Raw genomic sequence first — 288,358 nt, 5'->3', positions numbered from 1 at the left:
TTTGAAGCTTCCCGAGCCAATAGACCAATCCGAAGTCAGATCATTCCTAGGCGCCATCAATTATTATGGACGTTTTGTTCCCAGAATGCGCGATCTACGATATCTGTTCGACACCAACACACTCAACACACGAGACACAGGGCGCGAGAGTGTGTGTGAAGGCTTTAGAAACCACACCTACTGCATAGTCACACCACCGACGCGCACGAACAATCCCGAACGCAGGATGAACCCCGACCCGAACGCAGGATGAACCCTGACCCGAACGCAGGATGAACCCTGACCGATGATTAGTACGCAAAGTAATCATCGCGCGCGAGTTAAAAAACAATAGGGTTCGGACACAAAGGAAATCGACACTTGCTTCTTCTGTGGTCAAAATCGGAGTAACTTTATTAATTTTAATTTACATACATGTAACTTACTGGGAATTGGATGGGGAAGGGGAAGGTATCGACGATTCTTGCTGACTATTGCTGATTCGGCAATTGGATGTTTTGCAACTGGTGAGTAGGTCAGTCGATCAACACGGTTTGCTGATCGACGCTGTTTGCTGATCTGAGCAATATATCGGTGCAGTGGCTGGTGGCGGTTGACAACACTGGAAAATGCTGTGTTGACAACGGTGGTTGTTAACTTCTCCCTCTTTAAATTTGAGACTCCGGGCGAAAAACGTGAAGGTATGTTGGTGGTTGATAACTCATCGGTTCTGGATTTGGGTCAGTTGGTTGATAACCTTTAGGTTCTGGAATAGTTTGCGGTTTGTCGTCAGGTGTTGTGATTACTTCTACGTTGATGGTGTTGCGGCGTTTTATACACAGAAATACGACGCCAATTATGATGACTATGGTTGGAATGATGAATGAACTGCCCAAAGACCATTGCCAAGTCCATGTGATACTATTACTTTCCAACTTAATATTCTGCATTTCCTTCCGTAGATCTTTGTGCAGATTGTGTAGATGTTCAAGGCTTAGGTTTGTCACGTTGTTCGAAGCTGCAACATGTACTCCATGTATTGGTAGATTAGTAGGAAAACCAGGCAGTTCTGTTATGTTGACTGAAATCAGTTTTCCATTAACGTAAATATTGCATGAATTATATTCGATAAGGAGAGAGCCAGTAAGATTCCTTCTTTCTACTCATCTTGCCGTAGTTCCTCTGGGTTATATATCTTTTTGTTAAGCGTCGAGACGATGTAGGTTTGGGAAGTGATAGTAAGGAAGTAGGGATGAGGGATATACATTCTTTTACCATTATTAATTGTCGGATAAATATGTATCTTATTGAATACTCTACGCTTAAGTTGCGGGACGCTAATAATAAGTACTAATTCGTTATGACTTACAGCAACTTTTGTGGTGGTATATGATAGACTCTCTATGGTAGTATTCGCATCAATGTTATTTTGCTGTATGTCTGCTATTATTCTGTTTGTTTCGTTTTTGCTAAGTAATTTTGAGTTCGTAATTCCTAATTTCGCTAGGGTTATGCTATCAATCAGTATGTTCGCCTTTTCAGATAAGAATTTTAGGTTCATTAGAATATTTATGGAATATAATTCCGTTGAAGAACTATAAAAAATATCTACTGCGTTTTTTACTTTCTGTAAGCTATCCTCCAAGTGCGATGTTAAATCCCTATTGATTATAACTTGGGCGTTGTTATTCTCAATTAGTTCATTAATAGTAGAATTAATCAATCTTAAATCGTTTGCGTCTGGACTACCAGCGATAAATTTCCAGACGGTTCCTACTGTATCCCAGCGCTTCTGCCGTCTTGGAATCAAGGATTTTAACATTTCCGTAACGTGTTCAAATTGTGCGGTTTCCTGTCATATTTGCATTCGTTACAGATTAGGCAATTTTTTATGAATCCTTTTATCAGACCAGTCATTTTTGGGAAATAATACTTCCGCATAATCTGTTGCTTATTTTCCTCTAATCCTCTGTGGGCTCTATTATGTTCTTTGCTAACTATATCCATTTGATGTGAAGGTGATTCAATGTCCTCTAACATTTTTTGAGTAAATCTTATTTTTAGCATATTTTGTCGTCCATAATGCTTTTTATATGTTTCCTGAATCTTTCCCATAATATATTCCGATGTGTATAATCCATTTAGTTTCGATGCATCAAAGTGCGTTTTTAAAATATTCAGTATATTCTTTTCAGTTATATCCTTTGTATGTATTATTACTCTCTTGAAATTCGAAAAGAGATTCTTAATTTCTACGTTTTGATTACCTTCTCTTATTATGACTTGATGACGAAAAGCATTCAGAGGTCCTTCAGTAGAGGGTATATATAACAAACCACAGTCGGGTGCGGAATGCTGAGTTGCTGTCATGGAGCAACAAATCCTACTTAGTGCGTCAGCCACAACATTTGCTTTTCCTGGCTTATATATGATTTCGTAGTCATGCTCTTCGAGATAACATTTCCATCTCTTTAGTTTAGCGTTAGTATTTCTCTGAGAAAGTGTAAAAGTAAGCGGCTGATGATCCGTTAAAATTTTGAATTTACTACCATACAAATAATTCCTAAAAATTTTCAATGACCAAATTATTGCTAACATTTCCTTCTCTGAAACTGAATATGCTTCTTCAGTTTTCGTTAACGATCGAGAAGCAAAATGTATTGGTTTATCCTTTCCAATTTCGCCCTGTGACAAAACTGCACCTATAGCGTAATTTGAGGCATCAGTTGTAAGCACAAATGGTTTATTATAATCAGGATAAATTAAAATATCCGAAGAAGAAAGGATCGATTTTAATTTTTCAAAACATTCCGTTTGTTCGGACGTTAGTGTAATTTTTCTATTTGATGCGGGATTATTTTCTCCTCTAAATATGTTGGTAAGCGGTTTTGCAATTTTTGCAAAGTCTTTTACGAACTTTCTGTAATAATTCATTAAACCTAAAAATGATCTTAATTCTTTTACTGTGCTTGGCTTGGGAAACTTTTTAATCGTTTCGATTTTTTTCGGATTAGGTTTTACTCCTTCATGGGAAATAATGTGACCAAGGAATTCTACTTCTTGGTGAACAAATTCCGATTTATCAAGCTGCACTTTAAGATTTGCAGAATTCAATGTATTTAAAATTATTCCTAAGTTTTCGAAATGTTCATCTAGAGTTTTTCCTAATACAATTACATCGTCCATATAGATGTAACATTTTTTTCCTATATATTCACGCAGAACATCATCTATAGCTCGCTGAAAGATAGCAGGAGCATTTTTTAGGCCAAATGGCATTCTGGTGAATTCATATTTTCCGTTATTTACGGCAAAAGCGGTTTTCTCAATATCTTGCTCATGCATCTTTACCTGATGAAATCCTGATGCAAGGTCCAAAGTTGAAAAATATTTGTGGTCTTTTAATTGCTCTAATACATATGAAATTTCAGGCATTGGGTATCGGTCGCTGATTGTTTTTTCATTTACTTTCCTATAGTCTACAACCATTCTAAACTTCTTTTGACCTGATGCGTCATTTTTCTTTGGAACTATCCATACAGGAGATGTCCAAGCTGATCTCGATGGTCTAATAATACCATCTTCCAACATTTTTTTTATTTGAAGATTTACTTCTTCAACATAAGCAGCGGGGTAAGGGTAAACCCGTTGGTGCACTGGAATTTCGTCAGTGGTATTTATAAAACATTTAACATTTGTTGCACAGGTAAGCTTTGTATCAGGTTCATAAAAAACTGATTTGTTCATGTGGAGAATTTTGCGTAACTTTTTTTTCACATCGTTGCTTAAATGGTCAGTACGAAAGTCGGTCATATGGTCACTTGCTTTTCCATTTTCGTATCGTCTGAGGGGTATTGTAAACGGTATGCTGTCGTCAGTATTAATTGTCATTGCACAGTTTTTAAATGATATATCAGCACAAATGCTTTCTAGAACGTTGGTGCCTATTATTCCAGCAAAAAACGGATGAAAATCATGTACCAGAAATTGAAATGGGGTCATGCATTTTGGAGCAAAAAATTTGATATCTATTGCAAGAGTGGTATTGAATTTCCCACATACTGAACTTATATTTTTAGCACATACTTTGTAAGGTCGGTTACCTCCATAACTGGCTGCTAATTTTGATGATACGACATTAATATTAGCACCTGTATCGATCAAAAATGGGTACTCTCCCTGTGTGGTTGGCAAATTGATGAAAGGGAGGAATGAACTCACCAATTCGCGTTCCACTCTAAAAAATGGCTCTCGTAAGCTTCGGCTTGATATTGATCATTTACACTTTGTGAATTTGTGTAAAAGTTTTGATTTTGTGAGATTTGCTCATTTCTATCTAGATAAGATTCGTTTAGTGGTTGTGAACCTTCTATATACTCTAGAGGGGTTTTAAACATATTGGTATTGTTTGCAGTTGCCATATCCATAGCATTTGCATGTCCGTAACGTGGGCGTTTAGCATTATAATTTGATCTAACGTTCGACTGTAAAGATTGATCAACCTCCATAGGAACTGGCCTGTTATTTGTATTTTGTTGCATTATATTGTTACCTGGATGATAATGCCTAAACATATTTCCTTGTGGATTTACACTTCTCATAGAAAAACGATTATAATTGTGGGGAAAATTTCTTGGTTGGTACATTGGCCTAGCTTGACTCATTTGGGGGATAAAATTTGTGCTATTAAATTGTTGCCTATTTATGTTAGGTCGATTTTGTGGAATCTGTAAATCTCTTGGTTTAGGAATGTAATAATTAGGTTTATCGTGGAATGGCGTGGATCTCATGTCCATATTATAAAATTCTAAACAGTAATTATAAGCAGAACTCAAACTGTTCGGGTTATAATTTTTTAACAAGAAGCTTAATGGTTTCTCTAAGCCTCGGATAAAGCTGTCCAAAGCTTTTTCCCTAAAATAACTTATATGTGCTTCATGATTGGAAACGTATTTTGGGTCTGACTGAATTTGCATTACTATGGCCGTTTGTAAATCATTTACTCGGCTGAAATAACAGCTGAGTGATTCAGACGGTCGTTTTTTAATTAATGACAGTTCATGGTCCAGAGTTTTTAGATCTCTTTTGTCCTTGTAATAAAGGAGAAGAGTTCTTTTAATTACGTTCCAATCCGATGTAGCACAATTCGAATCCAAAACGTCAGCTGCTTCGCCTTTAATTTTCCTTCGGATTGTTGCCAAGATAATATGGTATTCAATTGAATCATGAGGAAGACGTTCATAAATTTTAAAAATATTTTCCACTTCTAAAATCCATCTTGGAAGGCTAGATCCGTGTCCATGGAATTCAGGAAGGTTATTTACGAAATCTGGCACTTTACCTAACTGAATGTATTCATGATGAGTCATGGTGGATTGTACGGCTGGTATTGAACTAGACTGTTCCTGCGGATTCATTATTCTATTTTTTGATTGGATTTCGAAACGTCTAATTTTACGAAAAATGATGGAGAAATTTTATCACCTTCAAATCAAATGTTAACTAAGAGAAATTTTACGTTAAGTTCACTCAATCTAAACTTTCCTCTAATGTAACTAACATTCACTGTTCACTTTTTTTCACACCACGTATTCACAATTATAAAAATTTAAATTATATTAGAGTAAATTAAATTGACTCGTAATGACTCACAGTAGAATTATGCAGACTTTGAAGCAAATGCAGCTCATCGTTGTTCACGTAGCGATGTCCACGAAGCGATGTCAACGTAGCGATGTCCACGAAGCGATGTCAGCGTAGCGATGTCCACGAATCGATGTCCACGTAGTGTCTCGAGTTGGAAGGTTGATGTAACGTTCCGGTGTTGGGATGAAAGTTTGCGGGATGCTCCGGATGGTCCTTTTGGATGATTAATCTACTACGGGTCCTCGGCGTCAATCGAGAGAGATGTCACGATGTGCAGGAACTTTCACTCTTCATGTAACGTGTGCAGGTTTAATTTTCAATATTACTTCACCTCACTTTTATCACGAAGGTCCCTATTCGGGCGCCAGTTAAAAAACAATAGGGTTCGGACACAAAGGAAATCGACACTTGCTTCTTCTGTGGTCAAAATCGGAGTAACTTTATTAATTTTAATTTACATACATGTAACTTACTGGGAATTGGATGGGGAAGGGGAAGGTATCGACGATTCTTGCTGACTATTGCTGATTCGGCAATTGGATGTTTTGCAACTGGTGAGTAGGTCAGTCGATCAACACGGTTTGCTGATCGACGCTGTTTGCTGATCTGAGCAATATATCGGTGCAGTGGCTGGTGGCGGTTGACAACACTGGAAAATGCTGTGTTGACAACGGTGGTTGTTAACTCGCGCAATGATGCGGCAACCTTTTTAAATCCAGATGTTTCTGGATTTATCTTCTGGAAGGATAGATCTTTCTAAATCTTTCTGGAAGGATCTAAATAAACATTTTGGCAACTATAAAAGGACGATTAGATCCTCGTAACAATCAGTTCCATATCGAACCGGCGACAGTTCACAACGAACCGGCAAGAGTTCAATCCGACCCGGCAAACGGTCAACTACAGTTCCAATCTGACCCGGCAAACGGTCAATAAAGTGAAAATAAAGTTCCTAGGTTAAAGTTAGAAAAGGTGTTTCTCTTCCTGCTCCAAAGGGAAACCAAATTCCTCCTCCCCCTCTTGAGGCAACCCCGGCGCCTCAACAATATCCATTGGATGATTTACTGAAAGCAGGGGTAGATTTTCGTTGGTCTGGAGAATGCAAGAGGGCCTTTCAGCGTTTCAAGGAGATATTAGCCTCAGATCTTCTACTTACTCACTACGACCCGCGGCTGGAAATAATTGTGTCTGCGGATGCGTCGGCAGTTGGCATTGGAGCCACTATTAGCCACAAATATTCCGACGGCTCAATTCGTGTAGTGCAGCATGCTTCGAGGGCCCTGACTAAAGCCGAAAAAGGATACAGCCAGATTGATAGAGAAGGCCTGGCAATTATATTTGCAATCAAAAAGTTTCACAAGATGATATATGGACGGCGTTTTAATCTGCAAACAGATCACAGGCCATTATTGAGGATATTTGGATCGAAAAAGGGCATTCCTACGTACACGGCAAATAGATTGCAGCGATTTGCACTCACTCTGCTGAGTTATGATTTTGGAATTGAGTACGTACGCACTGATGATTTCGGGAACGCGGATATTCTTTCCCGACTAATACATTCACACGAGAAGCCGGATGAAGAATGTGTTATAGCTTGTGTGACCCTGGAAGCAGAGGTTAAATCAGTAGCGACCAGAGCCCTCGACTATGTTCCTCTTAGCTTCAGTGATGTTGTAAAGGAAACTTCGGCGGACGGGTTGTTAAAACGGGTGATTAAATATGTGCAGCAGGGGTGGCCAGACAACACTACATATCATGGCGATTTGGCGAGCCTATACAGTCGCAGAGAGTCTTTGACTTCCATCAACGGGTGTTTGCTTTTTGGGGAGAGGGTAGTGATCCCCCAAGCCTTGCAGACGCGGTGCCTGAAGCAGATCCACTTAGGTCATCCTGGGATTCAGAGGATGAAGGCTGTAGCAAGGAGTTATTTTTACTGGCCATCGATGGATCGTGATATTGCAGACTGGGTGAGCTCGTGTCAACCGTGTCAAGCAGCTGCCAAATCACCATCAAGCACGACCAACATACGCTGGCCTGCGCCGTCAGCACCGTGGCATCGTATACATGTCGATTACGCTGGTCCAATGAATGGAGAATGGTATCTCGTGGTCGTGGATGCATTTTCAAAGTGGCCAGAGATTTTACAAACCAGCAGCACCACGTCTATAGCCACGATTGCATTATTACGTAATCTTTTTGCCCGGTTTGGTATGCCGGTTACGCTTGTATCTGATAATGGTCCTCAATTTACTAGTTATGAGTTTGATTCCTTTTGCAGGCAGAATGGAATCACGCATGTTAGGACCGCTCCCTACCATCCTCAGCCGAACGGACAAGCTGAGAGGTTTGTGGATACGTTCAAGCGGACCATCCGGAAGATTACGGCAGATGGGTACTCGGTGAAGGAGGCGCTCGACCTGTTTTTTACAAACCTACCGATCGACCCCAAACGTACAGGTAGAGGGATCGAAGTCGCCGGCGGAAATCATGTTAGGCAGGCAGCCGAGAACGACGCTGCATTTGTTGCTGCCACCGCCTGTTACAGCTGAAGCCGCCTTAGAAAGCCCAGATGGCAAGTTTCGTCCTGGAGACGCGGTTTTCACTAAGCAGCCGGTCACAGCCGGTGAGATCCAATCACCGGCTCTCTCGCTTACGGACCGTCGACCGTGTAGGATCAGTTGCCAAGCTCTGTACCGCTCCGCATAAATCTTTATACTTATATACTAAATAAATGTTAAGTGTATAGTACAAAACACAAAAAAGTGGATCGAACTTTTTTCTGTTTTCATTTGTCAAAAATATTTGATCACCAATTTGTATATTAATTGGGTTGGTATTTTTATTTAATATTTGTTGACGTTTTATTTTTGAATTAATTAAATTTTGTTTCGCAATATTATTAGATTTTTGTAATTTGAATTTCATTTCATTGTAATATTGTTCAATGTAGTAAACTGGATCTGGTTTAGCCTTGTATATGTCTTGTGGTAGGGTTGCTTTTCTTCCAAACACTAATTCATATGGTGTGAAGTTTGTGTCTGTATGATCTGTTGTATTATAAACAAATTCGTAGAATTTTGTCCAATCGTCCCAGTCATTGTGGTGTTCGTTTGTATAGTTTCGTAAGTATTCATTTAAAGTTTTATGGTTTCGTTCTAATGATCCTATAGTTTGTGGGTGATATGCTGTACTAAATGTTTGTTTTATTTTTAAAATTTATGCTATTTTATGTAATATTTCATTATTATATTCTAGTCCTTGATCAGATTTAAGTTCAATGAATGTTCCAAATGTTAGTATAAAGTTTTCTACTAATGCTCTTGCTATTGTGTTAGCTTCTTTATTATATATTGGTATTATTACTATATATTTTGTTAAATCGCATTGAATTGTTATTGCATATCTATTATTTTTGTTAGTTTTTGGTAATGGTCCTACAGTGTCAATTGATATTATGTCAAATGGTTTTGAAGGAGTTGTCGTCACAACTGTTTCTTCTTTCGTATGTCTTGTCGTTTTGTTCGTTATGCATGCTTTACATTTTTGTATAAATTTGCGGATATCCGTCTTCATATGTTTCCAGTTATATTTTTCCTTTAATTTGCCATATAATCTATATTGGCCTATATGTCCTCCCGAAGGGGTCACATGAGCTCATAACATTTTTCTCCTTTGCACCTGCCACACCCTTCTAAAATAATATTTAACTAAACGCACTGAACCCCCTTCCCACGCGCAAGGTAGTTTTTCCCCCGTCGCCAAACTACGTACGCACTTGCTACCTTGTACCCGTAACGGGGGAAATCCCAACAGCCAGCATCCTTTGCTTATTCACCATTCTCTATTGCACCTGCCACACCCTCTAAAATAATAATCAACTGTACGCACTAAACCCCCTTTCCATGCGCAAGGTAGTTTTCTTCCCGCTCGGTAGTTTATTCCCACGTACACACTTGCTACCTTCTACCCGTAACGGAAAAAAACCCCATCAACTAGCATCCCTTGCTTATTCTCCCATCCGTAGCTCCCATCCGTCACTTCTCTCTCTTACACCCAAATAACCAATTCACCACTCACCCAACAATTAGTTCACTTACTAATTCATTCATGTAAATCTCAAACTAGGCGTTCCGTTCCGATACAATATCTCCTAAATTAAGCCTTAACTTATTAATTCTCTTACCATCACATCAACAAAAAAAAACTAATCCCTGAATAATTTTTCTCCTGGAAATAATCAATCTTCACTCAAAGTATTCTAATAATTAAATAACAATATATTAGGTTTCCGTAGACAAATCCAAATCCCCTTCAAAAATACCCTACTGTACACTCTAGCATTAAAATTTCCGAATATTAAACCAATTTCGATTTACATATCCGATACATATTTACATATCGATTTACTGCATATCCACAACATCTCTTCTCTCTCCCGCTTAGCACAAATTAAATAATCCTATTAATTTATAATCTCCCCCCCCCCCCCCCCATTATAAACAAGACTACACTCTCCTTCTTTTACTACAATTCCAGCACTAATTCTCCTCTTTCCTTACAGTCAAAATTCCCACACCCATCCCATATATCCGTTAAACCCACAAGGCAATACTACACTCTCCTCCTCTCTTATATTTTCAGCCAAAATCCTCATCCCCTCATAACCAATTCACCAAATCCCCTTCCACTTGTTAATAATACTACGCTTTCCCTCTTCTCTATCTCTTATCAGTGCTAATTCTTTTCTTATTCATAAAAAGCCCTCAAATTCCTCCCTTCTATCAAACAATACTACACTCTCCCTCTCTTCTTATATTTCCAGAAAATTCCTTAACTTACTCCCCCCCCCCTAATAAACAATACTACACTCTCCTTCTTCTCTTTTATTTCAGGAAAAACCTCTTAATTCAACCCTCCTCCCCCAAAAAAAAAGCAATACTACACTTTCCCTCTGTTCTTATAATTTCAGATAGAACCCCTCCTACCCAATTAAACAATACTACACTCTCCTTCTTCTTTTCTCTTCCAGGCAAAGTTTTTCACTTTTATCCCTATCCTCCAAAAAAGGCAATACTACACTTTCCCTCTGCTCTTATATTTCCAGGTTAAACTCCATCTGCTTCCACCATGGCCCCAATGACGCGCAGTACCTCCAGGTCGCAACTGACCGCATCGCCCAAGCGACTGTCGGGACCGGCCCGGGAGACCTACAGAGGACGTGATTCCCTAAGCACGGCGACCCCGTTGATGTCAACCAGACAAGAGGCCCTGCTCACTCGCCGGCCGTGCCAACCCGTCCATCAGCGGAAGCTTCCGCACCTCTGAAAAGCAATTCGAAGGTTGGACTGGGCCTGGCAAAGCGGTCGACGTTGCAGCCGGTAATCGAGGGGAGTGCTGGACCACTGGTTGCATCTACGGCTGGGCGCAGCTTGGAGGACTTCCTTGCACGGTACCCCGTTGGCATCAGTCCCGCGAATGATTTGGAGCGGGCAATGGCGATACTGACTGGCTTAATCCGTGACATACGGGACGGACAGAAGACAAAAGGACTCCCCACTATGCCAAAAGACTGGGCACTCAAATTCAGGACTTCCTTGAATTTGCTTGCCGATACAGCCGACAAAAACAAGACGGGATATCAAGACAAAACAACAATGACGGACGTTCCCGAATCACCGCCACGTGCAGTGGACCAACTACCGGAACTCATTGCGACACCGGTTGAGCGGCAGTCCACGGGTAATGTGGGTGAAGTGGCCAGGTCTTCACTCGTGGAGGCCCAGCCTGCACCCCAGTCTCCCGGAAAACAGCTGTCTCCCGGTCCGACCAAAGAGGAGGTGGAAGAGCTGACGCACATGACGGAATTGATCTTGGAGGCCAACAATAAGCTTCTGCTTAAGTTGAACGCTGTAAAACAGTGGACACAGGAACAAACACAGGCACAAACACAGATAAACCAAACTCTTCAAGCGGTCAAGCGGAGCAAGAAGGAGCAGGGTGATCAACTTCCGGAACAGCTGGGGCCCCACGGATTCGGGCCAGGCTACAAAATCCGGAGGCAGATGTGGCAAGGAGCCCGAGTACCGATGGAACGGGATCCAGCCAAGCTGCAGCACATCGTTGGCGAACTTTTTCCGGTGCAACCGCCCATGGAATGGCCCACAGCAACAGGATTGACGGACGAGGACACGGCACGGGATGCCGTTACCGATCGCTCAATCCCCAGCGTGCTCCAGGAGACGACAACATTCCGAACGTGGCCCTGATTGCGGCGATGACGGCGTTTCCACGCGTCTTCATGAGAACGTTCCAGCATTACATCGATTCCGGCCACTTCCCCGTCGAATGGAAGAGGCAACGGCTAGTGCTGTTCTCGAAGGCCGGGAAACCACCCGGAGAATCGTCGTCGTACCGGCCAATCTGCCTGCTGAGTGTTCTGGGAAAAGTGTTGGAGCGACTCATACAGCGCAGACTTACGGAGCATCTGGATGCTACGGGCGGTCTCGCTGATGCCCAATACGGATTCAGGAAAGGACGCTCAACCATGGATGCCATCAACAGGGTGATTGCCAACGGAAGGGTTGCGCTCGACAAGAAGCGCAGGGGCGATCGACTGTGTGCGATGGTGACAATCGACGTGAAGAACGCCTTCAACACGGCCAACTGGACAGCGATCGGAGCAGCTCTGCAGCGAAGGAACACGCCACCGTACCTCCAGGCGTTGCTGCGGAACTACTTCACGAATCGCACGCTCCACTACGAAACGGATGATGGAATGGTCTCGCTACCAGTATCGGCAGGTGTCCCGCAGGGTTCGGTTCTAGGGCCAACACTGTGGAATGTTATGTACGATGACCTTCTTCGTTTGGAGCTGTTCGGAAAGCGTGCGGACATTATAGGGTTTGCTGATGATGTGGCGTTCACCCTTATCGGGAGGGACCCGCAGGAAATCAGCAACCTTGCTACAAGGAACCTGGAGATGATCGAGCGTTGGATGGATGGAGTGGGATTGAAGCTGGCCCATCAAAAGACCGGCTACATGATCTTCTGCACTCATCACAACCCGCAGGTAGGTCAACTACGTGCGGGGGGACACACGATCGTATCCACGGAATCGCTCAAGTACCTGGGGGTCGAGCTCTGCCGCAAACAGCACCACGGTCGGCATTTGGAAAAGGTTTGCAGCAAGGCATCACGTATCACGAATGTCTTGACCGCTCTGATGCCGAATAAGTGTGGCCCAAAAAGCAGCAGAAGGAGACCCTTGGTTAACGTTGGGAATAGCATTGTCCGTTACGCGGCACCATCGTGGGGACGGACGCTTCTTCAGAAGGACGTTCACCGGACCACGGTTCAGAGGGCGCACCGCACAGGAGTTCTTCGAGTGGCCAGTGCCTTCCAAACGGTCTCCTACGATGCCGCTTGCGTGGTCGCAAGCACTATCCCGTTAGTCCTTCTCCTAGAGGAGGACATCCGCTGCCACGACGAAAAGGTAGCGAGGGGAAGTCCAGGACCAGACATACGAAAGCGGCAAAGGGAGGAGACCATGGGACGCTGGCAACAACAATGGACAGCCGGAGCGGGGCAGCCGAGATCGCCGGGGATGAAGACGAGGAGAATTATCCCGGACATTATGTCCTGGGTAAATCGCAAGCACGGAGAAATTGATTTTTATCTCTCTCAACTCTTTACAGGGCATGGGTTTCTCCGGAGCTACTTCGTCGAAAAAGGCATCCTCGACGGCTCGCCAAACTGCCCGGTGTGTGAACATCAAGTGGAAGATGTCGACCACGTAATGTTCCACTGTCCACGGTTTGCTCGAACCCAACACGAGATGCAGCAGCAGAGCCACACCCGCTTGACGATAGAAAATCTTGCAGCGGAAATGTGTGCCAACAGCAACACATGGGAAGCAGTCCGGACCGCCGCAAGGACCATCTTCAGAAACCTCCAAGTGAGATGGAATGAGGAAAGTCCACCTACGGCCAGACGGAGACGACAACAACGACGGCGGAACACGGAACAAACGGGACAGCAACAGCTGCCGCCGTGACCGCACCAAAGGATGACGACAACGGAAGCAGCAGCAGCAGCAACGAGTAACCAGAGCAGCAGCAGGAGCTAGACCCTACCGGAAGTAGCGGCTACGGACGGGCGGAATTAAGCAGCAGCAGCGGAAGGAAGGCACGAAGCAGCAGCAGCAGCTGAGACAACTAGGACGGACGACGCAGTAGCAGCATTGGAAAGCAGCAGCGCGTCAACAGGATGGGTGCATCGCACAAACGTTCCTGCATGGAGCACTACGCACATCAAGCGCATCGGCAGGGTTCGGATCAGGTCGAGGAGTGGTTTAGTTAGGGTCCCATCGGCTGCCGGGTCCGCTTCACGGACCCAGCGTCACGATGAATCCCACGTAACCCATCTCGGAGGGATTGGTTTGTAGCCGCAAGCCGCCCTTCGAGGTGGGTACCTTTTGAAGGTTCCCTCCCCGTTAACAAAAAAAAAAAAAAAAAAAAAAAAAAAAAAAAAAAAAAAAAAAAAAAAAAAAAAGGTTGGGAACTCCCGTTCCTTGGGATCCCGCCGGTCAAGGATATGAACCGTGGTCTCGCCTTCAACGTTGGTTTTTTGTTTTTTTTTCACTTATTTTTCCTTTTTTTTTTTACTTTTTCACTATTTATTTCGCTTTTTTTCACCTTTTTCACTTTTTATTTTATTTTTTTTTCTTCTATCTAGTTATTCTCACTCATCGTTTTTATCTCCTTTTTTATGCCACGGTTCTTAGACGATAGAACTGTTGTCACGTCTTGTAATGTTTTGTGTTCTTTACTCTTCCACTTCACCTTTAAACCATCTGAGACTCTGGATGTGCTCTCTTTCGTTATTCAAGAAATCCATCCACCACTAAACCACTGATCATCGCTGTATTGTTTATGTTCGCATTTCTAAACGTTATCGCTTCGCGCACAAGTTCGTCAATCCTTTCCTCGTAAATAGCTGCTACTGTTGGTTCCGGGAACTTAATTATGAACCGAATTATTTCGTCCACTAAGTGCAAAGTTGTGTCGTACACTGTCATTAACTTTGGATTACTTTGTATAATTCGTATGCTGTTTCGCATAGCCGAGAATACGCGTTTTTCTTATTATTGTCTTTTTTTGTGATAATTCACATTTTATTTAAAACACTTTTTTTTTCAAAATAATCACGTGTGTTTACTGTCACCGAATTTTAGCACAACAGTTTTCTTCTTGAGTCTACTGGTGTGAGAAAATCTCACGAAAAACTGGGACGTGAAAAATTACAAAGTTCTAAATTTCTTTCCGAAGGAATTGCCGTGGTAGACTTCGCGCCGTTCTGTTTGCAACTGTTTATTCGTCTGTCAAGTTCATTCGTACAGTGTTCATTTTGCTTAATCCTAAAGTTCATTTCCAGCTCTAGATGACAAGTCCAATTGACTAATCCCCTTTCAGTTCGTCCGTGAAATATTTCATGCAATTAATCCTAATTATTTCCTGTAACTAATTCTTGTAAATATTGCATGAAATTCTTACTGTATTTTCGACAACTGGTTTTCACTTTTCACGTTCACTTATTTTCCTCTCAAAGATTGCCGATTGAGGTGACGGTCGCCATGTAATATAATAAATGGTTTAGATTTAATACTTATCGAACTTCTTATTAACACTTCACATTTACTTTACTTTACGCTGTAAAGTTTCCTTTTTATGTGTTGGAGTCATCAAGGCCTTACCTTGGGTAGGGGGACTCTCGATGCTCTTGAAATAATATGACGAAGAATTGCTCTGGAAGCTCAGTTGTGCATCTGATCATTGACAACTGTCAACTTGCGATCGATCACTGGTGACTGGCCACGTTCTCACAATTTTGGTTTATTTTATACTGTAAGTTTTGGCTGTTTTACATGATTTTTACATAAGTGCTTATGTATCGGATGTTTCCTATTTCTGGGTTTCTATTCGTTTGCAATCGTTACCGATGCATTTTATGATTGCAGCTGACTAAACATTGATAATGAATTTCGGGTTGTTTACGCTTAGTTTCCAGATTTTGTTTTACCTCCTTTCTACCTTTATTTATATTAAATCGTTCGCTAGATTTTTGGGTTATCTTGACTTTATGATTTTAGTCCTTTTTGAACATATGTATGCATCCTGTCTACCCTATGTTTTCTTAGGCTTTTGCCTGGTTCCTAATTAGGTACAATTAGTTTCCGCATATTGTTATCTGTATGGATGTGTATATTTAGTTTTCTTCATGTTGCCAAGTACTGTGTTTCGTATTTTATGGCTTTCTTAAAAAAAATGTTCCTCGGGTTGTACGTTTATTTGTTTTGCCCGCATGAAGGGATTTTACAAGGGTCCCTTTTGGTCTCTACAAGTATCAATCTTAAACTTTGACGAGTTTTCAATGTGCTATTTAATATTTCTTGTATGGTAATGATTTGATGTTTAGCAGATATGCTACACTATGACTCGCTCTTCCAATTGATCTGCTGTGAAGTTTGCATTTTAGATGGCTGTTCGTGATGCCCATTGGAGCTCCTGACTCAGCCATTTTGGACCATGCCACCAAACCTCATTGTTCTTGAGTTCGCTAGGTAACATACCTCTAGATATGATATCTGCTGGATATTCTTCCCCTGACACATGATGCCACTGCGTTTTATCCGTAAGGTGTTGGATTTCCGAAACCCTGTTTGCAACGAAGGGTTTCCATCGGGAAGGATTACCAGCGATCCAGTGCAGTACAATTGTCGAATCTACCCAGAATACACTCTTCATTTCGCGTTTAGTGCTCGATTTCACCTTCTGCCACAGATGACATAGTAGTAAAGCTCCTGACAGCTCTAGCCTTGGTAACGTCACCCTCTTTTGCCTTTTGCCGTTTTCTATAGGTGCAACCCTTGATTTTGCACACAGTAGCTCTACTGAGATTCGTCCATCTGCGGTAATCGTGCGTAGATAAATGCAGGCACCGTATGCCTTCTCAGAGGCGTCACTAAAGCCATGCACTTCTACGATATTCGTTTCTTCCGTAACTACTCGACGTGGTACAGCGATATCCTTTATGTCTACAATGCTTTGCTTAAAGTGGATCCATTTCTCTCTTAGCTTCTCTTCTAGTGGTTCATCCCAATTTACACCTCTTTCCCAAAGAACTTGCAAGAAACATTTTGCTATAATTATGATTGGGCCAATCAGTCCCAAAGGATCATACAGACGAGCTGCATCTGATACCACAGTTCGTTTAGTGATTTGATCATCCTTATTCCATTTTGGGATACTGAAGGTAAGTATGTCTTGCGCTGGACTCCATTTAAGGCCAAGTGTTTTAATAGACTTGTGAGGATCGATCAAAAGTTCCGAGCCCATTTCTCGAAGGTCGGGCGGAAGTGTATTCAGTATCTGCGCCGAATTAGAAGCCCACTTTCTCAGATGAAACCCTGCCGAATGCAGTAAGTCAGATAATTCTCTGCAGAGGAGTTTTCCTTGGTTCACCGTGTCTACTCCGCTAATCAGATCATCCATATAAAAATCCGACGACAAAATCTTTGAAGCTACCGGATGCGATAGACTGGACTTGTTGGCAAGTGCTTGAAGACATTTTGTCGCTAAATATGGAGCAGACGAGGTACCATACGTCACTGTCTTTAGTTGAAATTCTCGAATTTCACTTGCTTCATCTCCCCAAAGAATGCGTTGGAGAGGACGGTCGGCATCTCTTATCCATATTTGTCTGTACATCTTCTCGATATCAGCCGTCAATGCGTATCTTGGGAAACGAAAGCGCATTATGATACTGATCAGGTCATCTTGGATGACAGGGCCAACTAACAAAGTCTCGTTCAACGAAACTCCTGAATCTGTTGCACAAGAGGCATCAAAAACAACCCTTAGCTTGGTTGTAAGGCTATCCGGCTTAACAATGCAATGACGTGGCATATAATACGTAGGCGATTCGCGTATCGGTTCGAAACCGACTTCTTCCATATGATCTAACCCTACGTATTCATCTAGAAATTCCTTATATTGTATTTTCAATTCAGGATTGGCTTTCAGACGACGATTCAGCGACTGAAGTCGTCGCTTTGCGATTTCGTACGAGCACCCTATCTTCTTTATCTTTACTTCATCTTTTGGCAATGCTACTACAAACCTTCCATCCGATCCGCGGGTAGTTGTACTTTCGAAAATCGATTCGCATTGAGATTCTTCGGGGGAAAATATGTTCGATGACTGATACGCTTCAAGTTCCCAAAATTTGCAAAGTTGTTCGTCTAATGATTCTGTTCTGCACGTAATATTGACAAGACTTCTTGGTACGCATCTTCTTTCTAATGAAGCCTTTCCAGACATTACCCAACCCAATAGCGTTTCTTGTAGCATCAAGCTATTATCTTCCGAACGAAGTCTGACCAAACCGTCTAACAATATTTCGTTATACACTTCCCTACCGAGGAGCATATCGATCGCTCCAACCTCTCCACATGTCGGGTCGGCCAGCCTAATATTCGATGGTATTTTCCATTGTTGCTTATCGACATTAGCCACCGGAAGGTTCCACATTATCTCCGGCAGTACGTGCAACCTTAAAGGAAATTGAACATTAGTACACTGGGACTGAATCACTACATTTACCGAATGTGATGAGGTCTGGTTGGATTTGCCCACTGCTCCAATCGACAGATGATCCCGTTGCCGTTGTGCTCGTAATCCTTGTACTACTCGCTCGGTGATGAGGTTAACTTGCGCCCCACCATCCAGTAATGCTCGTGCTATCATCTTGTTGCCGTTCGAGGTGATGATGGTCACCAGAACGGTTGGGAGCAATACAGTTGTTAAAGGCTCTGGTTCAGTCGGTGTAAGCATGACGTTGTTGGCCGGTTCGATAGAATAGGCTGTCACAGACGATCTCGTTGAATCACTGGGCGTAGTTGTTTCGGGAACACTGATGTCAGAAGATGGCTGCTGCTCACTCGGGGACCTGTGCAGCATAGTGTGATGCTTCAGCTTGCAAACACGGCACGCACTGGAAGCACAATCCCTCACGCGGTGGTCTGACGCCAAGCAGTTTATACAAGGACCTTTCTCCTTCACCATATCGTATCGTTGATGTACGGGTAAGTTTCGGAAAGTCTGACGCTTGAAGGCTGAGTGGCTATCTACTTTGCAAAATAAGCATTTCCTTTCCATTACATTAACTGACGCACATGTGGGCTTCCATTTTTGTCGACTGTGGTTAGTGTGTGCGTGAGACGGGAGATCCTTTGCGAGACCACGAGGCAAAGCCTGTAACACCAAAGCGTGTTCTCTAAGAAATTGCACCATTTCGTCATAGTTCGTTACCTCGATGCTTCTATGATGAGTTTCCCATTCTTTTCGCGTGGTGGGATCTAATTTGTCGCATAACATGTGCGCTAACAGAACGCTCCAGCCTTTTGTGCAAATACCAAGCTTTTCCACCATTTTGATGGTCCGCTCGAATCCATCGATCAAAATGGTGAGCGTCTCGTAGCCTTCCCGCTTTGTTGGTTACATGGCGAACAACTCATCTAAATAGCGTCGCACTAACACCTTCTTATTCTCGTAGCGATTTTTCAACAGTTCCCAAGCCACACTATAATTCGCCGCTGTCGTTTCCACTGCGTCGATCAACTGCGCTGCCTCTTTTGACACCACGCGTTTTAGATAAATTAACTTATCCACATCTGATAATTTCAGATGTCCGTCGATCATGCTAGTAAACGCGTCACGAAACGTAGGCCAGGTTTCCCAAGCGCCGTTGAAATTGGGAAGTGGAATCTCCGGTAACCGCACTTTTGATCTTGGGTTCGACACACTTGGTTCCTGCGTTTCTGGGCTACATGCACACAGCTCGGATTCGCGCCTTTTTAATAGTACCGACACCTCGAAGCGACGCCGATCAAACACTTCGTACCGCTGCTCTTCTTCCTCCCACTGCGCAGCATCCACTGTCTCCAATAGCGATGCGTGCTCCGACTCATACGCGGACACTATTGTGTTGAGCTGTTCGGTCCACTCTTGCACATACGATCGGCATCCTTTGCCGCTTGGATAGCGTTCATAAGGGAATCCATTCTACGCATTAAATGTGTTTGACAACGTTTTACTACACTCGTCATCGATTCTTTTGGACTGGATGTAGCTTGCATTCCGGTAAATGTGGTAATTTGGTATTAGTTTACTATAATTCTAATTTTTAGTTCGTCTACGCATACCTAGTTCAATACTTAACACATCCCGTGATAAAAAAATGCCAAAAAAGAGTAAATTGTGGAGGCGGATCACATGCATCATGATGATCCGCGCCGGACGCGACAACCGCGACATCATGCAGTGCGTGCAGTGTTCGCTGAACACGATGAAGGCGATCTGGAGTGAGCTGGGAGAAAACAGCGACGACGACGAAGCGGTGGCAGCACGAAAACCACATTCTCAGCGGCGGGATTGCGTGCAGACCTCCAGGCGCGCGTGATGGAAAATCCGGGGATCGGAATACGGCCGTTGACAAGTGAGATGGGGGTGGCACCATCCACGATGAAAATGGCCCTGAATGACGACCTCCGGTACTTCTCTTACAAGCGCCGAAGAGGTCAGTTGTTGACAGCGAAGGGCCGCGAGCGTCGGTTGGGGAACGCCAAGAAGCTGCTCAACTCGCTAAAGCATCCCGTGGAGCCTGGCACGCTGTGGATTTTCTCTGATGAGAAAAACTTCTGCCAGGACCAGAAGGTTAACACCCAGAACAACCGGTGGCTGGCTTACTGCCCGGCGGACGTGCCACGGGTGCCGCAAACCAAGTTCCCCCAGACGGTGATGGTGTTTTCCTGCGTGTCATCGGAAGGGGACGTGATGCCGCCCCACTTTTTCGAGCAGGGGCTGAGGCTGAACGCGGACGGGTACATTTCCATGATGGACACCGTAGTGAAGCCTTGGATCACGAGAGTGGCCAACGGCAGACCGTACGTGTTCCAGCAGGATTCCGCTACGCGCCATACAGCCTCCAAAACGATAAAGTGGTTGGCGGCCGATTTCAACGACTTTACCGTGCCGAATGTGTGGCCTCCCAGCTCCCCGGATCTTAATCCAATGGATTATTTCGTGTGGGCGCGGGGGAACGGGACACCAACAGAACCTCCAGCAACACCAAGGCGGAGCTGATGGCGAAAATCAGGTCCGTTTTCGCGGCCCTACCCCGCAAAACTGTCGCCAGGGCTTGTTCCCGGTGGGTGGAGGCCGTAATAGAAGCCGAGGGCGGATATTTTGAATAAAATGAATAAAATACATGGTAAGCTACTATTTCTAAAACAAAAAAAATTTCCCCGATGATTAATTTTGCCATAATTTTTTTTTCTTTCTCCGTAGGTGACAGTCAAAATTATCCCGAACGCTCTAGAGCAGTGATGTCAAACTCATTCTGGTTTGTGGGCCGGATTGCAAACAAAAATTATCTTGCGGGCCAAGGCAAGTCAAAAGGGGAGGGAGAAGTCGGAAGGAAATAAAATTCAACAGTTGTTTGGACTTCAAGAAGATTCAAAAGCGTGTTACTTAAGTGTTAAAGAGTACATACACAACATATGCAAATATATTTTCAATTTTCCAAGCTAAACCTCACCCCAGCCAGATATTAATCGATGCTCTCGTTTTTCCTTCGCGGTCCGTATTCAAAGACCTCGCGGGCCGGATCCGGCCCGCGGGCCGTATGTTTGACATGTCTGCTCTAGAGGGAATTATAGCTAGTGCTAGTCAGCAGCGGATCTAACGGTGGGCGGAGTAGGCGGGCACCTAGGGCCCCGAGCACAACCCCCCCCTCCCCCCCCTAGAGGGGTAGAGTACACTAGAGGCCCCTTTAAAACTATTAACGACTGTTTTCCAAGGAATGATTTGGACAGCCGAGGCCCCAGCACTATCAATGGGTTGTTCTTCCTTGAAAACCGTATGCACAGGTTTGTGAGTGTGTTTTGGCTAACGGTATTTCACTGAGCACCCCCCCCTCCCCAACCCTCCCCCAGTCATCGTTTGCGTAGTTGCAGGCGTCCCGAGCAGATGCAATAGGGGCCTCCAAAAATGACTCCCCCCCCCCCCCGGTCAGCACTTTTGAAAATAGTTAAATCCCCAGTCATTTTTTTTAATTAAGTTTATCGACAGTGCGACCATACTTTTGGGGCCCCGATTAGCATTCCGCTTAGGGCCTCCGACAAGCTTGATCCGCCACTGGTGCTAGTGCAAGGGAAGCTAGTGTTAATGTATAGATTCCGAGTATATAGATACAGAGTACATCAAATTGGGTGTTATAAGAGTTTCTACTAGACCTTATTTCTCGAAACCAATGATATGTTTTAACTGCACCAAATTCGGCCACACTAAATTCAACTATAAATCTGGACAAGTTTGTAACAACTGTGGCACTCCAGCTCATGGTGAACGCTCCAAACCAATAAGCTGCACAAATTGCAAAGGCGAGCGTAGTAGTTTCTCGAAAAACTGACCATATTACAATTTTGAGGAAGAAATTCTTAAAATAAAAGTAGCACAAAAATTCTCACACATTTAAGTCAAAAGTACAGTAATTAAAAATCGAACAAACCCAACTTCATATTCCGCACAGTCCAGAATCCTCCTTGCACAAAAAACAGACGAAAAAGACAAGATCACCCTTAACCTACAACAGTTCAATCCTCACAAGCCACCATTAAAGATTTTCAGGCACAACATGAAACTCACACTGAAAGTGAAAAATACACAATAATCAATAATCTGCAAAAGGCTCTCGAAGCCTCTCAGGTCACAATAATTGAAATGAATGAATCGATAAAAAAATTAACACAGCAAATTGAAAAACCTCAAGGACTCCTTAATAGACTTTTTGAAAAGATACGCAATAACAATGATTGTTCACCAAATGATTCAGATGACTCCTCTGACTCGGAAACGGGCAAACAAAAGCAGTTCCTCCTCCTCCGAACAGGAGCAGGAACAAAACCACTTTCCCCACATCCTTCCTCTATCACCCACTTGTACCCAGACACCCAGCCCTTCAACATTTCAAAACCAACCGGAAAAAAAGAAATTAAAACATCTTCATATCCCTATACACCTCTTCTGTCCTCAGACACAAATCTAGATACTAAAACTCTATTCATTCCTTTTCACTCCCAAATCTGTTTGCTCTCTCAGCAAACTCAAACTACTCACCATGTATGGAGTTGTCAAAATTTTCGATCCGCCGAAAGTGAGTCGAAATGTGAGTCGAAAAATTGAATTTGAAGCGTTTTGTGCCACTGGTGAATTAAAAAAAATCCTCACAAACCTGTAATACTAAATTCAACCCTACCGATTGCCGGATTTCAAATATTTTCTCCTTTTAACAATTCAGTTTTTTCGATCTACTTCTCACCCTTAATACACAATCGGAAAGGAGCGATAATCGCCGTCGCCAGTTTTCTCAAATCGCCCATCTTCCATTGTTCTTGGGGATCTAAGAGCATGTCACACCTCCTGGAGCAATAATTCTACTAAGTCTCGTGGAAGAATAATAGTTTCAATTCTTGAAATCATAAACTTTACGCCAATTGCAAACAGCACACCCACTAGATTCTATTCCTGACCCCGGCTCTAAACGCTTAGCAATTGTTGCGTTTGCAATTCTGGAGACCAATTCCAAGAGTTTGATCTTAACTTGGAATGAACGGCAATGTGTTTGTGCAGCGGTTTCATTATCTCTGCGATGTGTGGAATAAACCGGTGGTAATAGTTTACCATACCCACAAAACGTTGTAGCTGCTTTAAGGATTTGGGTTGAGGAAAATTATTGATTGCATCAATTTTATCCATAGTTGGGGTGATACCTTTGCCGTCAATATGATGCCTTAAAAATTCGAGCTGGGGTACTCCAAACACACACTTAGAATGTTTGAGTTTTACATCGTTTTCCGCCAATCTTTTCAGGACCTCTCTCACATGAATGATGTGTTCTTCTTGAGAAGTGCTTCCGCTCAAGATGTCATCGATGTAGACGAAAACATAGTCTAAATCTTGGAAAATTGTGTTAACAAAACGCTGAAAGGTTGGTTCAGCATTTCTAAGACCGAAAGGCATTCTTAGAAATTCAAAAAGTCCAAAAGGTGTGGTTATTGCGGTTTTATATATATCTTCCGAAGCTACGGGAATTAGATGATATGCTTTGATTATGTCTAGTTTGGAAAAAATGTAACAGTTATGAAGATTCATCGCAAAATTTTGGATATGTGGGATTGGGTATCGGTCAGGAATAGTAACTGCATTCAACTGACGATAGTCCCCACATGGTCTCCAGTCATTGTCAGTTTTAGCCACCATATGTAGAGACGATGATACTTGCGACGAAGAAGGCCGGCAGATTCCCAATTCCAGCATATGTTGGAATTCAGCGTGGGCAGCCTTATGCCTAACTGGGTCCAATCTCCTGGGTTTGAATTAGTAGTTCTCCATTGGTATGAATGTGATGAACAACGCTATGCCCAATCGGCTTGTTGAAATCCGGGGGATCCATCAATGATGAAAACTCTTTCAACAAATCCGTGTATACATTATTAACAGAAAATAATTTGGGCGACGGAGTATCGACCTTGGCTATACTTGCTTTTGTGGACAGACTGGTGAGTGGATCCACCAACCGTTTGCTACGCAAATCAACCAATAGACCATATCGTTTGAGGAAATCTGCCCCAATGATCGGATGGTTTACTGCGGCAAGCACAAAAGTATGAGGAAAAGATCGCCGTAAACCAAGTGATATCTTCACGAACTTTACTCCAAAGGTTGGAATAGGAGTTCCATTTGCAGCAACCAGGATGTCACTGGATTTAGTCAAAACACCAAAAACGGAGTTGGGAATTACAGACACATCCGCACCACTATCTATTAAGAAAGTTAATTTCGAAACCTCGTCATGAAGGCAAAGGCGGCAAGAATATGGGAATTCACCAACAGATTCGACATCTGTGGACTTTATTTGCTTTTTGTCAGCCTTATGGGCTATAAAGTTGCAAGGCTTAACGCATTTGGTCGCCTCGCTGCCATATTTCTTATGATACCAACACAAAGATTTTCCTTTCTCTCGCGAGGCACTACGATTGCGACTCTTTGACGCTTCCCAAATTTTGTCGGCAATTGGCAATATTTCCGCCATGTTACTTTTACCCATAGAAATAATCGCAATCTCAATAGCTTTCGGTAAACGCCCTAACCATAAACGAAAAATCAACTTATCTGAGAATTCCGTTGAACCGGCCAGCTGCATCAACCGTCGATGAAAATCTGAAGGGCTGCTGTCTCCCATCTCGGCATTGTACAGCAGCTTGGAGATCCGCTACTCTTCGCTGATAGACAGGCGTTGCAGCAAGGCGTCCTTCAGGAAGGTGTAACGATTCTGCGCTGAAGGATTTTGGACGATGTCGATAACTTTCTCGATGATTTCCGTCGACATCGCAGTCAGCAGATGAGCATATTTTGTACGATCCAATTTCGTACCGGCGTTCTTGAATTGGGCCTCCGCCTGTATGAACCAGGTATTTGGTGAGCTGGTCCAAAATGGCGGTAACTTGACTCTTTTTATTTTTCTTTTGTATTACAGAAATCAGGATCGGAGACCGAAGGCGCGAAGGTGATCCGTTTTGATGCACGGACCTGATCCGTTTTGTTTTCTTTGGTTGAAAGTAGCGTGGATGCTACATCATCATAAAGTATTGGTTGAGCAAGGGTGCTAAGGAAAACAAGTTCCATTGTATGGGCGTACGTTCAAATTGGCCAATCCTGAGGTTACCGGAGTGGGTGCGCCTATTACCGGTCTTGGAACAGCAGGACCATACACAACATCACCCGGATTCCTAGGATATAACGAAATATGTGAAGCCTCATGGTCTCAGAAGCAATTCGACTCGGCACAGGGTGCGGCTTACGCTTCCAACAACGGTGAGTGGGTCACCTATGATGGCGTGCAAAGTATTAAAGAAAAGTGCGACCTGATTTCCAAATACAGACTTGGTGGAGGGATGGTATGGTCTATCGAAACGGATGATTTCAAGGGCATATATGGTCGCAAGTTTAATCTGCTGAAATCTCTAAAAGAATGTGTGAACGGTTATAAGCCGTTTGTCTGCACCAGAGATGGCTTCTTCCGGGATACGTACGATTGCAATAAGTTTTATCGATGCTATCAGGGTATATCATATGCTTTCAATTGCCCACCCGGATTGTACTTTAGCGAAACTGCATCCACCTGCGATTGGCTTTACAATGTGAAATGTTAATGCTTTGAATAAAATCACTCTGTAATGATTTTTTTGTGAAAAATATAACAATAGTAGTTTAGCAAAATCAAAGCAAAATTGTTTTTGTTTTCCTAATCCTGTTTCGCTGTCAAATTATTCCCTCGGCTATATTTGTGAACCAGGACTGGGATTTGTGTGAACTTTTGAAGTTGTCCATCTTGGGTCAAAAGTCAGCACCGAGAACAACACTGATGTTGAAATTTCGCGCTAGGGTGATGTCTGCCAACCAGTCTTTCTACAGCCCGAGGAAACTTCCCCACTCCAAAAACCCCACCAACTGCCACGGTAGGAATCGAAGTTTATCCTTGAAACGTTAAATTGTTTCTTTAGCTGTGTAGTGTGATGATTCTACCATTGCACTGAAAGAAACCTTTTTATCAAACAGCTAAAAATACAAATTACACCAGAAGTCACCCACATCTCACCCGAATTTCGATCCGTAATGTTGTGTTGTGCACACCTGCAGCATCCGAGGCGTTCACCGAAGCACTCACCAATAATCTAGCGTTATCGTGTCGATGAGTGGCCCCCGGTCGGATTGCAGTCGCACGCGCCCCGAGCAACACTCGACAAGCTCACGACGGACTAGTAATGGGTAAATTCGACAAAGAAACGGAATCGCTTCCGAATGACTCCATAAATTTTGGAAGCGGTTCCGGAAGGTAGGTGCCGCTAGTCGGCAGCCGGAGCTGTCCGGAGCCGTCGGAACCGTCCAAAGCCGTTGGAGCCGCTAGTTGACAATGATATAACCTAGATTATTGCACTCTGGTAATATAATCTGGTAAAAATAAAAAAAAAGACTCCGACGGCTCCGGACGTTTCCGGATGGCTCCGACGATTCCGACGGTTCCGGCTGCCGACTAGGCGACTCCGGACGGCTCCGGACGGCTCCAGGCGAAATCGTGGTTTTAACCTAGCCGGAATCGGAGCCGGAGTTGCTATGCTCGGAAGCGGTTCGGAGCCGTGGGTGCGATTCAGAGAACCCATGACTACGACGGACGTGCCGTTGTTGTTCTTGTCTCGTTTGTTAATAAAGTGGTTCTACCAATATTTTACCAACATAGCAGTTGCAACGAGGATTTTTAAAACTGCCATTTAGGAATTCAGGTATGATGCTGAAACTGGTGCTTTGCGGCACAGTATAAAAGGTATGAGGACCTGGTTCAGAAAGACGTCACACGTTTGGACGATGAGGAGAATGTACGTTTATTATTGAGGAAGTTAGGAACGACAACTTCGGTCGGAGGATTTCGTTATGTTTCGACAGGACAGTGACATGAGTATAAGTGACAAAGCCAACAAAGTGCTATCCATTCAAGAAAATACGCATCTACAAAACCGCTCACCTAACAAAAACCAATCCAATCGGGCATCCAAACCGAGGAGGGCCTATTGGTTATGCGGATCTCTGCATTGAACTCGAGAGTGCACGTTTAGGACGCATGTGGACACCATGTGGAGTAATAAGTCATCGTAAAGGTTATTGCAATCAACAAAAGAATCTACCCAAGCACACAAGGCCTTTCGTAAAGTGCGCTAACATGCGCAGCGTTACAATAAACGTGCATGACATGAAATTGCAGAAAATACATCAAGCTCAATGGCCATCAGGTACGTCTCCAACTCGATGCAGGATCCGACATTTCCGTAATAAGTCGTGCCTTGTGGAAAAAGATTGGCAGCCCATTCTAGGAGAATTCCAAGCATACGTTGAAGATTCTCAAAAGAAGCGTCAAGCCGTCATTTACGTCGTAGAATCTGAGCTGGCGCTACTAGGTACAGATCTCGCTGAATTTTTTTTACTATGGTCGATTTTACGAAACGTTTCCATAGTTTTTTCGACTATTTTCTTCTTTGTGACACTACAAGTTCAGAGGTCTTGTACTGCCATTTATGGCTTAGCTTGAATTTATTTACGCATAGCAGGATAGTCAGTCCTGCATATAAGGCTACATGAGGGATAAGATTTTATACCGGTCCTGTAGTTAAAACTGCTGGCTATTGAACCAGCATTATTGAAGTATTGAACATTGAGGAAAATACATCAAATCGTTTGAAAATTAGTTTCAACTAATTTTTTTACTCGATGAATAACAAACCAATGTGTATTCGTTCCATTTGCTCTTTGAATATCTCTTAAAAACGCAATTTTTCGAAATTTGTTCAGTTTACAACTGTTTCATATGCAGACTGAAACTCTGAAACGAATTAATCTGGATAAATAAATCCACTATATATTATAATACGAGGCCATGCTTTTCTCCGTTTTAAGACTGGATTGATGGACCGTTATTTGCAGAATTAATTTACGATGGATATTGTTTGCTCGCGGGAAATATCGGAACAAATGCGCTTTTCTTTCTGGTGAGAATAATTACCGTTTGGTCGACTCTTTTGTGTACTTGAACTTAGCGAGGAACTTCATTAACACAAAAGAACGGTTGTTGCACAGACGAATTCATCCGCTCCTGATATTATTTCATATTATTCCATATATGACCGGATATCCTTCGATTACTTAGGGAGGCTATGAAATAGAGGTTTTAGTTAAACTTTCCAAATTTATCGAATGTCGAATAAAACATACTATTCAAGAGCTGGGGCATGTGGTAAAAACAAGTCTAGTAAGCCAGAAATGGCCGGCGTGACCTTGTAAGGTCGTTAAAAGCCAAGAAGAGAAAAAGAAGAGCTGCGATCATATTCATATTCCCACATCATTAATTGATCCGTTGGCGTGCGCTAAGAAACATCTAGAGCTTCGCCGTAAGATCAATGGTACCAAACCATTAGAGAAAAATGGATCAATTGAATTCGTGGTTAAAATTCAAAATAATCACGAAACAATTCATTAAGCGTTTGCGCTGGTGTGCTGTTCAAAAATGACTTCGCGGCAACGTTGGAGCAATGTAGTTCTGTTGTCAGTGTATGTAGCAATACTGGACTGATATGGGTATGGATTCGAAGCCTCTAGAAGGCTTAACATAGGCACTCTATACACTACTCCGACTCAATACGTCCACGTCGTACAGAATGGTAACATATCTCTCCAAATACCTGAGCTTGGGTATACGGGGAAACCCAACGCCTTGCGAAGATGGGGTATATGGCTAAATTGAGCGAAGGGGGACAGCCAGCGTCTGTTCTCCATGTTAGGGTTGGCATAATGTCCCTGCTGTCCTGGCACCCTACGGGACTTTAAACAGCTAGGAAGCGTAGGCCCTCCGACGAGACAGGGGGATGGAGGAGAGGCCTTATAAGCAACTAACAGGAAAGAAACTAACACATTTCGAATCGGATTAACACATACCGATTCACGCACCGAAACAAGGACAATGATTGGAAACTCGTGGCATGGAACTGCAGATCACGCACAGCACCCGGAAGTACCCACATTCTTTCGGACGAGGTGAGGAGCCGCGGCTTCGGAATAGTAGCACTTCAGGAAGTGCGCTGGAAAGGAGCGCTCCTACCGTAGGGATTGCATGATCTACCAGAGCGGTGGATAAAAGGAGGAACTCGGTACAGCGTTCCTGGTCATAGGTGCGATGCGAAATCGAGTGATCGGTTGGCGGGCCGATCAACGAGCAATATAATAAAAGAGGACGCCACCTTCGAGGTGATGTCCCTCAATGACCATTGGCTATGACGGAGCAAGCCATCAGCAGCACGGCAGCTAATGGCCGCGTGACACGTAACCAGAAGAAGGAATGGTTTGATGATGAGTGCAGGCGAGCACTATCCGAGAAGAACGCAGCGCGTACTCGCATGCTCCAGTGCGAGACCAGGCAGAACGTGGAAGACTACAGACGACTGAGAAGGCAACAGACCCGACTCTTCCAGGACAAGAAGCGCAGCTTCAAAGAGTCGGAACTGATCAACTGATGATGCAGCTATCCCAGTCGGGGAAACTCGTCAGTTCTACAGGATGTTGAATGCGGCACGATGCGGTTTCACTCCCATGACCGCTATGTGCCGCGACGAAGGGGGAAATATCCTGTCGGACAGACGAGAGGTTATCGGCATACTCCTGAACGGAGCAGATGCAGGAGAGACTGAACCAGGCGCAGGAATCAGAGGAGAGCAGTATTACGTCAGCCAGTAGGATGACGAAGTGGCCCCGCCATCCTTGGACGAAGTCATCAGTGGCATCAAACAGCTGAAAAGTTACAAGTCAGCTGGCAGCACTGGTCTGGTGGCCGACCTGTTCGGCTGTAAGGATTTAAGACCAGGAAGAACTACTGGACGATTGGAAACTTGGTGTCATACACCTAGTGTCCAAAGAAGGGCGACAGGCTAGACTGTGCTAACTTTCGAGCCATCACATTCCTGAATACTGCATTTAGAAAAAGTAAAAAAAAAAAACAATAATAAACAAGTCAGAAAAATTTCAATTATTTGCCAAAAGAAAGAAAACTAATGTATGTAGTTGTGTACGAAATTAAAAATTTTAATATTCTATACGGCCTGAGTTATTACAGTCTTAAGACGAAAAAGTTCCATTCCCCATACAAAATGTATGGCATACCCGTGTATGCCGGTCGTAGACTTCAGGGTGTAAATTTGGTCGTAGACACTGCGGTTAATTCAAAAACAACGGTCCTTTTCATATTTTCTACATGTACACATAGAGGGCGCTACTGTAAGGAGGATTGCCTATCTCATGGGCGCGTTTTATATCGAACAACTACCAAAATGGTCACTAGGCGATCATAGAATCCGGAAGAGCTTTCTGTTACTGTTTCTTTCTGTTTCTGCATATATCTCCAACCTGACGGTCCAACTTGCTCTATGGCGGTCCATCTCGTTCTCCTTTGTCCAGATTAACACAGATTTATTTATATTCATTTTTCATCCGTTTTGTTTGACTATTTATTTATAGATGTCATACAAATATTATAGCTATAATCAGCCCATATTTTGGTTTTGTGTCGCTAATGTTTATGTACCAAGCTATAACAAAAGCGATGGTGTTATGTGTTATCAATCGCGGTTCTAGTGGCCATATTTAGCGTTTACACAAAAATTCCTATTGAGCTTTCTTTATCATCTGGCTATAAATTTCGTTTTCATTGGTATGTCAAGTATAACTATGTCAATTTACGTTTACGCGTTGGTCATCGGTTTTGTAGTTACTGCATTTGCTCAATGCTAAGATATAACGCCTGCAAAGTAGGCAAGATAGTACGAGCTAACAGTAAACGCCTACGAGGTAGGTAAGAAAAGCGATAGGTGCCGTGTCCTGCCTAAAGGCCACGGAGACTTAAACAAGGCAGGGAAAACAAAATTTAAAGAGACCACCATATGACAAGTGGTATGATAGCTACAAGAACAGTGCTATGGCTGGTGGGGAGACCCAGCATTTCAATAAACGATTGGGATTTTAACGGCAGCCGATTGGAGTCAGAAATTCATTTTTCAAATCCATAAATCACCCAGCTGTTGAATCTGTTGTGAGCCCTTGACGGGTAGTAAGCTTCAGATATTCACTGGCGTACTCCGGTGTATTACAGCATTGCCGTTGTATTTTTTTTTACTCTCACCTTTCTCCCCAAAGTTCGGTCAGTTCGGCTTGTCCAACAGCCAGCCTTATCCCCTCTCTTTCCCATTCCTGTATCTCGGAGTAGGCCGTACCATACAGCATTCTTTTAATTATCCTTATTAGAGAGGGTTACTGTGTTTTAGTTCTGACCTCCTTTATATTTAGGTTATGTGGCTCTTTGAATGACTTAATTTTCAATCCCGGAAGGAAACGATGGCTGTGGCACGTGATGAGGATGCCGGACTCATGCCCCACCAGGAAGATGCTGGTCAGCGATCCGTTCGGTTTGGGGCGGAGGGGAGCACAGCGATCTTGTTGGATGCATCAGGTGGAGTCAAACCTATCGGAGATAGGTTGCAGCCGTGGATGGAGGACTGCAGCCCTGGACCGAATTTCCTGGAAACGGATTGGCGTATGTCTTCGCGACGTGCTCGACCTTGAGCAGGCCAGATATGATGTTGATGATGATAAATGTGTTAAGTTATATCACGTGATAAACCTACTAACTTTATACTGTATGTGACATAACAATTTAAATTATGATAAGATGTTTAGCAGACATGTACATTGTCACTTGCGTAGTCTATAACAGTAAATGAGAGACCAAGTGAAACAGATGGTTTGAAATTGAGATTGACAGAAATGAAAAAAGTTCCTTTCGAAGTTCGTATAACAAAACTTTCTGGAGTACGTATACAAATCAGTGCGTTTGACACCTCCAAGCGGTAAAATATATCGAAATCAAGTTCAAAACTTCAAAGCAATTCAGTTGCTAGTATTTTATACACGTTCAAAACTCTTTGCACAGTTCGAAGACTGTAGCTTTTGGCTTCCTCTCCCTTCCCACCTGGTTTGATTTGTTGTCCTGTCCATCAATCGCTACTGGTATCTCCAAGTTTACCAAGTTGGCCAAGTTTAGTCTGTTGGCTTGTCCATCGATCATTCTTGGTTTCCATTCCGCTCTCCCCCAAAGTGGTCTGTTTGCTTGCCCATGGACCACTCTTGACTCCCTTCCCTCTTTCCCATTCCAAAATCCCGGAGTAGGCCATAACCTACAATATACTTTTTCCTGCTGAATCAACAGAACAAATATCTGCGTGACAAGATCGCTACGATACACTACAATTTTGGCATGCTTCATGAATTTGCCACATATATTGCAAAATTATTTTATGTGCCACTGTCCCTGTACTTTAAACACAGGTGCACACCAACTGTGTACCGGTTGGATGTGGCACACGCAATTCGGTTGGGATGGATGAAATGTGTTACAGTGCGCCAGTTTCAGCATGTACAACCTGATCCGACATTGATATACATCTTTTTTCAAGTTTTGAGGTTACGTATATGTCGAACGTTTCGAAAAGTCCCGAACTGCCTTCGAATTCATTGTGAAAATGAAATTATTATCACAATCCTTGTTCATCATGAATTAGCATTTCTGCTATCACGCCACCTATCGGACGCTAGTCTAACATCGCGATTATGAATGCAAAGGCACGAGGCCAAGACCACAAAAACGTCCACAAATCTGTACTTGTTGGAAGAGTTAACATAGACCGGGTGAAGGTAAGAAGTGCAAATATAGAATATAGAATTTCTGATATTATTCGGTCTCCTAGACACGAGCGCCTTGCTTGAATAACATCGCAATTCCCTCCTGTCGTAAGAAAACGTAATGCTAGAAGCATCCTCTATCTATTAATTTCGTAATAAATTAGTGACCGCACATTCCCTCCTTTCATCACAAAAATTTAAAATGATACTTTGAATAAATTTTAGACCTTCAATAATCCTTCTAATTGTAACAAAATTAACAAAACTCAAGGACACCGACTTGTATATTCTATTCGCAGCGCCAAACTCATTTTGCACATTGATGCCGATAATTTGAATTCTGTTATCACTTATGTGGCAGCTGTACCACTTGTAGTGTACCGCTCTGTACCGCACACAATTGCGCATACTTAACTTATGCGTACACTAACACATCTAATACTTCTTCTTCTTCTAATACTAATAATTTAATATTTCTTTATGCACTATTGAACTAATACCTACTAATTAGTTATTAACCTACTCACTAATACACATGTATCGTTAAGTAATTCTTGTAATAAAATCTAGTCTAATGTCAGAACTCAGTCCGATCGGTAGTCCTTGTCCACATTATCAAAACGAAAGAACACGCGCTAAAGTGGTGACCCCGACATTATCTTTTTTTCGATTAACGTAATAAGTGCGTCGTCTTTCGTGCGAGTTTTCGTGTACGCCAAAAAAATGCTAGAGGAAAAAGCTATCCCAACCCCGCCCGCCGTGAGCCCTGCGGCTCAACCGGCTGCTGTTGAAGCAATCCATGCGCCCCGATTGAACCCGCCAAGCATGGAAGACACCAACATAGAGACATATTTCATGTCGCTTGAATTTTGGTTCGCCGCTTCAGGGATTGGCTCAGCGCATGATACGCGAAAGTATAACATCGTTATGGCACAAGTGCCGCCTAAAAAACTGACCGAGCTAAGGTCAATCATCGACGGCACACCGGCGGTGGACAAGTACGCATACATTCTAATCAATGTTGAGTGATTTTATTCAAAGCACATTAACATTTTACATTATAAGGCCAATCGCAGGTTATGGCATCTTCGTTGAAATACAATCCGGATGGGCAATTGAAAGAATATTTGGTACCCTGATAGCATCGATAATACTTATTGCAATCGTACGGATCGCGGAAGTAGCCATCGCGTGTACAAACGAACGGACCAGAGCCTGAAGTTACAGCTTTAGTAGTAGTTTTGGTAACTGGTGTAGGAGTATTCTTCGTTGTTGTGGCCGGTCCGGCAGTAGATTTCGTTGAGACGGGTTTAGTAGTTGTTCTGGTGGTAGTAGCGGATGTAGGAGCATTATTGTTCACACATCCATTTAAGGTGCTCAGCAGCGTAAACTTGGGACCACATATGCCCTTGAAGTCATCCGTTTCGATAGACCATACCATGCCTCCACCAAGTCCGTACTTGGCAATCAGGGCGCACTTTTGTTGAATACTTTGCACAGTATCATAGCTGACCCACTCACCGTTGCCGGAAGCGTAAGCCGCACCCTGTGCCGAGTCAAATTGCTTCTGAGACCATGAGCCTTCACATATTTCGTTATATCCTAGGAATCCGCGTTCTTGTGTGTAAGCACCTCCTGCTCCAACATCGGTAGTAGGTGCACCTACACCGTTCACCCCAGGATTGGCCAATTTGAACGTACGCCCATAGAAAGGAACACCTAATGTCAACTTGTTCGCCGTAGCTCCCTTGCTCAACCAATACCTTATAACGGAATCTAGATTAAGTTGCCGCTTGTAATCCGTATCATCAATTGAACTCGATCCTTGGAAGATTGCGGCATGGTGTCTTGTGACGCCGTAATTACCTTGCATATCGTACGCCATTATGTTTATATTGTTGACAATGCTCGAGATGGCAGGAATGTCGTACGCATCGTTAGCTGTCGATTCTGGGGCCGCCACCGCCACCGTTAGTAGATATTTGTACGGCGCGAAAGCGTTTGCAAGCTCCTGGAGAAATAGCACAAAGTTTGCCTTGTCTGCGGGCGTGGGATATTCCCAATCGATGTCCATACCGTCGAACCGATATTGTTGCAAGAACGACACAGCATTCCTCGCGAAGTTAGAACGCAGCTGCGGATTACGGCCGACCGTCGTAAAATTAGCTGTTCCAGCATTCCAGCCTCCAACGGCGGCCACTGTCTTCAAGGCAGGATTTTTCTGCTTCAGATTGTTAAACTTGCCAATCGTATTCAGTCCGGACGGTAGGTCCAGGTAAGGATCCATTATCCTTATCGTACCGTCCGCATTTATGTCGAAGAAGGCATAATTTAGCTGGGTACATAGGAATGGGTCAATGTCATCCACAGTGAACTTTCCATTTCCCGGCCTATAAGTAGCCCACGTACCGTAGTAACAAACAACTTCCTCTGCAAGTGTACAACCAATCGTTTGTAGTGCTAAATTGGTTTAGAACTGGAAAACTGTATATGGAAATACTTACTGCTTTCGACCGCTCCGATAAGACTGCCCACGGCCACAAGTACCAAACTCCACAAAGTTATGGAATGAACCATTTTGATTGAACTTACCACCACGAACTTGCCAAGTCTGAGATAGCTGATGTACCTTCCTGATGTCAGTTGTACCTTGCCAATGGAGCGATTTGCAGACTTCTTTTATACTTCACCCAAAAGTACGATGATGTATATAAAAACACATATATGGTGCCATATGCGCCAACTGTACAAACGTTCATTTTACCCAGTCGTACATTGTCACTTGCGTAGTCTAACAGAAAAGGAGATACAAAGTGAAACAGATGGTTTGAAATTGAGATGATCAGAAACCTGGAGAACATGATGGAATTCTCTTTCCGATAGGTGTAAACATGTTTGAGCATGAAAGTCCGTAGAACTTTAAATTTTTTTCGAATTTTTCTCAAGCGTTCTGGGCGACGTATTCAAATCAGTGCATATCTTTAGCTACAGAGTCTCCTCGCTTATGCTTCTTTGAATATTATAATGCATTACAGTGCCCACTACAAGGGCTGTGTCGGTATTAGTAGCACAATGAATCGTACACAATACTACAATTTAAGAGAAGTGGAGAGAAATCTCGGAAAAATATAACAACTTAAAAAGCATGGAACCGTTCAAGTGAATTAACTTCCAATTTAAATTTGTCCAACTTTACAAAGTGCGCCAGAAAGTATGCAATCATTCATCATTTGCTATTGTTCGAGAGTGCAACTTTCATTACATAGCATATAGTACTTTTATAAATCATATTGGTTTAATATAGTAAGCATTTATCTTTATTCAATTTTAAATCGTTTCAATTTATTTCAAATCAATGTATACACCAAAACATTTTCATGCTTCTGTAAAATATATTTTTTCCAGCTGAATCAACAGAACAAACATCTGCGTGACAAGGTCGCTACGACGTACTTAAATTTTTGGCTTGCTTCCATTGGCCACATATATTGCAAATTATTTTATGTGCCAATGTCCCTGTACTTTAAACACAGGTGCACACCAACTGTGTACCGGTTGGATATGGCACGCGCTATTCGGTTGACATGGATGAAATGTGTTACAGTGCTAGCGCCAGTTTCAGCATGTACAACCCGATCCGACATTGATATACATCTTTTTTTCAAGGTTTGAGGTTATGTATATGTCGAACGTTTCGGAGAGTCTCGAACTACTTTCGAATTCATTGTGAAAATGAAATTATTATCACAATCCTCGGTCATCATGAATTAGCATTATTTTTTCTGCTGTCACGCCACCTAGCGGACGCTAGTCTAACATCGCGACTATGAATGCAAAGGCACGAGGCAAGACCACAAAAACATTCACAAATCTGTTCGTGTTGGAAGATCTGATGGGGGTTAACATATACCGGGTGAAGGTAAGAAAATAGGCTAAAGTCTGAAACACGACCCCCCCCCACTCACGGGCACTCATTTGAGTGACTTTTTTTCGTGCAGGGTGGTTCGAAATCGGTTGCGTGTTTTTTAATTATGTTTCGAGACACAGACACCTGAGGGCATGGCCGTCGAAGAAGAAAATGTAACAATTGGTGCCATCTATCGACCACAGGTCAAAGATTGGCGATCCGTTGGAGCTTTCGCGAATAGCTCCGGCCACAGACATGGTAGCGATTAGTGGTGCATGGACGAAATGTAGCCACAAGTGCCATCTAGCCATGGCCAGAAGAAAGTGTGGCGATATCTTGGATACCGGCGGAGCTATGGGGCAAATTCGGGCCAAAAATGAGGAAAATTTTACGGTTTCACAAACAGCGTATGGAACTTGGTTCCTCGATGAATAAATCATTTTTCACTATGCGAAAACCTCCTTACAATTTAATAGTAATTGTAAAAAAAATCAAATTCAGGCCACATTGCATAGTCTCCGAACCACCCTGTACGAAAAATAGACACGCAGATGAGTGACCGTGAGTGGGGGGGGGGTCGTGTTTCAGACTTTAGCCAGAAAATATAGAATGTAGAATAAAACATAGCTCAAAACTTGTATAGCTGGTGTTGCTTCGCCTCGCAACAGAACAATTTTTTCTTTTACGCGGACCTTTTTTTACTGAGACTTTATTTAGCTATACTTAATCTGAGTTATGTATAATAGTATGGTAGTATGATAGTATGATAGTATGATAGTATGCTTTTAAAAGCGTCTTACCTAATCCGCGTATGTTTTACTACTGTCCTCCAAACAGCTGATCGGACGGCGCTCTCGTCTGACCCTAACTGACCCTATTCCTTATTCGTTAAGGTTTTCGACATCCTGTCTACTCACTCCAGCGCGGTTGTTATCTCATTCCCCAAAGCGGAGCCCAGCGCCATCTAGTGATACTTAGAGTCAATCTGAATGTCGATCGATTCGATCACCAGATGACAGCCGCAAAACATCAACAACCGGAGGAGCAACAACAAACGTTTGACATCTCATCCGTGCCAACAGCTGTTATTGGTAAACTTATATAATTGGACATAGCTGGTACTATTCGTTCCCCTAAACACGAGCGCTAGGTTTGAATGTGTTGTGATATATGCATAAAGAAAGGCGACCCGTACCAGTCGATGGTTCTAACACAACTGACAACTTTATTTCATATGATCTATAAGTTCAATACATTGTCAAGGTTTCCATAAGTAAGGTGATACTTTGATATATATTTCAACACCCCTGCTCAAAGAATCGTCCTTTACTTCAATCCTATTTTAAGCGCTAATCTTTGAAATTCAGATGCTGACAATCCCTTCGTCATAATGTCTGCCAATTGCGATTTTGAAGGCACATATACTGCCCTTATCTTGCCTTGATGGATTTGCTCTTGAATGTAATTGTATTTAATGTCTATATGTTTCATGCGTTTGCTTTCTATTTTTCCTTCTGTTAGATGTAAGCAAGATTGATTGTCTTCGTATATGGTTACTGTGGAAACATTTATACCAATATCGTTCAATAATCTTCTCATCCATACTGCTTGAGTTGTTGCCGTACAAAATGCTATTAATTCAGCTTCTGTGGATGATAAAGCTACTGTTGACTGTTTTCTAGTCATCCAACAAACAGTTGCCCCATAAACACGCACTATGTATCCACTAATTGATTTCCTATCATTAATGTTGTTTCCCCAATCTGCATCACAAAATATTTCTAATGCATTATTATTCTCATTTGCAGTGAATTCTAATCCTCTATTTACAGATCCTTTTAAATATCTTAAAATCCTTTTTAAATATTTCCAATGCTCTTCTGTAGGACAACTTTGTAATTGACTAAAGAAATTAATCGCAGCGCATAAATCTGGTCGCGATGTATGAGCCAAATATGCAATACATCCTACTAATTCTCTATACGGCTTGTCTGTTCGTTCTTTCTCTGTACCCTTATATAATTTCAAATTACACTCAATTGGAGTTTGAACCGGTTTGCAGTCTTCCATTCCAAACCTGCATAGTAATTTATGTATATAATCCTTCTGTGTAATTCTCATTGTTCGCTGTTCAATATCTCTTTCCACAAACATTCCTAGAAAGCTCTTTATCTCTCCCATATCTGAAACGGAAAATTCCTTTTTAAGACAATTCTTTAATATTTCAATTTTATCTAATCTGCTTCCAATTATCAATATGTCGTCGACGTAAAGGAGCAAATGAAATAAGTCTCCTTGATCTGTTTTGCTATATAAACAGTGATCGTTCTCGCTTCTTTTGAAATTCAGTTTTGTTATAAATTCATCAAATCTTTTGTTCCAAGCTCTTGATGCCTGCTTTAAACCATATAGCGATTTTTTTAAAATACAAACTTGATTTGTTTCGGATAAATTAAGTCCTTCTGGAGGGTACATATAAATTTCTTCTTCTAAATTTCCATTCAGAAATGCAGTCTTTACGTCTAATTGATGAATTAATAAACCTTCCTTGTTAGCTATGGCTAATAAAGTTCGTATTGTATCCAGTTTTGCAACTGGTGCATAAGTTTCCTCATAATCATAGTCATATTTTTGAGAACAGCCTCTGGCAACCAATCTCGCTTTATATCTATCTGGTTCGTTATCAATTCCTTTCTTGATCTTAAATAACCATTTACAAGTAATAATTCTTTTATTCAAAGGTTTTTTACATAGTTCCCAAGTATGATTATCTTCATGCGATTTAAGTTCACTCTTTATAGCTTCATTCCACATCTTCCAATCTTCACGCAATTTCATTGATTCTAATGAAATTGGATAGTTGTCCACATAATTCATAGCTGATAAAGCCCATGCATTGTAGCTTCCTTCGTAGTCTTTCATCCATACCGGTGGCCGTCGTTCTCTGACGTTCCTCATCTCGTTCTCATCAGTTGTTAGATCTTCATCCCCTGCTGAATTAAATGAATCGTTACCCGAGAAATATTCTGATTCACTAGTGCAAATATCATAGAAGCATAGAAGAAAAGAAGAGCTGCGATCATATTCATATTCCCACATCATTAATTGATCCGTTGGCGTGCGCTAAGAAACATCTAGAGCTTCGCCGTAAGATCAATGGTACCAAACCATTAGAGAAAAATGGATCAATTGAATTCGTGGTTAAAATTCAAAATAATCACGAAACAATTCATTAAGCGTTTGCGCTGGTGTGCTGTTCAAAAATGACTTCGCAGCAACGTTGGAGCAATGTAGTTCTGTTGTCAGTGTATGTAGCAATACTGGACTGATATGGTTATGGATTCGAAGCCTCTAGAAGGATAACATAGGCACTCTATACACTACTCCGACTCAATACGTCCACGTCGTACAGAATGGTAACATATCTCTCCAAATACCTGAGCTTGGGTATACGGGGAAACCCAACGCCTTGCGAAGATGGGGTATATGGCTAAATTGAGCGAAGGGGGACAGCCAGCGTCTGTTCTCCATGTTAGGGTTGGCATAATGTCCCTGCTGTCCTGGCACCCTGCGGGACTTTAAACAGCTAGGAAGCGTAGGCCCTCCGACGAGACAGGGGGATGGAGGAGAGGCCTTATAAGCAACTAACAGGAAAGAAACTAACACATTTCGAATCGGATTAACACATACCATTCACGCACCGAAACAAGGACAATGATTGGAAACTCGTGGCATGGAACTGCAGATCACGCACAGCACCCGGAAGTACCCACATTCTTTCGGACGAGGTGAGGAGTCGCGGCTTCGGAATAGTAGCACTTCAGGAAGTGCGCTGGAAAGGAGCGCTCCTACCGTAGGGATTGCATGATCTACCAGAGCGGTGGATAAAAGGAGGAACTCGATACAGCGTTCCTGGTCATAGGTGCGATGCGAAATCGAGTGATCGGTTGGCGGGCCGATCAACGAGCAATATAATAAAAGAGGACGCCACCTTCGAGGTGATGTCCCTCAATGACCATTGGCTATGACGGAGCAAGCCATCAGCAGCACGGCAGCTAATGGCCGCGTGACACGTAACCAGAAGAAGGAATGGTTTGATGATGAGTGCAGGCGAGCACTATCCGAGAAGAACGCAGCGCGTACTCGCATGCTCCAGTGCGAGACCAGGCAGAACGTGGAAGACTACAGACGACTGAGAAGGCAACAGACCCGACTCTTCCAGGACAAGAAGCGCAGCTTCAAAGAGTCGGAACTGATCAACTGATGATGCAGCTATCCCAGTCGGGGAAACTCGTCAGTTCTACAGGATGTTGAATGCGGCACGAGGTGGTTTCACTCCCATGACCGCTATGTGCCGCGACGAAGGGGGAAATATCCTGTCGGACAGGCGAGAGGTTATCGGCATACTCCTGAACGGAGCAGATGCAGGAGAGACTGAACCAGGCGCAGGAATCAGAGGAGAGCAGTATTACGTCAGCCAGTAGGATGACGAAGTGGCCCCGCCATCCTTGGACGAAGTCATCAGTGGCATCAAACAGCTGAAAAGTTACAAGTCAGCTGGCAGCACTGGTCTGGTGGCCGACCTGTTCGGCTGTAAGGATTTAAGACCAGGAAGAACTACTGGACGATTGGAAACTTGGTGTCATACACCTAGTGTCCAAAGAAGGGCGACAGGCTAGACTGTGCTAACTTTCGAGCCATCACATTCCTGAATACTGCATTTAGAAAAAGTAAAAAAAAAACAATAATAAACAAGTCAGAAAAATTTCAATTATTTGCCAAAAGAAAGAAAACTAATGTATGTAGTTGTGTACGAAATTAAAAATTTTAATATTCTATACGGCCTGAGTTATTACAGTCTTAAGACGAAAAAGTTCCATTCCCCATACAAAATGTATGGCATACCCGTGTATGCCGGTCGTAGACTTCAGGGTGTAAATTTGGTCGTAGACACTGCGGTTAATTCAAAAACAACGGTCCTTTTCATATTTTCTACATGTACACATAGAGGGCGCTACTGTAAGGAGGATTGCCTATCTCATGGGCGCGTTTTATATCGAACAACTACCAAAATGGTCACTAGGCGATCATAGAATCCGGAAGAGCTTTCTGTTACTGTTTCTTTCTGTTTCTGCATATATCTCCAACCTGACGGTCCAACTTGCTCTATGGCGGTCCATCTCGTTCTCCTTTGTCCAGATTAACACAGATTTATTTATATTCATTTTTCATCCGTTTTGTTTGACTATTTATTTATAGATGTCATACAAATATTATAGCTATAATCAGCCCATATTTTGGTTTTGTGTCGCTAATGTTTATGTACCAAGCTATAACAAAAGCGATGGTGTTATGTGTTATCAATCGCGGTTCTAGTGGCCATATTTAGCGTTTACACAAAAATTCCTATTGAGCTTTCTTTATCATCTGGCTATAAATTTCGTTTTCATTGGTATGTCAAGTATAACTATGTCAATTTACGTTTACGCGTTGGTCATCGGTTTTGTAGTTACTGCATTTGCTCAATGCTAAGATATAACGCCTGCAAAGTAGGCAAGATAGTACGAGCTAACAGTAAACGCCTACGAGGTAGGTAAGAAAAGCGATAGGTGCCGTGTCCTGCCTAAAGGCCACGGAGACTTAAACAAGGCAGGGAAAACAAAATTTAAAGAGACCACCATATGACAAGTGGTATGATAGCTACAAGAACAGTGCTATGGCTGGTGGGGAGACCCAGCATTTCAATAAACGATTGGGATTTTAACGGCAGCCGATTGGAGTCAGAAATTCATTTTTCAAATCCATAAATCACCCAGCTGTTGAATCTGTTGTGAGCCCTTGACGGGTAGTAAGCTTCAGATATTCACTGGCGTACTCCGGTGTATTACAGCATTGCCGTTGTATTTTTTTTTACTCTCACCTTTCTCCCCAAAGTTCGGTCAGTTCGGCTTGTCCAACAGCCAGCCTTATCCCCTCTCTTTCCCATTCCTGTATCTCGGAGTAGGCCGTACCATACAGCATTCTTTTAATTATCCTTATTAGAGAGGGTTACTGTGTTTTAGTTCTGACCTCCTTTATATTTAGGTTATGTGGCTCTTTGAATGACTTAATTTTCAATCCCGGAAGGAAACGATGGCTGTGGCACGTGATGAGGATGCCGGACTCATGCCCCACCAGGAAGATGCTGGTCAGCGATCCGTTCGGTTTGGGGCGGAGGGGAGCACAGCGATCTTGTTGGATGCATCAGGTGGAGTCAAACCTATCGGAGATAGGTTGCAGCCGTGGATGGAGGACTGCAGCCCTGGACCGAATTTCCTGGAAACGGATTGGCGTATGTCTTCGCGACGTGCTCGACCTTGAGCAGGCCAGATATGATGTTGATGATGATAAATGTGTTAAGTTATATCACGTGATAAACCTACTAACTTTATACTGTATGTGACATAACAATTTAAATTATGATAAGATGTTTAGCAGACATGTACATTGTCACTTGCGTAGTCTATAACAGTAAATGAGAGACCAAGTGAAACAGATGGTTTGAAATTGAGATTGACAGAAATGAAAAAAGTTCCTTTCGAAGTTCGTATAACAAAACTTTCTGGAGTACGTATACAAATCAGTGCGTTTGACACCTCCAAGCGGTAAAATATATCGAAATCAAGTTCAAAACTTCAAAGCAATTCAGTTGCTAGTATTTTATACACGTTCAAAACTCTTTGCACAGTTCGAAGACTGTAGCTTTTGGCTTCCTCTCCCTTCCCACCTGGTTTGATTTGTTGTCCTGTCCATCAATCGCTACTGGTATCTCCAAGTTTACCAAGTTGGCCAAGTTTAGTCTGTTGGCTTGTCCATCGATCATTCTTGGTTTCCATTCCGCTCTCCCCCAAAGTGGTCTGTTTGCTTGCCCATGGACCACTCTTGACTCCCTTCCCTCTTTCCCATTCCAAAATCCCGGAGTAGGCCATAACCTACAATATACTTTTTCCTGCTGAATCAACAGAACAAATATCTGCGTGACAAGATCGCTACGATACACTACAATTTTGGCATGCTTCATGAATTTGCCACATATATTGCAAAATTATTTTATGTGCCACTGTCCCTGTACTTTAAACACAGGTGCACACCAACTGTGTACCGGTTGGATGTGGCACACGCAATTCGGTTGGGATGGATGAAATGTGTTACAGTGCGCCAGTTTCAGCATGTACAACCTGATCCGACATTGATATACATCTTTTTTCAAGTTTTGAGGTTACGTATATGTCGAACGTTTCGAAAAGTCCCGAACTGCCTTCGAATTCATTGTGAAAATGAAATTATTATCACAATCCTTGTTCATCATGAATTAGCATTTCTGCTATCACGCCACCTATCGGACGCTAGTCTAACATCGCGATTATGAATGCAAAGGCACGAGGCCAAGACCACAAAAACGTCCACAAATCTGTACTTGTTGGAAGAGTTAACATAGACCGGGTGAAGGTAAGAAGTGCAAATATAGAATATAGAATTTCTGATATTATTCGGTCTCCTAGACACGAGCGCCTTGCTTGAATAACATCGCAATTCCCTCCTGTCGTAAGAAAACGTAATGCTAGAAGCATCCTCTATCTATTAATTTCGTAATAAATTAGTGACCGCACATTCCCTCCTTTCATCACAAAAATTTAAAATGATACTTTGAATAAATTTTAGACCTTCAATAATCCTTCTAATTGTAACAAAATTAACAAAACTCAAGGACACCGACTTGTATATTCTATTCGCAGCGCCAAACTCATTTTGCACATTGATGCCGATAATTTGAATTCTGTTATCACTTATGTGGCAGCTGTACCACTTGTAGTGTACCGCTCTGTACCGCACACAATTGCGCATACTTAACTTATGCGTACACTAACACATCTAATACTTCTTCTTCTTCTAATACTAATAATTTAATATTTCTTTATGCACTATTGAACTAATACCTACTAATTAGTTATTAACCTACTCACTAATACACATGTATCGTTAAGTAATTCTTGTAATAAAATCTAGTCTAATGTCAGAACTCAGTCCGATCGGTAGTCCTTGTCCACATTATCAAAACGAAAGAACACGCGCTAAAGTGGTGACCCCGACATTATCTTTTTTTCGATTAACGTAATAAGTGCGTCGTCTTTCGTGCGAGTTTTCGTGTACGCCAAAAAAATGCTAGAGGAAAAAGCTATCCCAACCCCGCCCGCCGTGAGCCCTGCGGCTCAACCGGCTGCTGTTGAAGCAATCCATGCGCCCCGATTGAACCCGCCAAGCATGGAAGACACCAACATAGAGACATATTTCATGTCGCTTGAATTTTGGTTCGCCGCTTCAGGGATTGGCTCAGCGCATGATACGCGAAAGTATAACATCGTTATGGCACAAGTGCCGCCTAAAAAACTGACCGAGCTAAGGTCAATCATCGACGGCACACCGGCGGTGGACAAGTACGCATACATTCTAATCAATGTTGAGTGATTTTATTCAAAGCACATTAACATTTTACATTATAAGGCCAATCGCAGGTTATGGCATCTTCGTTGAAATACAATCCGGATGGGCAATTGAAAGAATATTTGGTACCCTGATAGCATCGATAATACTTATTGCAATCGTACGGATCGCGGAAGTAGCCATCGCGTGTACAAACGAACGGACCAGAGCCTGAAGTTACAGCTTTAGTAGTAGTTTTGGTAACTGGTGTAGGAGTATTCTTCGTTGTTGTGGCCGGTCCGGCAGTAGATTTCGTTGAGACGGGTTTAGTAGTTGTTCTGGTGGTAGTAGCGGATGTAGGAGCATTATTGTTCACACATCCATTTAAGGTGCTCAGCAGCGTAAACTTGGGACCACATATGCCCTTGAAGTCATCCGTTTCGATAGACCATACCATGCCTCCACCAAGTCCGTACTTGGCAATCAGGGCGCACTTTTGTTGAATACTTTGCACAGTATCATAGCTGACCCACTCACCGTTGCCGGAAGCGTAAGCCGCACCCTGTGCCGAGTCAAATTGCTTCTGAGACCATGAGCCTTCACATATTTCGTTATATCCTAGGAATCCGCGTTCTTGTGTGTAAGCACCTCCTGCTCCAACATCGGTAGTAGGTGCACCTACACCGTTCACCCCAGGATTGGCCAATTTGAACGTACGCCCATAGAAAGGAACACCTAATGTCAACTTGTTCGCCGTAGCTCCCTTGCTCAACCAATACCTTATAACGGAATCTAGATTAAGTTGCCGCTTGTAATCCGTATCATCAATTGAACTCGATCCTTGGAAGATTGCGGCATGGTGTCTTGTGACGCCGTAATTACCTTGCATATCGTACGCCATTATGTTTATATTGTTGACAATGCTCGAGATGGCAGGAATGTCGTACGCATCGTTAGCTGTCGATTCTGGGGCCGCCACCGCCACCGTTAGTAGATATTTGTACGGCGCGAAAGCGTTTGCAAGCTCCTGGAGAAATAGCACAAAGTTTGCCTTGTCTGCGGGCGTGGGATATTCCCAATCGATGTCCATACCGTCGAACCGATATTGTTGCAAGAACGACACAGCATTCCTCGCGAAGTTAGAACGCAGCTGCGGATTACGGCCGACCGTCGTAAAATTAGCTGTTCCAGCATTCCAGCCTCCAACGGCGGCCACTGTCTTCAAGGCAGGATTTTTCTGCTTCAGATTGTTAAACTTGCCAATCGTATTCAGTCCGGACGGTAGGTCCAGGTAAGGATCCATTATCCTTATCGTACCGTCCGCATTTATGTCGAAGAAGGCATAATTTAGCTGGGTACATAGGAATGGGTCAATGTCATCCACAGTGAACTTTCCATTTCCCGGCCTATAAGTAGCCCACGTACCGTAGTAACAAACAACTTCCTCTGCAAGTGTACAACCAATCGTTTGTAGTGCTAAATTGGTTTAGAACTGGAAAACTGTATATGGAAATACTTACTGCTTTCGACCGCTCCGATAAGACTGCCCACGGCCACAAGTACCAAACTCCACAAAGTTATGGAATGAACCATTTTGATTGAACTTACCACCACGAACTTGCCAAGTCTGAGATAGCTGATGTACCTTCCTGATGTCAGTTGTACCTTGCCAATGGAGCGATTTGCAGACTTCTTTTATACTTCACCCAAAAGTACGATGATGTATATAAAAACACATATATGGTGCCATATGCGCCAACTGTACAAACGTTCATTTTACCCAGTCGTACATTGTCACTTGCGTAGTCTAACAGAAAAGGAGATACAAAGTGAAACAGATGGTTTGAAATTGAGATGATCAGAAACCTGGAGAACATGATGGAATTCTCTTTCCGATAGGTGTAAACATGTTTGAGCATGAAAGTCCGTAGAACTTTCAATTTTTTTCGAATGTTTCTCAAGCGTTCTGGGCGACGTATTCAAATCAGTGCATATCTTTAGCTACAGAGTCTCCTCGCTTATGCTTCTTTGAATATTATAATGCATTACAGTGCCCAATACAAGGGCTGTATTAGTAGCACAATGAATCGTACACAATACTACAATTTCAGAGAAGTGGAGAGAAATCTCGGAAAAATATAACAACTTAAAAAGCATGGAACCGTTCAAGTGAATTAACTTCCAATTTAAATTTGTCCAACTTTACAAAGTGCGCCAGAAAGTATGCAATCATTCATCATTTGCTATTGTTCGAGAGTGCAACTTTCATTACATAGCATATAGTACTTTTATAAATCATATTGGTTTAATATAGTAAGCATTTATCTTTATTCAATTTTAAATCGTTTCAATTTATTTCAAATCAATGTATACACCAAAACATTTTCATGCTTCTGTAAAATATATTTTTTCCAGCTGAATCAACAGAACAAACATCTGCGTGACAAGGTCGCTACGACGTACTTAAATTTTTGGCTTGCTTCCATTGGCCACATATATTGCAAATTATTTTATGTGCCAATGTCCCTGTACTTTAAACACAGGTGCACACCAACTGTGTACCGGTTGGATATGGCACGCGCTATTCGGTTGACATGGATGAAATGTGTTACAGTGCTAGCGCCAGTTTCAGCATGTACAACCCGATCCGACATTGATATACATCTTTTTTTCAAGGTTTGAGGTTATGTATATGTCGAACGTTTCGGAGAGTCTCGAACTACTTTCGAATTCATTGTGAAAATGAAATTATTATCACAATCCTCGGTCATCATGAATTAGCATTATTTTTTCTGCTGTCACGCCACCTAGCGGACGCTAGTCTAACATCGCGACTATGAATGCAAAGGCACGAGGCAAGACCACAAAAACATTCACAAATCTGTTCGTGTTGGAAGATCTGATGGGGGTTAACATATACCGGGTGAAGGTAAGAAAATAGGCTAAAGTCTGAAACACGACCCCCCCCCACTCACGGGCACTCATTTGAGTGACTTTTTTTCGTGCAGGGTGGTTCGAAATCGGTTGCGTGTTTTTTAATTATGTTTCGAGACACAGACACCTGAGGGCATGGCCGTCGAAGAAGAAAATGTAACAATTGGTGCCATCTATCGACCACAGGTCAAAGATTGGCGATCCGTTGGAGCTTTCGCGAATAGCTCCGGCCACAGACATGGTAGCGATTAGTGGTGCATGGACGAAATGTAGCCACAAGTGCCATCTAGCCATGGCCAGAAGAAAGTGTGGCGATATCTTGGATACCGGCGGAGCTATGGGGCAAATTCGGGCCAAAAATGAGGAAAATTTTACGGTTTCACAAACAGCGTATGGAACTTGGTTCGTCGATGAATAAATCATTTTTCACTATGCGAAAACCTCCTTACAATTTAATAGTAATTGTAAAAAAAATCAAATTCAGGCCACATTGCATAGTCTCCGAACCACCCTGTACGAAAAATAGACACGCAGATGAGTGACCGTGAGTGGGGGGGGGGTCGTGTTTCAGACTTTAGCCAGAAAATATAGAATGTAGAATAAAACATAGCTCAAAACTTGTATAGCTGGTGTTGCTTCGCCTCGCAACAGAACAATTTTTTCTTTTACGCGGACCTTTTTTTACTGAGACTTTATTTAGCTATACTTAATCTGAGTTATGTATAATAGTATGGTAGTATGATAGTATGATAGTATGATAGTATGCTTTTAAAAGCGTCTTACCTAATCCACGTATGTTTTACTACTGTCCTCCAAACAGCTGATCGGACGGCGCTCTCGTCTGACCCTAACTGACCCTATTCCTTATTCGTTAAGGTTTTGGACATCCTGTCTACTCACTCCAGCGCGGTTGTTATCTCATTCCCCAAAGCGGAGCCCAGCGCCATCTAGTGATACTTAGAGTCAATCTGAATGTCGATCGATTCGATCACCAGATGACAGCCGCAAAACATCAACAACCGGAGGAGCAACAACAAACGTTTGACATCTCATCCGTGCCAACAGCTGTTATTGGTAAACTTATATAATTGGACATAGCTGGTACTATTCGTTCCCCTAAACACGAGCGCTAGGTTTGAATGTGTTGTGATGTATGCATAAAGAAAGGCGACCCGTACCAGTCGATGGTTCTAACACAACTGACAACTTTATTTCATATGATCTATAAGTTCAATACATTGTCAAGGTTTCCATAAGTAAGGTGATACTTTGATATATATTTCAACACCCCTGCTCAAAGAATCGTCCTTTACTTCAATCCTATTTTAAGCGCTAATCTTTGAAATTCAGATGCTGACAATCCCTTCGTCATAATGTCTGCCAATTGCGATTTTGAAGGCACATATACTGCCCTTATCTTGCCTTGATGGATTTGCTCTTGAATGTAATTGTATTTAATGTCTATATGTTTCATGCGTTTGCTTTCTATTTTTCCTTCTGTTAGATGTAAGCAAGATTGATTGTCTTCGTATATGGTTACTGTGGAAACATTTATACCAATATCGTTCAATAATCTTCTCATCCATACTGCTTGAGTTGTTGCCGTACAAAATGCTATTAATTCAGCTTCTGTGGATGATAAAGCTACTGTTGACTGTTTTCTAGTCATCCAACAAACAGTTGCCCCATAAACACGCACTATGTATCCACTAATTGATTTCCTATCATTAATGTTGTTTCCCCAATCTGCATCACAAAATATTTCTAATGCATTATTATTCTCATTTGCAGTGAATTCTAATCCTCTATTTACAGATCCTTTTAAATATCTTAAAATCCTTTTTAAATATTTCCAATGCTCTTCTGTAGGACAACTTTGTAATTGACTAAAGAAATTAATCGCAGCGCATAAATCTGGTCGCGATGTATGAGCCAAATATGCAATACATCCTACTAATTCTCTATACGGCTTGTCTGTTCGTTCTTTCTCTGTACCCTTATATAATTTCAAATTACACTCAATTGGAGTTTGAACCGGTTTGCAGTCTTCCATTCCAAACCTGCATAGTAATTTATGTATATAATCCTTCTGTGTAATTCTCATTGTTCGCTGTTCAATATCTCTTTCCACAAACATTCCTAGAAAGCTCTTTATCTCTCCCATATCTGAAACGGAAAATTCCTTTTTAAGACAATTCTTTAATATTTCAATTTTATCTAATCTGCTTCCAATTATCAATATGTCGTCGACGTAAAGGAGCAAATGAAATAAGTCTCCTTGATCTGTTTTGCTATATAAACAGTGATCGTTCTCGCTTCTTTTGAAATTCAGTTTTGTTATAAATTCATCAAATCTTTTGTTCCAAGCTCTTGATGCCTGCTTTAAACCATATAGCGATTTTTTTAAAATACAAACTTGATTTGTTTCGGATAAATTAAGTCCTTCTGGAGGGTACATATAAATTTCTTCTTCTAAATTTCCATTCAGAAATGCAGTCTTTACGTCTAATTGATGAATTAATAAACCTTCCTTGTTAGCTATGGCTAATAAAGTTCGTATTGTATCCAGTTTTGCAACTGGTGCATAAGTTTCCTCATAATCATAGCCATATTTTTGAGAACAGCCTCTGGCAACCAATCTCGCTTTATATCTATCTGGTTCGTTATCAATTCCTTTCTTGATCTTAAATACCCATTTACAAGTAATAATTCTTTTATTCAAAGGTTTTTTACATAGTTCCCAAGTATGATTATCTTCATGCGATTTAAGTTCACTCTTTATAGCTTCATTCCACATCTTCCAATCTTCACGCAATTTCATTGATTCTAATGAAATTGGATAGTTGTCCACATAATTCATAGCTGATAAAGCCCATGCATTGTAGCTTCCTTCGTAGTCTTTCATCCATACCGGTGGCCGTCGTTCTCTGACGTTCCTCATCTCGTTCTCATCAGTTGTTAGATCTTCATCCCCTGCTGAATTAAATGAATCGTTACCCGAGAAATATTCTGATTCACTAGTGCAAATATCATAGTTCGCTTGCAAAATTTCCTCATCATTTTCTCTCATTGCTGGTGTATGAATTTCTTCAATCTTTTGATTTTCGTCACTTATAAAGTCATGTTTATAATCTAATGTTCTAATAAGTCACTTTGTGATGGATTTTCTTCATTGAATTTCACTACACGAGCTATTTGAATTTTATTATTTTTCCAAACCCGATAGCCATTTGGGGCATATCCTACGAAAATCGCACGTTCGTTTTTTTCATCTAACTTCTTTCTTAATTGTTTTGGTTTTTCTATGAAACATTCACTTCCAAATATACGCATATTCGACACGTCAGGTTTTTTACCATGCCATTTCTCATATGGAGTTACATTCTTGTTCAATGCGCGAGTAGGACTTCGATTTATTTGATAAATGGCCGTGTAAACTGCCTCACCCCACATAACTTTAGAAATGTTTTTGTAAATGAGCATTGCACGCACCTTCTCGATGATCTTTCGATTGAGTCGCTCACTAACACCGTTTTGCTCTGGCGTATAAGGTACTGATGGTTGTAAAATTATTCCTTTGTCTTTACAAAACGATTTGAAGTCCCTATTTATATATTCTGTACCATTGTCACAAATAAATTTTTCGATTTTGGTACTGAAATGTGCTGTGCACATTGCTTCATATTCTTTGAAACAGTTTAACACTTCACTTTTTGATTTTATTAGATACGCAGCAGATAGGTGGGTATAATCATCCGTAAAGGTCACAAAATAATTATTTCCATCCCATGTTGAGGGTGTAATAGGACCACAAACATCACTATGAATTACTTCGATGGGTCTATTTGCACGTTTTTCTTCTCGAGACTTAATCGTTTTTCGCGGTTCTTTTCCAAGTATACAGGATTCGCATAATTTGTTTGCACTATCACTATTTGGTTTTGCACTTTTGATGTTTATTCCATTGACCATTTGTTTTGCAATTAATAATTCTAAGTTTTTCTGACCAATGTGCCCATATCTACAGTGCCATAACTCATAGTCTTTTATAACCGTTGTTACTCGTGCACAATTTGATAGTACATTTAAGTTTACTTTGTACAATTTGTCGATTTTATTACCGGTCATCACTATGTCACCTTTTTTGTTACGCACTTTCAGTTCACCATTTCTAAAAATCACTTCGAGTCCTGATAAGTCCAATTTTTGCAATGACATCAAATTGATAGAAAGTTCTGGAACGTATAGCACATCGTTAATTTCAAACTTCGTGTTTTCACTGTATCCTATTATCGTTCCTTTTTGTCTGGCCATTAAATTAGAACCGAACTTTGCTGTTCCAATAATTATCGGATTGTTCAAATCATAAAGTGCAACAAAAAGGTTTTTGTTCCTTACCATGTGATCCGTAGCCCCACTGTCCATATACCAATCGTCATTGTTATAGCCACTAACAAGCGCTACATTGTTTGCATTTGCTTTGTTTTCCGGTTCCTTAGAACTTTTCTCCTGTAGCAAGCGACAATTTCGCTTTATATGTCCGGGCTTCTTGCAATAGTTGCAATTTATTGGTCTTCTGTTGAATTGAGCTTGTAGTGCTCTGTCCATGTTGCTGTATGTGTCGTCCCGTTCTTTTAGCCTGTTGTGCTCATCCATTATTCTTGTTTTGACCGATTCCAGAGAAATTGAATTTTCTGGAGCACTATCCAGGGCTGTAACCAATCCGTCAAATGATTGAGGTAGGCTTCGCAGAATCATGCAGATTTTAAGCTCCTCATCAAGCTTGGTACCAGAAGCGTCTAGTTTCTCAAAGTATTCTTCGAATTGCTTGATGTGTTCAGCAATGTCGCCGTTAGAAAAATTAGTAGCACATACTTTTTTTAGATATGATACTCGCATCGATCGTGTTGTTTTCTCGTGATGGGCTTTGAGTGTATCATATACCTCTTTGGCATAATGACATTTTTTTATTATAGGTAATTGGTCATCATCCACCAAAAGTATTAGCGTGGCCTTCGCTTTGCTATCGGCCTTAACCCACGCTTCTGTTTTCTTCTCTTTTTCCGGAACAGCATTTTCCACTGCACTCCACAAATCCTCCTTTAGGAGCACCATTTGGGCACGAATTTTCCATGCTAACCAATTATTATTGTTTAGTTTCTTTACACCATATTTTTCTTCCATTTTTTTATGGTATTAACTGCACACGTTTGAAAACGAATTATTGCGAATTGATCTGTTCACTTTCTGTGTTGGGTAACTGGGCCCATAACCTGTTGTGATGTATGCATAAAGAAAGGCGACCCGTACCAGTCGATGGTTCTAACACAACTGACAACTTTATTTCATATGATCTATAAGTTCAATACATTGTCAAGGTTTCCATAAGTAAGGTGATACTTTGATATATATTTCAACAGAATGACAAGGATCGAGACGGATCGCAATTCCCTCCCATCGTAAGAAAACGTAACGCTAGAAGCATCCTCCATCTATTAATTTCGTAATAAATTAGTGACCGCACATCTCCTCCTTCCATCACAAAAATTGAAAAAGATACTTTGAATTAATTTTGGACCTTCAATAATCCTTCCAATTGTAACAAAATTAACAAAACTCAAGGACACCGACGTGTATATTCTATTCGCAGCGCCAAACTCATTTTGCACATTGATGCTGATAATTTGAATTCTGTTACCACTTAAAATGTTTCCCGTCTCATCGGTTTCAGAATTCTCTTTAGTTCGTATTGATCCTCTTGCACAAATCCTTTCTTATTAAATAGTGATCTTGGTGTCCTGCTAGGCAACATTCCCAGCAAAACGTTAAAGATAAAAGACTAACGAGTAAAGAAAAATCTGTTTAAAATTGTGTGCTGTGTGTTCACTTGACAGGGCTTTTCGCTTTAGCGTCGAAATTATTGCAGTAGCTCCTCACAGAACTGTTATGCAATTGTATTTTAGCAATCTTGAGAAGGGATGAGATCTACAAAAAAACATTAAACTATGACCAACAAATATTTATTTTAATTCCTCAGTGTAATTGACAAATTGACTAGACTATGTTCTTGATGACGGATCTTCAGGAAAACTTGGAACGTCCGGGTGTAACTCCGAAGTTACTCAACGTTTGATCTTCGTTCTTATTTTATGCTGCACTTTAGTGGTACTTGTACTGTCGAGAGGCCAGAACTGGACTTCTGTTTAACGTCGGTTTCATGATATTTAAAATAACTTCGTAGCGATACAGTCAAACCGCGGTGGAGTTTCAATTAAGCGAGTGTAGTTAGTTAAGCGAGAGTCGTACCGGACTATTCATGCAGAAGCAGAAACTGATAAATGTGCTGATAAAAAAAAAACTCATTCATAGCAGTTGTCAAGCGCATCCAGATTCAACGTTACGGAGTTATGGGGATATGGCAGTGTTGAACGAGGAATGTACATTCAAGGTAATGATATCCGCAAGATGTTGTAAGAAGAAAAAACAACGGCTACAATTTTTCGTGGCGAAGGGTGCAGAATTAGCATTGCTAAGTTTCCAAAGAATTTATCAAGGATTTTCCAAGATTAGCAATAAATCCGGCGAAATTTAAAATCGACGCAATAGTTGCTTCCAAACAAATCATACATACCCAAAGCGTTTGAGAATACAGTTAGTGAAAGAATGTCAGAGACGGAATAAAAAGGTATTATTGAACATGTAGATAGCCAGGACGCAGAAATATCCTTTGGTACAATCAGCAATGGTTCTTGTAGCAAAAGAGGACAACATTCCAGAATCGTAATAGATTCTAAAGAGGCTAATAAGGCTATTATAAGGGATCTTTATCCAATACATTCATTGGAAATAATTTGGTCTAATATTCCTTACAATAAAGATAGTATATTGTTTTCCAAAATAGATTAAAAGGACGTGTACTTTCACGTCGAGTTGTATGATGATGTACGTTACATATCCTCATTAAAGACGGTAGGGGAATTGATCAGGTTTAGAAGGTTACCATTCGGGTTATCTTGTGCACCAAAACTTACCAACGAGAGATGCAAAAAAATCAGATATTGTCAAAATGGTTTGGTATGCGTCGACGACATTTTGATCTATGCTAGGTCATTGGAAGAACTTAAGAAATTTCAGAATGAAGTTAAGGAGATGATTGAACAAATGGTCTCACAATTAATGATGGAAAATCTAGTTACGGATAAGAAAAGATAGAATTTTTTGAATTGAAACTTTTTACACATTTATGAGGGAGAAGTTGTCGGCCATCCATAAGTTTGATAGGCCAAGTGATACATAGCAATTTAGAAGCTTCCTAGGAATGCTAGCGTTTATCGGATCATTAATCAGAAATTTCTCCCATAAAATAAAACCCTTGCGTGACGGTTTTAAATGGGAAGCTTTAAACCAGAGAACATTTGTGAAACTGAAAACAATTACTGAGAAAGATTTTATTTAAGAGAAGATATTTCAATAGTGAGGATATGATCATACTATACACGGATTTCACCTTGGGGTCTAGTAGCAATTGTAGCTCAAGAAGATTTGCACAGCACAGTGGACAGCACCTATCCACAGTTACATAGAGAAGCTATGTATAGCTTCGATAGCTAACGATACTATGGGCGATGGAACGATTTGCATACTATCTCTTGGGAAGGAAATTTTTGTTGCGATCGGGCAGTGTGGCATTGAAATTAATGATAACACCGACAAAACATATAAGGATATAGGCAAAAGAATGATTTTAACGGAATGAACAGAAAGAACGGAATGCGGTTTTTGAGGTTGAAACATTACGAATTTCAATTGGAGCACGTGCCGGCAAAACAAAATATTGCAGGTACTGCGTCTACACTGGGCCTACTAAAGAGCCTCTTGAATTATTTTGTGTAGTGGCATGTTTGGATAAAATCAACGATCAATTGGTCACACTGCCACACCCCCATAACTCCGTAACGTAGGATCGGGATGCGCTTGCCAACTGCTGTGAATAAGCTCTTATATTCCACCAGTCCTCTTATGATAATAGTGTTAACTGATGCTCCAGTATCTATCAAAAAGATTATGTTTACTGTTCCAATGATTCTGAATTTCAAAACAATACAACTTTAAACATAGTAGAGTAGCTAGAAAATGAAAATGGTTGACCAAAGCAGATAGAAAGATATCAGGACTTTCCAAAAGAATTATATGTAAAAACTGGAATACTTATGAAACAGGAAATGATGGTTTTGCCGAATTCACTGAAAGGGACGGGTAGAGAGAGAGAGAGAGAGAGAGAGAGAAAGAGAGACAGAGAGAGAGAGAGAGAGAGAGAGAGAGATAGAGAGAGAGAGCATGGAAGGTAGCTCACAGAACTTACTGACTTTCTAAACTTATTTTTACCACATAACCGGATAGTCGGTCCTTGCTACGGGGAACGGTCCGAATGAGACTTGATACCCGGTCTTGCGGTATGGAACCGGAGTGGATGAAGTGCAGTGGATGATTCAATATTCTCTCTCTCTCTCTCTCTCTCTCTCTTCTTGGTTTAACGACCTCTAAGGTCACGCCGGCCATTTCTGGCTTACTAGACTTATTTCTACCACGTAGTCGGATAGTCAGTCCTTGCTACAGGGGAACGGAACGGATGAGATTTGAAAGTCGGTCCTGTCGTGTGGAACCTGAGCCGTTCATCACATACACGGCAAAGTTCGGACGAGTTTTCACCAGGCAGGAAAAATTAACCTGTTGAAACATGTGAATATTTTTGTTCTTCGTGAGCCCTACAACATTTTTCTCGTGGGCTGAATCAAATCGTCTTGCGGGCCGGACTTTTCCGACCCATGGCATACACCACCGAGCCGCGCTCTTCCATATTGTTCTATCCTAATACCCAATCCTACTCATGCCCTAGCTAGTTCTTTCATCTTCGTGCTAATGAATCCTAAGTCATGCGACGTATCGGCCTAGAGTATTTATTTTCATTAAATTACGAGAGCAGTTCGTAAAAATAGCGTCAAACTGATTGCAGATAGATGAAACACCTCCAGAATCGGGATGTCTGTAAGAGGCTTAGTATAATAAAATTGAATATAGGGACAATACAAAACTTGGAAATCGAATGCATTAAACCGGACCGCGTTATGAATTTCGAATGCCAAGCGCTTGTTCAAGTTCGGCTCGTTTTTGGTTCACCTTAGTGAAGAAGTATCTCGAAACCGCCTCCTGTGTCCACGGCTGGTGATAGAATTCGGCCCGCCGTTCTTCCTCCGGATTACCGACGATGTCAGTCATTGCCTTCAGGTCGCGCGTTTGTGAAACGATCCATTTCTGTATGAACGTTTGTGGATCCTTGGCGAAGCTTAGGAAGAACTCGCGATTCGTTTTTAACTGATTGATCGTTTCGACCGTGTCGTGAATTTTACCGTCCAGCGTTTGTATTTCCTGCTGGCTAGCTGTGCTAAGCAGGAACGTATTCATCTGATTCTTGAGCGTGTCGTCCACCTCCACGTCGATATCGTAGCAGGCCGTTTGTTTATTTTCTAGCCCACCCTCAACCGTGATTACGTGGTTGATCACGATTGGATCCGGTGGGTGCAGCAATGGGTTAAGCCGTTGCGGAATCTCAGCAAACTTCATGCGTGGACAGCCGAAAATTTGTTCCAAATATTTGTCACACGCTATGTACTCTCGCTCGTGTGCGTCCTGTAGCTTGTGCGTTTTTATGTACTGCCACAATGCGGAAATAATGACCGGGCGCGTTTGTGTATGCACACCGAGCAGACGGGCGAGGCGTGGATCAAGCTTAAACTGCAGCGGTTGATAATCGAGCAGCAGCAAAATGGTGCAGCGAACATTCCGATCACCCGGACGTTTCACCTGAAATCCGTCCGTTTCCTGTGTGGAGTGGGTACGGTGCCACTCGACCAAATGATTGTCTGGGCCGTATAGGTCCTTATCGAGCTCTATGACGAGCGATTTGAAAAAGCTGGAAAATTTACGCTTTATCTTGGTCGGATCGGATTTGTTGTCCTCCAACAAGCGACCTTCAACACGCAGCTCCCATGACGCTACGGAACCGTCCGGATTTGCATCGCCGTCACTTCCGTCCTTGCTGGGATAGAACGTGTTCGAGATGAAGATACGCAGCTTACGCTTCTGCTTCATAGGACGCTTCAATGCTTCCTGTATGTCCAAACGTTTGCGCATAATGGTGGCATCTAGTTTGCGCTCAAAGGCCAGTAAATCCATGTAGGCCTGTGATTCGGGAACGAGATCTCGCACCTTTTGTGGTAAAATTTTATCAGCAAGCTTTTTCTTCTTTTTCACCGAGTAATCACTAAAAAGCACGAAACTACATGGTAAAAACAAACCTCACTTATCACATTGGCGGTATTTGCGCCACTTACTTCTTTTGCTGAGCTTGATTCATCGCGGCCCGACTTTCGGAACTACGTTTGCCTCCGGAAGAACTAGACATTGGCGAACCCCGCATGCTACCACCCTGGAAACCGGGTTGCATCGGGCGTTGATGCTGATTTTGAGCCGGTCCTCCGCCTCCTCCCATCGGTGGCGGTGGCGTATATGCTCGAGGCTAGAAAACAACAAGATGATTAAATATAGACACATTTCGTAAAATTTCAAACAGCTCACTTCATCGCAGCGCATCGTAAACATTTGTCAAGTTGCAATTAACTCACCGAAAAATTATTTCCTGGTCCGTACGGTCGCATCACGGGTGGCTGATTGTTTTGGCCCGGGGATGCCGGATAACGCTGTGAACCCGGACCAGTGTTCACGTTAGTCGCAGGAAACCGTTGCGACATTGTGAATTGCTTCGAGCAGAAGATTGATCAAATGAATTGTATAGTTGATGAAAGTTTTCTTCACACAAAAAATAAAGCCAAGCCGAAGCGACATCAAATACTTTTGACAATTTTGACATTTCTGACAGCCGAAGCAGTAGTGATGGCCGGATGTAAGACGAGAACGGGTGATCCGATTGCTGGAACGGATATGATGTTGTCACTTTTAAATTCAAAATTGTGCGGTAAAAATAAAATAAAATTAAGCGTAATATAAAAAAAAATCTGGATAGAACAAGATACTTCCACACGTTGATCAAAATACGAAGCATCTAAAAATTTAAAAAAAAAATTACATAACATCACCATAATTATTTCAAAACGTCGGTAAAAAAAGTATGCTACACTTTCGTAATGGCAATTCAAATTTACTGGAAACCAATCTCGCTTTCTCTCTCTCTCTCTCTGTCTTCCTCTCTCTCTTTCTTTCTTTCTCGCTCCCTCTTGTGGTCGTTGCAGCCTATGTGTCCGTTGCGGCAGTCCTGTGGTGTAATAATAAAAGGCAGTAACTCCACACGCCAGGACCGGCTATCAAATCCCTTCCGGATTGTACGCATGCACGCACGTACTAATCTCGCTATAAGTATGTTTTTTGCTCGGTTAGAACGACTTGGCCGTATGAAGACTTATTTTACCACGGAGCACGATACTCAATCATTGCAACGAGGGGACGGTCCGGATGGGATTTGAAACCCGGTCCTGTCGTGTGGACCGGCGCCGTTTATCACATACATGAACGGGGCCGCCACTCTATGGGTATTTAAAAGTCAAGGAAATCTAGAAAAGGCAGTTTCAATTAATGAGCTGTGGGGGTTGTAGTGCCACGAAAGAAGAGGAAGAGTTGCTTAAATAATCTTTAAAATGCTAGGGTTATGTTTGATGTAATATAATTTTATGGCATAACAATAACTTTGTAATTTATTTCTTTAAGACACCGCATTAATATTTGTTATTTTCTATTTATATAAGTGATTATGGGCTGTTGTATAATATTTACAAATATTTTGTTAACTTCTTCTTGGCTTTAACGACCTTACAGGTCACGCCGGCCATTTCTGGCTTACTAGACTTATTTTTACCACGTAGCTGGATAGTCAGTCCTTGCTACGGGGAGACGGTCCGGATGGGATTTGAACCCGGTTTTGTTAACTTACAAATGTTAATTAGTTAATTGGTTAATTAGTGTTAACTAGTAGTTGTTAATTTTATCAACTTTCGACTATAATATACAATAAACTGTGAATTTTCAACAAATAGTCATACGGCCGTGCTAATGGAAAAAAAATAATCAACACAAAGTTTTAATTTTAATAGTAGTTCTGATACTTTGGCTCTTAAAAAAACTGTTAAACATTTATTTTCTCATAATAATAATTAGCTAATTATCTGCTAGTTGGCGTAGGAAAAACTTGTTAAACACTGCTCTAGGGGGATTATGTTGTGAAATATTCACCCGTCGTATGTTGCATTACGTAGCCTACACTACGGAGAGTTTTCAGATGCTGTACAACGTACGGTTTATTCTGTACCGATCGTACGTACGCACTTTGAGAGGGAATTGCTATCAGTAAACGTTGTTACCAGCATTACTCCATTGAATATTCATACAATTTTTAAAAAAAACTTTACATCCAGTGTAGAATGAAGTTCACGAAATTAAACTTTGGTGTAATAACAGTTATAATGTTCTGTATGATTATTGATACAGAACCAACATTTAGCCCAAGAACTGCGCTCGGTAAATAATGTGTGCCAGGAGGTTTCATTGCATATGAAAATAACAGCATCCGTCGCATTACAGAAATGATCCACCAGAAGCTTTGTGTTTGTCCATGCGGAAATCCAAAAGGAGGAAAGCTTTATACCGTACCAAATATGCGTGTAAGTAAACTTGTGTTCGATAGGTTATAATTTGAAATAATGTAAAATATTGCACAATTCAAACCCCTTTTGGTTAATTTTAGCTGAATTGGTTCGAAGCGGTGGCACACTGCAACTCGATCGGTATGTCAATTGCTTCGATAAAGGATGCAAATGATCGACGATTGTTACAGATGTATTTGCAACCAACCCGGTACAAGTTACGGTCACAGGTAGGAAATCAGTCGCCGTATTGGATCGGAGCGAATAATCTTGCTGCCAATAATGGTCTTCGATGGGGTTTAACTAATCAAGAAGTGACAACATCAGAATGGAATCCAACATCAGTGCCAAGCAATGACCGATCGGAACCGTTCTGCGTGTATATAAAGGCTGAAACTATGCGATGGACTCCAGCCCAATGTGATGGTGAACAAAGGCAATTTATTTGCGAATATTAGCAAGCAGCAGGCCACAGTTTAAACACAATAAACTTTTTAAGCTTTTATTTAATGATCATTTCATTGTTCTCGAAATTGCTGACAAATAAACTTTTTTTTCTGTGTGCAACGGAAATCGTTCCACTCGAACGTATCCTTTGCAATGGCAGCACATCTTTCTGCCGGTTGAAGTCCATCCTCTCCACGGGCATTATTTGGCTCACCATCGGTCCAGTTGCTGTATGTCACCGCACGTTCAGTTAGTGCCCAACGATAGACACCCTGCTCGCCCAAGTCATTTGCCCCAATCCAGTAAAACTCCATATCTTGGTCGGTATCTTCTTCTCGAATCACTTGCTGTAATGCATCTGCGTCGTCTGCATTTAACACTTCAGCTATCTCCATTTCGACACTATTGCAGAAAGCGACTGCACCGAACCAATCACTAACCTGGGAATAGTAGAATCATGGTTAGGGAGGACACTTTACAACATACATTAGATTGTGGTAATACCCGACTGATTGGAATGTAGTACTCTTTCTGCTCGAACTTCTTACATGGACAGAGACATGCATTTTGCTGTAGCATACCTAAACGAGGATAGTAGAACGAAAGTTAATCCTATCCGTTTGAATCTGTTGGCTCAAACAGGCCATATTCGTACCTTCCACGTTATTTGCTACAGTTAGATTACTCCAAGCAACGAACAATCCAACGAACAGTACAAATATTGAACACAAGCTCATTTCACAATGTAGATTACTGGACATTGCTTTTATCCGCGAATTACAATATAACTAGAGAATAAACAGAAAACCTTACTTTATGTAGGAATGATCAACAAAGCGTGCTGTCAAAAGTGTACATTTGTTAGAAGAAATCTCAAGTAAAATGGGAAGTTCGTCGATAAGAAGAGTACCGCGAAGGCTACATACAGGTCAGCTTTCATTGATAAGGGTGGGTAATACCCCTGTTTACATTTTGATTCATCAAATGAACCTTATTTTCTTACCACAAACAAGGAATAGTTTTGAAATTGTGTTTCTTTTCATTTTTTGAGTTCTTGTTGTTTATTTCTTTAACAATTCTATAAGCTAAGTAAAGTAGAATACCACCAAAAGTAAAAACAGAAGCAGTGAAAAAAGAAGTAAAAAATAATAACCAAACAGACGATGTAAAAATTGCGCTCTGCTACTGCACACTGTTACAATTAACTGTTACAATGCAGAATTAAACTCGCCTAAACGTATGCAACATACATGTTTTTGGAATCACCAATCGGATGATGGTCCGTCGGAATCATCTAATCAAAGTGTTGCATACTTTTAGGTGCTGTTAAGCTGGGACACATTACAACAGAATTCGAACAAGCAAACTATATTCTTTCTTGGGTTTGGTAAAATATTTTCGAGATGTAATTTTTGGCAAATATTTTTTTTTTATTTATTACACTACACATTTCTGGCCAGTAATGCGAAACCTTATGTACATACACTTAAAAACGTGGTTGAGAGCGAAGAAACAAACGCATAAACGAGCACGATGCACGAGGAGAGGGACCAAGGATACAGGGCAAAACCGAACGAGATTACAAATGATGAACTTACGATGGAATGTAAACGGAGGAAAAACATAAAACACAAAAACAGAATGACAAAAGTGCACGTGCAAAACGCTTCCAGTATTGTCTATTAACTGCACAACGTTCGATATGAAAGTGAGAGAGTGAAGAAAAGGTGGAAAAGCTAACTTACATCACTATACTTTGTTCCACGCCCGTCGCACACGACCATCGTGGTAGTTGCATCGATCTCGTATATATGAACTATATAAATACTACACGATAGAGTAGAGTGGAGCGACTTCGAGGTGAGGGGAGCTTGGAGGTTGAAGATACTTATTTGTCTCTCCGATCACTCGCATTTGTAATGACACACTTTCATTGAACACAAACAGCATGACAGCACGAAACGGAACAACTGTGAATCGCTTCCGGTGCTGATTTGTATTACTGCGGGGAGTATGAGAAGGATTCAACAAAGTGCCGGATTATTTCCGTTTACTTTGAGGTGGACGAAAAAGCAACACAAAGTCAGTCCGATCGTCGTTTAAACCTCGCAGATGAAGTACGTTTCGAAGCTACAGGGTGTATCGTTCCACTTGAGACCCTTGCCATCGCGGTTCCACAGCTCGAGACAGTGTTCCTCTTCACCGTTTTCGTAGCGGAAGTTGTTCGGTTCACCGGCGTTCCAATTCGTAAAGGAAAGCGGTCGCCCATTCGACACCCAGAAGAAGCTGCCTTCTTCGGCCAGATCGGTGCCGGAGGTCCAGAAATGTTCCGTAGCAAGACCTGGCGGCAGAAGAGCGAATAATCGGGAAGGAGTTAGTGAAGTGTTGAAAAAAAAAAACCATTTTCATATCAAACTTACCGTAATCTTTCACATATTTCTCCAACCGATCGTTTTCTTCCTGTGTCTGTATGCTGGCGAGCTGCATTCCATGGAACCGACAGTACTGCAGTGCCTTGAACCAGTTAGCCTATGACGAAAAGTAAGCAGATGAATTTGAATAAAATTCCTGTTTCTACGTCGCTTCAGTATTAAATCATACCTTGAAGAAAATACTAAGATAGTAACGCTTTTCTCCGAGCTTCAACAACGGCATAGTCCACCGTGGCGGGGCAGATGATTCTTCCACACAGTTTGGACAGTCTGTCGGTTTGCAAAATAGAAAAGAAACATATTTTGATCATTTAGATTGTATTTGAATAAAACAGTGTATTAACATACTTAATGTAACTATAAAAATAATACAACTTAAATTTATTTAAGTGTATAAATAACAATTTACAAGTTATTTCGAATTTTCAACCCATTTTGGTGTATGAGTAATTTTGGATTGAAGTTCTTAAAACAAACGTCCCTAAATCAAGTTCAACATAGATAGACTTCAAAGAGAATAACAAATTGCAAGCTGTTGCATTGCTAGAACAATTAATAGACCGACAACCTTATACATTTCAACCGTAGTTAATAGAAATGCATTATCGTGACATATTATTAGTTAGATGGAACGAAATTAACTGTACTATTCATTCAACATCAATGAGGCAAATCGCATCTCCAATAAAAAGGAAATAACAATACTTAATCTCAAACAGCTATACGATGTGTAACAAATTAACAGGATTGATTGCTTAATGTTTAATTATGTTTTTTTTGTGCTAAATTTTCACCGAATGATAATTGATCTAAAAAATGGTTGTTCGATATAGACGGTAGCCAAATGAAACCACTATTTTAAGACACTGTTCAGAAGGCCAAGGTTTGGATGTTGATCGAACTGAACAGGTTTCACCCGCACGAGCAAAAAAAAAACAAAACTTGCCAAAATGAATATGTTGAGAAGCATCATTTGAATAGAATTCCGATAAAGTGGCATTATCTAGGCCCGAGAGTATTTATCTTCGAGCGTGAATATGTTGCAAGCCAGTACAACACGGCAGACACCAACTAAATTAGATGAACCATGACATACGGACAGCAATGCACCGGGTTCAGATTCCACCGCAAAATGATCGATCATGATGACCGTCGGACGGACAAAAATTCATCCTGTACCCCGCAGCTTCCGATCAAGTACATACTGCTAATCAACAGACCCGTGCGACACGCTGATGCATTAAGGTTAAGGTCATCCGCTGGAGTCTCCGGCGGGAGGATCACCTGTCGGTTGTGCATTAATTAAATTCCTTCAGCAAACGAGCTCCCGGCTAGCAGGTATTGCGGACAACATGCCAAGGTTTCACACGGCACAGTTTGACAATGTGAAATATGAAAAGGAATATTATTACAGGCACTATTAAGTGAAAGGAGTCTAACCACGGTGACTCTTCGGGGTACCATTGATGGTATTGCTTCTGGTTTTGGTTTCTAGTATGATAATTTGCAAACAATGTAGATACCTTCAGTGCGATGATCGATGATGTCTTCATCGAGTAATAAATGAACATATTTCAGGAATTGCTGTTTCTGGCTAGAATGACTATTGTCAGTGTCAGATGATGAAGTAGATTTATGTCAGTATCTTGCCAAATAGCAGAAACTCTCGTAGCGACTCTTTTCCTTTTGTGCACTAGAATACGATTAATGAAGCACCGTAACAAATAAAGCGCATTTTGTTTTTTGCATTATCCTTTTAATTTACAAAAGATAAATAGCTAGCTAAAATCGTGAAATAAATAAAGTGGAAACATTACGCCAAACAAATGGCGTTTTGGCTTTGAGGACGAATCATGCACACTGAAATATGATCGCATTTCTCAACCTTTCTACAGACGCTCATACCGTTTCACCCACCGTACAAGGGTACTCCCTTTGGAGCACAACGTTGGGATTCGTGATCTGTGTCCATTAAAGCTGGCGCTTCTTATGTAAGCGAGGTTGTAGTTGGTCGAATTGGGCGAACACCGCTACCGCCATCGTTCAACACCGTACCCCTTGTTCGAGTGCCCATTGCGTAATGGCGTCGGGGGTATGGAGATAATTCAATTTTGACATTCCCGTGCGAAGACGGAACTCTCAGTAGGACGATCGTCACGGTACTCAAAACACCCGTACGGAATGGGAAGGATCAGCTTGGAGGTATATATTTTTCTTCTTACAATGAAAGGAAGATGATAGGTTGGAAAATAAAAAGCAACTACCCTTCTACTCACTGTGCGGTTCCCTAAACTCTCGCACTGGCATCGTCAAACTTCAACCTGCCTGTTGACATCCGCAGCAAACTGTTTTCGGGAGGTTAATGTGAGATTAATTGTGCGGTTACGCCTTGACATTTATTTCACGGGTTATGGTGACAAAAGCGGCACATTTATGCCGGAGCTGCGTGTGCAAATGGCATGCACCTTGAGGAAATGTCGTTTGCACAAGGCACCAAAAAAACACTTCATCGTTACCGTACACAATAATTTTACACTGCCAAATTGAAAGGATGGACGTTGAGGCGGATGATGGCACGATTTGATTTTTGGTGTTTCACACATTCATCCTTAAAGATTGGTATTGTGGAGTGCAGAAGCGCAGAAGGTCAGTATGTTAAATTATCAAGCATTTATTTGTATGCTTGTCTAATAGGTTTGCTTTCGCAGCAGTTGAAATGCTGTTGAAAGTGTTTGAATGATCTGTTTATTAGATTGAAAAAATGCCAAGGATATTAATATTTGTATGTGCCAATTCAATATTTTTTTACTCTTGTTTTAGGAATAACATGTGCAAACCAATTGCGAATTTTGCATATAAATTAGCTACAAATCGTAAATCTTTTCCAGTGGAAACAAATCCATGTTCAAACGTGTTCCATCAAATGGGATACGTTATCAGTTTTAAGCAGGAAATACCGAATCATTCCTTTATCAGTCGTTCCGCATCTTCCTTATGATCAATATTTTCTGCCTCGGGGAAGGATACGTCCATTAAACCCAATCACCATTCCGTTTAATACCATCCGGTCTATCTCTTCGTTTAGCGCATTAAGCACGCTACCATAAAAGCGTATCCATAAAAAACTCTCTTCAAGTGGCCACGGGGTCACATAGTGCATATCTGAAGTTGGTGGGATATTTCTTTTACTATTCCATTTTCATTCCATTAATTGTATTGTGATGCATCTACCAGCGCTAACAATCGTTCATCTCGCTCATTATGCTGTGGAGCTCGTAAAAACGATGTTCGATCAAAATCTTGGTGGAATTTGAGCAGCGCGAGAAACGGTTCGGTTGATGATCAAAATGTCATTAAATTCACATGGACACTGCGTTAGTATAAGGAGAGTTAAGTGTATGAAGGAACTAAACGTCACCTTGTACACAACAAAACGACAATGACGACGTCCCTGAGGTAGGTTAGTGTTGGACAGGTTACGAAACGTTCGAGCATCAACTAGCAAGGAAGTACATTGAGGTCTAAGGGCTTTGTTCATTTGGTCTTGCAGCTGTGCAATACGACCGATCAATCCACATGCCAAACGATCTCTTACACCACACGATAAAATCGACAACTGCATTGAGTGTGCGTGCGCTTTAGCTGCCCTATCTGCGTGAAACAATTAATTCGGGCAGCATTAAACCGTCTTATGATCACGCAAATAAACACAGAGAGCATTGGTTTTGATATGAGGCAATGCAGGTGCGTTGAATGGATGCTGCCACAAACGACAACGAGGCTACAACGTCATACATCATAATTTCGAATACGCATGCTGCCCCACACACACACACAAAATAGTGCGCGTGGTAATTTAAATACAATTCTTTGTTAATGTTCCGTCGACCAGCCCGGTTGGCGCAATAGCGCTAGAGCGTACCGAAGCCGTTCGGAAGGTGTCTCAATAGTGACAAATGTACGCACCGTGATTGATACGAATCGCGCATATTTTTCCACCACTTCGTTGTGCTGGTGGGCGCACTGTCCACCAGTGGGAAGGGTGCTTGTATGTTGCGTTCAATTATGTATATGTGCACGAAATTCTTTGCCGTCTTGATATAAACCATACCCAGCCTCCAGCTGTGTTGCTAACATAGTTTGGGGTAATGGTTCGTTTGCCGGTAATGGATGATAGCGTTACCTCATCCCGGCACCGGTTTTAACACATGTTGTTGATTAAAGCTTCGATCACGCTGCCACACTGGCGTGGTAAGATGGGTGGATTTTCGATGGAAAGGTTAAGCCAATTTATTAAGCCGCTAAAGAGCCTATTTCTAACGAGTCGAAATCGAATGAATCGACGATACTACTTCGTGGTGGATGATGTTGAAAAGGAAAGTATCATTAGTGAAATTCATCAAGTGGCTATTTTTTTTCTTAATTTAGAGTGCGTAATTTGTTATGGAGAGATCATGGCCATGAACTGAAGCATTTTATTTTTTGGATGGATGATGTGTATTGGACTGTTTCAAATATTTATAATTCAACATGCAATATTTTAAAGTTCAATCTAAGTGTTCAAGGCATTAAGGAATTTAAGTTAGTCCATTGATGTAGTCGTAGTGCTAACGCTCTTTTAAATGACAAGACCTATAAAAAACCCATTCTGAGCGATTTATGGCTGGTATAACCTAGTAAGATGTAACGTTAAGGGATTTATTTATTTATATAGGGTAATTCATAATTATTCATTGTTTTCCAATTTGCCCAAAAAAGTTCTAAAGTTTTTTAAGCAATACAATTTCAATCGGTCATCAGATATGAAGTCATCTCATCGTGGCCAATGCATACTGTTTATGATAAAGACAAATAGGTTGAGTCGAAAAAATGGAGAATATGAGTGCCAATGTAAACATTAGTGCATTGCTTCATCCTGTAGTTTGACAAAGTCATAACAAAAGTGAAAAGTAATTTATTTCACGAAACATAGCAAAAATTAACAATAAAGAAATAGCAAAAATAAATTAACGGAAATTAATGAAGGATTTAAGGCTTACACCAGAAAACAAACCATCTAGAACAGCCTTGAACATGTGAAAATTTACCAATTGTGTATCCTTCTCGATTTGATTCACGTGTTTGCACGCATAGGGCAAGGGTTTTGTTGTTGTTTGGGCAAATGAACCTTCACAAAACAGCTATTCGATTCGACACCCGACCGGAAGCTTGCGCCATGAACGACGACGGCCCCTTTTGGCCACGGTTTATTTCACGCAAGCAACCCTCCATCGTCTCGATTGAAATCGAGAATGACAGTGTATGGGAAATGTAACGCACCGTACACGTTGCGAGATCAAGTTTCAAACAAACGATGCGATCTGGCGGACCACCATTTACCTGTAATTAAGGTCATTATTGCGAAAGGACATGTAAGCGCGGTAGCATAACATTGAATCAATCTAACACGACTGTTCCCATCAACAGCAGGGGACCAACGTAGGGGACTGAATCAAAATCGTCGCCAATGCATCTCAACGTAACGTAATCCAAACGATCGGCGTAATCCTGGCCCTATTCCGTCATACCACAATCGACCGGATAACATCATTCCCCTGTGCGCCCGTTCACTAGCCAAACCGGATCGTTTCAGCATGTGGCGAAGGGTCACTTTCTTCGGCATAATTATGTTAATCGTTAGTCGCGAGCCCACCATCCGGCACGAAACGGGCAGCCAAAACAGTCGGTGCTTTTATCGTTATGATGTCATAAAGGGGGAGAGAAAGGTAAAATGGTTTCATCTCCCTGCAGCAGCAACCAGTGTTGGACTTCTTTTTTTCAATAATGCATTTAACAGAGTGGATCACATACACAAACACACACACGTATACGAAAGAATCTACCTTACGCTAATAGAGGGGAAAATTAAGGAATAATAATTAGTGGTACCGTGAGAGTTGCCAGCGAGAGCCTTTGGTGTTGCGCACTGAATTACACTTTCACTGAGCAGCACGACCAACACTGCCAGGACGAACCCCATCCGATTCCATCGCACACAATCAGGCACAAGCTTTTTTGGTTGCATGATTTTTGGTTGGTGTAGTTTTGTAGATCAGGCGAATTTAGTAGTAATCACTTTCAGCTACTTTTGAAGTATTTACTACGTGTTACGAAAAGTTCACTTTTATTATGTCTGCCCTTCAGAAAATGCCTGTCCGTTTTTGCGCGAACTAAAGAAACTATCAGTTAGTTTGCACTTCATGCACGCAATTCATGTACCACAATACGCACGAATCATTCACGAGAAGAACACGGACAGCAGAAATAAGATGAACCCACACGCGCCACGAACGTGAGCTTTGTGATCAACGACTGCCAAACCGCAACTAAACACGCACGCGCTCGAAAAAAGACACCAAAGACGGCCGTGCAGCATGCGAGCCGGTGAGCTCCCTACTACGGGACACAAAAGCCACCCCCTCCCGACACGCGATTCGAACGATCGAACGAACTGGCGAACGAATCAACCGAAGAAACGATCGACAAATGGATGCAGCGGGTGAAGCTGCGTCTTCACCGAGCGAGGTTCGTCGCTTGTCGTACGAGCGCAAGTCTTTCGTTCCATCGCTGCCAGCTGTAACCAGAGGAAGGACGAACACGCGAGGACAACTGCATGGGAAATCGGATCGCTGGTGAACGAGTGGTAGCTGGTGACCAAACCTCTACCTTCCACGGTTTTGCACAGTAACTAACCACAAAACCAGGTCCCCCGTTATGCTAATAGTGTTGTTTAAATCATTGGAAGGTACAATAGCACACACAAATACAAAATCAAAAACTAAACTAAAACAAGACAGGTGGCCTTGAGGGGTGTGTGTTCGTGAGAGTGCCGAACCGCCCGCTAATCCGCAAGGTGGTTCTGTTCTGGGGTTTGTTTGTGCATTGCGAAAAAGAAGAGCAAAACACACCGGAATGCAGCTTGATTTCGACACCACGAACGGTACGAGGCGTGCGTGAGTTCTAGTGCCATCTAAGGGTTCCTCTTTGCTGCACAATTGCGTACCAATGCGGTGGGTCAGCGTAGTTGCCGACTTTTAGCTGGGTTTATATCTGATCGATGAACCGGTTTCAATTCGTGCTTAGGAGAGATGAGTCGGAAAGGGTCCACCAATGCATGGTGGAATGTACACCCGATTTTTTTGCCTGCCTTCAGTGAGCGTCTTACATGAGAGCACCTCGGATCACCCCAGTCACATGGAACCGGACGACAATCTTTACATCATCCCCCCGTCTGGATGATGATGATGATGGCTGAAGAGGTGAGAAAAAGAGATAGTTTACCTTTCGTCGCAACTGTGGAGGAGATGGGAATTGAACTACCGCACGAGATGTAAAGATGTGTTTGTTGTTTTGGTTTTCTTTTTGTCTTGATCAAACATCTCAACGATGCACAAGTACGTAAAAAATGGAACATACCTAACAGCAGCTTCAGTTGAAATTGAAATCCGTCAATTTGCGTAGCATCGGATCGCAACCGGTGTAAACAAAATGATTACACAAGCAATAGTGTGGCTTTTCGTGCTCTCCTTTTATAGGATGTGGGGCCATTTTTTACATGCCAAGGAAATTTGGACATATCAGGTGGGAGCAGGTTTTTTTTTTATTTTGGTAGTAGCAATAACTCAGCTAAGTACCGTTACGTTAATTTCAAGCAGCGTTTTGGAATGAAGTATTCAACAACAAATGGTAAAATAATATGCAATACTTTACCGTGCAGTGAAATACGTAATGTCAGCTAACTTTGCTTCAGCTTTCAGCTCTATTTATGTGTTTTTTTTCTTAGGTATTGATTCATTTCAAAGCTTTTAGTCGAAGTCGAATAGCTTTGACAATATAAAGGTCACACGATTTCGCCTTGCCCTCTAGCGACACGAACCATACATCCCTCACTGTGGTCAATATTTACCGACAGCCATTTTTTGTAGCCCCGTAGTCAAACAGAAAATCACCTGAAAAATGGTTCCGATAACGAAAGATCGCGCCATAGCCGATAGTGAAAGTAATGTCATGTGGGATGGAAAGGTATCCTGTCTGTGGTGTTGCATGTCCACCTGATCTGATCAGACGGCCATCATCCTTGAGCTGAGCTTTTGAGCTTGATCTCGGGTCAGTGTGAGCAGTTCACGTATATACGCGTCCTGATTGCTGATGGTTCCAAATGCCGTAGAGCACCGTTCGGGTATCACCAATAACCTTGAACAATGGTCCAAGTGAATGGGGAATACTCTCTTTGTTTTTTTTTTAAAGACAATTTCAACCATACTGCGCAAAAGACTAAACTCAAGGATTATTACACTTTCTACCGAGTACCGCTACCGGTGAATGTTTTCGTACTGAAACTTCAGGTCAGGGAAACCACATTCTTAACACGTCCCAATGGGAGCATTGCTACTTCGCTTTGCTGTTGAATTGAGAAGAGAATGGAGAATTGTTGTGCTAATTGCTCGACCAGCTAGTGGTATTACACTGTACCTGATCGTTCGTTTGTTGCAATAAAGCAAATTCAATATTATGCGAATGGTGAACATTTTCCCAAAAAATAAATAAAAACAATTAGGTCAATTTGTTTTCCATTACCGATTGCTTGATTTTGATTAACAAGCCATTGAAATGGCACTGTTTAAAAGTCAGTGTTGTTGTGGAGCAACAACAAAAGAATTAAGTACTACCAACAATCATAGCATAGTGGAGCTTGTGGTGGTTATTGTTGATGTAAACAAACATTTCCAAGAATGCTGATTGGTAATAAATTCCAATTAAATTGGCCTGTTCGCTGTAAATTACATAAGCTACCGTTCTGTAAGGTGCGTTCTAGTTTATAGTGAATTAGAATAATCTGCATATCGCGGTATGCGGTTCACTGCAGCCGAGTGTTAAGTAATAACAATAACAATTAGCAAACATTGATTATTTATGAAGCCATCATATGGTAGCTGATACCGTTTTTTCCTCCTCTCCAGTCACGACATGAATGTTTTGTGCCGCCAACGAAATAGCTTGATTGTTCTACGCTAATTTGAACCGTGCGTACGCCGTTTGGAAGATCGGTGATTGGGTTGCATTCAGTGGTTACTTGTTTGGCATCCATTTCAAGCACCACTGGAATCACCACTTATTCGTTCAATAGATTCGTCAGGCCTGCGAAAACAGGGGGATCGGTTTCGATGGATGTTTAAAAATAGTGCCTTTAACCTTCACAGGTCGTAACTGTGCCAGAACTCGTTCTGATTCTTGGTAATTCTAGATCACTGCTTGGTTCCGCCTTCGAGTGATTTTAGCACAAGCGCTCCGGTGGATGAGGTCATTGTCTTTTGGTGACATTTAAAATCTTCACTGTAGGATTCATGTTTCCGGCTCGACATATATTAGCATATTAGGCTGATTGTGTCGTAGAGGGTCTATAAGAAAATAAACTATAGACAGCTTTGAATGACTTAGCGGATCCTTTGCAAACATAAAAGTTCAATCGGATTTGTTTTTTAGTTTTTAGAAAGCGTAGAATTTGTGGAGCAACACTACAGAACAAACCTCCTAATGTCAAAGGTATTGAGAGATAGATTGACCGATCTTTTAAGCAGCACACTTTGGGGAAGCTAATGTAGCATAAAGAATGCAATACATATTAAAATGTCTGTTAATTAGCATTTGACATTTGTGTAAATGGTTTTCATGCAGACGAAGACGTATTTGATAAATAAAACCCCAAAAAGGTGGAAAATCAATAAAAGCAAACTTTATGTTCTAGAAGGATTTAAATGATGCAGTAAGAAGTGTTAATTAAGGACAAATAACAATAACATTAATCGGTATTGGTGGTGTGAGAATCTGTTAAATACCATCTCTAAATGCGAAATTAAATCGACCGGAGGGATCAACGAGATTAGTGAAGCAATGTGTTAGCACAAGAAAATATCTTAACTATCAAAGCATCAACCTTAGTTCATTGTAGTAAGAATGTTATATCAATAAAAGCTTAAGTAACCTTCTTTAGCCCATTCATAGATAAGCTTACGATAGGGATGAGAATGACAGATTACTTACCAACAATTGGAACCTTCTTACCTTGGCCATACCGTCCACTGCGAGCGAAAAAGTTCACCTAACGAGGTACAAATCCTTTCTAAACATGGGTACTACGAAACAAACATAAAACAGTCCAACGTTCCGTTTCTATCTTCACAGCTTTAGTACGATTTATTCATGATGAAAACATTTCAATCAACGAAAGATGTAGCCCATGCGCTAAATCTCTGACATGGTTTGGTCTTTATACGCGGAATGTATTTGTCTTCTGGTAAGCCCCTCGGTTGGGCTCACACTTCCATCATAGTCTCTCCGTTCGTGTAGAGATTGTATTAAAAAACTACTGTAAGGTCCCGTCGATTCTATCGGGTCGAATTATGGGGTGCTGTTTGATGCTTCTCCGACGTTGTTTGCCGTCTTGTTTGAGGTGAGCGAACAACAAAAAAAAACGCATTCGGGATCGGGTGACTCAACGCTAGCCTAATTTAATCTGAAAAAACAATAGTCAACCAACAAGCTTTCCATAAAGTTCATCCTGTGGTACAATGTATAGTTACCCTAAAATCAAGTTGAGTATTGCAATATCTAGTAGCTTTCATCAGGATGACCTACTAGAAACAGGACCTCTGGCAGAGAGTGCTCCTCGACGAGAGGTCAAATTGTGCAAGTTTTACGTATTAAAGATGGTGGTGAAGGACACGCTAAACTCGCCAGGATGCTGTCCGGACACGTACACCTTCGACACGGCACTAGTGGCTGTCGGTGAGGGCGCAATCGTTGGTGGCGCTGATGAGACGATCGGCAGCGTTGGTTCAATGGCAGACAGTAGGCGATTTTGTCGCTCCCGCTCTTCAAGCAGCGGCAATAGAAGACTCAACTTGTTTGACAAATCGTCCGCCGGATTCGTTGTCGGTTGAATGCGAATAGTGGAAGTCGTCGGGATGGTAAGTGTTTCGGTAATGAAGGATGTTATGACGGTGCTGGTAACGTCACTCTCATACACGGTGGTAAGGATCTCGCGTCCCTGGAATGTTACCGGCAGTACGATCGATTTCGTCTGGGTGACCGTCTCCACAATTTCCTTCACATGCGTCTTGTAGTCGGTGGCCGTTGTCACCACCACTTGGTAGCGGTTCGGATCCGGCAAGAACTCGGTCGGGCGCGGGATAAAGTTTGGCTCGGGAGCTACACCCAGATTGCCGAGAAGCAGCTGAGAAAGCAAAATATTTGCCAACGGAGCGTTCGACAGTACCGAGTTGGGATCGGCAGGTTTGCCCTTGGTTTGAACGAAAGGCGTCGCTTCGTAGATTGTGGTCGATATGGTCGCCGAATACGCGGTCGAACGACCACGGAAGGTGTTCTGGGACACCGAGATCGTAGTGGTGGGCGTGGAGCTGAGAATGAACTTGGTGATCTCGAACAGACCGTCATTGTTGAAGGACGTTATCTCCTTGTTGAGCACGTGCACGGGCAGTCCGTTGGGGCCTTGGGTCAACGAGAAGCAGGACGTACATATTTCCTCAATGCTGGTAGTGGTGGTCTTGATCAAACTAATCTCCGTCTTGGAGTTTGCCACCACCGATACGGTTGTGTCCGTCGGAAGGAAGAACGTCACCGTCAGTGCGGCGGTACTCGGTTGGATGTTGGAACTGCCGAGACTAACCGTCTTCCGGCGCCAATCCTGCGTTGATGGTGCTGACTGTCCAAAACGATTCCAGTTTCGGCCTTGCTCTTCTTCCTTGTAAGTGCCTCGGGAATTTCCTGTACGACGTGAATTGCTGGGCCGTGTAGGAACCTTATTGTACGCCGACAGCGTAAAGGTGGGTCGGCGACTGTTGGCATTGTAAACATTTGGTTTGTATGCCAACGATTTTAACGTATTACGATTGCGCGATCGTGCAGCATTTCGAGCAAGTGTCGTTTGTGTTGTAGTCGCACGTGGTCGACTCGGTTTGACCGGTTCGTTAGCGGCAATGCGACTCTTGGACAGTAGCCTATATTCGGAATAGTTGTCGCGAAGATTCTTGTTCGTTCGGGGTGTTGTCGGATAGTCGACATAATCGTCCGCCGTGTAGTATCGTGCATCAACACGATTTGTAATCGTTGGTGTATCACGATACGTCACTCGTCCGCGCCGTGACGTTCGGCTATTGATCGCTTGTCGCTTCACGCGGCCAGTGCGATCTCCGGAATCTTCTGGAGATCCTTTTGCCGCTTCCTGCCGCAAACGTATTTCGTTCGTAATCTCACTCAGCACGCTCACCTCAGGATCATCTTCGAAATCTTCATCCAGAGCATTCAAATCAAGCAATTCGCCAGAATCGCGTGCTACACAACGACGCATGTGAGATGAAGATAACAGGAAGTAGTAGTGTGGTGCGCATAAATGAGTTTCCGCACCCGCGCAATTGCGTTCAAGTTGGCCCCATTTTTTAAAGTTTGCAGTAAAAACGGTAGCACGGAAGAAAAAGAGAAGAAAAGAAAGAAAAAAACACATAATTAGGCTAGAGATGACCACCGGCAGGCTAGTGTGCTACGGTTTGCAGGTTGTGTATGTGTAGGGGCGTTGGCGTTTTGCGGTCAAGTCCGTGTGGTGCGGCACGTGCTCTGTGGTGATGCAGATAGATGCAGTCAGTGTTACAGGGTCAGTAAGATTCGGTCAATACACCTTACGGACAAACAGTTGAACCGTCTCCCTCCGGTCGTACAGAAAGGTAACATTTAAAAATACTATTATTAATAACAAAATCCCCAACAAAGATGAACCCCACGTCCATGACTGTACAGATAAGTTGGTTAATTCCGTTGTACGTACAGAGAGTAAGAGGATATATGGTGGTGGAGGATTGGAGGTGTGAAGTAGTGTGTTAAAATTGTGTAATATTACATACAGCTAAAGGATGCAAAGGACAATAATAAAAAAGGATTTTTATTCACATGGGCACATAACTTTAATTGTACAGTCGTACACTATAATATGAGACTATAAACTATAAGCTATGAGACATAAAACATAAGGAAATTATTTAACATCTACATACTTCGAATAATGGTTGCTACATTTGCAAAATTATAAAGTCGCTGCGAACTTTTTCGCTTTGGATAATATAAATTGTTGGAAATTGTTTTCGGTTTTTCCAAATATGATTTTTTTACACACATAATTATCTTTTTATTTCGATTGCACCTTTATATAACATTAACTTTCTCACTTTCTTAAAAGTTTAGATTAATTTTCGTATATTGTTCGTTTTCATGAAACGTTTACGCATGCTCCCATGTTTGATACCCATTAGATGGAAACAGACAACAGTGGGCTGGCGCTGTATGTGATGAACAGCACCAGTTCCACAGGACCGGGTATCAAATCCCATCCGGACAGTCTCCCCATATCAAAGACTGTCTACCTAGCTACGTTTTTAAAAATATGTTTAGTAAGCCAGGAATGGCCGGAGTGACCATAGAGGTCGTTAAGTCAAGAAAAAGCTGTAAACAGCCCCGCTCTGTATTGTATAATTGTATTATCCACATTTTTAATGTTCTTCAACATCATTCATTCATAAGTGCGTATCATTCACTAATCAATGGCACACATTATCACGATGAGGTTGATATCTGAAAAAGGTATACGTGTTTTCCCACTTTTTTGTATTCGCTTCTCATTGAAAACTGGCACAAGTTATCAGACACGATTAAGTACTGTCCGGCCAGGCTAGTTCCGTCCTTGAACTTGATGGCTTACCAGCTTCCTTCCTGATAGCACAGCCATTTATACAAGACGCAGAGACGGAAGAGGAAACCCTGGCTTAAATGGGCCTGAGAAAAACTGGTACCAGTTGCCGTAAGGGCTTGTGCGATAAACGAGTCAAACGAATGGTCAGATAATACCCTTTGGTTTACACACGTCCAAACCATCTCATCCCCATCGTTCGGTGGCATAAAATGAAGTAAACTGAGCTTCGGTCCGGTTCACCGGTTCCAGTCCGGACGACCTTTACGTACGCGTAGCGCGTCAGATTCCAAACATCCCACGGTGGACCCACCGCGGACTACACCTCGGTGCCCCGAGGCTAATTGGCGCGGAATGATAATTGTGCTCTTTTATCGCTTCTCTTGCCCAGTGCTCTCTTGCAAAGTTGATCTTGCGCAGCACCAGGAGGCGTTGACGACGGGCTGCAGATGTCTACCATCATCATCATGTCCATTCCAACCGGATCCAACACTAGGAAAGCGTTCCCATCTCGTCGCGTTCCCTTTCCTCCAGCCGACTAATTTGACACAAATGTCAAGGACGACTTTTCTGTTTGATTTACTACGCTACGGTGAGATGCGCGGAAGATGGTTTGTCTTTAGAATCGAATTAGATTGTCGTTTTTATTTCACGCATCACAACAATTCATGGTAGCCCTCACCTTCAGTGGAAGCTTTCAAGCAGCCCTATTTATGACATTGGACATTGCTTATGGAGTACTGATTTCAAGAAGGTTAATTTTTGAATGGGATATTTCCGTTTAATATGGTTCAAACAATTATATAAATGCCCATAATGAAGTCATCCTTGTGTCAATAACTTTGATTTTGAGCTTCATGGGAAACATAGCTGTTTGGTATTGTAGGGGATGAATGTGAATTTAGTTGAATGTCCGGTAACAAAAGAAAACGATCATCGTAAACAATTATTCAAATAGAAAGGTTTGACTAGAAGATAACAAAAGTAATAGGTTTATTTAAAACGAACTTTGAAAAAGTTGAAAATCAACATTCTTCAACCTATTGCTCAAAAATGAATTTCTTTGCTAGAGCAAGAACTAATGAAAATTATAGATTTATGGTTTTACTTAGCAAGGTGCTTGGTTTGAAACACTTTAAGCCATATCTTGTTAATGGCTATAAGGTACGATAGCTCCCTATTATCATAACCATTCAACCAGCTGAATGTAAAATCCTAACCATCTGATTATCTAAATTGATAGTTGAGATAAGTCTGTTACAAAATTTATACCTCCAGTTTGGAAATGTGCCATTAAATTAAAGTTTTAAAGATTAAGTGCGAAAGTACTAAAGCAATTTTTCTTCTGGAAGAATTGCGAAAATAGCAGCTTTTATAAGCGGTATAGTCTAATCATGGCATTGTGTTTTAGTTTTGTTGCTGCTTTTGATGGTTGATCATTCACAGTGATCAGTTCTTTTCCCATAATCTTACTGTTCAATCCATTCACTTGTGCCAACGAACAGTTAGATAGATGCCCAATAACAATAAACAAGAACTGCGCCATTATCAGGGTTTAGTGCAATGTGCAGGAAGCTGCACAGTAGATCAATGCCCAATTACCTTGGGCATGAAGACGATTGCAGCCTCAGCCTTGGCTTCGTTTCTTTGCGTGATTGTACCTTGAGTTTCATGTTTCGTGTGGAATTCCGTCAAACGATGGCCCAACGAACATGGCGGAGCCAAAACGACAGCAACATAGGCTTTTGCAGTACCGTTGTTGTTGAACTGTCGAGATGGCTTTAAAGGTTAATTACCTGTACTGTTGCTGGCAAGCCTGCTGACGTTTCGCACCGTATGCGTGTAGCGTGAGTGGCGATTCCGCCTTGAAAGGAATATTTTCTGGCTATCTTTCCTATTCTGCAGAGCGGTGGTTGCCAATACGGCACATCCACACACTGGCGTGGGTGCGAACAGAAGCGATCTCATAATTTGATGTTGCTCATGCATTGCGCAGCACTCATCGCGATAGCCATTTTCGAAACATGCAGCCCGCTTAGCAGACAAAATACATTACGATGATCACAAGAAAGCGATATGCATAAAAACACTGACAAGTAGATCGCAAGCTGTTAGCTTACTGCTGGTGAGGAAAGAAGCAGAAACAGTAAATTCATGTAAAAATCTTCTCGCGAGAGGTTTCCTAGTAGTTTGATGGCTAGCTGGAAACGGACATAAAGTGAAACGATCCCCTTACAAAAGGTTACATCGATTTGGTCCGCTATTGCTTTCTTCTCCTGTCTCAAGCTCAAGCACAGGCACCTTTTAAAGGTTCGCCTCATGAGGACAAGATTGTGTTATGCAAAACGATACCATCGCCTAATGAAAATAATGAAGGAAAAATCCAAAAATATTACCACATGAAACATGAAAGTAGTAATTTTGATAGTTTTTGACGACAACTACTACAGCGATTGATGCGCCCAAATGATAGGTTACAATGTTGACTCGAGTGGCACTTGATCTTTCGGGAGAATTTGGCTACGCATGAGTGCCAACATTTAAGAAGCTCGAGCCATTACGGCCTGCTTTTTTGTGTGTTGCTGTTGCGTATAAAATGAACCGAACACAACGCGGTAGCAAGCACACTCGAGCGGGTAAGCTGAACTTAATGCAACTCCAGGACATGCTTAACGGAAAAGATCATTATTTTGAGAATCGATGAGGATACTTCAGCATTTCACTTCGAGCAAGTTGTGAATTAAACCCTGCTTTATGGTTTGGATGTTTGTGACAAGCAAAATAGAGACAATGTCAGAAGGTCAGATACTTAAAGGGTGCTTTGAAGAGCATGTTACTACTTGAAAATAATACAGTGAGTGGATGCGTTCGCTTTATCGCCGAAAATTAATTTGCGTTCCTTTTTGTTGTTTTTAAACATTTTTTAACTTATTTTTAAACAAAATATTTCTTTTTGCAATACTTTTGCAATACAATATAGCACTTGGGCTTACAAATAAATTGAATTTATAAATGGAAAGAAGCTGTGAATATAGAAAAAAACATCACTTAATAGGTAGTATACCGAGTTATATTCACTTTGACACAAAATTATCATGTTTGTAACAATTGTTTCATTATGGTACGTACCCGAGAGCTGAGATGCTGTAACGAAAAGAAAAATGTAAAGAACACATTAAGTTTCCAAAACGCAAAGGTAACAATTAGAAAGAGTGCATTGTTTCGGGATAGGATGCATAATTATGATTCTTTAATTATTAGTTTTATGCGTACATTTTGCAATTTCCCACTTGTACTTAATTAAATAATCGCAATTCTCGCTTCTATAAAACACACTGCTCGAACATTCCATTGAAAGTTACAAAGTAACCAAACCACCGATCACAGATTCCGAAATGCATTAGTCCACTTCCCATGAATTGATCAATGCACCACAGTGGTGCACAGTGTCCCAACAAAGTATTGGGAGACACAGTTGCGTAACCGCTCATTAGTCCCTATCAGTCACCACTTATCGACTGTGCAGCGCGGAGTGTTTAGAAAATGTTTCACCAGCCAGGCACATGTTAGCTTTGATTAGTTGTCAAACATTTCATCCATCAAATTATGGTCCACTGATGTATGGAAGCAAAATGGTCTGAAGGTAGCGAACGCACACCGAACACCTTCACAACAGTATGTCCTAAATTGAAAAGAATTTGCCACCCTTCGTACTCCGCTCATCCCATCTGCCCTTGTTGACTATTTTTTCCATAACAGATCATGGCTATCGAATTTGTGGTTTCATTGCTGCTGCAATTGGCTGGCAACCGATAGGGCTACTGTACCGAAGAAACCACAAGTGAAATAGTAGCTACAGTGCAAAAAATACCTATAATTACCTCAACTATCGATCGATCATCCGCCACGGAACGAATGGGTTGAAAGGCGACGATAGCTAAAGAGCATTCAAAGCTTTTCCAACGAATCGATAAATTAAGTCTAATCGAAATGCTTAACGACAGGAGCATTGGGTAATGCTATGGAAAACCAATGTCTCTAGCCTTTCGCTGGAGCCGTGAAATCGTGCTTCTTTACGGAACGTTGCAGGCACATTGGAAGCGGAAGTACGTCCACACTTCCTGATTGTGGTAAAGATAATTTATCTAATGTATGTTACAATTTCATTACTGGCACCATTTCAACCGTCAAACAAGTTATTTCAACTCGGCTTTTGATAACGTGAGGTAATTGACATTTATTTGGAGGTGATTTGTAAATAACACTTACAGTAATAACTGATAAACAAATAACCAGTTCTATAGGTGAAAGGCTTCATAGTAGATAATAAAACGAATAAATAAAAATGAAATGCGGTAAGTAACACCATGCTATGCAAATTCAATAACAAACAGCAAACTTAATATTCATCTACCTCCTGAACCATTGCCCATTTCTTCCGGTTAGATTTGACACATTGCAAATAGTATCGGGGGAAAAGTTCAGTTAAAAAAAAAAAAACCGGGTCTGTTCGGCTTACTGGTGACAGCAGACGTAACTGATCGTTAGACTCGTGTCTCGTTTCCTGTTGATGTTTTAATTCACTGCTCGACATGGACAGTGGCCCCTACGTTGTCCACTATAACGAACGATTCGAGCATTGAACATTGTGAAGACAGTTCCATTCAAATCAACTCTTCTCGCTACCGATCATTTGCGAATCGGATCATTTTTTAAGTGTTGAAGGAGATGAAGGAATGAATATATACAGGTAACTTTCATAAGATACCACCTCCTGGGAGCTGTTGTTATCGGGTGCTCGTTATTCCGGTATGAGATGGAACGAATAACAACCTATACGCTTGATGGTCAATCGTGAAGAGTAGCATTTGCATAACAAGCATTACAATCGATTTGTTTTCTGGGACTTGACACATGCATCTTTGTGGAAACAAATCCATTTTCCTACGAAGATTATCTACGCAGGTATCGCAACTGAGTATAGAGAGGTTGCAATTACCCCTTGCTTATGGATGTCGTTTTGACTAGAATCATGCACCAATCAGATTGCAACCCAACGATCATGATCGTCACGGAACCAGCTGATAGACTTTCATCGCAAGCCTAGACATTGAAGGTCTTTCATAAATAGCTTTTCCCCTTTACAACCGACAAACAAATGCGCACACACACACTCTCTCCGTTCATTTTTCTCGTTCTGTTTAGTCCTAAGTTGCTATAAAATGTCTTTTAGTAGTGTACCAACAACCACCTTGTCACCGTGTCCTTCACAAGGCATGCAGCTGTCACTGTCGCCGCCTACCGATGATATCACGATCGCTCTTGATCGCTCGCCTGCTTCAAAACGGAACCGAACGCCATTGCTCAGCAAATGCTGTTTATGCGTCTAACTCTTTCGATAGCACTAAATTATGGGTCAAGATCGGAGCAAACAGAACAGGTAACATTGCACCGGTAAACACCACCACCAGAACCACCAAACCGCAATACCTCTATTACCTCCCGGACATTCGAGCACCGAGAAGTTGTTAATCGTTTGAATGAGGTTAGGTTAGGACTCGTAGCACGCAATACGAGAGGAGAATGATGGAGGCGACATAAAGGCAAACACTTGAAGGAAAAAGGAAGCGGGATTGAAGGACGCTTGGTAAATATTGATTGGATAGAGTCCGCAGGATAATTACCTCTCTGTTTGCTGTAGTACTTGTCGCGATAGAATGAATCCACATGCTCCGACTCGCCGGACTGGAGTGATTCGATGTCGTAACGATCGTTGTCGAACGATTCGCCCAGATCATCATACTGGTCCAGATCACGCTCCTCCCGATAATCCTCACCCTCCGCCTCTTCGTCGGTGTACTGTTCGTCCGGAATAGTACCGTCTTCCTCGGTTCGGTTGTACTGCCGACCATTCCGACCATTAAACAGATCGTACCGCGAGCCACCATTTTCGCTGGAGGTGGTTTGATTTTGCTGCCGGACGTCCCGGACAGATGCGAGCGGGGAGAAGGGTTTCGGAAGAATTTCTTCCACCGATGGCACACGAATCTGTGGCTTGCGGCCCGGATGTAACCGCCGTTCCAGGTATCGCTGGAGTATCTTCTGCGTTATTAGGTTTTGTCGCTGTATTTCCAGTACTTGTGGATCTATATCTGTTGGACGGATGTTTGTTTGCATATGTGTGGGATTATATGTGTGTGTGGGACGATGTGTATGCAGGCAGGAAATGGGATAGTTGCGTGTCGGGTCCGGTAGTAGATGCATTTTCGGGTCGGGTTTATCGGCCATAAACGGTTGACGTGGAATTTGGTTTGTTTTAATTTCAAGTGGCAAGCAAGTATCGAATGCAGAAGGAAATCGTTGCGATAGTTTTGGAAAAAGAAACAAAAAAAAAGAAACAGAAATAAAGAGAGAGAAAATACGGAAATAGAGGGAGAGAGAGAGTATGTGTGTGCGCGTGAGCTCAGGACCGTTATAGTTGTGTAATGAAGGCACTAGGGAAACAAAACAAACGATCCCAAAGTATCCATCTTCCCCTGGATCGACATCCGAAATCATTCCCCTGCGATGGGGTGTTATTTTTAAAAGGGAGGTTTACCTAACGTATATTGAATGCTTAGGAGTGGCCCTCGATCGAATCGATGCGTTCGCATGGCGGCATTTCCTCTTGAATAGATATTAAGACGACACTAGACGATGGTAACATTAAACCTGAATCTGCGTAACATTGCAAACCGAGGTGGGATGGAACCCTGATTTGGACCCAAATGGAGGGCGATGGTTTCATAAATAAGCGATGAATAAATTGATTATGTTCGATCTGCGTGTGCAAAGCGTCGCACCAGCCGTCGGTCGTTGTTGTGTTTGGGAATTCTGCTTCATGGTAGGATGTGAAGGCGCAACAATGAGGTTAACGTGTGACCATGTGTATATCTAATTTCTGGATGGGTTTTTGGAAACCAAGCCCCAAAATGATGACGAACGATGAATGCAATATGTTATTACACGCGTATTTGCGTCACGTATCGGAACTAGTTAATGGTTTATGAAACACCGTTCGGTTATAAAACAAGCATTATCTCAAGTAAGCTGCTATTTGCCATTTTTTTCTAATATACATACATAAAATTCCTATTGAAAAATATAACCAGTACAAGGATAATGTGAAGAACATCAATATTGTACGTTGACAACATATTCCATGTCAGAATTGGAAGGTATGTTGTTATTTTTCCCCTCATTTTCAATAAGTAACATTTTAACGACAAATATATAAAAAATCTCATGTACGATCCCACAACAAAACCATTGCATAATTACAATAATGATGATATTTCGCACGATTCCGCCCAATGTGATGCACCGCTGGTACACAAACAATTATAACTCACCGTAACTTTGGCTGCTTTTGAAACCTGCAAACAACGAAACAAGACAACGAGATTTTCATTACCATCCAATTCAAATCCGCCATACAGCAAGGGCGCGGCACAGCGTTAAAAGCGACAGGCGGTGGTTAGCAGCAGCGAGGAGGAAAGTGGGAAGGAAGAGGAATGACGAAACGAATTCTTTCGCCAGCAGCATTAATGGTAAAAGCTTACAGTCTCCGTGTTTACTGTCCCCCTGCCCCGGCCCAACACCGTGCGCGATCAGTCGAAGCCGGAGTTTGATTTGCGGGTCAAGTTGCCAATAATTTCACTCCGCAGGTACGGTCCGATGTCGTTTGGTGGATTTGCTTTTTTTTGTTTAGATTTCAATTTTTGTAGGACATGGTCAGGTGGTTGTACCGTTGGAGTATTGAAATTACACACACATTGCGGTACGGTGGAAGCATGTGTTGCGATAATGACAAGAAAATTATTTACTATTTGGCTACCGTTTCGAAGAATGGAGTGGTGAACCGAACCGGGAAGGGGGAAGATGTTTGGCATTGACCTTGGTGTTATGCAATCATACGAGAATGTGTAGCGAGATGAGTGTTGCCGCTGTCGTAATATTTTTACGCACATTATTTGATTGCAAACGTTTCTAAAAAATATTGTTTGTGTATAATGAATATCGACCTGCTGTTTGGCTGTATTATGTAGTCCATCGCAAATAGATAGTGTGTGTTTCTAGTAAACATTAATATTAAATTTCACTCTTATCATACTTTACAAAAACATGAGTTATTCCTATATTCTCATTCGTTGAAACTTCTTTTTTATTTTTTTCCTAAGTAAATGGTGTTTCGTTTAAAATAACTAGCCTGACACAAGTGTCATAACAAATTTTATATTTGGAATTAAATAAAAAATTAAATTTATTAATTAATTTAAATTTATTAATTATTTATATTTATTTGTCACAAGAAGCGGTGCATGTGATAAACGGCTCCCGTCCACACGGCAGGACCGGGTTCAAATCCCATCCGGACCGTCCCCCCGTAGCATGGACTAACTATCCTGCTACGTGGTAAAATAAGTCTTGATACGGCCAGGCCGTTCTAACCGAGCAAAAAAAAAATATAAATTTATTAATTAATTTAAATATATGTTAAATTTAACAAAAAAAATAATTAAATTTATACAGATAAGCTGGTCGGAAAGCTAATGTCGGCTTTACAAGAAACAAGGTCATATGTTATTAAAAATATTTTAAAATAATTATTCGGTTAATGCGGTTGCATCAAATTGTTTTATAAATGTTATAATGAAACCAAACTTTTTATTACCAAACTCCATAGCCAAATACCTGAATCATGGCAATGGCTATGAGTAAAGAATGAGATTCGCTCTAATATCCCAATATGATATAAAAAAATTCTCGAATCATTGAAATAGTTGCTAACAAGCCATAAGGGTTCAAATTAACACTTGATGCTTTAAGCAGAATAATTCGATTTAGATACAACAGTCTCTAAAACGAAAACCTCTTTTATCAAAACAAAAACGATATGTTTTGATATCTTGCTTTAGTTAACTTTCTCCACAGAACTAGCAACATAAGCTTTCCTTCGGGAGTACACAATTTAAACCTACCGTTGAAGCTGTACTAACTTCCGCCTTGGGATGCCTTACTAATAAACGTTTATAAGTCCCTACCCAGAAGCATAAAAAGCACACCATTTTCCAAACTGTTCGCCCCCGTTCCGAGTGAGATAAATAATATCGCTTTCTTTACGACCAGATTTTATTTCCCGATGTCTAACGGCTGTTGCAGTGGTCGGCATGATTTCCGGATTACAGACCGTTCCCAACACCGACCGATGGGGAATGATTTTCACTCGCCCATTGTTGCACATGGTGGATGCAATGCACCAAGGTGCAGCACTTTCTCCTGAAACCCCAGAAGGATGGTAATGAATCGAGGTGGCGCAAGTGGGTGGAAGTTTGTAAGAAAATCCTTCCGCAGTTTGTCGTTGTCCGGTTAGATTAAACTCAAATTTCTTCAACTAACCGACACATGGTGCTGGTGGGATAGCCTGCTGACGACGAAAGGGGGAAATGAAGTGGGCGATGAAGCTCGAGTTCGTGGTTGCACATTCGCTTCAACGTGTCTAAACCGTGCAGCTCTTGCTGGCTCGATAAGGGAAACGAGTTTTTCCGCGGGCCGTACAAACTTTGCTTGCTGCCCACATACTGTCGAGCGCGGTGTATTAAGGTGTGTGTTTGTGGTTAAGGATTGTGTACAAAAAACGGCAAGCATTCCGACACCCGTTGACTTCGCACGGATCACGGTAGATCAGTGCAAAAACATAACAAAATGAAAACTATAACATGCCTCCTTTTGCCTTTCAGCAGTGATCAAGTTGACCTTGCACCGATCTGTTGCCACCATGCCTGTAGTCCCGATGGTCATTGAGCTGTCGTAACGGACCGATCCACTAGATTGGATCAAGTAAACAGCCAGAGCAACGGAGCACTCTTATGCTTGTGTCGCTTTGTAAATCTATTCCAGCACCGGATCTAGCTTCTCTAGCTCTAGTGCTAATACATAAAAAAGGGATACTTCTTTGTCCGTTCGGGTAGTTTGATTTCATTCTCAACCAACTATCGCGTCATCAACCTCCCAGCACGCGCTACACGTAAGCGCACAAACAGGTAAATCATCTTTTTCCGTTCACATTTTTGCTTTACTTTCGGGCCTACAAAACACACCCGAAAGCAGCCAACTTAGCCGACAGGCTACCGACGAGCAGATGATGACAGGTTGCTTCGTACGAAAGACCAGGACCGGCTAAAGGCATTCGGTTGGTGTAGAAGGTCGACCGGTCTTCCGGACAAAAACGGACACCGGTCAGAGCAACATTCTTTTGCTGAGTACGGACTAAATGATGATCCTTTTCGCATGGAACGAACAGGCACATTGGGCGGAATAGTAAGCAGTTTGCTCAATGTTTGTGGTTGCTTCTTTATGACATTTAAGATCTTGTTTGATGGGAAATTCCTGCTAATAATTACCACAATGGTAAAGCGGATCTTGCCTTAAGTGGGGTGTATGTAAATATTTTCAAACCGAGAAATATGAAGCTTAATTAATATTTTGACAAGTTTTTTTTAGCTCTTTTTTCCATTCGAATGTTGCTGTTTCGGGTTTTGTTTCTTTTACTTTATGATTGCACTCACACGGTTTGAATGTTGCACTTCCAATTTTTCGGTTTTACTTTCACCAATATTGCTGCCATGAGGTGTCTCGATGTCAGAGTTACTGGAAACCTGGCAGGTTGGTGTTCCCTTACATCCCCTTTCGCAACCGCCATCTGGCATGAAGCGAAGAAAAAGGTGCAATTGCACCGTGCGCAGATTTGGCTGCTTCGCTAAAGTACGTTCACTTTTTTCCCGAGGAACACATTTCGCACGAGTTACATTCCAAGGGCCACAGGAAAGCGTGCGGGAAGCGTCGTTTGTCAGCTGGTATTTGTTTCAAGGAGAGGACGGAAACGTTCCCTGGCGGTTGTAGCTCGATTGGCCGATCCTTGCGCTAAGCAAAATGTTTCATCGGTGCACCAGTGCCAAACAGTTGAAGCCAACAGCGCTTTCTTTTGCACCACTCTCGCTTTACTTGACGCGATCTAGAAAATCTAAAACTATACCACCCGCTAGCGGTCGGATCCTACCAGCACGAACATATGGCTCATAGGTTTGCCTTTGCCATCCCGCCGCAGCTGCGAAACAAACCGAACTCATTGCACAACTTTTAGCGGAATTAAACGGTCGGTTACTTAACGAATGCGACCCGGTTCCAGGCGATGCGAGACAGGATTTGCGGACCACGAACAGCAAAACTGTCTTTCGGTGGCTTTGTAGCGCAAATTTTTCAGTTCCTTTCACTATTTTTTCAGTTTGAACATGTGCCGTGGGTTTTCCTTTTTTTTCTCCGTTTTAGCTGCATTGCACTTCCAACAGGTCCATCCAACGATGCGATAGTCCCTTTTTTGGGGTAAGCTTGATGTACTTTCGCAGTAGGAAAACATTATGTAGATTGTGGTCATATGACTTACAAGTAATTGCAGGAGCGGGATCTTGTTAGGAAGCTATGAGGAAACGTTTTCAAAATGGTTTTGATGGTCACTTTATCGCAACCGGAAAAGCGTTCTATGTTTGCCACGGGCAACCATTGTTCATAATCCATTATCTAACAAGACATCTTTTAATACGACTTTTTAACGATCATAAAGATCGTTTAATGCATATGCCATTTTGTTATTCGTGCAAGATGCTGGAATTGCTGGTTTTTCGGTCACTTTTTATGTACACCTTATCTGATGTCAGCTATAATAAAATGCTGTTTACCTTTAAATTGAAGACATTTGAGATATTTCATAGAATACAGTTAACCCTCTTAAAACGGATTGCAAACGTTACAGTGTTTAGTCGTTATAGAAAAAGAACTCGTTGAGGTTGAACTCGGGAGGTTTAGTTGCATAGAGATTATATGCAAATTGAAATAAATCCATTCCATACCGAAAAAACGTCAAATAAAAAGAAATTAGATTAAATAAAATAAATGCCATAATATATCATTTAAAGTATCAATGATCGCTTTTCCTCCTCATCAATAGCTCCAAAGGTGCTCTGGGGGATGGAACTTCCAAGTGCTTCATTAAAAGAGTATCGAAGTTAATGTTTTTTTTTTATTTCTAACCTTCAACTAGACCTAAACAATGTTTCGACTGTGGCACTGAGAAGCAAAAAGCTAAATGATTCCGGAACCCAAAAGCTCGCTATGAGAGTTTTTGGGCGTTGTAAGGTGTATTTTTGTAGGATTTTCTAAAAACTTGTTGCGACGAAGTACACGTCGTAACGAACCATCTGCAATTAGTATTTATTATGACTAAAATGTTTTCGATAATTTAATTATTTTCATTTATTCTCTTCTTTTTTTCGCATTTGACACTACAACCCTAAGCGGAGATCTTGGCTTAACGATGTTTGAAACCCCAGTTTTGTTTACCAGGGAACGGTCCGGATTAGATTTGCTACTGTTTTTACAGTTGACATATCAGCATTGTTACCATTATACAATTCACTTTATCTAAATAAATCATTTAGCGGAAAAATGATTCCAAATCCCATCGTTTAAAAACTTATATGTTTTAAAAAACATTTTTTTAACATTTATCAAAAATCTTAAATTTTTACGACATTCACGCGTGAAATGTCACAAGAGCAACATTCATAAAAAAAAAATCTCACACATTTATCCTCGTGGAAAACACCCCAAGAAATAGTTGGCATCTTCCACCCGTGAGTCAAATCAATAACTTATCTTCGATCATTACCATAAACCTATTTACCCTATCCCGTACAAACTAGCGTAGCATCGTAATTGCTGTATAAATCGTTCATTGAATCCATTGCCACTATCAAAATCTCATTCCGTGCAACAGTAACTCAGCACGGCACGCGATATGCAGGTAGGTGGGTGTGCACGACCAGCGACGGAATTAATGTGGCTAATGTGTGGCGGATCTATGCTGAATTGATTCACGTGTGAAAAACGTTATTTACCCAACCATGCCCATGCCGGTGAAGACTGCAATCAATTTATTGCCTTCGAAGCACCCTGCCTTCCTCCGCCTTCTGCCAACCGATCGAGCTGGCGTCGTCTTGTTACTTCTCACAAATTAGTTGCCAATCGCAAATTCATGTTCACGAGAGCGTATGGTTCATGTATTTTTTTAGCTTCTTTAAGCAACAAGTTTCTGCTTAGCACCGTGTACGCCTGTTTCACTGTACAACAATGGAACACTGGAAGGGTGGAACGGAAAATAGTAGCTCGTTGCGGTACAGCGGTACACAAATCCGGCAACAATTCAACAAATGCACAGCATTCAAGCTGCTCTAGCATAAATGGTTTCATCTTCGGCTCGACCTGCTGTCGACGAGTGGCAAACGTGTTGTCAAATTGTGTAAGTGCGGTAATTGTCAAAGTTTTTGTAGAGAATGTTTCAACGCGCCTACCGAAGTGCGCTCGATGGAGCTCTAATTGATGATCCGCCGTGTACCGTGATCGTTGGATGGTAAGATTTTCTTCCTTCCATCAAGAGCAGGTGAGTTTCGGAATGCTCGCGAAACGTGACGATAATTATTGGGAACCTTGAACTGACTGGTAAGCATTGTAGTCCAGCTGGTAAGCACCGTACTGTGTGTGGTTGATGGTTTTGCAAACACAAACACCACACGTTGATCAGTGTTTTGCAAGAGCCATAATTAAGTGCATTTAAAAGGTGTTCATGTGTTTTAAAGATTAAGACAAACGGTTGCCGAACGTGTGCTGTTCTTTGCTGTCACTCCCACACATTGGACACAATCACGCAAAAATTAGTAAATGGGATAAGGGTTCTGTGGTACAGTGTTACGAGTTTCCTTTTTGTGACATGTGATTTTTCGTCCCACGTCTAAAAGCTTAGCTTATTACAAAAGAAACAAACAGAGTCTTGAAAGTGAAAAATGTTTTAAATGTTTTCCCAAATATTTAGTAGTTAACTAACCCCGTACAACATATTTGTTTTCCATAATTGGAAACGTAAAAAATATAACTATTGCCTGTCAGCATACAGGTAGACATTTTTCATTCCTAAATGTTGGTTATTATTGGAATGTTAAGTATCGAAAAAGGTTAAACTATTTGTTTATATATTTCTTCAACATGCTATATACTACCTCTTTAAAAATATATTAAACTAATGTTTAATCGTACTAATTTATGTTTCTAATTTTAAACTGTGGCTAGAACTGTGATTTTTTGTTGTAAAATAATTTCAATTTAATGCAGAAATTTAAAATCATGAAAAAAAACTGTCAAACAACATGAAACATACAAAATTGTACATTATGGTCGTGTTTATTTGAGATGAAAATGAGATATGAGACATAGGAGGATGAATAGAAACGTACCTAATATTGTTGCTTGTGGGTTTGATTAATGTACCATTGCTATAACCTTTAAGAACCACATTCTTCGAGGTTGTCAAACATGCACCAAATCCGCATTAACACAGCGATCGCGAAATGACGTCTCATGTTCGCAAACAAAAGCCGATACATTTCATCAACCGCCGAAGCATCTTCTCAGTGCATAAAATGCGGATCGGTCGTCATTCGCGCACGATTGCCCAACATTTTGGCTACTACCGAAGGCTTTCCGCAGCACGGTCAGCAGCACGATCATGTTTCGTTTCGATTCATGCTGTGTGCGGCGTTACGCCACGGATCAGACAGACTCTAGCAGACAGTCATGTGGAATTCTCCCGCCGTGTTAAACTAGACAGCGAGAGAGAGGGAGAGTAAGAAAAACAAAAATTCAAAACGCGACAGACCGTGCGCGACTTCAGTGGTTGGATGGCCTCCACAGAATGTACTACCATCGTTCTATTGGCGAGCGAAGACGGATACCCAATCCTATCTGACCTCATCTTCCAACGCTAAAGATGACCACCGTGTGCGATTGGTACTGCCGTTGCTTTCGTGTCTCAGTCGAACGTGGCGCGATGCAATTAATCACCCGGAATGAATTAATTGAAATTCAAATTTCCTCCACAACATGAAACGCCTGACCGGTGGCGCACGGTTCAGCGGCGGATGTTAGCTGTGAGGAAAAATATGTTTTTGCCTACTTTTCACGCGACTACCGATGGGCGGTTGATCAGGTTTCCGCGAAAAGGTCTCGAATGTACCATGAAGCGTGCCTGGTTATGGTTGCTTTGGAAGGGTAGTGGACGCGTGTGTGGTTCCAGCGATATGTTACCTAATGCCGAAACACAAATTCTTCTCGGATCAACTACCACATTCTTCTGGACAAGCGAGGAAGGTAAAATGAGAATTGTGACTGTGTAAATGGAAAGAATACCATCCGCCGGCGCCCATTGAACCGTTCTTCAACAGAACAATGGTGTTTTTATGCTAATCTTAACCAGCAGACCAGTTTGCAAGGAGCGAGACGGTGGTAATTTCGGATGAGTTAATAATAGAATACTGCATAGGTGGAACCCGAAAATCTCACAAAAAGTGGCCATAGAATTTTGCTTCCTTATTTGCTTCGAAAAGAATGTTTTGCTATGCTTGGTACAAGAACGAACAATTCACAGTTACTTTTAGATAAGATCGCTGATCAGTGAAATCCGATAGCTTAGCAATGTTGCGCAGCTTCTGGCAACATTGTACAGCTGGAATTGTTGACAGTTCATTGTACCTTTAGCGTATTGTATTTGCTATCACAAATAATCGATCGAAGTACTTACATAATCTATGGGAGAATGCGTAATTCTACAGATGGAAAAGAAATAACCTCTTACTCTTTGTATTGAGCACAATATACTAGGATTGGGAGTTGTAATGGAAATAAACAAAAAATTTAAAAAACTAATTTTCAATGTTGCTCAATTTTTATTTCACCATACTCAAGGTTATCCTCAGATGTTTTTTTTTTGTTACGCTGGATGTCGTATCTCAGCATTTCTTTTCCCTTTTATTTCCCTCATGCGTACAATTTTCACTCCGAAGGTCTAATCAGTCAATGGGGATAGAGCAGTAGTACAGTTATTTACAGATATGGAGTCTTCGGTCGTCATCATCATCGCGTTTCAGTGGAAAAAACCGGTTCATCACTCTCACCTGATCTCGCTTGCACCCGTGATAGGTCGCGACCAGCCAGACCCATGCACCTCCATTAGATAGCGCTCCACAGGGTACTCCACATTCGACGCGACGGTATTTGGGTCACCTACCGCATGTTCGGTATGTGCGTATTTTGTGTTTTATATAAAATCGATTACGTCAAGACGGGTTCGTCGCTTGCACGGTTCGGGCTAAAGTCTTTCGATTCGGGTGATGTGCGTAATTTTACCCTTCGGAACGTGGTGGACATATTTAACATGAAGCTATTTGGTGTGCATTAAACTAAAGCATACCCGGCTACAGGTAAGATTTAGCAAACTGTATGGTAATCATTTTCTTCCCGCTATAAAACACGCTTCTTTGTGTCAGTCAAAGCATAACAACTGGTTTCACTTTTTCCGACGATATTGCGCCATCAGTAGCGATAATAGTGATACGCACGGGGACCCTGAGGGCTACTTCAATGACGCCACGCAGCTTTGGATGCACTACTTCTTTAAAACCGTTCCGTAGAATGTGAACATGGGAGATGATGGCTGGTGCAATTAAATGTGTGATGAAAGTGTGATTACATATGCAGAAGCGCACTATGCTTAGATAACACTCCAATTCAGATCGTAACACATGTACTAAGCAGCCGATGGCGCGTGCGCATAGTTCTATTGTCCAAAACGGTACGCAAAGGTTTTGCAATTGATGCTTATATACAAAACTAGAAACATTCCGAACTGATAAACTGAGTGTGAGTTTAGGTGCATTTGCAGGCTGATGGAAATGGGGCAAATAAATGCAATTAGGAGACATGGGTCTAAATGATTATATCTAATAAATCACTGTTCTATTTATAACTATTTTATATCTATTTTAGGTGGTTTCGAATATGTTGCTAATAATTTTTGTTTTTGCGTCATAGAGTGAAGTGAAGGACGAAACCGCCTTCAAGCAAACTAAATTTAAGATATTAGCATAACTTTCGCACATCTCATCAATTTTTTATGTTTTTTGTATCTGAATAACGGAGTTTTTTTAAATTCGACATTGACATTTTGATCCAAACTGTCGTTTTTGTATGTGTTATTGATCACGTCTCTACAGTAAACGTTTGTTAAGCAATGTATTACAACAACGAATTCCACGATTAATTACATAATTTTTAATAAAATGTGTGAACAATACATGCAACCAATCTTATTTAAAAACATGTTAGATTGAATGAACTTTTAAATTTGAAAACTCAATTGAAATGATCAAATAAATGATTTATTAACACATTGCTCGATACACAAATTGAGATGTCACATTTTGCTTATGTTTCCATTCAGTATTTACTTTAAAGATGAATATGCAAAATTCGTTCCTTTACCCGTAATGTGTCTCAGCGTAAATGCGATTTAAATTAACTTAATCTCGATGATTACAGCAATTAAAATGTCGCAAAAGGGAGATATTATTTTGTGAAGCGTGCCAGCACATGACGACTGTCACCGGATTGCGGCGGAAATGGTGTAATAAAATTTGCATTCGCCAAAACATCCCCACACAAACATCTGAACCCGACCTACACCATTGGATCAGGGTGAAAAATGGTAGATTTGCACATTTTATCTCCCTTCTTTCTTCCAGGGGTCAACTTTCAACTTTGACTGGAACGAATCACCCGAAAGATCGCCGGGTGATAATGTGTTATGAAATATAATGACGAACGCATGTATACGCCGTTTAAAAAAAACCCGGGAAGGTCAGGCATTGATTGTGATGCATCCAAGTGATGTGAATATTCCTGATGATGGAATTATATCGCAGTGCCGTTTCTTTTCGTCCCAATTATCACGGTTGTCGTCGTCGTCGTCACCATCGCTTTCAGCATCAGCCTACAAAATCGTCCCCAACGGAACACTCTTCGTTGACGATTATATAAACAAATGCGAACAGCAGGAGCAGCAAGGCGAAATAAAACATGCTACACCAAAAAGGTAAGCCTTCGGCCGGGATGCATAACGGGTGCGCGAGAAATCGCACCAACCGACCACCTTGCCATATGATTGGGGTCATCGAAGGCTTATGCTGAAGTCGTGTTTTTGTCGATGCTTGCTGTCTAGTATGAGGTCGGTTTGGGTCATGACTTTCGCGAAGAAGAACTATATTTGAGCTGTTGTTTCATGGTTAATGGGGCAGCGATTACATGAAGCGTTGACACCATGAGGGATATCTGCTACTACTACTACAACTTAAAGCTAAGGATATGCTACTCGAGGGATGTGTTATACTATTTATCTTTACATATATCCATTAGTGTTACCGTACAACATTTTCAATACCATATCAACTACAACTGTCTACAAAACACCGACAAAATAATCATTTGTTTCGACTTTCAAAAATACAGTCCCATTTAGTGTGTGTAGTTACTACAGGCAAACCGATCGAAAAGAAGGCCAACCCAGCTGGATCGACCGAAGGAGGACAAACATTATGCAACGTGTCAGGGTCCGCTAGTCTATGGGGAAGCACTAAATGCGCACGGTACGCAGACCAAAGGTACTAAGCTAAAACGGAGCGTATTCTGTGCAAGCCTCGATGTAAATATGACTATAGACCCCGAGTAGGGGTGGGGGGGGGAGGGTTTGAAGACCGAGCACTCACCTTTCTCTTTGAAGTTGAAATTGCCCGGTTTTTGCGTTGTCGCCATCGACACGCACAGCAACAAAACCACTAAACGTACCATGTTTATAAAATATATTTAAATATCTATTTGTTTCTCGATCACACTTTAGTCTTTTAGAATCACTTGCGAACTATAGTAAAATCTTAATGTGCAACAGAAAGGAGAATACTTGTGATGAGAAGTTATTATCTCCTTTTTAGGCCTAATATTGGAAATAAAATATAGAAAAACACACACTTTATTTTAACACTTGCTTGAGTGAAGTTAGTTCGATAAATCATAAAAATTGTTTAAAATAACACTAAAAATCCGTAACTGTTGTCAGATCGATAGGACGTATCACGTTTATAACACTGTCGAAAAATATAGCGTTAATTTGTTTGGTATTAAGCAATAATATAACTAATATTGATCTATACTGTTACTAGCTAAAATACACATACTTAATCTCTCACACTCTAACAACGGAAGTGGTGCGAAAACTAGAGCAAACTGACAACTTTCGAATTTCGATTCGATGCGATTCTTTTCAAACAAAAAGATTTCTAGAAAATCAAAAACCATGAACACATCGGCACTAGTCAATTTAAATAAAAACAATTAAAACACTATAAAAAAGGTTCTTTGCATCGCTTTTACATCTGTCAAGATCAGTGAAAACGATTGAAGGATAATCGCAGCTCAAAGCCCTAACCTAAATTAAAAGTTACATGTCCTTGTGCTTAACGCCACGTGACAAAGCACCGGAAAACGGAACAACGAATTCGAATTATTACAAATCACCCCGATCACCAACGGATCTCGCACACTCCACAACAGCTTCTCGACGGCGCTAGCGAGCAACTATGACTACTACTGAGCACGAACGATCTCCACTCGGCGCAGATCGATCTGTCGATCGTTCGAGCCCCATGAAACGATCTCGCACCACTACCACAGACTTCGCGCACACACACAGACAAGCACTCTTCGGAGAGGATGACGACTGTTGTATGTGGTGTGCACCGGTTTTCGGTGAAGCAACCCGCACCAGTCGCCTGAGGTTCGTTCCACCCACCGAGCGCCCCACCCGCTAAAGAGTGCATATGCTGGATGCTGTTTGCATCTTGCGACTTTTGCCTTCTGTCAAACCGGGCTCAAACGTTGCACAACGACACACCGGCATCACGTACGTCGCGTCGTCACCACAAAACTGCACCATACGATGGCAACGGTCAGGATGTTGGCTCGCAATAGACACATGCACACATATGAGAACGCGCACGAACCTCCTCCAAACTGGATCCAAAGCCGCCACGATGCTGCACTGAAGAAGGTCGAATCAAGACTGCTGGATAGCGACCGGTGATTTGAATCACTTTCGATTTTTCAACACACACTGTTCATATACATACGCGCATGAGATAAATGAGGCTTGGGAGGCTGCTGCATTCACACAGCGTGTTGATCGCGAAAGACGATCTGAAGGAAACTCCACGCGCACCCCGCCCGTTACACTCCTTGTTCAGCAGCTTCTCACCGATACGGAGGCTTGTTTTACCAGTTTTATAAGCTGTTGTTTTTTTTTTTTATTTCGCCTCAACAACAGCAGTTTTACTTTCAACCATATTGTCATTTGGAAGTTAAAATACAAGTGCTGAAAGATCGGTGTAGATGTGAATAAAATTCAAACGCACACGAACACACATTTGGTAGCGGGAAACGGGATGTTGAAGTAACGAACTGGGAGACACCTACACGTGTGGCTGCTACTCGGAATCAGGTGGCATGCGTGTGAATTAATGTTGTTGGATCGTGCCGTTCAAGTTAGAGAACCGTTTGTAGTAGGATTTGATAAATTGAGAATAAGAGTGTTATGAGAGTGTTTTGACTGTTAAAAAAGAGAAGTTGAGCTTAAAATAAAACCGAGTTATTAGATTAAAATGAAAAGCAATATTACATTAAAAATTTAAATGTTAATGAACAATGGAGGAAGAAAAACACGAAAAATAAAAAGTAAAAAGGTTGAATTGATCTATCAGTTACTCGTATCAACTAAAACATAACTTAATTGGTAGAACCAATTACTGTAGCAAAATTAAGTTGGTTAAGTCGAAAATTTGGGGCGGTCCGGTGGTGTATGTAATATACGATGCCGTTTCCACACGGCAGGAGCGAGTATCAAATCCCATCCAGATCCGTCTCCCCGTAGCAAGAACTGACCCTCTGTCTATTAGTTAAAAATAAATCTCGTAAGCCAGAATTGGCCGGCATGACCTCAGAGGTCGGTACGCCAAGAAGAAGAAGTCGAAAATATAACGAAGAGGCAATTCACAGCTTTGGTCATGTGTTTCACATTACATACTACCAATATAATATACGCTGATTAGCAATACAACCTCTCTAAACTTTACGAATTTACAAGCAAATAAAAAATAAATGAAGGGCTGAAGAAAAAAACTTTTAAACTAAACCTACATATTTAAATGCCATGCACTGTACGCTTGAATTACCGCTATTTTTACCGGTTGTCAAAATCCGACATTTCGAAACTTCAAACGGATCTTTGAACTGCTAGGTATGAACATGCGCGTGAAACACGTTCTCTGGATTAACCGGGGAATAACACAGTGCGTTTGTTTTGATAAAAAAAAGTCTCGAAAGAACGACACCGTGCGACGCTCGACAAATTTCACTGGTTTCTCTAATTTAGTTATATTTTGCATCTAATCCCCGGCTTTGACATAAACATCAGCAAAGGCCCGGCAGCAGTGCAGTGAAAACTGATTGTATTAAAGATTACCGGACTGGAAACAGTGAGATTTGCAGATATTTCGTAAGAATGTCCTCGTTCACAGAAACGGGGCTGGTGAAGAAACTGTTCGATCTCAACCAAAGTCAGCAAAGTATTCAAACCCTTTCACTGTGGCTGATTCATCACCGAAAGCATCACTCAATAATCGTTAAAACATGGCTGAAAGAGCTCCAGAGAGGTAAGTAAGCAAGGTAGTTGCGTTCATCTTCCGGATTGCTCAATCGCTCAATAATGTCTAACTTCTTTGCAGCACCTTCAGCGAAGAAGCTTACCTTCATGTACCTGGCGAACGATGTGATACAGAACAGCAAGAAGAAAGGACCCGAGTTTGGGCGCGAGTATGAGCACGTGTTGGTAAAAGCGTTCAAAAATGTTGCTCAGTCATCACCAGAACCGAAAACAATCAACAGCCTCAATAGAATTCTCGGCATCTGGGGCGATCGGGGTGTGTACGAGGAACCTAAAATTAAGGAATTCTCGACAGCACTCAACGGAACCGAAACCATCCCTAAGGTGGAGACGAATGGTAGTGAAAAAAAGCGGAAAGGGGATAGCACCACCAATGAGGTTGATCAGTTGAAAAAGCCTCGCTCAGCCGCCGGAACGGAGAAGAAAGCGAAGAGTGAAGTGGTAGAGGTCAATGGAAAAGTAGAAACGCACATTACACTCAGTCCGCATCAGCCGGACGGAGATCCTCCTGAACCGGAGGATCTGATAAAGGTTATTTTGGAGCTGGAAAATTCAGCATCGAGTGATGCTGCAGTGCGCGAAAGAATAGCCAGCCTTAAACCAGAGGTATCCGAATTAGCTGCACTAGATAAGCTGGAAGACAAAGAAGCAGCTATGAAACTGGCCGCAGACGTGAGTTTTTATACACCCTATCCCAATGCGGTAGAAAACCATTTGCCATATTATTACTTTCCACTTTCCAGGTGAACGATGCCATAAAGATTCTAAATGATTATAACGCGAGGTTGGCAATAGAAATGGATGACCGTAAGAAGCTGACTACCATGCTGAGGGATTTCTTGCGCGAGCAGCAGGAACTTCAACAACAAGTGGAAAACCGGCTAGTGGTTAGTTGCTTGTTATAAATGTTTCTCTGTATTGATTTTGCTTAACGGTAATGTTTTGTTATTTTTAGGAATATCAGAATAAACTTTCTAAAATCAAAGAAGTACAAAAGGAGGTTCGAAACCATATGAACAATCTACCCGACTTGACCTCCCTCCCGGATGTGACCGGTGGTTTGGCACCATTACCTTCGGCCGGAGATTTGTTCAACGCACATCATCACTAGGACAGCGAATATTTGATGATCTGACTTGTAAACGGTGACAAAGTCCGAAATCTACTTTCGGGGAGCTTTATTCCGTAAGACATTTATGTTTTTACGAAAAATTTCTAAACTAGATGAACATGTGTAGTCGAACAGTAACTATTGCTCCCGTGTGCGTTTGTATATCTACGTGTTTGCGCATGACAAACAGTGCTTTCGAATTTCCAAACAGGCTCCTACAAGCAATTTAGAACCTCCTTTCGGCAAGCACTCAGCGCAAAGTATTGAACATAAGAACAACAATCAAGAGACCAAATAATATGTAGGCGAATCCGAAGCTTAGTCCAGCTTAGGATCCAAACGCTGATAACCGTCATAGGAGAAACAGTTTGTTTTGTACAATTTGTTGCAATTTGTATCCTTAGTGCAGGATATGTTGTCCGGAAAATGTAGAAAGCAAATAAACGACTGTTTTAGTCAAAAGTTAAATATGCGTTGATAGAACAAATAGAAAGTATCGAGGAAGTTTGCAAAACTTGCTCGTACACTTTCACCCTAATATGAAGTAATTAATTTGTCATATCTTTTTAAATTCTGTACCAGTCAAGCTCAAACAGCTCTGCGGCCTAAAGCAAAAAAATGGAATAATGTTTAACAACATTACTTTTCTTGTTTGAAATGCCAGCACAGCTAAAAGGTAGAGTGGATTATGTTGAATCACTTTAAAAAAATACTTTTCATATTATGTTGTATTTGAACAAGTTGGTCTGTGGACCGGGCCGCACTTTTAACGATCATGCTTTAGAAAAATGCTTCAATTTCTTTTGCAGCTTATTTGCTTTAACCAATGAATTTTCTTCTTTTTATGGCAAAAATTATGGTAATACAATTAAACAACTCCCAAGTAGAAATTTCGAGCAGTTTTTTGGCTTTTTTTAATGGACTCGACCGCGCGGCAGCTTATCGGGGGGTCGGATGGCACGCACACAAGAGAAAACATGGCGACACGAACACATTTACACCAACTTGTCAGCCGGCCTTAGCGTAGGCGAAAAAAAGAGGTTATGTGTGATCCTTTGCTTGCTTCTAATTCCTTACAACAGCGCGACTGTTGTAGATATCCGATCTATTTTTAGATTTGTGTCTGCGAATGAGATAGGAAGAGAACATATATTTTTTAATTAGAGAAAATTTCTTTACTCACCGAGGATTTAGGCATGGTCCATGGTTGTAACGGGATCGCTGCTATTCACATGATCTTTTTTATCGATCTGCGGCTGGCGTCTAAACAAATGTGTTTGGTGCTTTCTACACGGAGGAACGCCAACGTTGTTTTTTATTGTTCATGTTTGTGGTAGCTTTTATTTTTTTGAATATTAGAATGATAAAAGGATTATGTACATTTGATTTGATTTTGTATTTTATTTGAATCTGTACCCACTTTCTTATCACTTTTAACGATGCCTTCGGTACAATACGTAACGCATCTTCTTTTTAAAGCTATACATTTTTTGTAGGAAAGGACAACTCCTTACTATGCCCTATACGTAATAAACTATATTTTAACTTTTTTAACATACGCGCATGTTTTTTTTTTCAACCTGGCGAAGCTTTGGCATGCCATTTCCAGTTCTTCCTAACGTTGCTAACGAGGTTAGTTCTACATACAAAGATCGTTTTATGTAAATATGATTCGTTTGTTTCTTACAACTAAATGCGTACATAGAAGTTGCGTAAAGATTCTGCTGCTTAAAGATTGTGCTGTTCTATCTATCCTTTTTACAAAAAATCTTACTAATTAAGGACATTTTACGTTTTACACCATCCTTTACCTACATCTTATCTGATCACGACTCTAGGATTATACTAGCAAAGGTAATCTAAGCGCTCGCTATTTTACTGTCAATTGACGACAGATACGCTTGCATTACTGGGCGCTAACGTGCAACGGTTAGAACACGTATGAAAGAAGTTGGGGCCATGTCCTCCAAGGACGTTGCTTAGCAGCTATCCATTCGACATGATGCGTATAAGAGCATCGCCAGCTAAAACCTAAAACGAGCCAAGAAGAAAAGTCAGTACGATAAAGTAGGCACATGATCATCTTGCACTGCTACAATACTTACCGAAAACAACATCCAAGACCACTTTGCAAGCCTTCAACGGTCATCCTACAACATTAATCAACTGCTTATCAACTCGTAGCGGCACATTGAAAAGGGGTTTTACATTCCTAAACAAAGAAAACAAATAGTATTACTATTAGAGTTAAAAGCAATATATCTTTCAATTGCAGATGAGATAAATGTTTTAAGAGATAATCCCATGTCCTTAGCCTATTTGCACTATCAGCCCCAGTATATTTACCCTCTTCTTTCGTTCCGGATTGATTCCAATCGTCGTTCTTCTAAAAACACTCCTATTCACACTCTAGAATGCTGTCCTGTACTTCTGATTTAAGCACTGCATCTGCAGCGTACGGCTATCCAATTTGCTAAAACATAGAAGTTTTACACGTTTAATTAAACGCTCGTTGTCCTGTAGTATATTCTATGAATATAACTAAACACAGCACATGAAGAAACGAAATACAACTTACCTAGTCCTTCTGAACTCCTGCTAGCTTATCTGTTTCTACGTCCATTTTTAACTGTCTGAAATTAGTTCAGCATGTTAGAATAACACTCTACTTTTCTTTAAACGTTTTTATTATACATAATTAAACACTTCTTCACCAAAATGGGAGCCACAAAACACTCAAAACACGCAGGAAATATGAATATACGTTTAGCGTATATTCGTTAGGACATACGATTTGTTTTTGTTTTGAAAATGCCGCCATAGGATGGGTGACGTTCACCAACACCATCATAGATTTTTATCGTCGTCCTGCTCTTTCCTACGGCGAAGTTTCTTCCATCTCACGATTCGAGCAAATTTTTACCCTTCACACCCCCTCGGGCCTATATTTCGCTTGACAATTTCTACTTGGGCTAACATGCGCGCAACCAAACCATTAATGAACTAAATCACTAACACATGCGCTATTAACGATAACAACCTGTTGCATGGAGACATGTCAATGCATTAGCGCGAACCCCAACCACGTGTTGCTGTTAAGAACCTCGGACAGTTTCCAAGGACGGCCGTTTCTAGGAGACCGAAGAACCAACAAACAAACAAACGCTGCTGCGCTGCAAAATCGATAATATCACTTTCAAATGTGTTACTCGAGCGTAATGCTCACTGCTTTTGGTTTGTAGGTGATTTAATTTTTGGAAAACAAGAAAATGCAGTTAAAATTCATGAAAACTATTGTCGAGGCACAGGTAAGATGGAAATGTTTCCGTATGTTTGCCACTTGTTCACCAGATCCTTGTCCCTAGGATCATTTGTACCGCGTTGCTGGATTATGCTGGTCAGCCAATAATCAGAAGCTGGCAGTGGCCACGGCTGACCGTACCATCCTGTTGTTCGACGAAAATGGCGAACGGCGTGATAAATTTTCGACCAAAGCAGCCGATCCAAATGCAATGAAAAATTCCTACGTAATCCGGGGCATTACGTTCAGTCCGGATTCGAGTCGGCTTGCGGTAGCCCAAAGCGATAGCATCGTGTATGTGTACAAGCTGGGCGAACAGTGGAATGAGAAGAAAGTGATTTGCAACAAATTTCCGCAGGGTTCGGCCGTTACGTGCATTTCATGGTTAGTTGGAGGACTAATCGTGGCCGGACTGGAGGATGGCAAGGTTCGTTCACTGTACTGTAAAAACAACAAATCGAAAACACTTTACGGAACGGACAGTATGGTGGTGACTTTGGCGCAAAACACCAAAGGTACCGGTGTCCTATCCGGACATGAAGATGGATCAGTAGTGCGTTTTCTATTGGTAGAAGAACCCGGTGAACCAACCGGAAGACTGCTACAACATCCGGTTGCACCGGTAGCACTGGCCTGGCCGCAAGGAGGCATCGTTGTGGCGGGCTGTGATAAGAAGATTTGCTTTTACGATCTTCAGGGACGTCCAATGCGCACGTTTGACTACGGACGGGATGAAGTGGAGCGGGAGTTTACCGTGGCCGCAGCCAGTCCGAACGGACAGGCAGTCGCCATTGGAAGTTTCGATCGTTTACGCATTTTTAGTTGGAGCCCGCGGCAAAATGCTTGGACAGAGTCCCTGTGCAAGACGATCCCTAATCTGTACACCGTAACGGCAGTCTGTTGGCGAAAGGATGGTTCCCGGCTTGCCGTTGGATCATTGTGTGGAGCCGTACTGGCATATGAATCGGTACTGAGACGCACCATCTGGCAGGATAAGTTTGAGCTTACGTTTGTAGCTCCGAGTCAGGTACTGTTGCGATCGTTGCACGAACCGATCACAACCATGTTGGTTGAATCACAGCTTGGGTTGGAAATTGACGACATAAGGATCATGGGCAAGGATTGCTATCTGGTCGGACGCACCGAAGACTCACTGATCTTGTGCGATCTTACGCGCTCCCTAACGAGCGAAATTCCTTGGATTGCCACCGGGCGTCACGAGCGGTTCTACTTCGAAAATCCAACGGTAGCACTGATATTCAACGCGGGCGAACTATCGCTCGTCGAGTACGGTGAACACTACATCCTTGGCTCAGTACGAACGGAATTCGTCAATCCACATTTAATCTCGGTACGTTTAAACGAACGTGGTAACACGCGTAACAATAAGAAGTTGGCCTACCTGCTCGACATGAAGACTTTGTGCGTGGTCGATCTAATGCTGCAATCGACGATCGCACAAATATCACACGATTCCAAGATCGATTGGTTGGAGCTAAGCGAAACAGGTCACAAGCTACTGTTCCGTGATCGCAAGATGCGTCTCGTGCTGGTTGACGTAGGCACCGGGCAGAAGCAAACCCTTCTGGCGAAGGTCGCGTTCGTGCAGTGGGTGCCCTCGAGTGATGTGGCCGTTGCACAAAGTGACACCAATCTGGCAATCTGGTACAACATTGATCTGCCCGAGCACGTCACGATGATGCCAGTACGGGGTGACGTGGTCGACGTGTTGCGTGAGGATGGACGAACGGAGATTATCACACGTGAGGCTGCTTCGGAGCATGTGTACCCGTTGGACGAGGGACTGGTAGAGTTCGGCACCGCTGTCAACGATAGTGACTTCGGACGTGCCATATTCTACCTCGAGTCACTCGGCGATCGTCCGGCGGCCAAAGCAATGTGGCACAATCTGGCCAATATTGCACTGGCTCAACAGAATCTTCGAGTTGCACAGCGCTGTTTTGCTGCACTGGGAAATGCGTCCAAAACGTTCTACATCGGAGAGATGATCAAGATCGCTGAAAGGTACGAAGAAACAACAGGACCCGGCATGACGTGCCCTGAGGTGCGCGCTATGATGGCACTTCTTGGTGGAGATTTAAGGTAAAGTTTGTACACTAAATGTAAGCGAAACTGGATACTCAATAGTTTTGTTTTTATCTCAACAGAACGGCGGAACGTATTTACATCGAGCAAGGTGATATTGAAGCCGCCCTGGCCATGTACACCAAGTTGCGCCGTTGGGATGATGCTATAAAACTGGCCGAACGTCGTGGATATCATGGACTTCCTGAGTTGAAGGAAGCACAGATGGAGTTTTTGCTTTCCACCAGCCAAGAGGAGAAGGCTGGAGAAGTATTAGAGGAGCGCGGCGAAAAAGATAAAGCCATGACGCTATACATGAAGGCTAACAAACCGGTGAAAGCTGCTAAACTGGCATTGAAAACACCACATTTACTATCAAATGAGAATTTAGTTACAAGAGTGTCGGCATCTTTAATTAAGGCGGGTAAGTTGAGACGGACGATGTGGAAATGAATGATAGCTACAACTGAATTCCCTATCGATTACTCGTACTTTAAGAACTTTTCGAGCTCGCCGCGGAACTTGCAAACCGTACCGGACAACAGCAAACCGCAATCACCCTCTATCGGAAAGGTGGTGCCTATGCAAGAGCGATTGAGCTTGCCCGTTACGTTACCCCGGATGATGTGACCAGCCTGGAAGAAGAATGGGGCGATTGGTTGGTGGGAAAGCGGCAACTGGATGCCTCGATAAGCCACTACATCGAAGCTGGCTGCACAGTTAAAGCACTAGAGGCAGCAGTTGGTGCAAAACAGTGGCGTAAAGCGGTACAAATCGCCAAAGTCGTTGATGATCCAGAAGAAATTCAAAAATACGCCGTTGAACTGGCTGAACATCTGTGTCAGATAGGGGACGTGAAAACGGCCGAAGAACTGTTGGTACGGGCCGAACTTTATCGAGAAGCGGTACAGCTACTGAACAAACATGGCCAATGGGAGAAAGCGTTCGACATTGCCGACCGATTCCTACCCGGTGCAGACGTACGTGAGATGTTTGTGGAGCTAGCGAAAGGACTGGAGCAGGAAGGAAAATATAGAGACGCGGAACGCGTCCTTCTCACGGTCAATGAGCCTGATTTGGCGATCAACATGTACAAAGAGTTGGAGCTATACGACTCGATGATTCGTCTGGTCGAGCGCTATCACAAAAGCCTCCTCGAACAGACGCATCTCAACTTGGGTCGTCAGTTAGAATCGAAGGGCCGGCTTAAGAATGCGGAGGTACATTTCCTGGCCGCGGGTGATTGGAAGGCGGCTGTCCATATGTACTGTACAGCTGGCAAATGGGAGGAAGCACACCGCGTAGCTAAACAAAAAGGTGGTCAGCCAGCTTCGGAGCAGGTTGCTTTTATGTGGGCAAAATCTCTACCCATCGAAGGTGCCGCCCGGCTACTCACCAAGATGAACCTGCTGGATAGCTGCATAGCGTATGCGTGTGAGGCGGGACAGTTCGATTTTGCCCTCGAGCTGTGTAAGGTGAGCGGCCGTTCGGCCGATGACGTGCATTTGAAAATTGCGATGGCATTGGAGGATGATGGTAAATTTACCGAGGCCGAAGCGGAATTTTTGCTGGCTAACAAACCACGTGAAGCCATCATGATGCACACACACGGTGGAGATTGGAAGTCGGCGATTCGCGTAGCGGAAAAATATCTCCCAGAAGCGGTACATGAGGTGTTACTTAGCCAAGCAAATAGTGCGCTCGAAAGTCGCAACTATCCCGAGTACGAGGCGCTAATGATTCGTGCCGATCGGCCAGATCTGATCCTGGAGCACTACAAGGAATACAACATGGTGGCGGATGCATTGCGCATTGCCAAGGAATATGTTCCAGGTGCGGTAGCAGAGTTGCAAAAATTGTACGCCCGGATGAACCGTGGCACTGGAGAATCAACGGACTCGCGATATTTGTTACAGAAAGCATCAGAGCACGCTAGAAACGAAGAGTTTCGTAGGGCTACCGAATGTCTGCTGCAGATTAATGAGGGAAATGCTGACGAGCCGACAGTAGCACGTGCATTGCTACGGGCCGCAGAGATATGTAACCAGTTCCTCGAAGGTTCGGAAGCGATGGAAATGGCTCGAGAGCTTGGTCCACGGTTGATCGAGATCAACCAAATAGGACCTGCGGCCCAACTGTATCTAGCCGCGGAGTTACCTCAGGAAGCGGTTGATGTGTTTATACGTACCGACAACTGGGCGAAGGCGCGACGCCTTGCAAAGGAAATAGACCCACAGCTGGTAGTGTACGTAGAAGCCCAGCAGAAAGCACGCCTGCGCAATCAAGGCAATGTGGAGCAGTTGGCGGACATCGATATGGTCGGTGCGCTGGATCTGCTCGCCGAACAGGGCCAGTGGATGCGATGCATCGAGAAGGCCAAACAGCACAGTGTGCCGGTGCTGCAGAAGTACATGGCACAGTACGCGGCCCAACTCATACGCGATGGAGACTGTGTGGCGGCACTGAACCTTTATCTCGAGCATGGCGTCCCACCGGTGAGCGCCAACTTTAACATCTACAATCGTATCGCGCTGGAGTGTTTTGCCCTGCGAGAACCTGATGCAGTCACCGTGTGGAAAAACGTTCGCACCTTTTTGCTCAATCTCGTGCAAGCGTTGCGTGGTTCGGATCAGGCCGATGCAGAAATTATTGATCGTTTCGAGCAGCTGCTAGTGATTGCGCACTATTACGCAACGAGGGCAGCATGCCGTCAGGCACCAGCGCTACAATCGATCGCGGTAAAGATTTCGGTCGCCCTGTTGCGCTACACGGATATCATTCCGTGTGACAAGGGATACTACGAGGCCGGTATGGATCTGCGCGGAATGGGCCGTGAATCGGAAGCGTTTGTAATTCTCAACCACTATCTGGACGTTTGTGAAGCAATTGAAGAGGGTTCGGGCAATTTGGTTGATCATTCCGACCTGTCCTCGACGGACTTTCCCAGCTCGGTGCCGATTCCAGCGGAACTGCATTTGAAGAACGAGCTTCAGCTGCACGAGGAGATCCGCGAATGGGTACTCGCCGTCAGCATGGATCAGAAGGTTGATCAAGCGTTACCTACGGACGATCGGAATCTGTACGAGGCCAGTCTGGGGTTATCGGATCAACCGTGTTTGGTGAGCGGATATCCGGTGATGGGACGCCAACCAGTTGTCTTTCAGCGCACACACCGGCTGGCCAATCGGGATGCTTGGAGTAAGCTGACGGTTGCTGCTCGGATGGCACCACAAACGGACATTCCTGGTGTGATCGATTTCATTGAAAAGTGGTGCGGTCCGGCCAACTTTTTGTCGGGCTAGAAAGTGCCATAAAAACCAATTCTTCTTAGTATATTCCTTGAAGGAGGTTTTTGGTGCGTGCGTGTGGTAATATGCTAATTATTTAGAATTTTTCAAAAGTTTTATAGTTTTATCATTACAATAGTGAGCTCTAGTGTCTTATTTTTCGATATCTACTACAGCTGGGTTGTGGATAACATCTGCAATGCCTGAACGTATGTTATCATTTCGTTAACTCCTTTTCTATTTTGTGTGTTTTACAACAAATAAAACTTAACTTTATTAACAATAACGGCACATAGGTAGGATACGTTCTTTCACTTCAGCGACTCGTAGAGAAGAGAGACCTGTCTCTCTTCGTGCCTCGATCGTTACTCCTTGCTAATCAGGCGCCTGGAAATCAAGAGCACCACAGGATGGGTCCTAACAGCTACATTAGAAGATTTGCATGAAGTAAGGAGGAATATTATTGCCTTTTTACTACAATAAGTAAGCAGGTGGTGCACGTGGTAGCTGCATAGGTATCGCACGACAGGACCGTGTATCGAATCTTATCCAAACCGTAGGCCCGTACGCAGGTCTGTCTATTCTGCTTCGAGTAATTATAGGTAGGTCTGATGAGGTTGTAGTAACACAAAAGAAGACGTCAAAAGGATGTAGTAAAACATTTTAAAAGATAATAATAAATCATATATTGCCTAACTGTGTTGAAACAAATTGCCGATAAATTAATTAGTAACTTCGAAATAGAGAGTAGCAGGGTCATATGTTATTGGTAAAATGGTATAAATTTACAATAATTTCCTTCCAATTTCCATCATCACTACAGGGTTAATGTGTGAGTTTACCCTAGCTAGCCGCGAGCTATCTCATCTTCAATATTTCCCTATCGTACTGTGGATAACAGCATCCGCCGAATGCCACCGTTTGTATTTTTGTGTTTGTACCGAAGCTTTTGTTCTACTCCTTGTAACGATGCCCAGCGACGAGCAGGTGCGTTATTTCCCAATGTCTCGCATACCTTTCCCTTCCCGAATGATTCAGAAAACAAATACGAAACACCCCGACAGTCCCAGTTGGACTGAAACTCCTACCCCTCACCTTCCTACCCTTTTTTCCCTTCCCCAACAAATGCAGGATACGGCTTGATATCAACGGATACTGGCAGGCGGATGTTGGAAGGAAGGTAAAAGAATTGTGCGAGAACATTCTCTACCAAAGCTTGATAGCCATGGCAACAATATCAACAATAGAAATTCTGTTTGAATAAAGAAGACGAATGGCAAAACATCGTGATACGAAGTGAGTGCGATGTCCGGACAGGATGCGCGCATGGCACCTGTTGCGAGCGACGGAAACCTGTTACGGATAAACTTTTCCTTTCGCTGATAAAGAGTTGAGGTTCGCTCTCCGGACACCGAGCACCAGAGAGATCATGGATTTCTACACGGCGAGAGTGATGAAGTTGTTTTATGGCTCAAATATCTAGACAAGGATGCTGGATGATTTTTTTCGATGAAAACTAAGGACAATTGTAAATAAACAACAACAAGAATGCCATGGTAAGGATCGTACAAGTTCTTTCGAATAATTATTTAAAGTGGTGACATTGCTATTATGAACATATTATTTATTACTACTGATTTCGATGCTGTTTTTATGATACATAAATTTAAACCCCAATGCGTTGAGATAATTTTTTTATTTAGTTGTAGTCAATGATCACAACAAAAACTAGATGACAATTTTTTAGAAGAATATGTTATTAACAACCTATTTCTGGTGCACAAACGCGCCTTTTTCTTTATATATTTTTGTTTTCATCATTGCATGTTGAACCCACCACACTGGTAACAAGTGGTTTATCAAAACAAAATACTTAGAACATCTCACTCAGCGAACAGTGTTTGAGAACACCCGAGAGCCACTGAGAGCCTACATCTAGGCGTACAGGGATGCTGCCAGCTCTCGCAGCTTCCTCGTGTTATCAGGATGCTACTCTCTCCGCTCTTGAACAATACCTAAGTCCGACACCTGAAAAGCCTCGCTAGAGCTAAAGTTATCAGTTGTCTTTGCCGTAGCTCAGTTATCAATCTCGGACGGTCGCGAGCGGTTCCCAAGTGTATCGGAAAACGTTGTCCATCCGTTTCGGCACACTATCAAACTTTAATAAGTAATAGTTTACACACTAGAGTTGTGTGATGGTGTACGATCTGAAAATGTAAAAAACAAATCATTGCTATCAATCCAATATGCGGAAACACGCTACACCATTCCATTTCGATAGGTTTTGTGTGAATTTATGATTCCGAATAAGTGCAAATTTGTTTCCAGCAGCCCACATCAACAATCCCCGGGGGTGATTTATCGCTATTAATAGGTGTAATGCTTCGAGCTTTCCATTCCCTAATCACTCAGCATGAAGCATGATGCAAATGGAATAAGAATAATGGTTTCAACAACACAATCTTTTCTTTGTGTGCGATATATATGTGTGTGTGTATATGAATATGTATAGGTGATGTGTACACGATTTATAGTGAAATAATAATTTACTTCATACGAATTTTGAGTAGCTTTGGTTTAGTTTTGGGTATGAGAAATATTAATATAACAAAGTGAATAAAAATAAGTGTGAATTCGAATGTGTTAAATGTTCCCTTTTTTTCACCAAGTGAAAATATTTAATTGCAATTAAAAAAAAGCATACTTCCAGGTCTTTAAGCAAGATCGCATCTCGAATTGTGCAGCGCTGCTTTAATAAAGCTATTCCAGTGTATAGTGCAAATAGAAAGCAATCCAAAGCTAACAGAAGAGGATTAAATTTATCCCTTTTCGGAGTGATCATTGATAATGTGTTTTAGCTTATTGAAAAGAAGTTAATATTTTTTTCTGAATTTTTGTGTGTTTTTTCATTAGATTATAAAAAAAACATAAGTGCTGTACATAGTAGCTATTCGGTGTAATTTATTTTATTATGAGTACAATAAACGTGAAGTGAAATAATGTAAGCAATAAGAGGATGGGTTAAGTTAAGTAATTACGAAGCATAATTAAAAGCGTGTGAACGCTTAATATAGTGCAACGCAGTGAAAATTAATAGGGAAAATTTACTGCACCTTACCGAAAAGGTAAGTCTGAATATACTTTTTCCCTCCATTTCCCCACATGATTTGCATTGGTTTTAATTACAACGAACTAACTTTTAAGTTCATACATCAAACGTCAGGGCAAAACCACTCAAACCGCAAACATCGTGGCGCTATTTTTTATCACGCAGTTTACATTACGCGTTTACACAAACACGTTGCCCTTCCTGAAGGAGGCAAAAAAAATCTATATTTAAGACATTTCCAGCATCCATCATTACGTTTCCCGGGGTTCATTATGTCGCGCATTTTGCGCTCAAATAATTTCACCAGACACAGTTGAGTTCAACAGAAAATGTTAACTTTGTTCAGGTGGGTGCAATTTGGAGCGAAAAAGGAAAATGAAGAGAGGAAAAATACGAAACCAAAACGACACGCGCTATACGCATACACACAGAAATGGTGTAGACAACGGTGAACAACGCTGAGAAAAGGCGAAGGGAAGGAAAGATGAAAAATCCGTTACAGACCAAACCGACCGCCCCGGGGGCCATGCTCTTCATCAGCATGGTCTGAGGAGTTTCTGGCTGGCAACGGGAGTAAACCGTACGGCTACAGCATCCCTGAAAGTGACACCTGACTGTACTCTGTGCCTGTGTCGAGTACTGGTGAAAGTGGGTTATATTTTCTGTTGTTCTTTTTTTCTGCTACCTTTTTTTCTCAACGTCAGTTTTTTTCTCTATTATTACAATTTCTGTCCCATAGGAGTATACTGCAATGACAAACCTGGGAAAGGACGGTGCGCTTTTTTGTGTATGATTAAACAGAAAGTTTCGGTTTGTTCTGTGCTTCACAATTGTTAAACAAGTTATTATGAAGTTGATCCATTCGAGAATTAAACATAAAACAAATATGTGTTCTACCAACATCTTACACCGAGATTAAAGCTAAAAGGTGTAATATTTATTCTATTTCCTTCCCGTTCTGTTACCGTACTAACTCAATTACCGTTTATCTGCCAATTTCATTTTATGACCTTTCAACGTCGAAACGTTGTAGCCATAAAATGTGGGTGAGGTTAGATGCACCCTACTAGCTCTTAAAAGAAGATCACTGATCAAATCAATGTTCCATCCCTGGGGGTGTGAAAGTGAAACTCCTTCACACACACACACACACACACGCACTCACAAACACGATATCATCCGACTAATTGAACGGTCGACCGAACAGCACACGGTTAGAGCCTGTACGATATGGCCAAATGCTTTACGACAATCGTCGTGTATAAACCATTCAATCCTCGGGAGATTGTCATCGAGCCCACCCCGGGATGTTTCCACCATTTTATCTTCAAGAGATGACCTTTTCTGCGATTGCGGTGACGTCCTGTGAATTCCTCTTGTTTGTCTCTCCCCGTGAGAGGTCGGAGGGTAACGTATTCAGGCATTTGATTTGGTTTATAGGACAGTAGCCAAACGCCAAACATTCATGGTTGTTGGTTGCACGAAGGTACGAACCGTCACGTGTTCCTGTTTTCGAGAGCAGTTCGTCCTCGGAGTGGTTGATTTTTTAAAGCTTACTGGAATTTTGCTACTGAGGAGGGTAATTTATTTTCATTTTCATCGTATTGCATTAAACTATGTTTTTTACTGCAATCCAGTTGGAGAAGACCATGCCGCTAAATTCGACGTTGGGATAATTTCAGTACATTATTTTTTTATGATTAGGTACCTTTAAGCTTAATATTCTATATCAAAATGTAGTTAAGTTTCAGATATAAAAACCAAAAAAAAAACTCTTCAACATTAGGATACAACTCACAATAGTTGGAAGATATGCCGATTAGTAAACGTGTAACTTCCCAAAAATCCCAGAAAAAAATTAATAATAAACATGCTTTAAAGAAAAAATAAATTGCGATCTATGTTTGTATTCTTCACACTTTCATTTAAAAATTTGCATAATATTTTGCCTTTTTATTAGATTTAAATGAGCACATATTATTTGAATGTAGGTGAATGGAGAAGTAAGCTGCTTGTTTTTTTTATTCGTTTGGCGAAAATTGAAGCAGTACACTGGAGCAGCTCCAGTGTACTAGGTACTAACTCCAGTTAGTACCTAGTACTATTGCTTTGGATTAAATATGAATTTAAAATTAATTCAGAATTCTGAATGGACTGTGCTCTTGAAAGTAAATCCATACACATCGTTTCCTTTTCCTCTTGTATTATCAAGCCATGTATTCCGGGTAAGCTAGTATAAACAATTATCAGCTCCTAGTTTATATATAGTTCCATTTAAATTACTTCCTTTTGCCATGATTAAACAAACGTTTTACATTTCAAATTTATCTGCAACATCAACCATCACCTTTTTCACACCCGAATTGTGGTGTACTGTTTTATCCAAAAAATCATGAAATCCAGCATCACACTGCGTGGAAAGCGTGCGATGTAAACGGTACGCCCGGGACCCCCATCCTAACGCCTTGCCGTTTGAGTTTTCTCCCAAACCATTGTGCTCATTATCGCCCCATTATCTCTATTGCTCCATTAGCGTACGCTCCGTGGGGCTAATTTTCACCTTTCGACTTTACCATCTAATCCACGCTGCAAAACTTCCCACCCAGTGGGACACCCAGCACCCAGGCATGAGTTGGGCAGGCACGACCACATTTAGTTGCAATTAATATTTTATACCTTCATGCTAAGCTGTCTACGGGCGTGTCCCGTGTTTCATCGGTACGGAGAACATCTTTGCAACTTTAAAAACTGTTATAGTTTAATTAATTCCACCCAGAGTCCCGTATCAAATGGCAGTGATTCAACCGATTTATTGTGGTTTTTGTGAGATTTAATATTCTGCCAGGATAAAGCAGGGAGGTGAATTGAATCGTATTGTAATGAAAAGCTTACCACACCAAACGCAATATGCCATTTCGTGAGACCACCGATGAAATCGGAATCTATCGGCGTGTTCTACATCTTTCCTCGCTGAGCAAATGTTTTTTTTATGGTTTTTGGTATTCGAAATGCGTACAAATTTCATCTTCAAATCATTGACTTTTAACAGTATATTGAGGCGATTGCCCTTCAGTTTCTTAAGAGCTACTTATCGTTGCTTTGAAAACAAAATCCTCTGTCACACGCGCTCGTTGGCGTGATAAGAATATTTAAACAGAAAAGCTCCGAGATTACAAATGCGTTTCACTTTCTTCATATTCTGGTTTAGTGTAAGTGCAGACACGTTTAACAGCTAATATATTGTGTCAATAGTAGATATTTAAAGCTTTGGTCAATTGTTTCAAATAAAAAGAAGCTTAAATATTGCTCCCCTAATGCATATAAATAAACAGTTTCTTTTCTATATTCTCTGTCTTGTTTCATGATATTGAGCATTCTACAAAAATATTTTTTCCTTAGAAACAGAAATCAATGTGGTGTATCGTGTTTGCGGTACAAAACAAAAAACCAAAAATTACGTTGCAGAACTTATTTCCCTTTTGTTGGTCCCACACCAATCATAGCATTGTATTAACATTCAAATTTCATTCAAACCATAGCAGAATGTCACAAACCCACAAATGGGAAAACATTCTGCGAAGGATCCCAAAATGGAAAATGGACATTTTTCATGTTATTTTTGTGTTGTTTGTTTTGGTTTTGCCAAAAAAGGTCGCCCTTTCTAGCTTCTGCTTAGGAGCTGTTGGGAAAGATAAACTGTTTTAAACCATTTTGCCAAACTGAACCTTGGTAATGGAATATTATTGCATAACTGTTGTAAATCAAAGAACAGAAATTGATTGCTTTTTTACGTTTAAATTAATAACATAAACAACCAAATTAATTTTTCGCTTGCTGTATTGTATACAACCATAGCATTAATATAAATCACTTCACGCTTACCCTTCGGTACACAGCTCGATTAAGCCATCAGCTACGAAAATCTCGGCTATTCGATATCCGCACGATGATTGTAAACATCTAAATCTCATCCCTGTTGCTCGTTGGAAACCCCAAAAACCAACCTACATAACTCGGGACGGTTATGAGCGATACGAATTTTTACGGAAGGTTTTCAATTGATGTGGCACCTCGAATGACCAGCGTGTAGTCATCGTTGCGGTACGGACACCATCCTACCAAAGTAATATACAGTACTGAGGGGAAGAAAGGCTGGTCGTGGCAGTGTGGGTGGCTTGCTTGTTTGTGGTTGAACGTTTGCTGCGATAGCGGTCAAAGTGATAAACTTTTCCCATTTTCCGCACGGGTAGAATATTCATGAGAAGCAGATTTTGGATTCGCACCAAAACAGCCACAGCTGACTGGTGGTTCAATTGCGTTTGGGTATCATTTTAAATCGGTGCAGTTGTTGTTTATTTGTTACATCGAACCGTGTAGTTTTTTTTGTTTCTAATTAATTCTTTTTTTTCGTAATTCCATGTAGAAACAACCTTTCAGCAGCTCATTCTGAGTTAATGTTTTCGCTCATATGTTTTTTTTTTGTATTTTTGCCAGTAAAAGGCCGGCACAATCATCCAATTACCAAATATTTCCTTTTTTATTTACTAGAAGAGTACCTCATTTACCGTCATTACACCCTTTCAAGAATGTAATATAAAAATATTGGATATATCAATTAGATAATTGTTAACTTACAATTAAAATTAAACATAAAAATATTCCAGTGTTGACATATATTTTTCTCATGCTGTCACAGCATTCAACCCAATAAAAGTTGTTTTACGGTTATGTTGAAACAGTACCAATAGCTTGGAATGAAAAAAAGGACTATTCAATATTACAGTTTCAAATTTTTTTTACATAGAATTAAACCTGTGCTGTTTTGAATTTCCAAAATTAATTGTTTCGTCAATATTTTCATTAGTTAAAATTCAATTCGAATGGAACTAGGGAAAGGGCTCTATATATATTTTTTTAGTATATTCAAAAAGTCATAAAAAGAAAGCATTGTTCTTTCGACCACAAAATTATTTGAATATATTTTAATTGAAATTGAAATTATATAAATTGGCCCACAATATCTCGATCGGGTGTAGTGGAATCAATCTGGGAATGTAGAGATGTTGAGCACCACTCCATTTGATTCTCCATCGCCACTGGTTTGGATTGATGCTTTTGAACGTGGATATTCAGTTTGGTCAAATATTCCTTGACCATTTGACTGCTTACACTGACATTTTTGCCGAAGGTGACTTTCACCTTCCAAGTAGGTGTCCATATTACTTTCCATCAGCCGTGGAACTTCTGTTGAATTCTCCATTCACCTAAAATGGGCGAACAGACAGGAAAAGTCTTGAACTTTTCTTCTTCTTTCTTTTGTGGCAACCCAACCTCAAGAAGTCTTGGCCCATAACATAGTCAGTGCTGCGTATGGTGAAACGATCCGGATGAGATTTGATACCCGATCCTGTTGGATAAAGTCCATATACACCACCGGACCGTCTCGGTCCATACGATGGAATCCCTTTTGTAAAAGTGCCGATAGAGTCTAAGTGAGCCAATATGGCCGAAGTTTCCAGGTTCCGATGGAGCAGGCAATACGTTGGGACTAGCTCGGAATCCTAAAGTATGAGTTGGCGCGAACCGCAGACACAGTCCCACCGATTTCGAGGAAATGCGTGCAATACTTGTGATTAGAAACGTCTAGGTTCGTACCTATCTAATAATAGGTGGTAATTGTTTTGCTGAAATGGTTCAATTTATAACATATGTTATGCGCCTAAAGGTAGATAATAGAAAAGCATTTATAGCAGATAGCTGTGTAGTATTAGTGAGTTAGCACATCGTAGGATTTATGACCAGATCGTAGTAGTGAGAAGAGCAGGATCGGAATTGTAATAAAAAGAGTCTAAGCTGAACACCCGTGCCGAGCAGTTCACTTTGTGTATGAGCTACGAACAACATAAATACCTACTCCCTTTTTCTCTTATACATCGCCTAAGTAGCAAAATTTCATACATTAACAACTGCTTTTTCAGAATACATAATTTTGATCGAAAACGAAAGCTCTCTTTACGCACATACACCTTTAATCCATTCTGCGTGTGTAATTTTTTTTCTTGCGGAACACAATTTCCGCACGCCTATTAGTGCTATATTATTATTCTACTTCATGTAGCAAACTAAATAGCATCCACAGGAAGCATAGTTTCCGTTTCAATAGCTAATGATCTACACATACTTTCTCTCGTTCACAGCATCCAGTGATAAATCATCGGTCGTAGATTACGATTCGCTCTTCGCCCGGTGAATGTCAGTACGCGCACTAATGTACCGGGCGTCTCTAGTACGTTTCCGGCGGTGGTGTTGGTAAGGACACGAATTAGCGCGACAGAAACTCAGGCGCCACCTTGGCCTTGGCTATGCTATGCACGCTCGTGGCGGTTCACAATGGCAGAGTCGTCGCAAAGCATCACTCGGACCGCTCCGACGGGCCCATCCGGCTTCCGGTGCGACATGGAACGTGCAGGTGGTACGGGGGAAAATGACTTCCCGCTGCCTGTGGCACGCCTGTCGCGCCCTCGTACTTGGTATGGTGCTAATGTTCGTTGGCGGTGGAATGGCCACCGTAGGTAAGTAGCCTGTCAGTGTGCGCACTTTTTTTTGTCCGTTGCTAACCGTACCATACCGATCCTTTATCCTATGTTTGATTTGTACCTTTTTTTTGTTTGTTCCTTGATCCAACAGGATACTACGCAAACAACTTTCCCTCGCTGTCGGACGTGCGGAGCAATAGCACGTCGACAATACGCGTTAAAAACGAACATCGAGGATTACACCTGAACAATCTGTCCTACGTCGGACCCATCATTATGGGCGTGGGAGGTAAGCATGACTTAAAAAGCTCACTATCACTTATCTGAAACAAGCGTACATGATGGAACGATAACCAACATATCCATATAAGGACATTAAGAAGGAAGTTACACAGGATTGCGAATAGCAATTGTTTGCTAATGATTAAGTTTTTAACCCATTACTTAATCTATAAAATAGGAAATAATAAGTAATTGTTTTTTATTTACACACATCGATTGCCGCATAATGTGAAATTTAGAATAAGGGACAATTATTTGATATTTTATCACACTATATTCAAACGTTCTTCTTCTTGGCTTAACGATCTTACAGGTCATGCCAGACATTTCCGGCTTACTATACATATTTTTAACACTTAGCCGAGTAGTCAGTCCTTGCTACGGGGGAACGGTCCAGATGGGATTTGATGCCCCATCCTGTCGTGTGGACCGACGCCGTATACCACATATACTACCGGGCTGCCCCAAAAAGTTCCATTTGCAAAATCTTATTTCGTCAATAATATCCGCTTAACATTTAAATTCTACTCAGCAGTAATTTCGTTGCGCACGTTCCAAATAAACCACTTTGCCATCATACGATACGATACGCCTTCATATGTTAGGTAACACATCTTTTCGATGATTAATGCCATTGAGGGTACAGAATGTAGAAAGAACGGTTCACAATCAACGAGCCAAGTTTTCCGTCTTAACAATTTCTCAATGCAAAACGGTACGACAGCCAGCGCGAACCGGCAAGAAATATTCATGTTTAATGAAGTGATGACTGCACGAACAGGCTGTGTGTCTTGGGTCCGATTCAGGGTGCCATCACCACCATGGAAGGCATCGCATTGATGAGGTTTACATGAAGAAGGATCACACACTTTGCATCCTTTTGGCAAACCAACGCCGGTAGTGTGAAATTTCTCTTGATGGTTTTATCAAAGGAAAACATATATTTTCGGTGTTGATGATGATTCTGTTTGGACAGCCGAATATATAGCTAGTCATCGTTTGTTACTCTGTACCCAAGATAGAACCGTTCTGCCAAAAACATGCATTATGCTACGGTACGCAGTGCGGAACAAGGAGCACAGTTTGTATGATTAAATTTATGGTTATGTATATTTTATTGGATGAGACTATTTTAAAGCTACCAGCGTACAATGATGCTGAGTTTAAAATGTTTTAAATCGGGTAATACATCTCATTTTATAACATTGTTGTAACGGTTCCTAAGAATTCATTAAAAATTCGTTTTTACGAATTGGCTTACATTTTTGAGGCCTTTTTTAGACTAATTTTTATATTAATTTTATTTTAGTTTAAACTAACTAATTCCACAAAACATTTGAATGGTAAAGAATGAAAAACTGTTGCAGTTGAGTAGAAGTTTATAAATCTAATTCTATTAAAATAATTTCATACCTTTTTCACGCACATTATGCTTATCATTTAACAAATCGTCGTTCGTGTGAAAACAATTAATAATCATCACCAATTAAAGGCTATATTTGCATATGTGCCCAACATCCAGTCGGTTCATTTTTTAGAATTCCTTTTACTTCCCTTCTAATTCCATCGAATCATCGTTGAAAGCTTTATCAGACAAACGCTCCGTCTGATCCACTTCAGTTTGGCTGCAAACATATTCTGCACATACACACACAAACAACACAGACAACAAGGAGCTTCCTCTTCCCCTTTGCGTGTGTTATTTCAAGTTTTGGCCCCAAACAAGATAACGATACCAAGCAAATCCAAACCGAATGCCAGCAGGCATTCTCACACCATTTAGGATGAGATGAAAATTCCACTTCACGATCCTTTTCACCACGGGGTACCTTCTCCAAAAATGGTAAGAGGAAAAAAATTGAAAGCGTGTTTTTCGTTTGACAGAAAAAAAGCATGAAGCGCATGGTATTGAATGGAAAATAATATGTTTGAATTGAACGTATCCGTCTTTTGCATTCGAGCCGGTGCTATCTTATTTATCAGGATTATGAAAGGCAAAGAGAGGAAGAGAGAAAGTTAGACAGATACATGTGATATCGTACACTGTTTAACATATTTCGATTTTTTTTATCAAGCTCTATTTACGGTCAAGTATGAGCAGAAAAAAATCCTAGTATGACAAACGTATGCAAATTGGTTCCACTTGTCATCTGTATCTGTCAATCTACGAAGGTTAAATTCCGTGGGAATGGAAACTGTGAACGATCGACAGCGGCATCTTTGGGATGTGATAAATTCATCGACAAGTGAAAAATTATGCTCTATTGTTGCCAAAAATTTGCATTTTAGTGTAGCACGCTTGTACTTATTTTCCAATTTGTGATCAAGAAAATGTCAAGCTTTATTCCTATGAGATATGTTTTGATATTCTCTAAATATATGAATTAAAACACACGTTCTATGAAACAATTATTGGTAAACAAAAGGTTTCTGGATAATTTTCGGCCACCCTTTTGATTATTGTTATAAATGTATAGTTATGTCCAGTCGTCGCAACACCGTACAATCATACGTGCGATCCTTTACTGGTGTGCGTTCAGATCGGTATCAGCATTCGAACGACCAACAAGGATTGTTAATAAAAGCTGTATATACTTAACCGTATATTCAAAAATTAATTTTTGAGTTATGAGAGATTATGTTATGCATTTTTTAAAAAACGTTAAAATATTCATTTGTTACCATCACAATGACCACCATCCAATCACATGAAATAGAATATCGCATAATTAAATTGTTACCCTTCCGTAACAATTAAATAAATCCCTTCCGTAGCACAACATAAAACATAGTACAAACATAGATAAATGAAAGCTTATCAAGCATTGAAACTTTTGACATTGAATTCCATAAGCTGTTCTCTGTTCAGTACAAACATCATGTCAGTCATGTGTTCACTGACGCGCCAACCCAGTGCTTATCTAAATGATACATGCATCTAGCCCGCAAGTAAACCCATCAAGCGAAAAAACATGTTTCATGTTCACTCGTTACACATTCGCTTGTCTGGTTAGGTTTACTAATTGTGCGTTCTTTTTACATCTCGCTGATTTTGTTGTCATCTCACAAGTAACATTTTTCCGTCCTACTGGCCCCATGCAACACGCTGGGATAGATTTAAATGGTTTTACTTCTTTTGCTACAAGCCTTTTTTTGTTTCGTTCTTGCGAAACTTCTCGAATGGCTGTTTTCGGGCGAAAAAGATATGGCCATGACCTCGAACAAAACTCTACAAAAACAAATCCCAACCTTTAAAGAAACCTGATAGGATATGGAGGACGGGAAAAGTACGAATATAAAATTTCGACTGACAAATGGAAAAGATGTGTCAGACATTTAAACGCAATTGAATTGTTAATGCGCAAACTGTAGCAAGCGAGAGTGTTGCGTGTTCCGTATAAGCTCTTCATGCTTTTCATGCTAGAAAGGGCAAGTGAAAGTATAGCTAGAAGATACATTTAAAATTAGAACAACAGTCATCCGTGTAGCGTAAAATATTTCTTTTAAAATCGCTCTTTGTTTCCTTATGCTACTTTTTACAGGTTTCATCGTGGTGGCCTCTTGTGTCATGACCTTCGAGGCACGAGACTCAGCGGCAAAGGTAGTCCCGGCAAGGTTCAAGCTGAATGCCCAAGGATCCGCCCGCAATCCTAGTCGCAACAATAATTCTCGTCGTTCCACAGGTGAGTAGATATAGCAGGTGCACCGATTGCTTAATTTGCAGCTGTCGAAAAATCGCGAAATGTATCATTTTAAGTAGGGTGAGATTATGACGAGGGCACAATATCCTCATCATCTTGAGAAGGGTTCAAGAGAAACCAATCAAACGTCATTGCAAAAGGTTCACCTTTTCGTGAGCAGGTGTCTTTCTTTGATGGAGCTGTTCTTATCTATTTGCACTGAAACACTGTAGCGAGAATATCCTTAGGGAGCAATATGTAGATGTTCTTATGCAAAGTATTTGTTTTCTCGCATTAGCACAGTGATCAGTTTGATATATGTATGTTTTTATTGCTAATTGACACATTTTGGACGCCTATTTTGTATGTCTACTTTTGTATGAATTCTAGTTTCCATTTTGATAAAATAAAACTACTCTTTTTAGTAGTTATTACTCCTTAATACTACTATTACTTCAATTTTTGTTCACTATGTTTTGTTTATAATTACATTGTTTTTAATTTATGTTTGGTTTGTCAAAAGTGATATCAAATAGCCATAGTTGGGAAAGGAAATTACCTACGAATGGAGACGCCTAGTACTTGAAGTAAAAGGAATACCCAGAATGCTTTGATGGGTCAATCATTTATTACGTAACGCAAAAATTGATAGTTTTTGGCTATCTTTGATAGCCAGTAGCCAGTATCAGTAGTTGGATAGGATCTTCTGCGTACGGGAGTGCCAACCGAACGGAATTAAGCACCACAGCCATCGTGTAAAGGTTCACCATCTATGAGCCAAAACATATGTTAACTTATCATTCCTTAGAGAATGATCTAATCATTCCTTAAAGAATCGTTGAATGAATGATAAGTATCTCATGATTCTTTAAAGATACACGAATCTATGAAGATTCATTCAATCTTTGAGGATATCTTTAATATTTTGAGAATCGACTCATGATTTGAATGATTCTTCACTGGAAATTTTTATGGACAGCACAGCATCAACCGCAATGAGTTTCTATATTGGATTTTGTTTAACAGAATAAAGAATATGAAATATAAAATGTTTTTTAATGTAACATGATTGTTTATCTCATAGCTACTTACTAAAACTTTTTAAAATAAATACAAAATTATAATGATCATTTATGATCACTCGATATCAGGAACCAGAACCAGGACCCATCATGTCTATATTCGGTCCATATGCGACAGTCAATAGACGGTACTCTTTTTTAACTTTTATTAATCGGCAATTCTCCAACATGATATCCATACAAACATCTCAAAACGGCAAATGTGTTTTCCATATACGATCCAGACTATCGTTGATAAAATATACTGCTGATAGGATTACCATTGATGAAATAACCTCAAGTTCACTGTTATTGTAAGTGTTGGTATACCAGTTCATAATACGAAAACCGGTGAGCACATGATCAACATTCTTGAAGAAGCAAACCATACATATCTCGAAAGAAAAAGTTGCTCCCCTCGTATAAGTAAACGATTCAGAACTGTTCAGAATTCATTATTACTCCAAGCTCAATTGTGCTCAAAGTGCTGACCAGTTTTTTGAATCGATTCAAAACTGACACAGCTGTCGAAACATTTTTTTTTTAAATGAACCACATGTTCAGCTATTTTATATTTCATACGGATACTTTATCACCTTTTTTAACTATTTAATTATTGAAGAGCTTTTATATCATTCTACAATAATTCAAACCATCGTTTTCACCCATTCAGTCCATCCTCAGGAATAATAAATTTATCTCATTAAAGATCACTTCTACTGTTTGCCATTTATTTGTTCTTGCCGTTTGCTGCTTTCTTCCTGTACTCATAATCTTTATGTCAATGCATCTTGAACATCAAAGTAAAAAAAAATACCAATTTCTATGCAACACTCTCGCACCATCGTGCCATCTTTTCTCAATTAAAGTTTTCTTGTTTGTGGCACAGTTACTGCTGTGCAGCCAAAACTTCTTCCCACACCAACCGAAATGAGATAAAGTGTTCTCATTACGTTCGCGTGTTCGCACTATCACGCACCAGTAAGGAATAAAGCAAAATACGGTCGGTTGCATCGTCGGATTACGACTATAGTGCGTCCTCAAAAACTCCATGATGTCCCTGTCCTCACGATTCCACAGATGGTGAGCAGCAACGCACTTAACGAGAAAGTTAGGCAATATAAGTTCTTCTTTTTCTTATGTGCAGCACAGAGTATGACTTCTAGACACTACCGATTTGCATGGAAATTTTTTTATTTAACTTGTTAGCAAAGTTTGACTTTTTCTTACTCAATGAGGATGCAATGGTTTGTGTATTATAATATCTCGAATAGTCGAATTTAACCCAAATGCAAAATGATGAACATTGTTGGTTAATCGCGCTCTTCTTCTTGTGTGGCAATACAACCTCAACAGGTCTTGGCCTGAAATTTCTGGCATTCCTTGACTTAGTTTACCCGTAGCAACGTAGTCAGTCCTCTGTCTTCGGCAATCGAGTTATTACATGTTAAATATTTCATTTATTGCAGCCTGTATTCGTCGTTGAAAGATACACCAACGTGTTAAGATAGTTTCATAACGCTGTTGTCGGAAGAAATTTCCTTCCAAGCATGTCCGTAGGAAAGTTTCACCCAGTCACAGCATCTAACTACCCTTGTGCATGTTCTGTTTCTTTATTCCTAATTTCAGGTGTCTCGAACGGTCCGACAGCAATCATGGGATCGCAGACTGCTCGCTGGGAGCAGCACTTGGGCGTCTTTCGAACTTCGCCTGCCACGGAACAGGTCCCTGACCGCAAAGCACTTACGGCAGCACTCGTACACTTCTCCAAAGCCTTAGGGTAGGTAACTGGGCGGTTCGCTGTTCGTACTGATAAGAGTCCTTACGCAATGATGAACACTCATAATGCATGCACTATTCTGAACTATTTTCAATGTACATGAAATAGTGTTACGTGCATGTTAATTGCAATATTAACTTACCACGATACATATTGTGCATTTTTATAGTTTTCTAATTTTTTTATTTCATAAGTCATGGTCATGTTAGCACGCAAATATGTAATGTCAAATACTAAAGCTTAGAGGCAACCGGCAGTCCTCCGATCATGTTAAATGAAAAATTGGCTGTTCTAGGTGAACTATGCACCAGCATCTGCTTTCGTATGGTGATTTGCATAGTGGTACTTGTCGGTGTTCCTCTTCAAAAAGTCAAACCACGTCCGTGACGTACATTTATGCGAATGGGATGCGCATAATATCCAAATAACTACATCCCATCATGCTATGCCACGGGCTATCAGTGTGGTTGACTTGGTTGTCTGGATGACTGGATGCAAATTGGGGAAATAACTGCATCTCGTGAAGGGCCCTAGATAGGATCACACAATGATCAAACAAGTATTCTGTACTATGACATGGCTGATTGAGACTTTCATTCAACCTAAGAACGTTGTTCAGAATTTTTAAAGCATTATAACATATTTGTTTGTACGTTTCTGAGTTTATCTGCTCTCTTGACAATTCCAAATACTTATATAAAATAGTGAGTAGACCACATAACTTTGAAACTCCTGCTACTTCTTTCGTAAAAGAAAATATCCAATTTATCCAACAAGCAGCTTTATAGGCAACTATGACATCAAACATATACTTGCTTATGAATTTGCCTTATCTAAAGCTATATTCATCAAAGGCAATGAAAAAAGAAATCTTCTTACAGATGATACCTTTCAACCATCTGTTCATGTATCGATTACGGTGATTCTGTGGCCCGTCGAATTACCTTCGATGTGGATGAATTTTCCCAAAAACCTAACGCAAGATAAACTTCGTTCAATACCGTACGAAAGATGGGGCTATTTTTGGACGCAAATCGATACTACTTTCATCCCGGCGTGTAAAGAGATTGATGCAAGTGTCTTGCTGCCAAACGAACGCACCGCACCGGTAATGGAATAGCCGATCGTCCTACACGGGTTTTAGCATACGCAGATATTTGTGCCTTGCTTTCCAGCACAACCTTGAAGCTTTATCGACGGAAGGAAACAACGACAAATCGAAAAACGAACTCACCTGTATCTTAATCGTTTGTAATTAGTTTTTCTTTGAGTTATTGTAGGTTTGCGTAGTTTATAGTTAGCTAAATTGGAAACGTTTCTAATCGTTTGAAGGATGATGGATTTTTCTTTGTCATTAAATAGAGATGAATGTTTGAAAATATTAGTACACAAAATTGAGTAGAATCATAATCGCACCACAGTCACCAAAATCATTACCTTATCTATTACATTATCATCAACACGATGTCCTAGTTTCTAGGGTCCCCTGAGAGATTTGACACGGATGCTTGCAATATAGCGTGCAAACATGAAAATAATTTGTTGGATGTTTACCGACCTTACTATTCTTTGTCCATGTTCTCTTCCTACCCCTGGTGTGGGTAGCCATCAACAGAAAAAAGCACCTATCGTCCATCTCAGTTCAGTTTTGTACAAATGACAAGAAATCACAACATTTCGCTTTACGTTCAACTAAGCTTACCGATTCCTTTTCACACTTAATGCTAAAACTAAGTGAAGAATCGGTGTTCCAGTTTCGTTTCTGTGGCATCCAATAGCTACATCTATGAGTTGAACCGTGTGACCACAGCCATTGCAGCAGTACATTGCGACAGACGCTCACCATAATGGGGCCGCTTGCTTGCCATCAACTGCCAATTGATGCCATGCCATGTAATTTGTGTTGCATGGACAACAGCAAGGCAGGGAGTAACGTTAAAAGGAGTTTGCCATACTTGGTGTAATAATTTCACTGTGTTTCTTAACGGTTTGGAGAGCTTGCTACCACCCGGTCAGTGCCAACTTCCTTGACTGTGACTTCCGTGCCCGTCGACAATGGGGCGCTGGCGACAATGAAATCAGGTTACGGCGCTACTTTTCCTTTGTGACCATCCTCGGTTGGAAGGATGGTTCAGTCTGGTCTGTGTGCTTGCGAAGAAAACTTTGTTTCTTGTTATGCGAGAGGATTACTGGAAAGCCAATCAAAAGGATGTTTGGTGAAGCAGTTTAGCAACGTGCGATAATGTTTTGTCGTTTTATGTGTAGAAATAATGTTTCTTTTATTGGATAGAGCTGTTATCAAAAGGTTTTTAAATATGTTGTTCTTCTTGTTTGGTTTGTTATTGCTGCTTATCTATGATTATTTATTTGTTGTATTACTATCATCTACGATAGCTAGTCTTTTCTAAAATAATTTAATTCGTTGTTTAATAATTAAACTAACTTTTTTTTCAAAAGTACAAAAATATATTATAGAGAATTGAAATTGAGAAAAACAATACATTTTTCATGCTTTCTGTAATCGCGTTACAACTCCCTAGGATACAATTCTTTTTGAATACAATTTATGGCGTGTAAGGAAGAACAATCAAATTACAATGTTGCACGAAATTAAACCATTCCTTCCTACATGGTTTTGTTCTCGAAAGCAAGCACCTTCTGGGGACAGTTGCTTCCGCTTTTTGGTGTTAATTAAATTTCTTCGACTTACATATGGTATACCATACAGTGTATGGCGTAAAACGATGGTGAAAGGATGGTTAGTGTGTGTGTGTGTGTCTTACATTCATGACCATAGTAGCAGCAAACAATTCCAATTGCATGGGAACCGGATGATTTCATTAGATCTTTCCAACGACCGAGCTTCTGGGGAGATGTTCATTTCTGCATTATTTATCAACATCTTCACAACAATCAACACAAAAGCATACTCCCAGATGCATCGTATTTTTTTCGACATCAATTAAAGTGCACAATAAACGTCTGCTGCATGTAAACCGAACCATGGCGATCAAATAGAGCGTTTGTTTGAGCAGCACACATGTTAAATGGATATAGCCATTTGTGGGGTTGAATATTTGATTGCATTGGTTAAGCAACGAAAATGTGTTGTAGTCAAGAATTGCTTTACATAAGTATACATTCAGGTAAGATAGGCTTCTCTACTGAGTTTCGCTACAGCTTTTGGAAATATTATTTTTCTATAGTAATATATTTTTGGAAGGAATGTTCGTAAATAAATCTTTAATAACTATTGTTTCTGTTTTGATTGCTGTGAAATAGTCCTCATAAATAAAATTAAAATATATTCATAAGTATTTGAACCGGTAGAAAATTTACTAGCAAACGTCTGTTTGTAATATAAAATGTATGATTTATTTGTGATAACATAAAGTAAAGCACTTCTATGCAAATAGAAAACTCCGCTCCTTAAATCCTCTGTCGACTTACAGAAGGTGAATTATGTCAGCTAATCATAATGATAATAATATTGCGGGATGCAATAACAAAATAAGCGTGCTTTGGCCACCCGATACTATTTTAACACTCGCACGTATTACCGACACGACAGTTGGCGCTCGCAAAAAAAACGTAACCATTTATCATAAAACACTCGAGGCGGGCCCATCGACGCCATCACCGTCGTTGGCATTAGACAGATAAGGACGAACCGCAAGACACGGGCAAATAAACCCCCTGAAAGGATATACTATCCGTTGAGCCGTTATGATGAATCGTTTTACTCGTTACGAGCCGACACCGACCGACAGAAAGCGACCTGTATTAGGGGTGTTTCTTATGGTTCGCACTTTGTTTCATCAACAATTCTTCTCTTTTCTTTCTCCCGACATTGTAGGACACCAAAAACGTCACCCCATCGGCGGCCGAGTGAGAGCCAAAGTCGGCGGGTATCACGAAGCGGATCGGTGCCCAATTTGTACGCCGAAAAGCTGAGCGTTCCCTTGCTTGCCTCCGGCTCACCCGCCAACATCCGGTCCGGCGCGAGTGGCCATCATCGGCACCATCGGGGTTCGCGGGTTAGCAGTATGGTACAACGTTCAACGCGAGACCCAGCTGGCACTGGGCTGCTGCATCCGGGGATGCTTCAATTTCACCGACACGCCCTTTCGGTAGATGAACCAGAACCGTTGGCAAGGTAAGGCGATGAAATGAAATACTTTGTGAAAGAAAAAGTCACAATGGTTGAATGGAAGATGTTTTGAAGTTTTTGAGGCGAATATCCGTTTGCGTGCTTTTTGTGGAATTAATGTTTAATTAGATGAAACTTTCAGACTGTCAAGTGCTAATAATACTTTAAATATTTTATCGCCAAACAAACCGATTTGCACTACAGTTTTTTTAATATTTTGGTGCGATATGTGAGTAGTTTTTTTGTTTTTTTAAGAAATGAATTTTGTGTATGAATTTTATCATATTGCAATTATTATCAAAATCTTTTTGTGGGAAAGCTTACACAAAAAGCATAATCGATTGTTTATAATTCATGACCGCACAACTCGTCCTTGTTTTAAGAGCGTATAATTTATTATTGAATCTTGTGACTATTTTGTTTTTTTTTAGAATATAATTAAAAGGTGAAAAAACTGAATGTAATAGAACAAACGTTAATTTGGCATTGATTGGAATTTGAATACCGTTCGACAACAAAAAGAACTCATGAAAGATTGCAGAATTCAATAAGACTCCACAATTACTAATGGCGCACTGTACGCAAACAAAATCGCTGACTCGTCACTAGAAAATGCAATCAACTTACCATCTCAACCATTTCCATTTTGTTTCCTCTTTTCGATCACCCACGACTAGGACACTCAATCAAGCTGGTTCGAATGGTTCAGTGCAATATGGGTACGGCGGTGAGATCGTACCCGTGCACAAGTTACGCGATCGCAACAAACGTTCGGACACCGCCCGACGGCACGTTCTGTCGCGCCAGACCAAAATCGAAAAGGACGAATCGCTTGGCAGCCCCAAACATGGCCACATCAGCCGACGTGCCTCCACCGTATCCAACACGTCCGTCTCCTCGAAACTCAACCGTGGCAGCCGACGTGCCTCCACCATCTCCAAAACACCAAGCGTCGATTCGCGTGGGGCAGCATCCACAATCGAAATCAACAGCCCGGACCGGTCGCTGTTGCTTGGTTTGACGCCACCGAGAAAGGGCACGACGACTGCGTTTGGTCCCATTTCGACACCGTCGGTCGAGAAGGAGTGCCGGTAGGTGGTGGTATTATTTATATGGCTGTAGCACGTGTCTGCCGTGCTGTAGTCCCATTTTGTCGTATATTGCTTTTTTGTGGTATTTTAAGTTTATTTTTACTGCCCATATACACACCCATTGGATATGGGTTCAATAGTTTAGGTGGTTTCACTGTATCTATTTATACGTATTATTTTTTTTGCATTCAGAATGCTTTGAATTTATATATTCATAGCTTCCGGTATGTTAAAATCATATCTTTCCTCGTAATGGTAAAACTTGCTGAAATCGAGCACATTTTAATGATAACGAATTTAAATGGTTTGTTCATCTTCATCTGGTGGTCATTAAAGAAGAACAGTAGTAGTTTCGATTAAATGTAGCCTTAAGATTGCACTTTACTTTACACTTCATTTTTTTTTACTTTGAATTCAAACTTTTGTGAATTTTCGCGCATTATTTCGTACTCTTTTGCCATTGCAATCCATATTGTCCTGAGCGATGGTAAAGAAATATGACAAAAAATTGTACGCTAAATTCAAGTACATCTTACTTTCATATTTTGTATTGAAAAAGTTTCCTATTCAAGATTTAAATGTATGAAATCTGATTCGTTCAATGTATAGATGTCGCTTCTTTCTTGCTATTTTTTTATCTATCTCTATCGCTTCTAACAATTTGCGAAGACGAAGACCATTTTCGACAATCATCTGGGAACAAAGACAAAATACGTGGAATACGGTTTAAAGACTGTAAGCCAAATTGATGCAGATGTAATATTACCTGCTTTAAATTCTTCAAATTTAAATTTAACTTTTATTCACACAAATATTCCATTTGTCCAAAACCTTAAATTCGACATCAAAAATTATTTTAAGCAGTAATTTGTTTGATGACAGCAAACAACATAAAAACAATTGTTATAAATGTACATTGATGTCTTCTATAAATTATCCTGTTTGGTAAAAGTATATCCAAAATGTCGCTCAGAAAGAAAATTGTATTTCGAGGCCAATTCCCTTACTCAAATTATCGAAAATAATAGAACGTTAACCATCAAACATGCATGATGCTAATCATAGGTCATCGTTATCCACGGATCTAAAAGAACAACCACCTTCCATCATCTGTTGAACAGTACAACCAACATTCAAATTTAACCCTCCATCACACCGTTTCCGTCACACTTCTTCTTCGTTTTCGAAAACAAAGAGTTTCTACTTACAATTTCCAACCAACCACTTGCAAACAACCCTACCGGGAGAACAAAGTTCAATGTCTCCGAAACGGTGGGTTAGTATTTTTTCTTTTGAAGCGTATCGATTTCAAACCTGACATTTATGTTTCGTCCCATTCCAGCCTGTTCTCCTTATTTTTGTTTCGTTTTGGCACGCATCTCTTTTCCTATCCTTCTCTAGCACATTATTGCGTATTGTTCAGCATTCCAGCACCCAGCCAAAGACAAACAAAGCCTGAAATCGAGTTTCGTAGTTGAGTGACCCGGAATTTTCGTTTTCTCTATGGTGCCCTTAGTAACGTTTTTTGTATTCCTTTTTCTTTCCGTAGTAAATGGTTTTGTAAGGTTTTTTTTTGGTTGGTCACGACTTGCTAACATTATATGTAGAGTGGTAGCAAAATCACTTTCAGATTTATATTGCTTCCTGCCAGCACAAAAAAACGGTGAATACCATAGCAACGGAAGGATCGCAACGAAAGCACCCCTGAAGGAAGCACCACCAGAAACACAACAACGCAACAGGATTGACAGGAGTGAAGTTCATTTTTCTCGTGCCTTCGACTGCGTTAACCATTGCCGGACCATTCGGGTGGCCGGTTTGTTTCACTTCACCCACGACACGACACGCTAAATTCCGTTCCGTCACGCAACAATGCTAATGACCGAATTATTATTACTCTTTGGTGCGCTCTTTGTTTTACTCTCGTACCGCTCTTAGCACTTCCTGCTGTTCTTTTATTTGAGTGAACTTTACATCGAAAAGTGAATAATCATCTTTTTGTTTCTGTCCTTCATTTTTCTACCCCAGGAGCCAGCTGTCAATTTGCTCCGAACCGGCAGCGATCAGTCAGCGCAATCTTTCCTGTCAATCGAGCTTGGAACCGTGCGTACCAGAGGAGGAAAGCTCTCCCGAGTGTGAGCACGCGGGTGAAGAGGGCAATAATAACACTGGCGGGGAGCAGCAGAACAAGAAAAACCAACCCTCTCCAACGTCCACGGAGCCTCTTTCCGTAGCAAATCCACCCCTGAGACCGGACACACTTGTACTTGCAGCGAAGGGAGCGGATAAACCCGAAGAACTTCGGGATCGACATCAATCGAACCGACAGATGCCTCTTTATCGTAGCAACTCGAGCAAAAGCTTCCGCAAACCGAAACCAAAGGTTGCGAGCAAAAAGCTTAGCAACGAGTACGACCAGATCTACGTAATTAGCGCCAGTGGTTCGGGTGGAGTGGCAACCAACGGGGGGGCCGCGAGCGGAAATGCGACCGGAAACAATCGTTATCCCAATTTCCAGACGCGTACAGCCGAGGACGACCATTACGATTCGATCGAGGTCATACATGAACGGCGCAGTAAAAATTTCAGCAAATTCTCCAGCAGTGTGGGTCCACAGGATGATGCTGGCGATAGAAGCAACGGAACGGCATACCTGGGTGCTTCCGGTTCGATAGAGGGCGAATACCGGAAAATGGGTTCGAACGTGATTAGTGTCGTGGCGGATATATCGCCAGCACCCGTAAGCAATATAGCTGGCGTGGAACTTCCGCAGCAAGAGCCCCCCGCTAAGGATGCACCAGAAAGGACGAGCAGCTGCAGTATCAGTCGGACAGGCAAGCAGGATGAGTGCATCGATGAAAGGAAAACCATTACAAACACCAACACCATCGAGCAGTCGATGGAAGAGAAGCAAAAGCAACATAACAACCACTCAGTGTTAGCGCAACCGTTAGAAGATGCTGCGCTGAAGGACGAGAGAAAAGACTCACAATAGAGCCAATGGCAATAGTCTTTGGTCGTTGCTTGCGGTTGACCGGTGGGTCGAATCCTAAACGAAGTCTAGCTCTTAACGGACTTGCAACCGATGGGGAACGAGTCAAGATGGATGTTAAAGACGATGTGTGCGAATTTGCTCGATGAGTGTTGAAAAGTAGCTTGCAACATCAGTTAGCAGCTTTTCGCTACCTTATCCGTTTCGTTGGAGAGAGAGAACGGAAAAAAGTGGGAAAAAATGTTTATTTCTGTCGAATGCAGTTGCCGCACCGTAGGGAGTTGATGATGTCCTGCCGTGTGCCCGATAGAGTCAATTGCATCATGGGAAGCTTTGTGGGAAGTACATGGGAAAAACGTTGTCCTATAGGGTACTATGTTTGTAAGAGACAGAAAAGCATGATCGCGAGATACGTTGCCTAGAGCGATTTTAAGTCCATAGTTGTTGTTTTTTTTCAAATTTTGGTAATGGTTATCCAGGCAATGGGTTTTTTTTCTTTTGGCACATGAAGCGGTAGAGTTAACAGAAAAGATGGTGCAATTTTTGGATTACGACACGATAAAGGATGTGCTTGGAATTTCAATGGGTGGTGGTTCTGGAACGTTTTCTCGATTAGAAATACATCAAAAGAAAATTGTTCAAACTAATCTTACTCATACTCTTTGAAATAGTAACCAAAAAACAACAATTCACCCGACAACCGGCCAAACCTCAACGTTATTCGATTCTTGCTTAACAATTCTACTTTCCGTGTTTAATTCAACGTCAGTTCTTGTTTATATTTTTTTTGTCAGATCTCGTTAAATTTATTATAATTCAAAATATCCATCATCTGCTAGTTGACATTATTTTTTTTAGATACTTATTATAAAAAACTTAAAGGATTGGAATGCGAAGCTTTTAACTTTCTACAAATTAAAAAATCCATTCCGATGCGTGCAAGACTAAATTTAAAAGAGTTTTTTTTTCAGCATTTGGTTACTGTTCTCTTGAATGGATTTCTGAAATACAGTTTAATACATAAATTGAACATCAAGATTAAAAATGCTGACCGTTTGTTCAACTAAACTGCTGGAGGATGATTTGTTATGACAATGTGATTTAACATGTCTAAAATTCTCCCGTTTTGTTGATCTTCATAGAAGTAAACGCCAGTAGCAATGATTAGAAGCGACTGAATTTACTGAATTCGTATAAAAGCTTAAAGCAAACATTATTTTAGTTGTGTGAAACAATATGTTCATTTCTACAATCAATATTATTATTCGAAATTGAAAAAATGTCCAAGCAACGTTAACGGTACCAAAGAAAAACTCTACATCTGTTGTAATCCATACTGTGGCAATACAAGTGCTACATCTCATCACAAACACGAACATTCGTGAACTGTAATCACTAACATCACGCTTGACATGGTGCCAATGACGAGGGTGTTTCGTGATAGCAAAACCTTTGGAAAGTTTCGGACAGTTTCCTTTGTTACATTAGAACATCCATCATATGTGAACATATCTTGGTTTAGTTGTGTCTTGTGTTCGGTGAGGAAAAGCTCCAAGATTTTGTTCTAGACGGTTCAAATGCTGACCATGCTGCTCTACTGATGGGAAACGATTTTGGCCACGATTTATGTGTGGGAAACAACTAGAACCGCAAAACCAACTCACTCGCTATCTACCGTTCGTATCCGAAAGCATGCATTAGTTTGGATAGTTCGGTCAAATCGAGGTCAAGCTATCGTGCTTTTTATATCACACACATCTTTACAGAACAATCTTTGTACTTTTCATCATCACCGTTGCTACCGTCTATATGCGGGACGTGTGTTTGTGACCCAGGGAAAAAAGCGTTAGTGAAACGACAAAACTAATGATATTGTCTGCATTGGTCTGACAAAAAAAACCTATGAGGCAAAAGTTTTAATATGTTCCGCTGGGACAGATCAGTCGTACGTGAAACTTCTTGGTATGTTGTATTATACGGGACGGCTTAGCCTAACTTTATAACCACCGAGGTTAACCGTACGGTAAGTGAGTTAATTTGTGCGGTAAAAGCAACAGCCACCCATCATCGTTTGTTTTCACAGGGAAGCTACACTAAGGGATGATATTTTAATGTGAAGAAACGGCATCACAGTTTTCGGTAATTTTTTATTGTTTGTGCAATTTTTTTTAATTTCTATTTAACTTATGTCTTATCGATATTTTATTATATATTATTTAATATATTTTTTTATATTTATTATATTAAAAGAAGTGTAACGATAAAATAAGAATTTAATTTGCACTTTCTAGCAGGTGCACATACCACAGTAAATTATTCGAATCTAAAGAAACGGCAATTGTACCAACAAGCATTTATATTGATAGCTTTCTCTTCTAGCTTCTTTTACAAACTGTATCATTCCGTTGCTCCTTTTTGCAGTAACAAAAAACTCCAACAGAAAAAAAAACACAACAAACCCAAACAAAACTTCACTTCAAAGCTATCGAGCCAGAACCGATACGATTGGGTAAAAATGGTAGCATGAAGTGTAATCGAAATTGCTATCTCTAGCCAACCGACGGTTACCCATACCGTGCCGGATCGAACCGTCGACAGCTACACAAGGTCTCAACACGCTTACACAGTCGAGTTGTGAACGATAAAAATGAAACAAAACGGAAAAAGAAGGGAAAAAAACTCGATAAACTCAATATCTAACGAATGTTTACGCTCAACACAAGCAGCTATAACAGGAAAAGAGGGAAAAAGCTTACATCCACTACGAAAGGCAACGAAATCAGGTGGAGGTCAATCGTGAGCCAATGCCAAACAGCGCAGCAGGTTTCTAAAAACAAAGCCCAAAAAAAATTACAAAAACCAAAGCTTTCGAAGAAAAATTTGCGGTAAAAAGGGAGAAAAACTTTCGTATGGGTCGTGTGCGTGTGCAAATTGGGTAAGGCATAAACTAACCACACCACACTTTTTAAGTTTGTTGAAGAAGTTTTTTTTATCGTAAAACGGAAAATCCTTCACACACTGAGGAGCATTTCCTCGCAGGCTTGTTTTAGGATAAATTCCGGTAAGTCAAAATAAGGATATAATCACATGACGACGCGCCTCTCGTTGATGGTTTGATGGTGAGTTGTGGCAAAGTGTGTGCGAGAATTGATTATGTAGTAGTAAACTCGATGTGCACGTAATTTTACTTCGTTTAAGTGAATGTTGTTTTTCATTTGTTTATCTTTTTTTTTTCTTGAACTCACAACCACCACTCATAGTCATAAGTAGCGAGGATAAAGGAGGATAAAATTTAATAAGATCGTTAACTTCTAATGTATAGAAATGTGCACACTTGCCTTCTGCGTGTCTTCTTTGTCCTGGCGAAAAAGAGAACGTTTTAGAAACTTCTTTCGTTCGATGTTACACTGTAAGCTAGTTTGCGAGAGTTAGTATTGGATATTTACAAAAACAAATTGTAAACGGTTTTGAGGAGCACAGGAAGGTAATAATAACTTTTAAAGAGTTGCTCAAAATGGCTGCAGGAAACGACACGATAAAAAAAACACGGATCAAAAGCACAGGCAAAGCGAGCGTTGAAAAAAAAAAAAAATATTTACAACCGGTTTACGGGTTGACATCAGTTACCATAGCCTACTACTGTCTATCTAGCCTAACACACTAGAAAATATGCATTGAAGGAGCTTTCGAAACACAGCGGTCTATTAGAAACAGCTGCACGAAATGAATCACTTACCATCCCATTTTCCTTCACCTTTCCGTCACGGATCAAAACCGATCAATCACAGAAAACTCCTTCGCCTCTGTAACACATTGCAAACAAATCCATAACACACAGACACACACAAACCATACTTACACCGAAGACGCTCGGAAAACACGAAACCGAAATACGTGAGAGCGTAGCTGGATGTCTATTTATTGGATAGCGTACTACAAAACGGTAGCCAAAATCTATGTGCCAAAAAATAACGGAATTGTGCGCCGAGCGGATAGTAAAACACGGAATGGTACACTGAGCAGGGTAGAAAACAAATCCAATGTTGAGTGGAAAATCAAATTAACTCCCCTGCGTAGCCAACAGAGCTTCAAGTATATGTTGTTTGTTACGAGCTTTCCGACCGTGGTTCGGCAAACGTTTGCGTGTGGTCATGCAGTTGGGTGTGGATTAGTTAACGTAACACACGCAGAGCTGGAAACTTGAAGCAAAGAATAAAAGCTTTCTGTGGATGTTTTTTGTTTGACATTCACAGAATTTATTTTGATTTTATCTTCTTATGATAATTTAACATACACATTGTGTAAGCTATCTTAGTTTCTTTTAAAACATTCCATAAAAAAGACTTAATTTTCCAGCTCTGTATGTACGGCTATTAGCTTAGAGCATAAAGAAAAGAAAAAACACACACACACACACACGCGAAGCAACGACCAGAGCAGCATACGGAGCAATTGTTAAACGTAATCGTTATACTCCCGGCACTGTTCTAGCGTTTGTATACGGAAAACTGATAATGATTACTTACAAAGATGGAGATCATCTGTTGCCTATGGAAAAAACAGTAAATAAATGTGGTTTTGATGTAGTTACGAGTGTTTGTTTACTTATATTACCAACTTGCTTGATTTCATGTTTATGTTTTAAAATGTTTTTCTTTTTAATTTTTATACTGATTTAAGTGCTTTAAATTAAAATATTGAAAGACGATTAAAATGTGTTCGATATTGTAAGAATGACATATTGTATGCTAATGATTTAACTTAATACCTTATCCAATACAATGGAGGCGCCTGGTAAGTCATGAAGGTATGAATTTAAAATTATCTATCAAACACATGAAGACCTTTTTTTTCTTCGCCATTAAATTCTTTATGACACCATCTTTAAAGAACATTTTTTCTTAAGCACTTTGCATATTACAAACAATTTTTAATACACCCACAACTGTTTATTCACATTCATCACGGACGAAAAAAAGGCGAACATCAACATTGCACCCTGTGCAAATGCTGTTAAGTGCGAAAAAGTACCACACATATTATGTCCCCATTTGCCCGTTTTACGTGACTCAATAAAAATGTATGTCGTTACTACTAAAAAAAAGTACACTCCATCCGAAACGACGAACACAAATATCTCTCACAAATACTCGACCACCAGAGGTGGCCGAGATATGGAATAATGTTAATAATAAGACCACCACTTGGATGATTAGAACCAGCATCTTGCCACCATTTTGCATGTATCATCGAAACAACAACAACAACAACGACAGTAAATATCAGCATGACATAATCAACCAACCAACGTTACGAACGCCTTCAGCTAAGGTAAGCAAAGGTAGTCTCCGCTGGGAAACGTTTGAGTGTTTCCTTCGCTCGGGGAACTATCGCAAAAACAATAGGAAAGTGAGAGAAATGGTAGACTTTGACGGCGCTTCATCGTGGTTTATTTGTTCTACCGCATTCCACACCAATGCTCGATCGGTTCGTGACTAACGAGCCGTCGACGAGTGACGAAGACACAAAAGAATTCCGCACGGAAAACCACATTTTGCTGCCATAAGCGATGCCATTGCCTGTGGGCGATGCAACGTTGCACCATTGTCATGCGACAGATGCCAGGGAATGAATGGCCGGAACGCGCCTAGGAATTCCGACAAAAGGTACAATAATCCTTCCCGAAGGAAATGGTTTCAACTTTTACACCATTCGCATCCTTTGTTAGTGATTTTCAAGGGTACTACAGCTTTTTTGTCCCACGCTTTCCACATGGCAAACAAAAGCCCTGCTTAATGTTACTACGCGTCCATTGTTATTTTTCAAGGCGAATTTCTAAGTGGTTCGTAATGAACCATAATGTAAAACGGTCTTGCTTACGAAATATGTATTGCAAAACAAAATTCTATAACATGTGATCGATGCATAACTCAAAAGTTGTGTAAAGCTTTAGCATAAATGTAAACTAAAAGTTTCCCTTTGTATCATTACAGCAATTAAACTATATCACATAGGTGTTGCTAAAAATGATCCTTCCTTTGCACGAGCATTATTCATCTTCTGTCAAGTGTGTGGTGTTTGCGTGACCGGAAATTAAGCCATGACTTGTACAAGATGGCTTTTTTCTGTTCCTTTTTACTTTACTAAAAGCATACCTCGCACGTCAACGACACCAAGGCATGGATGAAATAAAAATACAACACACAAAATTTGGCGCCATTGACCTTCTCAAGGTTTTCACTGGTATATTTCCAACCTAAGACATTACCCAAGCAAATAAGAAAAAGTTAAATGTATTTTTTAAAGGGTTAGTTAACTAAGATCTTATCCAATACAATCATTTTTGGTATGAGTTAGTATTAAGAGTGTTAGAACTGTTAATATAATTTTAGTCACAAAAAAAAACTTTCAAGAGCAAATACTTAGAAAAATAGAGACCCCAAAAGTTCCACATAATCATTTCATCGCCATCGGACATAAATATAGCCCAACTTGCAAAAATATCCTATTATGCCTAACTGATGCCTTGTACTATTTACCGAAAAAAAAATCAGTGGCATAGGGTCACACCGATTCAAACCAAGAAGGATTGCGAAAAAGCAAAGTTCGTCGTCATCAAATTCGATGACGGCACAACTTTAGTTTCCCTCCTTACGGGTGAATTTTGAAAAAGGAAAAACAGCCGTTAGAATACTTATTTCTATTTCCTACCACATAACGTCACCTCCGGATTAGGTAGGGGTCGAGTGAGGACAGGAAAATATTAGTACAAAAAACAAAAACCTAGACAAGCTAATATGAATTCCGTTCGGTGAGAACGGGTGAGGTTTTATTGCTCGAAATAGACCCCCTCTGAAATAGGTACGAGCGACGCTAAAAAAAACGGGAGAAAAGTTGTGGAAACCCATCTATAAACGTTCATGATTTATGCTGGCACGTAGCACCAGCACAAAACTTGTCGTGCGCTTCTTCGGCATTAACCTTCAAGAAATCGGTACCCATGCCCTTTACGGCGGGCGGCAAACCAAAGTTCGTACTTCATGTCGCACGAGCACGGGAACGATAATTAAATCAGCCACTATGGATGTTAACTCCGTTACTCTCGGTGTGCCTTAAAGCGTCGCTCCCAAAACTTTTACCGAACCGAGGGCAAAGCTGACAAATGAATCCACTCGAGTGTGATTTCCTGCTTGATTGCTTTACAATCAACTACCGATTGGTGCTACTACCATTAAAAAGGGAACAAATCGTTTCAGGGGGTGTACGCATAAACATATTTTAAGTTCTCGAATTTTGCACTCCCAATGCGCGCCCTTTGCGAACTCAATTGGAATGGAATTGTCTGGCACTGTTGGAATCATTACGATACGCTTCGAAGATGCGGGAAGGTGGAGTGAACAACAATATCAACCCCTCACATTTGGACACGATAAAATGGTCTGAAATATGATTTATAGCACCATAATTCTCGGTAATCAGCTGAAACGATTCCTGTGACTTCTGTTGTCAAGCTTTGTGGGTTGCGCAGCGAATCAGTTTTATGTGTCTGTTTTTCTTTTTTATGGCGTAATTAAAATCTTCTTAAGTAACTATAAAGCATTGACAATTTATTCATATTCAATATTCATACTCAATTTTCAATATTCATTTAAAAAAAATTAGTGGAGCGTAACTAACACAACATGAATAATTATAATTAAGTGATACGACGATTTATTTATAATTGTGTATATAATAGCCTCAACTACATAAGTGCACAAATAAATAACTTTTAATGCATCGTAATGTTTACTATATGTTGAATTACTCAGATAATTAACTTCAAGCCATTCTGTCCCTAGAACCATTTACCAGATATTTAGCTCAACGACCATTGAACTGAATGACTTTGTTGAAGGAAAGTAGTCTCTTATAAATGCATTCCAATACTTGGGAGAAATTTTCCAAAAGCAATCACACATTCGTCTGACGGAGTGTTTAATTATCGATAAATTCTGTTGCACACAATTAAACACAAACTTTACATCATCTGTTCCTCACAACCGGAGAGAAGTGACGATCGTAATTCATTCGAAGTTTTGAAGCACAGTTTCAACAAAAGTTTCCACCAAAGCAAAGTTAAAATACGGCAGGTGTGTTTGGGCTCATTCTTACTGGGAAACGAAACCCATCAGCCAAAATCAATGCGCTCGGCAAGTTGTTTCGTCTGGAAAATGCGTTTGTGTATTGGAAAGTGTTGGTGATGGGTTTGAATTGAATTTTCAACATTTATTATTCCAAACGGAAACTTTGAGGGATTGTTAGTTTAGGCAAAAGGCTGGTTGAGCAACATTGTTTTATCGGTTAAATGGGGTTGGTTTGATTTTCGATTAAAGTGTGATGGAATTTTTCCATATGATTTATAAAATAAAATCGGACGAGAACCGGTGTGTTCAACATGGTATGGTCGTTGACAATTTCTAATTACTATTTCTAATTACTAACTAATATAATTACTTACTAATCTAAAACTAACAGCACAGTTTCGTTCATTTAATATCAAAAGACCATTCAAAAGCTTTACACCACCACAATCATATCCTTGAAATGCTTGATTTTCATTTTCTAACAATTTTTGCAATTATTAAGCTCATTTAATGTGCATTAGGACCTTCGAGCAATTTTACATGATTATGCACACTCGTCAAGGTTCACCATGCCATACGAGGCAACACCCTATGGAGATGCATTTATTCATCACCCTGCGGAACGGACCGCACAGTCTGCGTGTTCCCGATGCTTAGCACCGGTCGATTCACCGATTAATATCGCCAACAGTCGTCAACACTAACCATGAAAGCAAGTTCCGTATCCGCATACGCCCTACCAGCCTTACAGCAGGGGAAAACAGAAAATACAATGGCACGTTTCTGGTGGTTATCGATTTTCTCTAACCGTGCACTTGCACAACCGAATGCAAATGGGCACAATGCTTCGTGAGATGCAGTGAACCACCTATACGTGATCTTTTGACTTTTTTTGGTGTGTGTTTATGTACTCCTACCTGCCTCGCACGGGCAAGGTTAAGACGAGAATTAAGCAAGTAGCGTGAGGAGTAATATCCAGCAGTATGGTATGCTTGCTGGAAAGAGCGGAATTAATGGTTTGCACGTGCAATGAAACTAATCCGAAATGCTCACCTTCAGTGAATTCAAATATAAACCAAACGCTTTACTATCGATTGTAGACAAGCAAGTGCATTTTTTACAACCGGATCATACGGGAATTTTTGTAAATTATCTCGAAGGGCGGTCATAATAACTATTTAACAAATTGTTTTAAAATGTATCCTTTAGTGAAACTTTTTGAAAAACCTTATTTAATCGTTTGTAAACCATGGTAAAGTTCGAAAACTTATCTCCAAAAAAGGTGAATAATATACACAATCTTGTTGGTAATAGAATAGTTTTAAAATAATATTTAACAATATTTTAATTGCTACATTGCTAATCTAATTTTATTTTTTAGTAAAGCACATCGAAACGAATTCGATTTTTTTAAATGAATTAATCTACCATAATAGTCCATTAAACCATTACTGTTGAACACTTCAACAGTTTTCTTATTACAATACTTGGCATATACAATAAGCATTTGTTACCTTCTATCCGTATTCATGAAACTTTTCACCATTATTTGTGTTTGCACGTGAACAAACTTTGTCTTGCAAAACCTATACTCGTTCTTCAGTAAAGGGGTAGGGAAAAATTTGTTTTACATTCTCAACTTTCGCTATTTCAAAAGTTTCGAGAGGATATACTAGCGTTCTATAACCATTCAAATATCGCCTGACCGCTTATTCGAACAGAAAAACACTGCATCGGTATGGTTGCATCCATGATTAAAAATTCACGAAACTAAACGATAAAAACTCCGTCAGCTACCACACAATCCACGGCCAAGGTAAACGAAATAGTCGTAAAAAAGGGAAACCCCATTCTCGGCCTGCTTCCTCCATTGTAACAATGGAATTTTTGCAAAAGTTTCCCCCGAACCGATCGTGCATCAGTGTACGGAAATAACGGCCAAACTATTACGCCATGTCCGGGGTATGCCGATCAACATGAAGACGACAACCAAGACGACGACGTAATAGGTTAAATGTCTAGCGTACATTTGTTAACATCAATTTATGTCTCTTCGTCCACAACAAGACAAACGGTGCGGGTATGTCCTGTCTATTGTTTCTGGCTTGCAATGATGACGCTGAACGTCATTGAACATCAGGAATCTAAAGGAACATAAGCAAAACTAAATTCGTTGTTTTGCTGACATTTATAGGGCATTCGTACAAGTTGACCTTGATTACATGTTTTACGGATAAATATATCACATTTTTTAACATTATTTTTATCTGCTTCCCATTTTCAAATGGAGCTTGCTTTTATAAATAAAATAACATGGCAATCAACAGAGAACCTAATCAACGCTGTTAAGTTGCATCACATGTGTGGTCCCTACGGTGAAAACAAATCTCTATAACTAATGAACCCCCCGCTTTGTTCGGTTTCATGTAAGGGAATGCTTCATCCATACGTGTATTGCGGTCAAACCAACACTCTTTTCTACCGTGTAGTGATGGTAGAAATATAAACGGGGGTAAATCATCATTGGTTTTTTCTTTATCGCACTTTCTCTACCCATCGTGCACCCAATTATTTTCCACTTTTGAACACCACCAGACGATCGCAATCCGTGGTATATGGTGGTGATGATTTATTACAAACCATCAAACTGTGACACAATTTCTACCTTCTGCTTACACTTAAATAGCGATAGCAAGGATATAAGTTGGTTACTTTTGCTTTCGCCAATCGTTAAGGGTGCTCTGGAAGTAAATTAGTACCACAAAACAGGAACAATGTAACCGAATTCTTCAGTAGATTTATTAATGAAAATTGTTTTTTTTATTGTTCAAGGAAACATAAGAAAAATTATCCATTGTAAAGATATTATCTATAGACAAGTATTCTCAAAGTTTCCTGAAAGTGGCTACACCAGCTGTTACCAGTGTGATACCAGCTGTTGGATGGAATTTTTTTCAAAATTTGTTTGAGATAAAATACAATAAAATCACACAAGAATGAAGAGTAAAAATAAATAAATAAAAACATACTTTCATATCATATCATCATGTATTTTCTTGCATACTCTAGAGTTACTAAGATAATTGATGTCATTTCTTGTATAAATATCGAAATCACATGCATGTCACGACGAGAGTAAGCAAAAGCGAAAAAATAATGTTGATTCATACGTCTGTCTGTATGTTGCAGTAAATGATGCGTGTAAATTAAACAAAATTTCTGTTACTTTTCGCAAAACATTCATCTTTGACCTCATAGAAAACGTTAGCCAGCAACTTTCATTCTCTTTCACCAAAGAGCTATTAATTGCGTCACGTTCGGTTGCGAAACGTTTTCGTTCCCGTGTGTACATGTCTCCCGTTGTACCTTTTTTTCCGCGTGCTTAATGCTTAATTAAAGTCCATTTGTAAGACCACATAGTAGAAGAGCAGCTACATTCTGCCATATCTGCTGATTTGCTCCCGTTTCCACAGACGTTTCTATACTACTACTGTAGGCCGTTTCTGAGTATAAGTGTATGGAGACGCTACCGATCCTATTAACCACAAACCTGCGAGCACACACACACACACCCAAACTGGAAACCAAAACGTTGGTGTTTTACGAACTCCCGACAACGGCGTTCGGACATTATGTGCCTAATCGTGTGTCTAAGAGCCCCGTTCCTCCGTACAATCTCTTTTCTACCCCTTTTTTTTCGTTTTTACCACCAAAAAATCACCACTCCGGGGGTTTGGTTTTGGGCTTACCCAATGACTCGAACGTTCACTCGGTCGCATATAAGACACGCTCACTCCATCAGCTCGCAATCGTTGGATGGGAAAATATAGGTCTATCACGAGAGCAGTGAAGCGAGAAATACGAAGCCCTGCTGCCTGTATGTGTTTGTAGTGGAACGAACGCGTACCCCCGCCGATGTTAAATTGCTTCTAGGGAATCAACATGTCACGGGTAGTAGTACACCTGCTTGACTTTCGGAACAGTTTTGCGATTCCGCTAATTTCGTCAACAGCTCTTGAAGGCGAAACGTACACCAAATAGCTTATGACTGCCAGCAACACCACCGAAAATCAGGCCTGTGTAAGACAGATTCATGAACACCGTTTAATGTTGGACATAACCCTTGGAGGAGCTTATTTTCTTCAATGGTTTTAAAACCGACTTACAGGAAAAGCTTTGGAATTAATCCTCAAAATTTATAAAATATTGGAAATGTTTAAAACTAAAAAAATGTGTGTAATATACTGATTAATACAGGTAGAATGGTAAAATTAGTGATTAACAGGACAGGTCAAACAGTATCGTCGGCAATGCACAAAAAAGTAGAATTTATTTTCGAATCTATTATAGACTTAATCGTGCCCTTAATACTTGGGACACAGGGACTCATATCTTACCTTGTTTATGTTGAAGTTTGACTAAATGAATGAGCAGGATAAGAACATAAACGTGTCGTTTGCATCACCTAAATTTTAACATAAATATTATAAAATTGAAAACAAAGAGAAGAGTACTAAATTTAAATCAATGAAGAGATAATGTTATGCAATTTCAAAGATATGGAAAGACAATTATAAATATGGATTCATGGATATGAAAGATCTTCGTTTGTTAATGTATGGCCGGACAGCAGGTAGAAGCACAATTCTTACGACTGTTTCGGTACCTAATCCCTTCTCGGTCATTACCAGAACTTCATGTTTCAAGTTAATAAAAGTCCAGGAAATTGAAGAACGGCACGTCAAGATATCGGATGCTGAAATGCCACAAACAATAAGAAGTGCTTTCCTGCGGAGTTATTGTTGTAGAAAGAAAAATTTACAATTTATAACCTTTTTTCATTTATAGTTAGAGTTTTTAAATATTTATTATATCTTAAGGACTTCAACAACAAATCGAGATTAAATTAAAAGTAATCAAAAAATATTTCTAAATTTAACATAACTTTTAAAAACACACCTCACTTAAGGGTTAAGTGAAAACTCTAGAACCCACACAGAAGGAGAGCAACAATGAAAGGGAAACGACATGGCACGATATAATTACATGATTGCCTTGTAACACCAGCCTGCTACAGGATTAGCCGTACACTTCAACACTGAAACAACCTAGCCATACACACACCGAACGTTTCACCCAGACGCCAGACGTTACCAAACAAGCAGAGACCCGAACATTGAGGCTTAAAATAGACCTCCCTTGCAACAGGATAGTGGAAACAAACGGTTCCACTAGGACCGCACACAAGAAAAAAAATAATTCAAACCATCCAACACCATCACACAGGTAAACTGCGAACACTAATACCATGTTGATGACCAACGAGTTTTTTTCACCCCCGCTTGAAGACCCCACGTTTAGCTGAAGGTCTGGAGTCGTTCAAAGTCTTTGGAAAACTTTTCCAACTGACCCCTCGGGAATGGTAGTGAACCTAAGCGAAACACGCAAAGCATTCTTTGAAAGAAACCCCTATTTTAGTAGCCTTTGGACTCCACCGAGGTCTGGACGTTGGTCAGTTTTGTTGTGACCGCCAGGCGCGACGGTAGTAAGTGATTCCAGAGTACAAAGACCTCCGACAACGCGAAGTTAAAAAGTACTTTTGGCAGTGATCCTATTTGATAAAGTGTAATTTCAGTTAAATGTAATAGTGTGCATTGAATGATTCAAGTCTATTGAATTAATCGTTTTCGACTAGAAGGTGCTTGGACAAAAGTATGTGACTAATAGTGTTTCTTGTAACTTTTGCTTTTTTGTGATCCCTAATCGAAAATTTTTTTCAAAGTTTTTCATACAATTGATCTTTTTTCAACAAAGTCAAACACAAGTCAAACGAACAGGTAATGGCTCCACCAAATCTGGGTTACATACATTACCAATTACCTCAACTCTACGCCTTAGAAAGGGATACCTAAAAGGGCGGGGACACAATTTTCGTACGCGGAGAAGTTTTCGCTTTGTAAAATGTGGCGCTTTTGCTTTTAGCTGTACTTTTCATCCCTTTTTGGGTCACCTGATACCATTGTACTCTGACCTAAATCCGAAAGGGGTCCAAAGTTTCCATTTGCATTGAGCCAAACGGGAGCTTATAAGGATTTTTTTCCCTTTTATTGTTTTTACGTTGGTTATTTTGGAGGCTGAATGGGAAAATGAACGACTTTATTTTATTGTCCAAAAATTATACAGCACAACCGCGGTTAGAGTGTGCAGCAATTGGAGAGGAAATATTTCATTTCCCACCACTATTACCATCGTTTATATCTAAACTACAAACCCATAAAGATAGTAAAACACAACACCACAATGTTCCATCAGGTGTTGAAACAATGAACCTGCTCCCGGAGGTTCGCGAGTGTGTGCCAGGGCTAATTTATTGTGCCTTCTGCACAATGTTGTGATTTAATTCGTGCCCATTTGCAGGGCAATATGTGGTTTCGCACTAAAAGTGGTCTGCATTATTTATATCGTCATGTTTAATTGAAACAATGCGGAAATGTATGCGGTTCACTTTTCGTTACATATACTCGGCATCACAGCACGATGAATGATGGCAAGAGTGATTTTTTTATCATTTTAAACTTATTAAGCAATTAAAAGATACTTGTTTTTGTTATATTTATCGATAAATTGGGTTTATTGAAGTGATACGAAATGATTGTGAAAACTCCCACCCCAAGTATTGTATTATAAAACCTATAAAAGAAACCTAGAAAAATAATCACTTCCTCAGTAAGTTCCAATTAACTGTATTAACTCTATATCATTTCACAAAAAGAATTAAAGGTTCCGTATTAAAACCCATTTGAACGAAAACTACCATTTATTAAAGCAAATATTGCTTAACCATCTTCCATAACCATATTAACAATCAGAGTATTTATCCATTTCATACATTTATTATTGTGTGAAAAATATGGATGTGTTGGAATGATAATTACACTTGTTAATTAATTAATTTAATTATTTTAATTACTTTATTATTTTTTCACTTTTATTTATTCTACTTTTAACATGTTTATTACTTCTAATTTTAAAATCGATTTTTTTATGTATTGAACAACACTTAGAAATTTGTGTGTTTCAAAACATATCAATCGAATGGAAACAATAAACTTCGATCCATCGATCCTTGAATTTACTATACATAGCGGAGAAGTGGAAAACACAAACGTAAAGTAACATTCAATTCCGATCAATCAACTACCTTGCGAACTTTATCGTCACTTTTGGATCGTCTCGAATTTCGTATAGAACTATGCTGAGGGTATATTAGTGATTGTTCTTTTTCCGCTCTCCCCCGATTCGCTGGCCCATATATTCCCATTACAAACTTGGACTTCAACTGACATTGAGTTTTCGCTTGTGTCTTTTACAGAACCAACAGGAAAGGAAAACTTTTCGGCCACGTGTTTCTCCATCTTCGAAAGCTGTCCAGACAGATTGCGTTCGTATAACAGTGTTAGAACCGTGCAAAATCGTGAAGCGTAGCTTTTAATGATCCCGTAAGAAGGGTAACGTACTGAACGACCCGACAAACTAAACCCTTGGCCCTCGAAGAGTTTCTTAACGGTTACTTAGTGGCATATGTGCAGTGGTATCAATTAGAAGATCTCAGTCTAGCGAAACTTTATCCGAATGAGAAATTGAAATCATTTCCAAAAACAAACACACAAACTCTAGCGGTACACCATTTTCGGATGCAACTTTTCTCAGCGGTGCAGCTGAGAAAATCAATCTACTAGCAGCAGCTCGCAAACATTCTGCCATTGGGGCCAGTGGGCCAGTAATTGAAGACAATTAGTTAAGTCAACGGCTTCGCAATCGCCTTCGTTATCCGTTTGTCCGTGTTGTGAGCTGTGCTGAAAAGGGGCAAAGTTTCACCCCAGTTCAAAAGTGAAGTGCAATTTATCAGTGGTCCCTATCGTCCCATATACACGGGTGTACGGGTAAACACGATAGAAGTCTCTACGTACTACGTGATCTTTACGAAGCATAACGTTTGGCAACGAAACGATGGGTTGTGCAAGCAGTTCCCCGTTAATCAATGGTGGTGGTCCCGGTGGTGTCATCGAGACAGCCAAAGAAGCAGCCAGCAAAACCGCCAACGATGTGCTCCATGCCGGTGAAGCGGCAATCAATGGTAGGCAAGCTTACTTAATGCACTCGATGCAAGTGTGAATTGTGCCATTTATGTTCCCATTTTGGTAGCTAAAGGGTGTTAATTGCTCATACACTAATAAGTTCATGATTAAATATGATAATGAAGTAGATGTTTTTTTTTCGCAAGGAATGTTTTTGCACATAAAGAGTTTCCTAAGTGTTTTATTTATTAGTAAATTAAACGGAAAATTTATAGATAGTTTTTCACTCGGCATACATCATGGCAAAAATAAATATTTTCTAGCGCCTTGAAGCCAGTTTTAGGTAATTAAAATCATAATGAACACTTATTTCACTTATAAATTTTTGGACGAATATACCTTAATTTAAAAAAAAAATTAATGATGATTTAAGGGTAATGTTTCGACAGCTCTTTATCTGAGAACTTGCTATTGACTTCAATTTACAAATTTCATCGCAAATTAATGGCTAATTCATCGCAACTCGACAAATTTCAAATTCCCAATTACCGTTTCTAAATCTAGCTTTATTGTTTTGTGAATGTTTAAAAAAATTAAGTGAATTCTCCATCCTTTGCTAACAACCAACTCCACAAACTATTTGATAAAAACCTTCGCAGAAATGTTACTCTTGATTGTTGTTTTTTTGATTAAAGATATTTTCATACCATGCTTGTGCATTTCATGCTAAAACTCGCTATGGTCAGGCGGATATTGACCGGAACGTTACGGTCAATTAATACATTTTTTCTTTCCCATTTACTCCGCCGTTTGATTTTCATTCAACAAAAAATGTGAACAAAACGAATGACTCTGTTGATTTACCGTGAACTGTCCAACAAGTTTATAGCGGTGCCTAGTCAGAATACTCGCTTTATTATAAGGTTATGTTAGTATAAAGATGTTGCTTGTGTGAAAATATTGCACACTTTTGCCTGAACTCGATTGAACCTGTGCAAAGCCACAGTAGATACCATAATCATAATCGCTACCGAATAACATACGAACTGCGTTCAATTTTAAGTTTCTTATCTTTCTTCAACTACTTATAAGGAATCAATTCTTTGTTATTAATTAACAACATACCCAATTTTGCATAATAATGCCTACAGCGTCCTGCTGTAACGTTTCTCGTGTGAGTTTGCTTTGCGTTCGACAGACTGTGCAAACAATACATTCTTCTTGAGGCCATCCGACAGCAGTACACACACGATTTACTTTTCAATCATTCTGGCAGCATGTTGACTGACACGGCTATTTATACCCGCCCGACTGGTCAACAAACCCGGGAAAGGGGATGGAATAGACCAGTGGTCCCCAACCTATGGTCCGCGGACCACTTGTGGTCCGTGGCTTAAGTAGAAGTGGTCCGCGGAAAAAAATTTCGGTCGTTGGACCGATCATTTTAATACGTATTGTTTACCATTTCAAGCGTTTTTACGTGACGAAATCGTTCTACACCCCTCGATGTGTCAGATTGCGAACAATTACATTTTTTGATAATGTTTTATTTAAAAAAATCCGTTCTTAGAGTCTCATGTGGGCCGCGATATACTTATGTCGAACAAAAAGTGGTCCGCGGTACTGAAAAGGTTGGGGAGCACTGGAATAGACGATACCCATTGTTAGTTCAGTCACCCAATTTAACAACCAGCGCCAACAACGAAGGCCTGCTGGAATCGCCAATTCCGTTCCACGCACTCGAATGGATGTATCATTACGAGCAATAAACTCCATTGCGCTAGCGGACACTGGGCGTCTCCATTTCATTGGCATCCATCAAGCACCAGGCGTCTCCATCGTACGATCGATAGCGATTTTTCAAACCTCCTCTGTAAATGGACTACAATTCGTTTGCTAAAATGAATTGATTTGATTGCCGTTGATTGGCCTGCTGGGATTAGGTTTAGCAGTATAAGCAGACTTTTCTGATCATTTTGATCTAATATCGGCTCGAACATGTGTTTTTATTTTCGGTTTTCCACATGCTAAAAGTTCACACACATCTCTGCAACCGTACAGTAAGGGCAAATAACATTCTGCTCCTTAGCAAAAGGTCAACGGTTTTTGGGAAAGCTCACAAATCCACTCAAGTGAATCCTGCCAAATCAACAAATTTTCACATTGACGGTACTAGACCCATCATAAAGCGTTTTCTAGCGTGTTCAAAGTGATGGTTGAACAGAGAGAGAGAGAGAGAAAGAGAGAGAGAGAAAATGCTTTCGTTTACCTTCTTTTTCTCTGTTCACCGAGGTGACGCTCATTTCCTTCCACCATTCTCATCATTCTGTGGTTCAATCTTGCTTACATTCCATTTTCGGTACCGCCGAAAGCTAACCATCAATCTAATCATTGATGCATATCTTAATTTTATTCATGGCTTGATTTGTACACGCTACCCGCTATCGTTTCGGGTATGGAGCAACATTTCACAGTTTCACGTTTGATTTTATATATTTTTGGTTTTGTTTTTTTTTTTTGCAATTCTATGACCAAAAACGAATTACCTCAACTGTCACGATAAGATTTGCACTCAAGGGCTATGCTTACCACTCAGCTAACTCAGTTACTTGCAAGAGGAATACTTTTGGTTTATTTTATCAGTTCTGGGACAGGTTCGTCAGTTGTGGAACATATTGTTTATACTTTTAAAGAACATTTTGTTTCGTTTTCATTCACGTCAGGAAAATAATATTTACACTTCGAATGAGTTACATAGTTAGTAAGTACTTAAATAATTAGCTAATGTCACGAGATTTATAAATAGTACCACTCAGCTTAAGATGCGAGACGCCATAATTCATTGCCCTTTTAACAATATGGCCAGGAATGAACCAGACTAACTAATGCTTCACTGCCGTCACCATCTTTAACTACAAGTCAAAATATGCTCCATCAACGAATGTTGTGTTTAGGAAAAGGGCATTCTTAAAAAGTTACTATTTGTTGTTGATGTTTTTTGTTTACTCCTTCAAAAAACAAATAAACATCCAAAGCTCCCCTGTGACATTTGCAGTCCCTTTGAAGTGGCTCTATTCGGTTTCGTTTTCTTTAAATAATGTCCCGAAATATAAAGCATAACAGTCACTGCAAGGCAAAAGGTATCAAAATTCACTCTCTCACACACACACACACACACATACACGCGTGGTAGTCGTTTTACATTTCATGCCTTTTCTTAAACCTTGACAAAGACGAGAAATCATGAATAATTAATGAGCTTCCTCCAATATTGGTTGTTGTTTCCGTTCGGTTTTTGTTTTGGGATTTTGTCTTCTTTTGAATTGTTCGTATTTTCCTTTTCTGCTGCCTTTTTCTATTTTTTTTCGCTTTAGTGCACTTTTTCGAACCTACGTTTTTTTTTTTTTTTTATTTCCCTTTACCGACGACACATTTGCTCTAGTATTGTGGCTCGTTTACCTATTTCCTTCCGGTTGTTTTTGTTTTCTGGCAAAAAAAGAAGACAGAATCGATTTCACGTGTTTCGGTTGCTGACTTTTTTTGTTTGTTTGTTAAATCTTTGTATTCTACCGGCCAGTCTGTGGCGCGTAAATGTGCATGCCTTTCCGTTCTTATGTGTGTGTTTGCTTTGTTTTCTATGTTTGTTTTGCACCTGCCAGCTTGATTCAGTTGTTCTCTACAGTTTAGCTGTTCGGTTCAGGTAACCTCAATTAAAGTTCAATGTCATTGGATTTGACATTTTCAAAAGAAAAGGATACTTGTCCGTTAGTTGTGAACTTACATGTTTTGTTTTCTTTGTAGTTGTATGTTTTTTTGTGTGCTATATGATATCTAATATTTAATAACAAATATGTTATCTTTATTATTTAATGTTGCTTTTTTCATATGTTTCATTTTTGTTTCAGATGTTATCAAATTAATTTATGACTTCCATTAATTTTAATAATTCTCGCACATTTCTTGGCACTACTTTATCATTCTTACATCATAGCCCTAACATTGTCTTGTCCCAAAAAATATGAGCCTTAGTTCCGAAATTATCCCATACCTCGGAAACAATAAATAAACAATGAGCTAACGAAATACAACAAGTAAACCACATTGCCACGAGCAACTCACTAGGAAAAGGATAAAGCGTGGAAAAAACAGATAAACCAAAGCATAATGGAATTATCGCACGGGTATGTCCCACGAGACAGGGAAGGTAATTGAATTTGTGTGCCCTTGCTTAAAGCCTTAAGCTGTTTGAAATACGCAAGACGTTACTTTCAACACTTTGCTGATGATCGAGCACAAAGGAAAAGATTCTGAAGTGATAATAAAATTTTTCTAAGAATATCTTTTATCAGTTCCGGATCCAGTTATGAATAGATTGCGGTGTTAGCTAATAATGACGGGAAAAGTAACCGCACTTTCCCTCTTAGTGGAACTAATTCAGCTGATGCTTAAAAATGTTGCCCACAGTTTCGCAACCTTTCAATGACCGTACTTTTTCGAGGCACACTTCAGTGTGCTAACCCATTAAGAGGTATTGATCGTGCAACCCAAAAACCAGACGCCATTACCCATTTCCCGATAGTGGTTCACTCCCAATTGGCTATCGTTTCCTCACTCACTTTCTTCCCCTTTGCTCTCGTACCCTTTTTCATAGGAACAAACAACGCAATTACCCAACCGGAGTGCCTAAAAGTACACCTGGGACACGTGTTCCTTATGCATGTTTTAGGTACGGTGCGTTCGCGTTACGCTTTCTGTCGATGACCTTTTGGGCGTGGCGTTGATGAATATCCTTGTCACAGGTCAAGGCAGTTCAACGTTCTTCAGTAATACCGAAAAAAACATAGGCCTACACATTTCCAAACATCAGTTTGACATAAACATTGATGAACATGTTACAATTTTAATTATTTAATTTTGACGACGGCTGGTGATTCTATCAACGATCAATCGATCTCATATTTATAAAACCGCAATGAAAGTTTAATTAACTATACATATAAGCTATTTGATGAGTATGTATTAGAGTATGAAAATATAGTAACTCTACTATCACTGAATGTTGCTAGTGTCTATTGAACTTGTTGCGCCAAAACTGGGTAAAGAACGTTACAGTGTTGCTTGGCCTAAGGTATGATGTTTACCATTCATTTACTGCAGCAGGCCGTTGAAATGGTCTCTTCAGCCGCTACACAAACCGAGACCAAAGGTCAACAACGTTTTAATGAGCAAAAAGTTGGACGAAAATTAAGAATCCACTTTCATAATGGAGAATTGAAGAAAATTCCAAAGGAAAATTGTGTTATAAATTTAACTAAAGTGTTAAAAATAAGATGATCGCATATATAAATTATTTTGGTGCAAGTTATTCTAACTGAGGTATAATAATTTTATTTGTGAAAAGTTGTTTAGTTGAATAATGGTTTTGCTGTATAAATTTGAAATATAAATCGTACATTAATCTAGAGTAATTACGTGATTTTCTATGAATCGGTGCGCACAATAATTTGAAAAATCTATTATAGCAGCTTTAAATAGCTGCTCAAAATAAACCCTCGTTACACAGCGCGCCACTGCAATGCAACCGCTTTCATCCGCATGCTTGAAGCAACCGCAAATCGTCTGACCGGATACCAACACAAAGACCGGCATTTACCAGTGCTTTAGCATACCGCTGTGGTTTTTACCAAGCGGGTTGCTTTTGTAAATGTGTTTTTTTTTTGCGCTTTACAAACTCTAAAGCTACCGTTCATATTGGGCCGGAAAACGCATACAAAGGTAATGGTGCAGCAAAGAAACAAGAAAAGCGAAGTTTTTTATATGATTTTTTAATTTCCATGTGTGCGCCAAAAAAAATCCCTCGTTTTCAAGCTGGTTGAATGCTAATTAATGTAATACACGTCTTCGTCCCTGTTTGAAAAAGCTCCCAAAGGGCTCGGCTCGGTCTTTGGCAGACCCAAAGAGAGTATTGTTCTCTTTGATATTTTGTTTTTCTTTCTCTGCTTGTAAAGAGGTTCTTTCTGTTGCGTACATTGTGGGATCGATGAAAAAAAAGCAGCATAGATTTATGCATATCCTTTCACTTCAAGCATGTGTTGCGCTTTCGCCTTCTGGATGACGAGCGTAAGCAGACAGGTTACCTATTTATGGCTTCCGGTTCTAGGATGCCATTTAGCCACAGCGTAACGTTTGTGAATGTATGTACGTGATTTAGCAATATGTGTTTGAAGGATAAGAATTGATTTTTTTTATGAACAAAAAATGAAATAACAGTATCTGTTAACTCTTCGTTAATAAATCCGACTTTCTTTAATTCATTTCCACAGACGTCGGTGAACACATGAAGGAAGCGGTCCATAACGTTACGCACGAGATCGAGAACGTGCTCGGTGGCAAAAAAGATAAATCCGATCACGTCAATGAAGACGACCAGCCCGCAGCGAATGGACACGATGATCCGGACAACCCGGACTATCAGATCATTCGGCTGAAGGGCTCCAAGCAGAACAGTGTGGAAGAGACGGAAAAGATGGAAAACATGAAAAATGATCTGCTTACCAAGGCGCAAAGCTTCGGTGACGACACGGACCGGATGGCGGACGATCTGATGAAGGAAACCGAAGACCTGATGCGGGACGCTGAGACCGGTATCGCTCACCACGAGATGACAACACGCATCACCTCCTCTGAGGACGGTACGATCGAGATCCTTAATCTGGAAGGTAATGCACCCAACTCTCCGAACCATTCGATTGACAGTTTAAAAACTACTTCACCAGAGCCCGAGATCGAACGGATACTGGCCGGTGCTGGGGCGGACGATGGTACCACACCCGATTCTCCCAAGGCAACGCTCAACACACTGTCCGTTCCCGCCAACAAGGACGAAGCGATGGACTCGATGCCACAAACTACGGACAAGCCGGACGTGTGAGTACGGTAGTGCCATCGCATCGGTTAACAACCCCTCATACATAACCACCAACCTTATCTCCGTGCCCTTTCATGCCCAACATTCTAAACTCCTTTCCACATGACCACCATTTTGGACATCACCCTAAATTTTGTACATCACCTAACTGCAAACCATCTTCTCTCATTTTATCACTTAAGCAGCAAATTTATAACAACCAACCAACATTCAATGAACATTATGTACATTTTAGAACATTTTCTGACATAATTGGAACATCTGTGAGTTTGTAATTTCAGTTACTTAGATGTACACGATGTACCGGGACATTTTCAACCAAAAACCATCCATATCGATGTAATATTGCATTACTTTTGTTATACTACCACCCATTGTCATTATCAGACAACAAAACTTTTACCACTGTTATTGTAAATAACCTTTTTTCGATGTAAGTAATTGTAAAAAGAAACGTTTGAAAATAAATAAATGTATCATTACTTTAGAAATAAATATCTTTCTTGTGCGCATGCTGTGTAAAGAAGGTATGACATGGATGACTGTAAAGTTGGAAAAAAATATACTTTTTTTATTTCGTTTAGATTATTCTTTTTGTTCTAGTGTTGTTGTTGAGGTATAATAATAAATTTAAAAAATAACAGGAATATTGTTGGTAAGTTGTATTTTCAAAAACTTGTACAGGAAGGATTTTTTTAATATCTTCGTCATTCTTTACACTTTTTAACGTTAATAAAGGGGTTTTTTTAAACAACCATTTAATAAATAACTAATATCTGTATTTAATTAGCTCTCAGAGAGTTGCGATGAGCTTTTAGCCTTCGTCACAATAAAAGTCACGGATCAATGTTCTTTACCATAAGACATTCTTTAAATGAAGGTACCAAAATTCAAATAGTTAATATGTTTGTATAAATAAGCTACGGTAATAATTTGAATTATAAAAATATGTTATGTACAAATAGTTTAAAACCTCGTATAAACAAACATTTGTTGTACAAATATTGCTTAAACAAAAGATAATACATTGTAATTAAATCATGATACCATGTCATTAGTTATTATAAGCATTTATTAATTAAGGATTTATTTAGGTACAGTTTAATAAACACAAAACAATCAATGACAGAGAATAAGAAAGATGTAACAATCGTTGCAAGTTTATTCGAAACTAACAACAACGAATTGTTGAAACAATTCGGATTAAAATTCAATGTAATAATATTTGAATTGTAAATGGAACATATAAGTCGAGAAACTCGAAAAAAGGAATTAGACTCATTATATAATTTAGAGCAATTTTATAAAAATGACGTTTTTCCATCGGAATCTAGAAATTGTAAAATATTACGAAAGCTGATACTTAAATGTAGTATTGTGTGAATATTTGTGTAAAATTCCAAATCACTCAGTTTATATGTCTTCGAGAAATTATTGCAAAACTTTTTATAAGTAAATAAAAATTTTAAGATAGAGAATTTGCGTTTTCGTGTGACGACGAGTTTACTCATTGTGCTGTAATTTAGCTATTCGTATATTAAGATGAAATTTTGATGAAGATGCAGAATATTCCAGTAACCTCAAATTAAAAAGACAAATTTTTTGTCGTTGATTGACGATTTAATTGATTTAATTGACGTTAAACGTTAAATATTACAAAAAAGGTAAAACAAAATTCTCATTGAATACTGAATTTAAAGCACATGAAAGTTTTCTCTAAAAGAGAAATAACTGTACAAAAAAGAGGTTATTACGCGAGGAACAGTATATTAATTATGGCAGTTAAATGAAGAAATTTTGTTTCAAAAATAATTTTTTCTACTGCAAACTAGTTTATTAAAGTGATAAGTCCTGGCCGTTCTTAAATAATAAAAATAGATTACATAACGAAGCAAAGAGTGCATTGTGACCCCATGCACCATGTGAAAAATACATGTACATATTTATGTTACTTGTAATCTAAAATGTTAACTAAAACAAGAAAAAAAATCCTTTTACCATACCAACAACAAATTATCTCATAAAGGTGACCTCATTCAATACACCATCGACTGGTTCGGTTAACCTAACCATAATTCTGTCCTCCCGTCCAAATGCATGATTAATGGCCTTATCACATTTCTTTTCCCCACAATTCGCTTATGCGGAATGCGACACTTTCACCCTCCAAAAAAATACTCTCTTCATCACCATTACTTACCTTCACGGTACAGACAGCAGGACACAGCAAACCTACCCAGTGCACAGGCATCGATCGACGGTGAATCGGTAACCAGCAGCGAAGAGTACTTCCGTATGGAGGTCCTAAAAGCGACATCCACGCATACGCCGGGCCGATCGGTAGCACGCCGCACAACCAACACCAACCGTGCTCCACCACCGTCCACTGCGGCCTCCGACCGTGTACAACGATTCATTTTCAAACTCAACTCCATCATTCTGAGCGACATCGAGGAGCGGGTGGACGAGGACGGTAGCATAGTGCGGCAGCTCGAACGAAACCCAGACCAGGTGGTTGAGCTACTCAGCAAACCGTCCCTCGATGCTGACGACGATGATGACGATATTGACGGGACAAACGGGACAGACACCCGAAAAGGACGTCGAAAAATGCTCAACGGAATTCGGAGACAGCAATCGATTTCGATTGACGAGACCACAGACCTGGACCTTACCGAGCGTACAAAAACGCATCTCAACAACCCGAGTCTGAGCGTTCAAAGCGAAGATTTGGACCAAGAACAGATGGTGCTACTTCGAGACATCCCGCCCGCAGTGAGACTGAGAGCATTGATGCGATTTAAATCGCTCGATGGTTCCGACCGAAGCATGCCAACGGGACGGAAGGGTCGACAACGAATGAAATCCCTCGATACGATTGATGCCAACGATGAGCAGGAGGAGATGGAAGCGGATGAAAATGCTTTCACTGATGTGCCGTACGATCCGGAAGAGGAAGAACGCATCTGCGAAGAGCTTCTGGAGGAACTACGGTTGCTGGAGCAGGCGGATCGAAACGAAGTCCCAAGCGATGAGCAGCCTGTAAACGACAATGAGCTTGAAACGAACGGCTGTACGACCGACACGGAGCAATCGATTACCCAAACCAATGATGACCACAAAACTGCCTGGGAGAAACTGCAGGACTATCTGCAAAGGGTGCCGAAGCGACGGAATAGTAATTACGATCTCTTTTACGACAGCGACGAGGACACGCTCAAGACACTGTTCAAGCGCACCAAGCTGAAACTGTTGTTTCACTATAGCGACAGTTCGAGCGAAGCCTCCGACGACACGCTGTGATGCAGTGAGGTGTTCCAGTTCTTGTGTAATATGTACTACCGGATGATGGAGTTCTACAATAGCCAAAGTTTTACGCACGCTCTTGCTCTTGCTCCAAGCCCTCCCGGGGCACTACTCGTGTCAAACTACAAAAACATGCAAAGGAAGCATTATTGCATAGTAAATTAGCGCTACTTGCTGTCAGTTATGAAGGTCACCTAACATTGGTTTCGAAAGCATAGTCACAATAAATTTACCATGCATCGATTGTGTGGAAAATTCCAATGTATTCAAGAGTTTTTTTAAAGTGTTCCATTAGTAATTACATCATCATGTTTATCGTTTAACGAGAAATTGGTAAGTATCCTCATTAACCGCATTTAATAGTGAACTTTAAGAGCACTATTTCGCCTAAAGACGCAAACCAGTTCTTTAGGATCTTAACTTTGCTTCATAGTAGGGTTTTACATGGAACAATTGACGACCTCTCTCTCTCTCTTGTTGGCTTAACGACCTCTAAGGGCCCTCTCTCTCTCTCTCTCTCTCTCTCTCTCTCTCTCTCTTGTTGGCTTTAGCGACCTCTAAGGTCACGCAGGCCATTTCTGGCTTACTAGACTTGTAACACGTACCGAATAGTCAGTCCTTGCCACGGGGGACGGTCCGGTTTGAATTTGATACCGAGTCCTGTCGTGTGGAACCGGCGCCGTTTAACGCATACATCCCCTTGCCGCCCCTGACGACATGTCTTTAGTAAATAACCTGTTCCCAATTGTTTGAACCAATGATAGAATCGATACGCGCGATAGTCCTTCTGTTTCCAATATTTTTTTTCTTAAATTCAACGGACTGTAAGTGGGCCCCTGAAGCGTTTTTTGTGTTGAGAACATTTAACAATTGAAAGGCACACAAGAAATAGGCCAACTGCGCCATAACGAGTATTACATTCCCTTAAGTCAATTCTAACATCTTACATGAAGCGATCTCACCGGGACTTAAATGTTTACTCCAGACAGCATCGTGTCGATCCGATAGTCAAGTAGTCCTGCGACGAAAAGTCTTTGCATGTTGCAATTCCGCTATTTCAGCGACTCCAGTCAACTTGGACACTTTAGCAACGCAGAGCAAACCGCTGCATGAACTCCAAAATCAAACATTTATGCTGAATGGACTATAGATGGGTGTGCCGATGTAGGCCACCACACAACGGATGAGTATTCATCCGTCAGTCAACTCAGTATGCCAACCAGCAGATTCCCTTTACCGGCGATGTGCTCTAGCTGGTCATGGAATTTCAACTTATCGTCAAGGAGCACTCCTAGATCTCTGGCACAGATTTTACTATCAATTCAATGCCATTCATGGAATACTCGTAAAATTGGGGATTTCGCTTTCTTGTGAACGAAACGACAACATGCGTATCGACACATGGTTTGCTCCAAACACTGGAACGCATCCAGGACATTCTGAAGATGGAGCATGGTCTTCATGGTTGCTTATCGGAAGGTACTGTTTCGCGTCGTCCGCGTAGAACAGATGACTACCATGAAGAAGCACACATGTAGCGTTGTTTAGATAAATCACGAAGAGAAGCATTGACGCGGCGGGTCTCATGAGGTTCTACTCGACCATGTATAATTAAGCAGCCACCCATGAAGTGATAATACGGTTAGGAAATTTCATTCTCTCGTCGAAGAAAAGCCAAAAACGGCATTCCCACAATCGAGGACCCAGCACAGAAGCTGACCCTCTTTTACATAGCTATCGTATCTTTAGTTTTCTAGACATTTAGTTTCCTTTTTTCTCCGTTTTTTCTTTGGTTTGTTAGAAGCATGCAACATAATGTTAAATTTAATTCAATCCCCTGAACTCGATACCTTTTCTATTTTAATGAAAAAATAAAAATCCGGTGTACGATTTGTTTACCATTTATTACGGCTATGCTAAACCAATTGCCTCACTGTTGGCAAATGTATGTTCCATAGTGCTGCAACGAGAAAGATGTAGAAACGCTAACCGTAACCGCAAGCCATTAGTTCACCGGATCGATCACCCGGTTTGACCATCGCTATTCTACATTTTCGAATCCAGTCATTCGGAAATGTTTACCACGGCACCGGTTAGCGCGATGGCCTCTATCTCCACGGCAGCACCGAGAGGCAACTTGATGCCTCCGTAGCATGTTCGTGCTGGAAAGCTGCTGCTGAACACTGGAAAAGAAACGTACCACCCCCAAACAAGATCCATCCATAAGTTGTGGTGAAACATTTATGATTTGGTTTTTCGATTAGCATCGAAATTATTATTTTCATAGCTCTGGTGCTGGTGTGCGAACTGTGCACCATGCTAAAAGGTTCCGCACAACGAAGCAGCGAAGGTAATTTAAAAGCAGGAAAGAAGAACATCACACAAACAACGGTTCAACGCTTATCATCATCGAGCCCCCTTTGCACGCATGACCCTACCTTTCTTGTACTCCTCGTTGACGGTGGCGTAATCGTTCATATCGCCGATCAGAACGGTCGTTTTGACAACCTTATCAATTCCGGATCCCGCCTCGGACAGCAGGGTGGTCAAATGTTCAAGCGCTTTTGCGGTTTGTGCTGCTGCACCGCCCGGTACCAACTTCAGCGTATCCAGCTCCATACCGAGAACACCGGAACAGTACACAGTGCGGTCAGCCACGATGGCTTGGCTGTAATTTGCAAAACAAAAGACCAAACATTAAATCATCACCATCCACTGTTGCTAACAACGAAGGGTTTTCGCATCTGGACTCGTTACGGGAACGATAGGGGATCATGAATCTAATCGAACTTTCTAAACCATACACGTACCTGTACGGTGCCACTGCTTTCGGGCACTTCTTGGTGGAGATCACTTTGCGTACGATCGATGACATTTTGGGGAGAGGGTGATACACGGTCACGATTCAACTGAAGCTTCCGGAGACTGGTTACGGCTGCTGCACAAGCACGAATGATGGACACGGCAATCAAACCTTGAGATACGGACCACTAGTACCCAAATCGCGCTTGTTAATCAGTTGTTGATATTGTCATGTGCACACCGCCGAAGAGAAGCTTTATTTGTACAGGGGTTTTTGTTTCATTCAGCTTTTGCGATCACAGTACAACTTGTTAAAGTTAAATAATTATCGCATGTCGAAAAGTATGAAAGAAAACGTTTTCTATTTGACTATTCGAATGATTTTGAAACATTTTACAATATTTATATACTATTCAAAATGAAATACTACACAACTAAAGCTCCACTGAAAACCCCTGTAGATCTGGATTGGTTGGGTTCTTCTTTTACCAAACACTTGCTATACTGGTCTAGATCGCTTGAGAAACAGCAGAACCTGGGGTAGGGAACAAATAAAATTCCTATACAAGTGTAAGTGAATTTATGAAGCCGACCTAGCCGATTGCATAAATTAAGGGGGCCAACAGATCAAAAACCGATCAAACGAACTTCACAATCAGTACAAAAAATGAGCATATTGATTAACGTTAAACGAACGTTTCTTAAACTCCACAGTAATAGATTTATTTTAAACCCATAAAACGAGAAGAATCGATAATCTTCAATTTGCGCTTTGTAATAACATTTGCTTATATTTTCCAAGACTTTGGATTTCGCAAATAAATGCATATTTTTCACTTTTTTAATTGTTATGCTTTCTATTTTTATAGAATAAAAGAATCACATTGACTTGTTTCTCCTTATAAATCCCTGCCGATCCAAAGAAATACTGCATAAAATGCTGTTCTAGGCAATTAATCTGCCGTCATCTGATTATTTTATAAACCCATACAAATATCTATTGAACTCTAACCCCATTTGACAAGCCAGCTTGTTGGATTTGTTCTTAACGGACACGTTCGCTCCATTTTCTATTAAAAATTCTACCATCCCCCATTGCTCGTGTTGAAACGCATTATGTAAAGCCGTATTACCCTGATCATCCTGCTCGTTTAACTTAATTCCACGCTTCACCAGCGACGATGCCAGTTCTAGCGACAACTGGTAACACTGTCTCATCCACCCGATTCCATTTGTGAGTATCATTAGTGCGTTTTGCCCGAATTGGGTTGTAGTATTAACATCAACGGATTTTTGAAGCAACTTTTCTATCATACTTAACTGATCCTTCATATCACATTGTACATAGCTAAGTAACCCCAAAAGTGGTGTAGAATGGTCCCATAAACGATAATTGTAGTCAATATCGTAGTCATACTCCAAAAACCACTGAACGCAGATCGGAATTGCTTTGTGGCAAACCCTTGCAAACAGTTCAGCCATTTCGGTCTTGGAGTGTTCGTACAAACTGTCGAACAATAATTGTCGTATATCGGGTTGTGTCTTCAAAAAAGTTTCAGTACTCCAGGAAAAAAAATATCTGCTCTGTTTGTCTATCATCCATGGTAAGTACATGTGGGCACACTTGCGAAACCATGGCAGATGAATCAATTGTGGTATTAATGCTATTGCTGCACAGTAATGCATATGATTCAGGTTACTGCTCAAAAGATCACTATTTAGGAGATCGACACGTGCGCCACGATCAAGCAAGAATGTTACCGTCGCACAGCATGATGCCAACGATAGTGGTAACTGTCCATCGGGTGTCGGACCGTTCACGTCCATACCGTAGTCAACTAGTGGTTCTAAGACCGCACCATGAAGCCCATTTCTGCAGCTTATATGCAGCAGGTTATATCCTGCTTCGTTTACATACGATAGCTGTGCCGAATCGCTTCTACGTAATAGCATTTCAAATATGCTTTCGCTTCTGTAAACCAAATGTATCGGCAGGCACCCTTTGTCGTCCAACTTCATAACATCCATATTGCGAGCTAGTAGTTTTTCTATCAACGATTTGTCGCTCCACAATACTGCTGCGTGAAGAAATGTCTTTCGATTGCTATCCAAATAATCATCCAACCGTTTTCCATTTGCCTCGAGTATGGTGACTGTTTTCGCGAAATGCTCACGAAGACTACGCAGATCATCGTAAAAATCTGTAAAATAATTGAAAAAATTAATTGAACCATTTGTCACCACATGCAGTACAGTACGTGCATACTTCTTTGTCCGGTATCATTCTTCAGTTTGACTGATTCGATGTCTTCCCGTAGCTCTGGTATTGTTTCCGCAATCACCTTCAAAAGCGTGCTGTACGATCGATTAGAACAATTGTGCTGGTTAACGGTGACTTGCCGAAGTTTGGTCATATCTTTCGTGTAAAAATCTCGATGATATTTCAAGACAAACTTTATTCCTTGTTCATCCGCATTGTACATCAATATACGAAGAAGATCGAAAGCGGCATCGTTCTCCGGTTTCGATGCTTCGAACATGTGTCTAACAATCGAACCATGCTTTCGATAGAGAGCTTCAACAAATGCTAAGTGTTTGCACTTAATCAAATTATGTAGGATGTTTAATTTTTCACCACTTTCTTGGAGCTGTAAAAGGGACAAGTCTTGTTCAATTTGCTCAAAACAGTATTGCAATGCTATGCCACGGCCAATTAAAACAGCAAGTGTTGTTGTACCATACAGTCGTTCCCGTACATCCATGTGGCATTCTCTTATATATTTTTCGCACATTTTCTTCATGGGAACCGATTGTACTTGGTGCCAAATGTGCTGCGGTGTGTTCTCTGCATTTTCATATGTGAATATTCTGCTCAATGCCACCGATTTCGATTCATGCTGCTTTCTTGTGCGATAGTCCAGTAAAAAGTTCAGAAAATACTCCACTAGTGGTGTTTGTTGTCGCTGAATCATTTGGTGTAGCACGGTGTATTTGTTTCGATCGCAGACACACGGATCAAACCGATCGGCGTATTTGGTAGTCAGCAATTCGATCACATCCTTGCGCATCTTTTCGCCCGCAGCCATTAATGGTGTTCGACCCTGAATACCAGATGCAACAGTCAGCGAGGCTCCGCGGCTAATAAGCTTCATTATTATTTCCTTTGTCGATAAGGCACAGGCAAGCTGCAGATAATTCTCAACACCTCGTCGCAAATCGCACCGATCTAATGACAGAACACCGTTTGGTAACAATCGACGGACAAGCCGCATTATATCGCACCATTTGTTTCGATTACAAACGTCCAATGCAATGAAACGATGGCCATGATTTGGGGTTCTTAGAAGCACAAAAACTTGCAAATTGAGTGGAATTGCTGCTGGGCAACTAGACATAACCGTCAGTGCCGCTTCGCATTCCTCTTCTGTCCAGGCAATCAGTATCGGTCTACTTTTCCATCCCTCTTGTTCCACTTTCCACAGGAACTGGTGTTTGATCGTTTGCTGCACGATTATCAAGTCTTGCTCGTAGCGATCAAGTAGTAGATCCACAACATTTTCTGCCTTGTTTGCGATCGCTGCGTGTAGTGCTGTCCAACCATTCTCCGTCGGTTGGTAATGATTAGTTACACCGGATAGTATTAGTTGTTCACATTCGGCTAACGATCCATTTGCAGCTGCACGGTGCAATGGAAAGCCTTTGAAGCAATTCGGTATAAACTTAGCTGGATACATTTGCAACGATTTTCAGCCGCATGTTCACTGGAACATTCACTGTTAACTGTAGAGGTTGACGTAAGCTCTAGCTATATTTAAAGGACAATTTAATTGCACAAATGGATGAAACCCGCTGTTTTGAGTACGTAACATTGCGACAAGTGGTACACAAAAGTGACTCATGACAGCCGATTATTGTTTTGATTTTCAAAACAATCTTAAGTTTGGTTGAGTATACACTCCAACAGAGCATAATGAAAATTTGCTCTCATAAAGGAATTTATAAAAATGTTAGGTATCGATAAATATTGGAATTTAGTCAAAATGCTACCGATTCCAAAATGTTATTGTTTAATTTCTGTTCAGCTCCACGCTACAGATTTCCATTAACCGATGAATTTTTAAATGCAATAATTTTTTCATATTTTGAATAACGGTTCTGCAGAATACAGGCACGTGTGTATATGTACCCTATCTGTCAAATATCGTCGAAGTTTGACAATGGTTAAGTTTTCGAACTAATTTAAAATGGCAGTTGGAAGACATCTTGTGAGCGCATGTATTTACTTATACGGCGCTACAGTTGCTTCGAGATCTTGACCTGCTGCAGCACTAAAAATAACAATTTTAAATATATCGAAATTAATAATCAAATTGCAGTAAATAGCCATCCATATACACACTTATTCCAAGGTCACAAACATATCACATTAATCGTCAAGTACAAACGTTATCAACTGGTGTGTTTCAAAAATAACTGTATTACCTTAATAAGGAATACATGATGTTTTGATATAAAACCCAGAGAAAATAATTCGTGTTGTTCCGGTTTGAGAATAAACGAAAATGTTGCTAACAATAATTAACGTATTCACCAACCACGCACAGATTTTATTTTTGACTTAGAAGGAACACACTCGTTTGTTTTCTAATCAAATCTATTTCATAAATGGCAATATGTTTGGACAACCTACTTCTCTTGCACCATTTTACATAGTGTTTGCAACTTTCGTTCTCTTATTATGCTCTTTCACTTACTAGCAGTCACGGCCGAATGTTGGGTTAGCACACGCTCCAATATTTTACCATACTGCGGGAGTGTGTTAAGTATAACCAGCCATTTTTCATCCATAAGTACACTCTGCAGAGTCAACATTTAAATTAAATAAGAAACTCATATCTAACTAAAACTATCTCTTACTCAGCGTGATAACTTTTCCATTTGTCACCGTTTTTCAAAATATTTTAATCGGTTTAATTGGTGCATACTTTCACATACACACATCTGTGTATTAGCATAAGAAAACCACACAAGTAACGATTCGTACCGTGATGAGCTACATATAAATAAAGATGAACAAAAAAGTTCTATGGTCGTCGGTGTCAGTTATTCGAAACAGGAGTCGAGATACTTATATGCTTTTCCTCCTATCTAACCGCTACAGTACTGTACCTATGCGTGATTTCATCTATCATATTCTGCTATCACTGTCCAAGCGTATGCAGGAAGAATATGGGAAGATAATGTTACTTTGCTCAATCTACAGTTTTCTTCTCCATCCCTCATTTCTTTATCCCTCTGAACAAACTTTGGTAAAGCTGTGCCTTCCACGCGTTTCATTGTTAAATGTCTTGTTTTCTAACAAGCAATTCCATTAAGTAGTTTAAATAAGAAGTACTAATTATCGCTAGGATGTAATGCTTCCTAATTGTGCTGCTATCGTGATTCGATTAAACTGGTGCTACTTGCAATCGCGTGTGCCAAAAGCATAGTTAGCGGAGGAAACATGGCTAGGACTATTGCTACCGATAGCATTAGCAACGTTATATCAAATGTGATGGCGGTGATGTTGATGGAACAAAGTCAAACGCTCTCGGTGGCACTAGCGACTTCACGCTGCACCTGGTAAAACACCCATTCCTCCATAAATGATGGCACGAATGCTGAACTCTTAGTGTACTTCACCTTTGGCGTTAGCTTTGCGAGCTGATCCTCGTACATTCGAAGCGATTCCGGGCAGCTAACACCGTTACCCTGTGGAGCATTAGGATTGAACATTTTAAATAAATCAGAACATAATCTTCCAATCCATTACGTTCTACTTACATGGGTCATAAACTTTCCGTCCGGTTTAAGTACTTGGAAAGACGATTCCAAGATCAAGCGAATAAAATCCCATATCTCACCGGTCGGTGTGTCGGAAATTGGTATGTCTGTCAGATCGCCAAACACGTAATCAAACTTGCGTTCCTCCTTAATGTACTTCTTCAGGTACACCATACAATCTCCGACGATTATTTCATAATTGTCGTCCGTGCGCTTTTCCAGCACTTCCCCACAGATGGAGTTCATGTATTTATTGCACGCCTGCATGACTATTTCGTCGATCTCGAGCATTACGACAAACTTGGGACCTTCCTTTAGCAGCTCATAAAGCAAAGCACCATCACCACCGCCCAGAATGCATATCTCCTTTCCAGCATAATTTTCGGCACCTCGACACATCAACGTTTCGGTATAGATAAGATCCGCTTCGGCAATGTCTGTAAAATAATGCAAATAATACGTTATCATATTATCAAACCTTCCTCGCCCTCGGATTGGAAATTCCAATACAAGAATTGTTTCATTTTTTATCTATCACGTGTTATCGTACTAATTGCATACATACTTTGCAATTCATCCAACACCAACATATTGCCCAAGCTTCTGGAGTGAACGATTTGTATCTTCTGGAACTCGGAACGCTTGTCGAACAGCACCCGATCGATGTCATACTCGATGACACGCTCGTCTGTAAAAGAAAATCAGTCAAGAAAGTTCAGCAAACTGTAGGCCAAATAGAATACGCACGGTTTAAAGCATAGCCAAATTAACCATGCAACTTTAATTTACAACATTCAGTGGGGCTTTTGATCAAGCTTTAATAAAGCTCTTTTTTGTGATTGCCATTTTTTACTATAAAATATGCCAAATTGTTAATTGCCTGATTATTTTGGCCGTAGGGAGATGGCGGGATAAAAGCATACATTTATCTTAATATAGTACATAGGAATATTATATACACAAATAGAAAGAATGCAATTCAACGAAAGCAGAATAGTAAACCTTACTACATCTAAACATTTTAAATAATTTTGCTAGTCAATGATTTTATTTGATAAGATAATTGTTTTTGTTTGTATTTGTATTTTTCCTAACTACTATTACTATACATGCATTTCTTTAAGGTTTACCGAACTTATTTGCTCGTTTCCGTAATTATTTGTTTTTTTTTAATGTGGAAAATCCACATGTATTTGTGAACATATATTCTAAAGCAATACTAAGTTTGATATTCCTAAGTGACTGGCGGTACGAAATAGACAAAGTCATGCAAACAAATGTTTCTCATCTCATAGGAGCCTCACAGGAGGATTATTTTAATACAACATGAAACATTATACGCCCAAAATATTCATAGCAACAAACATACTTTAATATCAAGCAATATTACAATAATTAGCAAGAAAGCATACAGAATTTTCACAATAAAAACGATTTAAATTGCGGAAAGCACACAGTAGTAAATGGCAGTTAAGCAAACAACAAATAGTGGCGCTCTCTTATTACATTAAGATTTGCTAGTACTTCGATGAACGCATGTCTTACCTGCGGTCGGGAAATAACGGGTTAAGGGACCCCGTTGGAGCGGTGGTAGCGATTGGCCATGGTTGAGTTTTAGTTTTTGCACCAAATTGTTCTCGAGCTCGCGTATTTGCTTCAATGGAGAATTTTTGGTGTGGTACGAACATGGATGTGATGTGTGGTGGTGGTGAAGCATGGTATTGATGGTGGTTGCATGTATGGTGTACGTTTTTTATTCATTTCGTTCAATTTATTTTCGGTTTGAGTAGCAAAAACCAAATAAAATGAAGAAATGAAAAAGAAAACAAGAAAAGGAAAAGAACAAAATACATAAAACACGTTAGTTGATCAGTGAACAGTTTGATTATTACAAAATCACGAAAGGATAAGTTAGATCGAGCTATAATAACATCGACGAAGCAGCAAGAGCTGCAGTTGGATATTCGATTTTTGCCAATATAGCTAAAGAAAATATTCTACGTAAAACTGCTATAAAATTTGTTCACATTTATTATCCCACGACAATTTCAATCGAACAGCAAATTATTTGTAACTTTTCCTCTAAATATTTTTACTTCATTGAGGTTAAGGATTGAGCTGGCTGTCTCCAGTGTTTGGAAATACAAATCATCCATATCAATCATCTTTACACTACTAAAAAATTGTAGGCCAAAATAATGCCCTCAAAAAAAACATTTACATAGTACGAACGTAAATAACGAAACTAAAAAAAAGGCATGTGTTTAAAATTAGTCCAGGAATGACATGTTGCGCTAGATCGATCATTTCCTATAATGTTTCGATTGGTAAAAGAAAACATTAATGATGCTCCAAACGGGGTTCCCGGGAAATGGTAAGAATGAATGTATCGTGAAATGTGTAGCTTGCCTAATACTAGCTAATATTCAATAGATCAATAGAAAGCATTCGACTTTGATAGAGAAATAAACAAACGCAAAACTGAACTCATCACGATAAAAGTAGAACAGTTTAAAGAACTATAATCAGTTAGAGGTATAACAGAAGACGGAATAAAATGAAAATTCCGATTGGAAGGAGATTTCAGAAATACAAACATGTTAGAACAAACTGGAAAACAATATCAAATTCGGGAGTATAAAACGGAATCCAAACAATACAATTATAATGTCAAAAAAGGAGAAAACCATACACATCACAAACACAGGGGGTGGTAGTAAGTATGGAAACATTGTGGCAATAGCTAGTAGTAACGAGAAAGGAAGAAAAGTATTGGGGGAAACCAAACAGGTTTGTGCCGTGTTCAGTGGTTCATAAAATTAATAAGTAGTAAAATCGAGTAAATGCAAGCTATGGCTGACCTGAGCTTGTTAGGTAAACGTCAACGCTACTGCCCCGTTTTATCGGTGGAAGGTGCTTGGAGCGTATAGCGTCCAGCCTGATGCGCAAACCATTTTCTAGCATTTTCATGTTCTACGGAAAGACAAATCAACCGTTTACGAGCAAAAACAAATACAAAAACCGTATGTGCGTATTTATGTGCGGTCAAATGGTGTGCATCGGGTATTAGAAGAACACAACAAAAATGCATGTAAAAACATAAAACATTTGAAAAAAGAAAAATAATAAACATGTTAACCGAACCTACCCCAACTAACTGAATAAATGTATTAATTTATGTGTATAACCAACAACACCTAGATAGCGGATCCTTCATAGTTTTCCATAATTGTATGTTAAGACATTATGTAATTGCTGCAGGGATTTTTGTGCAGATTTTTATGAAATCAAAACGCAAATATCATTTAACCTCCAAATGTGAAATTAGCATTGTACGGAGAGTTCATGTTTATGTGCCAAGAAGATATGCAAATAGCAGGTTGGCATTTAGCATGGTTATGGTCGCAAAAAAGTGTACGATAGATTGAGCCTTTCAACAATTACATGCGTACATATAACGCACAAATGATGATGCAACAAGTGCAAATAGTATTCCTTAAACCATGCTGAAATGAATTTCATTATTACCGTATCATATAATATTAAGGTATACGGCCCGGCCGGTCTTCAGCGTATAATAAAAAAAACCTGTAATCTCTCGTAAAATAAACACAAAACAAATGATGTACCGGCAGTGCAGCTAAAATTTGTTCGCCACTGTTTCATCAACGAGCACATGTCAGAATAAAACTGTCAAAACAAATAGCGCGGTTTTGCTTCCAATACATACAAAAGAGCCGGCTTTTCATCGCTAGCCTTGTGTAATGACCTTGCCCTTATGTATGTGTGCGCGTATGCTAAATCAACGTGACTGCGCCGTGTGAGGCGTATCCTATATCCTTTGCTTGTATCGATTTTTCCCATACTGGGAAAAGCTAGAACTTTGACAAAGCATGGAAAACTCCAACAACAGAAAATACATGAACTCTTCGTTCACAGCTTTGCTTCGCATACGCACACACACACATAGTCATTCGCATCTGCAGTAATAAATAGAACGAGAAAAACTAGGCAAAACACCCGGGCAACGAGCTGCATAACAGCGACCTAGTTTTCGCACATAGCAGAACTTTTTCCGCGGCCTATTCACAACAATGTGACTGAGAGGAGGAAAGGGGATAACGTTTTTGTACAATCAAATCACAAGCCCAACGCATACTTCAAAGGAAATCTTCGCCTCATCGCCATCCTTCCGGTAGTATTCGACGTTGATCGTTATCAAGCCCTGCTCGAAGAAGCGAATCGTCACAATGGTTCCGGTGCCGGTTTCGTTGAGAATGCAGAGATACCCGTCGGCCGTCAGCATGTCGTAGGATATCTTCAAACCCGCCAAATACTTTTCAAGACCTTCCTTGCACACCCGTACTATGTCCTTGCGTGACACCTCGTCAATGATACGGGCGGGGTCTAGTGAAAAATCTAGCAAAATCGAATTCGCCGACATGGTGCAGTATTCCTTGTATCACAAAGCTCCTTTACTTAACCACACTTTTCACAGATTTTGTTTAGCGTTCACGGCGCGGTAAAGAGCGCTGGTTGCTGCTAGCCAAATTCACACACTGCACGCGCCTTTACAGAAAAACTCGAACCCGGACCGAAACACGCGCTCAATACGATGATCTGCCTTTTCTTTGGCAAGACTGATTCGTGCTATATGTATAAGCTCGGAGAGATGGAATGGCGTTCGTTGAGTGTCAGAAAATGTGGTAGTGTTTGTGCAACCCATTCAACATAACAGTCCCGAAGTTTGCCGAAGATCCACTTTTCGAAAATCGTACCCAATACGATTTCGAAATCAAATAACGGTCAGATAAATCTGCCCTTTTGACAGTTGCTGTGACTTCGTGACAGTCCCAGATTACAGATGTGAAATGTATATGACAAATAAGACAATCGATATATCATGTCTGTATGGAAAAAATTAGATATATGTACATGTGGATTTACATTTTCAAGCGTGATGTATCATGAAGAAACTGTAGGTGTTCCTCACATCACAGAGAAGAATCAAGAACATGAAAAACAATCAAATAACTCAAAACCACAAATCGAAGAAATCTGAAAACGAATGCAAGATTTTGGAAACGAAAAAGAGAAATTTGTCAGTATCACAGTGAACAATAATTTATATTGTTCTGAACTAAACTAAATTTAATATTTGAATGTTTCAATTTGGAGGCTTGAATTATTCACTTTCAATTATTTTTGAAAAACTATTTTGTACATTTAAGACATTGAATCTATTCAACTATTCAAATAAGAACGTACGTTGCAAATAACAGCGGATTTGAAAATTAAAATTAAATAAAGAAAAAGTTTAAACTTTCGTCTTTTTGTAATTCATTATGTAATTGTGTTTCATGGAAATAAATAAAAATTAGTGTTAAATTAATGTTAAATTAGTGTTAATTAGTAAAACCATGAAAGCTGTATTTAATTAGCATACGCAGGGAGTAGTTTGTTGAATCGAGATTCTGTTATGTATTGCGGATTGTCTTTGATTTGTCTTCAATTGCACAAATGCAATTTTCCATGCAAATTGTGCTCAGTACTCAGTACATATATTTTCAACATATTTTGTCCGTTCGTAAAATTTTCGATATGTCACAACACCCGAGGGAAAATGTTCGTAATTTTGGTACTTCCACTGGACATCAACTAGCTTATCTAGCTTAGTGTTAAGCTTTTTTAGGTCCTCATTTGGCCGGAACTGCTGATCAGTCAGAACATATGCCATTGAAGGTAATATCGGAACGAGTACAGATTTCTCATCAACAAACAAACAGAACAAATGCAAGTTAAGAAACAGACAGCAAAATGAAAGACATGAAACTTTAAAGGTACTATTCCGAATCAATACTTAAAACAAGAGATCACAAACAAATAAGAAACATATATGAAAATGAGCCGGTTTTAATGCAATAAACTCCAGAACCTACACTCAGAATCCTCATTATTTGTAATTAGTAAAATACAAACATGCCACTAAATAAATAATTAGGGGAATCTCGTAAGTCCTACAGGATGTTGAATGCAACACGAAGCGGTTTTACTCCAATGCTCGCTATGTGAAACGAGGAGGAAGATTCTGATCGGACGAGGTGATCGACAGGTGCTACTTCAACAGACATCTGAATGGGGCAGATGCAAGAGATACCGAACCAGGCGCAAGAAGCAGAGGAGAGCAATACCAGGACATCGAACATGATGATGACGAAAGTGCACCCGCCATCCTTGGACGAAGTCATCAGTGCCATCAAACAGCTGGAATATAAAAAGTCAGCTAGCGGCGATCTGGTGGCCGAGCTGTACGAGATGGGCCCGGCGAAGTCGTCCGCCATTATGTATCGGTTGATCGTAAGGATTTGGAACCTCCAATTTCTCGGCTTCGCGGATGACATCGACATCCACGGTTGGATATCTGCGGCGGTGTGGCAGGCGTTCACCTGACTGAAACGTGAGGCCGATAGTATTGGATTGAGGATCAATGTGACGAAGACAAAGACCTGCTTGTTGGAGGCTCTGACCGTGATAGACGACGATCTCGAGATGGTAGAAGAATTCTGCGATCCAAAAGACTCTAGCAACACATGAAATGCAGGATATATCGCACACTGATACGTCCGGCAATTCTCTACAAGTACAAGTCCTGGACTATGCTAACGGAGGACAACCAAAGGAAACCAAACCCGCTAAGTAAGCTCAACCGACACTAAAGCGGAATATTTGCTCGCAGAAAGGATTAATACAGAAAGGGAAAAAACCCGCAGAAATGTTCTGGATTTGGTGCGATTCGAAGGATGTCGTATAATAAGTGCTACACACTGGTCAAAGCATCAGATGCGAATAAAAGCGAACCAAGCTCATTTATTCCGAGCGATCATTGAAGGAAAACCCAAAATATGAGAATAAGCTTACTCACAGTGAAATTCCTGCGTCATAGCTTGTGTCATTTAATTTAAGAAGATGGAAAGTCCCCCTACACAAGGTAAGACCTTAACAATTTCATATCAATAACATACTAAAATAATTAATTGTTAGGCAATTACGATAAGTAAGGTATAAGCAAAGTGCAAAACATCTTGTGTTTTACACGTTACATATATTCTCATTTTCTTTGGTTCATTCGATAGAACGATACAATAATTATTCTTGTTTACTGATAAGGGATAATTGCCAATTAGCATGTATCTATCTAACGAATGGACTATGATATTCCTTCCACGGAACTGAAACTGCTTGTAATGACGTGCAGAATGATAAACAGAACAACTTTTAAACTTTTGTTCTAATTGCAAGTAACTCACAGTTTGACTCATAAACTTGCTTGGAAATAAGCATGCACAACAGTACCATTATTAATTGCACAAATCAAGTGTGATTACTTGCCCATTGAAGTATGGTGCCTTCATTTGCAAATGCTCGTAATGCTGCCAAACAAAACAATCAGCGACTGTCTTTCGCTTCATCAAGAAACGGACAACGGTGGCAACAGAGAATTGAACTGAGCGATATCTAGAAAGTGTTTTTGCATCTAGACAAATGAAAATTTCTACCCCGATGTATTCATCATCGCTCGTTTTATAATTGTTATTTTTCCGGAGTTTCGTCAACGGGAATAAAAACATAGAATTAATATCTTACAGAGCGAAAGAGAACTTGCGGAGAACTGTAGTAAAAACACAGGTTCTGTTAGTTTTCACGAGCTGAAGGTTGGTCATCAGCGTTAGATTGTTATTATTCATGAAACGATGACGACGACGGGAGCAACGATACGACAACAGTAGCAGAAGGACTTTGCAAATGAGCGACAGCACCCAAGGTAAAGTGCGCAATGTTGTTGATGTATATTTAATTAGCCCTCCTGCCCCGTTCATTAGAACGGAATGTGCAGTCTTGCAGCGTGAATTGCAAATGCAACCGGGTCAGCTTTGCAAAGATTTTGAAGCAAAAGGCGCACTACACCTTTGAATGTCAGCAGAGATTCTTCCCTACCAGTGTGTATACTCAATGGACCGGTGTGCCAGGAGTATGGTAATTTTACGGTAACTGACCAAATGGTATGTCAACAGATCCATTAGACTGTCGCACCTGGATAATGTTGATGTCGCAAAGCTTTTAAGGAGTACAGAATATGTGCCATACAACAATTCGATACAAGTGAATGATGCGAAAATTATACAATTTTTTAAAATTTGGAATTTAAAAAAACTGGTTTGTATGACCAGTATGCTCGATGTAAATAATAGGAAAGATGATTTGCAAAAAAAAGTTTATGGTAAATTATTTTTATGGTAAAACCAATAATGGATTGGTAAATTTATTAAAATGCTTTTAAAAACACACACATTATTTTCTAATTTATTTCCAATTTTTTATAATATTATTGAACTACAATTAATGCATAAACACGAAATCAGTCAAGTAGCTAGGCGTGTTTTTTTCAGATAAAGCGATCAAACGAATGCCCACCACGTGCTAGGTGGGTTTTGCTAAGACGGAGTGAAGATTAAATCATAAATCACATTACAATCTTTATCAAGAAATGTTTATTGTTAGTTGTTTTAACTGTAGCTGTATATCTTTAGCTATCAACGCAACCTTAGGCCCACTAAATACGGGACAAGATAAAAGCGAAAAATAAAACATTTTATCAAAGATTCGGTACAGACACACGCAGGACATTCATGTTATGACAATTGATGATTTTGAACAACCTGTACTAGTGTGCAGCCACCTTTATTCGACGGTTAAGATTACAAACAGCATAGTCCTGATCCGATAGTCAAGTCGCCCATCTCAGGAGCTTAGAGCGAAGCGAGAAAATTTACGCTATATTAATTTGAGTTTGACACCTATTGGATAACTATGCAAGACAACGTCATAGCAAAACAGGATACAAAAATCGCGACTTGGGTCAATAACCAAACTTACCAGTCGATTACCTCTGGCGACATCGTGAATCGAGATGATCCTTGAAGTTAACCCTACAGTAGAGCAGAACTCCGAAATCTTTGACGCACTTCAACGTTCTGATACTTTATCGTTTGAATTCGTTATTCAATTCGTGTATAGTTTTGGTATATAGGGGCGGCCCGGTGGTGCATGTGATAAAACGGCGCCAGTCCACACGGCCGGACCGGGTTCAAATCCCATCCGGACCGTCCCCCCGTAGCAAGGACTGACTATCCGGCTACGTGGTAAAAATAAGTCTAGTAAGCCAGAAATGGCCGGCGTGACCTGTAAGGTCGTTAAAGCCAAGAAGAGAGAGAGAGAGTTTTGGTATACTAAGAATAGTGTTCGCACAAGCACTACGCGAGATAGTATAAACCGATACGCGATCGGTTTCGTTAAGTATAAGTTCAATTGCAGGGGCGCTCAAGTTTGTAAATAGAGGGTGAAATAAATAATTTTTCTTTTACAACACATAGCTATAACCACCGTTGTGGTAACTATTACAGCAGCGTCCAAACCCGGAAAGGAGATTGTTCTGATAGATTGGTCCAGTTTGCAGCAGCAAACCATCAGATCGTATGAATTAGACCAGTAATGAGCAACCTTTTAGAGCTTCGGGCCACATTCAAAGTCAAAAACTGGTTGGCGGGCCACATTGCAGGATGCATTGATATAATAATGAATGCAGTAAAGCTGCTTTTATCCGGACTTTTTCGGACTAGATGCATTGCTGTATTATTGAAAAGTGAATTAGGATTAAAAATCTTTTTTTTTAGTTTTGAGTGTTGTATTAACCGGGTAATTTGCACTTTTAATTCCTAATAACATTTCCTACAAAATTTGCTACTGGCTATTCGTGGGAAGCATAAAACCTCTTTGAGGGCCGCAGGTTGCTCATGCCTGAATTAAACTTTTCGCACATATGGCTATCCACGTGCATTCGGATATACCAGGCGGGGGTACCTCACTGAACCCTGTCAAACGTCAGAAGATATCACAGGGCCAAAATCAACGTTGGAGAATCGTTCGTCACCGCGCCTATGAGGCCTATGAGCCTTAGGTGAGGCTTTACTATTAGGGAACGAATATAATACAACGCAGATATTCTGACGGTTATCATAACCGGAAGGATACGATGGCTGGGGCACGTGATCAGTATACCGGACTCATGCCCTACCAGGAGGGTGCTCTTCCAGGAAAGCTAACCGTTCGGCACACTGGCAAAGGTGCACACTGAGCTTATTGGCTGAATGCAGCTGTGGATTTAGGATTGCATCCCTAGGCCGAGTTTCCTGGAAACGACCATATCTTCGCAGTGTATTCAACCCTAAGCAAGCCAAGAAGAAGAAGAAGAAGAACAAAAAGAAAAGAAGAAGAGACACTAATGTGTGATTAGTAATTCATCAAAAATAATGTTTTTGGTCGACATTTTATCAAAGCTTAAGTAAAGAAGTCATTCTGAGTCACCTTCCATTTTATATTACGACTATTGTTGCTTTGCTTTATTTTTTTTTGTATTCATTCAAAAAACAATTTTTATTGAATAGAAATTATTGATAAATATTTGATGTTTTATCTTGACCACAAATAGAAATAAAACAAATCGAGGCTATTATTTTGGGACGCAATGGAGTGTAACCAAGGATGAATATGTTATTACAAATGTATCCTACGACACAATACGATAAGTACCAAGATTGGTATTTGGATATGGTGGGTAACAGAAAACAAACAATGTAAAAATGTGATTATCGAACCAAAAAACAAATCGCCAAGTGTGTAGTCCTTGAATCCGATCGGACCGGGTATCGTTATCGAACCGGGTATCAAATCCCATTCGGACCGACCCCCGTAACGAGGACTGACTATCCAGCAACGCTGTAAAAATAATTTTAGTAAGCCAGAAATGGCCGGCATAATCTGTAAGGTCGTTAAGCCAAGAAAAGAGATGGGGAGAATAAAGTCTGGGAGTGTTAATGAAGAGTCTTTAACGTTGCCTTTGAAATAACCCGCATATTATTGCAAAATTTAATACACAATTTCCGCCTCGGCTCGATAAATAACAAGCACAGATACACTATATATGTAGCTTTATATCCGTTGTGAATTGAAATAATATTCGTATGGGGCATCCAGTGTTCTGTCCGCCTTCATTTACTGCATTGAATGCAAGAACCATTTACCCAGATACCTAAAACCAAAGCCATGGTGTAGTGATGAGAATGCTTTTCATTTCCGGCACTAGCCGACCGTTCCAATGAATACCAAATTGTACTATCCGTCAGGTGGTTGCGGTGATGTGAAATGCAAAAAAGTGCTACCCAACTACAAGGTGTAGGCCGTACATATCGCCCACAGTGAAAATGACAGATGCCTGCAGCGATGTCTGCCTCTTGTGTCGATGGAAACGAATGGGTTTGGCGAAGTGGAAAGAGATCATTTTTCTAACAAACCCATATACAATTTTACGTTCCAGGTAAGCTAGCTTCGGACTGCCCACATTCACTTCCACCTGCACATCTCAGCTGAACGGAATGGTCAGATATACTTTCGAATGTTTACTCATCTGGTAATGATACGATCTAATGTCGTTCTCATTTTCCTAGAGCGGTGGTTTTTCGGATGTCTAGAACACTTCCAACCATTTACACACTCATACACACAGCTTGCTCTCCCCATAAGCAGGAATACCATGGAGGTGAAGTGGCAAATGGTTAGCTAAGCTGCACATAACCCTTCTCAATGTTTCGAATGGTTCTGAAAGTATGTCGTTGGTACGTGTATCACCCAGCACAAGATGAAGCACAGTGTTGGCTGCAGAAATTGGGTTTGGTTCGCCTGCGCCACCAGAGACTGGGGTAGCAATATATTTTAACCTTCGTGTAAGGTGAAGTTTGCCCAATTTCAGGACCGACGTCTCAAGAGAGCATACAGGCTTTACCACGCAATTTCCCGTACATACCAATTAGTGACACTGATTGTGACGTACCACCTGACCGCAGCAATATGGAAACACAAACCTTTTTGGTCGGAAAACTTGGCTTGTGGTATGGCATTCTGAAACTGGATACGTAAGTTAGTATGATAAGAAAATTTAAATTAATCGCTATTACTAGTCGTAAGTATCCCAATTGGGAGTGTGATACTATTTATCTAATTTATGGAAAGTTTCCCTTCACAATGTAACTAAAACGATATAATTAATGTAAATAGCACAATACGAATTTGTCTTCCGTAACTCAATCCTAATAACGTGTAGTATTGCTTTAACAACTTTTTTTTCAAATTTGAAAGATGTATTACAATTAATTTTGAACATAAAAATGTTAGCAAAAATTAAGAGTCGTTTGTTTATCGGGTGATTACTTTAAACGAATCAATTAACCAAAAATATTCATTTGATAAATCCAAAACTGGTGTTTTACCGAATCGCAAACCAAAGCATTAGCGTAATGAATATCCATAAAGCAATATTTTCACTTCTCAGTCACACCGTTAAAGCTATCCAAAGCTAATCGCGGGTATTACAATAGCCGCAACATTTAATTAGCTAATATACCATCAAAATCATACCGCCCGAAGGCAACGGTTTGTAACAATTTCAATAACATTCGCTGCCGCATAATAAAAATGTACACCACGACGTGTCCCTCTCCCACGTAGCAGAGTTTCATGCCGAAGAAGCGCCATGGGATGCGTCGTATGACCTAAAAGCCTAGCGCGTAAAGCAAGAGTCGTTTCGAGAGCAGGCTCCCACCGGCTTCGAGCAAATCTCCCATTCTCGCATAATTGAGCTATCGGGCGCAAAGCTGCGAGAAGAATTAATAAATCATCCGTGGATTAATTATGCAAATTTGTGCCGTTAACCGGAGGACGGCGGTGGCGTTAGCACATTCAGTATTTTGTCTAGAAAGTGGAAAACCGGCGGAAAGGCATCCGCTACAACAATTAAAAATCCAACGCTTTAAAACAGGCGCTTGGAATATTGTGCATCGGGCAAGACGCTTTCTAATTTCCTCGTATAAATAATGTATCAGTTTGATTTCCGTTTGATGATGTGTTTTGATGGAAACAGTGAAATATAGCATTGAATCTTGTTAATCTTGTTCATATCACTTTCCACTGATGTACTAGAAAAGTACATCAATGAAATCAGTTTAGCTATGCTGTTGCGCACAGTTAATTTGTTAATTGATAAGAACCAATCCTTAAATAGTCAGACAACTGCTTTTAACGGTTTGGCGAACTATCAGCGAGAAATTCACAATACAATTTGTGTACGTCCTATACACATAGCTAGTGTTGGGCAGGGAACACACCAGCCACCACAGAGCTCCGTAAAAAAGAGCTCTAAGTATACCCTTTTCTTTTTTATGTAGCTCTGCTCTCTCTTTTTCTCTCTTCTTGATTTAACGACATTTCAGGCTTACAAGAGTTATTTTTAGGACGTAGTCGGATAGTCAGTACTTTCTGTGGGGGGACGGTCCGGATGGGATTTGATCCCCGGGTATAGCGTTTGGAACGTGCGTCGTTTATCACATACAGTCTCTCAATAACCAATGATCACCTTTAAATTAAAAAAATATATAATCTACCAATATTCCCATTCAACTAACTCCGTTTTTCCTTCCTGTTGCTAGTTTACGGACTTTCGAAGGCCTCTTTATATTACAGGCTGCTGGTCAAACTGGTCGACAAATGATAACAATAGAACAACACGACGCCATATGTATATAGGGATAAACCTTGGATGTTCAGTCCTTTATTTCGAGTTCACGATTTAGCTAACGACCGCTTCTTTTGTTATTTTTGTGTTATAAAACATTTTTCGTCTCTCCTACATGTATATTACCCAAATGTGTGAAAATATTATGTATTTCAAATGTTGTCTAATCGCAGACATTTCAATCCGTCGGTGTCGTTCATGAACCGTGTGATTTAGCATCAAGAATGATTGTAAATATCAGAGTGTGCATGGACGGCAATGAGTCTTCACTAAGAAGCGGCCACCAAATAGAAAGAGTCCACCATCAGGAAAGAAACCGTGAGAAAAAGGACTCCATGGGAAAAGAAGCCTCACTAAGACAAGAGGCTTCACTAAGAAAACATTCCATAATGCGTAAAAAGGCCTCAGGGATGAAGAAAAGCTCAGAGCATAGTTCTTTTACATTCTAAACTGCGAAGCATTCACAACGAACATTCAAAAAACGAATTTTCGCTATCGGTACATGTTGGAACTTGTCTTCAAGTAAAACAAGAAACAAAGTATTAGTTATGAAACTTAACTTGAATAAAGCAAGGCAAAGGTTATGATGAGTTCATCAACATACACCATTATGAGCGAAAGTATAAAATTATTGTAAGTGTTAAGATTTCAATCAAGCAATTGTTTTGTTAAACACATTTGATGTAATTTGTCTCAATATTTCACAAAAAAATTCTAAGATGAACTAGCATTTAGCAAAGAAGATCCCTATCACTGGCCTCCCTCGTGAGATATAGAGCTTATCTAGTATTAAAAACATTTAACTTTGCTTGCAAAAAACATTTCAGTGTTAAATTGAAGCCGAGTTCTTGCTCGCATCAGATATTAGAAATACAGGAAAAGTGCAACAAAAAGTGTCAATCATAATTTACTTAGAGAGAAATGGTGAAAGTCGGGGTTCAATAATCTATATGGGCTGAAAAAGATTCTCAATTCGATTGCAAATGACCATTCAAACTATCAGCATCGATGCTTCGCATCGATGTTAGAATGCATACGGCAGCAACATCACCTCTTGTTATTTTGTAATTTAAAAAAAAATTAATTAAGCTTTAGTTGTGTTGAAGGATGCGGGTCTTCCATATTATTAAGTAATTTACAAAGAAGGAATGCTTCTTGAGTGTTACGTTCTGTTATGATAGAGAGGAGGGAAAATATTCTTTATTTTTGTGTAGCATAGTAGTTAAATGATCCCTTATGTGTGTTAGTAAATTAGCAGTTTAGAAGTTGCGGTCAAGATATAGCTTAAGACTGGCAGTCGAACAGGTAGCGTGATCTTGTGTGGTGGCCCAAAAATATTTGGGTTCTTTCACATTTTGCGCTCCATTTCAGGGATCGCTGCCTAGAGGATTGGACTAGATGTTGATGGTTGTTGGTCTAGAGGCAGACCAAGGCCTCTCCTTTATTAACGAACCGAACACGTATGATTGTCCTTTATCAGTGGACTCCTCAATGGTAATATTGACTGTCTTTCGTAACTCTTATAGATTAATTTGTATGCTCCCCACTTGGGAAGTGCTGGCTATTATTTATCTAAGGACATCTACGTATGAGTCGCAGATTCAAGTATTTTTCAGAACTTTATAGAGATTTATGTTTAAAAGCTATTATTATACGATATTTGTATCTTTCAAAACAAAAATACAAAACTCTGTTAGCATTATGTACGATATGTTTATAAGCCAATGAATATGTATCATGTAGTTCATCATCGTCCTTGAAGTGAATAAAATGGAATACATATACCCGTACAGCTCTAGAACTTTCCCGGTACCCTTAACCCCAGTGTCCAGAGCTGTAAATGGACACAAGATCAAAAATGTTTGCTTCACTCCTACATGATTTCCATCGGATGGCTAGACACGAGGTTAGCGGAATGGGGCAAATGTATGTAACGACACGCCAGCACAACACAGCTGAAAGCTGTTGCATCTCGGAAACACCACATCGCGCACAGTCACCGTCGTGTTGAGCAACGTTCACCTAGTTTTGCTTACGCTCGCCGTGCTGGGTCGCCACTGCGTTGACCCAGTTTATGGAAAATGGTCCATTACGGCTTACAGTTCGTTGCTGACCTTTATTTCCCCTGGACGAATTGCCAACGAAACACCCGGCCCAGATGATTCCGCAGCGTCGTCCGGCACGACGTTGACTCTGCCATGGCCCGACAGTGTCTATCCATTCTTTTCCCGAAACACGAATTAAATGACTACGCAAATTTAATGAAACACCGAAAAAAGCTGTCCAGAGCGAAAAAGCTCGCACCATGTTGTTGTCCCAACCGGAATACAGATTGCGAGATGTAGCATGGTTCGCATGTTTCGGAGTGCGCGGAATTGCGCGCCCCGGACGATGGTACAGTTAGAGCTTTGTTTTGATTAACAGGTAGTAGTATACCTTGCTTGGGACGGGTGAATAAACCATGAGCCGACTGGAAACGAACAGGTCGCTTGTGTTTTTCCAGCGCGTGCGCCTTATCGCTGAACTGGAAAGAAACGTTCATTCCAGCATCAACAGTTTGCAGGTTGAATGCTTCAGTGTCAACAAGTTGCTATTGAAATGGGGGAATATCTTGCTTGTCAGAACGAAGTAATCTTGATATCTATTGCCTTATCGCTATACACCGATCACGGGTGAATTCCAGCGGGAACAGTAGAATCCTGGCATGTCTTAGTTCCAACGAAGACTAGAAATTAGTAATTATAACATGATTTACTTTATAATTAAAGTATTGAAACTTTGTCATTATCAACGACAAATTCTTTAAAAAAGTATAGATTTGAAAATCATATCTTTGTAATAGTATTTTGAACAAGTATGTTGCAAGTTTGCTCTCGTGATTTGAAATTATAAAAATCCCTCAGAGGCTAATGAACTTAAAAATTAAGATTTTAAGTTCAATCTCATTTTGAATGTTTTTGACATTGACATTGACACGCAAAACTGATGGGAAAATTTGATCGTTTCCTTGCAATTTGGAGAAGATAAAAATAAATTAAAATAAAATTGACAAGAATTTGAAAAAAATAAAAATTGAAATATGTCACTAGAAAAAGATAAATTACTAGATAATGTTGCTCGATATAAAAATGGTTTATTTTTCTTATTATCGTCCAATCTTTACTGAGTACGGCAAGCATTCAAGTCAGTCTCACCCGGCTGGAAAACTGTTGCACGGATGAACTCATCCCCACCTGCAGCTTTAACGATGCCAGCCGATGACAGCCGAGTGATCCTGTTCGGTGGGGAAGCAAGGAACTATTGTACACGGGCCCATCGTAAAAAGCATCTGACGGAACTCCTCGTCCACCGGAGGTGCGATGGGACACGATAACTGCAAACCAACCAACCAACCGATCACCGTCCTTCGTGGGGAACGTTCAGTTTTGATAAAGACATCGAACCGTGCAGTTCTAAGCTCGCATAAGGATATCGGTACATCTTGCTGCGGTGTCCGTTGTGTGTGAGAGCAATCCTTTGCACCTGGCTGCCAGTGCCAGTGATACTTTGTGGCTGAGGCTGCAAAACGGAAAAAGAGAGTGAGAGTGTGTACGTGACGTGTGATAGCTGGGAGAGGCAGAAGAAGAAGAGACGACTGTACGTGGAGTTAAACTGTTGCACATGAATGCCAAAAAGAATGTGAAAATGATAAATGAAACAAGAAAATGAGCTATGCTGGGAAACATTGTTCAGCCACGGTGTTTAAAGAGCAGTTCCAAAAATGTTCGCTGTGAAAATATTTTAATTGACACATCTTGACTGTGTTTGGCATTAAAGGTGATAGAAGATATTGCACGAAACTGAGCTATAGATTTCTTATATCTTATCCTTAGCGTATTATCTCTAGAGTACGCTATCTAAAATCTTGCATTAAAAAAACTGCTTCTTTTTTTGATTTTGTGAACAAAACGGAAAACCCGTAAAAACGGTCTTACGAGTTATCGATTTTATCAGCGCCTGTTGAAGGTGAAAATTCATACCTCATTTTCCACTTATTGCCTTTGGGGATAAAGAATTGTTTCGGGTTGGAAAAGATGGAACTATCATTCATCATTAATCAGCACAATTGTTTGACCACTTTGTCACACCATGCGTCATAGCTTTCTTACGCTTGATCCCTTCTCCCTTCTCGTAGTATTGTAAAGTTCGGAACAAGGGATTAAAAGGAAAACAATATCTTTCCCTACCACAGGCACAGGCTTTTCTTGGGAAGGGTTTTTGTTGGTTTTCCGTTTTCCGTTCCCGGAACCGATCATAGCTCTTTCGGTGGAAATGCCATTCCCACGGCCAAACTGCAGGTGGGCCATTTCCAGTGTGTCGCGTGCTGCAGCCTGTCAATAGCGACAGGTGAACAATTTTCCCCCTTTTTCTTTTTTTTTTTTTGGTCACGGTCACACAAACCCACAAACCCCAAGCAACCAACGATCGGAGTGAAATATTTTTTTAGGTTTGAGTGTGTGTGTGTTTGTGTATCTAAAAAAGCTTTCGAAAAAATTGGTGAGGCATAAGATTTGCCTTATATTAATGTGGTAACGGAGACAACTAGCAATCGTGTTTTTTTTTCTCGTTACTTACTTTAGGCGATCATCTTTTTATCATCTTCTGCTCCTCGAACAACACGCAGCCAAGTGACAACATTAAAATTGGATGATAATTAGCTAATTACCATTTTTGGGCTTTCGTCTACAGTAGTCGTTTTGTGGTTTTTTGCACCTTGTGTGAGTGAGTGGTGTGCCCGTGCGAGGTGTTGCGTCGGTGATTTGTGGTTTTTTCTCGTTAGTCGCTCACCTTCAACAGCAACGGTGGAAGTTCTTTTTCTCCCAACCCTTGCCCTTCCCCTTTTCGATCAGCGGAAACAAGTGCTGTAAAAAGAGAAAGCGATAGTGAGGATACGTGTATGTGTGTGTGTGTGTGTCGCGTGTTTGTGCGTTTGTGAAGTAAAAAGAGCTTTCACTCGACGGAATCAAAACGAGAGGAATACTGCCACACTATTGGCTGCAGCAAGCATAGTTTCCGGACTTCCGTGGACATCAAAGCGCATAACTTCTGGGGAATCGAATCGCCAACTAGTGTATCCAACGGTCTGCCGATCGTGGCGAATAAAAACGATGGAAAAGTTAATTATTTGCTGTAATTAATTTTGCACTTGCAACTTCAGCATCAGCAACGGCATGGTAAAAACGAACTGTCACAAAAAGGTAATTTCAATTCCCCTGCACGTTTCAACCCCGCTAGCTGCAGTTCATACGAAAAGTTTAAATGAAAATCGAGAAAATTGTGTCCATCTCTTAAACCTGCGTCACGCACATTTTTCGCAAAACAATTTCAAGTGAACTGATTGAAATAACTCTTGTGAAGGTATTTTTATAATACACGGGCGGCATTTTGTATGTATTTGCTTTGGAATCATATTTTTTTCTTTCTCCTGGCCCGTTTTATTTTCAAAAAGCTGCCCCGTGCCAAAGGCAGCAAACATTGATTTCTGCTCCCTTCAAGCAAAACGAAAATGGGAAACTTTCCGCTCGTTCAGTTTCTTAGCGCTGATGAAACATCCGGTACCACATTCCCGGGGCGCGGAAAACTGCTTCCGAAATAGTACAGTTCATTTTCTTCTTTCTTCCAACCCCCAAGGTGAGAATGGTTTACAACCGATCCACAACCAACCACGTTCTGATGAACTTACGGAGTACCCCAGTAGCTCATTGTCTGTCGGTTAGGTGGAATTATGAAATTTTAATTAAATTTTAATGAAACAACCACGCCATCTTCCTCACTTCCCCGAACGCCATATTTCAGCAGCAGGAAGTAGTTGGGCAGGCTTTGGTAGAGAAATAGCGGCCAAATGGGGAAGGTGTTTGGCTGTAGGTTTTGCGGTTCGTTTTACAAACATTACGCTCCCTTCGAGCGAAATGGTCTTGATGGCAGTGTTCTTACCATTGTGTGCTAGTATCTTGGATTTGACGGAACGAAATAAAAACGGTGAAACCGGCCATCCGAGGATCTTGCCTCGGTCAGTACTTTTCACTAATAGGACAATTACCAAACCGGGCGAGTGAATCCGACAGACACCCTGTTGACTTTTCGTTAACTTGCACTGTGACGGGCGCAGTTTGACAGCAAACCTGTTAGTAATTTGAGCGATGGTATAATTTGGAATACATACGTATGGCTGAGAAGAGGTTCAAGTATGAGTTGAACGTAGTTCATTTTTTTTAAATTAAAAACGTTTTACAAGAAATTTTAAGAAATTTAATTTTGTTGTAAACTGCAAAAAAATTAAGTAGCTAACCACTTAAAACAATCATTTTGATGTACAGATACCTCTTTGAAATGATGAAGTGTGAAATTTAATTAAAAAAATTAAAAATAGAAAGAAGCACCATGCCACTCCATACATATGCAACAAACACCATGCGTCTCCATATATAAGCAACATTCATTAATTTCTAAGATAACTTAAGCTAGAAAGTCAAATCTTCAAGATGGAATATTTTACACAATTGAAACCTGGTTGTATAATTCTGAAGGATTTGTTTTCTTCTGCTCGGATCATTTTGGTTTGCTGTTGGGCTAAGTAACCGTACTAAAGAAATTGTTTGACAAATTTTAATTTAATTTATTTCTTTTTAAATCAACAAAAACAAAAGATCACTCGGTTCAAATGTTACATAAAATTTCGCAAACTTATATATGAAGTATGCCAGAATATGACAGTTTGTGTGGAGAGCTGTTAAGCCTTCACGTTTAAGCCTTCATTGTTGGGTTATCTTATGAATAAAGTTTGACCCCATTTCCTTATAGTAACGAAATATTTCGAATTCTACCGGGAAAAGATTAGATTACAACCGTAAAGTTAATTATGAAACATAGCAGAAAACTGAAATACATACATTATTCATAATTTTAAAAGGAAGCAACGGTTATTATAGGCAAGAATAATGCTTTGCAGTATTCCATGTGTGTTGGCATCCTTCCCAAATGGTGTAAAACTTTCTCGGGCCTAGACCCTTTAACAACTTAGACGACCATGCTACAAAGCTTAAGCGACTACAGAGTGAGCAAACTTCGAGAAACGCCATAGCTAGAGCAAATTTATCTTTCGGTCACAACCCGTGCAAGGGTATGCGGTGGGGAGAGCTGCGTTGTTTAACTTTGTTCTTTAGTTGTGCCGAGGAAGGGGAAGAATGAAAGATCAAAAACTGGAATTTTAAGCTCGGATTCAATAGTCTTCAATAGATTTTAGCATCAAATTTGCAACGCTCAGCACCTTCGGACGATATCACACACCACTCTAAACCGGGAATAAATGTTTGAAATAATCTCAAGCGCTTGTAATGGAACAGTTTTAAGCTTTAAAGTAAACTCGGCATCATTTGCAACGTAATGTTAGATCGTTTTTAAAATTAGCATCCCCTGACTAACTGGTTCAGCACGTCATACCATGACGGCGTTTCAGACCCCATCCTGAAAGCCGGAAATAAACATAATCCCAACTAAAACGAAATCATTTTCTGCGTCGTTGGTTGTTGCCTTTTTCACAGCGATACAGATTTACGCTTTTTCTCAGTTGCGCATCAGAGCGCAGACGGTAAGATTCTTTCTATTTCGGGCGACGTTTACGTTACCATGTACTTTACTAAGTCACCGCTAGTGCCATCAGTACGCACACTCCATGCCTCCTTTCCATGCATCCATCCTTCCTATAAAGCTCACCAATGCCACATGAAGGCCGCTTCCAGTTAAACCCCGTCGGTAGTGTATGTCGACAGACTGATTCGCTAAAAATCCCCCAATTTGATTAGTGATAGCAGCATCCTCCCGGCAACCTTTCCCGCTGGTCAGCGGACACCATACAGCTCCTCAACGTCCGTTTCCGGTTGAAAAGGGGATTTATTTTTATCTCACATTTTCTCGGCCTCGGGAACGCACGCTTGTTGCGAAGGTGGGTCACGCTAAAGGTTTCGTTCATCTTGCCCAAGCAGGGGGCAAAACGCTACCGGGTACAAATGGAACGGCTCGCCGGGTTTTAAGCCCAGGACGAGTGCAGCCCGTGTCGAAGTAAAGCCCGGAGGATTGTTGAAGGCAGAATTGACGATTTCCGTGCTACCATTGTCGATGGGATGGTGCTTCCGGTAGGAAAAGAAAATAAAACAACCCTCTGCAGAGAACATCGATGGGAAAAGCAAGGACGCCACTGGATATGGTATTCCCGAGAGTTGCTCAATCGAATGGCCATCAAAGCGAGGAAATCCTTTAAGCATTCAGTTTACTTTCTTCATTCCCTTTTTTTTACTTTGTGCGCAAGCACTAGTTGCTTTGTTCAATGGCGAAGTCAACATCTTTCAAACGAGATCGAAAGGATTGCACAATTTATGTAGTGAGTTAAGGGTTGTATTTCACGTAAAAGAATATAATGGGTACATAGAAGCAATTACAAATGTACGTTCTATGTTAAGCAATCGCGTCTCCAACGTTAACATTAACTCAACTAAAATTTTATTAAAATTGTGTCCTATGTACCTTGCTCTGGAACCGCACTTAATCCGAAGTGAATAGTAAAAGTGCATTTGCAAAAGCTCTCAAATAAAACATTCATTCAATGAATTTACATTCATCAACTTACAAATTGGATAGAGTAATAAATATGCTGGACACAACACTGTTGGATACAAAACTTTCACCTATCTTTTTGCTGAATCAACACACGTTTTTATCCTTCTTTTGTTCTACAAATCCGCTGGCGTTCGCTACCGTTTTTGCACCCCTTTGCAGGAAGGATTGCTAGGGAGGAAAGTAATAGCGAACAGATAAAACAAAACAACAACAACAAAAAACTGGTTGACCCCATGGGGATTGCGCAACTTGACAGTAATTAATGGGAAACCATCGGAACGATGGATGAATGCGGACGCAAAAGTAATGCAAAATGGAATACCGTTTATTTGGGATCACACCGTTTTTATTTTTATCTACACAGATGGTGTTGCTACCATTTTGTCTGGCGAATGCTGGAAAACCGATAGAGAATACACAGGTGACATGATGTAATTTAGAAAATGCTTCTCACCTCGAAAGCTTTTATTCGTGGAACGGATATAGTAGGTATTATAGAGTGGTTTTGATCGAAATACATGAGTATACTCATGTTACAAGTTTTTGTCTTTATTTGTCTTTGTTTTAACATAAACTAGAACTGTTATTTGTTATGCTTGAAATTATATACAATATACATGTAGCATATGATTGCTAACGAGATCACTTGCCTTGGTAAACGATTTCTGCTACTGTAAATAATAACAAATGCGGGCCAAACAATCCATTGCTACCGAATCCACACATGACAGCTATTCGTGAATCAATTCTTTGACGTGTATCCCGAACTTCCACGTATATTTAATTTTGTTGAAATTCCGTTTCAAATTGATACTTACGGAATTAACTTCCTTCTTGCCTCCCGATGTATTACGTTTTTGAGCGATTTTCCAGGAAAATATGAATAACATTGTTTTTAAAAAAATTGATGGAATTATAAGACATTAAATTCTGTGCTGTAAACTCACTGCTGTCAACTGTCGAATTTTAAAATCCCTGTTAATAGGCATCGTATATCGCTAAGGCTATATGTATATTATTTTCATCATTTTCGAACATAAAGCGGATATATATACAAGGGTAGCTAATGAAACGAAATAAAATAACATTCTGCTTAATAATGCTCACATGACATCTACTGCATCGATTCACAAAGATCACAAATATTGTTACAAGGTTTGGCGCTTTCTCCGTAATTTTTATAAAAGACTCAACTCGAGCACCCATCGTAGCCCATCGTATTTGTCATTTTGTACAGTTTATAATTGTTCATTATGCGAAAAACTCGCTAGAAAGTCCAAGTCGAAAATGTTACGTTTATTTACATACTATTCACAGGTCTGGTGCTCATTTATCCACGTTTCATTAATCGCTGATGTCTTATTGATAGTTAATGAATTTACTTCCTATCCCGTTTTGTTGCTATTCTAACAAAGCACTATTAAACATTTATTATGTGCTCATTAATCTAACTACGTTAGCTCTAACACGAACATAGATCGCGCAATAAATCACACACCCAGACAATCATTGAGTGACCTGTCATCACTCGTTGCTGATGCCCATCCGGTTCCTTCGTACAACTTCCTGCTCGTTTCTCATTTCGTGTGTTTTCTTGTGTGTTTTCTTGGGTGTGTTGAAGAGTCCGATAAACACTATATGCCTTCCTTTACCCAAGCCTAGAGCTTGGTACCTGATTCCTGATGAAACATTTTTTTAATTGATAGCGACGAACAAAATGTGTACAAACTATGGCAACCGACTTATCGTCGCTGGCCATATGGAGCTAAAGGCTTTAATGAACGTAACAAAACAAAACTTTATGAATGAATGAAACCATGCAACACCTCTTAATAGTAGATCGTATCGTCTCCGAGTACTGGAAAGTGGGATGCGACTTGGGCCAAAAAGCCAACACCCGCTCTGCAGCTGGTGCCCAAAATTGCCCCATTCAAACACGGGAAGCTCAACTATATCCCACGCAACACAGCAATCAAGTCCTAATAGTCACAATAAACGTGAATATAATCACGTTTGTTTTACTTTACGACGAAAACGACAGAGCCCCGAGCGAACCATGGTGACGACCTTTTCCAGGAGTGCGTTTCCTTTCCCTTTTTGGACTTATGCCCTATCCCAACTCTATCCGTCTGCCACAACGTTAAAAAAGACATTGCGAACTTACTGTCCGGTAGAACAAAAACGAACACCAACGGTCAAGCAAATAAAACCGAACTCAATTAAGTGAACATTATGGGCTGTTTTGCTTCGCCTGGGACATTGGCTAACGTAAACGGTATGGGTGAACATTGGTCGGTACCGGGTGGAAAACAGGGTGAAAATGGGAAGACAACGGTCTGAACAGTGTTGCTGCCTGTTTGTTGTGTGAAAGGTTTTGCGGTTCCATATCGGGGATTCGTTTCGGGATGTACGAGTCGAGTGTTAACACACGGAGAAACATGTGAGCAGTACAATGCAATACAACGGTTGCCAATTAATTTTTACACCGTTCTGTTCTTGCCTTTCAGACATTAATCAATTTGCTCATTTAATCAAACGATAGTATTTGGGTGGGGCGCACCCAAAGGTTGAGGTTTATAAATAGGATTGCGAAACTGTATTTGTGTTCCGTATGGTATCCTTTTCAATCCAGATATACTATTTTGATTACTAAATTAACGTTTTTGTAACACGTAGGACGGATGGGAAGTCTACGCGTGATAAAAACGATCAATCGATAAAAGTGTATTTATGAATGGAAGGCGAATGGGAAGCTATAAGCCAATATACTTCATTTGCTATTGCTAAGTACAAGATCGTTTGCCGAATTTGCCAAATAAAATGTGATAACTTAATGCAATTGTCAGGACAAACAGTCGTCAATCGGGGAAGATATGTTAAGGTCATCAGAAAAATATAAGAATAGGCACGGAATTAGGCACGGAATTAGGCTTGGAAAACCAAACGCGTTAGGTAAATAATTTATTTACTTTCATAACACAAAATTTTGTTTTTTTTTTATAATCAATGTTTACCTTATTTCACTTATAAAATTTATATACTAATTGTACTTTATTAATTTATTTTATTTTATTCACTAATACTTTTATCAAAATAGGTTTCAATGGAAACTGTACAATGAATGAAAAAAATCAACGAGAAAAAGCTTTCTTCTAATGCTGTCTACAAAAAAGATGGTATTCTAATGAACCGTTTTCATGATGATATTTACAAATGACAAAATGTTCATTACAACGTTGCTGCCGTAGCATCCAGTCGAGGCAAACAGTAGAGTGGTCTGTAATTAGCATCGTTCGAGACGCAGTAAAAAGACAATATCGTCATCCTTGTCCGTGGTCCGTACTCATCGTCCACTAACAACCTCATTTGCTCTACAAGCGATCGGTTCCTATTCAATCGGCCTATTTTCGACCATACGCTGTTGAAATTTTGACTTTGGCACAGAATTTAATACCGTTGAGTTTCTCTTCACACAAGCTGATGATTGGGATTGTGAAGGGGCGAGGAAAATAATTACCATTTTGATGGAGCTTCACTACGTGCAACGTGCCCGGAACAGCTATAGTAGCCTATTTTTGGCCCATGGATAGCTCACGGTGTCAGACAGCTCATAGTACCGCGGAACCCCGGACTGTGGCAGCTGTGGTTAACCGAGCGCTCGGTTTTGCAAAACGCATGTTTTCATATGTATGCAGGAAGGGACAGGAGCTGAACATGCCTGCAAACACACATACACACACATACGCCGGGTGGTGGTTTCATGGACCTTGACTAACGCGTTTTGGCTTCATCTATGCCGTCACGCGTCTATCATGTCTGTGTCAAAAACCAGTCAGCTGAGGTTTTGCTTCAATGTGTGGCCAGGCCCTGCCTAACAGGTCGAGGTTTCTAGGCAGATATCGGGCCAGAGAGTATCTACCGTAAGGAGTGCATGATTTATTCAGCGGCCAATCTCTTAGTCTGCGCGAGAATGGTAATGGCGACCGAAGTTATGCCGAAGTGATGTTGTCCTCCGTGCCGGTCATAAATCTAACCAGACCGAGCGCGAGTTTTCTTACGTCTTTCTGTTACTAGTCAACGTGAAACGTCTTCACTGGCTGTCTGTGTTGGCAAATGTGGGTGAAGTTGTTCCTTAAGAATTTATAATATCCTGTCGAAATTCCCGTAAGGATGAGGGTAGGTTGTTGTACCAGTCAAGCTTACAGTTTAAACTGCATGTTTTCGGATTCATGATAGCAGTTGAAAAATTGAATATCCCATGTTTTCGTGAACCGTCTATGCTAAGCGAATTAAAAGAACCTAACCAAAAGTAACTTACGGTGCTACTCAATTTTTAAATAAGCTTACAAATGTATCAATTTGACTTGTTTTCAGCAGCTTAGGCATCCGAAAGGGGTTTCAATATGTTTTTGATATGCTAGACGGAAAACGAAACGATTGTCTGCAACCAAGCGAAACGTTATAAGTGCCATGTTTCCCTGTTCGAAGAAGCGCTGTTATGCCTAAAAAAATGTTAAACCACAGAATGTTTTCTAAAAGCTTTTTAACCCCAATATTTACCATACCACATGTTTCTTTAGTCTCCTTGCCGTAGTGCTATAAACTACAACGACAAAATGGATGTAGAACAGTTTTTTTGGTTTTTCCTTTTGCCATTAGTAATTTATAATTACACCCGTTACATTTTTAATGAAAAGTCGCTTACAGTCATAATATTTGAGCTTTCATCACGAGCGTTGTTAGTGCTAACGACTATATACAGTCTTCTGGGATTGTTTTATCTCAATAGCAACACTCCCTTAATACGATGTCCCTATCGCAATCCGGTAGCTACTGGCTGTGGAACCATTAGCATCAGAAAAACCCTCTCGACACATCGGTGGTCCACTGAATTTTTCATGAGTCCACCTCTGGCACGCAACGGATGACCGTCCGGCGTTCCCTTCCGATGATTTTTGACTTGTGAAATTTACACACACCAGCTGTTCCGTACCCATAACCTTTCCCTCCGCAAAATAAAAAAAAACCCCAAAAGCAAAGCTGATCGAAACCTGCCTTTATCACGGATGAAACCACAAGCAGAAGAATGGCACATTAAAGTACAGCTTTTCTCCAACGGTACGGTTTAATTTTGGAGCAATGACAAACGACAACTGGTGTGTGCCAAAAAGGAAGCGCACCTAGGATATCGCCGCTATCATTGCGTGCGGTGCGGTAACTGAAACGTAAAATGATCGATCGGCTGATTTGTTTCGCTGAGTTTGCATGTTTTATGCAAACACGAGTAAGAAAAACATACAACAACCAAAGAAAAAAAACACGCGTCACTCACGACGTTTCCTTTTTCGGGGTATTTGCTTGCAAGCTTTGTGGCTCTCATCGTAGGCAAATATGCTTTGCAAACATAAAAAGCATTGAGAAGCTACAAAACAAAGGATAAAGCCTCTACAATAGATTCAACTTGTTCGACTGAATCGTTGATTCCTGTCACGTTGTAAGTAGGCAGGGGCTTTTGTAAAGATGTACGCAGTTTTTAAGCCCTTCCTTGCGCCGTTTTTTTACAACGTTTGATTTATTCCAGTATTTAAAAAAAAACATTTTTCCAATTTAAATCGAAGAGTATTTTAAACAAGTTTATATTTACGGATAAAAATTATTTTTTTAATGTTTTTTTTTTATTTTAAAGTTGTACACTTTTCAAATGAAATAAAAAATTGACACTAATAAAATGTAAGTTTTAAGAAAATAAAATAAAGTCTTACTAAAGTCACTCGTGCATCAATGTGCAAAATGTTGAGTAGCCCTGTAAAAATAGAATCGAAAAATCTCAAACCAATCGGCGAACTAAAGAAAGAACACTGCAAAAAAAAACGAACACAAGATACTCTCTTAGGAAAAGTGTGATAAAAACGTTACAATCCATTCCCCGCAGACCATCTGATGCCGGGAGCGGATTTCAGTCAACACTGTTATGATTTTTCCCACGTAAAGTCTACTAAAAAGATACTCATTTCAGTCGCTTTCGCCGGGATTTCGCTTTGATAAAGAAGTCGTTGCTAAGGATTGACTTTGGTAACGATTTAAAAAATGCAACAATAAAAAGAGGAACCATGAATTCCCTACCACGCCATAGTAAAAGGCTCTCCGAAATAGATTCATAAAATTTTAATAAACGGCTTTAATCTGTTGTTTCTCATCCGTACCCCTGGGCGCAGAGAAACGAGAATTGGCAAGGCTCTTATCCATAACCAGCAGTGCCAGGGTTGTTGAAATCGGAAAAAATCCTTTTACTGAACATCCTTCCAGTCCAGGAAGTGGAGCAAAGTGTATCTAAAGCTTCTCACGGTGAAGAGGAAATCAATTTTTACTCGATTGAGATGGTGAAAAATATCGATAAGAGAACGGGGAAATTCGAACCCGTAGCGTAAAGAGAAAAAAAAACAAATCAACAACGACCAAACTCAACAACCCCTGGAGCAAGGAAAAATCCATTCCTAGCCAGGTTGTGTGGTGCGTTTGCTGGATGCGCAAAACACCACCGAACCTCTTCGTAAGCTCGAGCAGGTAGAATGCCTTTTTTTAAACGAATATTTCCTCCACATCGTTATACCTGTAGTTGATTTTTTCATGTTTTTTAGTATTCCTGTTCAGTTTTCCTAGTCTACCCCTCGTTTCGAAGCTGTCAATTATTGGTGGCAAGCCAGGGTGAACTTGTTGCTTGCCACAGGTAAGAGACGGTTTGTTGTGTGCGTTGTCCCAAGCGCACCACGGTGACGCTAATGAAGAAGGATTTGTTTAATCAGTTTATTGATACCGTGGCTAATCCGGCACCCGACTAATGGCAGGTTATCGTAGCGATTTTTGGGCAAAAAAGAGAATGGCGTCCGAGTTGGGGACTTTTTAATAACGAAATATTAATATCGTTTGTCAAACCGGACGATGACACGATGGACCAGTAAAACGGTTTAAAGATGTCTGTGATGTTTGCTTTCAGAAGAGTGTTTTTGGCCAGGAAGGTATTTCTTATTTAGTAGTCATAAATAGCTACACTACCAATAATTTATTTTACACTGGGTGACTTACAGCAATAATTTACAGCGTAGAAAACGCATAATAGATTGTGTAGGTAAATTCCGATAAATTGTTTGTATAACTTTTGATTACTTTATTCTAGGATATAATGCACATTAGTAAGAATACATTTTCCTCTTGCAACCGTGGAAGAGTACCTTGTCCAGTATCCAAATGCATAACTCACTTTCTACCTGTACGGGGTCCTTCCGCTAATTTCAAACGATCCTTTTCTGTTGTTCAAACGGTTTTATATCTGTATGTCTCCACTTTCTTCATCGTACTCTCGAGACAAGCATAGGAAAGAAAAAAGGTAGAATAGGGTGAGACAGATCCGATCCGAAAATTACTCTCAGATAGGGTATATTTAAGCCACACAGCAAATCACGAATCGTAGGAAAAGGGAATCTCTCTGTACTTTAAACTATGTCTAGCAAGGGGAAACTTGGAGCAGCGTACACCACGCGGGTCTGTACTTAAGAGTCGACCTGCTCTATGCGCTGGAGGTGTGCGCCTGATAGGAAATAATTAGACCTAAGTCTAGACGTCGTTTACATCAAAGGCACGATATCTAGAGATCACAGAGTGCCAAGGATTTAAGGGTACTTCCAAAGTATTCGAATAGAACTACTCCCCTAGCTACCAGCATCCCACAGGGCTTTACGCTAGGTGGCATGCGGAGAAAAAAGTCAAAAAATTGATTTTTTGAGACTCCAGCCGTGGACCGCCATTATTTTCTGTACAGAGGAGAGTTAAATCATGTAATCTTCCATCTCATCACCCAACACAGTTCTCATTTATGGCAGTTGGAATGCCTTTTTTCAGAAACGTCTCAGTAAAACAAATCCGATCAAATTAATCTTAACTCACCTTTAATTTACTTTGGAAATTAAGCATGAATATAATTAAATTTAGCAATCGTTTGATTTTGGTCAATGTCAAAGCTAGGCAGCGTTTGCCACACGAAACGTGAACAGAAAACTCTTTTTAAGATTTTCATTTAAAACAAACATTTTAAGAGCTTAAGATGCCAAAAACTCAAAAGAATGCGACGTGCACATCACAGTTTCGAGGTCTAGTCCAAATAACTGCAGAAGTGCCCGAAATACAAAATAAATAAAATTATGGCCAAAATAGATGTACAGAATGGTATTTCCTCATTGCTTTTCTTCACGCTTAGATACGATACATAGTACAGTCCCATGTATTTTTTTTGTTTGGTGCTCAGTAATACAGTTTTAAATCTGATTTACTGTAATCACATTTTTGTGAGGTTACTATTAATAAACCGTAGCATCCCAAAGATTTAATTCAAATGACTTTAATTCTTTTTAATGCAGCAATCAATTGATTGCAGTCCATTTTCAAGTTTACTTTTCACAACAATTTAAGCAATTTTGGGAAATTCTATTTCATTTGTAAATAGTTTATGTTGATATTAACTACTTTTAAATATTTAAAATAAAATAAATATGGGGCGGTCCACTGCTGTATGCGATAAACCATGTGATGGAATGTCGTCAGTTAGCCTGGCCGTTCTTAAGAAGCAAAACATAATTAAAACAAAATATGTGTGCTTATATTTTTCGATCAAGATTTTTTTTGTACATCAATTGTCTAACATAGAATAAAGAACTTTAAACAATTCCGCAAGCACATTGAACTTGAACAGCGAAAGGAAATGTTTCAACTTGGTATTTGCATTTCACGGGACTAATTACAAATACTTCTAAATCCATTTGCCCTGCTTGTTTATTCGTTTGCATTGCAATTAAATTTCATTTGATAACTTTTTCATCCGGTTTCTTTGCTTGTACTTTTTCCCACCAGATTCTTCATCACTTCTCATCAGCGGAAGGTCAACACGTTCGGCATTAGTGCTTAACATTACGCTCTGTCATTTTTCCCAACGTATGCAGTACAGGGAAAAGGGAATCTCCGTTTCGTGCTATTTAAAGCGAAAACTTCCATTTCGAGAAGTGCCACAGCACAGAGCTTACGATCCAGTTCTAATTTAATACGAAGGTCCGGTGAAACGCACGAACCGAAAGTATCGCGTACCCCTTCATCCGTCAGTGCCGTTTCCATTTTTATATATTGTTTTACCTTTCCAAATCAAAAGCCCGACAGCGCATTTACGCCGACTCGATTCGACCAAAAAGGGATAATGAGCCTTGAGGTGGAATGATGATTCAGGCCCGACATTAATCATACCCTCGGCCGGTTGCTGAATGTACGAACCTGGAACCAGGAAGCAGTGAGCTTTGGCGACTCCACACATACGTCCGGCGGGAAATGCAAAATAGGATCCGATCCGTTGGGTTAGTCGGTTGACTGAGGTGGTGGAACTTTTACATACTCTAGCCACACGGATCCCTTCAGAGCCCGGAAAGCGTCCGATACACCTGACCTGGCACGAGACTGCCGAAATTAAAACAAAACATCACAATCTGTTGTACATACAGTGCCCACGTTTTGCTAGCTCCAATTTCCGGCTCGGTCGTGGTTTAACGCGAGAGTCAGCATTGATCCCTACCGAAAAGAAAAAGCTATTCGGATATAGGCTCACAGGGCGGAGAAACCAGCTCGTCGGCTCGGTTTCTCATACAACGTTCGACGGTTGTCGCCAGCGGTGTCCAAGCAAGCAGTCAACATTCCGCTATTTCAATTAAATGTTATGCCGGCCGCGACCATGTTTTCCAAGTTCAAAAGTGCCACCACTAGTGCGCCGCCTCAAAATCCCTACGACAACAATCCGATCACGCAGTACTTTGAAGTTGGGAAACTGGTTGCCTGCGCCGGCCCGGAACTAATATGGAAAATTCACGAAGGCTACCGGAAAACGGATGGCAAGGTAAGTGTCCATTTTAACTATTAACCTATGTTGTTAAACGATTGAGATGATCAAAGTTGAATGGGTCTTGGAAGAGAATTTATGACATATGGTAATTAAATAAATGTTATTTGTTTCACTAGTACGACTATTTCTCGAGTATACATTGTAAAACACTAAAAAAAATATCAAAATGATTGTTGAAATTTAAAAAAAAACACGCTTTTTATTGTTTAAAATCTCGTACCTTTGGGCATATGACTCATGAGCTGACTGAGAAACAGTTTCGAGTATATATACTTCGCTGTTTCGTTAAGATGTGACTTTTATTCTATGAAATTCAACTAAATTATAGCTTATAATTTATAGCTAGTTATTTATGGAATTTATAGTAAGTCGAATAGAGTTGACCAAGTTGCATACGCTTCGTATGAAGAAATTGAATGCTGATTTGTATTTTACGAAGGACATTAAAAACTAACGTTTTTATATGTTTCCACATTTTACCAAAATGTTTACCTTAACTAATATTTATACTCAAAAAATCTAACATGTTATTGCTAATTTTAAAATATGCGTATCTGCGAAACCGCGTATAGGAGGTACCGTGTATCTCGGGTACTACCAGTAAAGCATATTTATACCAGGCACCATGCGCCTCCATCAAACGGCCTGACCGTATATTTTAAGCTATTCAAATATTTTCTAAAGTACATTATAAGCGTTGATTATTAACTATTAACTATTAAAGCAGTCCTGGTCTCAAATGTCCCTTACTCCATCAACGCTCAGAGTATATTATGCAAGTCAACTTCTTCTATGTTCTTCACTAAGTTATCTAAACGACCCTATTTTGTCACAAAAGAAGTTGGATGATCAGATGTCTTGACGCTATTTTTGAACTAGTCATAAAGTCATTGTGTCAAAACGCAAAACTATCATATATTATCCACATACACGTCCTCGCATTACGCTTAATGAAGCAATAAATATTATAATATCTAACCAAACCGAAGGTAGCGGTTACCCTGTCCTATTACTCTAGATACCTAGTACACGCCACACAAGAAAATTCAATTTCGGGTGTCACAACAAACCAAACCCGTCGTATACACACCGGTTGGCGTGACAAACAGTACACATTGCAGGCGCGTTGTCCCAAGTTCTGAAGCTACCAGGCAAACTTCGTGACAGATTTATTACTCACTGGGTGGTGCAGTCGGACAGAGACAAACTTCCACCCTCATCAGTTCACTCTTTGTTGTGCGCAACGACTTCATTCACGGATGGTGAAGGTGCCCCCCAAGAGACGGGTAATACGTACGGAATATGTGTGTGCATTTGGAGGCTCGTTTTTGTCGTCGCTTTGTTTGGATAAAGGTATACCGTTCAAATGCGTTTCTAAATGTAAGCGAAATCGAGTGATAACATGGCTGCATACATCAACAATCATGACACGCGTGCCGGCTAACTTTATGTAAAAGTTGCTGGTGAAACTGAGAGAACTCTGCCTTTGCAAAAAGCATCATGTTTACCGGTCGTTGATTGGGTCTTCGTTAAACAAAAAAAGGAACCCCAAAATCGTTTTGGTAGCAAGAAGTAACAAAGAACAGCTAACTAAATAACGAAAGCAAGTTGTGAGCACTTTTGAGGAAAGCGTTGCCCACGGCGCGTCTCTGTCCGAAGGCTTTTTCTGGTATATTTTTTTTGTTTCTTCTAGCACGAAAAAAGGGGAACCAACGAACGTATACAGAGTGAGTAAAGAAAGACGTAAACGTGCTTCTAAAAACAACTCTATTTTTGTGTTGATTTCATCACGACATGTTCGTACCAGTCAGCTGGTGCCTTACCTGACATCCATTCCGTCATTCCGGGCATCCTTCTCGCAACTAACACGCCACAGGTTGTGCCGAAAGCAAGTCAGCATATCGTTCAACATGGTAGTGGTGGTGTGTGTGTTTTTTCTTTCTTATTTTGTGCACGTAAACACGTTCACCATGTATGCTGGGCCAGGCAAGAAGGCCTGATTTATGCCACACTGTCAGTGGTTTGGCGGTGGGACGCAGTCGAAACGGAACAAACATCCCTGGTAAAAGCCAAACGTGGAAGATTAACAATTTACCATTCATCACCTTACCTTGCCCCATTCTACCGAGCCCTTCCGGGCATTTGTTTATGTATGGGGATGGTGTTATGTGCGCACTCCTTAAGACCGTGTACCGTGGAGTCCATTCGTCAGACTCAGAAACTTCTTGGAAGAAATATAAACCCTGCACACTCGCAGCCCTCTCCGATTCAGAAGACAAACAGGTTTCTACCGAAACGCGAAAAACTCGTCCCCAATCTACAGGTTTGTGTGCGTTCATGTGTCGTTTCTTGTTTCACTTCTTGGCGACGTTTGACGCTACTTGTCCAAGACAGCATCATAATTGTGATGCTTGCGTGCCTGATCGCATTTCTCTGTAGCTAATTAAATTGCCATCTTTGAACCGTTTCCTTAAAGCTTCCTTCTGCTGGAAAAAGGAGTTTGCTTTCTTTCTTCCCTGTGCTGATGGCACTAAAAACAATAAAATATAAACATTGCTCCCGAATAGGTAGAACATGTACGGGGAAAAAATCGTTCGTTTCGGAGGTTTCTAAAAATACAGCTTTTTCGCGCTCACACACGTAAGCGTGATCCGATCGATACCGATAGGAAGATGGCAACTCAATAAAATTTGCCAAAGTTTAAAGAACGGAAAGCGGAAATCCTCATCTCTCTCCAGGAAGGCGTTGCGCACTGCGATGTGTAGAACTTACCTTTCGATCGCACTTATGCATGAAAGCTCACAAGTCAAACCGCAGGGTAACCATCATCATCATCATCATCATCATCATCATCATCCTCATCGTCGACAACGTTTCAAATCGTTCGTGTTTCTGCAAGAAAAGAAGGAAGCTTAACGCCGGTCTTTTTCGCTTCCATATTCGTTTCATCGTTTCAACAACCCATTGCAAGAACACTCTTCCAGACTGCAAATGAAATGGAAATATCCCAAGGGCATGCCGTATCCTTCACAGACAGTCCTTTTCTTAACCAACATGAAGCGCACACGCTTGCAAGCCGGCCAAACCCTGCTTCCCTGCCAAAGTTTAATCGGAATGCTGCTCTTTGGCTGATTCCTGTTCCATTTTTTATTAGCAATCAATAGTGTGGCTTGAAATTGGAAAACTTCACCAGAAACCAATTTTGGGCGAAAAATAAAGTATCGACATGGTGACATAGGGTTGTGTTCAGGTGTCGATGCAAGCTCCTCACGAGCAATTGGAATCGGTGGTGTATTTGTGTTACATTTACTCGCTGTCAGTTACAGTAGAAGAAAGCGCATTTCTGACATGCTGAAGTAGCAGGTTTTGTTTTTTTTTACTCCTTTACGATAAGGTCTAGTTTGCAAAATTGTAGTAAAAGATTACCATATAAAACATTGTGTAGCGTGTTATTTATATATTGCTTATCATTCGTGTATTTGTCAGAAATATATTACAATGCATATTTTTAAATCGAATATTGCATTATTGTGTCTTTCTTTTTTGTTATTATAGAATGTTTTCCAAGTATTTTTCTTGTCATTCTTATATATTAAAACAAAATAATACAGACTTTTTAGCATATCAGCTTTCAATGAACGAGAATTCCTTATGAGGTTTTCAATTTTGTTTATCTTTAATTTTGTTGTTTTTTATTATTACTCATTTGTAATATAAGATACCTAGCGTCTTAGTGCGTGACAATATTTGTTCAATGGACTTGAAGCAAAGTTCAATCAACTTCTACAGAACAAAGAAAACAAAATACTTCAACAAATTTCGATGATTTATCGAATCGAGTTAATGAAATCAAATACAATACATTTTATATTATTTCATTTCCCATTCAAAGTACTGAAAGGCACGTATACACGAAGCAGTATGATGAATAACAAAATGTATGCTGAATTAAAAAAAATGAAGAACTTAATATAAAGTTAAGTGGTACTACAACCGGCAATTTGAGATATGAGCCTTCAGCCATTTATGATGACCTCATAAATGAAAAAGAGAAATTTGCTTTGAAACACGAATAATTTTAAATATAAAACTTGTTATATGAGGTACCACTGTAAAAGTAGATGTTGACACGACATCAACATGTCAAAGCGACATGACAGAAGCGAAAGATCGATCAACCGATGATCGATCTTGCTTAATCGATATTCGGAAAACATCGCGAACCGAAGATAGGGTTAAAGGGTCAACGGACAGTGCTCGGGCGGCAGGGACTAAAACGAATCAGGGCGCGCGATACCATATGACCAAATAAGGAGAAAAATTTAGCACATAACTAGGAACGAGGCGGGAGAAAGTTCCGCACGTGAAGGAGTAGTGATTTAGAGACTAATGCGAGGAGAACATACTTGTAAAAAGTTTGTACAAGTCTAGGACAAAATACACTGACTTTTCAACTAAACAATTGTTTTTCCCTCGGTTTGGAGAACGCTGCAACAGTAGATTTATATGGAAAATATAAAAAGTTTACTAAAACAACTACTAGAGCAAAGCAGTGCCTGTATCTAATAAACACTGACATCTTTCACATCATACAGAGTATTAGATTTGTTAATATTAAAGTGAATAATTTTTAACTCAATAATAATGCCATATTATCATATAGCAACATTGAAGCTCAAATTAGTCAGCTCAGTTTCCCGGTTAGTAACAAAGTAGTATGCATTGAGAAACTTCGGGCAACTTTCGTGCCTTTGTATGCTTTCCCTAGGACACACTTTAACATACACACACACACACACACACACATACACAAACTTTGTGAAGAAACTCTGTCGACATTGGAACTCCGCCAACGAAACGGTGCAGTGTGTTGCAAAAGCGCATTAGAGAGAAAGGTACTAGCTAGTACTCATCCTAGCGACAGTAACTTTCTCCTCATTTTTAATGCAAAATATTGGTTCTCTACTTTCTTGTGCCGTCGTTGGCCATTCCTCCACCATGCTGTCATATTCCACCATGGAAATACGGATGACCACCTTTAGTAGCTGTCTGTTGAGCTTGGCGCAACGTAGCCACGAGTTTCAAACTAACCGGGACGCGCGAAACAGTAAAACGGTAACGGCCAACGCACTCAGGTAAAGTCAATTAAAACTTATGGCCCGACCGACAAAATGTTCCCTTCCCCACAACCTACGCTAGCCGGTGGCGTACTACCACCACTCCAGACATCCCAAGACGGGTACGGTGGGCACACCTTTACGGTACAACAATCGGCACAATAGCAACAATCGCCACCGCCCTAGAAATCCCTCAGAAAATGGGAAAACTTTTAACTAAACAATTACTAACGAACCGGTAAAATCAAAGTGTATTAGTTCCGTTCATCAGTGGGGATGCGGACTACCATCCCCATTACCATGCTATTGGTTTTGGCAGGTGCTGTCATGCTGGGTGAAACCGCCACTCCACCAAAAACACTTGTGCGCTTTCTCTCACTTCTTTCTCTTTTTGTGCTGCGATAACATTTTCGGTGGCTTTCAGATTGAAGGACAGCGTAATAGATTTGGAGGTTTGTTTGTTTTTCGCTTCGGGTCAACATTCGTTTAAACCAGTGCAACAGTTACGAGAATAGATCAATCTAACCGCAAAAACAGATTTGAAATTGGCTGCCTTTTAAACACGTGATTGGTTATTTGATTTCTTGGCACATTTAATTGATTTTCACTCTAAATGGATTGAACAAAAAAAAATAAAATAAAAAAATATTATACTAGCAAACACAATCCATTTTATTTGTAAAAAAATGCATACGTCTCAAACATCATATTAAATATAAAAATTTACATTATCGAAAACAGTTCCATTAAAGCACTGATTTAAAGTTAAACGTTTTTAAACTCTATTAACATCCCTTTGAAATGTACACAAAAAAATATGTTTAACAACATTTTCTTATAATTTACTTCGAACTTCGAACTCAAATTTAGTTAATCAAATCATGAAACATATCGATCTCAAAATTTAATTTTTATTTTTACTTGTCAAAAGTTTCTAAAACAGTTCACCCTAGATATAAATAATTTTGCAATTATCCATTTGATTGATCCACTTCAAAAGACTAGCCCACTATTGTGCGTTGGAAATTCTGCAAATTGTACTGTTGAAAATCAACCTTCTTCTCAGTAAGGATGAAAACAAGAACCAATCAATTAACTAACGGTAGGGAAAATAATTCCTTCATGCTACGCACATTCCACCTCAGCTGCTCAGGTAAATTAATTGTTATGCTTTCAATTTGCAATTTTACCATTCACCGTCAATCTGAGTTGGCAGTTCCTGTATCACTCCACCCGGGTGATCTGGTAATCTTCGATCAACTGTAGTTCGGTTATGCTCCCACGATCTACCGTCAAAGATAAACATCCAATTTATCAAAAGCTTTAGTAATTGAAGTACACCTACAGGATATCGATTACATCGTGAAGAAAGGGAAACGCGCAACAATCGTGGGTTGGTGCTTTGTTTGAAAAGAGAAAGAGAGCGTTAGAGTGGATGAAATGTTAATGAAACGATAATTAAGCTTAAGAGTTTAATCTCGTTTAACATAATTTTGCACATTGGTTAGCAAGCGTTGTCAGTGGCATTTAACATTTACCAAATTTAGTTTCCACTAGCTTAAGCTGATAATTTCTTATTTTTGCAAAAAAAAACTACCAAAACCTAGCACGGAACCGTTTCTAAACTTCACATCCTAAAACAACTCGATCCGGTTCATAGCTCTTTCATCAAAGTCACTCACCATTGCTCATTTCATTACCTTCAATACACTAACGACCGGGGAAATGAAAACCAAACACCAAATTCCTCATTTATGTATTTACTGTCACGACCACCGTCATGTCGATGGTTCAACATCATCTAAATTTGTGTAATTGATCCAGGTTTATTTTCTTTACGTGCGTCCTTTTCGTCCACTCGTCGCTCAACCGTTCGCTTCACCGTTATCCAAAACGACAACATATTTTTGGTATAGTTCTCGCTTTACCTTCTCGTTTTTTTTAAAAAAAGAAAACTTCCGTCCTTAGGTAGTGTAAAAAGAAAAAGCACAGTAAAACATGTAAACATAAAACTCATGATCAACCGTGCAGAAGATGAAAAGATGGCCACTAAAGAGACTCAGTCATGCATTCAGCTTCTTACGTTGTATTAGTTTTCATTCCTAGACGCTTTGAACGCTTCGCAGGGAACAGCCATACACAGGATTTTCCAACAATCATAGAGTGAGGAAAACCAGAAGTATAGGACACTACTCACACAACCCATGACAGACGTACAGATGCCGGCAAGACTCCAAAATCGGCTTCAAAAAAAAATAATAACCCCCAAAAAGGTTATGTCAATTTACCTTCGAAATGGGAATGATGGGAATGAATCCTGATCCCAAATGCACTACGGGTTCGGTTGCTTCCGAAAAGATGATAATAATATTGATGCTGATGATGATGGGTATGTGGATGCTGACTCGGGATAACTGCGGCTTCCATCGTCAATTTGAAGGACCTTTCAAAGGTTTGACGGTACAAATCTGACGGATTGCACTCGGAGGAGTTTGTGTATTAGTAAAATGGTGAAAATCCATTTATCTCATTTATAAAAGCTGTAGGAACTTTCAGTTTTCCTCAATGTACACACGAGACTTTTATATCTAACATCCCGAGAATCCTCCAAAATCCTAATCTGTCTGGAAACATGTAACAATATATTTGCCGCATCACTTATATTCAGCTAACGCTGTATCTTACACTAGCAGCTTTACATATATCTTCTATCACAATATGTATTATTGTCTTGAAAATGGAACTAGTTGGGGTATTTTGCACATGAATACGTTAACTGAGGTTAAATACAAAAATGTATATTTATTCACGAATTAAACTTATGATTAAACGATTAATGGTCAACCAAACACGATCTTTTTATTGACTTAACCACCTGCTAGGTCTTACCGGTAATTTAAAGCTTAAACATTTTTTTAGTAGTATAGTTATTCCTTGCTACGAAGAAGGGATACAGAGTTTGTATCTCCTTAAGATATCAATTTTATTATGGAATATATTTCTTTCAATTTCTGAAGCAATGATTGACGCAACCGCCTTTTTTCCGCGGAGACCTTCCTCGAAGTTATGTGGACGAAGAGATAGTGCGGGTGATAGTGGCCTTATCATATTGATTTTTCTATTGTTTTCATTGTTCCAAACATATAGTATATTGAGCATACTATTCGTATTCCTAATCCATTCGTAGTAGTAAGAGCTTATGCTTAACATTGGTGTATTGATATATTCTGTCTTCTTATCGACGGATTCTTTAATTTTTTCTTCCAGAAATAAAATTATTCTTTTCCATCCTTACATATTTACCCTTTAATTAAATATCTTCCGCCTCTCATTACAAGATTATAAAATTTTTGATCCATGGCATTGATTCATGTTAGTCTTGAATAATAATATGCTTGTGATCAGCGGTTTGGAATTGATTTTATTAAAGTTCACCATTGTGAGGCAAAATGGTCTAGTATGAATATTAATATAGCAGTCCGTCTTGATGTTTTGATTACAAAAACTTTTTCACTACATGCATCAGACAAAGCTACTTTCCATTCCGTTCTACGTTTCTCTTCAAATACCTTTCGTCTAAACACCTTCATTTCAACAGAGCTTACCAATTTATATCCTTGTTATTCGAATGTCGAGTTTTCCATTTCCAGTCACCAAAAAGGGTGTGAATAATCTTCTCCTTGGTGGAGCTTTTGCAAACCAACGCCTGACCTCAATACACTCGAGAGCATCACATTATAACTCCCGCCGGGAGATTTATTCAATTGTTGTACCAAAAGCTAAGAAGCTTTTACCGAACCGGCTTGGAGTGAACCGTTGCTTTCTGCTTCCGGCGGACACTTTCTTTTACCATGGCCAGGGCTAGGTCAAGCATCCTGAGGACATCCGGAAGACTCGACGCTCTACTTTCCGTAGAGCAGTTGCTTTTTGCCGGTGCAATACAGTGTCAACATTGTTCAGCAATTTCGCAGTCATAAAACCATTTCCTTGCTTAGGTACGTTTCCTCCCTCCCCTAGGCTGATGGAATTTAGTTTTTTTCACTTCATTTTACCTTCAAACCATACGCTTCGGAATGGTTTGTTTGGGTAGTGGTTATACCGACTGAGCCTTGAGGGATGTTTCAGTCGCCTATCACAGACGACCAAAACAGGAAGAAGGTCACATTATTATCCTTAGGAACAACAAGATTTACAAGTTATAATAGAGTAAACCAGTATTAATTTCATGTCCATTATTCCTGCTTCCACGTTGCTGTTAAACTTATAGGGACCATACTGGCTGTTGCGGGAATGTTTTAAACATGTTGAGGAAGGTAAAACATGTTTCTGCATGATGAAATTCCTCAAAATGAACTGCTTTAGAAAGAGCAGGAGATAAAATTTTCGTTTTTATTTTTTGTTTACAAGGTGGCAAAACTCTATTCTCCTATTTTTTATGAGCGAACTAATGCTCGATATGACGTGTATTGTTGTCATTTCAACATAATGTAACTTGATTTTATAAATTTAATATAAACAATCCTCCAGAAGTCATTTGATAATCCTTATTAATACAACCACACTCCGAAAACAAAAAAAAGCTTGCTCAAAAGCTTGCCACAATTTACTGCCCTCTGGAAACAGACAGTCCATTTCCTAACAAAATTGATCTAGTAGCATTCTAATAAATGCCAACCACTTGTTGGAAATCTTCCTCCCGGTTGTTGAAGCGCCACAAGAAGTAATAAAACTTGACGCGAAGGATAAGTACACCGATGGCGGCAATGTCATTCGTTCGGTCCGAATATTCCCCTGCTGCCTGTTGGGTTTTTTCTCTATTTTTTGTCCTCTTGCGTCGAACAGCAAAGATAAAAGCAATAAAAGTCAACCACCGGCTCAAACTTGCACCTAAGAGCATGCTGACTGGCAGGAGCGTCGCCGAGGCCGAACTACGGCCTGATACCAAGTGAAGTGAAGAACAAAACCTACCAACCGAACATGCCAGCAGGTGGGATTTAAAAGCAATGGAAAATGGATATTTTCTGTTTATTTTCTTATACTGTTTGCTTCTATTCCTGTCAGGCCATGTTTACCTGTGTGCCGGGATGGAATGTGTAAAAAAGAAATACAAAAAAAACACCAAACGGGAAATGAAACTTCTCACGGCTACTACAACATTATTGCGCTTCGGTGCTGGCATATTTATGGCAATCATCGTTTCGGCAAAACTTTTGCCAAGACTTTTTGCAGCTTGTTCTTTTTCTTGTGATGCGAACAGGGAAAGGCATTATCAAAATTGTTATGGCCACATTAGAGCTATTCGAAAGCGAAGAAAGTATTCAAACCAAAATTTTACTGACGATTGTATCACGCAGGAAAACGAACTTTGTTTAAGGTGTTGATGAAAAATTTCGTCTGTGTTCTTGAAAAAACCGAGAAGGCTAATTAGACAATACTTTTTAGGCGGAAATTAGAGAAGTTTTACTTGCTGAATATAAAGCCAAAAATATATCCAATATAAAATGATAAACTTGGCAACAAGTATTACTGCAGAGAATGGCAAAGCAGCTTCAATATGAATTTACCCGGAACCTTACCGGATTGACGGTTAAATACGGAATAAATGAACATATTAGTACCTCCATATCATGAAAGTCAGCCAACTCCTGAGGTCAGTTAAAAAGACAACTGACACGGCTCGTTTTCAATTAGATTATATTAGGGCAACATACATTCCGGAATGAATATTTTTAAAGCGTCTTCAAGAAAAGAATACATATATTTTTCATAACCTGACGATGCTGCCGAAACATTACAATTACAATGACATTTTTTTATTCTAGTTATCTAGTATCCTTTCAGCTTCGACTGAAAATTGAAATAAGACACCAAATCAAGGACACAACGTCTTGATTTGAAGTACAAAGCGCATAGTACATTCTGAAGAATTCCCTGAGATTCCACTTTCACGCGTCTCGCACAGTGTCGCAACAGCATAAATGTCGTCCGGCATGTTGTATTATGGCAATTAAAATTAAATTAAACCAGAACTCCACGTTGGATGTGCTTTGGTATTCTATAAAGTGACATAGAGCAGTCGCCAATAAGAGAGAAAATAGAGAGTACTTACGAACTTACTTGTCAGATGCTACGATTGTTTTAAGTGATGCAAACAATTGTACAAAGATATTCAATGCCCATTTTAAGTCTCTAAATATATCAAGGCCAAAGAATTGAACATCTTCATTACACCTTTATCGTCGAACGACTCCTACGAAAACAGATTTTACATTAAAGAAAACAGTTTGAAGTTCATGTCTCTAAATTGTCGGATACTTAAATATATGTCTTCTTCTTCTTCTTGGCTTTTAACGACCATATAGTTCACGTCGGCCATTTCTGGCTTATTAGACTTATTTTACCGCGTTGCCGAATAGTCAGTCCTTGCTACGGGTCGACGACCCGGATGCGATTTGAACCCGGTTCTGCCGTGTGGACTGGCTCCGTTTATCACATACACCACCGGGCCGCCATATTTGCCCTATTTTGGCGATTGAAGCAGAACTATTGTAAAGAAAATCTGACGGAGCCAAGATAGTAAATTGGACATTTTAGATGGTTGAAAAGAAGCAATTAAAAATCACGATGGCTGGACTGACATTGGCCTTCACCAACTTTGAAATCCTCAAAACGAACGAATAATTCTCAAATCGGATATTAGGATATTATTATTACCCAGACGAATCCATAACGATAACAAGTCGCAATGATATCGCAACGCAACGGTAAGACGTAATTACATCAGTAAATTTTCTGCATGATAGAAAAAAGATCTTCTACTACAAGTGACGAAAATTCCATAGAATATACCTCGGCATTACGTAGATCTGTTGCGTAGCCGTGTAACCAGGCCTATCAACTAGTACATAGATATATGTATAAAGCTTGAATAGTATAACGCTTGAATAAAGTATAATCAATAATGCAGGATTCTGGCTATAGGTTAATTGTTCGCAAACATTAAATCGAGGAGAAGTCTCATGTCTGTAGATAGCACTCGACAGCGTGGAGACAGATCATGATGAGTTTAGAACATATATATTAACAATCTGAGGTAGCACGTCAATAAATGCCGCATTTGTCATGCTTCAACGCATTGCCGACATCGTTAAAATTACGGCCATAATCAGGAACGGGTCGGAGGATCCAAACTCCAAACACAGTACGTCGATTTTCCACCATTAGTAAAGATCGCACCCGTAGAGCACGGGTAGGTTGATACTCTCGGCCGAGAGTAGCATAGAAGAATCAGCGTGGCCAATGTTTAGCCAGATAGTGGCCAATCGATTTCGTAAGCGAAAGTTAACAGGATTTTTAATCGACTGAACGTTATAACGCTGCTTTTCGCGGGGTAGAGGGATAAAGCTTGAGCGAATCCTTGAGAATGGCGTGATCAGCAGAACAGTGAACCACACGCAACAGTTTCGCATCGTCAGCGTACAATAAATGGTCATTGCCTAATTTGTTGTAATACAGAAGTCTTTAAAACCTGTCGAATTTAGAGTTTCATTTAAATACTTCGCTTAGCAAATCTTCTAACTCTCAGTGCTTCACTGTCTTAGATAAATTTATAGTTTGAGTTCAATAGACTATGGTGTTGACCATGATGATCACACGATGAAGCTCCACTTTATTGTTTTTTAACGAAGCTACACTACAAATCTAACCTAGAACCAGCTTCCGAAACAATAAACAGTTAAAAAAGAACTATTCACATAAATAGTAATAGAACATTCCATCATATTCAGAAAATAATTCGTATAAAACATCATGAAACATTCCATAGTGTGTTCAGAAATACGACACAACGACACGGTTCCATCGTTGTTCGCAGGCCTCTACGCATGAAGTCAACAAGTAACCGTATGGTTGACAATAAACCCAACACGTATGCCGATGGGACGACGACCATGATGGCAGGTTTTGCGGTGAGGAAATGACACAAGCAACGTGCCTTGTGCATAACACAGAATCCAACTTTACATCCCCGATGATGTCATGTTCTGCTGGCGCTAAGCCGGTAGTTATGGGAAAGGAAAATTCTTGTCATTTTACCAGAACCTTTAGCGGCGGATTTGCAGCTAGCGGTTCTCAAACAAATTCTAATCGAGTGTTGAAATCTCACACATGCCAAGACCCGACCTAAAAGGGATGGTGGCTTTTCTCCTACTCCAAAAGCCACGACATCGTGAGCATAGACGAAAACCACTGTGCCACATTACGCTGGCATTAACATTCAGAAGCGTTTCGTTTCACCGGCGATCATCGTGCTATATGTATTTGTCATAATTTCCCATGACAGATTACCCTGCACGGAACGGTAAGCACACCGGTGATCTGATAGCAACGGCACCTGACACATCATACCAAATGGTTTCTGATGAGCTGCCGCACTGTGTGCAATGGTCACCCTTTTTTCGCTTTCGGTAGCAGTTCCGATGTTTGCTAGAGATTTATGCCAACGTATGCCATGCGCGATTCGGAAGCGAAGCGACCGAGTTTCGTCGATATCGTTTGGCTGAAGTTGGAAGAATATTGCCTTTTATCCCGAAAAGATAGTTGTAGCGGAATGAGAACTTTCCACCCATATGACATATTCTCATTTGCTGATGTGTCGTTAGCAGGAAGTTTCTCGGCTCGGAGCTTTACTCTCCGCTAAAGTTTTCCCATATAGCGTAGACAAATTGTATCATTCAATCATCAGAACGACTACAGTCACCATTTTATCGTAGGTTTCGATCAAAACACTAAACTTTTCACTGCGCTGTTTTTGACGAAAGACAAATTAGATGTAAAAGTTCACTTTTCAAGTATTTTCAGAACGAGAGTTAGAATATTATCAGTTGGTTTCATCTTGAAGGGATGTATAGGTAGCAGTTTAATTAATTAATATGGTGGGCTAATCAACCATCATATTTGTTAAAAATTGTTTATGTTCAAAGTTGTATGACTTTTTTTTAAGTTTCCATATTTCATTACATACGCATCATTATGATCAGTTTGGTACTAGCTGTGGCAGCAATCAGAAATTGTGTTTTGATTTATATTGTCATTACATATTATTAAGGAACGTTGGTTGGATGTTTAGCTTCATAACCAATTTTTATTATATCAATCGAATCGATCAGTCGTTAATAATCTCTTTCTCCCTTTTTCTCTCTGCATGATTTAACGTCCACTAAAGTCATACCGGCCATAGACTTACTAGGCTTATTTTTAACATGTAGTCAGGGAAATTTTTTATATTGATTTTACGATGGGTAAGATAGATACGATGGGAAAACAAGAAATCAATTTGTTGTTTTGTTTTGCTTTAGGAATGGCAAGGCCGTATGTAGACTTATTTTTCTCATAACAGCAATATAATTTATGAATGTAATACAGCCAGACCCGAAATAAAATTTACATTTTGTTACAAATGTATCGTCATTTGGTTTAAATAAATTCATCCCATTGTTCTATTTTTAAAGTTTATTTTGTCACCTTGTTTGTAGACGTTTGAAGAGTTCGCCTTTAGTTTCTTCAGCGAATTCTTCTTGGTCACCTCAATTGATTCGAAGAGCCGTCCGCAGCGTGCTGATTCCATTTTTGAGAACAGAAAAAAACAGAGCACTAAGTTCGGTGAAAACGGTGATGGCTCGATGACATTTGTGCAATGTTTAGCCAAAAAAGAGTTCACAATATGGGTCTTTTGAGGCGTTGTCATGAAGCTAGATCTATCAGAGGTTCTTCCACAAATCAGGCCGTTTCTTATGCACTTTCTCTCTCGAACGTTGCATAAGCATACAATTCTACGATAATCGAATAAAAAAGTATATTATCTTCGACGACGCCTGGATCCTCTGTGAATGCTTTAAATCACTCTAAGACTCGAGTTTAAGGCAAAACACCCTCGCCATAAGCTTTTTGTAGCATTTTCAACGATTTCGTACATATTTTGTTCAAAACACAAAGTTTAACAGAAATTCTGTATTCGATATTTTCCCCATCGGAAAAATTACCAAGGAAAACAGATAATAGCAAAAAGTCATTCTAATTCAAGAAAACTTCAAAAAATGCATAGCAATGCATGGCGGTTGTGTCATCATTTTAGTGAATAAAAAAATAAAAGACAATTGAGATTCGATTTTTATTCAACAATTCCCGGTACTTTGTGACAGCATTTAGAAATGACAATTAAACTGTATCTTCTTTAAATAGGCATAGATTTTTTTGTAAAAGGAAAATTCAGAACTTAATTAAAATTAAATTCAGTATATTTCAATCAGCTCAAACCGTAAAATTGAAATATAAAGAGTGAAACTCATGGATGGAAAACAATCCATTGCGCGCTTGTAAAATCACTTCGCTTATTATGTTTTTCTCGTTGCCAAGAAAATATTCCGTCTGGTCTGATATTTACAAACCATAATAAATAGACAGCGATTTGTCTTGCAGCATAAACTTTCCGCTACAATTCTCTGGTCACACATGCATCATACGTGTTTGGTCGGGATTTTTCCATTTGCTCAGAATACCATTATGACAAATAACCTGCACACCAGCCACAGCACCAGGCATCAAACGGAATCCGGGTGTTGATATTTATTGCATCCAATGGCACGGTTGATGCTAACTCACCATTACAACAACCGGAACAACCATTAGTCAAATCGGGCGGTTAGAAATTGACTAAAAGTACCTCGATAACTCATTCTACACTGCTCACCGCGAATCGTGCAGACGGTGTAATCTGGAAGGCATATGTCCTAAGAAGGCGCATGAAGGGGAAACTTTTTTGTTTTGCTCCCTTTTCTCTATTCCTTTCCATCTCCAATCCTTTCGGCGAGTGTCATGAGATAGAAATTATTCATTGATTTCTCGCCCCCGGATGCTGCGAAACCGTCTGAAGCTGCGAAGAAGATCCACTCGTGGGGTAGACTGCACGAGGAAAACATTTTCTTTTCCGTTACTTTTTTCTCTCTACCGGTTTCCACTTCAAATGGACCAGAAGGAAGAAGATATTACCTAGGGAAGCATTATTTATGTATCCAATAGGTCAATTTATATTCTATCGAGCGAACCCGTACTAGGGAACCTACGAATCGAAGGGTAGACCAAATGAAAGAATGAAACCAAAGGAGATGAAGATATTGAACCAAATGATGTACTTCAACAGTGTTTTTTGTTGTTTCCCTTCACTTTATCTACAGCTTATTTTAACGTAAAAAAATCTTTGCGATTAACGACGTCAGCGAAAGCAATTAAAACACTAAAGTGTTCCCCACGTGCCAAACAATAACCAGCGTAGGATTTCTGTGCTGTCTCCCTGTTGTTATCTATCCGGGGGTAGGTAAAGCAAAAATAAAATGCTGACGAACAAATCCGTGATCAGGTTTTTTAACTGCTTTATATTTTCGGTTTTCTGCTGGCTCGTTATTTATTTTGAAAGCACAAATCGAAAGAACCAACAAGAAAAACCAGAATCAACTTCAAAATGATGGACGGATGGTAAAATTTTTTAACTGCAATTTATACACTAATGATGACGCATGAACCAGTTTCACATGGCAAAGAAAAAGTAGCAAAACTTTAAGCGTTTGTAAATAAATCTCCGAACGTTATCTTGTACATTGTATATAAAAGGTTTACCAAATAAATTACTCAACAGCTAAGCTTTTATTAAAACCTTCACAGAAGCCTCGTGCAAACTTTAATAATTCTTTGCTAAATCGTGCCATCTTCACCCAACGAACGTTCCTCAAAGCATTTTCTCAGCTGATTTTCAAGATCGTGATCCCGTAAGTGTAAAGCACCGTCAAAAAAAAAAACTTTTCTGCCAAAAAGCGCCTGACAACAAATGCGGCCGGGATTAAAATCGGTAAGCTCCCGGTGGCAAAACTTTCCAGTGCCAAATTCATTTCCTGCTTCCGGCCAACAAAAGCGCTTCGCGCGCGCGCGCACGCTCTCCCGCTCTTTCCTTTGCAACGACTCACACTTTGATCGTCGTTCAGTGGAAAAGTGACGAAGCAATTTGCATTTCCCCCGCCGAACGAATCTGGTGCCCGCCAACCGTACGATGACGACTTTAATGATAATGTTTCGTGAAGCAATCAGCCAAATTGTAGCTCTTCGTGGCGTAGCAGCGGAAAACGCTTAGTTTCGCGGGGTTGAATGAATTAATTATCCGTCATCTGTCAGCGTTAAGAACTCGTAGGGCGATGCAGCTTAATGGTTGATGATCGATTTCTAGCATTAGCAATGTTCGAGCGGAAATCGAAAATAATTCGTTAACTGTCAATGAAGGGATGGCTAACTTCTCATGCAAGTTGTACGAATTATTTAATTTGTTTAATAAAATATTTCTTACGTTCAGCAGTACAAAATTGGCTTCGTCAACCCTGAAAATGAATCTATAAACTAATTTTTGTAGCTGTCATGCAAACCTTAATTAACCTACTTAATAATATAAATACATAAACATTTCCCGGAAAACTGCCTGGAATGTTGCTAATGCTACAAGGAAAAAATAAAAGCAACCGCCCACGGTAATACCAGCTAACTGGCGCGGAGCTGTAGTAATACTTTATCTTTAGTTCTGGCACAGCAAGCATATTCTGTGCTGTGTGTGCAGTGCAAAATATTAAGACATACCACCCGGGTACCCCGGAAGTGCGAGCAGCTTTTGATGACTTTTGAAAGTTGTTTCCCTTCAAATAAGCATCATCACATGAATGCGAAAGCGGGAAAACCCGAAGAAACACTCGCACATACTTGGTTGTTTGCAGGTTTTTTGCTCGTTGTTGTTACTTTTTCCTATCGGGAGATGAAGTACTATGGGGAGATGAAGAATTGGTAGAAACTTTGTAGCATGCCGCGAAGCAAAAATGAACCAAACTTTTCTCTGACACGAGAAGAAAATTATAAAGCATACTGAAGGGAAAAAAGTCACGGGAAAGGCACCATCTTTAATCGCGTTTACTTTTGAACGGTATTTGCCAAACGAATGCTTTGGTGTGCTTACAAAGTGGTGAAAAATTCATTTCATTTGAAATGTTAAAAAACAAATCACAACATAGCACGAAAATTGTAATCAAACATACACGATGTTTGTGCGCGTGTGGTGATATTATGTGCAATTGTGATTATGTCGGAAAATATTGTAACTCGTCCAACTTCAACGTGTTATGCGGTTTTTCATACTACCGCAATTGAGTAAATAATTATTTTATTAACTTTATTAGGGTTCCTAGTTAAAAAGTCAATTAATAGAAAGAACCTTCATAACGAAAAAAAAATTGAAAGTTTGTTAATTTTTTTTTACATTCTCGGTTAAAATTAGGTATATATTTTTGTATTACTAACTAAGTTTGGAAGAACCGTTTCTGTTTTTACCAGAAGTTTCAGGATTTTTCTTCTTTTTTTTTCTTGGTTAGAACGGCCAGGCCGTATTGAGGCTTATTTTAGCACGTAACATGATAGTAAGTCCTTACTACGGCCGGACCGTACGGATGAGATTTGAAACCCGGTCCTGTCGTGTGGACCGACGCCATTTATCACATACACTACCGGTCCCCTGGATTTTTCTTTTTTTTAATCTAAAATCAAGGACAAACATATAAAATCGGTAGAATAAAAATCTATTGTATTAAAATATAAGAAAATATGCAATACGGCGTGAAAATGAAGAACGGCCTTCATGAATAAAAAAAAAACATTACCAGCACTACAAATTGATTTGGTTTACTGAAATAAACTCTCTTAATGTAACAGATATTTTCATCGGGTTATTTTTGCAAATGCGGAGAAAACGTAACGCCTTCTCGTCCTTTGTGAAAAGCCAGCAAAGATAGATTATTTGAGTGAATTAAAGTCTTCTTACAAGCAGTCCCAATGGTCCTAGCAGTGGTCATTGTTGCGGTTTTCTCATTGTTCTTTGATATTTGTATGTTCCATTTTTTTTTTTATAAAACTTTTATTATTCCATTCGAATAATGTTCTGCTAGTTTTCCTTTCATTTGCGATGGATTGCTTTCAATGGAAGTTATTAATAACCGGGCCGCTCATTAATTATTTATGTTTTTATCGCCTTCGCCTTTGATCTTTGGAAAAGCATCTAAAGGTATCCCACAAATTAATTCAGTCAAGATAGATTGTTGTCATATGCAACATAAAGGTAATTAACAGTACTTATAATATTTTTTGTAAATCAGTAGTTTGTTTTTCAAAAAATGCTCATAAATTTCTGCTTGTAAACTATTTATTTAAAAACAATAAGGACACCAACATATGTACAGGACGCCAAGCTGTTAACAATTGCAACTTAAATAAACTTTACACCATCCACTAAAAACCAACCCAGCCAGCACAATACTAGGGGAAAATAAATTTAGGATTGTTTTTCGAAAGGCACTGAAGCATGGCGTATGCTGCATCGCAGTTGTTCTTGATACCGTCGGCCACATTTCGGCAGATGTCGAGCGCCGCCCGCATCGGTCCCGCCAGTTCGTCCGGCATGATTGTGTCGATCTGTTTCACCGATGCGTCATAGTTAAGCTTTCCTTTCTTCATCTGCAAGAACGGTTAAAAACGATGCATCAGTGAAAAGGGGTGCGAACGAAGCGTAGTTAGCGATTCACCAACCGTTTGCATCATTTCCATCACGCAGTTCACGTAACACTTAAGCTCCTTAACGTCCGCGAACTTCGACTCGCGCAATCCGTTCGCCAGCTCTTCGGAAACTTTCGTCTTTCCCAAGCAAACGGACCGTATCATTTCACCCGATTTCATCATCTGCTCCACCGTTGCTTTCTAGTGGGGCAATGGAGTAATAAAAGGTTAAAAGAACACACACACACACACACACACAAATTTCCACTCTGAAAATGTGATTTGAACTTGAAATTCTTCTCCCTGGGAGCTATTTGTTTGTGCTGTGATTATGAACAGACGATGCAAAGTATCGTGCTCTTGCAGCCGCCCTCGAGCGGAGAAGAGGCCGTTAAATGGTGCCTAGAGATTGTGTGATTTTTCTTTTTTGCACCGATTGAAAAAGCGAACTTGATGGGATGGGAAAATTATTACCCCTTCAGCCAGTGTCGGCCCACGGACGGTTCCCAGCAGCAACAGGCTGCCAATCCACAAACACCTCTGGAAAGGGAAAATCCTTTCCACATTACGCGCTTTCCACGACATTGCTGATAGACGTATATAAATATGCGCGCGTGTGTGTATGTGCGCCAGCGATACTGGATACTTTCAACGCTTCCGAATCACTTTTTTATTCTTTTCCGGACGAAGATTACAATAGGAAGAAAAAGCACACACAAAACCCTGCTATCGTTATAGGCAGTGAAGGAAAACAACAACGCAGCGCGCTTCCTTCGCAGCGTCCGGACAAACTTTCTCTTCGTTGCGTTGCAGAAGAAAAGCACGCGCACGGTTATAATATTTATCGCTTTACCCACGCTATACGCGGTACGGTACGGGCGCCACTCAGAAACTGGCCCAGGAACGGTTTTTGTAAATAGCGTCCCAGGGCAGCTTTCCACCGTTTATGCGATCGTGTAACTAATACGCCCGTAATCCATTATTCATACGACTTTTATATGCAACCGTTTACCTTTTTGGCGTGCGTGCATCTGTTTGTTGCAGCCGTGTGGTGCGGTGAAGAAAAGTATTGTGCTCACATTCCGATATGGGCGAGGCAAACGGCCATGCAAGAAGCGATAACAGTTGACGCTAATCGACAGGTACTTTTTTTTACATTCTCGCAAATACTCTCATGAAGAAGAAATATTGCTGAGGGGAAGGAATGCAAACGACAGCCGTTTGTCAGTTTCATGACGAATGTCGATCAGAATTGTGTTTTTTTTATTTTACCATTGTTGCTAAAAATATAGCACAAAACGTTTAAATATTCATTGTGAGGCAAAGTGAGATAATAAGTTTTGCGCTAAGGTAATGGAACTGTCATCTATTTACGACATGGTAACACAGAGCGCGGTGGAATGCTATGTGAGATGCAAATTTGATCTTTGTTTTCTTGGACTCAACAAATTTAATTGTATTTTTGTATACTTCACTTCAATACCTCCTATGTCATAATACCTCCTATTGTGAGCTGTAATGGGAAGTATAATATACCTAAATTGCTTGATGTGCGATTGCAATATTTTGTTAATAAAAAAATAAATGATTAAACCAGGCCGTACATAAATAAATGAAAATAAAATAAAATAAACGAATAAATAAATAAACGCTCGTAATTTCATATTCCTTGTTCCTTATTCGTATAGAACGGCTAGGCCATTTTGCATATGACTAGAAACTTGAATTAGCATTCAATTCACATTGATTAACCTTCTTCGAAATATGAAAGAGCACCTTAGTCGATATACCCGAGAATATTTGGCTGCATTTTATTTAAAATTATACAATATGAAATGCAATTGTGGTAGGGACGAGACTGTAATTGATTTTTTCATACCTTAATTCAGAACCTATTAAAAAGTTTATTTGACATAATATCTAATAATGGAATTTTACGCAGCTACTAGGAAGATTTGGCATGAGTCAAGCATGCCAAACCAGCGGCGTCAAATCATGAATCTCGCTGATTCACCCAAGTGCTACCGGATAAAGCGTACACAAGCGTACACGATTGCTATGGTCACCGTCGATAATTTGCATCTGCAAAATGTAAAACATGTTCATCCGGTTGGCCCTACCGCATACTGTGCACCATACGGAAAGGAAATAATTACTGCCTATTTGGACTGGCACTGTTCTTTGAGGGAAAATTACTGATGAGCAAGTGCAGGAAAAATCTATATCATCATTGCTAAAGTGCCGATAATCAATGGTCGTTTAAGTTAAATGAATGGGAAAAAATTTGTCGAATCCACCAAGCTATTGGCAAAATCGTAGATAAAAAATTCATTCATTATTAAACCTACCTTAATGCAGGATGGTGGTGGTTTCGTATATAGATAATTTTATTGAATGATGAAGATCGATAATGTTTTTGTGCTCCCTCTTTCGCAACGACGATTGAACGTTATTAATGAGAAGTTTGCAGAAAGGCAATTAAGAAAATTAGTTCATCGATGTATTGGTATTTTCCGATTGCTAATTAATAATCGGAAATGCAGCATTGGTTGATTTTACGTCAAGTACACTTTCGGTTTCTCGAAGAATAATTAGAAAAAGAGTTTTAAAGTTGAACACACGGATTTCAATTATTCAAATATTAGGAAAGATTTGGTTCATTATGTAAGAAAATTCGTGAAATTGAAATATACGTAATACGTATACGTAATGGTACTTTTTTAACATCGAACCATGGCTATTGGTTTCTCTAATCACATTGTACTAAAAATGAGACTTATTGTACTAACCAACACTAGACTTCATATAAATTAAAAAAATTATAAAAGTTTCAAAAATAAACCATTATGTTCTTTCTTTATTTTATCCTGCTTTACATTCAAAGTTCACTACCCTACACAATATTACAAAATCCGAAAATGTACATCAAACAATCACCTTTACTGAAAACTGACTCAATGACTTTTTCTGGAAACGCAAACAATTATTTCCCCATTGCAAATGAACAAACAACGATGGATGTTGTCCCCGAGTGTCAATGGATAAGATTCACCGGAAGCGTAAACTTTCCGAAATTCAAGTTTCGTTCCTCGGATTTCCGTTTAACAGTCATTTCTTGTGCTGTGTTCTACACTCAGATGTTTGAGGATTTTCGCGTGCAGCTTCCGTCGGGGTAAACTTTACAAGGTAATAAATAATTTTAAACTCCAATCGAACGACTGTAAACAATTCGTGTAAAATCCCGGAAAAACATCCTAAAGCATAGAAAAAATGCCCTTTTTTGTCGATCGTATTTTTGCAACGCTCGTGTCAACCGAGTTTTGAAGCTTGAAAGTATCTCTTTAATGTCCTGGGTCTGTAGTATAAGCAAACGGGAGCTTGTGAGCAAGAGCAAATATTTTTGGATTGTGAAAAGGAAACGGTACAAGAATAGGCGTGAAAGGTAAGAGGAAAAGATCCTTAACCACTATTTGCTCAACAAATTCGTTACGCATTTGTACGCCACAAAGCTAATCCGGCAGCAGATTAGGGGCTTTCCTTCATTTGGCACAGCAAACAGCAACGAACTTTTCTGTACGAAAACCCAGAACAGCTAGTGAAGAAGCCAATGCTAAAGGGATGTGTAAGCCCAACGAAAGGAAGAAATACATTCATGTATTTAAAAGATATGGTTAACACGTGTTAGTTAAATGTTATAACGCACTGAAGGAGCACCTACAGAATCTTTTATTACGCTGGATTGATGAGTAATGTCTATACTTGCTTCATTTATTGTTAATTTTGCATTTCTGAAAGTCTTTGTAATTTTCATCGCTTTTCAGACAATTCTATTTTTGTTGAAAATAATTGTAATATGTATCTCTTTTCAACAATAATCCATACAACATGAAGCACACCGTTAAGGAAGGCAAATGCAAACACTTAGCAAACAAAATAAAAAATAAATAAATAAACTACTCAATACATTGCAGTGCAATACTTTCAATTCTATTTTCCATTAAGATTCAAATGGTACACAACGAATCTCGGCTCAAGATGCTTAAGATTGCTACGACCTTTCTTCGGTCACGTTGGTATGTACTCACCGCCAAAGACCGTCGGATGTTCGGTGAAAGGCAAAATATCAACATCACTGTGGTACACAATGCTCGTTCGTAGTTTGTTGTTACAGCTTCCAGGCCGCGGATCTTACGCCTCGCCACCTCCACTCACATGTTCCATCCGGAAAGGCAGCAAATATTTCAACACTATAAAACAGAAATAAAATTCAATTTTCCACGGAATGAATTTGATTATTCGTGCGGAAGTGTTTGTAGCTCACCATTGCCACCACTCGCTTCCCATCTCTTGTCCGCAATGAGCGTTTGGAAAAAGCTCGGTAGAAGAATTCCTTCGCAATATGCTGCAGACACAGAAATGCGGTTGAAACATAGTGAAGGAACGAAAAGAAAACACTCTTTACCAAAACCCCCTGTGTGTGTGTATGTGTGTGTACAAGAGATGGAGCAAAGGACAACAAAGTGGCATGGCACAGTGATTTGTCACCGAGCTTACAAGCAGCACCAAAGTTGTGACGGGTTTTCCCCCATTTCGTGCGTGGCAATGGAACGTATAGATGCCTAGCAGCGAAGACGCTTGTTCGCTCGTCCGGAACATTGAGTTTCCAGCTGCTTGCCGGCTAACAACTTTGGACCGAGAAAACGTTTCACCAAACGCACTAAAATAGCGTTCGACATAGCGGCAGGCAAAGTGTGCAGGGCGCAGTGCAGCGATGAATAAATTCATCGACGTTATGTGCAGGTGGTTCAGCTGGTGGGAGTGTTCCACAGGTGATACTGCACTTGGAATGCACATTTGTAATGCACTGCAACGGACGGTAAATGTTATCGTTCCGGTAAAGATGGTAGCGGCGTACACCTTTGCTCCATCAATCTCGGCGACAAAAAATCGGTGAAGCAAATCTTGCAAAGTGCCAAATAACCGATCTTGTGTGTTGGAACGCACTTCGACATGGTTGAATCATTATGTACCACCCAGAAGTTGTATTGCCCGCACAGTGAATCACAGCGATCGCTCCATCACTGTCAATTTTAGCACAAAAAAGAAATAAAATGAGTAATGTTTAGTACACGTGCTGGAAAATACAAACTACGTTGAAATTATATTGTGGTTGTGGTTATTGCCAAATTGGACGCCAGCAATCGAAATGAACATTTCGATTAACACTTGGCACACTTCCCAATTAGCACGATTTTGCTAGTTCCCTAGCTGGACAACGAGAAAAGCGATTGTATTGTAGTATGCTTTAACAATACTTTGTAGAAAATTAAGTTCATTCAGTATGTTCAGAATCTGTTCAGTTTGTCTGGATGGAAACTATCAGTTACAAGTCTATATTATATTCAGTAAATTTTTTTGAGTATATTTAAAATGATGATTAGACCAACCTTCCCAAAATTGGTTTAAGAAGAATTATATTACATTTGAGTTATTTCAAGACTTTATCGAGGACAAATCAACAAACTCTAACATTCTTAGTGTCACATACACTCTTTGTATTCCATGACAAATACGAGTTTGTATCCAGTTTCAAGGTCCTTCACGGTATATCCAGTGTTCCAAGTATCGATAAAAGATATTAGTGTACTCTTTCCCGAAACGCCACAGCTCGTTTACTTTGCACAGTTATCATGGATCTCGGGGTAAAATCTCTCGGACCAAGTCCCAGAAAAGATGAAAATAATGAATTTGTCAACGACCACCTACAAAAAGTTATGTTTGCAAATTGCGTTGAAATACCTTTTAGCGATAGTACTGCTTGCAGTAAAATTTTCCACGACACAAATCTTTCAAATTATGCATGGTATGCTAATTACTAAGGACATTATCATTTATCAGAACTTGAGCTATGACTGGTCCTGATGTCGAGTTCCATCTGGATCTTTTCTATTTTCAATTTGGTACTTTTTACAATTGAATGAATAAATTATCAGTATTATTTTAAATTGTTTAACTAACTTAAATTTTTGAAATGCATAATTATTATTGGAAACTTTTAAAGCCCGTAATTCCTTTTTTAAATACACCCAAAAGCAATAAACTTCTGACTATTCTTTTGATTGTGCTATTGGAAGAAAGATATCTTATTCGTCTAGCCATATTTATTGGCATCCCCTTGAAATATGAGCACTATCATTTATTCAAAAACAACTTGTTTTTGCCTTTTTTTTCTCTTCACTCCAGGAATGTTCCATCTTTGTGTTCGAGAAACGGACGGCCGAAAAGCTGCACAAACCAAAACGGAAGGAGACGGTTACGGAAATTTTGCGAGCATCCGTAAAGCAGCTGGAACGATTTCGGCATCCCAAGGTACGTATATGCGATGAACAGCAAAAAAAAATTAACAGTGAAACTGAAACCATCGTTGCAAACTGCACTTTCTGGACGATACGATGCTCACGGAGCGTATACCGGCACGACCAGCAACACAGGAACCGGGTGCATCCGGAACGAGTTTGTGTTTAATATTTATGCCTTCCTACCACACTTGTCCCCCCATTTTGCTTTACAGATCTTGCAGATCATGCACACCGTGGAGGAAAGTTCGGAAACCCTCTCATTCGCTACCGAACCCGTCATCGCCAGCTTAGCCAACATCCTGGCCTATCAGGTAAGTGAGACCTAAGCTTCTGTTGTAAACGTTCGAGTACCGTGCCGCATGGATCCTAGGTTAAGCTTGTGGCTTAAAATGGAACCGTTTGGTCTCAACAAAAACATTTGCGGCAGTGCTTCTGATGCTGCATGGAAGCGAAAAACTATGAACTGACGATTAAAACACTAAAAACTAGTCACTGTTGTGCAGCACAGTACAATGACTTTTGGAGTTTATCACACTTTGCACAATTAACCCGCAGCGATTGGTGCGCTAATGTTGATTTTGAGTTGCACTTAATCAGAATTGACAGGGCTAAAATAGGTGGTGAAAGTGTACCGCATCCCCCGGGGGTTGTTGAAATGTGCCAACCAACTTGCGAGAGGAAGCAAGAAGGTGTTAGATTGTTAGGGAAATTGAAGAGTGCTGCTGTTAAGGACATTTATCATTCTTATTTATTTAAACGAGACTACATTACGAACAATAGTTTGTCACGCTGTTGCTTTGCTGCAAACTTCAGATTCAAGTCTATTCGCGGACAAAAGTCTCACTCCAGGCGCTCAGGCACCCAGCTCAGCGGAACTGCGTAAACAATAAGGAAAACTCTTTCCACTACGCTCGCTCCATTAACGTTTGTGAAGAAGCCAAGGGGTTATAGGGAAATGAGGCAGTACAAAAAAAAGGGGAGAAAGACTCGGAATTCGTTCTTGTGTTTCTTTTGTTGCGAGTGTAATGGACCGAGGCCAAACGGAACGACACGGCCACACAATCATGGAATGGTGATTATCTCGTTCTAACTCATTTCCTTTCATGACCATTCACTCGTATAATGAAGCTAATGAGCGAACGATGGATAGATGGAACGATAGATGGATCGTTCCCTCCGTGTTGCCTTTCTTTCAACCATTAGGGAAGGAAAGTTTGTTCCTTCCGATGAGCCTTTCCGAGGGCCGGCTGGTGGAGCGGAAGGAAAACAAACACCACCATAACAGGGTTTGTTGTTTGCATGCCAAAATGGAAAAGCCAGGTGCATTAATGCTTTTGGTACGGTTCTTGTTTTTTGAACATGATGGTGTTGTTTGCTTCAAAGTTTTCCACTGTTGAATCTGCACCCTCGAGGGTTAACGAAAAACATGCATTTATTGCGCCAAATTGTAACTAGAAGTTTTTGGAAATTCGCAGCACACTGAATGCAAACATGTTTAATCAAACGAAAACTGCTCTTTCAAACGTTTGTAATATAATATTAAACCTAAATAATTGATAACAAAGAACGGTAAAATAATATTACTACCACGGACGAGCATTTAGTGAGATTTCTTAAGCGCGTCTACTTAAATGCATCCATTGTTCAATGACAATTTATGGCTGAAAAAGAAAACAGTTTTGCTACTTTTAAATCACATCCAGTGGAATAGCGGTTTAACGTACTATATCTAATGAAAACAGCACACAAGGGAGTTTAATGTCTTTCAAAGAAACTTAGACCCTCTTTTTAAAAGTAAAATGTGGTTTATACTTTTCAATTTAAAACGATTATAACAGAACTACTTCACATAAAACTCTTCACACAGTTCTCCAATTAAAAACCTCCTACACAGCGACTCCACACCGAGTGCAATTGTGTCATTACCTTTTTTTGGTTTGTATGCAACTAGCGATAGAAGGGAAGCTCGTCGTTCGGCCATGTGTTACCATTATTTTAACCCCGTTAGCGTACAGCATCATACGAGCATATTACGTTTTGCAACATATTGCGTTTGCCTCATTTGCCTGAAAAGCCACAACAAACGATGCTCTAATATGCGATTAGTGAGATTACTTTTCATTATCAACAAACGCGTACGCGTAACAAACACATACTTTGAGCCATGCAGGAGGCTTCACGCTTAATAATGACATTCGGTCTTTTTTGTACAATGTAAGTAACACTTCATCCTTAGCTTAGTGATAGCACCTTTAAGCTTTTTGAAAGCAAGATATATTGCTATGTGTCGTTAATTTACTTACAAGTTTTTTTCTAACTTACTAATTAATTGATTAATTAATTAATTACCAGTTTGACAAATCTTTGTAAAAGAAATTCAAATAGAACTTATTTCGGTCATAAACTCAAGTAGGTTTTTAAAATATTATTTCCTCTGATTGTTACTTAATTTGTTAATAATTTTGATTTTATTGCCTCTAGAACGATCAGGCTTGTATATTTTAAATTCTTAAAAACAACATATTTAAGCAGTATTTGTTTTACATGAAATCTACCATATTTTCCATAAAACGAGGTAATTTCAATCATGCAGCTCCATTTCCATAAATTTTGTGTAACTATCAATCATGAAAAACAATAATCCACAAACGCACTATACCGGGCAACTTCTATCGAAACTACTCGTTAGGTTAATATCACAGTAATCATATCCTTCCCGTTCATCAACCCAACATTACCGAGGATTGAACATAGAATGCTAAACAACACACAAACCATAGCACTTTAATCGAATGGCACAATTTACTCCAACCCAATCGGCTTCAAGTTGACCAACGTTCGTTGCCAGATACACGTGTGTAGTCCTGCCATGGTTCGAATATTCTATCCAGCACCGGCCACTGGCCAACGAACGCGCACCGAAACGACATAGAAATTCCCCAAGTGCATGCATGTAGTAGGCTCATTAATTTCGATGCCTTTCCGGTTCGTGCCCTGCCTGTCTGCCTGTTTACGTTCACGCGTTGGTCATTTATATACATAGGGCGGTGAGTGTAGCTGCTCGGTTGAACCGAAACACAAACTACCCAACGCTCCCAAAATCAGTACCACACCTTTAACCCTACAATATTAGACCTTAGGTTAGTGCCTGGGCAGGGAATTGGAATGGCAACTGGCAAATGAACATCAGGAATGCCAGGAACCAGCATCAAAGGTGATGATGATAGTAGTTGTAATGGAGGCAGCAGCAGTAGTATTAGTAATAGTGATGCTTCACTAAAATAGAAATCGATCCATTTCCGATTCTCTGATGCGTAGGCAAACATGGCAAACGTATTCTAATTAATATATTCTTCCTTTTTTATTGCGAGCCACATTTTTTATCCATTGCTAGAGTAAGTCTATTACCGTGTGGCATTGTTTCGGCAACACTTGAAACGGTGTACCTAAGTTTATCTTTTTTTCAAAGATATTAACCCACTACTCATGTTAATGTCTCACAATGTCTAAATGCTCCTCAATAAAAGGATGCTCCTTTTGTTGAACATTCTACAATTCTCAACAACTCTTCAGCCGTATAAAGGTATGTTCGATAATCTGAATGGTTTGGTACAACTTTTACTTCACTTGAAACGAATGAAGCATTAGTAGACACTACTCGCTGCTTGATGGCTGGTGGAAAAGTACACATTCCATGCTTGAACGTGTGCATCATGTCCTCAATATGTCTAGCACAAGTGGTCAGCTGTCAGGTGAAGTTGTTCCAGACAACAGCAAAAACCATGCACGATCGTCCTGTTTGTTGTCTCGATTGCCATGCTGTTGTTGATTTTCATGAGACTTTTGTTCGAGTCTTGTGAAAAGTTTACAGTTCGTCCGTTTTACTACTTGGGATGAATATTTTTTTATCAGAAACGTTATAAACAATTCACTTAGGTTGACTAGTCTTGTGGTACTTTTTACACACACACACACACACGTACACACATGTCTCCGTTGAGGAATTTCTCAAAGGTTTCTGTACAAAGTATTGGTAACGGTGTACAAATGCCACAGCATGCACATCTTGGCATGCGAGCATCTTCACGCGGTTTGTTATTTTCTTGCAGTCCTGACGCTTGCACGCCTTGCTTGTCGGTTTCATGACAGCGGGATATTGATACGGCATGATGGTAACACGCGCTCTCGTGCCCCTACTCATTACCTTCGGCTCATTGAGGTACTTTGCTGAAAGTGATACTTTTCTTCCAGTTGGCAGGGCCTAAGAGCCTTTCGTGACGGTACGCTGCGATATTCTGCCGCAGTGGCAAATGGCACGCGATGCACCAAACCACACCTATATTCGTGGGTATGTGGGCATATGCTATCAGGTGCACACCTGTAGCGTGCTCACCTACGACGAAAAGGTAATCCGTACCTTCGCAGTGTGCATACTACACGAAGGATTATTTAAGGAATTAAGAACCGCCTTCGGGCCTGTATGCCTTCCTCGGACAACAGACACGAGTTGCTGGAACGGCAACTACTCCGCTGTGTTGAGTTTCGAGTGTACTTTGCGCTTGATTGTTGCCTACTATTCGAAAGGCGTCAAGATCGACAGTCGAGTTCTCCGATGGGAAGGCTAGTGGGGTGAGAAAGGTAATGAATTTTTAAAATCATACCATACCTTCACCGCATCGTCTCCTACACGAACGTAAGCCATTTTCTGCACCAAAGCCAAGATTACATTTATGCAAGCACATGCATCAAGCGACCCATTGGTCGTATGCTAATGTGCCTTACTTTCAGTGCTGCATCATGGTTACCCTTCAGCGGTGGTTTTTATACCATCGTCTTTAGCGGAATGACGGTACAGCTGAAGTATGATTTTAATGTAATAATTTCCTTCGGTACGTCGTGGTAGTGCCCACCACTAAGCCGTATTCGGGTCGGTGCTGAGCTAAGCTTGCGAAGGAAGCAACAATAACGGCATTAAACATTTAGACTTCGTTTGATGTGATTGATTGCTCAATTGCTCTTGAACACATATAAGCGCAATAATGTAAGAAGGACGAATAGTTGCAATGGTTGAGGTGGAATGGTTGAGTCATTCATACAAGGAAACTAAGAAAAATAACATCCAAAACAAATTGTGAACTCCGTCTGGTATGCACCACCCATTCCTAGAACATTGTTACACTCACTGACGTTGGTTAATGTCAATGACTTGCATCGGTGTTTAAGTATATTAATGAAATTCATTACAAAATCCCGATTAATGTTACAATACATTTTTTGTATAGTTGAACTGATATAATCAAATGCAGTAAATGCCATAATTAAGGTGACTTTTTTATTCGATACGAAATTACTTCTTTTGTTTCATAGTTATGGCATAACAGCAATAAATAACTTAATGCATTTGAAAAGAATTTTTTTTGTTTCTATGAGTGGGTTCAATCAAATAGTGGGCGCCTAAATCCATAGTCATGTGTTTTTAAATACTATTGCTTGTATAGTATTATAAATGTTTAAAATTAAAAAGCTACCATTTTCATGTTTGTTACCAAACCCTTCATAACGATAAGCTCATGAAGCAATCTCGTGGGATTTGTACATAGTAGGGGATCGAGTTTCAAACAACCGATGAAAATCACAACCGAGTGGTTTACCCGTACCGAGAACTGATTATCCGGCTACATGGTAAAGATAAGTCTAGTAAGCCAAAAATGGTTACCTAGTAGTTCGTAACGTCAAGAAAAACACGAACAACTTGCTCAACCTAAATATTTTTTTAACAACCTGATTTAGCAATTTAGACTTAAAAACAATTGTCGCTTTGTTACGCCTGAAAAAAAGGAACTTTGAAAAACATTGTTTATAAAGGGTGGACAGTAGGATAGTAATTGTTTCAAAATAAGAAATATGGTTCACTTAAAACAAACATGGCTACTATCGTGTATTGTATTAGCTAGGTGTTGCAATGCAGATATAAAATCGTTGTTTTATGATTTACGGTAAACTACAAGGATGAAACTATCCAATAAATTATACACATCTTAAAGGTATGCAGAGTTAACGTGCTGTTCATTAATCTATCTTAAGCTAAAACGTTGTTGTCCTTACCGTTGACTTAATTCTCAAATGTCAATATCAATTTTTTTGAACAGTTCATCGTTAATCGCAAACCTAGAAATAATTGCAAAATGTATTGCGAATTTTATTGCAACGTGGTAATAGCTAAGAATGATATTAAGTCAAGTATAAAGCTCTTTCATAACCATAAAAGAGAACATGATATAAAGGATATAAATACTATCCTGTACAAAGAATTGGTGTGATTTTTTAGTGAAAAAATATAATTAAATTCCATACTAAAAAACATTTAATTTGCTATACATTTTCCTTTTCTTCCATACTCCAATTTTCATTTTATTAACAAAACGAAAATATGTTATTCTTACAACAGGTACTGAACGAGATATTTCGTTGTCTAATAGATAAACATTAAACATTACATTGAGATTACTGGTAACTTCTGATAAATTATATTATAGCTCCCTTCAGCTAAACGTTTAAGACTAACATAATTGCTTTTGTCATAAAACAAAATTCCATTCTTCATTTAAGTGGTAAATTGAGCATTCTGGTACAACAAAGTTTGTAAATAGAAACATTAACAAGTACACCATACCATCAAATGAGGCTTGAACCACAAAGTTCAATATGTTGTTACGCCGTTTGTTATGCCTTTTACTCATTTTTTGCGTAATAAATGGTTACATCTGACCAAGATGGCAAATCAGAAACAGGCCGAGCGTTGTCCAACGAAGCAGATGGAAACATTTTAACCACAAATTTAACCACCAAACCCACAACCTGGCGGTAAATTGCGTTCCGATTTCTAGGAAGAAAACCGCACAATACTCGACCCTCGGCCATCGGGTTTTATGGTGTATCAATTATTGGTATCGTCCTTACTGATAAAGATCTACAACGGTTTGAGGAAAATGGTAGCAAGGGTCCATCAAACCACAAACTTAAGCCACTCACAATTGGGCCCGCAAACAAGCGCCCGGTTCAGCCAGTAGCGACAGGTATTTTGACAAATGGTATGCTATTTCCGATTGCCGCGCTATACCTTCACACCTGTCCTACACCAGTTACCGGTTGCGTTTCGGATGTCCCACGGGTCCCACGACAGTGGCATGGGTGACCATTATGGGTGAATTTATGTGATGGTCGATAGATCGAGCATGAATCACCTTAGCGCCATTATCGTTCACATCGTGATCATTATCGAAGCTCTAAACGACCGTCATCAACGGAGGCTATCAATAGTCTTCGATTGTGTAGCTTGGTGGGATAAGTGGGAGGTAGAGATAAGATGTGTTCATAAAAGGCGACCACCAGACTACCAGGCCGAACAATGTAAGGAGCACAGTGCCTAACCGCAGAAGCACCTTGGGAGACTCTTTGCTGAACAACAAGCTTGCTCAATCAGTAGTCCGTCAAACCGGAACGCTGTAAAGCACTGTCCGAGTAGGTGTACCCATGGAGAACCATGACACAGAACACGGAACGGGTGCGTACCTTCAGGAAATGAGAATTTAGTAATAATTCTGCAATCATCATTATGTAGAACTGATTGTTGTACTTATTTGAGCAGAGAAAACATTCTAAAAACAACAAACAGCTTTCTTCAAATCTTCAACCCTCGAGCTTTTGGGTGAGTTTTTCCAATGCTCCATCTTTAGCAACATACTTTACCCAATGTCCTCGGGGAATATTGTTTGAGCACGTGACATTACTATCCTTCCTGTGCAACAACAAAAAAATCAGAGGAAAGACCGCCCCGACATTTTCGTCTCTGGACTGTTATTCCAATTCTACCGCCTACTAAAGCTTTTCTATTCATTTTACCAACAGAACCACAGCAAACGAATAACCTGTTCCATCTTCTATCGTTCTATCTCTTTTTCGATTCACTATCCGGTTCTGCGAGCCAGGAAGCTGGCGGAACAATTACGGGACCACCGAGCACGGGAGCATCCGGTCAGCACTGCCCAAACACTATCGCCACGAACCGGCCAGCCCACGCAAAAGAGTACACGTTCCTGGACATTGAGCTCAAGTACGGAATCCTACAGGTATGGTTGCTATAGTATTGAACCATTCTTCGCTTTACTTTACTCCCCTTTCCGTTTTATTTAGCTGTACCGTAAAAACACTGCGTCCCTTTCAACTGTCTCCCATTCACCGGTGTCTAATACCCTATTAATAAAGGTCCACAATTTGTCATCGGACCGCGAAGCATTGCTGATCGGTGCGAAAGGGGGCTGGTGTTGCGTCCCGAGGTCGAAAGAAAACCCCAGGCACGCACGCAAGAACCCGACCTATCAAAGAATCCTAAAATAAAAGAACGAAGAAAGGATTCCTAAAGCGTTCCGAGAAGCAATGATTCGTAAAACTGGCCACCTTTTCCGTGCTAGAACACAGCTTCTGGGCGGGAAAAAACATTCTTCCAAATCGTATCATTGCGTCGTCCAACTGTGACGATGAAGTACGGGCAGGTGCCCCGTACCGGTCAACTGGAAGATCGCAACCTTCCATTTTATTTTCCTCCGCTTTCTTCTATCACTGTTACCCAACCGAACTCCTTCTTCCTCAGGAACGAACGCAAAATCGGATCAATAAATAAATGGAAACAAACGTTCTTGCACGCTTTGCCCGTAGCAAAAGCGGAACACCATCATGCGCACAATACGTGGTAGAAAAAGAAAAACTCTCCGCAAACTTTCCAACAGTTATCGGTGACATTTTTCCAACATTACAACCATTTTGTTGTATTGAAAACAGCGACAAACAAGAGTAAAAAAAAATTCAACAAGACACCACTTTTCCGGATAATTATCAGCGTTTGGATGCATAAACGTGCATGGAAAACGTGAGTAATGTGGGCAAGTTTGCTGTTATTTTGCTTGCTCGCTCATAAATGTCCATCACTGGCCAGTATGATCGATTAGAACGTGAAAACTGCTGATCGATGACGAAGATGGTACATTTCACACAAATCGACTCCGAATCGACGATCGATCGCTTCACAGACGGAATAGCAAAGGGGCCACGTGCACGCTGTACGCACTCGTTAGCAACCACCCGGACTGTACAGCATCCCTGTCAACTTGTTTAAAAAATGCATTCTTTCCCCATTCCCTATGCCGATACTAACCTTTGGGCTATTATTATGCCTTTGCCATTGCTCGTTATTATAGAGGTTTCCGTTTTGCAACCGTTTGCTTCGGTCTGTTTACCTCACGCTGAACTATTGCCCGTAGGAAACTATTCTTTGTGCAGAATAATGATGATTTCAAATGGCATTTCTTCACGTTGCCAAAGTCACGTTTCAGTGCGTTGAAAAGCTGTAAGTGAAACGAGGCCGAGCGGTTGCCAGCACGGCAATTGATACGATACTATAGATGCGGAACGATTCGGAAGCGTGTTCTTGCTTCGCTTTCACGGATAAAGCTGTGGTCTGTCAAGTAATGTTAGCATTCCAACGAGGCCAATTTTATTTACGGCATTGAAAGGGATTATAGCAACTGGAAACCGTTGTTATTTTTAAGTTATTTTACAGCTTCAATAGAGTGCAAAGGTGGAGAATTAGATGCGGAAATAGAACAGATAATAGCATTGATTGTTTGTGCAATATTAATGATATCTTATCATCAAGGGATTATATAATCGAAATTTGTCTTCTTTATGGTACAGAAGATGACTTTGCTTGTGAAGATATTGGATCCACTGATTATGAAAGCGATTTATTGGGCAACTTTAAAACTGCTGTTGTGCTAAAGAATTAAATTCAATTTATGAATCTTTTTCTTATATGATGTTTTTTGAATCCTGTACCTGTTAGAAGAATTCTGTACACGAGAGCATCTTATACGTAGGAAAATACTTTCCTTTGAAAACATAAAGCTAATCGCTATATTTTATTTTCATTTTCATTTCATTTCTATAATCGAAAACACACGATAAAGTCAGTGATAAATTCCAAAAAAAAATGATTCATTGTTAAAATCCATTCGATTTATTTCACTAGTGTTTTTTAGGATTGTTGCATCACTATAAGAGACTGAACTATGTCAACCTTTTTGGTGTTTAATTTTCTCGGTTAGAACGGCCTGGCCGTATCAAGACTTATTTTATCACTTAGCTGGATATTCAGTCCATGCTACGGGGGAACGGTCCGGATGGGATTTGAACCCGGTCCAGCCGTGTGGACGGGCGCCGTTTATCACATTCACCACCCGGTGACGGTTTTTGTATTATTAAAATTGATTTTTGTTACTCCTTTTGTAATCTTTCTTTTTATCTTTTTATGTAAGCTAATTTCCAAACGTTATTTTGTTTTCATTTATGCTCCGATTTGATGAAGTATGTTGCTATGATAAAATGCTATTTATATGTTTCTGAGTATATCGAATTATTATTAAGTTATATATTATATTATTTTTTTTAAATCATTCATTTGAAAAATTATTTTTTTTTAAATCATAACATTTTAAAAAAAATGTTTCATACTCTATCGTTTAGTAATGAAAGAATGTATGTAAGTGTCCTTTCCATCAGAATATTTCAAGTGTTTTTCTTTTTTGGTGTATCGAAACACTGAGACATACGTACTAGCCATGTAATGGCTTACTTGACATTTTATTACATAGTTTTAGTGAACAGCTGATAATTGTTGGAAATGATGAGCGTAGTAGACCACAATGAAGAATCCTTAAGAAGACTATGATTTCATTATGGAAATGGTATAAACGCAACCCGGAGTTGATGTCAAATAGGGAATTTAATAAACATTGAAATAGGTTAAATTGCTGTCTCTTATTCATAATCGCTATAAATATGCTACTGCTGCTATTACCTTTGATGTATTGGGATATCCTGCGCAACCTCCCACGAATTATTCAATTCAACTTACCATTTTGATGCTGAATTCCATTGCCAAACAATAGCAAACTATACTAAAACTTGTTCCATTCCATTTATTCCAGATAACCGAGGCATTATCGTTCTTGCACTATTCCGGGCAAGTGATACACAAAAACGTCTGCCCGTCATCGATTCTGATCACGAAGAAGGGCACCTGGAAGTTGGCCGGGTTCGAGTTCACCGAGCGCACCAACGAAACCGATGCAACCGATCCCGTACCGTGCCAACCCTGGTCAACCAGAGCCTCCAAGCTGGTGCAGCCGAATCTAGACTATATGGGTAGGAGTTTAACCTAAAAATAGCAAGCGAAACTGCACATCCAGCTCATGCCGGTTCATCTTATCCACAGCGCCCGAAATCCAGATTAACAGTAGCTGCAGCATACTGAGCGATATGTTTTCGCTCGGGATGGTTATTTGTGCCATTTTCAACCACGGCCGCTCGCTGATACAGTCGGGCAATTCAACCTCGACCTACCTGAAGCAGATGGAACTGGTTGGTATTTTGGGCACGCTCCGTTCTCCGACTGTCAGATCGCAATGGCATGGATCTGGTTTCATACACGAATATGCTTTCTATGCTCCTCCGTCACTATTTTTTCACGCCTCATTTTGCGACTGTATCCCCACACCATTAGTCGTTCCGATGAAATGAACTATTTCGACCTGTCTTCTTCGTCTATCATGCGGCTTCACTGGTATGATGAATATTCATCCCAATGTAAAGGTAAAGCTGCTCACTGAATGCAGCACAGTACCTCCAAAAGCATTGTAAGGCTTTAAGCTCCAATCTGTCGTACGGAGGTCGGTTGGCCACACACACACATACATACACCCACGGTCAGGTGCTATGTACGAAAGTACATTCCACAGTTTCCGACGGACTTTTTTCCAATTTTCCGTCGTCAACACGTGAATAGTATCCAATTTAAGCTTTGATCTATGGTGGGTATCTTTCCGACTGGTGGGCTTGGTCGCTTGCTTGGTTGAGTTTAGTACTACCAAGCCTGGTTGGTTGGCCTTAGTTTGCCGAACAAAGCAATCTTCGAAAGTAACTTTCTTTACGTATTTCGTGAAGACGTCGCCCAGGTTAGGCGTACACACAATAGCGGCACGCATAATTCGTGCAATGACAGCAAGGATAAAAAAAAATGTACGCGCACAGGGCCAGCAAGCGTACTCAGTGTAATCATAAATTCCGTACATCGTTTATGTTTCTGGTTCTGATAACGCGCAAGCACAGAAGGCACCAAACGCGATGGGTTGATGGCTGGAGTTACGGGGGTAGTATTCCATTTCAAAAACCAGGCCGACGTCCATTACAAGGTATCAGGTTTACCCAAGTAGAAGTGGTTTTTGGTACTGCTGTACTTTCAAGTCTTTAAGCTTAAAATCATGTCATTACATTACTTTGTATGGCTTTTTAATACCACCCAAACATATGCCGCATGAGATGGGATTAAATTTATCAACATAATGTCCTTTGTAACTGACACGATCCTTGTGCTGTTTTATACCGGTCATGTTTGTGTGATCTTCAACAAAATAAATACTACTTATGTTACTGTTTTGCTGTCTCAAAACAGTTCTGTATGTTACTGTTTGAAACGGTTCCTTTTCAAATTAAAGTGTTATGATATTCGATCAATTCCATACACTTCAATTGCTAATAATACAAATGTATTGTATGTGGCCTTTTTAGCACTTTCGAGAAGCTAACTTTGTAACTCAACAATAAATTAACTTCGCACGTGTGTGTTTGGTAACACACGGCTTACACGGTTTTCGTCCGAATTCCTAGCTTCTTTGCACACGACGGGAAGAGCTTTTCCGTTTCCATTATTTAACATGGTTAGCTTCCATTTTATTCACAACAATAATTAAATCAATTCCAAACTCTGTACCCGTGCTGGGACCGTCCGTACGGCGACAAGGAATGATTTTTCCCTTTCACTAGAAACACCCGCACGATTGCACGAGGTAGTACCGTGTCTGCTACTCGAGCCGTACGACAACTTACAGCTGATGGTAAATTGCTAAGGGAAGCATACTTTTTCCGCCAGGTTCACACCGACTAGAAGCAGTTGGCTTGAGGTTGTTTGGCAGACTAAAGTTCACCGTACATGTGTATATTGTATGCCACCTTCGCTTGCCTTGGGGGTAGGAAGTCTAACAAAAATTGTTATTATGTACTGCCAACAGATTGTTGATTAGATTCAAAAATACATTCAGTCTCCAGCGTTGGAGTGTTTTTTTTTGTTCCCCTTTCCAGAAGTCGAAAGGGGAGTCAAATTATTTGCAAAAAAAAACTCTGGAGCTCCAACGCAAAACACAGGTTGTGTGCGTATGTATGTATGTGGCTAGCTGCTGCTGCGAAGACAGCGCGTGTCCCAAACCTTAATGGAACAAGCCTATTATTAGAAGCCCATTGATACGGCAAATATCCCACGCGATAAAGCTCCGTCACGACACACGTACACGAACATGTACCATTCACACGCAATCAATGTGGGCAACAAACCGGGACATCTAGTCCGTTGCCATTCAGTCTGCTCTGGCAAGTATGTCCCGGTTGCCTTCGTCTAACCTTTGGCGCCAAGCTTCCTCCTTTGATATACCCACATACACACACATGCACTGGTGTAGGGAATGCGTTGGACACTAGCAACACTGGAACCAGTGGGTGATTAGTTTAAACGGAGCGAGCGAAGCGAGTGAATGGCAAACGTGAACTAATTTTCTATAAATCATCAGCTAGATGAGGCCGTACATAATATCCTTCCAAGGATACCGATCCCGCTGCAGGAGGCAACCACAAGGCTATTGAAGAAATCGCCCGGAGCTCGCCCAACGGCTCAGCTACTAACGCTCATCAAGTACTTCAGGTAAGATGGATACGTTTGCTTTTCCCCATTCCGCCGGTGGGTCACAGTGCACGAAGAGGACGAAGAAGAATCCAAAAAAAGGGAAACATCTTCACAGCTTTACTCAAGCATTCTTCGCGGAAGTTTCATGGCGAATCGATGCACAGCACGCGGAACGAAACGGCATAATTGGATTGTCCGTGTTTTTCGTGCCCCGTTCGGTACCTAATTCCATTCCGTTGGCGTTTCGAAATCGTTCGCATTTCGTTATTTTTTTTTACATCTTCGTCTACCGTCGCAGTACCGGTGTATTTTTTGTCGCGCTTTAATTTTCTTCCATTTAATCTTTTTTTTTCTTCCTTCCCTTTCTCGCCCCCACACGCACAGCGATCCAGCCGTCCAGGCGCTACAATTTCTCGATGTCATCAACATGAAGGATCCGACGCAGAAAACGCACTACTACCGTAGCACCCTCAGAGAAGTGTTACCGTTCATACCGCGGGTAAGACGGCGTAAAGTTTGCGCTGCGGGAAAATATGTTTTTATTTGCTGTTTGTCCTCGTCACCGGTCGACCGCATGCTTTCGTGTGCTGACGAGAACTAACAAAAAAAAGAAAACAATTCATTCAAGTGGTTCCCATGCCACCCTTGTGTACACCTGTCGCGGAAAAGGCTTGCGCAAAATTGTTTCATTTCGCTTCGCTGCACAAATTCGTAATAATGCCGTTGGATAAATTTGTCGATGGATTAGTAACCGCAGAACGCGCCTGCAGGGATGGAACAAGTTAACCGAAGTTAATGATTAAATGCAAAATGATGAATATTGTGCGCAATTACCGTCCTGCTTTTGTTTGTATAATTTTGTTGAACGTTTTCGGGAACGCATAATTTATTTGCGTTTAGCAAAGTCGTCTACTCGATGCAAATTAGGTGCAGTATTTGCTGAAGAGGAAAGTAAGTGATACATGTGAATACATGTGATATCAGATATCATACATGTGAGTTGTGATATCATTTCGTTGCATTTGCAACCAAGCTGCAACCCTTGCTGGAAGAACCAATATTTTCAGATCATTATATTATAGGTAAACATTGTAAAACCATAATTTCAGTAGAAAATAGCATTCCTTTTGATGAAAAGCTAATAAAAAACTTCTTTGGATTGAAAGTATATCGCGTTATATTTTGATCAATTTATGAGCAAGTGAAAATTACATTCTCTCTCTCTCTCTCTCTTCTTGGCTTTAACGACCTTACAGGTCACGCCGGCCATTTCTGGCTTACTAGTCTTATTTTTACCACGTAGCCGGATAGTCAGTCCTTGCTACGGGGGGACGGTCGGGATGGGATTTGAACCCGGTCCGGCCGTGTGGACGGGCGCCGTTTAACACATGCACCACCGGGCCGCCCCGATAATTACATTATTTTACTATAAAATAGTGTTTCTTTAAAAAATTGTTCAAACAGTTTGTTGAAAAATTTTAACAGTTCTTATCACTTTTTCACCGTTAGTTCCATAACACAGTGTTGTTGATGGTACTGTGAATTTTTTTTTAAATATGGACTGGCAACAGATATGCATATATTGAATAACATTTTTAAGAATATAAATGTTATAATAATAATATTATAATATCATAAGGATACGGATACTGTATAAACACTTTCAAAAATTCTAAAAAGTAAAATTATCATAAAAATTATTATGAAATAGCGTTCGTCGAACGTTTTAAAAGAAGCTTAAAAATATTTTATAATTTTTATAAATTTTTTACATTTTTTTTGCCAAAAAAGGCGAACAAATTACTTTTCCGAGGGGTTCATACAATTATGCTATTGTCAAAACATAGTCTTATTTCCTTAATAATTCAGGCAATCTCGCTGCGATATATAATATTCCTTTAGAATAATAGCCTGTAATTCAACAACCATGAGCTATTTCCAAACAAATATCTCATATAAAACAACTATATCTAACGCAAGCTCGCTGCTTTTATCGAACCCATTTGCAAAACAGACAGGCCTCGCTGGTTTGAACGATCCTTTATGCGGTTTCAAGACTGTTTGCCTTAACCTGTACACCAATCACCGGATGTAAACAACCTTTTCTCTTTTTCCAGTTCATTTGCGTTACTGCTTAATAAGGGTTCGTCTTCCCCTTCACTTACACCGACTATCAGCTGCAAAACGGTTCGGGCACCGTGTCTTTACGAGCTCCCATCCTTTTCATAACAGCGTGGTGGAAACCAACGGAAGCCATTTTGCCAATGCTTCAAAAACCTCTCAATGCTTTTTCACCCGCCCGAGGCAAATTGACCTGATGCAAAACTCCGTTTCCCCGAAAAGAGCCCGGTTTCAAAAATCAATCAACCTCAATCGATGCAATCGAAGGATAGCCGGGTAGCAGTCAAGTTACGCTTGTTGTGAAAACCGACGAGTTTGTGACGAGTGTGCAGGCTCATAGCTCATCTTACCCGGCATACAACCTGTTGCACACTTTTTAGCTGTTGGACCATTAGATCCAATCGAAACTGGTGCCCTGTCGATGGGGAATGGTTTTCGATTTTCTTCGAAAGCTTCGCGAAGGATGTTCACCAAACCAGTAAGCGATCCCCAATCCGGACGGTGTTAACAATGTGAAAGTGCAAATTAGATTTGATCGTCCGACTTTTCTCACTTCAGCAGTCCGTTAAAGGCAACAATATTGAATTCAGCATCGTTTGACGATATTCCTTTTTTTTAGTACCATACCGCCATCTTATCGAGCACATCGCTCACATTGTAAAGGGCGCGAAAGAGTTCAGTGATGGGGCTGCCGCTCTCTTGGTATGTGATTCACCGACACTCGCGACGGTGCAGACAAGCAGCATGAACAGCAGTAATCAGTTTATCGTGCTGGTGCCCTATAAATCACACCGCTTTCGATAGGTGTGGCTCCCCTTGTTGCCCTGTTTAATTTGCCATTGAACGGCTGATGGATCGTAAATTTAATGCCTCACACCACATTCATGCGTACTGAAAGCGATCATACGCGTGACAGGTGGAGTGAAAATAAAATTCCAAATCAGCAGGATAGATAAACTGGTAACGGAAAAGTGTTTTTAAATATAATCAGTGAAACGTTCACGTTCGTTTAAAGGGAGATATAAATTGATGCTTGAACAATTGAATTATCTCACACCTAATCCTTCTGATCACTTTTTCTTCAGTCGGTGTTTGTACATGCCCTTTTTAAATAACGTGTTTGTTTGTGGTTCGTAAATTTAAACGGATAACGAAGCATTTCGTTGTCCTTTGAATAAGATTTATTATTATATTCTTAATGGCTTAGTTGAACTAGTTTACTTAAAAATGGATTTTATTTAAGAACAATAGTACGTAAATATGGTCAAAAAGGTATACATTCAGTGAACTTTAAATTCAAACAAACAATATAGGAAAATTGTAACGAAATCACGAGAATCGATTTCTTTTTTCACTTCTTTTTTATTGTATCTCTTTACATCGCAAAATATCATCCTTTCCTTTTTATGTTACAATATCAAAGGTTCAATTTTATTTGTATGAACCATAATAGCAAGTCTTGTGTATGAGCGCACGGCGCGGATGGAAGATCAAGACTTTGATAATTTGACAGTGTATGTATCGTACTACACATGAGGTTTTAGATTTGTAAATATAAGAGATTTATTAAATATAAAGGTTGATTTTTTTTCACTTAACCGCCCGAGTGGACAACTCTACCGGGGTTTAAATTATCTCAAACTCGCTTTTTAGAAATAGCAAAGAAATAGGAATGAAGTCGAGATATTCCTATATTTAAGCTCATCCTGAATTTTTGAGCCTATAACACACGTTATGACTTTAAACTAGACTCATCTTCATCTATTATACGACTATTAAACGATTGTTAATTATCTAGATCTCCAAGGAATTTATGACACGATTTCATGAAATTCGCCACATTTACCGATCATGCGTGATCAAGGAACTTTACGCGAACTTTGCAAAGAAGTGAGTGATACGATTTTTTCATTTTATTTATCACTTTTTCCCAGAGGTAGTCAACTCTCGCCAAAATTTTACTGAACCCATATATATAACTGTCATATGTTCGTGAAGCTACGTTTGTTTTGTGCATTTTTTCTATCATAATTTATTTTGAAGCAAATATAAAACATTTGTTAACATTAATTGGTTGTGACCTAATGGAATATAAATGTAGCTGCTCCAACGAAGGACATAATCACTGTTCAACGTTCTATTATCGTAAAGTTCTTCCGAGAAATAGATAGTTTGCGTTCAGTATCAACGTGCACCGGAACGGATAAACTACAAATGGATGTTCAATTTATCTGTCATAACCATTCACGTCGTTGTTACTACCGTACACTTAACGGACGCCCTCTATCTCTCTCTCTCTGTTTCTTTCTCTTCCCTCAGAAACTCTGGTGGCAACATATCTGGCCTAATCTGCAGCAGGAAATGCGTGCTGATGAAGTGCTGGCCGCAGTGTTACAGCCCGCTCTAACCCTGGTCCAAGAATCTTCAAACTCGGAATATGAAGCAATCATTTTACCTACCTTTAAGTAAGAACCATCGTTTTCCTTACCTTCCGTTCCATTGTGTACGCAAGCATTCCTTTCCCAACTACCAGCTCCTGGTTAGAATTCCTGGTTTTATCTCTTGCTTTCCCATCCGATGACGATGTTTTCCACTTTCCCAACCAGCTTCGGGTGTACTGTGTCAGTTTTGTGTGTGTGTGTGTGTGTGTGTGTGTGTGTGTGTGTGTGTGTGTGTGTGTGTATTTTACATGCTAGATCTTAACAGATTTCACACATTGCCGGTACCTGCCATCATTCCCCGTACGATGCGGTTTGGTGGTTTGTATCAATTTTTGCTCTTCTCTTCCTTCCGTTTGTGCTCTCGCTCGCCCACAGGACTGTTTTTGTAGCTCCAAAATCTATACAAGCAACCGTAGCGTTATTAGAGAACTTACACATTATTCTAGAGAAAACACCACGGGATGATATACGGACGGAAGTTTTACCCCTACTGTTCAACGCGTTGGAAAGCACAACGATACAGGTGCAGGTAAGTGTGAAGCGGCTCCATTTGCCGCTGGAGTGCTGCTCCGTAGTGAGTGTCTGGCTGGGATGTATGTCATGTGTTATTAGCAGGTACGGTATTTAGATAGTATATGTGAAATGGCACCGTATGCCTGTCCTATCATGGCAGCAATCCAATTATGTAATTCTCGACCCTCTTTATCCTTCTTTGCTAATCTACATCGAAATAGGGAACTTATTCGTATCTTTAGCATCCAAGCTAAAGGAGTATAGTGTGTTTTGAGGCAATTAAAATCTCGGCTTTAGATTCGTACTTCACTTGCTTTCAATAGGTGTACGAAGAGTTAAACGTTTGTCTACGATGTGTGGTTGTTTTGTATTCATAATAATCCTTTTTCGAAACACTCCATAATCGATGTAGTATGTTCATTTGAAGGTCATGAAAAAGTTTCGATAAAAATAATTGAAAAGGGAAAGCACATTCTGGATAGAAATTTGCAGCAAAGAATGTTCCCCAAAGGAGCACATCCAGCATAAAAGTATTTGATTGAACTTTCAAACATTTCAATAATCGTCCATGGTTCAATCCACAAATCCAATGCTTTGAACCAGTTTACAGTTTGCATTTTTATAATGCTTGCGTTTACTTAACTCCTTCATTGCATCTGCAACTGCAAACGCAATCGATGACTCGGAGGGCACAAGACGACGTTCAATCAAATCCATCACGATCATCAAGATCAAACCCGGAATCAACTTCCGCATGCTCTTGGCACCAATACCTTCAGGTGCAGATTAACTTCCATTCGTTCCAACTCTAGTACAAAAACGAAAGAGGAGCAGAAAAGCGGGTGGGTTTCTTTCGCCCTTTCACCAACGTCAATTATCTGCAGCGCGAGCAGTCGTCGCTCGAAGTCGCAACGAAACTTCTTGAAAGCTTCGGTTCAACGCTTTGCAGGAACTCCCAGACGCCCCGTAAACGGGTTGGAGGATATCGTCGTGATTCAAGTTGTGATAAATTAATTTCTCACAGTTTTCCATCCAGCTGCTCACTCGCACACGATGCACACGTTCGCTTTGCGTTCCATTTCTCGTTCACAGAGTGCGGCCCTGGTGGCGGTAACCAATGTGTACGACTATCTGGACGACATTACGATCAAGAAGCTGGTGCTGCCGAAGCTAAAGTCGGTGTTCGAGAAGAACCAGAGCGATCTGAAAATCATGGGCAATGTGCTGCAGTGCGTCGAACGTACGCTGGATAAGCTGGATAAGTCTCAGGTGAGTTACCACCACATCTCGGTACGCCATCGTACGAAGGGAACCAAAGCTCATTCCGCTTCTTCCTTCCTTGCTGCCCCATGACAGATAATCGATGAGGTGCTGCCGCTACTGCTCGAAGTACGACTCACCGATCCAGACATCGTGGTGCGCGTCGTCAGTAAGTATGCAACTTCTCATCAACCACCTTTCCCTTAAACGTGTTTCCCACGACATTCCTCCCGCGTACGTGAAAGCTTAGCTTTGCTGTGGGATGACAGTTTCGCAAAATACTTGCCAGCGAGTTTACCTGATGCAATTTAACTTGCGTTGGATTTGCTTCACGTTGCAAAATCTTTCCATAGAACCGGCCATCCGGGACAGTTCAATGAGCTTTTGCAGCATAAACGTTGCCGTACGCCGAACCGTAAACGGTGCGTGTGTATTTTCTGCAATTGTGCAACAGCCCGAAAGCATTTGGAACGAGTCCATTATGAGATGCAGATGGTAACTCTCATCTGGGGACTTATCGTACCAGCAATGTCCTGGAGATGTTTTAGCAATTTCATCCATAGTCATTAACCTGCGGGAGGGTAAAATGGTACAAAGAAAAAACAATTGTGCGTAATAACCGTGCAAACCAAAACGTTCTTCACCTACGGTCAATTCTCCTCTGTAGAAAGAAATCTACAACTCTGTGGCAAACTCACCAACACATGAAACATAATGTTAGAAATGTTTGTTTTTTTTCTACAAGGTATATTAGGTATGAATAGTTGAAGAAATTCGTCAGAAATTAACCAACCGTACCTTAATTATTAATGGTGTACAATTTATCAACCTCACCTGGGAGTCATGTAGGGCAGGTCGGACAAAATGTTAACTAGTAGGAAAGTAATCCTGAGGCACTAGTTCATGCTTGAAACGTGTGCTATCACATGTAATAACAAGAAATGTATGCTTTTTGTAGCCTACAATGTTTGTTGATATGTGCTACAGCATGTAACATTAATGAGACTATATGGTCATGTAATACATCATAATGTCAAGGACATAGTCAGTACATGTCCGCAGGCTAGTAAGCATTTGCTGGATTCCTAGGTGATGATTATGACTATTATACGATTGTTATGCTGATGGCAGAATTGTAATAGCACGTAAATTGTGTAATTTTCACAGCACATTTTCTAGTGGTTTATTTTAACTGTTTACGTAAAAGTTTTTTTTCTTGTACCAAAATTTCCTTCTTCGTCTACAAGGATAGTAACGCCAGTGTAGAGCAGCATTATGCAAACGAGGAAAGTAATCACTTCAGGTGAAGTGGTCTAAAATTTAAATATAAAAATATCCTGCTACACCTACATTGAAAAGTTTGCCGAGCCATCTACTGTTGCTAACGCAGAAAACAGTCCTTGCATAACGTCATCAGAATGATCGTGGAGGCGTAGTAACATTAACAACAAGAAAAATTCCCCATTCAGGTGTTGCATCCTATATAGCAGTAAATGGATGGAAACAGCGCGTTTTCCTATTCGGAAAAGTTTATTTTTACTATCCCCAGGTGGGTGTCTATTGCCATTCCAAGAATAACGGCACAGAGAAGGCATCGATTTTGGCGAGGTACGCTAGGTGCATCAATTGGAGTGATTTATTATTTATTAATAGTTTAATGATGCTATACGAAGGGTGTGTATTTTGAAACTAAAGAAAAAAACATAAAGGGTAATATTAGATATTCAACAGCATTTTAATGACTCCCAATACACAAAATTGACTTTTTCAAACAACTTTTGTTTTGTGGTACTATAATTATAATGCACTTTTGGTTTTCTAGCTATGCCTACACTTTTGCAAAGCATTGATTTCGATTATAACACAATCCCGTGCAGAACAATGCACACATCAATAGGTGCTCGGTACACGGCGCATTTTCATTCTAATGCGTGCCCAATTCATCGTGTAATTCGGTGCACTATAATTAGAGTTTCCGCATCAATATCAAATAATCTATTTCGTTTCGATAAAATGAGCTCGATGAGAAAAACCAGTTTAGTTACACACTGAACCACGGTCATAAGCACACTGCTGGGGACATGGTTCGATACATACGATAAAAGCCAACGTCCTTTGCACAGCAGCTGACACGGTCGACACAAAAATTATCTTACCCCAGTGCTTGGTTGCTCTTCGTGGTGATGTTTGGAATCCGGTGCTGTTAGTAAATGTAATTTAATGAGCTGGAAATCATGTCATAAACCAGTTGATACACTAATAAAGCAAATTGAACAGCAAGCGTACCGCACCCACAACCGACCAACCAAGTGGCGCGATGCTGTCGTCATGTGTCGCGTGTAAGTTATATGTGTGCATACATAAAGCATAACGTTGGTTGGCGTAAAATTATTCATGGGATTGCCTTCCGCTTCCGTCAGCCCTTTTGTTTGCTACCGGACAGTGAGTTCTGTTACGCTTGCGACATCCTGTTGCTGTTACCAGGTTTTATTTTCCCCACCCTTTTTTCGTTCCACTATCCACACAGACATCTACCGGATCATGCTGTGTGACAAAAAGTATGGCTTAACCGTTAACATCATGGCGACGAAGGTGATGCCCACGCTGCTACCGCAAACAGTGAATCCGTCGTTAAATCTCGAACAGTTTATGATTCTTCTGGAGGTACGTGCAAGGCGCAGAAAAGCCCGGAACTAACACACAGAAATGCATCTTTAATGTTTCGTACCGTCCAAACCCTTTGCCTCAACTCAGGTGCTTCAAGAAATGCTGGACCAAATAGATAGACAACAACGTAACAAATTGAAGCTGGACAATCTATCGCTCCCATCGCCGGACCGGCACCGGCCACTGCGGCATCAGTTCTCGTCCGACAACATGAACGCGCAGCAGTTCAACATCCCGAATCTACGCATCGATCAGCGCAAAACGTCGAGCGCCGAGGATATGGCACGCAAGAACTCGACAGGTACCCGAAGAGGTATTGGAATGTCTAAACGTGTGCATGCTATAGTTGTGTGTGTGTCGTAACCCCATTTCTAACAGGATCGGGTGCTCTAGGTAGCTGGTGGTTCGGCGGATCGCCGTCCTCGCCGGACAGTAACTTCTTGCGTGTGGTAAACGCATTCCCGAACCGCCGTCTGTCCGACAATACGCTCATGACGCCGAAAATACGCATCGCGCCCTCTTGTGCTTCGTCTCCGGGTAAGTAGAAAAGGAGCGAAATAGATAGATTAATGTTACGCTTATTTCTCAAAAAAAACCCAAACGCAACCCTTATAGTGATGCTGCCTATGTGCCATTGGGCATAATACACCTAACAGAGCCTTGGACGTTTGGACGTATTCATGAATCCACTCCGACTCCGATGTATTAAAAACGGAGTATACTCCGGATTAAACTGAATTTAACTAAAAAGTAACTCTGGAGTAACTCCGAAATAACTCCGAAGTAACTCCGGAACAAGGGAATCAGTAACTCCATAATAATTAATCCGGTGTTATCCGGAATAACTTCGGAGTAATTACTCCTGAGTTGACTCCGAACTACTCTGGAATTGGTACCGGAATATTCCGGAGTTCACTCCGGTGCTGCATCCAATGTTAACTCCGGATTCAAATTCGGTTAATGGCACGGACGTAGCTAAGTACGTTAACTGATTAACTCCCACCCTACCCCAGGTTGTTCATAATGCCGGAGTTACTCCATAGTATACTCCGGAATGTCTCGGAGTCGGATTACACCAACTCCGGGAAAATTAAAGGTTCACTACTTCGTCCATCACTACTTCGAGAACGGTTTCTTAAAGAACGTTTAATAAGAATCACTAAAATCTCAGCCATTTTAGACAAAATTAATGTTCCAAAAAATGGATTATTTACAATATTATTTGTCCAGTTTCCTTTCCGAGTTCAGAACCTTTCCGATGAAGTGAAATCATTATCAGGATATTCCTGTTCCAACTTTGAATGTAATAGTAAAATATTGTTGAGTACATATATAGCAATACATTGTTCTCTTTAATAATAAACTCATTAACATACTGAAATTGAGATATTTTTCACCCCTAGACGGTAGTAGATTTTCATTACAAAAGGTATAAATTAATTTTTCACTATACCAAGCTGATCTCTTGCTAATCCTTTCTCTAGCGCATAAATTATTCACTCTGTTACTATATGTGGAATTTTCGGTGGGGAATTTAGCTACGACGCTAGAGTATCGTTGTACGAAACAGCAACGATTGTAACGAAGCGACATAACCTCGACCCACAATAATCCTTTGAATAATTGCACAAATTACAGCACATTGTATCCAATAAATTATCAATGCTTCTTGCTCCTTCGCGTGCAGCTTGTCTGTCGTCTTTAGAATTCAGCTGCTTTAAGTTGATGTTGGAGTTGGCTGTTTGTGCCACATGAAAACCTCAAGCCTTACTCAAAGACTCCCGTACGGGATGCACATGCCTTCAGTCATGGATGGTGTCACACTCATGGTTGTACTCATTGCGGTGAACTTTAACCGGCGCTCACTTAAAGGATAAAACAAGCTTAGGACATAAGCTCTACCGTTCTGCCCAGCTCAGCTTCAGTCTCTGACCGGTTTCGGTTTTTTTTTCTTTTGCACTCCCTGTTCTTGCCCGTTTACAGGTGGAACCCCGGGCGGAGGGCTACCGATACGACGACACTCGAGCATTGGTCCGCAGGAACGACGTGGCTCCAACATCAATCTGTCACCACCGACTGTAAGTAGCAAGTGGTCGATCTGCAACCTGTTGTAGCCCTGTTGTAGCGTGCGTATGTCCGTGTGTGTGTGCGTGTATCTTAGTAGTACATAACGCGTAGTCGGAGAAGGGTATGGAATAGCAGTAAATGAACCGACACGCTGCCAAGTAGCATCAAATAGCCCAAGTAGCGAAAGCTGAATTAGTAATACTGCCAGCTGTAATGCCTAGTGCCTTATTTCTATTTCTCTTTGCTAATCATACTCTCGTTCTTTCCCTACTCACGTGCATACATACACACGAACATTCTGTTGCTATTCTAATCTCTTTCGTACATATCGCTCTACACCCTTTCATAGTGCTTCATTCGTTTTGTATCAATAGAGCCTTCATCATTTACTAAGTAACATTCATACAGTAGAGCAATTGAGTTTCAAATTTGCTCATGAATAGTTTGTGCATCATCATCATACACAAACCGTTATGATACGTCTAATCAGTAGAGTGATATCATGGACTCTCTTGTCCATATTTTCCGTCCTTAACTACAAACAATAGACTTATTTCAATTAATTAAAAGTACATATGATTGTTTTGACAAGGCCAAACAAAAGTACATTAATATCGTATTCCTAAGCACCACTGCTTATTGTCCAGCAAGATAAACATGTTCAATATTAGTGATTCATTTGAAAGCTTTCTACTTTGTCCACACTTAACACATGGCTCATGACAAGGTTTCGGTCAAGGGCAATGATGTACAGACTATATTTACTACGTACTCATTAAATTTCTATGTGCCCCGTACGCGTACCGTATCTGAAGTAGACTCAATAATTTAATTAACATAACATCTCAAGCACATACGCAACTCTCTTCAGCTTCTGATCGTACCATAATAGACTAAAGCTTAAGTGAAAATCTTCCATAGCAAGATAATAGGCTAATGAGTTTCCGAACAGTCCTTCCCGTCATGTAATCAATCACACACTCTGCGCTACCCGCGCACAAAAGCGGCACTCATTACGGCCGCACGGTACACACTTCATTGGGCATTATGACGTTGCATCTTGCGCAGTTTACACCGCCACAGTCCGACGGTTTATTCCATGTGTAATCGATAAATAACGTCCTACCACATCGTTAACGATCGCTCTAACAGCACTAACTAACATAAAGTTTCCATTTCTGTTTCTCTTTTCTCTCCTCTTAAAACCAACATGCTCTCTGTTTCATTCGTTTCATATGTGATATTTTTCGTAAACTTCCGACGTGCTTCTTTCCTCTCTGCTTTGTTTCTTCGTATCTTCGGCCGGGATCGTCCGATTGATCATGACCCGCCCGCCCGGTGGGTTCTGTGGCCGACTCGTCAACATGCCATTTTCCACTTTCCATCTACTGTAGCAGGCTTTCAGCGCTCGAGGAGGCTCCGGTTCGAGCCTTTCTGTGCCTTCCTCATCCGCTTACGTAGTAAGTTTAAGAGCGCATGTAGTAGATGATGAAGTAAATGGATGGATCTCGTATCTGCCTGCTTGGCTATATCTTGAGACCATCGTCACTTCACGATATGTTGTGCCTTTGGCACATTACATCACACCTGCGTGGTTTAATTTGTCCGTGTTTGACATGCACGTTTCTGTCTGTGTATGTGTGTGTGTGTGTTTTATGCGACCAAGGAATCGTCTAAAATGGATGGATTGCTCGATAAGTGTGAGAATGTTTTCTCACAGCACACCTCTATTCGCATGTAATGTGCGATCGGTGTTTGTCTTTCATTGCACTTGATCGTGTGTTTGCATTCTGTGTCTCGTTCGGCTGTCTCAACCATGCCGTAAATGTTCTTTTTTTTTTCAAACATCGCATAATCCTTACATGGACGTGCTAAGTCCCGCTGCACACGTGTCGTCACAGTCTCGTTCTATGGCTGATGCATTATTATTGTTGTGTCCACTATAATGTCCACTATGCGCTGTCCTCGCTAATGTGTCTTGTCCGTGCTTGCTGCTTGTTTTGTTTTTTTTCTTTGTGTCATTTTTTGTGTTTTGTGTACGTCCTCATCGTTGTGCCATTTGAAGTGCTCTCCTATGTTTCATGTGATGTTGACCATGTTCAAGACGCTTCCAAAGTAAATTAACTTCTACTGCAAAAAAGCAGCACCGAAAAACCATATCCCTTGACCACTTTTTCCCAACATTCCCAGCTATTATGTGACCAGATGACTTGATCTTGTTTTTTTTTGTTGCTACCCCAACGCCGATTCATGTTACGAATAGAGTTTTACGGGTCAGCAATTATCCGACGATCTATAGCTTTTAACGTTCGTCTACAGCTCTTAGCACATCCCAGAAGATTGATTGATTAGATGAGATGAGTTCGCCTTTACCACACTGGGTAAAAAAGCCATTTCCCTTACTTCACACTATCGACATGTTGCGCTTGAAAAATAGGAGAAAAACGAAACAAGAAACAAACAAAAAAGCCTTTCTTTTTTATGACTGCAGTGCATCATCGGCACTTTTGCTGCATCGGATAGATAGCGTTTAGGATGTCGTTTCGTTTTTTGCTCCCTACCAGTTTTGTTGAGCTGCTTTATACCGGTACACATTCCGTATAAAGGCGCATAAAGCTACTCACACCTAACCTGTTGAACTGAAGGTACCTGTTGACATTTGCCCGGGAAAATGTTAGCTTTTTCACATGTTTTTTTTTGTTATTTCATTCCTGTGGTTGTCCTTTCTGGCTTAGATTCTGTTTCACTTTTGTTCCGTCGATAACGATCTACGCTGGCGTCCATGAAAGTATGTTTTTTTATGTTTTTTCGACAACATACACTAGTAGATTACAATGGGACGTGAATGAGTGGGTGGTACAATCCAGTACCATACGGTACTAAAACAGAATGTGTCTCGAAAAACAAAATGAAAAAAAACTAACGCGTTTGCAACAGGTTTTATCCTCCGCGAAGCTTTTCACTTATTTTAGAATGGTGCCTACAATGTAGTGCATGGTATGCTGTTGAAAGAATGATGTTCAGTTTTTATCACTCTATAAAGCTTTTTAATTTCATCTAGTGGAAGAGTTGGATATATTCCAACAAGCAGTACAATTATTCATCTAATAAAGCGACCAAAATAAAATTGCAGAAAAACATCAACCATTCAAAACATATTTACTCTTGGTATTGCTGATAATTGCTCTCACATCATCGCATTGATGAGTTTTGCAATCCTTTTAGTCAACCATTTTTCTTTATTAACAACCTGTACCATTTGTGGAAGTTTGGCGTTCGATTGAATATTTCCCCCCTTTTCAACGTTGAAGTGAGGTCAACCGCTTTTGCCTTTGTATGATATTTTATTTGCCTTTCTCCACATTGACTTTTTATACCTTGAGCCTCGTGTATGTGGGCAATTAATATTTTTACTTTTCAATTTGTTTACGCTGGTGTAATTGAAATAAACTCAAACGAAATGAGGTTTTTTTCGTGTTTTAATTTATGTTTCCGCATTTCCTCCACATGAAGTAAACAAGAAAAAACAAACAATTTGTTCAATCTTACTTTCCTCTGCTACGTTTTAATACATCCGTGCTTATTAGCATACCATACTGATATTTTCTGTTTTAGTTCACTTGTTCAAATATTGATTTCGTTTCTCTTCCTCACGTTCATTTTACACTAAATTTCTACGCTTTCTCTAATTTGTCTACGCTTTCTGATTAACATGACTTTAACACTGTTCTGTTTTACATATGTTGTATAACGTTTTGGGATGATATAAATTATATTCCCTTCCTATCATTCAAAAAGACTATCCTATGCGCTTGCTAAACTTGTCCGCTAAAGTGTAAAAGTTGGCTTTCTCTATTGTTTCGAGTTTTTCTGTCCTGTGGCGTCCGCTTGCAATTTTTATATTCGTTTCGTTCAACTGTTTGAGCTTTATTTGTGGTTTGTATTGTTTTACAATAAAGGTTCTATCTTCTCTTTATATCTGTTAAAAATGAATGCGTTCGTTATATTGTGATTTTACTTGCAAAAAAACCTCTTAGTTTAAATATTTAACCTCTATTTTTAATTTTAAGTCCACAAAAGAACAAAACCTAAGTATACAATTGCTAAAGCATTTAATGCTTTAGTATATCGTTTGTTTGCGTTTATTCGTTTCTGTTTCGTGATGCTAATTGATTGAAATATTTAAGCTAGCAATAATGTCTATAGAAGGATTTTCAACCAGCGATCCATGACGTGTGTTTTGCCATTTGAGATGAAAACCGGTTTTCTGAAAAACATCCTTCGTAAAGTTCATTCTGTGCAATAAATAGGTGGTTCAGAAGCCATGAAAATCGATTTTTTTATTAATACGTGGTTCATTGAAATTTGTGAAACTATTTTTGCGTGTAGTTTATTTCACCTCAAGCTCTAAATCGAATATTGAACGTACAAACATTCTTCAGAAACAATCGATCATATAAATAATATACAAAATAGATTATTTCCACCAAAACAAAATTTTACATTAAACTGAGCTGAACAAACTTGCGGAATTCGGATGCTGAATTTTCTTTCGAGAATAGTTACCGTACGATTGGCGGGATTTTTACGCGAAGAAGAGGGATTTTGTTTATTTGTTTTTCCTTTTATAACCTTTTCTCTGAGTGCCCACTGAGTGCCACCGGCACTCACAATACGACAGTTGCTGAAACTTGACGAAACCAGCAAACTGTCGGTTTATACCACTATATTGTTATTCTTGTGTAAACATACTCCCCCCCATGACAGAATGTCATAACAAAGGCGAAAGGAACTACCCATCTGGCAGAAAGACACTCACGGAGCTCATAAATTGATCGACTAGTCGTTCGACCAGCTGAACGACTAGCGAAGTTATTCGATCGATATTTCCGAAGCGACCCGACCGCGCGTCGTTGAATCCGAAGCAACCCGATCGCATGCGCCGATGAATTCCAAGCGAGCCAATCGCGTGCGCCGATTATCCTGAGCGACCCGATCGTGCGCCATTTCTTTCTCTCGTCGTTTCTTTCGACAGTCACGTACACAAAAATTTACACTTCAAATATTTTTTTTTATTTCACAATATTTTTTCACAATATTAACAAGTGTTGTTAATTCACTTTTTATATTATTTTTAACTACTATAAATTAGTAAATTAATCACATTTATCACTTTAAAAGAACAAAAAAACTTCAAAACTCGTACACGATGAAATCTTGGCTGTAGATGAACATCCTTCCTGCACTGTGCACTGTTGCATGATGTTGCGGCTGTCGATGCTGTTTGATTCCACCCTTGAATGGTCTTCTGAAACACTTGAAATCGAAACACAAGAACATGATTAGCATCGAATAAATGTGCTGTATATTTTTCAACACTTTTACATACCTTTGAGGACACAGTTCGTTGATAATTCACTATTTTAAACCTCCTCAAATTAACGCGTCCATATTGCACTCTCTCGGATCACGAAGTCCGGCAATGCGGACTGTGTGCATGTGCGTGTTCCGCGTTTGCTTCTTCCTTTTTTCTTTGTAAATTGTTTGAAAATCACACTCGGGTCGCTCGGTCAGCACGATCAACACCAACACATTGACAAAACCGCTCACCACAGGGCACGAACCGCAAAAACCACTCAAAAATAGCGAGATGGAATGATGAAAAAGCGAGAGGTCAATATAAAATCTTCGGAAATTGTCAGATGGGTAGCATGTGGTTTCACCGTCCGCTAACGGCAGTAAACAGATTTTGTTGATCGGACGAGTGATGATCCCTTTTACCGTTTGTAATTTTACCACACGTGTGAGCTGGTCCTCTCCAGGATGAATTGCAACGATGCGTGCTAGGGGCCATCGGGTTGTTGGTAAGGATTCATCCAGTAGTATAACCAATCGGCCGGTGAGTATATCGTTGGTTCGGTGATGTCTTCCTATTGCTTCACCCTTTGTCAATTGCCGTAGCTCCGCTGAAAATGCGTCTTGCTGTGCTAAACGACATAGCACAGTTTTAGCAGCTTCCATGTATTCGGGAGTGATGACTAAAGGTGATGTGAAGTGTGTTGGTGTTCGTTGAGTGCGTGCCTTCTCCTTAGTGTTACGTGTGAAGCGAATGCAGTATGCAACGATGCGCAACAATCGCGTGTAGCTGGAACACAACGTAAACCAAGGGTTAGTGATGGTGTTTACATAGGCAGCACTCACCTGACGAATTTCGAGATTCGTATCTTCAGCTGGTTCAGGATTACAGTTGGGCCAGTTGGATGCGGGTAGTGCTAGCCATTCCGGACCGCAACTCCACAGCTTGCTCTGCAGGAAATCTGCTGCTGACATGCCGCGTGAGACCAGATCGGCAGGGTTAGTTGAGCCGGGAACATGCCTCCACTGACGAGGATGAGTATAATGCTGCACCTCCGATACTCGGTTGCCTACGAACGTTGCCCACGTGTTAGGTGAGGCGCTGATCCACTTTAACGTGACGGTAGAATCGGACCAAAAGAATACTTCTGCTGCGTGTAGTCCCATCGCCTTCTTGACTCGATCGTAAAGATGAGCGCCTAATACTGCAGCACACAGTTCCAGTCGAGGTAGTGTGACACGCTTAAGTGGTGCCACTCGCGACTTGGATGAAAGTAAAGTGGTGCGAACTTCTCCTTGCTCACTTTCGCAACGAACATAAATGCAGGCCCCGTAAGCTGCTTCAGATGCGTCACAGAAGGTGTGTAACTGCAATTTACTACCAGGTAACAGCGCATAGCGATCGATCTTAAAACCGGATATGAGTGGCCAATCTTGCTGAATATTTTTCCATTTCTTGCAGATAGAATCAGGAACAAGATCGTCCCAACCAGCTTTCTGCAACCACAACTCCTGCATCAAGATTTTGGCTCGCACGACAATGGGAGAAATAAGGCCAAGCGGATCGAACATGCGGGCTATGTTAGAGAGGATGCTTCTTTTAGTAGGACTTGCTGTGTCGGTGTCGATTGCGGACTCGAATGATAGAACATCATGTTCTGGCTCCCACGAAACTCCAAGAGTCTTTACCGTTTCGTCGGGTATAAACTGTAGCGCTGACTGTGTGCCGATCTGATCCGCAGTTAGACCGGTAAGCACCTCTAATCGGTTTGAAGTCCACTTCCGTAATTCAAAACCACCCCTTGAAAGTAATTCATCTAACTCTACTCGTAGACGCCGAGCACTTTCGATCGAATCCGCACCGCCTATGAAGTCGTCCACGTAGAAATTGCTCTTCAGAGCGGATGCGGCAAAAGGATATGTGGTTCCCTCATCGTTTGCAAGCTGCTGCAAGGTTCGAGTTGCAAGGAAGGATGATGGGGACAACCCATAGGTTACGGTGTTCAGCTCGTAATACTGGATCGGTGAATGCGAATCAAACCGGAAACAAATGCGGGCATACTTCCTATCGTCTGGATGCAGTAGTATTTGGCGGTACATTTTAGCAATGTCTCCAACAACCGCCACCTTATACGTGCGGAATCGCAGAATGATGTCCAGCAAATCATCCTGCACTGCAGGGCCGACACATAGCGCTTCGTTGAGCGAGTATCCAGATGATGTTTTCGCTGATCCATCAAACACCACCCTGGTTTTTGTTGTTGTGCTCGAAGCCTTGAATACGGGATGGTGCGGCAGATAATATGCTGATTCGTCGTCAGCTGGAGCTTGTATCAGCGACATGTGCCCTAGCTCCAAATATTCATGCATGAATTCATGGTATGCCGCTTTAATATGAGGATCGCGTTCTAGGCGCCTTTCGAGCATTGTAAAACGTCGTAGAGCTGATAATTTCGAAAGACCCAGCTTTTCTTCAAAGTCAGGCTGCTTTGGTAAACGAACAATATAACGACCAGTATCGTCTCGTTGTGTTGTATCTTGGTATAATTTTTCGCAATACCTTTCTTCGGGGGAGTAACCATCTCTTATTTGTAATTCTTCCACTTTCCAGAATCGCTCGAGTGATTCCTCAAGCGTGCTCATGCAGACGACGGAAGATGCGTTGGAAGTTTCGGTGTTGTTATTACATGCTGATGCTGAGCCGGTCACGATCCAGCCGAAGACACTTTCAATGAGGACAGGAAGGTTATACGAAATTTTATATTGCGCCCCGCTCTGGAAAAATGCATGATAATGCCGGGCACCGAGGATAAGATCGAGCGGTGCCGACTTATTAAACTGGGGGTCGGCAAGCATAAAATTCGGCGGAATTTGCCACTCGGCGGTGCGCACATCATGTGCTGGCAAATCCCCAATCAAATTGTCCACAATCAAGAAATCAGTATTCAGCTGATATTGGCCCGTTCGGGAGGAAATTTTCGCACGCACCGATTTCCGCACCGGGGTGGAAGAGTGACCCGCACCGATGAGCGTTACGTTGACCGTATCAAGTTTCAACGCTAACCTCTGAGCAAGCCTGGTGCTCATCAAATCAGGCTGCGAGGCACTATCCAATAGTGCTCGCACTGGATGCAGAGTACCATGTGAATCAGCAACGTGTACCACGGCAGTTTGCAAAAAAACATGATCATATGTTTGCTGGCTTGCGTGTGCTGCTACGTGGTGTCTTTGGGTGTTTGTGGCGTGATCGTCTTTGTTCTGTGGGTGGCTTACCGGAACATTTCGCGCAGCTGGCATGGTGTTTGCAGTGGGAAGTGCTCCTTGTGCGTTGTGTACGTTGTGTAAAAGTGTATGGTGTGCTGAGTGACAGTGTCTGCATTTGTATTGCGAGGAGCAATCGCGCGCTCGGTGGTTGTCCCGCAAACAATTTAAACATAGTTTATTGGACATGACCTGTCGATATCGTTCTTCCGGACCCATTGTCATGAATCGCGGACATTTCGTGATGCTATGCTCTTGCTGGCATATTATGCACCTACGTGTTTCGTGAGAGGTAGACGGAAAACTAGCCAGCCGAGTGAGATTCGATTGTTTATGTGTGAAGTGCGTGTGATTTCCGCTAGAGGGCGCGTCGGTATTGTTTACCATTAGAGTTTCGAGCACTCGCATTCGGCGTTGCAAAAATTGCACCAAGCCTTCGTAGCTTGGATTTTCATTTGTTGATGCAAATTCCTCCCAATCGCGCAACGTTGTTGTAGGCAATTTTGTGCATAGCAAATGTTCCAATACGCTACTCCAAGCATCTGTGTTTTCACCCAAGTGGTTTAGCGTTTTCTTGTGCCGCTCGAACTCATCGACAAGATGGTGAAGGGTTGAGGCACTTTCCCGTTTCATGGTGGCCATTCCGAATAAGGCTTGCAAATGACGCTTTTTTAACAGGTACTCGTTAGAGTAACGCTCCGTCAGTATTTTCCATGCTATTTCATAGTTTGCGGCACTGATGGTGATGGATTCAATAACCTTAGCGGCTTCTCCCTTTAAGGATGCGCGCAAATAGTGGAACTTTTGGATCGGCGGTAGGTCGGGGTTATCATGTATTAAGCCCTCAAAAGTGTCCCTATACGTTAGCCACTGCATGTAATCACCATCGTATTCAGGAAGCGCGATGGTGGGAAGTTTAATGCCTACTAGGGGGCTTGGGCCAGCGTTTGGTGTGGAACTAATGCTTCGAGGAACATGCACCCTTTTAGCCTTTAGCTGGGAATGTGCGCGTATCAAGCGCGGCTCAAAATCATCGCGTAAAGCGGCATTGTGCGCAATTTCTTCTTCGGTGATTGCCAAATCCTCTAGCTGACCTTGGATTTTCTCCAAGTCAATGGACAGCTGGTCGAACTTTGTTATGCGCGTTTCGATCTCGATAGCGTCTCGTTCCGGGAGAAAATCAAGGAGGAACTTTTCGTGGCGATCTAATGAGACCAGCAAAATTGCCCTTCGGGACGATAGAATGACGGCAGACGCTGGCATGATCAGACACGATGGTAATAGCTTCGTCAGCGGTAACGAAAAAACGGGAGTGTTGTGTCGCGATAAAATTTGCGTTATGCGTAGGAAAAAACAGGTCGCGAGAATCCGCAAATTAATAACCAGCAATTCGGCGTATCCTGGTCACGGCACCATGAACAAACTTGCGGAATTCGGATGCTGAATTTTCTTTCGAGAATAGTTACCGTACGATTGGCGGGATTTTTACGCGAAGAAGAGGGATTTTGTTTATTTGTTTTTCCTTTTATAACCTTTTCTCTGAGTGCCCACTGAGTGCCACCGGCACTCACAATACGACAGTTGCTGAAACTTGACGAAACCAGCAAACTGTCGGTTTATACCACTATATTGTTATTCTTGTGTAAACATGAGCTTTATGAATACTATTAGGGAAATTATTTTTTGATAATACAATTAACAACTATAAAATCACACTATTTGTAACAAAGGCACCCACACGCTAACGCCTGTACAGGCACACGTGTGTTTTCAAACCGAACAATTGCACCTAGCATACACAAAAAAACAATCAATCAGAAAACAAACAAAAGCAAGATGGGCCACTCAAACATACTGACACTATCATCAGTCATGCTGTCATGCACTTGGCGCATACGGTGTACTACGCGGGCTAGTAAACTTTCGTACCACCATTCGAACAACCATTATCTGTATCTCGTTCAATCGAACAGAATCGAAAGATGAGCAGAAACAAATATACGCTTTTCTTCCCGTTTGACTCTTTAGCTTGCACGGAGCATGATCGTGAGTACTATCTATCTGTAATTCTTGTTTTCATGTTATCGTGTGCCGTAGCGTAGCTGCGTTTCCTACAGCCTTCTAGCGTAAGCGTTAATATACTTCCGCGAAACCGGCACGTAACCGGGATCGAACTTCTACATCCTGTGGGTTCAACATTCGTACTGTAGTAGAAGAGTTTTGGTTTTGGTCTCTGAAACTTTCCAACTACTTTCCCTGCAACACCACACCCGATCCATTTTCTTTGCCTTCCTCGGATTGGGATATGCAGCGTTGCGGGCTTATGAGGGCTTCAGAGCCGCCAAGAGAAATGATTTCCGCTACCCGATGAAAAATATTTTCCCTTTGTTTGTGTTTGCGCAGCATATCCTGCAGGAAGGTTTGCTTTCACATGCTATTCACCTGGCATCCTTCAACTTGCGGTACTTTTCTTCCATGTCTGTGAGGCCATTTGCCATTGCAAAACATGGCGAGAAAGTTTTCTTGGCCGAATCCCTTGCTGCCACTACAGTGCTAGTGTTTGTTTTAGTTTTATCCCTTCCGGCGGAAATCACTTTTCTTCAAAAACTATTATCTCTCTGCATATGCGATGCATGTTCTGCTTTCTGCTCGTATCCGGCTTCTATTGTCTGTTCGGACAGCTATCAGCGGAAGGATCGTGTTACAGCCGAACGGGAACAATTTTTGCCAAGATTTCTATTCGTGACGTAGTGCTGAAACTTGCGGGTTCACCTGAATTACCCGATCCTGCCAGTTCATCCTTTCTTGTGTGTACCGGTGAAGCGTTTGCATTTGGTTTTGTGCACCAGTGTTTGGCAAATTTCTTTGCGCAAACAAACAGCACTCGTCGTTCGGCTGGTTCCATCCCGATTCGTTGCCGCAACGTCACAACGTATCGTTTGCTGTTTCCTTAATCCCTTGCCAACAATCCATTCCATTACCACAACTACCCACGCCAAAAAGGGAACGCATTTGCATCAAGTAAGTGTGCAGAACGTGATGAGCAGCTTTAATGTTTCTGTCCAGAGATTTTTCCCTGTTATCAGGAATCAGATCAGGACGCTGGGTGGGTGCTTTCTATTCGTTCCTTTTTTCTTTTTCTTCCCATCTGAGATTTGTTTGCTGTGTCGTTTGTCGCATTTTATTTTTTGTTTCCAATACTGCATTGGCTTTTATTGGCTGTAAAGTGAAAATGGACTATGCTCGCGTACTGTTACCATTTATCTGTAGCTTACTTCCTTGCCTTAGGTGCTACTATTAACGGATTTTTCGTTTGTTTGTTTAACTTGTAATAAATGTATAATAAGTATGGTTTATGAAACATTCAATTTGTTTAAAAGGTACGTGGCTTGCTACTAATGAAGTCCATTTTAACTCATTTTTTGCATCATTTTCTTTCACTATCACAAATTATCTCTATTTATCCAATTGGAACACTATTGGCACAATTTTGATCGAAATTTTAAATTTTTATCCTAATTTACTAAACTGACCAAACATTAAACAGTTTATCGTCCTTGTCAGGGTGCATGAGCAATAATAATAAAATCTGTCATTGGAAGGATACTTTATGACACTGACAACCATCTTTAGGCACTAATTAACAATTCAATTCAATAACTTGTTGAAAGAATCAGTTACAATTACTCGAGTATTACAACAACTCGGTGCCATAATTATATTTTTTAAAATGTTATTTATTTATTTATTCGTAAAAAACGTAAAAAAATGTTATATATCTACAAAGAAATACACATTTTTAACAAATAAATAGTTTGTATCACAAACAAACAAGGTTTAGTACAATTTGTGACTTATTTTAAACGGCACAGTCCGTTAAACTTTAGCACCCCCGCATATCTTGCGACAAAGTGCTTTCCAAATGCCCACCATTTTATCGTTCGGTGCCAAATGACGATGGAACGAAGGAAACTCATCACAACCCACATCGTCCAATCAAGCAATAAAACACGCCTGCCGATGACAGTTTTTACCACCCACAGGAAAGAAACAAAAAAAAACACAACGAACAAATGGAAGGTATGCACAATTGGCCAACCCTGCCAGTTGCTCATGCACCTTGACGGACGAAAGGCAAATGGCCCGTGACAGCGGCGTGGAAGAAACAATCGACCGAACCAAAATTGACAACCACTAATTGCATTTCGCTTTTCTCTTCTCTTTTTTCATTCCGTTCCCCACGATGTTTTTTTACGCCTCCTTCTTCCATCTCTCTCGTCTTTGGGGACATTCTGCCACGGCCCGGCCCTCACCGATGGATCCTAATGTACCGCAGGGAGGCTCGATGCCGAACACTTCGAGCAGTGTTCCGTTCCTACTGTCGTCGAGCATGCAATCGATCCGGAGCCGTCGTACCTCGACCGTGCTCTCGTCCGGACCGCTCGGTTCCGGTTCCGGACTGCTCCAACAGCTCGGTTCCGGCATGGTAAGACAACTGACTGGTTATGGTGGCTCCGGTGCCGCAAGTCCGGTTCAACAGTCTCTTTTCAATGGAAATTCTAGTAGTCAGACTCGAAATAATTATGTACGAAAGTGTCCGTCACTAAATATTACGTTTAGCCGTTAAGACACACACCGATCACATCGCATACGCCTTCCGACTCACGTTCGCGCACCCCACCGACACGTTGCACATGTGTTCATATGATCACAGGCTCACTCACACACATTCCACCGCAACACTTCGCATTTTCACTCACGATCATGATCACATATTCATCCATCCGCTCTACATCACACCTTCATCGCTACGTGTTTATCAACTCGCAAACAATTTTGTTTCATTCACTGCTTTTATCACATATTTCGTTTACTTCTGCCGTCACATAATATGCTTTAATAAGCATAACTTTGTTTGCTATTTTAGGTACAAACTGTGCCTCATTTTACCAATTGGCAGAAAACAATTCTTTACTTTTACCGGTTTTTTTCATCTTATTGGCGTAATTTTCTATACGTTTCGCTCATTTTCATTGTTGCTCTTGTTTCGGAAAATCTGTTCATTTTATTTCACACATTTTAATTGTCATTGATGTAGTGTTTCAAATTACATTTATTTCCTAATTCTATTTTTACATTAAGCGAATTTCACACATTGGCACGTTTCTTTTTATTCGTTTTTGCGTCACTTATTCGAAACGAGTGCACTTTGTTCAACTGAATCATATCTTTGGATTGAGCAATTTTTCTTTTCTCATTGCTAATTCTTTCCCAAAATGCATTTAAAAGCTCGAAACAGTCGCACATTATGCAAACGAAAACAATCAAACGAATACAATAACAACACGAATATAAACCCCCCTTAAATTCTGGCAAAAAAGGCAATAATGAAGAGGTGCAAGCGAAAACTAGTTTATAACAATTACAAATGTAGTTGAAATGAAGATAATATAATGCAACAGCATTAACAATATCAAATGCAAAAGATAGGTAAAGGTTAAGAAAAATAATAATGAGTTCATCCGCTAGCGAATTCGCCCTTGGATAGTAACATTAAGAAAAAACCTACAACATCTTCGTTAACATCCCGGGCAGATTTGAGTGTTAAGCAACGTGCGATTTATATTGTAACTTAGCATTTACGATGCAAATCCAAATTTAATATTTCCTCACTAAAATTGGATACCAGAAAGTTTGAGCAAGCAAAAAAGATGCAACGGCCATCAGTTACACATAGCGTACTCAATTTCTCAACCACGTAAGTATACAGAAGTACAACGATCGTTCATGGGCTAGTTGGTAACCTTCGTCGACAAATCATCGGCCAAACGATGGTGCTGGTGGGCTCACCAAAACAATGGTTAACGATAAGACTGGTGGGTGTTGAATGTATGTTTTCCCATCTTGTAATATGTCCTGTTTTTCTATGTTTGTGCGTTGTGTGCAAATGTTATGTGAGTATGAGTGTGAGAAAGGGAGAGTGTGTATGGGTGTGTATGTAACTGCAATAATATACATTGATAAGCTGTTCGTAACGGTCACAGCAACATATGCTCTAATTGGCTAGTGATAAGTTCTATTACCGTTTAACATAATTCGAAACGAGACTGTAATGGGCAGAAATCATCATGTAATAATTGTTATGTGTGTACTTTTCTGTCAAGAATGCACTCTTTAGGTACTTCATACATTAAGTGGAGCATTCAACATTTAATTATATCTGCTGAAAAATATTTGTTTAAAACACTAATGTTTATTTCGGTTATATAAATTAAGAATTTTAGAAGTTTTAAAAGGAACAAATATTCAAGAATCCAAGACCATAACAAAGAAACTGTATGTTGGCATACATATTCGAAGTTTTCGAAAGGTATTTGTGTCAACTAATGAACAGGCTAGTGGCTTCGTGTATACTATCTCTGTCTATTTCTATGGGATTGAATCTTTTTCACATCCCATTTCCCACTTTTCTGGACAACTTAATGCTATCAATTTTGCTTTCTTCTTTCCTTTTCCCTATCCAATGATCTCTAATGTTAGTTTTAGTACAATATGTTCAATGTGTAAATAAATGAATCTCTATCTACCTCACACCTAGCAAAAGGTTTGCACGTGGCTATAAGAGCCTTTCTGTTAAAATATTTATGTTTGCCTTTATTCGTAATAGACAATTTGTAACGATCATGCCTTGTCACAATGGATACCTCTATTCAGCATTTATGATTGTCAAACTGTCAGCAAAGGTTACGCAACATCTCTTGTCAATGTTACTGTACGGTCAAGCTGTAGTGCCGTGTGCATTGTTTGTCGAGCCTACTGGAAAATTGCCAAACTTTAATGTTTTTTTTTTTTCAAATCTGTCAAACTATCCTTCTCACCCTTCTGTACTAAATGCTGTGAATATACATATACTACACTCGCGCTTGTGATTTCAAATACAAACTAACCAAACTGTCATGTTCGTTTGCCATACTGCTGTGACTAACCTCTAACAACGTGGTTTGAGCTTTACTATATGTGTCGATGTTTCGATGTTCCGCATAGTTCTGTAGGATCTATCTTCTTTTTTCATTAATGTTGATAAACATAAAACTATCATCGGAATGCATTAACCAGCGCTACTAAAACAAAACAGCACAACAGTCGACAAAAGTAAAACAATAGCTATGATAAAACTATGTTTGCTTACAGCCTATAGGTGGAATGTAAAATAAAACAAATTATAATTAGCCCCAAGAGCAATTCTAAACTGTTTTGCCACAATCAAAACCCATTAACTACCATCTCATCAACATCAACTGTAGAAGCGTTACAAACGCCACTCATACAAGCTGTACAAAATTGTGTTTGTTTTACTTTATCGCATTTTACTCATCGTTGCCATTCTCTGCCCGGGAATCAATAATGATCTTGTTGTAGTGTACTTTATTGCAAACCTCATAAAACAGATTGCCTCCAATGGTGCAAAAACCGCTGCATCCTATTTTTGCAATGATGAATGAGAATGTTTAAGAATTCCGTCAACATACTTTCCTTATCTAACGAGTTTCATTTTTGCTAGTAGCCGTGTTTGATGCTTATGCTTCTTTTTTTACATTAAAAAATTCTATTAGTCTTTTATTTTAGCTTTTCGTGCTTCTGCTATAAAAACATCCATTAGCTTCCCGGAATCCTCGCATTATTCAACATTATTCGCTTTTCGTTTCGTTAACTCTCCTTTTCATGTTTAATTTCCTTGATAATGTATATGGCTCATGACTAACAGGTCACAACAACAAAATGCTTTAAATATTAAGACTAACAGATTTGATTTAAAAACTAAAACTGAGTAAATTTATGTTTTGATTGCACAGTTTATTTTCATGCAATGTATCAACTAATAATTACAATTAAAGAAATTCAGCATTCATTCATTTTGGTATAAAATTTTTTCAAACCTCAAACCACCAAATAACAGAACTACTCTCGCAGTGTTTCAAGACGTACAAACCACTCACAAGTAGAATTCCGTGCCGAAAAATTTAGCCTCATTTCCGCAAATCTTTTAAACATTTCTCGAACGGCACATTTCTGTTCCCGTTTGGCTAAGGTACCGATACCACTTGTACCATTATTGCATTGTAAGAATCACAACACCGTACTGAAAGTTGCAACAGTTGCCTTAGTTCTGAGTTGAGATATGTTTTCCATATATCAGACCATAAACACATTTACCACCATTCTGACAATATTTGTTTCCTATTCCAATTTGTTTTTATTAAATTATTTACTACACACAACACCGATAGTGAACACAAATTTTTATTACTAAATAAATTTATTAGTTTGCAATCCCTCGAGCAAGTTGTCGATGTGGTTATTAATTTATAATCTTATGACAAAACTTCATTCAATTTTATTGATGCCGTACTGAATTACGGATGAATAATGGATTGGTTTGAAAGCATGTGGTCAAACAGGTGTTAATAATTCGGAAATTTTATTTGTGCAGATTGAACATAACACCTGTATTACTTTAGTTTATGTTGTGTAATGAATTTATTCAAACTATGGCACTAGCTGGTATACACTAAGAAATCAATTCAATACGTTAAACCTATCAGATGACTCCAATCAATGGAACGCACGACCATGCTTCTCCATCAATACAACATGTGATCATGCGTCTCCATTGACTGAACAAAAGACTAGGCGGCTCCATCAGCTTTTTTATAATTCTTCAAAATGCGGAATTTTACATATTATCTTACTAATTTGCGGTAAAGTCGCTGAATTATATATATTTTAATAACACAAAACCATAAACAAGGATAGTTAAACCGTTCATTTTTACGCCCATCGTTGGGATTTTTTCTTTTTTTTTGTGTATGTTTCAGTTACCCTGGTGAATATTTAATTAATTGCAAAAGAGACATAAAACGAAACACCCACCAGCAATTCCACACAGCATCCTGCCTCCTACGTAAACAAACACATGTTGCACAGCTCAGTGTGGGTGTTGTAAAAAGCGATTCGGCATGGATTTGCACGTCACTTTGCATGCAACACCTGAGTCCACACAGACACACACGCGCGCATCGAATGAGCGCGCCTCCGAGCGTATCACCACTCTGCACACCGTTATGCACAACTGTACACAATACAAATCGAATCAGTGGCACTGCACCTATCCCCACGCACGCACGCTTTTCACATAGGTCTACTGGCATCGAAAGCGGCTTCCGGTTTCGCATTCCGCTTCCAGCACACGCGTGGCGGAAACAACGCACCGGCAACAAGCATGGCTTTAGTATTTCATTACGAGGCTGCGGTTCTAATCCAGTTTGATGTATTACGGCGCTACATATACGTAACGCACGCTAGCGGTATGTTGCATATGTGCTACGTGAGGTTGGTTCCATTGCTCTTGTTCGTGGTGGTAAGTCCCATCGTACGGATGCGACCCTCGCAGAGCGGCCATATTTCTTGATGGTTGTCATTTGTTCTCATTTCCGTCTACATCCTTCCACTTGTATCCGATCCTGGTGGCCACCCACCAGTTTGCTACTGGTTAGAAGGTTTTTGTTCCAGTTTTATATGCTCCTATCGGTATACGGGTTTTGGCTCAATTTATCCGTGTAATTCCTACCCAATCGGTAAAACTGTGCCTTCTGTACGTATCCAAATATACACGGTGTACGTATCCGTGTATGCGCCTACCCGACTACAAATGAATACCTAATCATTTGCTCCTTAATCCTTCTGTGCTGGAATTGCGCAAGGGTGTAACGAGCGCTGGATATATTGAAATAATCACTACTTGCATCCTTTAAACTAACACATTGCAGCAAAAACAAACAAACAAATGCCAACTAAAATGGTTTGTTTTTTGACTGAATATTCATCATCAGCTGTTGCAGACAATCACAAAAGAATACAATATCTAAAGCAGCTTTTCCCTGATACCCTTAAAACTGCTTCGCTGTCTAAAAGCACCATAAAGCGATATGGAACCGGCGCACCGCGCATGAAACAACGCTGAGCAACCATTTTATGTTTGTCTGTAATCAGATTAAACGTTCTACTCCTGCAGTTGGATGGAAATTTCATTTTCTTGCGAATGAACATTTTGTTCGCATTACCTACGGTAGCTGAAAAGTCCCCTGTGCTATTACTCAGCCGTCTCCACGATAAGATGACCCATTCGATGGAGGCGCCTAATCTCTGAACGCACCATCCTTTGTGTGGGAGCCATGCGAGAGGAATGTTACGCAAAGTGAAAACGGAATTGGATATAAGCCTTATGATGGCATTGAAAATATGTTCTATCATTTTTTTCACTAGCTAGTGCTCCCTCGAGATCGAGATTGTACTGCGAGACAACAGGGTATGATATCAAAGGTGAAACAGACTCAGTGTTTCAATCGTTAAAAGCAACCAATCTGTACTTTCCACAAGGCTGGACCAAAAAAGGGGAAAACACGATAAAGTAGCTTATGATGGTGTGTAAATAAAAAAAAAGAATCATAAACGAACAAATGGCTGATGAGAATAGAAACAATCGTGTATGCTCGTCCCAATGTATCCGCATCGTCCCAAAAGAAATCTCTCAAGTAATCAAACTTTTCCAAGCAGTATTTTTTTGTGGAACACTGTATTTCACCTCACTTTTTCTCTGTGCTTAACTGCGTACAATGATACCTTTTCATCGTTTATTTTTGTGGAAACAATGGAACATTATTTTTGCCAGTAGAACACGCAACCTTTAAGCAGGTATTTTATCGGAAAGCATTTTGGGCTAGTCCCTGGTGAGCGAGCTTTTGTAGATTTATGGCATATTTTGTATGTTGTTATATATTTTTGCTCCTGTACATACGCGCTCTGTTTTATAAATTTTTATTATAGATTTTTTACGTCAACACAAATCCACATTATGCTATGAAACCTTGCTTGAATTTAAAGATACAGTGAATACACCAATACATCACAACTTAAGCTAGCACCAACAATCTTCATTTACTTTAGCGCTTGAGGCACACTGCATAAACAACACCGCACCACGATGCCAGCAACTTGGCTGTACACAGCCCCTGTCGGACAAAGAGCACACAGCGATTTCACAGTACGGCCGTTAATTTGCTTTTAAACGAATGCTTGGAGCACAATTACTTACTCGATCAGAACAACAGAAATATTGCTGCACGCAAAACGTATTACACTGCATTGAAAGATGGTGCCGCACCACAAAGCTAACCCGCAAACTAACACCAACACTTGTATCTTCCTACAACATCAACAGTATCCATACAACGGTTGCTTTCGCTACTCAATGCTTGACACTGTGGCACGTTATCACTGCATCGTGTTTGGCTTTCCCAGAAGATGATAACAACTCACTACCAGAATACAGTTAATGTCACGTAGAACAATAAAAACACCACAACAAAACTGTAGCTACTAATAATCACTAATGACACCACAACTGTCAACTGTCAAAACATCATCACCACTTAACAACAACCACAGTTCAGTACGACACAAAGCACCGAAAAACAAAAAAAAAACAACCAACAAAATTATGGCACAAACTGTCTAACAAAATACGTATAGCTTTAAAACGAAAGCATTAAGACGAGAACAGCGTACAAAAATCGATCGATTGGATACCGAACATTCTCCTACAAAAGATTTCTCTTTTTCTCTTTCTCTCTTTCTCTTTCTCTTTCTTTTATATCTGCTCTCGAACTGACACATTGTACAATCGTGTTAATGCGTCCGTGCGTGTGTATGTCCGTGTCTCTGTGTATGTGCTAATATACAAACAAATCCATATTCCAAAATCTTCATTAAACTCGCACAATTCTCAACTCTCACAACACCGCAACCGTAACAGTCTACTGTCGTCAAGCAGTCGTCCAAAATTTCCAACCTAAAGCCACTGGAACTGTTGTCGTACGCTCCGGCTTCGCGTAATACCAGCGCAACGAGTAGCTTCCAGCGCAGCTTTCAAAAGAGCCAGAAAAAGGCGATCAAAAATCTGCGCAAAAGCTTTAAGCTCTGAAAAGATGCGAGCTACACCTGGGACGATGCCGTACGGAAGGCACTAGGAAAATAGGACCGAACGAGCAACGTATAGAAAGAGAGCGCAACGTTGAATGAAAGAACGAATTGAGCGATTTTCGATTCTTTTGTTTTTTCCATTTTCCCGGAGCGAACTCTGTTCTAAGTCGACATCACCATCTTAGATCACTTGCATTCTTCTGCTACTTTCCACTTTACATATGCTCTTACATACTTATCTGATTTTCATCATGGCTGTGTGTGTATGGACCGAACTCGTTGCATGAACGTTGGTAGCTTTAATACCGTCAAACTTAGTCATGCATCATGCCTTCATGGATCGGTGTGCTGGCTGCCTAATGAATGTATCTCTAAGTATCGCTATGTCACTTGAAAGCAGCAAGGCGTAAGAATCGACTATATCCGGGAAACCATCAACAAGATGACAGGAAACTAATGGCGCAAGTTCGTTCTGTAGCAGCTTGTGAGACATTTCCGTAGTTCGTTACAAACTACTACTATACTAAACCAGTACCCAGCCTGCACTATCACTGTCGCTTTTCTATACCTGTCTTTAACTATGTTTTTATGATACTTGATATCATTAGACCATTGGAAGCCAAATGCAAAGCAAACAAAAATAACAGTTCCAACCGTCATGATATGAATGCAATCATAACTAAGACACCAATGTACACAAGCCACAGCATGCAAAACAAGTACGACACCACTGTAACAACAACACCAGAAACCATGAGAGGGACTGGTAAACGAACAAAAATTAACCAAATGGATCATTTAAACGTGCGCCGCCCCCAACGTAGGAGTAGAAGTGGCATTAGCAGCATTTTTGTAACGCCACCGGTTTCTAACTACAATCATCCGATGTTAATTGTATAAGTGTAAGGAATTGAACGTGACTGTAGAATAGTAGTGAAGCAAAAACCCTGTTAACAACACTAAACACCACCGGTAATGGGTAACGAGAATCAAACTTATCGAATCAAACATACATGGGACACAAATCTACGATGTTCAATTCCATCACCAACCGCAGCAAGGACAGCAAAATAAGCGTCAATTCATCGATCGTTTGCAAGCATCGTGTTGGTGTATAAATGTATTGTCGTCTATGTAACACAAGAGTTACTCATGAGCAGTACTAAAACTTAATGTTATCCGTCTGTACGCCAAGTAGCGTTCGAGACAGTGCGGCTCTTCGACCCGACCCGATAAACTAGTATGTACATCCCTGCCCCAGTGGCACAACAAGTAAGATCGTATCAGTAGAAACAGTAGACTTATCCAAGTAGATCCAAGTAGTAGGAGTTCGCAACATCAACGATTTGGAGACTTTCATATACATCCAGTAACTTTCCACTCCATTTGTAGACAATCTCTTCCTTCTCTATCGATTGAAAATACTGTACTACTAAACAAATACTGTAGAAATTGTACCGCCTGTAACAAACAACATTGCACACAACACCACTACGACTCTTATCAGTTTTCGTGAGATTTTAAATATGTTTGGGGTTTTTCCTTTTATTTTTTGTTCTCCAGGTGTGTATTTTCTTTCCAATAATAATAATACCTTGCGTTATGTTTGCTAAGCTCATCTCTTGCCTGCACTCATACACTATTACCAAATCTACTCACAACTCCACTCACCAGCGTGATGCATGCTTCATCGTCCACCATTCATCATCTCCAGCTCACGTATTTGCTTGACCACCCGTTTGTTCACCACAATCATCTGTATATTTTCAGATACTGAACACCAAAAACTTCAAATCCGTTCTGGAAAAAGTTACTAAAAATCGTCCCCGATCATCATCCCTGTTTAGCGTGGACAATGATCGTTAGAAGTATAAATCCAATACGGAAGCACTGTAAAAGAGCACTGACTGTTTAAAATAATGTTTAAGCTAACTATACTCCATTCAAAGCACATCTAAGTGAAGAGGGAGGGAAATACTAATAACACAGAGAGAGAGAGAGAGCGAGAAAAGCAACATCACAATACACACATGACGCACAGCATCCTCTTTGATGGTTTCCCTAGCTGAGTGTGCAAAACGCTCCTAAAAAGTACACCTTAGTGTAGCGTCCAATCCTGGATTAGAACGAAAGGATATTAGCGCCATCTGGTGAAGAAATGTCAGAGCACCTTCCTACACACCGATACACTGATACTAATTCGCACGTCACATAGCGTCAAACAAGAGAAATAGCTATAACATATCTTTCCATAAATATTTGTATGTATGTGAGTGTGAGTATGTGCACGTGCGTCTTTATTCCCTTGAGATCGCTGAATACAAGACCCTTTTCTTCGACCACACCACACCCACCGATCGAGTGATCGGTGAACGTTTCCAGCCACTACCAACACTACAACCACACGCACTTCACCGTTGAATCGATCTGTGCTAAAAAAAAATAATAAAACAAACAAACAACCGACTGCACGCACCGTCGCCCATCCAACAACCCAACACCACAACAAAAGCCATATTTGTCCAACGCCCTTCCCCTCGTTCCGATGCTCCAAGTGATCGGTTTGACGTGTGTCAGGACACGAGAACCGAGTGAACTGAAGCATTCCGAGGTAAGCCATGTTTAGCCAACCCGGCCCGTCGTTATTGCAACGGAAAACAACTAACCGGCCGGGTTAGAGTAGACAACACACATAGTAGACATCCTTTTAGCCGTAGCAATCATGTCATACGCATTTACGTTTAGCGTCGGATGCATTCGGGATGTCGTGATTTACTTTTCATTCTAGCGCTGTAGTCTGACGTAGGTTGAAAGTTGCTCTTATCTTCAAGTAGACAGCGCACTGGGTACCACAAGCTGCTAGTATACTGTTTTAGTACAGATGTATAGATTAGTATTAGATCGAGCCAAAATTACGCATTCCGTCACTAGTGGGATATTTTATTCTGTCTTTACTGTTGGTTTTTGTTACATCGTAGATTTTCACTGTTTATTGATCATTTATTCGTTACGAACGAACAAAAAAAAACAATACTTATTGTGCTTCAAATTTTGTGCCAACCATTTTAGTACAAATTTCAATTGCTTAATACTGTGTCTGCAATGTAGCGCAGTAAAATTTGAAACAAAACTTTTCTTCAAACCCCCCATTCGACACTGTATGAATTTAATAAAATACATCCTCTATCCTACCTCACCTCATGCGAGAAAAAATACAAACAATATGTACTAAAAATGGTACAAACTAATTCGTCAACTATTGCACTAATTGGCCTTCGATGGAACATCGGAACCAGGATCAGAATTACGTTGAATGCAGTGTAATACACTTATTTTTTAGCGATGTTAGTTCATATTGCTGTGTTTTACAGACAAAAAATCCTCACTCGATACACACACTATCAAACAACACGTTATTGGATATATGTAATATTCTAGAAAAATTTAGTGACAAACTTACTTAATTACCATAGCAAGCAATCAAAAAAGCCGTACTTAAAATGAAAATAAGTTCATATCGTTCCCTGTTTAACACACTCCACACACATTGATGTTGTTGTACTAAAGTGTACTAAAACAAACTAACAAACTTAGTAAATATTCTTCTCATTTTTATCCATTTTTTTACCACATTCATGTTGATCATCAAAAGCATGTTTCAAACAAAATGTTTCATATTTTTCTAAGGTTAACCGTAATTTAAATTCTAACAGCATCTATGCCAAAAGGATGCAACTTGATCTGATGCTTTCTCCTCAACAGAACTTTGTCAATATCTGGTAGAAAGTTTTGCTTAAAATTCGCTTCACTGAACTTCTGTTTGTTTTCAAATATTGGTCGTTTTCAGCTTGCTCGTCTATCAGGCCGTTCCTGTTTTCCCGTTGAAGAATGAAAAGCATTACTGTATAGAGCTGAATCGTAAATAGAATGGTTACTAACTCTGCTGTGTGTTGAATGTTTGAGTAGTGCATCTGTTGGGCGATGTGTTTTTATTTATTAGTACTAGCAAGTAGTAAACGAACGTTCATTCATTCCATACCATACATACCGTTGGCGAGAGATCTACAGTGTTACTGGGCGCTACTGCCGACCAATAATCCGATTACCAACATGATCAAGATCCAATTAACGATAATTATCAGCAAATTGCTCTTTAAACACTTTCCACGCGTACGGTAAGGCACGGTGTAATGTCCCTTGACATGAATCACGAATCAGTTATTTAATATTGGAAAAATCATTTCCATTAGCACGTGCCCAAACACAGACACGCATCAGTTGAAATTTTATTACCAGAAGCAAATCATCCATAAAACGAAATCACTAGCAACAACCTTCGAAATTAATCACATTTTCCAAACTCAACTAACGAGTGCAAATTAAATAATATTCAACTTTCAAGCGCTACTTCAAAACAAAAAGCTCTACTTACTTTTTAACTTTTTCCATTCTCGCTTGAAAGTCGATCATTGGTAAACATTTCCAATCGACAAATGTAATTTAAGAAAAAATAATAAAAAATTAAGTTCAAACCACAATCATAATTGCAACGTAACTAAAGAAGTACACAAAAACGACTCACATATCCTGTTTTAACCAGTCAATCCCATTATTCTTCGTACGGCATGTGTGCCATCAACCGTTTATTTTGTGGTTCGTTTTCAACGAGCAGTTCAGACGGTTTAATTTATTAAATTTTTCCCATACCATTCACGGCAACGGTCAGTGAAAACAAAAATCACTGTTGTGGTTTTCCCCATTGTACTACAGATTGGATTTATATTTTTAAATTCATTAACAGTGAAAAAAAACACCCACTCTTTGCAATTTGTTTTCGCTTCTTGTTAAATGGAATGTTGCGTTTCTGGTATGTGGTAGTGGAATTTTTAAACTTTAAAAATATTTTAATAAACTCCATATACTCCATACCCCATATATTTAATTTAATTTAATTTCGATTATTTATAACAAAAATCTGCCGTTAAGGCTTTACCATCTAAACTAACACTAATAACACTAAAGGAGTAGCAAGGAACTATCGTAAAGCCCAAAACATGTAAAAGAGACATTAAAACAGGATTGAAACCAGAAATGGATACATTAAAGTTGGGAACAAATTTTATCGATTTACATGCGACTAAAATATTTAACTTGATTATTTGTCTATTTGTATTCCGTGCCAAGTAAAGTCTCGAGTTAGTATCAAATAGCATTTTTTTTCTCTACGTACATTAATATTCAACAATTAAAATTTTAATTATCTTAACAAATACCATCATGCAAATCATCTCTACATCCGTTATATTGCTTTAATTGTCTGTACGGAATGTGTGTAGGTGTGTAGCACGTGTATGTCAGTGGCTGTATGTGTTGCTACATATTGTAGTTGCAAGTTCAATGTGGCCACGCTCTTATTTCCGGTTGCTCATGGTAGTATTTTTTCTTCTTTTTCTCTTTCTCTCTCTCTTCCTCTCTTCTTCAAAATCTACATTTTCTTCTGAAACTTTACTTTTATCCGCTCGTACAAATCATTACTCTACTCTAATATTCTTACCATCATAACCCTCATCTCTGTCGAATCGTTCACATGCACCCACCCATATTGATGTTCATCATCTGGGTGGTTCTGCATCGGTCACGAATGCACCACCCACTCACCTGCATCACGCCAAATGAAAACCGAAAAAAAACAAAAAAATCGACCATTCCTCTCTGAATTTGCAGCGACAGCTGTACGCATTAATGACCAAAGATAGATTCACGATCAGCAGTAATAGTAACGCACAGCAGGCACCACCCAAACCACACGCACCTCTGTCAGCATCCGCAAGCGCTCTCAACACTACATCCACTGCATCTGGCAGCGCGGCTACCGTCACCGTCGGCACCATTAAACTTACCAGCGGCGGAATCGCAACCATTACCAATGCAAGCATTGCTTCCGGTGCACCCATCGTTACCGCTCCCCTGCTAGGTTCGAGCGGTCCTCAGGGCTCTACAACGTCGTTGACCATCACAGGCCAATTCGCCAAATGTCCGTCCCCAGGCAGCACGATCGGTACCGTTTCCACAGGAACGAGTCGTTCGGCCAGTACCACATTGGGTGCGCCTATCGGTGGACACCCAACATCGGTTACCTCCTTTTCAACCTCCCTTTCAAATCGTATTACCGCACAAGTTCCTCCACCGACGACACTACCAATCGGGAGTATGGCCGCAAGGTCACCAACCTATGGAACCAGTGCACATCGTTAGTTTAGCTTGATTGTACAATAGATGGCAGAGAAAGTTCATTCCATTATATTTATTACTTCCAGTTTGTGACATTGTCCTTTAGCAGATCAGAGTGGGAAAGCTTTGTGTATGCGCTGTAAATTATGCTTATTACATTTATAATTAATTAAAACTCAGAAAAAAATTTCTTTCCGTTTCATTCCGTATATTTATCTTAAACTAGCTTCACAAACGATCCTATGATAGTGTGCGGTCTAGCACAGAGAATGTTGTAAAACGAATTTCATGTCTGCTAAACAATGATATGACAAGGATTTCCATGGCTTATCAAGCCTGGGAAGAAGAATAACATTAAAATGTTAAGAAAAGAAGGGATACTTTTTATAATCCTTGGAGTAGTTGTGTCTTGACTGTACGCAATATATTTATTTAAATCATTGGTTATCTATAAACCACTTGAACACCTTTGCATTAATTTTAATTAATCCTCACCCAGTTCAAGGACTTCATAAAATGATGAGATATGAAAGGAAAATTTATTTCATTCAAGCTCAAATGTGTAAAATTATTGGATATCTTTGCTTTTAGTTGTTTTTAAAACAAAAATTTCAAATTTATGTAATTGATACAAATATTCAAAATTTTATTTTAGAATTTTCAACAAGTACAATGAAAATTTTTTCTAAATGTTCTGAATTGCTAAATATGTAGGATTAGCGATCAAATAAGAATATATGAATAGAGTTTCAATAATACCATTTGTAACTGAGGTTTTAATTAAAACATTTTATAATTAAACTCCTGATAATGATATTATACATATTTTTTTTTTTTTTTTATTCATAAAGAACGGCCTGGCCGTATTGCTTATTTCTAACTTATAAATAGAATATAACACCTTTCACTTTAGCTGGGAGGCTTTTCTTCCTCCGAGCCGTGAAAGGGCACCTTATCCCGGGTGTGCTCGGTTGTATCGTTGCGTGTTATTCCGTCATCCAAAGTCAGGGTCGTATTCGTGGCGAGGGTCTTATTATACATATTCAAAATTATTAATTTGTGTTACTTTTGTAAGAATTAGTAAATCGAATATTTTAACGAATAACGAATAACGAATAACGAATATTTTAAGCCATTAACCAATAGTTATTAAACAAGTCGAATGAAACAGCTTTCGTGTTTACACATTACTTAAAGTACTTGCATTTGATGAGAATAAATGAAAACTAGTGTAAATTTTCTTTTTTTTTGCTCGGTTAAAACAGCCTGGCCGTATCAAGACTTATTTTATCTCGTAACTGGATAGTCAATAATTCCTAAACAGTCATACGGCCTGGCCGTCCTTATTGAAATAAAAAAAATCATAATTCCTAAACATATAAGTTGGGTCTTTTAAAGCTTTTAAGTTAACTAGTTTTTTTCACACTTTGCAAAAACACGCATACCATTGTAACCCACTCTTCTCTGTTCATAAAATCATGCTTTGTTTATATAAGTCACAAAAATTGAAGAAAACAATGTATAAAATTTCCTTTCTAATTTTGCTGGTTTCCTATTCATGAATCCGTTTTATTGGAAATCCGGTTAAGGTGCTACTGTGCTGTTGTGGTGTCAAATTTCCGTATCTATTCAACAATCACTCAACAACTTTCAACCTAATGAGAATTCAAACCATTCTTGTACTATTCACCGATCAAATGGTCCCAAATTTGGCAGAAATTCAAAGCCGTACACAACGAGCAACGGGGATGAAGTTTTATATTTTACCTGTTAAGCTAATGAAGGGCTGAAAGCTGATCAGTGAAACCTTGTTAAATAGATATGTCGCACACAGGTATCACGCTGGACGTGATTCGATTCGATGTAAAACACCATACACGTTTAAACTTTAATCAAATGTCGGAACACTCGTTTGACACCACAATTTTCCATGCAGTCACTCTCGCATAATGGTTTGTGTAGTACAACAAGTGGTCCTTTACTAGACGATGAGCTTTATAGTATTTGTGTTTTTTGTGTCCTCTTTCTGCTCGCAGTACAATGCATTCAAACATTTCAGAAACGCTTAAGCGCCATCTACATACCTTCCCGAATGAACGCTCGTTTAGCTGTTCCATAAGAAAACGCATCAAGATAAGCGACAAAAATGCCCCATACGGCCTTTGCTAACCACGCCATCAAGCACTCAGCATCTTGCTCTTTAGCTCTTTAACACATTATCCTTCCGTATGCCTGCACCAGCGGTGCCAAATGATTAAAACGAAGCAAACTTTACGCCCGTCGCTCAAAAGTGAAAGCAACCGTATGATCGTCAGTTACTATGGTGCTGCCGGCACTATGGTGTGCACGAGTGCACGACACACTCCAATGGAAAGGTTGAATTTAGTTTGACGTGCTATGAATTTTCCTTCCACCCCAGTGCTGTTCATACGGAATTCCGTGCAGTGCGCGAAGCAATCAGCACCCAGAAAGGGACGAAGAGTAGGTAGTTGTAAGTTACTATTTCCTTTCTACGCTACTTACTTTGAATGTTTAATGTCAAACGTGAAGCAGCGAAAAAAAAGGGAACTTCTTTGCAGGGATGAATAGTTTTTCATCACGGCACAAACTGAAGCTCATTAACATGATTTCATGGTAAACAGTGTCACGGAGTTACATTACAGTATAGCTGGGTTGGTGGGGTATAAATCATTCAACGCTGGATTAGAATCCTATGCCAGGAAAGTCATTAAACCGTAACCGTTGTAAAATCGATGCTTGGATTAATGAAATCTGCAACTAATCTTTATTTGAATTCAACGAATTCCATCCCGAACACTACACAATCCATTATGCTCGCGAATCTGTGTGTAAAAATGTGTGTGCAAAACCATTTTTCCAAAAGAGAAAAACTACAAATATAAAGCCAATACATTCTACATGGTGTTTTATACAAACAAAGCAAAACCTAAAAACAAAAGCAAATACAATAGCACAAAGTATGTCAATTCCGCAACATAATGGATTCAATGTTAAAAGAAAGTGCCAGGCGGAGTAAAGAATAGTGGTTCAAATTTTCTCGCACACCATCTAGAAAAAAAAAGTTCTACGTTGTTCGTAAGTGTGCACTGTAGCAAATATTATTGCACAGGTCTGATAAGACGATATGATATTGAAAACCCTCTAACCGGGGGAAAATATTCTGAGGCGCATCTACATTGAATGGTTCCTTTCGTGTCTTATCTCGTAAATCTAAAACAAACCCCAGCTGAATATTAACATGTAAATGCGAAACGTACATTAGGAATCATATTTCTTACCACAAAAAAACCGGATCATCTACCCGACCTTTCGTGAACAGGAAAGATTGAATCCCAGATTATATTAACATTTGAGTAATTAATTTTTTTTGCTTTCTGCGTATTTTGTACACCTAGATGCTTTGAATGTAATTATCTCACTTCAAATTAATTTGCCTTTTCTTTTCATTACCTAAAGTTAGAAAAAGAAGCTTTACAACATTAAGACGTTTGTCGTTTGATTATACCTAACTATTTTTTCTGCATCGTTTGTAGGCTGCCCATTGCAAGCTCAAGTAAACATATACACACAAAACAAGCGAATCGTTGTACATATCACAAAGCTAAATGTATCCATAACAATCAAACATTACTGTTGCATCCGTAATATCTAAATACATATGCATGAAGATGAGAGGACGAACGAGTGAAGTATATAAAAAGTAAAACACTCAGAACGAGAGGATAGCGTAGCTCATTCTAATTTATTCCGATAAAAAGAAGAAAAAAAAACAAATCATAACAAATGATGATGGTCAACCAGGATGGAACGTTTAGTGCAATCGCACCGATCGTTAGCGAAACTGAGTTGAAGGTTTAAAAACCCATTCAGCATGCAGTTGGCAAGCTGATCCGCCACTCATTTGAAGGAATTATTACTATAGATATATATGAATCTAGAAATAGCATTAATGCACTAATTTTCATCGGCACGCTCGCCAAGAGCGCGCCGCTCTAGCTGTAGAAGCAACGTTATAAAACAAATGCATCCATTTTCCTACTGGATTTTTCTTTCATTCTGTTAATAAGCAGCATCTGCAAGCATGTAAGCATATAATGCCATAATGTATGTTTCTTGTGTGTTTGCGCGAGTGTGTGTATTCGTTATAAGTATGCGTGCGTACGTGTGTCAGGAAATGTTTGTATGTGCGCATCAGAAAAATATCAGACCAAACGAACCGATCAACCATTTCCTTCTATTTACGATAAAACGTCCTTACCTCCATTGTGAATTTACCTCCGTTTGGTCCGTAGCATTAAACCCTTGACAATCACCAAACGTACACTTCGTGGCGTTCTTTCATCCTTTACCTTCTAGCTATGACCCATCAATCTGCGACTAAAGAACGTCTTAAACCTATATTGCTCAAAACGAAAGCACCTAACACAAATTTCTGTAATGGGTGAGCTGTATAACACTTACAAGGAGAAAAACTACAGCTAACGAGAGATAACTAGTGCTCGCAAACGATACCAAAAAGAGAAGAAAGAAAAAAACAAACATGAAAACCAATATGATAAAAAAGAAAACTGTTCCATAGATGTGATGTGATTGCCAAACGTTGCACGTTTCACCGAACATAGAGAGAAGAATGATCGAATTTTGCTAAACCCTGTACATTTTACAATTAACTATCAAAATGGAGGCGCGTGTGCACCTGTTTGTTTTATAAAGTATTGTCTTTCCGATGTTTTGTCCTCATAAATCATAACAAGCATTGTGTCGAGAAGATCGTAATCGCAGCAATGGCCGGTTTGTTAGTAGCATAACTTTAGTTTACATAAATTATAAATTATAGTCGTTAAAATATCCACCGCAGGCGGCATTAAGAAAAGAAATGAATAAATAAACCCACAGTTGATCGTAGTTGATCAATGAGAGCGATAGCACTTCTTGTAAGGTCTGCAATAATGTGTGGTTTTCAGAAGCAACATTATTACACGCATACTATGCACGGGCACTGCAAACGAACAGACAAGCACAAGTAATTGAAAATAATTTTTTAATGGAATGCATGTTTCAAAACACTAAGATATTATTATCTCACACAGGCGCGATGCAGTGAAGATGTCCATGCGCAAAACTGGTCCATTGTACGAAATTCTACTGAATGTTGTTATAAACATGTGTGTATGTCTGAGTGTTACGATCCGAATGCATAATGCTAATGCACTCTAATTATCTACTGCAAAAACCCCATTTCCATTAGCTGATGCACCTGCAGCTGCTAATCCGTTCTAGGGAAACATAATGGATACACTTAAATATGAATCACAACACATCGTTTGTGAATCACAACTGTTTGGGAAGCTATTTTTCCCATTTTCTAAAATCCATTCGACCATTGCAGCTCGTGGTGGTCATGTTAATATTAGCTAGAACCGGTTAATGGAGACGTTTTCTCTAATTCATTGAACAGAACTGTTAGGCATAGGTTAAGGCATCACTGTGCACACTAGTAATAATGGTATTAACACACTAACCGATGTATCTGAGCTGTAAGACAATCCTCTCAAAAGATGAAACCTATCAACACGTACGCACACACAGGCCCTCCTATTCGATACCTACAACGCACGACGGAATGATCGTTCGAGAAAGTGTCACAACAGAAATGTAGACAAAAAAATCCTTTTATCAAAACCGTTGTCGATCATCAATCCATCCTAGCTTTCGTTTCGGATGTTGCTGTGATAATCTGTATATCTGACAAAATAGTATTCTTTCATTCCTAAAAGGCACAAAAGCTCGCTAGAAGCGTAATTTCGTTTGCTAATTGTTTCAATAGGTTTAATTTCCGTTGTTATCACATATCATACAAACCACCTTTAGTGCTTGAAGAAAGCATAGCTTTTGTGTCGGTAATTTGCATGATAAAGGAAAAGGAAATGAGAAAGGAAGGCATATCTATAGCTAGAACTATTTGTCTACTGAACGCATTGATTGATGTTACTTGTTGGAGTGAATCTCGTGAATTGGATGGAATAATATTTACACGGAAGAAACGGAGAGAGAAACAAAACAAATCACAACCGCGTACAATGCGTTAAATCAGTACACTGTTATAACAGCTTAGAGATGGAACCGTGAACCGTAGCTGGTAAAGAGCACAAACAAGCATATTTTTGTAGCATCGCTTATTGAAGATTAAAGATTTTAACCATTTACTTTGTACCGCATGCCTGTACCATGCTTTCAATTGTAACCGTCAGTCGGTTGAACGTAACGTTAACAGGACACAACTCTCGTGCCACAGGTTGTACGGGGTAAGCTTTATTCAAAATACAAGCGTACTGTTTCACTTCCTAAACATCAGCGGTTCTTCCCTGTGCTGGTTGCGCTTGCATTGAGACCTATTAAACCAATCAGACAATCCTACCTAGCAGTGTTTCTACCCGAACTGCGAACAATCATCTTTCCTATACTTACTGTTAGAGAATTTTCCTCCCGAAACTATTACCTGCCTGCCAGGACAAATAATCAAACATCAGTGTGTTGCACACAGCGGAAAGATGTGACCGATTGAATGGGAATTAAAATAATAAACAGAAAAGCATATTCTTTATAGCGTACATACATAACAGATAGAAGAAAAACAAATGTTTAAACGTATGTTTTACAATAGCTGTTAGCAGACAAAAATAAAACTAACAAACAACAATCCACATGAATGTAAACCCTGCCACACACACCCCGAAAATGTGAAGCATAGATCGAGCATGCTGCAAAACAAAACAAGAAAAACCACTCGTTTCATTAAATTGTGAATGTTTTTGCGAAGCCTCAAACACTTAGTACATACATACATATTTTGAACAGAGCAAATCACAAATAACTATTTTTATAAATCTTTTTTATACAAATTAATGCTACACTCGTACAACACCGCATTGTCACTATTTAGATACACATATTTCCCTTCACAATGCGTAGAAAGATGGAACGTAATGTATTTACTATATCAACGTGGTTCCCTAGCACACAGATAAATTACTGCTGAATGTTGTTCCTGATGGCACACATTAGATCGTGCGTTAACTCATACTATTAGTTGCAATTTTAATTTTTTCTTTGCCCTATGAGAAGAAAAGCACTCCTAACAGAAAAGATTCAAAGCTAAACCAAAGACAAACCATTCGGCAACGACATACCAAAGGCAAATTGCTCTACAATTGCATATTAACAACTATCTTGATGTAAATGAACTGAATATCACACACATCGGACGAACGAACATGTTAACTAACAATATATCGAGATTTGTACTAACCCTGATCCAATGATATAATTAATAAACAACCAAAGCGTGATTGCAATTGGTAGACGAGTGTTTATTTAATGGAAAGAATCACAATGGGACACACATTTAAGCATACACTTACGGATGATTGGAACAAATCCTATCGATTGGCAGTCGAAACGGATTTATGTTGGGGTCGGCAAAGAATAGCCTCAAATCGGTCATAATTCTCGAATCATCATCAGAATGTACCGGATTCCGCATCGCTTTTAGTGTTTCGTGCAGTATGGCAATTTCTTCCTTTTGATCCGACTGTGATGTTTGTAAAACGGTTTCCTAAAAGCACACGCAAAAACATGATGTGACTAAGCGCCGGAATGTTAAGGCGATGTCATTACATACCTCATACACCTGTTTCAGTACATTCTGCGTGTTTTGGTTCATTAGCTTTATCGGTTGTCCCATCATCATACTCGCCAGGTTCAAGTACAGGAGCTGGAAATCAACACCGTTTGCGTTTTCCGGTTTGGGAAACTTTTCGGTGTACGCGATGGTACGCAATGCTAACGGGATCTCATTATTGCATGTCTCACGGAATCCGACCGAGTCCAGAATCTCGCTCCATGATGCACACTGCGCAAATTCGGGACTGTTTTGCAACTTGGCCAGCACTCGCTCCTCACTCATGGCGGCAAAATCGTTCACATATTCTTCCAGACAAGGCGATAGTGGCAGGTGTTGCAGTACCTTCTTGATTTCTTCTGGGTTTTGAGCACCATATTTTTGAAATGCACTGAACACTAATTTTAAGTTCTGTGGCCTAGAAACGAATCTGGAATCGGCTGATGTTTCGTTGAAATTTCTTTTAATTTTGGTTGCATTTTTCTTCGGAGTTGTTTCCATACTTTCCGGCGCGTCGATCACGTATGTAGTGATGTTGATAAACATATGCATCCAAAAACAATGTTGACAGTACACCACCACAGTGCTGTCACTTTGATATGCTTAACAATGGGTATCTTTAAGGACATTTAAATTGTTTTAAAATTTATTTTATTTTGAAAAAAAAAATCATGTGCTTTTCTTTTCGGAATGCTACAAAGATGTGATATCTCTTTATGTATTATCAAAATATTAAAACATTTTCATTTTGAAGAGTAAAATTTACCAAAAAATATGATATGCTGTGCAATCCTACAAACAAACACAGAATAAAATTTAAAGAAAATCTTCCGATTTCATCACATCGTTGGACCCCTTGTGCATGTAATGTCGACGAAGAAATTTAAATTCGAAACAATGTGCTAACGAAAGGCGGTAAAACGGTAAAGCCAAGACTTCATTCATCCGCTGATCTCCATTTAAAGGGATGTATATGGACTCCACTTTACATTACTAAAAGAGAAACAACTGGTTTGTAACTTTTAGGCTTCAATAAAACTAAAGTATTTAGGTTTTAACATAAAATAATAACGGAATTGGTGAGTAGAACTGCAAACTTTCAAATTGCTATCATTAGCTTACCATTCTTGTAGGCTTGATTCTCGACAGTTAACAAGTAAATAATAATTATAAGTAAAAATAATAATGAATAAACATGAATATCCTATCGACTCCCTAAAGAACAGCTCTGTTCAGCAGGCATTCGAAATCGCCTTAGATGAGGCTCCTCTACCAGGGTAAGAATATGATACTACTAACGAAAGCTAGAACGGTGTCTCTAAAAACGATCATGATCAACTGTGTCAAAGTCACAAGCGATCCACGTCGGTGCATCTCATTGAACGAAAGTTTTAGACAAGTGACCAATTTTGTTCCCTCTTTCCCTCCTTCCTAATGTTTGGTCAGTTCGGCTTG

At 40.3% G+C, this 288,358-nt stretch overlaps 17 protein-coding genes, 1 long non-coding RNA gene and 1 pseudogene across 42 annotated transcripts in view; 8 read left to right on the top strand and 11 right to left on the bottom strand.

Moving 5' to 3' along the window:
- The window catches only part of LOC125767465 (uncharacterized protein K02A2.6-like), a gene marked incomplete at its 5' end in the record, with an annotated part of 1,028 nt that extends 716 nt beyond the window's left edge, over window positions 1–312 (top strand). The window contains one exon of the mRNA XM_049434069.1: window positions 1–312. This exon is cut by the window's left edge and continues 716 nt beyond it. Coding sequence (XP_049290026.1) covers window positions 1–253 — 253 coding nt within the window.
- Window positions 313–6,317: 6,005 nt separating this feature from the next.
- On the top strand, window positions 6,318–8,334 carry LOC125767464 (uncharacterized protein K02A2.6-like; annotated as a pseudogene).
- A 24,929-nt stretch (window positions 8,335–33,263) lies between these two features.
- LOC125769188 (chitinase-3-like protein 1) lies at window positions 33,264–37,510 on the bottom strand. Its single transcript, XM_049437749.1, has 2 exons — window positions 35,579–37,510; window positions 33,264–35,504 (listed from the first exon to the last, which is right to left on the bottom strand). Exons 1-2 carry the CDS (start codon window positions 35,649–35,651, stop codon window positions 34,120–34,122), a joined length of 1,458 nt encoding a protein of 485 aa, XP_049293706.1. The 5' UTR covers window positions 35,652–37,510; the 3' UTR covers window positions 33,264–34,119.
- A 7,816-nt stretch (window positions 37,511–45,326) lies between these two features.
- LOC125769187 (chitinase-3-like protein 1) lies at window positions 45,327–48,772 on the bottom strand. Its single transcript, XM_049437748.1, has 2 exons — window positions 46,962–48,772; window positions 45,327–46,887 (listed from the first exon to the last, which is right to left on the bottom strand). Exons 1-2 carry the CDS (start codon window positions 47,032–47,034, stop codon window positions 45,503–45,505), a joined length of 1,458 nt encoding a protein of 485 aa, XP_049293705.1. The 5' UTR covers window positions 47,035–48,772; the 3' UTR covers window positions 45,327–45,502.
- An 8,544-nt stretch (window positions 48,773–57,316) lies between these two features.
- On the bottom strand, window positions 57,317–59,488 carry LOC125769185 (brahma-associated protein of 60 kDa-like). The gene is made up of 3 exons (XM_049437746.1): window positions 59,058–59,488; window positions 58,767–58,951; window positions 57,317–58,696 (listed from the first exon to the last, which is right to left on the bottom strand). The coding sequence occupies exons 1-3, from the start codon at window positions 59,181–59,183 to the stop codon at window positions 57,499–57,501; spliced, it is 1,509 nt and encodes a 502-aa protein (XP_049293703.1). The 5' UTR covers window positions 59,184–59,488; the 3' UTR covers window positions 57,317–57,498.
- Window positions 59,489–60,414: 926 nt separating this feature from the next.
- Window positions 60,415–61,590, top strand: LOC125769199 (uncharacterized). Its single transcript, XM_049437763.1, has 3 exons — window positions 60,415–60,960; window positions 61,024–61,103; window positions 61,187–61,590. Exons 1-3 carry the CDS (start codon window positions 60,864–60,866, stop codon window positions 61,541–61,543), a joined length of 534 nt encoding a protein of 177 aa, XP_049293720.1. The 5' UTR covers window positions 60,415–60,863; the 3' UTR covers window positions 61,544–61,590.
- LOC125769198 (perlucin-like) lies at window positions 61,561–62,411 on the bottom strand. The gene is made up of 3 exons (XM_049437762.1): window positions 62,188–62,411; window positions 62,037–62,113; window positions 61,561–61,972 (listed from the first exon to the last, which is right to left on the bottom strand). Exons 1-3 carry the CDS (start codon window positions 62,291–62,293, stop codon window positions 61,604–61,606), a joined length of 552 nt encoding a protein of 183 aa, XP_049293719.1. The 5' UTR covers window positions 62,294–62,411; the 3' UTR covers window positions 61,561–61,603.
- A 527-nt stretch (window positions 62,412–62,938) lies between these two features.
- LOC125769179 (uncharacterized) lies at window positions 62,939–98,616 on the bottom strand. 17 transcript variants are annotated; one of them, XM_049437732.1, is made up of 8 exons: window positions 97,790–97,955; window positions 96,500–96,723; window positions 85,148–85,171; window positions 83,441–83,908; window positions 80,886–80,900; window positions 64,134–64,234; window positions 63,953–64,061; window positions 62,939–63,873 (listed from the first exon to the last, which is right to left on the bottom strand). In XM_049437732.1, exons 2-8 carry the CDS (start codon window positions 96,579–96,581, stop codon window positions 63,632–63,634), a joined length of 1,041 nt encoding a protein of 346 aa, XP_049293689.1. In that variant the 5' UTR covers window positions 96,582–96,723; window positions 97,790–97,955; the 3' UTR covers window positions 62,939–63,631. The 17 variants fall into 17 exon arrangements, 2 of the variants coding, with proteins under 2 accessions (XP_049293689.1, XP_049293688.1); XR_007419020.1 differs by lacking the exons at window positions 62,939–63,873; window positions 63,953–64,061; window positions 64,134–64,234 and adding exons at window positions 74,166–74,516; window positions 74,584–76,354 and having other exon boundaries at window positions 97,790–98,616; XR_007419027.1 differs by lacking the exons at window positions 62,939–63,873; window positions 63,953–64,061; window positions 64,134–64,234 and adding exons at window positions 74,166–74,516; window positions 74,584–76,354 and having other exon boundaries at window positions 96,500–96,663; window positions 97,790–98,616.
- A 471-nt stretch (window positions 98,617–99,087) lies between these two features.
- Window positions 99,088–101,083, top strand: LOC125769196 (regulation of nuclear pre-mRNA domain-containing protein 1B). The gene is made up of 4 exons (XM_049437759.1): window positions 99,088–99,493; window positions 99,566–100,176; window positions 100,248–100,391; window positions 100,460–101,083. The coding sequence occupies exons 1-4, from the start codon at window positions 99,343–99,345 to the stop codon at window positions 100,613–100,615; spliced, it is 1,062 nt and encodes a 353-aa protein (XP_049293716.1). The 5' UTR covers window positions 99,088–99,342; the 3' UTR covers window positions 100,616–101,083.
- An 899-nt stretch (window positions 101,084–101,982) lies between these two features.
- Window positions 101,983–103,590, bottom strand: LOC125769203 (uncharacterized). 2 transcript variants are annotated; one of them, XR_007419035.1, is made up of 3 exons: window positions 102,962–103,590; window positions 102,721–102,827; window positions 101,983–102,646 (listed from the first exon to the last, which is right to left on the bottom strand). It is a non-coding gene; the product is annotated as an uncharacterized LOC125769203 (long non-coding RNA). The 2 variants fall into 2 exon arrangements; XR_007419034.1 differs by having other exon boundaries at window positions 101,983–102,827.
- A 3-nt stretch (window positions 103,591–103,593) lies between these two features.
- Window positions 103,594–111,178, top strand: LOC125769173 (intraflagellar transport protein 172 homolog). The gene is made up of 4 exons (XM_049437720.1): window positions 103,594–103,923; window positions 103,981–106,019; window positions 106,085–106,425; window positions 106,500–111,178. Exons 1-4 carry the CDS (start codon window positions 103,885–103,887, stop codon window positions 109,301–109,303), a joined length of 5,223 nt encoding a protein of 1,740 aa, XP_049293677.1. The 5' UTR covers window positions 103,594–103,884; the 3' UTR covers window positions 109,304–111,178.
- Window positions 111,179–111,212: 34 nt separating this feature from the next.
- LOC125769180 (uncharacterized) lies at window positions 111,213–138,555 on the top strand. Of its 3 annotated transcripts, none has more exons than XM_049437735.1 (9): window positions 111,213–111,455; window positions 112,202–112,413; window positions 118,595–118,969; window positions 119,085–119,222; window positions 122,758–122,898; window positions 125,586–125,736; window positions 129,593–129,892; window positions 130,564–130,977; window positions 133,006–138,555. In XM_049437735.1, the coding sequence occupies exons 3-9, from the start codon at window positions 118,765–118,767 to the stop codon at window positions 133,970–133,972; spliced, it is 2,316 nt and encodes a 771-aa protein (XP_049293692.1). In that variant the 5' UTR covers window positions 111,213–111,455; window positions 112,202–112,413; window positions 118,595–118,764; the 3' UTR covers window positions 133,973–138,555. The 3 variants fall into 3 exon arrangements, with proteins under 3 accessions (XP_049293692.1, XP_049293693.1, XP_049293691.1); XM_049437736.1 differs by having other exon boundaries at window positions 111,213–111,503; XM_049437734.1 differs by having other exon boundaries at window positions 111,213–111,641.
- A 4,921-nt stretch (window positions 138,556–143,476) lies between these two features.
- On the top strand, window positions 143,477–159,046 carry LOC125771583 (uncharacterized). Of its 5 annotated transcripts, none has more exons than XM_049442342.1 (4): window positions 143,477–147,932; window positions 149,468–150,232; window positions 156,497–156,892; window positions 156,950–159,046. In XM_049442342.1, the coding sequence occupies exons 2-4, from the start codon at window positions 150,106–150,108 to the stop codon at window positions 157,102–157,104; spliced, it is 678 nt and encodes a 225-aa protein (XP_049298299.1). In that variant the 5' UTR covers window positions 143,477–147,932; window positions 149,468–150,105; the 3' UTR covers window positions 157,105–159,046. The 5 variants fall into 5 exon arrangements, with proteins under 5 accessions (XP_049298299.1, XP_049298297.1, XP_049298295.1 ...); XM_049442343.1 differs by having other exon boundaries at window positions 145,202–147,932; window positions 156,497–156,865; XM_049442340.1 differs by having other exon boundaries at window positions 143,477–147,807; window positions 156,497–159,046.
- Window positions 159,047–162,292: 3,246 nt separating this feature from the next.
- LOC125771584 (rutC family protein UK114) lies at window positions 162,293–163,855 on the bottom strand. The gene is made up of 3 exons (XM_049442344.1): window positions 163,218–163,855; window positions 162,846–163,075; window positions 162,293–162,590 (listed from the first exon to the last, which is right to left on the bottom strand). The coding sequence occupies exons 1-3, from the start codon at window positions 163,280–163,282 to the stop codon at window positions 162,472–162,474; spliced, it is 414 nt and encodes a 137-aa protein (XP_049298301.1). The 5' UTR covers window positions 163,283–163,855; the 3' UTR covers window positions 162,293–162,471.
- Window positions 163,856–163,973: 118 nt separating this feature from the next.
- On the bottom strand, window positions 163,974–167,693 carry LOC125771581 (uncharacterized). The gene is made up of 2 exons (XM_049442335.1): window positions 165,476–167,693; window positions 163,974–165,410 (listed from the first exon to the last, which is right to left on the bottom strand). The coding sequence occupies exons 1-2, from the start codon at window positions 166,941–166,943 to the stop codon at window positions 164,182–164,184; spliced, it is 2,697 nt and encodes an 898-aa protein (XP_049298292.1). The 5' UTR covers window positions 166,944–167,693; the 3' UTR covers window positions 163,974–164,181.
- A 94-nt stretch (window positions 167,694–167,787) lies between these two features.
- LOC125771582 (spermine synthase) lies at window positions 167,788–173,764 on the bottom strand. 2 transcript variants are annotated; one of them, XM_049442336.1, is made up of 5 exons: window positions 173,192–173,764; window positions 171,894–172,005; window positions 169,598–169,720; window positions 169,033–169,469; window positions 167,788–168,960 (listed from the first exon to the last, which is right to left on the bottom strand). In XM_049442336.1, the coding sequence occupies exons 1-5, from the start codon at window positions 173,474–173,476 to the stop codon at window positions 168,790–168,792; spliced, it is 1,128 nt and encodes a 375-aa protein (XP_049298293.1). In that variant the 5' UTR covers window positions 173,477–173,764; the 3' UTR covers window positions 167,788–168,789. The 2 variants fall into 2 exon arrangements, with proteins under 2 accessions (XP_049298293.1, XP_049298294.1); XM_049442337.1 differs by lacking the exon at window positions 171,894–172,005 and adding an exon at window positions 170,578–170,686 and having other exon boundaries at window positions 173,192–173,761.
- A 12,114-nt stretch (window positions 173,765–185,878) lies between these two features.
- Window positions 185,879–286,577, top strand: LOC125770857 (SCY1-like protein 2). The gene is made up of 21 exons (XM_049440893.1): window positions 185,879–186,187; window positions 187,333–187,950; window positions 200,267–201,290; window positions 227,285–227,410; window positions 227,613–227,711; window positions 235,389–235,529; window positions 238,443–238,659; window positions 238,730–238,875; window positions 241,134–241,264; window positions 241,631–241,745; window positions 245,687–245,832; window positions 246,184–246,337; window positions 247,414–247,590; window positions 247,678–247,750; window positions 250,109–250,245; window positions 250,336–250,549; window positions 250,627–250,785; window positions 252,232–252,326; window positions 253,710–253,775; window positions 265,268–265,417; window positions 278,695–286,577. The coding sequence occupies exons 3-21, from the start codon at window positions 201,114–201,116 to the stop codon at window positions 279,223–279,225; spliced, it is 3,054 nt and encodes a 1,017-aa protein (XP_049296850.1). The 5' UTR covers window positions 185,879–186,187; window positions 187,333–187,950; window positions 200,267–201,113; the 3' UTR covers window positions 279,226–286,577.
- LOC125770860 (general odorant-binding protein 72-like) lies at window positions 220,674–222,013 on the bottom strand. The gene is made up of 3 exons (XM_049440895.1): window positions 221,516–222,013; window positions 221,075–221,242; window positions 220,674–221,002 (listed from the first exon to the last, which is right to left on the bottom strand). Exons 1-3 carry the CDS (start codon window positions 221,624–221,626, stop codon window positions 220,805–220,807), a joined length of 477 nt encoding a protein of 158 aa, XP_049296852.1. The 5' UTR covers window positions 221,627–222,013; the 3' UTR covers window positions 220,674–220,804.
- Window positions 286,572–287,505, bottom strand: LOC125770858 (uncharacterized). The gene is made up of 2 exons (XM_049440894.1): window positions 286,904–287,505; window positions 286,572–286,837 (listed from the first exon to the last, which is right to left on the bottom strand). The coding sequence occupies exons 1-2, from the start codon at window positions 287,453–287,455 to the stop codon at window positions 286,640–286,642; spliced, it is 750 nt and encodes a 249-aa protein (XP_049296851.1). The 5' UTR covers window positions 287,456–287,505; the 3' UTR covers window positions 286,572–286,639.
- Window positions 287,506–288,358: the final 853 nt, after the last annotated feature.

The sequence above is a fragment of the Anopheles funestus genome, chromosome 3RL, assembly GCF_943734845.2.
Source record: "Anopheles funestus chromosome 3RL, idAnoFuneDA-416_04, whole genome shotgun sequence".
Taxonomy (NCBI): Eukaryota; Metazoa; Arthropoda; class Insecta; order Diptera; family Culicidae; genus Anopheles; species Anopheles funestus.
This window is presented reverse-complemented; position numbering and strand designations above follow the sequence as displayed.

Excerpts from the sequence above, each read along its gene's own strand:
- LOC125769198 (XM_049437762.1), bottom strand. The coding sequence starts at position 62,293 with ATGTCCAGTAATCTACATTGTGAAATGAGCTTGTGTTCAATATTTGTA. Across the intron at positions 62,114-62,187 it reads TGTAGCAAATAACGTGGAAG|GTATGCTACAGCAAAATGCA; the intron begins GTACGAATATGG and ends ATCCTCGTTTAG. Across the intron at positions 61,973-62,036 it reads ACTACATTCCAATCAGTCGG|GTTAGTGATTGGTTCGGTGC; the intron begins GTATTACCACAA and ends TACTATTCCCAG.
- LOC125769187 (XM_049437748.1), bottom strand. The coding sequence starts at position 47,034 with ATGGTTCATTCCATAACTTTGTGGAGTTTGGTACTTGTGGCCGTGGGC. Across the intron at positions 46,888-46,961 it reads TATCGGAGCGGTCGAAAGCA|AGGAAGTTGTTTGTTACTAC; the intron begins GTAAGTATTTCC and ends GTACACTTGCAG.
- LOC125769173 (XM_049437720.1), top strand. The coding sequence starts at position 103,885 with ATGCAGTTAAAATTCATGAAAACTATTGTCGAGGCACAG. Across the intron at positions 103,924-103,980 it reads AAACTATTGTCGAGGCACAG|GATCATTTGTACCGCGTTGC; the intron begins GTAAGATGGAAA and ends CCTTGTCCCTAG. Across the intron at positions 106,426-106,499 it reads GGCATCTTTAATTAAGGCGG|AACTTTTCGAGCTCGCCGCG; the intron begins GTAAGTTGAGAC and ends TCGTACTTTAAG.
- LOC125769196 (XM_049437759.1), top strand. The coding sequence starts at position 99,343 with ATGTCCTCGTTCACAGAAACGGGGCTGGTGAAGAAACTGTTCGATCTC. Across the intron at positions 100,177-100,247 it reads CTATGAAACTGGCCGCAGAC|GTGAACGATGCCATAAAGAT; the intron begins GTGAGTTTTTAT and ends TCCACTTTCCAG. Across the intron at positions 100,392-100,459 it reads AAGTGGAAAACCGGCTAGTG|GAATATCAGAATAAACTTTC; the intron begins GTTAGTTGCTTG and ends TGTTATTTTTAG.
- LOC125771581 (XM_049442335.1), bottom strand. The coding sequence starts at position 166,943 with ATGTATCCAGCTAAGTTTATACCGAATTGCTTCAAAGGCTTTCCATTG. Across the intron at positions 165,411-165,475 it reads GAATGATACCGGACAAAGAA|ATTTTTACGATGATCTGCGT; the intron begins GTATGCACGTAC and ends ATTATTTTACAG.
- LOC125770857 (XM_049440893.1), top strand. The coding sequence starts at position 201,114 with ATGCCGGCCGCGACCATGTTTTCCAAGTTCAAAAGTGCCACCACTAGT. Across the intron at positions 227,411-227,612 it reads AACGATTTCGGCATCCCAAG|ATCTTGCAGATCATGCACAC; the intron begins GTACGTATATGC and ends TTTGCTTTACAG. Across the intron at positions 253,776-265,267 it reads CTTCCTCATCCGCTTACGTA|GGAGGCTCGATGCCGAACAC; the intron begins GTAAGTTTAAGA and ends AATGTACCGCAG.
- LOC125770860 (XM_049440895.1), bottom strand. The coding sequence starts at position 221,626 with ATGTCGTGGAAAGCGCGTAATGTGGAAAGGATTTTCCCTTTCCAGAGG. Across the intron at positions 221,243-221,515 it reads GGCCGACACTGGCTGAAGGG|AAAGCAACGGTGGAGCAGAT; the intron begins GTAATAATTTTC and ends TTGCCCCACTAG. Across the intron at positions 221,003-221,074 it reads TGATGGAAATGATGCAAACG|ATGAAGAAAGGAAAGCTTAA; the intron begins GTTGGTGAATCG and ends CCGTTCTTGCAG.
- LOC125769179 (XM_049437731.1), bottom strand. The coding sequence starts at position 84,314 with ATGATTTCGGATGTCGATCCAGGGGAAGATGGATACTTTGGGATCGTT. Across the intron at positions 64,062-64,133 it reads ATCTTAGTATTTTCTTCAAG|GCTAACTGGTTCAAGGCACT; the intron begins GTATGATTTAAT and ends TTTTCGTCATAG. Across the intron at positions 63,874-63,952 it reads GAAATATGTGAAAGATTACG|GTCTTGCTACGGAACATTTC; the intron begins GTAAGTTTGATA and ends TTCTGCCGCCAG.
- LOC125769185 (XM_049437746.1), bottom strand. The coding sequence starts at position 59,183 with ATGTCGCAACGGTTTCCTGCGACTAACGTGAACACTGGTCCGGGTTCA. Across the intron at positions 58,952-59,057 it reads GACCAGGAAATAATTTTTCG|CCTCGAGCATATACGCCACC; the intron begins GTGAGTTAATTG and ends GTTGTTTTCTAG. Across the intron at positions 58,697-58,766 it reads AATCAAGCTCAGCAAAAGAA|TGATTACTCGGTGAAAAAGA; the intron begins GTAAGTGGCGCA and ends CGTGCTTTTTAG.
- LOC125771582 (XM_049442336.1), bottom strand. The coding sequence starts at position 173,476 with ATGTCGGCGAATTCGATTTTGCTAGATTTTTCACTAGACCCCGCCCGT. Across the intron at positions 169,721-171,893 it reads CGTTTACCTAACAAGCTCAG|ACGAGCGTGTCATCGAGTAT; the intron begins GTCAGCCATAGC and ends TTTCTTTTACAG. Across the intron at positions 169,470-169,597 it reads GGTGTTGGATGAATTGCAAA|ACATTGCCGAAGCGGATCTT; the intron begins GTATGTATGCAA and ends ATTATTTTACAG.
- LOC125769180 (XM_049437735.1), top strand. The coding sequence starts at position 118,765 with ATGCACGCTCGTGGCGGTTCACAATGGCAGAGTCGTCGCAAAGCATCA. Across the intron at positions 119,223-122,757 it reads CATCATTATGGGCGTGGGAG|GTTTCATCGTGGTGGCCTCT; the intron begins GTAAGCATGACT and ends TACTTTTTACAG. Across the intron at positions 129,893-130,563 it reads GAACCAGAACCGTTGGCAAG|GACACTCAATCAAGCTGGTT; the intron begins GTAAGGCGATGA and ends ACCCACGACTAG.
- LOC125769188 (XM_049437749.1), bottom strand. The coding sequence starts at position 35,651 with ATGGTTCATTCCATAACTTTGTGGAGTTTGGTACTTGTGGCCGTGGGC. Across the intron at positions 35,505-35,578 it reads TATCGGAGCGGTCGAAAGCA|AGGAAGTTGTTTGTTACTAC; the intron begins GTAAGTATTTCC and ends GTACACTTGCAG.
- LOC125771583 (XM_049442340.1), top strand. The coding sequence starts at position 150,106 with ATGGGTTGTGCAAGCAGTTCCCCGTTAATCAATGGTGGTGGTCCCGGT. Across the intron at positions 150,233-156,496 it reads CGGTGAAGCGGCAATCAATG|ACGTCGGTGAACACATGAAG; the intron begins GTAGGCAAGCTT and ends TCATTTCCACAG.
- LOC125770858 (XM_049440894.1), bottom strand. The coding sequence starts at position 287,455 with ATGCATATGTTTATCAACATCACTACATACGTGATCGACGCGCCGGAA. Across the intron at positions 286,838-286,903 it reads TACTGAAACAGGTGTATGAG|GAAACCGTTTTACAAACATC; the intron begins GTATGTAATGAC and ends GTGTGCTTTTAG.
- LOC125771584 (XM_049442344.1), bottom strand. The coding sequence starts at position 163,282 with ATGTCATCGATCGTACGCAAAGTGATCTCCACCAAGAAGTGCCCGAAA. Across the intron at positions 163,076-163,217 it reads AAAGCAGTGGCACCGTACAG|CCAAGCCATCGTGGCTGACC; the intron begins GTACGTGTATGG and ends TGCAAATTACAG. Across the intron at positions 162,591-162,845 it reads CAACGAGGAGTACAAGAAAG|TGTTCAGCAGCAGCTTTCCA; the intron begins GTAGGGTCATGC and ends TTTCTTTTCCAG.
- LOC125769199 (XM_049437763.1), top strand. The coding sequence starts at position 60,864 with ATGAAGTTCACGAAATTAAACTTTGGTGTAATAACAGTTATAATGTTC. Across the intron at positions 60,961-61,023 it reads TAGCCCAAGAACTGCGCTCG|AAATGATCCACCAGAAGCTT; the intron begins GTAAATAATGTG and ends GTCGCATTACAG. Across the intron at positions 61,104-61,186 it reads ATACCGTACCAAATATGCGT|CTGAATTGGTTCGAAGCGGT; the intron begins GTAAGTAAACTT and ends GGTTAATTTTAG.